The 288,358-nt window shown below is 34.7% G+C and overlaps 12 protein-coding genes and 1 non-coding gene across 27 annotated transcripts; 9 read left to right on the plus strand and 4 right to left on the minus strand.

Annotated features, from left to right (window-relative positions):
• Positions 1 to 6,242: 6,242 nt before the first annotated feature.
• LOC112637276 (F-box only protein 21-like) lies at positions 6,243 to 7,772 on the minus strand. The gene is made up of 5 exons (XM_025406650.1): positions 7,677 to 7,772; positions 7,465 to 7,591; positions 7,085 to 7,264; positions 6,526 to 6,862; positions 6,243 to 6,407 (listed from the first exon to the last, which is right to left on the minus strand). The coding sequence occupies exons 1-5, from the start codon at positions 7,700 to 7,702 to the stop codon at positions 6,250 to 6,252; spliced, it is 828 nt and encodes a 275-aa protein (XP_025262435.1). The 5' UTR covers positions 7,703 to 7,772; the 3' UTR covers positions 6,243 to 6,249.
• Positions 7,773 to 15,864: 8,092 nt separating this feature from the next.
• On the plus strand, positions 15,865 to 17,099 carry LOC105250490 (60S ribosomal protein L17). The gene is made up of 5 exons (XM_011256630.2): positions 15,865 to 15,949; positions 16,204 to 16,290; positions 16,381 to 16,540; positions 16,655 to 16,825; positions 16,897 to 17,099. Exons 2-5 carry the CDS (start codon positions 16,210 to 16,212, stop codon positions 17,040 to 17,042), a joined length of 558 nt encoding a protein of 185 aa, XP_011254932.1. The 5' UTR covers positions 15,865 to 15,949; positions 16,204 to 16,209; the 3' UTR covers positions 17,043 to 17,099.
• Positions 17,100 to 17,749: 650 nt separating this feature from the next.
• Positions 17,750 to 32,909, minus strand: LOC105250489 (synaptic vesicle glycoprotein 2B). Of its 4 annotated transcripts, none has more exons than XM_011256627.3 (10): positions 32,726 to 32,909; positions 20,870 to 21,106; positions 20,736 to 20,795; positions 20,318 to 20,401; positions 19,912 to 20,236; positions 19,673 to 19,794; positions 19,289 to 19,527; positions 18,741 to 19,185; positions 18,202 to 18,489; positions 17,750 to 18,117 (listed from the first exon to the last, which is right to left on the minus strand). In XM_011256627.3, the coding sequence occupies exons 2-10, from the start codon at positions 20,904 to 20,906 to the stop codon at positions 18,062 to 18,064; spliced, it is 1,656 nt and encodes a 551-aa protein (XP_011254929.1). In that variant the 5' UTR covers positions 20,907 to 21,106; positions 32,726 to 32,909; the 3' UTR covers positions 17,750 to 18,061. The 4 variants fall into 4 exon arrangements, with proteins under 4 accessions (XP_011254929.1, XP_011254928.1, XP_011254930.1 ...); XM_011256626.3 differs by lacking the exon at positions 32,726 to 32,909 and adding an exon at positions 28,277 to 28,471; XM_011256628.3 differs by lacking the exon at positions 32,726 to 32,909 and adding an exon at positions 26,047 to 26,408.
• On the minus strand, positions 23,392 to 23,464 carry Trnar-ucg. Its single transcript has one exon. It is a non-coding gene; the product is annotated as a tRNA-Arg (tRNA).
• A 3,819-nt stretch (positions 32,910 to 36,728) lies between the features above and the next one.
• LOC105250488 (bcl-2-like protein 1) lies at positions 36,729 to 39,028 on the plus strand. Its single transcript, XM_011256625.3, has 3 exons — positions 36,729 to 37,729; positions 37,948 to 38,409; positions 38,490 to 39,028. The coding sequence occupies exons 1-3, from the start codon at positions 37,481 to 37,483 to the stop codon at positions 38,607 to 38,609; spliced, it is 831 nt and encodes a 276-aa protein (XP_011254927.1). The 5' UTR covers positions 36,729 to 37,480; the 3' UTR covers positions 38,610 to 39,028.
• A 3,072-nt stretch (positions 39,029 to 42,100) lies between these two features.
• LOC105250487 (potential E3 ubiquitin-protein ligase ariadne-1) lies at positions 42,101 to 46,897 on the minus strand. Of its 3 annotated transcripts, none has more exons than XM_011256623.3 (9): positions 46,472 to 46,897; positions 45,781 to 45,963; positions 45,141 to 45,420; positions 44,880 to 45,053; positions 44,736 to 44,798; positions 44,428 to 44,643; positions 43,789 to 44,346; positions 43,447 to 43,673; positions 42,101 to 43,336 (listed from the first exon to the last, which is right to left on the minus strand). In XM_011256623.3, the coding sequence occupies exons 3-9, from the start codon at positions 45,348 to 45,350 to the stop codon at positions 43,255 to 43,257; spliced, it is 1,530 nt and encodes a 509-aa protein (XP_011254925.1). In that variant the 5' UTR covers positions 45,351 to 45,420; positions 45,781 to 45,963; positions 46,472 to 46,897; the 3' UTR covers positions 42,101 to 43,254. The 3 variants fall into 3 exon arrangements, 2 of the variants coding, with proteins under 2 accessions (XP_011254925.1, XP_011254924.1); XR_889130.3 differs by lacking the exon at positions 45,781 to 45,963 and having other exon boundaries at positions 42,102 to 42,717; positions 42,911 to 43,336; XM_011256622.3 differs by lacking the exon at positions 45,781 to 45,963.
• Positions 46,898 to 47,262: 365 nt separating this feature from the next.
• LOC105250500 (serine/threonine-protein kinase ULK3) lies at positions 47,263 to 52,402 on the plus strand. Its single transcript, XM_025406591.1, has 8 exons — positions 47,263 to 47,804; positions 48,556 to 48,707; positions 49,026 to 49,240; positions 49,376 to 49,602; positions 50,132 to 50,393; positions 50,547 to 50,744; positions 50,980 to 51,164; positions 52,219 to 52,402. The coding sequence occupies exons 1-8, from the start codon at positions 47,697 to 47,699 to the stop codon at positions 52,321 to 52,323; spliced, it is 1,452 nt and encodes a 483-aa protein (XP_025262376.1). The 5' UTR covers positions 47,263 to 47,696; the 3' UTR covers positions 52,324 to 52,402.
• Positions 52,403 to 53,057: 655 nt separating this feature from the next.
• Positions 53,058 to 66,546, plus strand: LOC105250485. 6 transcript variants are annotated; one of them, XM_011256617.3, is made up of 8 exons: positions 53,544 to 53,673; positions 58,378 to 59,510; positions 60,974 to 62,346; positions 62,495 to 62,679; positions 63,889 to 63,915; positions 65,163 to 65,405; positions 65,539 to 65,796; positions 65,899 to 66,546. In XM_011256617.3, exons 2-8 carry the CDS (start codon positions 59,399 to 59,401, stop codon positions 66,092 to 66,094), a joined length of 2,394 nt encoding a protein of 797 aa, XP_011254919.2. In that variant the 5' UTR covers positions 53,544 to 53,673; positions 58,378 to 59,398; the 3' UTR covers positions 66,095 to 66,546. The 6 variants fall into 6 exon arrangements, with proteins under 6 accessions (XP_011254920.2, XP_011254919.2, XP_011254921.2 ...); XM_011256616.2 differs by lacking the exon at positions 53,544 to 53,673 and adding an exon at positions 53,742 to 54,153; XM_011256618.3 differs by lacking the exon at positions 58,378 to 59,510 and having other exon boundaries at positions 53,058 to 53,673.
• A 2,886-nt stretch (positions 66,547 to 69,432) lies between these two features.
• On the plus strand, positions 69,433 to 77,051 carry LOC105250484 (ubiquitin-conjugating enzyme E2 Q2). Of its 3 annotated transcripts, none has more exons than XR_889128.3 (7): positions 69,433 to 69,762; positions 70,862 to 71,209; positions 71,288 to 71,447; positions 71,820 to 71,971; positions 72,095 to 72,392; positions 72,473 to 72,627; positions 76,211 to 77,051. XR_889128.3 is itself a non-coding variant. In XM_011256615.3 (6 exons), the coding sequence occupies exons 1-6, from the start codon at positions 69,601 to 69,603 to the stop codon at positions 72,502 to 72,504; spliced, it is 1,152 nt and encodes a 383-aa protein (XP_011254917.1). In that variant the 5' UTR covers positions 69,433 to 69,600; the 3' UTR covers positions 72,505 to 73,554. The 3 variants fall into 3 exon arrangements, 1 of the variants encoding a protein (XP_011254917.1); XR_889129.3 differs by having other exon boundaries at positions 72,473 to 72,565; XM_011256615.3 differs by lacking the exon at positions 76,211 to 77,051 and having other exon boundaries at positions 72,473 to 73,554.
• Positions 77,052 to 84,870: 7,819 nt separating this feature from the next.
• LOC105250483 (peroxidasin) lies at positions 84,871 to 196,544 on the plus strand. Its single transcript, XM_011256610.3, has 9 exons — positions 84,871 to 85,445; positions 87,130 to 87,330; positions 113,041 to 113,173; positions 117,369 to 117,442; positions 118,071 to 118,220; positions 128,613 to 128,826; positions 156,988 to 157,165; positions 187,638 to 187,777; positions 194,523 to 196,544. Exons 3-9 carry the CDS (start codon positions 113,095 to 113,097, stop codon positions 194,618 to 194,620), a joined length of 933 nt encoding a protein of 310 aa, XP_011254912.1. The 5' UTR covers positions 84,871 to 85,445; positions 87,130 to 87,330; positions 113,041 to 113,094; the 3' UTR covers positions 194,621 to 196,544.
• An 8,069-nt stretch (positions 196,545 to 204,613) lies between these two features.
• On the plus strand, positions 204,614 to 207,391 carry LOC105250499 (UPF0602 protein C4orf47 homolog). Its single transcript, XM_025406634.1, has 4 exons — positions 204,614 to 204,686; positions 204,765 to 204,952; positions 205,388 to 205,664; positions 207,021 to 207,391. Exons 1-4 carry the CDS (start codon positions 204,614 to 204,616, stop codon positions 207,389 to 207,391), a joined length of 909 nt encoding a protein of 302 aa, XP_025262419.1.
• Positions 207,392 to 214,117: 6,726 nt separating this feature from the next.
• Positions 214,118 to 231,052, plus strand: LOC105250498. Its single transcript, XM_011256638.2, has 11 exons — positions 214,118 to 214,264; positions 223,468 to 223,903; positions 224,132 to 226,546; positions 227,282 to 227,605; positions 227,680 to 227,822; positions 228,067 to 228,295; positions 228,394 to 228,755; positions 228,958 to 229,479; positions 229,738 to 229,995; positions 230,320 to 230,697; positions 230,927 to 231,052. The coding sequence occupies exons 1-11, from the start codon at positions 214,118 to 214,120 to the stop codon at positions 231,050 to 231,052; spliced, it is 5,340 nt and encodes a 1,779-aa protein (XP_011254940.2).
• Positions 231,053 to 255,590: 24,538 nt separating this feature from the next.
• Positions 255,591 to 277,814, plus strand: LOC105250482 (zwei Ig domain protein zig-8). Of its 3 annotated transcripts, XM_011256608.3 has the most exons (8): positions 255,591 to 255,720; positions 257,866 to 257,990; positions 263,950 to 264,199; positions 273,448 to 273,632; positions 273,805 to 274,024; positions 275,707 to 275,893; positions 277,057 to 277,178; positions 277,464 to 277,814. In XM_011256608.3, the coding sequence occupies exons 3-8, from the start codon at positions 264,049 to 264,051 to the stop codon at positions 277,589 to 277,591; spliced, it is 993 nt and encodes a 330-aa protein (XP_011254910.1). In that variant the 5' UTR covers positions 255,591 to 255,720; positions 257,866 to 257,990; positions 263,950 to 264,048; the 3' UTR covers positions 277,592 to 277,814. The 3 variants fall into 3 exon arrangements, with proteins under 3 accessions (XP_011254910.1, XP_011254909.1, XP_025262448.1); XM_011256607.3 differs by lacking the exon at positions 257,866 to 257,990; XM_025406663.1 differs by lacking the exons at positions 257,866 to 257,990; positions 277,057 to 277,178; positions 277,464 to 277,814 and adding an exon at positions 276,362 to 276,797.
• Positions 277,815 to 288,358: the final 10,544 nt, after the last annotated feature.

Raw genomic sequence — 288,358 nt, forward strand, 5'->3', positions numbered from 1 at the left:
TAATTGTAATCATGTTTAGTAGAAAAATTATAATATACAAAACGATTCTTACCGCTACTTTATTACTCGAGGGTCACCGTACGAATGATGACAAAGCGGCACCGTATAGCGCGCTACTGTTTATATTTTATATTGCCAAAATCAAACATCGTGATATCGATAATTCGTTACCAAAATATTTTATATATTATAAAATATACATTAACGTACAATATTAAATTATGAAAGTATTTAATTTATTGATTAAAATTAATTATTTATCATACAATTCACGGAGTCTTTTGTTATGCTAATTATTTGCTTCTATAAATCGATTGTTTTATTTCTCGTACTCTCACATCCCAAATTATATTTAAATTATCAAGTAGAACGATAAAGTAACACACATGAAATATATTTGTGATTCTAAATATTAAAATAATAATTATTGTTCGTAAAAATGGCAATTATCGAAGTAATTATTTAATATTTTAAATCCCTATAATTTAATCGATTTTCGATTAAATTCTGTATTTAGAAAGATTGAGAAAACTCAAAGCATTGAATCGATATATATTTGATTGTAACATTATATTCTAACATTATAGAGAAATATTATAGTAAGTATCGATGATCGAAATATCACAACATAATCTTTTATCCTCTTTTATGTATAACCTGCTTCAGTTTTTAATCGCGGTAATCAATGATTGCAATGATAAAGCTTTATCGTTGTTATACTGTTTCATGTCGCTAATTAATTTTTAGTTAATTATATTTTATTAAAATTTATCGTAAATTATGTTTCCATACTAATTGTAATCATGTTTAGTAAAAAAATTATAATATATAAAACGATTCTTACCGCAACTTTATTACTCGAGAGTCACCGTACGAATGATGACAAAGCGGCACCGTATAGCGCGCTACTGTTTATATTTTATATTGCCAAAATCAAACATCGTGATATCGATAATTCGTTACCGAAATATTTTATATATTATAAAATATACATTAACGTAAAATATTAAATTATGAAAGTATTTAATTTATTGATTAAAATTAATTATTAACAAACTATTCACACAGTCTTTTGTTATGCTAATTATTTGCTTCTATAAATCGATTGTTTTACTTCGCGTTCTCTCACATCCCAAATTATATTTAAATTATCAAATAGAATGATAACGTAAACGGATGAAATATATTTGTGATTCTAAATATTAAAATAATAATTATTGTCTGTAGAAATCGCAATTATCAAAGTGATTATTTAATATTTTAAATCCCTATAATTTCATCGATTTTCGATTAAATTTTGTATTTATAAAGATTGAGAAAACTTAAAGCATCGAATCGAAATATTTTAAATTCTAATATTATATTCTAATATTATAGAGAAATATTGTAATAAGTATCGATGATCGAAATATCACAACATAATCTTTTATCCTCTTTTATGCATAACCTGCTTCAATTTTTAATCGCGGTAATCAATGATTGCAATGATAAAGCTTTATCGTTGTTATACTGTTTCATGTCGCTAATTAATTTTTAGTTAATTAAATTTTATTAAAATTTATAGTAAATTATGTTTCCATACTAATTGTAATCATGTTTAGTAAAAAAATTATAATATATAAGACGATTCTTATCGCTACTTTATTACTCGAGAGTCACCGTACGAATGATGACAAAGCGGCAATATTTTATATTGCCAAAATCAAACATCGTGTTATCGATAATTCGTTGCCAAAATATTTTATATATTATAAAATATACATTAACGTGGAATATTAAATTATGAAAGAATTTAATTTATTGATTAAAATTGATTATTTATTTAGCAATTCACGGAGTCTTTTGTTATACTAATTATTTGCATGTATAATTGAATTGTTTTAGTTCGTGTTCTCTCACAATCCAGATTATATTTAGATTTTCAAGAACGATAAAATAACATGGATGAAATATATTTGTGACTCTAAGTATTGAAATAATTATTATTATCCGTAAAGATCGCAATCATCGAAATGATTATTTAATATCTTGGATTACTATCATTTAATCGATTCTCAATTAAATTATATTGTTTAATTAACAAGAATTGAGAAAATTTAAAGCATTGATTGAAATATATTTAAGTTTAATATTATTAAAGAAATAATATAATGAGCATCGATGATCGAAAGATTATGTGTAATTCTCCTATCCCTTTTTATGTATTTTCTGTTTTAATTTTTAATCGCGGTAATGAATGATTACGATTCGATAAAGATTTAACTGTATCGTTGCGATACAGTTTCATGTCGTTAATTAATCTTTAATTAATTAATTTTTGTCAATATTTATAGCAAATTATGTTTCGATACTAATCGTAATCGTGTTTAGTAACAGAATTACAGTATATGAAGCGTTTCTTACCACTACTTTACTCGAGAGTCACCGTGCGAATAATGACAAAGCCATAATATAGCGCGCTACTGATTATATTTTACATTGACAAAATCGAACATCGTGTTATCGATAATTCGTTACTGAAATATTTTATATATTATAAAATATACATTAACGTGAAATATTAAATTATAGAAGCATTCTAAGTTATGGATTAAAATTGATTATTTATTAAACAATTTGTCACGGGCCCTTTCGTTACTTCATGTTACTTCATTTTACTACGTTCCAAACTTCCTTTCTTCTCTTTCGTTATTTCTTTTTGTGGCATTCACTCACTCACGAAAACACGATTTAATTATAATTAATCAAAAAATGGCGCACTTTGCACGAGATTCTCAATAATCATACAAAATAATCATACGAAACTTATTTACGCATTTAAATGATAAAAGAGCAACATGACTTTTACACGAGATTAAAATCATTCGCTACTTGCTACAGCAATGCGTATGCTACTGATACGCATATTATATGCTGTATAATATACGAATTATAAGAATGAAAATATTAAAATAATAAATAAAGTTGTGATAGTAGTCATTTAATTAATAATTAATTTATGTTCACATTTTAGAAAAATTTGAAGTTTGGTTGTTTGATTGTAACGCAAAATATTAAATTGTAGAAATTTTTATATTTATAGATTAATTAAATGATTATTTATTATTTAAACAATTAATTAATATACGAAACGTTTCGTATCATTATTTATTGCTTGAATATCACCGAGCAAATGATAACAAAACTGTAATATATAAGCAACGCATTATTGTTGCCAAAGTCATGATTTTATTGATAATTCGTTGTCGAAATATTTTATGTACTATAAAATACACACGCGTAGAATATTGAATTATAGAAGTGTTTTAATTGATTGATTAAAATTGATTATTTATTAAACAATTTATTCATTGTGGAATCCTTTATGCATAAAATATTTAAATATATTATTGTGAAGCAGTTTATGAAATATTACTATTTATGTAAAAGTGTTAAATAATATAAGAATATTTTATTATAGATATTTGAGTATATTAAAATATATTAAAGTGTTATTATGTTAAAGTGTCTAAAAGTTTTAGATTACATGGATTAATTAAATAATATTTGTTAATTTCATGTATCGCAAAGCTTTTTATTATGTTAATTATTTCGATTTATGATTCGATTATTTTGCTGTATTTAGTATATTATAGATATTTAGTATATTAAAATAAGATAATCCAGAATATTTTATATATATATTATACTAATATAATTTAAAAACTTGAATAATTGAGATAATTTACAATGAGAGAGAGAGAGAGAGAGAAAGGGAGAGGAAAAGAGAGAAAATCGTTATTGAGAAAACATGCAATATATAATATGATCTGAATATAAATGACATATATATATATATATATATATATATATATAATCTGAATATAAATGATAAATATAAATAATAAATAATTTATAAACTATTTACCGGATAATGTTGCTTAGTACGTGGCCCAGTGCTTTTTAGACTTGCTTTTCCTCTCCTTCGCTATTTTTTCGTTGCACTCACTTTCACTCCTGAAAACAAGATTAATTATGATTAGTTAATTAAAATTAGTATACACAAAAATCGCGAGACATTTTGCACGGCATTCCCGATCGCATAGTAATTACAATTAAAAGTTTAGCAAGTACTAATTATAATTATCATAGCGAATTATGTTTTAATACTAGTCATAATTGTGTTTTATCGTGAGAGAAAAAATTTAATAATATACGAAGTATTTCGCACCTTACTCTTCGAATGTTGCCGTGTGAATGATATCAAGACCGTACGGCGTTGTATGACGCGTTGTAAACACAACGCGTCATACACCGCCAAGGCCGACCGTGTTATTATCCGTTCATTGCTGATATATTTTACGTACTTTAACATATACACGAAATGTTAAAGTGTCTAAATTAATGTCTAATTACATGGATTAATTAAATAATATTTGTTAATTTCATGTATCGCAAAGCTTTTTATTATGTTAATTATTTCGATTTATGATTCGATTGTTTTGCTGTGCGTTTTGATTCTAAATTAAATAATATTAAATTTTAAATAATTGAAAAATAGAACGAGATAAAGCATCGCGGGAATTATATTTTATTCTATAAATATCATTAAAGTAATAATTTCTTCTTGTAAAAATCAATCTTAGATAAACTATAATTTATTATTTTAGATTTCTGTTTCTATGATTCTTACTTGATTAAATGAATAAATTACATGAAATATGCGCTTCAAGAACTTTCTGCGATATTTTGCGATATTTATAGGCGCAGTGTAATATTAATTATCTAGGGATAGTATAGGTTCAATTACAATGCGATATTTTGCGATATTTTGCGATATCTTGGAACAAAGATTATTATTCTGTATTTAGAGTCCCTTATTAAATTCTATTATCGCATATTAATTATTTATGATAAATGTTGCATAATTAATCGTCGTTAATCGGGCTTGTCTGGACTATATAAAAATTTTTATAATAAATTTTATATTATACGTATATTTTAGAGACATTTTCGTGTATTAAATTATTCCATGTAATAAATAAAAATTATTTTGTATTAAGTTTCAAATTATATTTTACATTCACTTTTGTATTAAACCCTATATTGAAAGAAAATAAAAATAAAATTAAAAAAAAATTTTTTCCTCGTATCTCCACCTTACAGAGGCATTTGCCGGATGAGGTTTGAGTACTCTAATGAACCTAAGAGCTATACCGGCAGTAACGTATAATACGCCGATATTCATATATGTAGACTATTTTTATATTTAAAATAATCTTAAGTATGATCTTAGATCGCGTCTTGAGATTCCGAACAGTTAGTGAAATAGTTGTATTTTCCAACTTACTTAAGACGATCTTAAATATAAGAATGAATTATGAATGCCGGCCTTAGATAGGGTTACCTATATCGGATAAGTCGAAGGAAAAGAGTCAAACTAAGAAAGATATCAAAATTATATATATATGTTATTTTTAATTATATTAATATTTTTGAATAAAATGAAAGAAAAAGAGACAGTAATTGAGAAAATAGAAAAAAGACAACTACAGTGATTTGAATATCTCAAACTTTCTCCTCCTCTTTCTCTCTCTCTCTCTCTCTCTCTCTCTCTCTCTCTGAGTGATTTGAATATCTATACTCAAGAGAACAAATGTCCATAGAAAATATTTCGAAGGACTCCATAGGAAAGAATAAGCATGACAAATGATGATAATCCCTATGATTTTAACACCAAGGAATGTACAATAAACCATAATAATCCAAGAACTCGAAGAAGAAAATAATAGATAATAGAAATAAATAATAGAAATGCATAATGATTGGAAATGATTAGAAATTAAAAGACAGTATGAATACAATCTATTTATTAATAGTAATACTATTTTGTAATTGATTCCTCTCATTATTTTGTACTTAAAAGCATTAAGGTAAGATAATCGAAAAATGAATTTTACTAGATATTTTATGTAAAATTAAGAAATGATTTCAACCCTCATAACTCGAAAAGTACTCAATGAAAAAATATTTTATTATAGTGTTTTGGAAATCTCTCGAGATAAGCTACAAGAATATTTCATGAGAAAATGTAGGTTCCATTATATTCTTAATATATTTTATTTTTCATAATACAATATATATTATACATTGCACTTTTAAAATCTTATAATATCTATAATACTACAATATCATCATAGAAAAAAGTTAAAAAATTATTTATGTATTTTAAAATACATATATTATAAATCATAAATTTTATTGTACACACTACTGATCAGAAAGTACTTGGTGCATAATAGCGATATCAGTTGGATAATTTTTTGCCAAATTTTTAGTTGGTACGTAATGAGTGCCTTCGAAATGAGAAAAATATCGTCCTATCTCTACATTATTTATCCATTTTGGTGGACATCTTGACACAGTATCTAAAATAAAAAAAATATATTTTATATATATTTATGTGGATGTATAAAGAGATGAAAAATCATATAAAATATATATAATTTATAAGAGAGAATGTTATTAATAATATCTTATACACACCTTGTGGTGCATAACATACTATATTATTTTCTGCAAGAATTATATAGTGCGGTTGATAGATAAAGCTGGAATTGTCCGATTTACAAGTATAACATTTGCAGAAGCACATATGCCGAGTTTCACAGCATTCGCTGAGATGTGGAGCTACAGATTTTAATTTTTTTTGTACGAACGCAGCTTTACATTTGTAATTCCACCCAATTATCACACCAGTATGAGGATTACATTTCTCAGTCGAAGGTAAATATGGTTTCGGTGAATGCGTTACGGTCATGCCAATCGTATATTTAATTTCTTTCTCTCTTATTTCTTGATTTCTTAAGATATTAGATGTATCCTGTATATAACAAATATCATAATGATAAAATTTAAATAATACTTTTTGAAGTATTTTTAAAAGCAATTATTGTAATGTGACTTAAATTATATAGATAGTTATCATTATATATTGACATCTAAACTACTCACATGCATACATATACATATACATATACATGTACATATACATATACATATATATTATAGTATATTATATACAACGATATATTATATATACTACCTTTATTAAATTTATAAAATTCCTGTATTCATATTCGATATTTATATCCTCAATAAAAATTCTTAAACATCGCCATGAAAAATTTATCAAGTTATTGACCTTCCAATTGTGAAGTATATCATATTGATTCATCAATTCACAGAAATTACGCGGAAACGCACCTATCATCTTTTGTATTTGCTGAAAAACAATAGACACATAAACAATTAAATATTTCATTTATAAAAAAGGAAATAAAAGGAACTTTACTTATTGCTTATAAAATATTGACTCATTGACTAATACGTATATTATTTACAAGAGTTATAATTTATTATTATCTTCATCAATTATTTCTTATTAAAATTAATAAAAAAACTATATATATATAAACTGCTTACCGATATATCATATAATGAATTCAGTGGATGAGCAAAGTAACAATTCTTTCTAGCAATGTTCAACGGATATTGTAAGGATTTATCCTTCATATAAAAATAGTTTACCAAATGATGACCTACTGTATAACTAAAAATAATTAAAAAATAATTATATATACATATATTTATCTCAGATAGATTGAAAAGCTCTCAAGTTAAAATTGTATACTAACTATTTTGGTTCCCATATGATTGCCATTATAAAATCATCCTTCTTATCCTGTCTATAGTTTAAAAAACAGAGTAAACCAAGTCTTCTAGCTATGCAATGATATGCAATAGGCAGAAGACATCCTTGAAAATATTTTAGAACCTGTATCATTAAATTTTATTAGAAAAATTATCTTGAACATTTGTATGGTATAAAACAGTTATGTTTGTGCAATGCATAACAAAATATTATTATAATTTAATATAATATAAAATAACTTACATAATTTATATATTTATTTTTGACATCTAATGTTACTAATAATTGATGTAATTGATAAACGCCTAATTCGGAAAACATAATTTCTTCAAGAATATACATAATTTGTTTCAATTCTGTTGGTTTCCAGAAGTTATCGTCGATGTTATTTTCTCTCCAAAAAGTAAATTGCACAGATGGAATCGAGAATACAGAATGTTTAGGATATTTATCTTTTAGACGGGATAATACTTCTTGCACAATATCATTTAACCATGTATCAATGATTGAATAAGTTACGTAAGGTTGAAAATATTGTGCGATGATTGTAATTTGCTTTTCCAAAAGCAGTTTTTCCGTTGGCATGAATATAAACATGTTTTGTTTGTATATTAATCGATACTGTTTTAGCCAATGATAAATTAAGCCAAAATTATATATAACTGTTAAATTGGAATCGTGCCTGAAAAAAATTTACATATTAATTGTACAATATATATTTACTTTAATTTATAACGTTAACGGCAATTTGGTTTATTAAATTTTACCGTAATAGTGATTGTGTTGAAATCATTCTATTTATTTCATTCAATACAAAACGGTAACTTATAGAATCTCCAGCTATGGAACGCAGAATACTATTCAATTCCATTATTTTGGTATTTTTGTATAAATTATTGTGAGATATTAATGATACGTAATACTGCAATTTTTCTCTACATTTTACACTTTTTTCTAAATGATTAATAATTTCCTTCAATTTCTCTTTGTCAGTCTGTCCTGTTTGCCTTCTTTTCAAAAAAGAGAATCTAAAATTAAAAAATAAATTTTCCAATAATATGTTAAACAACAAATATCAGCAATAAATTATAGACAATATATTTTTTAACATATATATTTTTAATTATACGCGCGCACACACACATACACACATATATACACACACACACACATTTATATTCAGAAAAAATTAAAGAAATTAATAATGTTATAGATTTTTCTATTTAATTAAGAAATATATGTAAAGGAAATACATATAGAGGAGGAGAGTCATTTAGCGCGTTTTTTATTTCCCACAGAATTTTCAAAAAACAATTTTTTTGATATTGTATGATCGTAAAGAGTGTTAAAAATAACCATTAGAAAATTATAAAAACCATTCTAAATAATCATGAGAAAAAAATTCCAGCCATAAAACCAAAATTAAATTCCCCCCGATATTTTTCTCGTCTACATCTCTTCAGGGAGGTAAAGAGGGATTTTATAGTATTCTTGAAAATGAGAATTTATATCTTGGTAAATGCACCAAGTAAAATATATGCATATTGTCGTGTTTTAATTTTCGCGAATAATTATTCTAAAAAAAAAAGAGAAAAAAAAGAAAAATTACGCATTACCATCCGCGGTGGCTCTTAATCGTTCTTTTCTAGTGTATCGTGTTGCCAAAATTAAATATTAGTTTAAATATATCTATGATATCTAAGTCTTTTTCACGATTAATAAGTGACTAATAAAATATTATCGCTTATATATTATGCTCTGCTATCATATATTAATATATGAATATGTATAATATATGTAATATATATAATTTTAGATTATAATATATATTATCCTTAAGGTAAAGATAAAAACAGTTTGTAATGAAAAAATTAATTTTTTATTATTCTTGATATATAACCATAAAAAATAGTGATTATATGTATGTATGGAATATTAGTTAGAGATTTAAGTTTCTACCGGCTATGATCATTAAAGAATTTTATTATTTTGTTTAATTTATTAACTTTTTATTTTGTTTTTCAGATTTTTTATTTTAAGTTTTTTGGACATAGTAATCACTGAGTTATCTTCTAAGGATTTTCTAATAATAATTACATATAATTCGATAATTCTTCGTCCTCTGTCTAACAAGATTGATCATGGGTAACATTTATACAATTTTTAAAATCTCGTTATGGTCTGTAATGAACATTATAATTGTATCTGAAGTAAAGGGACATTATAGGGACTTAAATCTGGAAACAACTAATAGTATTTTATATATATGATCATATTTATTATAGTCACTTACATATATATATTAAGAATGATAAAAAATTATTTTTTTTTCATTATGAGCTGTATTTATCTTTATCTTGAAGATGATATTTTCAGATAGCAAGATAACATCAAAAGACACCTTAGCGTACATACTATGACGTTAATATGATAGCTTAGCTGTCCTTAGACGTTATCTATTTTGGTATCATCTTCAAGATAAAGATAAATACAACTCATAATGAAAAAAAATAATTTTTTATTATTCTTAACATAGGTGACCGTAATAAATAGGTGAATATACATATATAAAAAATAAAATTAATTACTATTAGTTGTTTTCAGATTTAAGCCCCTACTCTGCGATGATAGCTAAGCTATAATGATATACAATAATTAATATTAGTCTTATAGTTCGAATTTTTTTTTTCATCTGATGCTTATTTCTAATGATCATACAATATGAAAAAATTATTTTTTTTTGGAAATCCAATGGAAGGTAAAAAAATGTGGTAATTTTCCTCTTTTTTTTTATTCAAATTGTAATGATTACAATAGTAATAAATAGTAATAAATAGTAATCTGCACATATAAATACAATGTATCGAGATGCATTTGTTGCGATAATCTCGCGTCATTTAAATTTGTTATTTTATATCATATTTGAATAAGAAATCAAGTGGAAAATTATATTTATAACTATTGTAATTGTATTGTAGAGATATTTAGACTTTACACATGTCATTAAGGTAAAAATAAAAACTGATAGAAAATTTAGAATAAAATAATATTTAATTTATACAATCTTCAAATTTGATTGCATGTACTTTATACATATAAAAATCATAAAATTTGAATAGAAAATTTCAAGAATAAAATACGGTCATATATTATGAGTTCCAGAATATATATTTATATTATATATTATGAAAATTAACTAGAATATTATATAAATAAATCTTGAAATATATAAAATATTCTTGAAACTAATAAATGTAAAAGAAATATCTTTATGAATATTATGATAAATAAAAACATTTATGAGTAATTGCATTATTAAAAGTTTTAAAATTAAAATATAACAAATTATGACAGCACTTTCATTAGCTTTATCTTTTATATTTTTATATTTATTATACAAATCTTTTCTAGATCTTTTTCATTACATAATTGAAATAATTTTAAAATATTAAAAAGATATATATACAATAGCTCAATATACAACAAAGTAGATAGGCATAATATAGATTAATAAGACAATAACGTAATAATTTTAACCTTTTTACTATTGTTTTACAGAGGATGAACTTCGTTCGATTAAAATCGACCAAATATATGAGATAAATATAAAAAAATTTATTAAAAAAAGATTTATAAATACAAACGTACCTCTGATAAAATTTCTTTTCCCAAAATTTGTGACTAAATGTTATCTGCTGTAATCGATTGCACGTAGATTTAAAATTCTCGATATCCTCCAAGCTGATGTCTTTGGCCTCCAAAATTAATGTAATTATTTCATCGGGCAACTGTTTTATCGTAGCCATCATAAAAAATTCACGAAAAATTCACGAATTTACAAAAAATTAACGATGTTATATTTTCTTTCGCACTAATTTCGTTTATATATTTGTATATATATATAACTAATATGTATCACGAATGTGAGCGTATAAATTTTACTCCTGCTTGTAGCACAGTCCCAAAGCGTCTACAACATGCACCTCGGTCAACGTAGTTTAGACTAAAGAATGCATTTTGTGTAGGAATGACTCATAGCGTTTGGTTTCAGTAAGGGATAAAAGGAACATCCAACTCCGTCCTGATTGGTCAAAAAATTCAGAGGAGTAGGCATGATAATTCTTTGGAAAAAGTTTCTTTTCAGTTATTTCAGTTATTTCTTAAGATTTATGATTTTGGTCTTATGGTAATGATTTTGGTCTTATGATGGGTCTAATGGTCTTATTCAAATGTTATATTTAATGGAATTGTTTGTTCTTTTGACCGTTATTTATATATGTACTGCGATCATTTTTCATACTAGCATTATGATCTTATCAAAATTTCTTGCATTTTAATTTTTATTATTCTTATATTTTATTATATAATTAATTATTTAAGAAAAATTAAAGAAACTAATAAATGAATCATCGCGCAATATGCGAGGATTACAAGGAACCGTCGAAATAAACTAATAAGTAAGTATTCGCAGCTTGGCTGTGCACAGTAAATTCTATGATAAAAGTTTCCAATTTTAGTTTACGAATATAGGAACATTGAAATCTATATTTTCAATCTTTTTTTATTCTTATCTTATCTTCCTCTTCAATACAAATAGAAGAAAAAACAACATTATCTTTTATGTACAAATACAGCAAATACTTCGTTGATTTATAGGTTTTAAAAGATTTTTTATTTGAAAGAGAGAAAGAGAGAAAGAGAGAGAGAGGCGGGAGAGAGGAGAGAGAGAGAGGAGGGAGAGAGAGAGAGGGGGGATCTTTTTATTATTATTAACCATCGAATTTTTCTAATATCCGTACAAAAGAGTTATTCATTTTCGTCTTGAAATGTTCTAACGAATCTGTTAGAAATAAGAGAAAGTATGGTAGTTTTAAGTATATGACATTCTATATATATAATACATGGTATTTCCTTTTACCTCGACGCGAAAACAATGGAATGTAATGGGACATTTTCATGTCAAAGCACGTTGTGGATTTGTATAATGAATAGAACTGTTTGGGGCATGTGTCTCCAGATTACTGCAGAATGCAGCATTGTAGTCTTTCCCAGGTAGCACATATTCGTTTCAAAAACGTTTCACAAATGTTTCTTCGAAACGTTTTATAATCGACTCTTGAAAACGTTTCTGATTTGTTAAAATGTCCACTTGAAGAACGTTAAGAAATACGTTTTTTTTCTAATAAAAAAAATGTTTAAAAAATGTTTAAAATACGTTTAAAATACATTTTTTTTCTTTTATTCGTAAAACATTTGGTTTTTACGGAATTAATAAAGAATGCATTCATACACATTCTCTAAAAATGAATCAGTATACTGAAAACAGTAAATAGAGTTACTGATATAGTTGATATGCAGTTATAAGTTATTATAGCACAGTGAATCGATAATATTTTACTAAAAAAATTAACATTGATTGTTTTAATTAGTAATATTAATTTATCTACTTCATATAAAACTAAAAATTTTATTTATATTTACATGCATATTAGAACATGAATGTTAAATAGATGATAATTTATTTTACACATCTTTAATATACAAATGAACAGATCATTTTTGTTTATTCGCCGGACATGTCCGACTTATAAAATCGATTTTATATCTGAAATTCCTCTATTAAGATTCTATCAAAAATTAAATCGAAGTGATATTTTTAATTTTATCTGTCGTCTTTTGAAAGCTTTATATAATCCTCATGATTAAAACTTAAGTACGAAAAAAATAGCCGGTCGTAGCGGTAAACAAACGAACTAGAAAGCGATTACTGATTTTGTGGTAAAATTTTACTTTCACTGACTATAATTAATAAGATATAAGATAAAGTAACAAAAAAGGAGCGTTTCTACTAGAGATCAATGAAATACTGATTCTTAGTGATCTTATTCATATATTTGTAAATAGAAATTAATATAGTTTTCATAATAATTATATATGTATGTATATATATATATATATATATATATATATATATTGTATGTATGTATGTATATGTATATGTATGTACATATGTATATATAAGTTAAAATTAATTTGAAATTAATAAAAATTAGTTTTTATTTTGTCTATACAAACGTAAAAAATACATTTTTTTAACTATGGTTTTAAATTCGTTTCTATAGGAACGTTTCTTATTAATGCTTTATGGTTAAAAAATATTAGATACATTTAAGAAACGTATATAAAACGACCGTGTGCTACCTGGGTTTTGTTTGGCTTTGTGCCTATTGCGAAATTATATATTATTATTCTATATTCTTTAACAATAATATTAAACTCACATTGAAGATAAACCATTTTTTAGTCCATTCGCTTATATTAAATAAATTTCTAATATAAATAAATTTTATAATTTCTCTCTCTCTCTCTCTCTCTCTCTTTCTGTTATTAATATTACCTGATATTACTTATTATCTGATATTACATATTAATTAGAAAATATAATATACAGAAATTTGTAGTAATTTAGTAGCTTTATTTGAGTTAAAATAAAGTTACATTTAATATTTAATGATCGTGAAATCGAACGAAATTTGTAGTAATTTAGTAGCTTTATTTGAGTTAAAATAAAGTTACATTTAATATTTAATGATCGTGAAATCGAACGATCGTTACCAAATGAGCGTAAATTTCACGCTCTTTTGCTGGTAATTATCCATTCAATTTTCAATAAAGAAATATATTTCTTAGTAATGGAAGAACATGTTTTCTGACGTGAATATCAATTTCGTAAATTGAAAATAATGACGAGGGATAATTGTCTTTGATTTAATACTGAAATCATTGTTATTGGAAATAGTCCGGAAGATCCAGGATTCGTTCTTGCCTACAGTGAAGTTCCCGAGGTTCAATGGATCACTTAACTTTTCATCGCAGATTGATCTTACGAAATTTGATGTAGAAACAAGATATTAATCGTTCTCCATTTTTAAGATCGCTCCTCTTTTTATCGGATTATCGGTATGTCACTCACGTATCTGCAATGGAATATTCTGAATATTATATCGATCTGAATATTATATCGATTATATCGATTATATATATTATATCGATTTATTTATTCGTCGCGTTTTCTCGCGAATTTTAAATCGCGATTTATTTAGTAATTTAATTGTTGATTTCAAAGTTTATTCTATCTTTTGAATATTTTCGTTGATAATCTATACAAAATGCGCCAATAATGCAAATACTTTCTTTTACAATCGAAGAAACGATCAATTTTATTAATGATTCTTTTGATCGTGATTATTTACGTTATACATATAAAATTTATTAAATTCTATTATCGCATATCTATTATTATAATAATAAATGTCGCTTAATTAATCTTCGCTGATCAGTCTCGTCTGGACTATGTAAAAATTTTTAGTAAATTTTATATTATACGTATATTTAGAACATTTCCGTGTAATAAATTATTTTGTATTAAATTTCGAATTATATTTTATATTAAATTTGTATTATATTTTGTCATATATTTTGTAATATGTATTTAGCATAAAAATATTATGCATAAAAATATTATATTAAGCATAAAAATATTATGCATAAAAATATTATATTAAGCATAAAAATATTATGTTGGTATGAAAAAAAATTATAATAAAAATATATATAAATAATGTTAGCTGTATTAAAATGGAATATATGAATTCTTTATATTTTATATAAAGGAAGAGACTTAAAATATTTTGCAACATCTATATTTTTCGAGTCTTAATTATAAAATACTTCAGAAGAATCAATAATTAAAAAAATGATTGATAAATATCAAAGATAAGTTTACTGCTAATTAAGAAGATTTATAGAAATACGGTTAAAAATGTTTTAATTCCACAGCAGGCATTTTGTGTTTTGTAAATAAAAAAATATAAATATGACAATGAATATAGAAAAATATTGATTTCATCTTTGAATATTACAGTATCTTTTGCGATCGAATAATTTATTTAATATCAATTTACATACATAAGTATCTTGTTATATAGCACTAATGATACCGGCATTTCGTGCACATATCACGGAACAAAACCAGAAATTGTGCACGTTATATATTACCCTCTGAGAACATTCATGGACTTTGGCTTTGTAGTTCACGTCTACGTTTTCAATGTTCATAGAGGGAGTATCGCTTTCAGGGATCACCTAAAAGCAGGCCATGACATCTCTCAGTCTTCTCTCTGCGTACAGGAAGTCGGACGCCACTCTCTCTAATTTCGAGAGACGACTTTTCCTTCAAAATCGTGGTGTCGAAAGGTACGTATCGGCCGGCGATGTCATGTTTCTCGAATCTGTCCGCATCTAGCTCAGCGTTGAAATACGCGTCCTGCGAAACATAATTTCTCAAACAGAAAGTTTCGAACTGCAAGCTAGGCGTGATAAATGTAGCGTCCATTCGCGATAATTGACGCAAAATCACGAGAGAAATACGGCATGGCGGATCGCTGCTGATCGTCATACTTGTCGCGGAGAGCTATCTCGAATTGTGATCGATTTGTCTGTGATTTCAGGACGCAATGGGTCGTTACTCCCACGAACCGGTCAATCAGACCAAGTCGTGCAAGGCACGCGGTTCCAATCTTCGCGTGCACTTTAAGGTAAATATTTTTCTCCTGGTCTTTTTGAAGGAACATAACCTCTCAAGAAAGATCTGTGTTTACAGCCGATATTTCTCTCTTGTGTTGCAGAACACTCATGAGACAGCTCGTGCTATCAAAAATATGGCTCTGCGAAGAGCGCAGAAATACCTGAAAAATGTCGTTGAACATAAAGAGTGTGTTCCTTTTCGTAGGTTCAATGGTGGTGTTGGTAGATGTGCGCAAGCCAAACAATTTGGCACTACGCAAGGTATCTAGTTTCTGTGTACATTATTTTTAGGTCAATATATATAATTGACCAAGTGCTTGAGCTATCAGAAAGTAAATTTAAAATATATTTATAGCAGTTTTGTTATTATTTTAGGTCGTTGGCCTAAAAAGTCTGCAGAGTTTCTGCTGCAGCTTCTGAAAAATGCAGAAAGTAATGCAGATTATAAGGGACTTGATGTAGATCGTCTTGTAGTTGAGCATATTCAGGTCAATCATGCGCCTTGCCTTCGCAGAAGGACATATAGAGCTCATGGTCGTATAAATCGTAAGTGCCTTACATAAAAAAATTTATTCCATCGAAATGCATATTATTGTTATGATTTGTAATATTTATAGCTTACATGAGCTCGCCTTGTCACATTGAAGTGATATTAACAGAGAAGGAGGATGTTGTTGCGAAAGCCACGGAAGAAGAGCCATCAAAGAAGAAGCTTAGCAAGAAAAAGCTTGCTAGACAAAAGGAGAAAATGATGAGGGAATAATTTCATACTTTATGTGGACACGTTAAATAATTGAAAAAAATGAAGAATTTTACTTCATATATTGTCTTTTTATTTACTTCCTATTCTAAAGAGCAATATGCTCTAGGTGTATTTAATTGCACTGTATGTATATATTTGCTATAGTTTTCACTTATGATATAAAAAAAGAAAATTAGGGAAGTATATAAAAAGCATACATATTTCTCAAAGGATATCTCGTTTTTTCTTTCATGTTTGCTTTTAAATTACTTTAAACATGCTCAATATATATCAAATGTGCTATCACAATTAAATAGGTAAATTTATATTGCTTACTGAATTTTTATATAAATATCTTCAATATATACACGGAGAAAATAAAAATTATAATTTTCCTAATTGTGAAACAAATCACGATATTTTTATTTAATATTATACATGTATTGTGTTTTCTTACAAAGTATTGTAATTGTTCAAATATTTTAATGCACAAACGAAGATGTATAATTCACCATTTTTATAGTAAAAATATCCTAATATTACATTACAGCTTTACAAAAAAATGTAAAAGAGAATGCATTTTTCATGTAATTTATACAATTTTCTTCGTGTATATAGATGGACACAAAAATTATATGATATATTAGTTCATTATATATCATTTAATTCATATTTTAATTACTTTAAATTCAATATGATTATATAATATATATTTATATATATATATATATAAAATTCTACTAAAATCTAATTCTGTTACATCTTTCTTATACTGATTAGCATCTTAGATGCTACGCTCATATTTTACTATTTCACTGCTATTGTTCCGCTTAAAAAAATTTTTTTATCTAATAAGAGTAATTACAAACAATAGAGATTCTGAGATTTTCAACACTTCAAAAAATGAGAATATTTTCGCGATATTTTTATTTTATATAATACTATAATTTAATCGTCAAGATCCTTTAAAATTCAATGCGACGCTTTTGTACTCGAAAGAAATAAATGATTGTAGACTGATGGATATACTTCTACTAGGGTCAGGAAAGTGGTTCGCGTGTTGTGTTTGGTAAGAATAAACACAGTAAGCCTCCTCCTGCGAAAAATAAAGTATGTAGAATTAGAAAATTTAAAAATAAGAAATTAATATAAAAGGAAATGTATATATAGACGTATTTACCAATCAGGAGAGCAGCCACTATAAAAGTCGGTGCCGGACAATACATGTCCAAGAGTTGGGCTATAACAATATTACCAATTATCCCGCCAAGGCGAGCGGCGACCATTGATATGGCGATTCCGGTTGCACGCAGTTGCGTAGGGAATACCTCAGTAATGAGACAATCCAGAGCCGCATTACCGCAACTTATTGCTCCGCTAAAGATTGCTGATACGATCAAATTCTGATACTTGTCGTATACGAAATATAAACCGATCGAGCAAAGTCCCGATGAGAATGTACTAAACACTGCAAAGAAGTACATAGATTGTTATATTCATTAATATATGATAATATAAAACAAATATCTAAAAAATACTCAATATAAAATATCGTACTTTTTTCGCAATAAAAATTATATAATGAAATTATATAAAATTATTATATAATAAAATAATTATATAATAAAATTATATAAAATTATTATATAATAAAATTATATAATAAATTTATATAAATAAAAATAATATTCTTATTGTATCTATATATTTTTTAAATACCTAGAAAAAATTTACGTCCAAGGCGATCCATCCCCAGGACAGCGATGATATTGGCAGGTATAGCGGATGCCACCGTGATAAGGGATTCCATAAAGACGGACGTTCCGATTTTATCGGAGCAAACGTTCTCGATGCTATGTGAACCCTTATTAACGACATAGTCGGTGACCTGGCATATCGAAGCTACTACGCCCGGTTGATCACGATGAAATTCGTCGAAACGATTGAACAGTTCCGGGAACCACATCATGAGACCGTAATAACCGATATGAAAAGTGAAATTAATAACGATCGATATTATCGTGAAGCGAAGAATAGGCGTTACAAATAGCTGTCTGCTATTCTCCACAATGTCACTCAGCATAGTTTTGCACTTGCTCTTTTCCTCGATTTCGTCTTTCACCGGATTCGATTCTTGAAAGTCATCAAGAATCAGTTCTCTTACCTGTAAAAATGTGAAAAATTACGTTACAAATATTTTATGCATGGATTCGATAAAAATTGATTTTACTATCTTCATGCAATTATACATTAAATCGCCTAATTACCATGTAGGTATCCTGTGGTTTGCCGGTATTAATGGCATATATTTTGCGAAAAATCTCGAGCGCCTCCTCATACTTTCCGGAGGACAAGAGATACTTGGGAGATTCGGGAAGTAACAAAAGCAGCCCCGTCACGACGAACGACGGAACAGCGCAGATCAACAGGAAGATTCGCCAAGAATTGTAGGTGAACGTTGGACTCGTGAAACCCATCTCTCTAGGAATGATCAACCACGCCAAACCTATGAATGCAAAGCAGATAAATCAATGTATATATATGAAAGACAATATTATTTAACATTAAATTATTAATATATAATTAAATTAATATTTAATTAAATTAATATTTAATTAAATTAATATTGAATATAATTATATAAAACTTACCGGCCACGAAAAGATTTCCCAACGTCCAGAATGCCGCCATGAAAGACAGCATGGAGCCGCGTTTGGACTTTGGCTGAAATTCAGCAAAGTACGACCAGATGACCGGTCCGCTTCCTCCCAGCCTAGAACGTTACTAAATTATTTAATCTTTTCATTGCTGAGAGATCACTGCGTGATCAGATCTAGCTACGTCGTGCTAGCTAACGATTGTCATCGCGTCGTGGACTTTTGATACTTACGCCGCACCGTTCAGGAAACGGAACAACATGAAGAGTTCGTACGTTTGGCTGAAACTAGAAGCGACGATGCACAGGGCGTTCATGAATGAGATGGCGACCAGGACTTTCCGACGACCGAGAGCGTCCGCTACGGAACCCCATGCGTACGCCCCGGCCATCATCCCGATGAAAATAATCGAGTTGAGCCATCCCTTCGCTTGGGTGTTGAGCTTCAGATCACATTGTGCACTCGGCAGGATGAAGGACATGGAAATCACGTCCATCTCCTCGCTCGTGCTGACGAAGCCGCATACCGCGAGCAGGAAGTAATGAAACTTGCCATATTCTATAAAGAGATATAATAAGTAATGATAAGAAGATTTTTTTAAACAACCATTAATGTCTTTAATCGTCGGAATAAACTCACCGCTTAATTCGATGGCTTTCTCGAAATCAGCTTGAACATAGGATCCCTTCTCTGGATCGAGAGTCTTGCCTTTTAATCCGATACCTATAATTCCAATGCAGATAATAAATAATATAATTAATAATATAATAATATAATTAATAATATATATAAAATATTAATATATATATATATTTTATATATATTATTAATATTATTATTATTATTTTAATATTAATTTATTTTATAAATTTATTAATTTATTTTAATATTATTTTAACTATATAAATTTTAAATTAATATTATATTATTAATATAATTTTATATATATTATTATATATATATATATATATATATATATTATTAATTTATTAATTTATAAATCGCGAACTCAGCTTATGATTATAAAAATACATGATCTTTAGGATTTACAACTTACGGGCAAGTTCGAGGTCCTTGGAACCGCAACCGTTTAGGCGCTCGTCTTTTACATCACACTCTGCGATATAAAAATTGAAATTTGTGAAAAAGTGACCGAAAGAATTTTAGTAAGGGAAAGAGAGCTATACTTACTAATACTGCGCTTTGTGTCGGGTTCACCTTCTACCATTCTACGATGTCGGCGCGTGTGGGTGAAGCTGCCTTGGTTAACAAAATCAGATATCGAGCTCTCGCGTTCGACAGGATACTCGGTCGACTATCAAGCTGGTGTAATTGTTACGGATCGGTAAGTCTGGGCGAAGTCTTCCTGTTGAATCTGCGCTGATCTGCTGCTCGTCGGCGGGGCTGGGTTTTGCGCTCGCTCGTAAACTGAAACAGATCGAATGGAACTTGTTAAGGAGAAGTGATAAAGTTCGATTTTGTCATACATTGCATCGATTGTGTCTGTATCAAAATTTCGTTTTTATCGTTTCTACACCGTTCAACGATTCACTCACTTGATCACAGAGATCGGAGAAGCGCGGATGAAATTATATGAATTCATCTAGCACGTCGAATGTATGTGTGATGCAATATTCCTAAAGTACTAGTCGTTAGTTCGGCACAGTGGATTGACATTTCCTCGCGTATGAACCTATAATTTCGCGATGAAACGCTATCGCGTGTTGTCGTTAATGCGAATTCGAGCGAGATTAGCCAGTAATTGGATTAATAGTGGAACAGAGCCTTCCCAGGTAGCACATATTTGTTTCAAAAAGGTCTCACGAATGTTTCTTCCAAGCGTTTTATAACCGACTATTGAAAATGTTTCTGATTGGTTAAAATGTCGATCTCAATAACGTTGAAAGATATGTTTTTTTCTGATAAAAAAACGTTTAAAAAACGTTTAAAATATGTTAAACGTTTTTGATATGTGTTTAAAACACGTTTTTTTCATGTTAAACGTTTGTTTTCTCATGGAATTAATAAAATAAATCCATTCATACACTCTTTAAAAGTGAATCAGTATTTTATCAATGAAAAATAGTAAATTGAGTCACTGATACAGCAGTTATCAATTATTATAGCACTGTAAATCAATAATATTTCACTGAAAGAATTAATAACATTAACTGTTTTAATCAGATTATCTACCTTGTATAAAATTAAAAATTTTATTTATATTTACATGCATATTTAACATGAATCTTAAATAGATAATAATTTATTTTACTTAAATAGATAATGAACGGATCATTTTCGTTCTTTTAACCACACATTTACTTGTCTGACTTACAAAATCGATTTAATATCTGAAGTTCCTCTGTGAGATTGTATCAGAAATTAAATCGAAGTAATATTTTTAATTTTACCTGTCGTCTTTTGCAAGCTATATAGTGCTTATGATCTAAATCTTAAGTACGAAAAAAATAACTTACCGTAGCAGTAAATGAACCAATTAGCGATTACTGATTTTATAGTGAAATTTTACTTCCACTGACTATAATTAGTAAGATATAAGATAAAGTAACAAAAAATAAGCGTTTTTACTGGAGACCAATGAAATACTTCTTAGTAATCTTATTTATATATTTATAAATAGAAATTAATAAAGTTTTCGTAATAATTATACATATATGTATATGAATATGTACGTATATATGTACATATAATTTGAAATTAATTAAAAATTAATTTTTATTTTGTTTATAGAAACGTGAAAAATTTCTTTAACTAACTGGTAAAAACGTTTCTTATTATTCTTTTATGATTAAAAAACATTGGATACGATTAAGAAACGTTCGTATAAAACGAACGTGTGCTACCTGGGTTGAGATCCGAATAATAACCTAGCATACGTCTCAAGATTATTGGCTGCCTTTTCATTTTGCGCACACACACAGATAGTCTTTTTCCCCATTATTTTTAAGGCCAATATTATCAAATATATATCGCTGCGCGTTTAAAAAATAATACATTAAATAATATTTTTTTTAAAACTTATTAAGTACATTTTTCCCTCTATATTTTTGTACGTTTGAAATATGAGATATATAAAATCCGCGTATTATATAATTTATATTTGCGTTACTTTTTACTCTGTGATAATCGAACAATGTATTATTACATCGGGCATATTAATCGTGATTATCACCTTCGAAGCGTAACTTCGGGATCCTTGATATACTCGGGAAAAACATTGAACGTATTTTACATTTATACTGTGTTTCGCGATCATTTTAATTATTACTAGTTCCCACAATTCTATTATGAACAGCTTACAAATCATTGTACGTAATATCTTTCGCGTTCTAATTCTCGCTCGGTATCATTAGCTATCGACGTTACTAATCATTAACTATATCGACGAAGTAATCGTAGCACATACACGCAGACACACACACACACAAGTAAAATATTATAAGCTTAAACAAATTATCGTCGTGAATAGCAAGAATGAAGTAGCAATTTCTCTGAAGCAACATAATACTAATACTATAAGAACACAACAAAATAAAATAATTATTTTAAAAAACAGAGTACTTTAATTTTTTATTTACATAGAAGAAGAATGATGAAAAATAATTAATTAGTTACATATCTGTCATCTGAATCATTTCAAGGATAGATTATGCAGTAGTCATGATTCAATTTGAAAACAAAAAAAGAATCTCCGACCGTGACAGGACTCGAACCTGCAATCTTCGGATCCGAAGTCCGACGCCTTATCCGTTAGGCCACACGGTCTTGTTGAAGGGTAGTTTCTCAAGGGAAGTATTTCACCACTCGAGAGACAATTTACCCTCTGTTATTATCGATTTATCTCGGAGGTTTAATAAAACCTGATGCATATATTTTTTTTATGTTTTATATATTAAAAATAATAAATTTTCAAGTATGAAGAGTAGAAATAATATGTCAGATACGTAATATATTTGTTGATAATTGTGTATATATAGTGTAATTTAATTTTATATGTATATATATATTTTATATATAATATATGATATATATATTTTTATGTATATAATATATATATATATATATATATATATATACATATATATATATATATATTTATATATAATATTATATATATATATATATATATATATATATAATTTATTGATATATTTTTATTATTTTCTGGTTATATTATACGCTATAAATAAATACGATAAATAAATACGACTAACAATTATTCAACAATCTATATATTTAATAATATTGCATTTAGAGGACTTTATTAAGAAGCTTGCCTGGTCATTTATCGCCGGTACTGAAAAGAAGAGAAGCTTAACGATATAATTGAGAGGGGGACGTTTCGCGGTTTAACACCACTCTAGAAAACGACACGACATCCTGTACCAAATACTCGCTAATGAACGAATATCACGCGCGTCCCTTTACGACGCGACACAAAATCGGTTCATTTACGATTAAATTTGTGAACTTGAGCACACTTGTTCCATCCGGAAATTTTAAAACTTCTAAATTATGAAAGTGGCTCTATTTTTCAATAAAGTATCTAATATTCAGTAAATAAAAGAAATTCTCTGAAAATTATTCTTTTGTAATTGATTGACTGCAAAAAAATTATTATATATGTACAACTATTAAGAGAATGGCATGAAGTGGAATGTGTCGACACAATCGAGATGCATAATTTATATTTAAATGCAAAAACATTTATGCAAAAACGTACATCCGTCGAACTTTAAGACAGATTCTTAGCTAACTTGCAGTTAGCGGTTAATTTTTTTTTACAAATATCGAGAGAATAAATGTCATTACTTCTTGCAACTTTCTATTTTCTTGCATCATACATCATTTACTTAAACCTCAAAATAAGATTCTATCAATAGAAAAATTTAGTTTTATTATCCATTTGGCTATTTAAAATATAGTTTGTGAAAAAACTTTTTTAATCTTACATATAATTCTAAAAATATTTATACCTCAATATGCATTATATTTTTGTTGAATAAACACACTCAAGTTAAAAAAATTTATCATGAAAAATATATTATATCATAGATATAAATATAAATTGCAATTATAAATGATTGCGAACATAAAATTGCGATAGTTTTTATGTTGTATTTACAAGCGATTAAACACATATATGTAAAATGTGACAATTATTCTATTAAATATTATTTTTACACTATTACTTCAACTTTATTAAGCATTTTATTTTTTAATTTATTTTTTAATTGTTATTGCAATGTGAAAGTCAAAATGTAGTTGAAGATTTTGAATATTTAAACAGTCAATACTAATTATAAAATCGTAAGAAAGGTCAATTATAACATTACATAAACAATGTCCGAGTTAACATTATCAGCATTGTTCATTAACGAGTTAAATGTTAAATGTTATATCAATATTTATGCACGTCATTGAAATGGAATGTAAATTTCATAATTGCAAATATCTTGAGAAATAATAACGATAAATTAATCGCCATCGATCCATCTGTAGATCTTTCGATTGTAGATCCTTTTCTGGATTTAATGAAATAATACGCATTTTATTTTTTCAATAGGTAAGGCTTTTTCCATTTCCATGTTTTGCAGTGTTAGAAATAAAATCGGGAAATACGTTATTTCCTGTAATATTAATGGTGAAAATGTTTCTATGACTTAACACTTGTACAAACGTCTGTCTTAATAAAAACACAAATAAAACAATTTCGTACACGCGCCTTAGCGACGATCGCATGTGATGTTGAAGAGACGATGCTAATGATACGCGAAGAGGATACGAGGTCGTGTCATTCTATAGAGAGCTCGAATTGGCGCGCTTGTTAAAGGGTTCTTTACTGAAAGGTCAAATGATTTGTAATTACTGCTAACTTCAATATCGAAAATATCATAATCGATCTAACATTGCCAATGATGTTTTGAAGTTGCAAAAAAATGCGTAGAATGTTGGAAATCATGATATCATGCACGTTAGACGATGACGCAAAATAAAGATTAGAATAGATATAGTGGAAATTTACAATTCGATGTTACAGATTGATGCATTTGCTCTTCGAGTGCTTTCGACTTACTTTGATACGGCGTTTCTTAATAAAATCCTGCGCGTGTATTCTTTCTGTAAATGCATGTGGTGCACAAAATGCTTTTCTGCGAAGAACGTTTTCTATCTCGAAAACGGTTTTTCTCGGTGTGTTTAACGATTTAAATCCCTCGCAAGATGATTCCTTTCGTGAATGCTGAATCCGCGATACGTATTACAATCACAATTCTCGCGAATTTCCGCTGCGTTTCGTGCGTAGAACAATATCTTATCTCATTCAACTATCTCTCGAGGAAACTTACTAGGACCGATCGCCAACATCTCGGTGTCTTCAGCAATGTATCATAGCGCACGTTTGCTTTCTGCGTGTCGTCTTTACGGAAATTATCGAGCGACGTAGCTTGCTGGCAAATATACGCGCCAACTCCAAATATGTGTTGAATATGGCACAAATGTGACAACATGGACAATAGTTTGACAGGCGAATACCCGGGATTCGAGCCTACATCGACGATTCAGCAAGATGCACTCCACGAAAATCGCGTGAGCTCGAGATTTTGATTCTGACTAGTTTTATCGTTGTATCAAGTACGAGTCGCAAGTCGGCATTTAATGATGCTGGACCTACGATGCTTGCGGACGAAATGAGTGTCTGAGCATTGAAACGTTAAAAGAGAGCTACCTGCCACCTCCCACTAATATGAACCAATATACTCTTCAGTGGTAGAGTGACCACTGTACGTATGATTTCAACTGTAAATTACACTTGGAGGGGCAAATGAGTGATATACGTGCAAGAATAAACGTAGTCTTCTGCGAGTATGAATTCGTGAGACGTGAAAATTTTTCAAACAAATTTATTTGCATAACCAACTAATAGCGATGTATTTAAAAATTATGCAATACTAATATACATAATTGACGTTTATTGAGAAGTAAACTATAATAGCCATAAATATATATCGACCTCATTATCGTGATTGGAACAAGGATTATTCCTTGATAGAGAAGGTTCAAAGATCGATATAAAAATATTGAAACTCAATATTTATATGATCAAAGATTTTACGAGAAAATGTAAAATCAAGCTGAAAGAGAAATGAAAAATAATACGCGTGAACATGTTACACGAGTATCATTAATCACGAAAAAAAATTTACAGAATAAATTACATGAAAATATATTCCCTTTTGAAATATTTATTGTAAGGTTGGAAAATAACGATATTAAGATATTTATATATTATAGAAATTGTAAATTTACATTTGTTTTATTCTTTATTATACATTTGTATCAAAAAATATATATTTAAATAATTACAATATTTTTTGTAATATGTATATTAATAATTATTATTGAATATAAACGTTGTGATTTTTCTTATATGTTAGTGTGTTCCACGGAAATTTTATTGCAACTTTTATTGTAATAATTTCTCCGCGTATATACATGCGTGCATCAAACGAACGCGATTCATCAAACGAATGATTGTCCATCCCTTGGACAGCGCGCAAACGATATTAAGATCCTCGAAAGCAGTTTCAACCGGTTACGTAAACGTAAACGAATAAACTGAGACAGCAGTTTCAACCGGTTACAAAAGAAATAAAGTGTCTCCGCCGCATCGTCGCCCCAGAGTCACATGACGTGATTCTTCGGCGCTGCAACAATGTTTACCAGACCATTTTTAGATTTTTATGCTAAATGGAGCAGATTATTTTACCTCGTCACAAATTATCAATGCAAATGAAGCCTTCGATTGCGGCCTCCGAAGCTACAAGTAGCTAGGATAATACATACTGTCAATATTTTCGAATTGGTCAACAGGCTTGGCGTCTCCTTTACCATTTATTTATTTTACCAGTAAAAACAATTTCATTGAAAAAGAGTGTTTGCACTTCAATATATTAGTGGTCTCGATCATGCTTTATTCTCCAAAGTCTAATATAAATTGTATGTGCATTGGGATTTAAGATTCAAAAAATTTGTATCTCTTTATTTTAAGAGAAAAATGAAATATTAATTAAGGATTTAAATATTTAGAGACTTATGTGAGAGATATAAATTTCAGATAATAACTTCTATATTCTAATTTATATTTGTCATAATGTTTTATGATAAAGAAATTACATTTAATGAGAAATAAATTACATTTAATGATAAATAAATTAGATTTAATGACAAATAGATTAGATCTTATGACAAATAAATTAGATATTAATATTTTCATCATAATCATGATAAAGAAAAAAACATATTACAAAAAATATATAAAAAATTCTGAATAAGATAATGAATAAAAAAGTTCTGAATAAAATAATGAATAAAATAGTGAATAATTATAAAATTTTCTCAGCATTATATTTTACAAATTAATATTTTTAGTTAGGGTTCTTGTTCAAATAATGAGATATGTATATAAAAGATTCAATTACACCTAATATTTCGTTAATTTCATCATTCACTAACATATCTACTCTACATGATACTCTTAAAATTAATAATAACGATTTTGTGAAACAAGTAACTTACGAACTGTGGGTTGCCAAGCTTCCTTGTGAAGTGTTCGCCCGAATTGGGGAACTACCAAAGTGAAACGAGAAATCACAAAGCTTATATAGTTACTAAGACACATCGAGATCCCCCACTCTGATTGTAGATATACAGCAAAGTGATCTCTATCACGCGTAGCTTCAGACATATATTGGAAATAAGGGCATAGAGAAAAAAACATATTTCAGCTCGGACGTTTCGAATCCTCGACATCGATGAAGGGTGCACTCACGGATTGCATCGGTCATGTAAAGGGTATCGCTATCTTCGAAAAGAAGAATCATATTCTAAATTCATCGATCAGATGTCATCAAATCGTCTTCGATGAAATCTGGTGCGAATTATTCATTATTCTGCATGATATCATTTCGTCGTGTCTTGTCCCATTCCGATTGACACAACATGCGTTACAACCCGCGTACGCATATGTCAGTGCGTGACGACCCGTGTTAACGCCTGATTTCGCATTTCCATTCGCGTTCATCTTGTTGCGCAATCTTTGCATCTCGAGAAGACATCCCATGATCACGGCTCTCTTGATTCGATTGTTGTCGCGATAGATTACAACGATAGGCACCATAAGTGCCAACGATACCGAATTATATGTGTATTCAGCTAAATATTGTATTTCGATAAATTAGCACTTTTGATTAGTAAATTAACATCTTCATTTGCTTTGCTAAATCTTCTGTATGCACTTTGAATAATCGATGCCTTCCATCCCAAGACTGAATCTCAATCATACTATTCCCTGGTATCACTTCTTAAGACATCTTATCTAAAATTTCGTTTTATAGCATTCGTCGCGATTAACAAATAATGAGGAGATACAAAGAATATATAATATAATACACAGAAAAGAGAGTTATTTACGCAGAAGATTTTACGCACTTTTGCACATATGAACGGAATGTATTATAATAATTAACCGAAGATTATTCATTGTTATTAAATGCACATCATACATGTACGTCGCACAATATTATTTTCGTGTTTGTCGATTCTCGAATGAATTGTACTATCAGTTAACTTGCCAAAAATAGCAAAACTGAAATAAATCAATGATAACGCTCGAGTAAGCAATTGCATCTTGTATTTACTTTAAATATCAGATTCATTAATAATACTTGACGTTTATATTGCACATGTCATTGTACATTATACGTTTTCACACAACATGTAAGCTTTATATTTATACTCAAATTAAAAGGAGTATTTCCCCGATATTTACGTTATATGAATTGCAATGTTTATTGATCGTTTCTTGATCTTGTCCCGTTGCAAATCTTATTCATTATTCTTATAAAATATTCAAAACATAAATGTTACAATTGATTTATAGGTTCAATTAAAGAATGATGCGAGCCAAACAACTATCAGGAAAATATATAATCGTTAATTGCGCAGTAGCGGTATTAATCATTTATGTTTACCGGACTTAAAAACATGTATGTTGATACGAAAGATTCACATACGATTCGATGGAAACGTGCGATAATTGCGTGAATGTTTGCTGGAAATTTTACCACAGGATTTAAATGGCGTCGAATGAAAAAAACACAGCTTCTTGACTTACTCTTTGCATTGCGTGAATCATCCTTTCATAACCGCGATTAAAATAGAAAAATTTACATAAAGTTTGTTTGTCTAATTAGAATTTTAAGGGATTTTATAGTACTTTGATTAAAAATTTTTTGATTTAGAATTTGATTTAAAATTTACTTTTTCGATCGAATGAATTTGTCAAGCTTGACAAACTCGCAAAAACAACGAGAATATGATGCGTTCTCTTATCGAACAATTTCAGATCAAAATTAAATATATCATCGATTTACAAAGTGCTCCTGAAAATTATTGCATCACGATATTGCACTATTTATCATTGACGTCACGTGTCGATTGATATACGACGATAACGTAATCGATTGTACATGTGTCTTGTTTCTCGTCGTTAGAAAATATTACAAGAGCATATGCATATAAATTATCGGATTACCTGCTACATATTTATCTTCTCTTAAATTTAATGCGCACTTTTTCTACTCTTTGGTTTTTATGATTTTTTTCCCATTTATGTATCTCGTTGCAACATCTCGAAAAAAAAATATCAATATATGTCGATAATGTTTGTACAAATTTGAATTTGCAATGTAAAAACAGCTACGTGACGTTATATAATAGGTGATATATTATGCATACGTGCAATTAACAACGTTTGTCCTTGTGTCGAATACACTTACGGATGTAGCGCGAGTACGATGCATTTATCATTAGACTGATATCGTTTTCCTATCTGAAAATTCGTGCAAAAATAGATGACAGTTCTGTCATGCGCGAATGAATTTATCATAAAACATCTGAGATATCTTTCATGTAAATGTTAACTAATTAATTAACAGTATTATATATCCCCATATCTGAATTAATCAATGCATGATCTAGTTAAATGTAACTGCGCTTTTTTCTTGTTAAAGTATTAATTCTAAAATACGGAACGCTTTTTTTTTGTTAAAGTATCCATTCTAAAATACGGAGCGAATCGTTGTACAACTCTCATTCCGGTGTCGTAAATTTAAAAAAGCCACGTGATCGATAAAGCGATCATATATCTATCAAAGTTTGTCTCCGAAGACACACTGCGATATCGCTATCTCTAATGTTCTAGCACAAACTCCGAGAAGATGAAAGGAAAACTATAATCTCGTGACAGAGAATCCCTGAAATATATATATATATATATATGTATACAGGGTGTCAGGGCAATCTCTTCCCAAAAAAAGCTCTTGTAGCTCTTATCTCGAGAGCTTTATAAAACACTATAATAAGTATTTTTACATCGAGTACTTTTCGAATTATGAGGCTTGAAATAATCTCTTAATTTTACATAAACCATAAAGTATCTAGTAAAATATTCATTTTTCGATTATCTTAGCTTAATACTTTTATGTACAAAATAATGAGAGGAATTAGTTGGTGTAAAGAAAACACATAATTGTTTCGAAGAAAATATATATAATTTGCAATTAACAATTACATATTTTTTTTTTCAAAACAATTGTGTTTTCTTAAGAGTTTTTTTTAGAAAAAGATTGCTCTGACACCTGTATATATCATATACATATGTGCCTTGCTGTTCCGTGCATATATTCCGTGCTGTCATTGTACGCGTATAAATGTGCAAGACAAATTATACGTGCATACGATACGCAGCTCGTGCTGTACGCAATGACTCATCCAGAATGCTGACGTCATCATCGGCGTGCTCGAGGGGTAATCAACCGGCAAACAATGCAAAAACGTGTTGCGGATTGAGCGAGCGCCGCGTAGTGCCCGACCGTACCATCGTAGGTATTAACGTTATCCAAGAGTGTAGGTGCGGAGAGAGAGAAAGAGCGAGAGAGAGAGAGGAAATTCCCGACTCTCTCGCCGAAGGAACGCAATCGCGAGAGATGATCGGCTCGCGGAATCTAGAGGACTCGAAAGAAGCTTGCCTTCGCTCGCCCATTAAACGACCCGGCATCATTAATCTTCATTCTCTCGAATTTTATCCTTCAATTTCACGCTCCTTTCATAAATTAAGCGATTGTCTCCAAATTGCCAATATTTGGACCACTGACAACTTTCCAGATGGACTGATTTACCGTTTAACTTTTACCCTTATAAATAGAGTCCATAGGCCTGTTGCTCAATATTTTTCTAACTTGATATTGGACTTCATTTTCGGTTTCAAATAGAATTTATGAGGTAGATAGAATTTATGAGTAGATTATGAATATGCAAGTTTCCAGATGGATCGAGTTATTGTTTCAAAAAAAATGATCGGCAAAATAAATATTTTTTATAAGAAAAAACTTTAAAATGATAAATTTTATTTTAAGCCGAATAAAGTCCAATCTCAAGTCGGAGAAAATCTTGACCAACAAATCTAGAGATATTTTTATCCGCATTCTTTAGATTTGATATTTAAATTACCTTCTCCGCGAAATTACCTTGCTTAGCGAAGAATGCAATGTTGAAGGTCTCTTAATTAAAATCATTATTCTCTACTTTTCTACTGCTTAAAAAAATGTTAATTTTCCGTCGTAAAATTAAAAATTGTGATAATTAAAAATAAAAAATATCAAGAGATTATCAAAGATATAATTAAGAGAATATCGCTATTAATGAACGACATACTTTTATTTGAAAATTTGAAATATATTGTGAAAGTCGCTTCTTCGAGAAACACAAAAACAAATTTTGTTTAATTAAAATTTTCAGACTAATTTTGATTGCTAGTATTATATAATTCCATACTTTTTTTGAAGCAAAAATCGATTGTACATTTATTCAAGAATCTGTGTTTCTAAAATATATATTTCCAATTTCAAAACAGTCTAAACTTCGTTGCAAAATACCTACAAAACGACGTATAGATAACAGACTCACCTAATCATAATATCTCGAAACGAAACGATGTCGAACCAGCGGAAGCTCATTCAACAAAGAGGAAACGACCCGACTTGAACCCTTTGAACACCTTATCCACCGCGGGACCTGTCACTTCTATTTTCTATTACACGGTATATCAAACACGCGTGACTTGGCGATGCATCCATAGAGACATAACTAAATCACAGAGAGGTCAGTCCGCGGTGAGTATGTGTCTGCCAATCTGTTAGCAGGGTTAGTACTACTGTCATTCCAGGGACGTCGAAATCGGGTGAACTAAATTCTAAGTCCCTTTCAACCGGCTGGAATTCTCTTAACATTCTCTCCTTGCCCATAAAAAATTCAATCAGATATAAACATGTCCCGGACTTAACCACTTATCAGCCAATAAATATATTTCATATCGCGACACATGACACATGACACGCGACAAGACCGAGAATGTCGGGCAAATCAAAACATCCTACATTCGATTTATCGTGTGTCTTTAGATTGCGATTGCGGGCAATTAATGCAGCGATTAATATGAAAGAAACTGACGATATGCGATGCAAAAGGAAGAGAGATGGGCCCAATCTCTGCGCTCCTGCGCCCTGGCTCGTGTTAGATTGCTGTAGAAGGCTTTATCCACTTTAGTCACCGACCGTCAAGCAATCATCCTATTGCCGTCCTGTAGTATCATGAATGACAGTAAGAAAATGCTACCGAGAAGCAGGCGATTGCCACGAGTTCCCCTGAAATATTGCGTGCTGTTCACTCGCGCTATCGTATTCCCACGGTCCATTTCGCGAGACAAAACTCATCATTTGAATCGCAATGTCGTAAGCGCGTACGCGACATTACAATCGAAATAGCTATTGCAATGCTAATTTGATAATTTGATAATGAGAATTGATATTACGTTATTATTGTAGATTTGTGACGGCTTCTCCTCTTGTCTTAATTTTCGTTGCTTTAAAAAAAGACATGAGGAAGAATTTAAATTTAATAAATTAATTTAAATTTATTAAATTTTATTACGACTCGTTTTCAATTTATTCCGAAATATCTCAGCGTTTTGAGTGCCACGTGTATCTATCCTACTCCGATGTGAAAGGCAAAACTTTGCGAGATGCTCCCGATGCAGCTAAATCTGCGAAGGAGCTTTAAATCGAAGATCGAAACTTTGCAGCATCGATACTCGCGTAAAGCTTGTACGGGCCCTAACATGTATGTAAGTTAATCTGATTTAGCTGGCAACGAGATTTGCATCCATCTTTCTTCCCCCGTCTCGCTAGACTAGTTCCGGAATCGAGTTCATATCCTGGCAATTAAAATAGACCGGCACGCGAGCGTTACCTATTCTAAATAGCTGAACTCTATATATGTGTATATCTATGTAAAGAGACGCGTAAAACGCGATCGCGGATATTATACGGTACATTAGTATCACCGGCAGCGATCTAGAACTGGTTCCGATCGACAGTCGCGGACGCTGACGTAGCGCGGCGGCTCTTGTTTTCTTACCCACCTAGTATGCATACATCCGGTCGATCTGTACTCCAGCAACTTTCCTACTTCATTCATGGACGCATTCAGTGGCCTTTGAAGGTTGCACCGCCGGCAGAAAGGAGTGGTAGGCATGGGTCGCGCGTGTCGCGGCGCGGGGGGGAGGCGGCTACAGAAACGTGTGACCGAGGGAGGGAAACTTGGCCCCGCGGGAGAGAAGCCGCGTATGTTACACACACACACACACACACACACACATACATACGCACATGTGTACATATATGCATGGACCGTTCGCGGATAAACGGACCGAGCATTCTGCTCGAACGAAGTGAGATCCATACAGTGCAAACCAATTGTTGTTACATTGCAGCAATATTGCTGCAATATTACGATGTTGCTGTGCGTGAGAAGCGAGAAGGATTATTGACCGAGGATCTCCTCATACAGCACAGACCATTGTTACATTGTAGCAATATTGCCGCAATATTGCGATGTTGCTGTGCGTGACGTGAGAAGCGAGGATTATTGACCGAGACTCTCCCCTCAAACGCCAAATAACAGTTATATAAATGTTACTTAGTGTCTGCTGGACCCACACAGCACAGACCATTGTTACATTGCAGCAATATTGCGATGTTGCTGTGCGTGACGTGAGAAGCGAGGATTATTGACCGAGACTCTCCCCCTCAGCAAACACCAAATAACCGTTATATAATTCAACAATATAACTGTTACATGTGGGAAATTACAACTAACAGTTATATAAATGTTACTTGGTGTTTGCGGGGCCCATACAGCACAAACCATTGTTACATGCGGCAATATTGCTGCAATGTAACAATGGTCTGTGCTGTATAGGGAGAGCCTCGGTCAATAATCCTTCTCGCTTCTCACGTCACGCACTTCTGTGTTAAAAAATATCGCGAGAAAGATAAGGGATCTCGGCGAGAGAGCGTGCAATGTGCTCTACGCTTATTACGTAGCCATAAACGTGCCACCCTGAGAGCGAGATACGGGTGCACGCTCACCTGATTACGACACTGCGGGACCAACTGGCGCGGACCAGTTTCAGCGTAATCCTTTCGTGGAAAACGCACCGTAGAACCACCGTTGACCTGTCATGTGCGCGACGCATTCACTGAATATACCTTGTCTCATTGTCTATGGATTTAGTGCCTAGATATCTCGTAAATTCCTATCAAACCGAGCCCTCATGCGTGAGATTAGAAATATTCCCGGCAAACACCAAATAACAATTACATAGCGCTGTTATAATTTCCCACTCAACAATATAACTGTTACATGTTATGTAGTTGTTGGATAACATGTATATTAACTGTCGAGGAAATTGCAACTAACAATTAAATGTTATTTGGTGTTTGCTGGGATTATCTTTAATTAATCCGGATTGAAACAGTCGCTCTCGAATATATGTCGTGAATGAGATTTAAATCCCCTTCCTTTAAATGCCCGATCCAAGTCATGAATTCTCAAGGAGCGAATATATTCTCGAGTCAATTTCATTGTGGATGATTTCGGTCTCGCGTGGGGGAGAAGTATGCACGGGGGAAGGGGGAGGGGAGGGGGAGGGTAACTACGGCCGCGGAGACTTTCACCGTTTCTCGCGTTGCTACGGCGAATAATGCATCTCTCTTGGCGAGTATGCAATTCTCTGAGGAATCCGAGACGCGGGAAAGCTGAATGAACGCTAATCTACGGTGACGTAAGCAACGCTCGAAGAGAAACGAATACCACCGCGATGCAGATTGAAATTCAAGCCTGTAAACGTCATTCCGAATATATCGGCAATATTGCCGCAACACCGCAATATTGCTGCAATATAACAACAATGGTCTGTAGTGTATGGGATACAACAACTCATACAGCACAGAACATTGCAGTAATATTGCGGCAATATTGCAATGTTGCCGCAATGTTATAGCAATATTATTAATATTGCTGCAATATTCAGTGCTGTATAGGAACAGTACAGACCGTTGTTACGTTGCAGCAATATTGCTGCAATGTAACAATGATCTGTGCTGCATGGGATGCGACAAAGAACGGCGAGGAACCCTCTCAAGGACCCAAGCAGGGTTTCCTCTCGAAACCCTCCGCGACAAAGACCGTATAATGGCCGTATCTTCTCGCGGACGAGCGTGGTAAGCCCCACGAACGTACTCCCGGCGTTCCAACGAAAATTCCGTTCCCAGGTACACACAGGTACGCCACACAGGTAAGCACGTGCGTGAGAGCGCGCGCTGGAAAGGGTTGAGGTTATCGGCGGCGCCTCGCGAGGGAGGCGAGCGGCCGCGCGGGCCGGACAGAGACGGGACGCGCACCACTACGCGCGGCCGGGCCTCGTGTATGCACACGGTGCACGTGTCGAGGCGGCGCGGTGGTGGGGCGAAAACGTGAATGATCCATAGAGAGCCGGCGCGATGGTGTGCGAAGGTGTAGCGCGCGCCGCGCTGGTGAGAGTGCCGTCTCGGCGACTCGTTCTCTCGCTCGCCGTACTCTCTGCGTTCGCGTCAGGGTCTCTCAATTCGCGTCCGCCACTCGACACGGTGGTACGAGACCGTTGTAACCGTCCCTCGAATCGTCTGTCGCCTGCTGCGCGATATATAATCTCGTTGTCGCGGGGAGCCGCGAGTGACGTTTCTCGCTTGTCAAAATCGCACGTCGTGACAGCGTCTTCCTTATCCTCGGGTGGACTCGAGCCGTGAAAGACACTGAGCTACGTCATACAAGGCACTACCGTGGTGGGGTTGGAGTCTCGAGATAAGCGGTAGTGGTAGTGATGTGAACATTCGTGAGGCGGACTGGTCGGCAGGCCAAGGGAGCGGTACGGGAGAGAAGTCGAGTGGCGCGACGAGAGGCGGAGCGAGAGCGGAGGAAACGGCGCGGCGCGGTTTCGGCTTCTCGACATCGGCTTTGGAAATGGCCGCGGGAAAGTAGAGAGCGGAGCGGTTTGTCGCTGGCTGGTCGGTCGGTTGGGTGGCCGGGTTGGATCGAGTCGGTCGGCCGAGGTTCGAGTTTTTGGAGCATCGCGCGCTCGCTTCCATCCCGGCGCATCGGACGGACGCGCGCGCGCGCGCGCGCGAGATCGATTCACGCATCCGGACGATCTTGGAGGGACCAGCGTGAGATGTAACGTAAGAGCGGTGCCCGTGTGTGTGTCACGACGACGACCCGAGAAGGCAACGGGAATTTGTACGCGAGGGACGGAATAATTGGAGAAACGTTTGATAGCGGGACAGGATGGCCGGCGACGACGGGACGACGATGAACAATGAGATTCTGGGCGCCCGGGGTGGCGCGGAGGAGGGGCAGGATACGTCAACGCGCGGGGAGCTGCATTCCAGAGTGGGCGGCATTCTGGAATGCGATCCCCCCGGTAACAGGAATTCGTCGAACGAGCGAGCTGCCGCCGACGACAGCGAAGACGGTGTCTGCCGATATGCGGTCGGCGCTGCCAATCGCGCTATGTCTTTCTTTGAAATGTGTCAGGTATCGTATATCGGTTATTACGCTTGTCAATTATCCGCACCGGTTCCTGGCCAGCAGCCAAATTATCAAAATGCTTATTGATATCTACATTTCTTAATTGGATGTAAAAAAAAACTTGTCAAGCTTATTTAATCCTGTGTCTCTTACCCTGTAACTTTTGCGATAATCGTTATAAAAAATAGTTTTACACTCGAGACAAAATGTCTCTTATTTTTTAGATTCGACTTCAACATCTCTTCCCACAATTGGGCCCACTACCACGATACAACATTCACGACGATTCTATAGAATCTGCCGCAGGGAGTCTGGCCAATGATGTAATGCGGTACTTGTTAAAAGAAGATATCTATCTTATATCCCAGGATCCAGTATCTCGTAGCATGAGGCACAATGTATATCAAATGCTCAACAAACATAGCATTCTCTTTACGAGTATGGTAAATCGTTTAAACGTTGTTCCGGATACTGCGTATGAAACATTTATGGGAGTTGCCAATGAGCTGTTCTTACACGGCGTTATTACATGGGCCAGAATTGTTTGCTTGTATGCTTTTATGGGCAGATTAGCTTTATGGGCCAGAGACAGAAGAATGCACAGTCTCAAGAAGAAATTGCCGCTATATGTTTCTAGATATGTTGGTGAAAAGATAACACATTTTATTAAAGGCTATGGTGGATGGGTAAGTACTTTGCGCTAAGAGAGAAAAGCATATTCAAATTTTTACCTAAAGTACATATACCTTGTATTGTTTTTTTACAGGAGCAATTATGCGTAGAATATCCTGTGGCTGAAGAAATTAGCGGAGCAATTTGGAGGAGTTTATTAATGACAGGAGCCACTCTTGGTGTAATCGCTACAATCTTGTCAGTGACTTCCTGATGGAGCCTCGCAAGATCATGTGGTTTGAGTATGTTTTGTCCAAGAAATTATCGCGTACTTATGTTCCACGAGAACACGTTCGAAAGAGAAATGTGAACAGATTTTTTCTACAACATACGTACAATATTACAACATTTCACACGACATTGGAACGATTCGATTCAAACGGAGAGTTTGCTACGTCTAAACGAGAAACGTACAAGATTAACAAAAGATATTTCAACGCGTTGACGTACATAATTTTCATATCAACGTCACTCTGCTTAGAAACGTCCTACTTTTTATATAACTCCAGCCAGCATATATAGCATGAGCGACAGACAATGACGCTAGTTTCCTATTACAATACCTTATAACACAAACTAGTGAAATTTATATATGTATAGTAAACAGAATATATCTTATTTAATTTTATAATAGACATTTTTTTAAATATTAAAATAATTTTCAATAATACTCAAAATTAAAGAAATTATTAGAAATTTCTATGAAACAAGAATCTCTCTTTCTCTCGAAATTTTATTGCATTTAGGTAGAGAAAGAGGGAGAGAAAGAGAGAAATACAATATATTTATTTATAATTTATTTTAGGTAGAGAATATATTAAATAATAAATTTTTCAAATATCTTTGGTCGTAGAATTGATTACATCCACACAATTTTAAACATTAAGAAATGTATGTAATAACAAAGGGGAAAAAAACAAGAAATAGTTAAGAATTGTACCGTGATATATATTCAAGTAACGGCTACTTTTTTACTTCGATATATTCTATTATTATACTTGCAAAAATTTTATATTCACAATAAATACTTTTATAAAATAAATATGTTTTTCTTATAATCATTGAAAGAAGAGACAAGGAAGAAAAATTGAAAAAGAATACTACAAAGAGATAAAATTACTCAGTTTGTAACTTCACAGCAAAAATTTAATATAATTTCTTATCTTTCAATCTGGGTGAGATCTGCATCTGTATATTTGCATTATTTATGCTTGATAAAATTCAATAATTTCTCATATAACACTATCAAATATTATTATCAATGGAAATTTACAGGGTAGAACACACACAACTTACTGTTGCTATGAAAAAATTTCAATATAGTTTTATGCTACTATATATATATATAAACTGTGCTCACACATAAAATGATACAAGGACTTACTTGATATGATGTAAGTAAATTTGTTTTCTTGGAAAACACATTGAATCAACATTGTAGAAAGCATTTTAATGTATCATTATAAATTATAAGTAAAATAAGTTTTAATATATATATATATATATATATATATATATATATATATATATATATATATATATACTGTTGCGCATTATGTCATGTCAAAGGGGGGAATCAGTCTTAATTACTACGAAATATTGTAAACGACATATTTCTAATGTATATATATGTTTGCAAATAATCAAAAATAATAACTTCATATATGTGAAACAATCGTTATTCCTATTATGATGAATATAATCCTTCTAATACACACTATATCTATGTTTAATCTTAAAATATGAGTTAATGAAGAACACAAAAAATACATAAAGGTGTTTGACATTCCATTGATATTAATAATACTTTTAAAATATTACATTACATTCAGTACATTATTTTCTGCAAAGAAAAATGTGCTGCAATATGTAGAAAATTAACTATTTTTTCATGTTACAAACTTTTATACATGATATGGATAGTTTTGTTTAAAATAATATTATATTTAAAGAGATTATACTTATATATTCGAATTTATCGAGTTCTCTGTATGATTAAAATATTTCAATTATAAGCATTTTGAATACATAATAAGTATAATGTTATAATAGGATGCTATGGGATAATAATTTGCCTCTCTTTATTTCTTAATCAAAGATGAAGATACATTTCTGTCAAGGAAATATATTAACTGTCATTTTCAGCATTCGTGAAATCTCATACATATTTTCATATTCTCATGAGACTATTGAGATCTAAATCACTTAAGATTTACAATGTATGTATATGAATATATATATATATATATATATATATATATATATATATATATATATATGTGTGTGTGTGTGTGTAGTATTTACAATATACATTATGTATTTAATTATGTTAACAAAAGGCAACATCGAACAATGATGACAAATCTATCCCTATAAGAATATGATAAAGATGATAATGGCTGTATTCTGAAATTCATTGTTGGTACTGAAAATTTACATAATGTGATATACATAATGTGAAATAAATTTGCAATATCAACAGTGATTTTCAGAATGCAACCAATGTATCATATTCTGATTTGTATAGTCATAAAAGTAAAGCCGCGCGATTTTCTTCTATATTACAATTTACTAATAAAATAGTTTGTTTTATTATTGTGTAAATTTTATAATATTTATTTATGAAATATTCTCATAAAATTAAATGAACGAATAATGAAATCTTTGACACAAGAATTTGCAATCTATCCCAACTAAAATGCAATTAAACATTTGCATCGTTGACAAGAGTGGTTTCTTGGATATGTTTGACAGTTTGACAGCTAAATATTTCAACTCCATATATGCCACATATTTTTATGAATACGAAGACTCTCAGCCTAAAAAGCTCAAGTTTGGGTCATGTACAAGAAATTTTGAACATTTATGAATTTTATTTTTATACAGGATCATATCAGAGCTCTTTTAATATGCTATTATAATTTACGAATTGAATGGATACAATTATAAAATCACAAACTAGAGACTTTTTTCTGGCGGAAATATATCTAACAATTTCCTTACATCTAATCAAATTTTGCGACTGTACAGAAAACAACTGCATTTCAACTTTTATTCAGATCCTAATGTATAATAGCAAGAATCAACACACAAATTCTGTTCAATAAATCTTCAAAATTTTCTACATTTACTTTGTTATTATTGATATTACTATGTTTAAAAGTATTTATTTTATTATATATATATATATATATATATATATATATATATATATATATAATATACACATACATTACATTAACTGTACAAATGGAACTCATTTCGTCTGCCACTTATATTGACGATAATAAGTGAATATTTTATTGTAATCATCAACCATTAATTATTTAGCTAATGTACATAAAACATATCGTCAGCGTTATGTAGAAATAATAATAAAATTAAATGAAAGAAATAACACAATGATAAAAGAAACATGATAAGGATAATAAAATAACCTGAAATAATTGTAAGATTAAATTTAAAAAATATAGTCACATTTATGTAAAATTACAATCAACATTTTAATTAAAACATGGTAACATACAAAATACCTAAAACATTATGTAAACAGAGAAAGAGAAAGAGAGGGAAAGAGGAGAGAGAGGGGGAGGAGGAGAGAGATGTGTGCATATGTATATTACAATTATAAACTGTTTGGAATATATCCGTTTTTAAAAAATCGAAATGTAATATAATACAAGTTAAGATAAAAATATATTGTATAATTTATCATTTAAATTATATCAGATTTACAAAAAGAGAGAAACAATGATAATAGTGTAAGTATTTTGTTACAATTTAATATAAATGTGTGTTCTACATCTGTGTAATGTTTTTTTACGACATGCAATATGATACATGTGAAGATATCACATTTGGCCCCCTTTGAACTGCGCAACGTCAGTATGAATAACAAATTGAAATATATGTCTGTAGAGAAAGAAATAAGAAATGTATAAAAGAAGGATAAATTGTAATAAAGAATATAATATTATATCCTTATTATTTTGAGATAATAAAGAGTATATACTTACTATTTTATGAGATAATAAAGATTATATCTTTACTATTTTATAAGATAATAAAAATTATATCCTTACTATTTGACAAGATGTTTTGTGTTGAAATCTTTTTTAAAAATGATATAATCAGGACGGGTATCATTTTAAACATTAACAATAAAAATACATAGCACTGACGATACGCATATAATTTAGTGTCCCTTAAAGATTGGCAGTTATAGCCTGGACGTATTGTGGTCCAAAATAGCACAAAACAGTTGAGATGTGATCCATCTTAGTTGTACATACCTGACCCATTTTATATTTTAAACAGCTATCCTTAAAATAGTAATGGGAAGAAAATAAATCATCAGTATTTAAAAATTGCAATCGATTAACATCAGTAAAATACATTAAAATATTAATTTTTTAGCCGAGTTATTTTAACATATTGCTAAAACATTAATAATAATATTTGACTAATAATGATGCGCATGTTGTTCGTCTTAATGAATATAATTAATATTCTTACCATTATCTAAAACAATGGGGCATTTTATCAAGGATTAAGAATCTACAATGATGTACAACACACAGCAAGCACAAATTAAGATAGTGTCCAATCAACTATTTGGCGATCAGATTGAATTTTAATAGTTCGAGTTCAATATTTATCATAAACGATAATATATGTGTGACCACAGAGCATATTATGTATAAAGTGCATATAACACATTTATCACTTTGTGACATACTCCATTTTTGTCTCTTGTGTTAGCTCCTTTTTTTTCTTAGTTTATCACAGCTGGGGCAGAGGTGGGAAGGAAGAGAACTTGTGTGTCACACCCCAAGAAATGAAACTCTAATAAAGATCCTCTATTCCTTGTAATCCCACCATTCCTTCTCGTACCCTTCATGGACATGTTCTAAAAGTACCTTTCTTCGACTATCGCAGTATCTTCAAAAGCAAATAAAGTGTTGTTTTTACAAACATTACAGTTGTGTAAACAGGATACTTTTATTTTCCTAAAATAAAGAATATATTATATACAGATATACAATTCTCACCTATATTTATCTTGAACCTTTTGTTTAATGTCTGCAAGATTTTCACTCGTGATATCTCTTTCGAGATATTCAGAGAGGCATTCTGTGGCACTCTCTAAATCCTTTTGGTTATCTTCAAAAATCACAGATTGATTGTTCTTTTTCACATAATAAGCAAAGACATAAGTATACATGAGAGTCTGCCTACAGGAACATAAAATATCCACTGCTTTTTTCAAAAATTGTACCTGAAACATATATAAAGAGATTAGTTTGCATAATTTTGTATTCAATAAATTCGAGTGACTATATATAAGTGTATTATTAAATATGTATTATTAATATAATATTATGTTGATATACCTCAATCCATGACATATTATGTTGTTGCATTTCTTCCATCTTTTCCTTTACACTGGCATACAATTTACTCTCAAATTTCAGCGATTGCATGTGATTCATATATCTATTGCAATAAAATAAATATCTCTGTAAAGCTGATCTGGATTTTTCTTGTGCATTCCTAGCTACTTTAGCTTCCTCTTCATCGTAGCGATTACAATTATACCAGCTGGAACCGTGTGGTTCCCATGGCCCAAGACATACCCAGCAAAATTCAGTTTTACAATTTTGATTTTTGCAAACCATGTGATTACATCCGCCATCTTTTTCGATAGTAACATTACATTTAGGGCATTCTTTTGTATTGGCAGCAATCCAGTTTGACGTTTCAGAATCGTCGTCACACTTTTTAATCCATTTTCGGAGTAAATGACACTTTACAGGATCATGCCAATTTTCACCACAGTGAAAACAGAAAATATGTCCACATTTGCAAGTAACTGGTCTTGCTTCTACATACTGCACCTTAACAGCATTATTACAATCAGGAGAAGGACACCATCTCAATAACCTATTACACTAAGAAAAAAAAATACATGTAAGAGACACTTATATTTATAATGTCCAATAAGTTCAAATATATTCATTACAAGTATTTACTTCGACAAAGCTGTTGGTGATTAAATGTTGATACTTTAATTTAACTTTGGAATCTTTGACAAGCCGCATAACACTAGCATCGTCGACTAAAATGTCGCAAGCATGAGCAGCACATGCAATTGTTTGTCCAACTCCTTCTTCCATGATTTTAGTCGTCAAATATTCTCCCCAGCACCCGGTACAGAAACGATGCCCACATTCGAGACCAGTCATCATCTAACATTTTTTTAAAGTTTTTTTTATCTTATTCCTTTTTATTAATACTTTTAAAAACTATTTTTAAAGAAACCTTGTTATAGTAAACTTACTGAGGTTGGTAAGATCATAAAGCAAATTCCACATTCCTCTGTTCCATTTGTCATTCTTTTGGACTTAAACATAAATAAAATAAATTTTATTGTAATTTATGAATGACACACAAAATATAATTCGAGTAAATTCTACACATTTACCAAAGAACTTTGCGAGGATCGACTTCTGCTTATTAACGGACCCTTTCTAAATGGATTAATGACACGTGCTTCAGCAAATAACTTTTCCTGATCACCGTCGTAAAAACGCTCCATCAATTTTTCTTTATCCCATTTAAAGTGATTTAATAAAATACGTGTAGTTGTTGCTGGTATCTGTAGATTAGCGCATACATAAAACATGTGTTTTAGTATTTATCTTGAAATGTACAATCATTAATTATTGTAATCTGTAAAGCTTACTTCAACAACAGTGTTGACTTCCTTTATAGAATCGACCATGTGTTGTACAATCTCTTCTGTGGAAAGTACTTCAAAAGGATATTCATCGACATCGGTAGCTCGTTCACGTGGATTACCAGATTCTATTTCCATGGCAAAGTCAACATCATCGCCACTTGATTCATTACCAGAATCAACATCGTCATAAAGTGTTTCCTCTTCCGAATCCATTGTTGTGAGAAAATAATAGAAGCAATCTCTCTGGATTAAAGTCCTTTTCTTGATCAATTATATACCGCACCTATACACGTAGAATTTGAATAGAAAGAGTCGCAAGAATATATCTTGGGATTTCGCACTGTGTCAATTCAATCAATACCAATCTTGTAACACAATATAAAAATATATAGTAACACAGTATAAAAATATACACATCTGAATAAAAATATATAGTAACACAGTATAAAAATATTCACATCTGAATAAACAATAGATACAAGCCACTATTGCATTAATATATATGATACAAATTCATTAATCGTGTAATTTACATTTTTATACGTGATATGTGTCTGGCAAAATTAAATCGAAAATTGATGTTTGTTCACCGCGTGTCAACTTCAACAAATAATTCGCGACTCCGAAAATTTGATACGCGCACCTGCTACGAGAAAACAGCTTATGTTTCAGTACATGACGTCATCGTTTCTTGATGCTTCCCAATAAAGCATCCAGAAAGGTAGTCTCTCGATAGGCGGATTGTTGACACGTCGGAAAACCAAATTCCCGTGATAATGTTTCAACTCTTCGGCAGTGTAAAGGGTTGCAAAATTTTCAAACGTTTCTGTTACGGAAAGAGAAAGGGGAGCAAAATCAGCTGCCAAAACATCCGAAATGAACTCCGGTAGCTGACGCACTAACGGCTAATCTCACGGCGAAAACGGCCAACAGGCTCACTCGGTCAACCAATTAACATTTACCGCGACCAGGATAGGTGCGATCAACGGCTGGACGATAATATGTTCGTGGAATTGATATTTTGTATTATTAGTTTCGTCGAGGGCAATTTTCATCCTCTAGGAATCGCGGGTATCGTGTCACGTGTCGAGCAAAATGCGCTTCTAAGAATGATCGGAGGCCATCGGAAGAGTCGATTCCGATTCGCATCCGATAAAAATACATGCGCGAAGGACAAACGTGTCGCAATTGAGATTCGCTAATTAGCGCGCGTTATAATAAAATACAATGACACGCGTATATCAAGGCTGGTCGCGCGATCGTGACCTAATCTCGCGGAGCATCGTTTGGAGCGACGAGAAATTCATGTCTCTCTTCTTGTAAACAAGCCTTACCGACAAATTTCACAGTTCCTTGCGAAATTGAGTGAGAAATCCACCGTAAACAAATGGACGGCGCGAAACTCACGTTACATCGCAACTTATCTGCGTATCTTGCTAAACCTGTATTATATTCCTGGGACGTTTTGTCGAAAAACAGAGTCAGTAATTTTTTTTTCTTTTTTTTTTCTCTTTTCTTACGTCGCGGGGACACAGGGTTACTTGGAAATGTCGCACTCGCGAGTACCACCACAACACTGGAGTTACGAGATCACGTCGATGCACGATAAATTATCCTTATCTTATTTATCCTTTCCCATCGCGGACAATAACCACGTTTCAAGCTCGAGGAACGCACAAGTTCGCCGTGAAAGAAAGCGTTGAACGAGTCTATAGCGGGAGCGCTGCTGTCACGTCCACGACGACGCGCGGCATCGGAACAACTCTCGTCGATCGAACGACGAGCATGCCGTCTTCTTCCGTCGTCGACGTCCGCGACCGAAGACGGGTTCGTGTACGGGATAATCGCACGGGAAATTTCGTGAGACGGAGAGAGACGGAGAGAGAGGGATCGTTTCGCGAGGACGACGGAAGAGCGATGTCACGCCAACGTCGGCTCGCATCAACGAACGCTCGCCAACTGCCGCCCGTCGCGCCCCCTGTCGCGCGGCCGTGACGTTAACTCCGTCGCGATAATCCTCGTCCGTAGCGCGTGAAGTGAGCCTCGCGACGCGTCACGCACAGCTGACGCACACGCGACCGTATTCGCGCTAGTTCACGCCGACGATTTACTCGGCATTGTTTATCAACGAGTAGTATCCGAGGAGTAATTTACGCTTCTGATGCTGAACAGACGCGTTAGAATCATCACTCGTGCTTTCTCGCGTCAATAAAGATCGTGACAGTTGTTGCCTGCGCATCTTTTACAGCGTCGGCGTTAAACATTAACCTGTCAACTGTAAATTACTCGTAGCACTTTGAGCACTGTCACGTGAATTATTCCTTTTTCATGACGTTTCGTACCTTCCACTGAGGAATCGATTAATATATTCCAATATTGAAAGAAATGAGATTTATTAATTTTACGCAGTCTAATTCTTTGATTGTATGAACAGTATGAAATTATTTTGATATATCTGTTGAGATAACGCAAAGTAGCGCGCATGAGCAACGCGTGCTGGAGCAAAAATTGTATTATCATAGTAATCTTTAAGATATTTCACTAGAAATGTCGCGATAAATGAACCTACTTTCGGTAAAAATGAGCCTACCCACCGTGAGTGATTATTCTATGCTGGAAAAGATTGGCTCCGGAAGCTATGCGACCGTTTACAAAGCATTTAAGAAGGTACGTGTAGATTTTTTAGATTCGTAGAGTATGGTTATGATGTTTGTTTTGTTTTTCCACTTCCTTAACTTTTTTGCACTTTACATAAAATAAATAATATATTTGCGTAAAGAGAAAGGAAGAAAAAAAGAGAAAGAGAAAGCGAAAAAGCTAAATGTAGAAAGTGCAAGCGGAACAAATAGACCTGATATCGTAGTTATCATATATAAATATATATATATATATATATATATATATATATATATATATATGCACTTCTTACATTGCTATGTGTTGTACATACAAAGATTCCCACGTGTAGATGTATGTATTTACAGTTTACAAAAAGATAAATACACTTTCGAACGATAGCATTTATTTGCATATTTATTATCAGATTACAGTGTCGTATTTGCTTTCTTTGGCACCCGTGGCATTCGACTTGCAAATAACATCTGCCTTTATAGATCTCATGTTTCAGGATAAAATATAAATTTTTCAGTGGAGATTACAGAGTTAATTTTGAGCGTATAATATATCACTCGATGCGGCTGTATTTTTCTTAAAATATATACTATATATTAGTAAATATATATATTTTATTTAAAAAAAATACACACACACACACACACACACATATATATATATACATAAATATATTAAAATATATTTCACACATGGATTCTCAGACTTCTTATAATTAGATTCAAGACTGCATTAATATAAGTTATGAAATCTATAAAACATTATTTCTTTTGATGATTATTCTTAGGGTGGGAGTCGAGAGGTAGTCGCTATCAAGTGTGTGGATAAAGGATCGCTCTCTAAGTCAGCGATCGACAATCTCGTGACAGAGATTAAGCTGTTAAATGTTCTCAAGCACGAGCATATCGTAGAGATGAAAGATTTTTTCTGGGATGAAGGGTTCGTTACATGAGACTTTATAATATAATATTTTAATATAATATATTAATATAATATATTAATATATTAATATAATATATTAATATAATATTTATAATATAATATTTTACTGAAAATATTACTGAATTGTACTAATTAATAATAAATTTTAATAATGTTTCACTATTTTACTGAGTTGATGAATGAATTATATATTATATAATCACAGATAATTCGATAAAAAATCATTTTCGCCGTCACTATATTAACATTATATTTTTATATATATTTTTTTTCCTAAAGAAGAAAAAATAATAATGCTTATATACGTATAAACAGGCATATATATATCGTCATGGAATACTGTGACGGTGGAGACTTGTCGAAATTTATAAAGAAAAAACACAAACTACCTGAAAACATTTGTCGCAGATTTCTACAACAGCTCGCGTTAGCGATGAGATATTTGCGCGATCATAATGTTTGTCACATGGATCTCAAACCACAAAATTTACTGTTAACGAGAAGACCTCAATTAGTGCTCAAAGTTGGAGGTATATCGTCAATTTATTTTATTTTATTTTTCATATATTTTTGAAAAAATTGGAAAGAAATATATGTACATTTTTTTATTTTAACAGAATGATGTACTCAACAGACGAATCATTACTTGTTCCTCGCCGTTTCAGATTTCGGTTTCGCTCAGTATCTCTCGAATTCGGAGCACAAATTCGCGATACGTGGTTCACCCCTTTACATGGCACCTGAAATGCTGTTGAAACACAAATATGATGCTCGCGTTGATCTGTGGAGTGTCGGGGTGATCATGTACGAGTGTCTTTTCGGGAAAGCTCCCTATTCTAGCAGTAGCTTTCAGGAACTAGCAGAAAAAATCAAAGATAGTCAACCTATTGAGGTGATTGACATTTATTTTACTATCGTATAGACAATATTTTTACTACACTGAGAAAAAAGTTATTAACTGGACTAAACTATTCAACTAAATTATTATTTCTTTAATTGAAATATTTAAATATTAAATACGAATACATATTAAATCTAACATGACATCTATTTAACTGAAATATTTAAACGTTTCAATTAAAAAAATAATAATTTAGTTGAACGGTTTAGTTAAGTTAACAAACTTTTTTTCAGTATATACCTGAGCTTTAAAACTAAAAGTATAGAATACATTTCTACAAATATATAATGAGGGAAAGTTAGTAAGAATATATAAAAGCGAAATTTTTAAAAATTTAAACGCATCGTTTTGAAATATTTCTCTTAATATGACGTTATGAAATAAATAATACGATACACAAAAATTGTTAACTTGATCGATACGGTATAAATAATACGTATATTAATTCGCGTTGAGAGAGCTTCATACATAATTTTTAATCATGAATCATTTGTGTAAACGTTAGTATTATTCATTATAGATACCAAAGGCGGCTCATGTATCGGCAATGTGTAAGGATTTACTTATGGCTCTGTTAAAGCACAATCCTGCCGATCGAATAACGTATAACGAATTTTTCGCGCATGAGTTTCTGGACTTAGAGCACGCGCCGACGAAAGAAAATTACGATAAGGCAGTGGCATTGGTGCATCAAGCCGTTGAAATGGATGCTGAGAAGAATGTACAAGAAGCATTTTATCTGTATTGCGAGGCTCTTAGATATTTTATTCCAATTTTAACAAGTAAGATCGATATATTTCTCATGAATATTTTTTTTTTAAACTCGAGTTGAACAATCGTTTAAATACGATCGACATTTCGATTTAAATTTCTCGTATTTTAATTTGAATATTCTCTTACGAATATTTTATTATAATTAGACATTATTTGATTAGACGAAAGTGATCCAAAGCGAAAGGAAATATTACGGCATCGTGTGAATGATTACATAAGGAGAGCAGAAACGCTTAAAGTAGCATTTGTAGACGATAACGATGAAAAGTGTGCGCCATCTGAAAATAAAGGAAATACTTCATCCTTGCAAAGGATACCGTCTTTAGAGAGAAGCTCGGCATTCGCGTACAATAAATTACGTTTGTATAATATTGAATCTTTCAGAATAAAATGCTTATGATGCAATATTTATCTGAAATGGAATTTCATATAATCGAATATCGTTTCTGGTTATTTAATGCGAAAAAGGATATTAAAAAGGATATTAAAAATATTTTAAGATAATAGAATTTAAAATTCTTCATATAAATTATATAAACAATATAAACAATTGTAACAATATAAACAATTGTGATATAATTTATTTATCAATAGGAATTCTCAGTAAGAGTACCACAGGTATGACGGATGCACTTGAAATAGGAGAAGCTGCTGAACAATATCTTGCTGAGGGTAATTATGCCCTGGCTTTAGAAAAATTTCAGTCTTGTTTAGGTATACTTGTGCCTTTATTGGGTAAGGAACCATTAGGCCTAAGGAGAGACTTACTACATAAGCAGGTGATTAGATGAAATATATTATTTTCTATATCAAACTATATCAGATTAAAAAATCTTTGTATATTTTTAAAATTTTTTTAAATTTTACTGCAAAAATTTAATATACAAAATCGAATACAAAAAAATGTACTAAATGTTAAAAAGTTATTAAAATCTATCATTAATATAAGTTTTTTTTTTCTATCGCTTGACTAGTTAATTTATGTCCATTCAGTATATTTTGAATTATTTCAAATATTTTAAATATTAAAGAACATATATACACAAATATAATATGTAAACATTCTTAAATGATTCAAAATGCATTAACAAATGAATATTATTTTTACTTTAATTTTAGATTAATGTCCTTAAATTAATAATTTGATGATAAGATGATGATGAATTTATTAATGAGTCATTTATAATGACTCATTGATCATAAAATATCGATGCATCGATAAGCATCGATATTTCTCGCTATTTTATTCTTTCGTTAAAAATAACTTGTACATCCCTTAACTTTAATAGCTTAAACGAAAAGTACAGAGTATTAAAGAAAAAAAGTAGTGAAAGTATGATGGAATCTTGTAAACTCATTTCAAGTAACATAAAACAAATATGAAAAAAAGAACTTTAAAAATAAATCTTCCGGAAATTGTATTAATTGTACGACGCTCAACTCACGAACATGAAAATAAAGTAGTATAAATAAAGCGTGAACATCAATTTGAAATGAAAATATCGCAATGTTTCCGTTTACTTGTATCGGTACATGTTACACGAGGCAACTTGTGAGCTATTAAAAGAATATTGCCAGAAGGTTAAAATGCTATTGTGCTATTATTACATTAGTTAAATTAGAATGTAACGTTCCATGTCAAATTTCTTTCATAAAATCTAATTTAAAAAATATAACTCTTTTACATTATTTTTGATTGGATATATTGAATTTGATTTGATATATATATATATATATATATATATATATATATGTATATATGATATATATACATATGTGCATAGAATATAATTTCTTGAAACGTTTAAATAAGTTATTGATCTTTATCAACAGATACAAATTTGGATGAAGGCAGCTGAAAGTACCAAAGGACTTCTAGCTACAAAAGACATAGATTCCTCGCAACGAACACCCGACGAGCAATGTGTACTACAGTAATGTATAATACGATGGGGATAGCATCGTAATTATTTTATTTTAATTTTTTTGCATTCCGTAATTTATAAATTTGCAATTACCCGCTCATGTATTATTCTTTAAATTAATTTATACAATAAATAATTTTGTATTTATCGTATACGCCGCTCGGAGGTTTAATAATTAATTTTTGTGGTTATTAATTATAACGCGCGCGATATACAATATAAATATTTGTTAAAGATACATTAATTAATCCCCTTACGGATCAATGTCAAAAATCAATATTTCCCTCGCAAACGGAAGTGAAGGATTTTTTGAAAGATGAGGGCGCGCGCGTCGCATGGCGCCCTTACCGATTTCTAGTACGGTCACGTGATCAAATAACGGTCACTGTTGTTTCAACACGTCATGGAAAATTCCCATTTCTGAGCTATAAACCTCCCCCCTTTTATGTATATATATACGTGTATATATATATATATATATATGTACATCCCCTCCCCACTCTCGTCCCATTCGCCATGCAAAACCCCGCTACATCCAATCCGCCATGTTCGCGCTTATATACAAACCCCCACCTCTTGGAAATTCTCGTTCCCCCACCACGCGGCCACCGGATGTGCGGCAACGTCGCAACCGTTAAGTACATAAGGACTGCAAGGGGGGTGAGAGGCGGGGGAACGGGCGAGGGGGGGAAGGAGATAAAGGGGGACTAGGCGGCTCGGGGATAGGAGAGGAAGTAACGAGAAAGAACTGGCAACGTGTACAACATTCAAATCTGATCTGAAAGTGTCTGAAACCCAGTCCCGGTTACTTGGTAAAACAGCAGAAAACGCGGAACGGCAGAAAGTCGGCGACGAACGAGGTGCGTTTCGTTCGCGTCGCGATAAAACACGATATAGAACACCGGCGCGGCGATATCGCGCGGCTGCTCTCGTGCCTGTCTCGACGTGTCTTGACGTACCCCGGCGTGTTGCGGCCTTCCCTCTTTTTCCCTACGCTTCCCCGGCCATGTACACGAGTGCGATACTACGAGAACGTAGCGCGGATGTATTACGGTTTAAGAGCGCTCTCTGAGAGTGCGCCGTGACTTTTGCCGCGTCGGTCGTGTCTTCCTTCCGGTCGCTCGCCGGATCAGCCGTGTACGAATTTTCGCGCGCGTTCCCGCTCGCGCTCGTTGGCTCCCTCAAGCAACTTGATGTAAATGTCACGGGCGCGCGGTGCCATCGTGTCGGCCGTGTCGCGAGGAGAGTTCCGCACGGCGGCGTGGAATTATGTGCATAGATATCCAGCTTAACGAGAAGAAGAAAATGAGCGACAAGATAACCGACGAGGAAGTAGAGATCGTCGAGGCTTACGTTAAGAAAGGTAACGTTTTGAGGTTAGCGGCGATGGGAGGTTAGGTAGGTTAGCGACGGCGATGACGGCTGCGGCGACGGTGGCGGGAGCCGACGCGACCGCGCCAGCCGAGTCCGCCGCGGCGTGTACCTTTATGCCCTTCTTCCCTCGTCTCCCCCCGCGCTCTCCCCCCCTCGTCCCCCGTCGCGCGTCGTCCCGCGCCTCGCGTTGTCCTCTTTATTTGTGGCGCGCACACATCCCGATCCCCTTCCCTTCGATTAATCGCACTATTCTCGCTCATGCGAGTGTTATGCCTTCCACGAGACGCGTCTCGTAAGCCGGCGAAATGTGCCGGTAATTGTTGGTCGACCGCTGACAAGTCGAGCGTCCGTGTCGTTGGACGATTCGATTCTGCTCTACTGGAATGCAACGTGGACGTCTCGCCTCTACGATGCCGATTAAGAATATATTGTTAAGAGAACCGACGTAATGAAAGTCGATATCCATTAGGTTAGTAATGGTGTATTTTATCAATGTTTCGGAACGCGTTTCGATTAATGAATTAATTTCTTGGTACGCGGATTAATTTTAGAGAATCCGCCCGGTACAAATATTAAACGTAAAAGAACGATCATTACCAACACGAACGTCAGACGATGTTTGCGATCTTTCATTCTCGCTCTACTTGTTTATCACGTGTGTATAAATGTGTATATAAATTTATGTGACAAGTATCTTTTAAATATGTAAAATTATTACGTCATATATATATATATATATATATTGAAAACGAGAGTTTATATTCTTCAACAAATACGGTTTGTTTGATGAATTAAAATTTCATTTCTCATATTCCATGCAGAATTAATAATATATTACTATCGATTGTTTAGTAGTTTTAATATTTCAATATATATACGTGGCTTTGCACTTTAAAGATGTCTTATATTCAGTTATTTAAAACCTAAACAGCGCACGTGCTCGAAAAATGTCCAGAGGTCATCCAGAGGATATCCTTTGACTTCATTTGAATGTCCTTCGGATGTCTTTTGAACACGTGTGTTGTTAAGGGTCGTCTAGAATGGCTTAATAGCATAAGGTTGTAAGGTGTAAGAAATTGACTCAAGAAATTGACCAATCACGGTCGAATATTCCCTTAATACTTGACTGTGATTGGTCAAATTCTTGAGTCTTACAACCTTAAGCTACGGCCATTGTAGACGACCCTTTCGAGAATATTGTGCTGGGATATTCAGAGTCTTGAAAAACATTCGGGAAAATTTCAAATTATTTGTCGAGTAATGAAACTAACAAATGTGTCTTCTCTGAAATATTATCTCGCGATATTACAAATGTTGCGCAACATTTATATTAATATGATGTTGCGCGCGCGCGCACCTACACACACACACACACACACACACGCAACATACACATACACAAACATTCTACAATATAAAAGGTACGGCACATCGTCTCGAGATATTCTTCGGATATTCGCCGCATAAATATCAAGGGACGTCATCGCGCTCTTAAATTCTTCGCGAATCCACCTCGCGGTACATTTTTCGCGCCATTATTACGAAGGTATGAATTTCCCAGGCGTCGTATATTTTCCGTTAAATCGCTTCGCCGCGTCGTGCCTCTTACGTACACGTAATAATGCAATACGTCGAACGCGCGGCGTCTTGTTTGCGAGCGCGTCGTGTAACACGGAGCCAGGCTTTACTTGCCGCAAGTGCGCGCTGGTGTCCGTCGACCGGCTTGCTCGCCTGCGCGCGCTATGTACAACGGGAGAGAGAGAGACATACATATATGTATGGCTCCGTGATACATAATGTATCCGCCCCTATGTACTACATAAAGCGCGAGGAATGATGTAACAAAGAGGCAGCTCGCGCCGAGGATGGCCGAGGCTCGCCGAGCTCGCTCGCGTAGCGCTATGTCTCCGCGCGTGCCTTCGGCGTTGCATGGGAGCCGCGCGAGCCCTCGTCAGCTGCTGCGAGTGAACGGCGCCATATGCAATTTTGCGCGAGCTGCGCAAAAAAAATTACGCCTGCGTAAAGGACGGCGGTCCGGATCTTTTTTTTTCATTCGTCTCTTCGGCTCCTCACCTCCTCCTCCCCTTTGCTCTATTTTACTTTTCCTCCGGGGGAAGGGGGGAGAGGGGGAGGAGGGGCGGAGACGAGAGATGACCTTCGCCGTGTTGATTTTATTCATCGGCCGCGGGAAGGAAACGCGCGCCTTATTAACGTTCTATTCGCGATCTATCCTTATATTTCGCCCGCTATAGAGGTTCCCCGCGCGTTGCGTAACATTCGCTCGTCATGGTCGTACTTTCGCAAGGTGCAGGAAATGTAGGAGAAGCTATTATCATGTAGATTAGAGAATCGTATATAGCGCGCGCGAGGGAGAGGGAGAAGGAAAGCGTGGACGCGGAAGCGAGATAGAGAAAGTCGAGTTATAGCAGAATGTGGATAGATCGGGGCAGAATACACATATATCCGGTCCGCCATATTGTTCTGTCGGTGGCTCCCCCCTCCCCCGCTGCTCTCTTCGCGCCACCTACACTTTACCCTTCTTCTCCCTCCACTCTATCCATCCCCACCTATCTCCGCCCCACCCTCGGGCCAATATGCCTTCGCCTGGCATAGCAACAGCGGCGTTAGAGGGCTACTATAAATAGATCACTATGGCTTTCCAGTGTTGCCACAACAACTGGCCCAACATCGCTGCGCGATAAAACTAGATGCCATCAAGGCCGCAACGTCGCAAAACGATATGAGCTAATCGGATATGTATATATTTCCGGCGCATGTATTTTTTATTCAAGGGATGTATAATATATTGTAAATAATAGATATTTAATGGGTATATAATGTATTGTAAATAATAGATTTGGAGCATGTATACGCGTTGTGCGCAAAGTTTCGGGGATTATTGAAAAAAAAATGCATTCGGCAGGAAGTTCAATTATATTTACATTAGACAAAATGTGCGCGAGAGAATCCTTAATCCATATACTCGCGGGCCATCGAAGAAATGTATTCGCGATAGTCATTTTTTTATTGCAAGTTTCTCAAGTATCGATCAAGCGACGTTGCTTTTCCGCGCGCGCGTTTCTATGTATTCGCCTATATGGCTGAAAAGTGAGACAAGAGAGGGAATGGGCGTGCCCGGAGCGAGAACCGGCAACGCCGCGCTCGTAAATCATGATTAAAATAATAAGTATAATACATATGTAGTACATAGGCGGCCGACGGCTTTATATAAGAGCTGCGCAATGGCGTGAGCGGGAGCTAACGTCTGGCTGGGTTCTGCGCAACTTCCATACTCCTACTCCTCTCCGCGAACCCCCACCCGCAGGGTGAACCCCACGGATGAGTTCCAGGAGTGATGGAGAGCAGCGAATCAAGCGCGGGCGTTAGAGGGAGGGGAGGGTTAGGTACCTGAAACGACTATATACTCCCGCGTGCGTTTACCAATCTTGGCACTTTGCCTGAAAGAGCATATCGACCGTGCGATGTTGTCACATCGTCTGCGCGATCTTACGCGCCAGTCCTGGCTACTCTTTGAGTGGTATGTACCTAGCGCCTGCAACTGATCCATGTCACACGATGCGCGCGATTCGAGATCGAGGGCCGTCATTCGTTTCGATTATCCACGTATAGGCGCTATATCGCATCTCGGAAAATCAGAGATGTCGGAATCAAAATTTGCGAAACTTTGCAAAATTTGTATTTGCAGCAAATTTTGCAAAATTGCACGTGAAAGAAACGAATTCGTTTTCGAATGAATATGTATCGAGTGCGCGCAATGATACGTTTATTCCAAAAATGGCGGGATTTTATTCATCATTTCAAAGAAGTAGTAACATGACGGTTTTCCTTAAAAGTTAGGTTTATAGCAGAATATTTTTGACATGATATTTAGGGACATTTGATATATGTTTAATATAGAGTTGTGCCTTATCCTTTTATTCGTTCAATTTCTTCCTTAGTTTATAAAAGATAAATTTGTAAGGAAATGATTTTCCTCCTGTAGAATATAGAATGTGACTAAATTTTACTTTTCTAATATAAAGATTGAATTATAATTTTATATTACTAGTTAGAAACTCGGTTATATCTAGCATTAAATATGCAGTTCTATTTATAGAAATAGATAGATATGGAAAATTTATATATCTTATATATATATATATATATATATATATATATATATATATATATAATTTCCTTCAATTAAAATGAAAGATTTAAAGAAGAAAAATTCGAAAAAATACGTGTGCAATATTATATGAGCATTATAAAGAGGATATTATATTAGTCACACACACACACACACACACACACACACACACACACACACACACACTTGTAATCACAGAGTTTGCATACTAATTAACTGAAATTAATTGGACGTGCGATAATTGGAGATTGACGATTCTGCCTTATTCTGTTGAAGAACATTTTAACGTGAAAATATCGCGAATCTATTTTTCGATCGCTCCATTTTGAGCATTATTGAACGCACTCGTTTCGAGAATTATTCTTACGCTTCAAGTGACACGGAGTGAAAAAAAAAAACAGATGAAAAAGTTTCAATCAAGTCTCCTCCGCAAGTATACAGGATGTCGCAGAATCAGTGGGTCACTTGATCGAAAACATGCTAACTTATTGACCGGTGTCTGTCAAATATCCTATCACCAATGTATTTGAACACATTTTCCAGACACGGTCGCGGGCAATGACATGTCCGCGTCGAAACATCGCGGCTGTCACTGAATCCGTGAATCCCAAACGATCTCCCAACGAAGAGCCGCGCGGGCTCGCGGATATCTCAAGAATGCCGAGGCCGGTTCGAGCGCGATCCGTCGAGGACGACACTGGCGGGCACGTATACCTAGCGCCCTGCTAGCGCGGTACAGTCCGCGCAGAGAGCGCTGCCAAGTTGGCGTAGAGTACGCGGACTAGACCACACGGAAATGCGCCTAGTGTCCCCGTGGAGCCGCGGGCGGACAGCTCGTCGTTACGACGCGGCCTATCGGACGGCTTGAAATCGAGGCTTGCGCCAAAGACTGGGAAAACGCGCCCGATAAAATATGCTGCTGCTGTCCCCGTTCGAGTGCGCCGTGATCCTTGAGAAGGCTCCAACGGCTCGCGGAGCTACGCCCGGAGCATGCACGTAGTCGGCGGAGGAACGATACCGTCTACGTACCCCGTTCTTCCCCAGTTTCGCCTAAACCCTCAACGCATATCGAGCGCGATGGTGGTGATGGTGGTGGCAGCGGCGGCGGTGGCAGCGACGACGACGACGACGAAGACGACGAAGACGACGAAGACGATGACGGTAGCGACAGCGATGATGGTGTAGTGATGAGAATCTTTCGCGCCACCTGGTATAATCGTATCGGCGCACAAAGTGAAACGTCGTCCTCATCGTCGAGGGAAAGCGTGAAAACTGCAAGAATCGAGATCATCATTTAGAGAAACGACTTTCTCGTGTGTGTTTTATACACTTGAACGTCCACCGTTGATACGTCATCCTCGTCCTCGTCCTCTTCTCCTCTCGTTCCTCGTTTCGCTCCCCCGTCATGTAACATGGGTCGCGCGCGATATCGTTGGCGGTACCCGTAGGTGGACGTATACCGCACGTTATAACCTCAACGAAGGAGGCACTGTGGTCTACCGGACCGTTCAGCTGCGATGTGATTTCGCGACTGAATCAAGGGGAACCCTCTCGACCGTCGAGGATGAGGAACGGCTTCACGGATATACCGGTCGCGAGTGCCGACAGCAGCACCGACGCCATATGGCTCGAGAAAAGCAGTCCATCGCGGATGGCACCTGAGCGAATGTCACTCAGTATGTCTCTCCTTCGTACATGTCTTATTCGCTTGACACTTGAATGTCGATCCGGGAATTCAAGCCGGCGTCGCATTCCAATGTCTTAGGACAATGACACTTTGTTTGTCATCAATCGTACAAGTAGAATGACTGGCGTAATGCGTCCTTTGGTAGATGTAGGTGGGAAAAAGCAGAGGTCACCAAAATTATACATGTCAGTTTCTTACGTCGTCACGTAAGAGGCCCCGAGTGAATGACCGATTAAAGTATGCGAGTATTCGAATAAGTTTCTGATAGAATTGTAGAATCAAGATGACAAGTTGTAAGAATCCTCGTCGTTGCTATTGGAGAAGGGAAAACGTGTTGTTTACGCTGCGGTTTATGTTTTGATAATCGCGACGCGATGCGCCATCGTGTTATCGAGTGTGAGAAATTGATCGAGAATCTTTAATTAAGGCTTGTCACGTGCGCGATGATTGGTTTTACCTATTTATTTATTTAGTCTATCTTTACACGAAACTCGGCACGTTTACTCCTTTATTTACGCTACATGAAAATTTTCAATTGTTTTGACGCGGTTTCGGTCATTGGGATCAAAAGGAAGTTTAAAGCGTGCGATTGTCTTTTAAACTGTAAATATTCTTTTGTATTTTAAATGTATAATCGTTACGTCGTAAAACGAAAAGTTCAGTATATTTACATTCGGTAAAATAAATTGTGCGATAAAAGATAGTCGTTTTAATATATAATATATTTTTAATATATAATATATTTTAATATATTTTAATATGTAATATTTTTATAATAAATATATATTTTTCTTTTTTCTGAAATTTAACTTGATTTTTCATTGAGAAATTTAATTTGAAAAAATGCATATTTTAGCTTATACACGTATACGTGAAAAGTGTTAAAACTCATTTGTGTTATCATTGCTTCATTAATTTGGCAAGGCTTCCAGTGATTAGTATCGCGTGTTAAAGTCAGTTACGTCAACCGTTGTAGTGGCCAGAGTAAATAATTATTTGTGTTGGTGCATAGAAATTTCGTCTGCATATTCTGTTTAAGATTTATTCCTACGGATACATACGTATATATATGATATATGAATACATACTTCCGCGAGGTGAATTAATAAGTTTATAAAGTATTTGAAAATAACATTTGATCGAGTTTGTCATTAATCAAAGAGACAATAATGTTGAAGACAATATAAAGAACGTATCTATATATCAGTAGAATTTTTTGCGATGCTCACTCTCTCGTAATATAATTAGTTTCTTGACTTTTATAGTATAATAAAAGAAGTGTGTAAGCTTTCTACACTTAATGTAAATATTTTATATCATACATCATCAATCTTAATATAAACAACATGTCATATCTTTTTGATGCGATATGCATAATTAGTTGTAAAAATTAAGAATTGAATAATGATGCTCGCAGAGACAAAGCTTATACGTTCCTTATTTTCTTTCCAGGTTTCGATAAAGTTGTTGTTAAACAAGAACGTCCAGATGAAGCGGAGATCCGTGAATTGGCTGCCAAAATGGTGGAAGCGAACAAGACGAAAATGTTAAACATGCCAGCGGTGCAACAACCGAGGCCGCAATGTCTCGTACCGCAGCAACAGCAGCAGCAGCAGCAGCAGCAGCAGCAGCCTAATCTTCCCAGTATTCTTGGATATCTGAACAAACGGCCAAACGATGGATCGTCGGCTCCAAAACCGCCGGTTACTATGGAGATTAAAGCACCAGCACTCGACGACGACAGCCAGAGAGGACGATTCGGCTGGACAAGCTTCGACGAATGTCACATACCTTATATATTTCGGTCCGGCGAAAAGTATTGCGCCGTACGAATCCTAGAATCTAAGCTTCTCAACAAGTACCTGAGCTATCTCCACGCGGACATCTACAGCTGTACGTGTATAAGAAGTTATTATATCACGGAGGCTGAAAGCAAATTATTCAATGATATTAACACTAAGCATTGTGAGAATCAATTCGGGAGGGACACATTTACGTGCAAAGACTTAGTGGTGCGACTCTCGGACGCCAAGGAGTTTTATACGTTTCTCGATGTATGTTACACGAAATTGACCGCAGGTAGCAATCCGAATGTAACGAGCGGACGCAAAGCGGAGAAATGCGGTTTCATACGAATAAATAAGGAGTCTGTAGTACCTTACACGGTGAAGGATGGTCTACAGTACGTGCCGTTATTTTATTTCGAGGGTGAAACCGAGAATCTCAAGTTAAAGGCGGAAAAACTCGAAGGCTGGGATCTATCGTACTTGAAGTTCTGCTGTAAAGTACAGGGTATACGTAACGAACTGTTTGCCAGTGAAACGTGTTCAGTGATTAGTTTGAATGATATTAAGAGTTACTTTCCACCGGGTACCGGCTTCGAGGACTATTGGCCGACCAAAGTAATGGACTCGCAGTTACTGGTGAACAGCAATGGCAATGGTAGCGGCGGGGGATGGACGAAACAACCGCCCACACCGCCAGCGACTAAGCCTACTTCTGTGCAAAGCGCAAATAAAATAGTACCACCTTTAAACGCGCGTGCTACGCCGATGCCTAACATAATGCCGCGGGGAACTGTCGTGAGTACAGCGGCGCAAATGACGCGACTACATGGACAGACCAGGTCCGTAGTGACAACACATCCCGCGCATTCTTCTCCATCGGGACTTCCCGCCGGTAGATCGAACATAGTATCACAACCTATGCTAAATAATGTACAAGGTGTAGTTAACGGCTGGTCGGGTCTCGTCGGCGGTCAACCTACCTTTCAACCGGCCCTCAGTTCCCAAGCTAGTTCCCTTATACGTGCGAATATGCTCAACGTAAGCTAATCTCCTAATTGTTTTAATTGTTAAAGTCGACTATATAATAGTGACGCCTATTTTATAAATCTCAATATTATTTATGCTAAATTTCTATTTATATTTTTGTGTTCAACTTCACATCAAATGTACAGTTTTTAATTTTCAGCAAATGTCTGCTGCTGCCAAAAACTATCCCCCACAATCGAGAAGTAGAACAGGTAGTAGTGGAACAGCAGCTCAATATCCTGGAGTATATCCGACTACAACCATGCAAGCCCAAGTTGCTCAAGCTCAGCCACCACCACCTCTTGTACGAGCAGCAACTGTTCACTCCAATCAACCCAATCTTGGGTAAGCATTAATAAAATTTTCTAAAAGTCATGTGCCACTTATATGTACATATACACACACATATATATATATATATATATATATATATATATATGCATGTATATGTAATAAAGTTTATAAAGCTTTAGATAATTTCAAAAATATCTTTATTTTTTTATCAGTTCTCTGATATCTATTCAAATTTGGCACTTTTCACTTTTAATTAAATTTTTTAATACAGAAAATGATAGTATCTTGTTTTTAGTTGTTTAGAAAAATATTGAATCTGTGGTACATAATCTCCATCATAATTTCTGCTGATAAAAAATGAAAATGTTATTCAAGTAAAAATACTTATGAAGGCCATTTATTTTTTTTCTGTATTTTTTCGAATCTAATATTTGAAATTTAAATGATTCTGTATCTTTCTTTCTTTATCACATGTAGTACATGAGTAGAAAACATTAAAAAGTACACATAATAAAGAAAGTTAATTAAAATTTCTGATTTGTACATGAAATTTCGAATAAAAATATTTACAAGATCAATTCTAATTTTTTACAAGATCTAAATAGATACTTTGAAACAATTATAAATGAAATACTATCATTTGCTATATATTGAAAACTTAATTTATTAAAAGTTAGGTATATATATATCAAATTTATATAAATATTTTCTACTTTTTTGGCAATTTTATAGTATTTTCACCTACACACAGAGTACATGCTTGCTTATGATATATGGAATCAATTAGCACAGTAGCAATTGTATAATATCCTATAAAAATATTGCATCTGTTTTATATTGTTACATGTGTGTTATTATATTGTTTAAATTTTAATCACCTATAATTTTATCTTGTTTTTGGACCACAAAATAGTTTTTCAAAAAAATGAAAGATCATACATTTGATGAATCTAGTGCAGTAATATTAATTATAAACATATTGTTAAATAAATTTTTGTTTAGAAAAGAAATTATAATAGTATATTCTCTTTCCCTAATCAAGTAAATTAATATATTAAGATAATTTGTGAAGGAGAAAATGTTCACTCTTTGTATACAACACATTAAGCATGGAATATTAATCTCATTACTGCCATATATATGTTTCTACCAGCTTAAACAATTGTGTTATATATAAAGTATAATTATTTATTATATGTAGAGTATCTGCACTATAGCTTTCTGCATTTGTACATACAACGTGTTTTTGTTTTTATATAGTTATCCCACCTATGGGAAGGATGACTGGTGAGTCTTTGTAAAATATACTATAGTCGTATAGATTATCATAAGAAATAAGATAGCATGCACAAGATTATATCAAACTGATTCATACAGAAATAAAATTCTAATATTAATACTTATAATTAATCTATATGACTGTCTTTGAAGCTTCTTTGCGTGATAAATACATTGACTCAGTTGTAAATTTCTGCTTTTTATAATATATTTATTAATATTATCACACATAACTAAGAGAGAATTCGTGCAGTTTTTATGAGGGGCAGGAAGCTGCACAAACTTTCTTGGTTACTTGCATACACTTGTCACATAATATAATATATGTACTTAATATTTTAAAATATTTATCATAATTTTGTATTATAGTGCTGTCAATATGAACGGAATAGTTTCAATGTACAAATATGCAGATAATTGAGAAGTGTTTGTCTCTCGTCTAAAATGATTTAATGATTGAGTAATTCCTATATTTAGAAAAAGATTATCCATTAGTTATCAACGAGTCCACTAGTTTGTCCATAAAGAAAACGAAAAATAAAGAAAACGATAGTATTATACCTCAATTAACAATTTTATGAGAAATAATATCATTTCATATTATTACACATTAGTTTATATAATTATAATTTGTATATTCCAATATTATATGTATTATTTTATATATTATTTTTATATATATTATTTTATAATACCAACAAAAATGCTTTGGCTAATACTTGAAATAGTGTTGACAGCACTATTATAAATTATTTTATAAAATTATTGAATATATGTTTATATATTTTTATATATATTTTTTATATATTTTCACATAAATTGTTTTTATATAAATTAATTTTAATAACACTTTGAAATTTTTTACAATTTGATTGCAAAAAAATACATTTATAAATTTAATTATTGTTAAAATTTTTATTGTAATTTATATAAGCACATAAATGTCATATAATTATATAATTTAATCACGCACAATCACTTGTATATACAAGTTCTGTATTGTTCATGTGTATATACAAATTTTTATTTTTTATTTTCTGATGTTGCAATGTATTGAGCACTTTATTTAAATGAATTTAAGATAAAAATAGAAGCAATAAAAACCACAAAAAATATGGATTTATCTTCATTACTATTCATTGCTAAAGAGGCTAAAGACTTTAATAGAATATATAAATAAATAGTATAATAAAAATAAAAAATAACAATTATTCTACAAAGTAATAAAAAATAATGTAATAAATTTTCTATTTCAGGGTGACCACTACATATACAACACCTACATTAGGTGTACCTAATGCAGTCACAGCAAGTACATATCCACAAATGCTTGGCTTGAGCGAACAAGTTCAAGCTTTAATGCCAGTACATACATCAGCATCGACTTTATTACATCAGCAAAGACATACACCATCTGTACATAACACATCTCATGTAAAATATCCACCTCCTCTAATACCAGTCAACGGTAGCAGCGGTAGTAGCAGTAGCAGTAGCAGGTATATATTAGACTTATCATTATTTTAAAAATATTGAATGAAGAGATATGTGCTTAATAGAACTTTTTTTTGCAATATTTATTGCGTTTGATTGATTTAATGAACACTTTGTCATATTTAAGTAATTTTTTAGGGATACCCGAGGGAGAAAACCATTAATACCGATATCAGAAACACATATGTCAACTTGCCATGTACAACCTTACCAAATACAGAAAGCACTGGTTGAAGAAAAGATGGTACCTTGCATCAACTTCAAACCTTATATCTATACTGAATTGTTAATGACACTTCCTGATTTTATTTCCAACTTTTTTCCTGCCTGTGACATTGAAAGTTGTAAACAAGTCCTTACAGATGTTTTACATATAGACTTATATCAAGGAAATAGGTGAGATAAAAATAGATATGGAAAACAGTATATTCCATGACATGTTTTATACTTTTGCATAAAGAAAATTATATAATTAAATTATATAATTTATATTTACAGACAACAAATGAAGATGTTAATGGAAGCAGGCAAATGTTCTTCGTTAGTTGAAGATCTACCTTTAATCCAAGTTAGGAGTGTAATGAAATACATGCCACAATTCAAATATATGTTTAATAGAGGAGATATGGTCATGCCTTCCTCGGCTCATTCATCTGAAGAGCACCCTGCCAAAAAGCGCCAACGTACCAGCTAGGATTGGCTACAGCCTTACTGGCCTACTTACGATTACTATCATTCGGCGTTTTAAATAAGCCGATAACACATTGATTTACATATTGATTACGTACGTAACATTGTTATGAGACGCCCTCGAGATATTTAACTAAAGAATTATATCTCGTGTGTGATACTTAACAAAGTACATACGACCCGAACGATTAAAGTTTATGTACAGTGACACCAGAGAGCTATTTCTTTCTCCAGTGTATTTACTGAAAAGAATGTAAATAAAACCGAAACATGTAAATTATGGTTGACACTTAAGATCTGCTTTTTGTTTATTTTATTTTATTCAAAATCTGCTACAGTGTGAAAAGTTGTTGCAGGACAAAATAGACAAAAGAGAAAGAGAACATTCTTATTTTCAAATTGAATATATCTCATCATTCCACACACACACATACACACAGTATACACACATAACATAAATACACATATACATATATATATATATATATATATATATATATATATATACATGCACCTGTTTTTAAACGTGCGCATGCAATATATATATATATGTAATATATATATATATATATATATATATTTTATTTCTACCTCTTTATAACACAAAAAAAAATAATAATCTTTTAGACTCTCCATTTTTCATAGTGTTTTTGTTACATTAATATTTTGTTTGTTATATGAAAATTCTGTTTTAAAAAGAAATCCGGAGAAAGAAAATGCTGTTATCCAATTTACAGACGGACATGACGTGAATGCTATGGAGTTATTCAAAGTGAATAACCTATTTTGCATATTAAATGTATATCAATAAAAAGCGAAAAATGGAAGTAATGCTTCTCCAAGTTCCTAGCTATTACTAGTACGTATTCTGATAACTAGCTGCAAGCTAATTTAAAAATGTTAATCCATTTATTCATTGTGAGTTTTTATACCATTTTCATAAAATTTTGTTTAATAATATTGAACAATTTTTTTCGTTTCATCTGTTTAACAAATACACTGTATACAAGAGAGTGCAATGATAGACGTATGAAATGAATAAAGTGAAACAAATGCCTATTTAATGTGAAAAGATTGCAGTAAGCAATATTTTTTGGGAATTACATTTATGAAGAATGAATAATATATAAAAATTGACATTTTCACAAAATCTTAAAAAAAAAAAAGCAAAATTGACGTTTCTTTGTTTCTGTATTTTAATATTTATATTTACAAATAATATTTCTCTCAATATTGCTGCTGCATCTTTCTTCTGATATTCGTATTGTAAATTTTTGCTTCTAGACAATTTAAATGGCAAGTTTTTTTCACATTTAGCGAAATTTGTTACACAGTTACACCTACATTTTTATACCTATATTCAGTATTTGTCGAGGATAAGTATCTCACAATGGGGTTAACGTGAAATTCATCACATGTGATTAAATTTAGAAATATAAAAAATATATATAAAATTATATGGGATAAAAAAACAATATTTATTTATGTTAAATGTGTTATATTGAGAAGATAACAGTAAATTTATCTTATCAAGATTTAGAAAGGAAAAAAAACAATATGTGTGGTAGAGTAAAGACTAATGCAGTTGTGTTCAAAATCAAATTCAGTTGTGATTGCTTCACGTTTAACCCGTTTCATATATATGTTAAATTTATGTTTGCATTTCAAACTCTACAACATATATAAAAGATTATTAAAACATATGTAGAGCGTAACTGTGAAAGAAAATGCAATGACGTTCGAGCGATGAAAGAATCTATTTAATATTAAAAATACATTGAAATAGTCTTCCATCTTGATCCACAATACGTCACGAACCGAATTTTGTTTAGTTAAATTATTTTAGAACATTATCAGTGCACACATTATTATTAATGGGTCTTCGATAATTGTCATTTAATTTCATTTATAATAATAGAATGCAGGACGTAATAGTGCCCTACGTGTTGGGACAGTGTATAAGATGCTATTTTATCTCTTCTCAATGTGGGACAGAGGTTTAAATAGTTATTATCGACCGGCTATATACTTTCGTCACTCACTAACTTTAGCATTAAGAAAGCTCTAAAAGAAATGTACATGGCAAATACAAGTGTATATAAAGAGATAATTATAACGACTGATTCACGTCGAACGTGAATCTTCCACACAAAGCAGAAAAGATTATTCGTATATCCTGTCGTAATATGAATATATTTCATCATTTATGAATATTTTGTTGAATCACAACTTTTGAAATATCTTATTATTGCTATTGAGATTCTGTAGTATCATCTACCGTTGTAAGCTATTCAAAAGATTGTAGAAAAAAAATTCAAAGATGACAAACACAATTTAGTTATTATTTAAATAAAAACGTTTGAGCGATAAAATATTTTATTAATTTAATTTTGATACAAATAATTTTTTATTTAATTTAATTTCTATGATATTCGATATTATATATGTACAACAAATTTATTAAAAATACCATGTATGGATTTTTACATCTTTTACCTCATTTTTACATACATGAGTAAGTTTGATGCGATTATCAAACAATGATATATTTTACAGAAAGAGATATAGGACTGCATGTATATATGTAGCAAAGAGTAGTATACGTTGATTTTACACGATTCTTTATTGCAGCAAGAAATGTTTATAGAATTTCTTGAATTATTTTAAAAGAAGCAGACACATACCAATTTTATTTTATTTCACATAATTATGTTGTATGCGTTGTATTCTTTAGAAAAAAAGAAAAAAAAGACGCAAGAGATGAATTCGTGTCCCCGAACGCGTTTAGAATATAATTATTTTTAATATATTAGATTAGCATCTCTTTGTTAACGTCTGTTAAAATAAAATGTGTATTATACTTTATTACGCTATCGTTTGTACATATAGAATATAAGAGAAATAGATCTATACTAGATATTTCAAATAAATTCATGATACAATCAATGGAAACGAATTTTCTTGGCATCAGACCTGCATTCATCAGACGCATACATATTTAAAGCGCGCGAACGCGTTTACCTTTTGCTTTCTGTATTTTCGAAAATTCATTCGAGAGATCTTTCTCTCCTGCCATTTCGACTCCTGGAAAGAAATTAATATAATATCCAATTATTTAATACGCAATTATTTAATTATACGTACCTAGACTGCCGTTGATAAGAATCGGGGGGGCAAATTCAGCCGCGAGAAAAGAACGCAAGCCTCGTCGTTCGAATTCGTTACACGCGTTCGTCTACTTCCAACTTCTGCCGCATTCGCGCCGGAAATACGTCACGCGCTCGGCTTTGACAGACGGCAACGCGATGGCGCCATCGCCGACGAAGTATAACGAGCTCGCACGAGACTGGCCGAGGTGCTTAGTCGCAGTCGCCATTTTGTCGGGTAGTCGTCGGGATCGTCGTGTCTCTCTCAGTCGTCGGGGATTTCGTCCGTATTTCGTTCGGGCGAAGTGAAACGCGCCGCCGAATTTGGATACCCGATAGCCCCACGCGTAACGTCACCCCGCAAATGGCTTGTCTGAACACTCTCAAGCAGGAAATCAAAACGCTCGAATCCGTCTTCCCCAAGAGCCATGAGAGGTTTCAGATAATGTCTGCGAGCGTGGACGAGCTCAGCTGCAGATTCGTCGGTAAAAATGGGAAGAAGTACGAAATACACGCCAATATTACAGTAAGTGTTAACCCGCGCGCGGGGATCTACGAGGAAAAATACGCGAGTGTGCTTTCGACGTTCGTCGGCTCGTTGTGTGCGTGCGTGCGTGCCTGCGTACGTGCGTGCATGCGTGCGTACGACGTACGTCCGTACGTACGTGCGTTCGTTCGTTGTTTCGTTGCTTCGTTCATCTCGCACGGGACGGACACTCGCCTGGTGTCCGTCTCCTCCGGACGTACGTGGACAAAGAGGCAACACTCGCGATTATTATTCCTGGTGCTGGACGAGACGATATCATTTTATTGTTTCCCTTTCACGCGATAGCTCGATCATTTCGACGCTGGTGCGATCGATTTTCTTTTTTCTAACATCGTATTTCTTTCGTAGGGTGAGAATCCCCATTAGCGGATTAATAGCGTGATAAAGGTTGATGCCGGGGAGATAGCACGGTCCTTTTGCGGAGGATAATTGCCATTTTTTTACAGGCTTATCAAAATTGTTTTGACACAATGTCAGATGAATGTAGGAGAGAGAAAGAGCGAGCGAGCGCGCGCGCGCGCGAGAGAGAGAGAGAGAGAGAGAGAGATAGAGATAGAGATAGATGGACATGGACAGAGACAGACGGAGAGAGATAGACGGACAGACAGACAAAGAAGATTCGTTTTCAAATCTCGCATCGTACGATGTTTCGCATTTCATCGATCCCGCACATCGAATGCAATTTAATCGCAAAGTAGAGTAGCAACGAGTTTGATTTTTTTTTTCACGATACAAAAGGCGCAACGATGGTGACGTGTGTGTGTGTGCACGAAGAATATTGCAATTAAGCGTAATCCTTTTTTGTAATGCATATCGTCCTTCGTGGTTATATTCGCGTAGGTATTTTAGCATCTTTCGTGCATCATTTACTGATTATACGACAGATGTCAGTGTGTGCATATTTCTTTGTGTGCGTGCATTAAATGTATGACGCGCTTGCGTGTATTCGTGAGAGACCAGTCTGTGTTGAGATTTTTATTTTTTCCGTTTTTATATTTCAATGTAATTCCTATTACATATACCAATATATTCCTATTATTATATTAGAATTGTATTAATATTAACGATGTTTATGTAGGAAACTTACCCTTCAACACCACCAGTTTGGTTTGCCGAATCCGAAGAAACTAGTGTTACAAATGCTGTACAAATTTTAAGTAACACGACGGGACGCGACAACCACGTAATCAACCAAGTTGGAATTCTTTTGAAAGAATTATGCAGATTACATTCGTTACCAGAACCACCAGATGTCGAAAGACTCAGAACTGCTTTGGATCCCTTACGTTTAGGAGGACCAAACGAAGCAGTGGCGCAAAGGATGGACGCCGAAGATATAGATGATATTGACGAGGACGAAGAGAGCGAGACTGAAGAAGACTTACACTTGGATATGGATGAAGGAGACGCTAATGCTAAGAGTAAGGTAAAGAAGATAAACTTATGATACTGATCTAATGCACAACCGCTACTGTTGTTATGATCTTAATGTTTAATGATATAGAGTGAAGAAATGGATTTGGAACATCTTGCAACATTGGAAAGGTTGAGACAGAATCAGAGACAAGATTATTTGAAAGGATCTGTTTGTGGAAGTGTGCAAGCTACTGATAGACTCATGAAAGAACTACGTGATATATATCGAAGTGACAGCTTTAAAAAAGGTAAAAATTAAATCAAAATTGACATAGCGCGATAGTTGGGGCGCAGGGAAGAAACTACACTTCCTTCTTATTAATTGCTGTTTATTTCAAACTAAAAAACTAGAAAAATAACGAATTGTTATTTTGTAGTTTTTTTAGTTACAACAGTAGTTAGTTAGTTATAACAGCAATTAATAAGCAACTTTGCTAAACAACAATTTTGATTTAATTTTTATTTATTTATTCGAGCCAAATTCTTAACTATTAATTTTAAAACTATTAATTTTTTAAAATTTCGGAAGAGGAATTTCATATATTTATACACATACATACATAATTAAGAAGTTGTAATAAATAGACTTATTATATGTATATAAATGTTTTTCTTTCCAGGCATGTATAGCATAGAACTAGTAAATGACAGTTTGTATGAATGGAATATCAGGTTGATGTGTGTAGATCCTGATTCACCACTTCACAGCGATCTCATTCTTTTGAAAGAGAAAGAGGGCAAAGACAGTATTCTTCTCAACATGCTTTTCAAGGTATTTTGTTGTATATATAATATTTATAAGTTTATAAGTTTAAATTTATACATATTAGCTTGTAGATTTAAGCAATTTTGTAAAATTTTTAACTATGTTAGATATTGTAATTTTCTATCACAGGAAACCTATCCATTTGAACCTCCATTTGTAAGAGTTGTACATCCCATCATTTCTGGTGGTTATGTTCTTGTGGGAGGTGCTATTTGTATGGAACTTCTTACAAAACAAGGGTGGAGTTCGGCATACACAGTAGAAGCTGTTATAATGCAAATTTCAGCAACGTTAGTGAAAGGAAAAGCACGTATACAGTTCCAAGGATCAGGTGGTGCTGGAAAAGTGTGTGGTGGACAAGGCCAATATAGTTTGGCGCGTGCCCAACAGTCATTCAAGTCTCTTGTACAAATACATGAAAAAAATGGTAAATATTTACTTATTTTCTTATGCTATATTTTATTTGCACATTGTATACAGAGTAATTATTATTTTGTGCTCTGGCAGGTTGGTTTACACCCCCGAAAGAGGATGGCTAATGAACAGCGATTACAAAGTACCGAAAATATGACACATGCTTACAACTGAGACTTTAATTCGGTGTGTGCCCAACAAGTAATTGTTATGATAATGATTTGATACACAAACACAACAGTAACTAGGTAACTTAAGATACTAAATTAATCTATTGTATAATTCCTTTCATGGCTAAAAAGCTGCCGTACTTTGGTTGTATCCATATATTTTCGGTCACTAGCTGTAGGTCGCGAGTTGTATCAGTAAATGTAAGGTATCATTTCATTCGAAATTGATTCTTATGTTTCGAGAAAATCCCAATTATTATTATACTATGTAATAATTATTACTATATAGTAATTATTGCTATATGTAGTAATTATTATTATATATAGTAATTTTAGTACCCTTGAAGATACATATGTTGTACGTGCGAAACAGTATAAATATTCTGAAAAATGCGTTTGCGCAATCGTGCTTCCTGTCTTTTTAACGGGAGGAGATTATGTGTGGTTAGCATTTTAGATTAATATAATACTGAAGAGATTTTTAAGTGTCTCTTTTATTGTTTTATCATTTTGTAAGTATCATTTTTTTTATCTCTTATAAAAGAAGTTATTCTCTGTGAAGGTTATCCTCTGTGCAATTTGATTGATATATTTATATATAAGCAAGTAAAAATATGGTAGTGAAAATGCATCTCCAAGGAACATGGATACCATTTTTTTTCTCATTCTTGAAAATTTTTGTCAGATATCTTACAAGCGATATTCAAATTATGCAAACGCACAACCAAAGCATTTCTCTGTAAATTATTTGGAGATAAAGTGACTAAATGTGTAGCATATAAGTATAGCTTTTCATTAGGAGGCTCTAGAGAGTACAATCATAGAAATGACAAAAGTTTCTGCAAACTTTTTAAACTTGCAATTAAATGTTTCGTACAACTAATTTTATCTACATTAATCAAGTCAGATTTTTGACACGAGAAGCGATATTTTTTTACATTCGGCAAATATAGCATATTTTGTAGTATTAATAGATTAGGTAAAATGTAGAATCTTATATATTATATACTGCTTGTATATTGTATACAACACAGTATAATTAATATAAATATTTATCTTTTGCATAGAAAGTAAGATACTTAATATATAGATGCTAATAGAAAAAACACAAATTTTCTTTTTTAAAATAGTAAATATTGCAAAAGTTTGCGTTAGTCTTTTCTTTGCAATATTATCGTGAAATGTGGCTTACAACTTTCTATAATATATATAAATATAAATTATAAATATATATATATATATATATATATATATTATATCTATGTATATTTATATTTATATATATTATAGAATTATATTATATAATATATCCCTTTATTCAATATTCGAATATAAGAATTTAAAAGTTGTATAGATGTATATATTGCAAGTACTCTTTAGGGTCTTTTTATCAGAAGACACAAATGCAATAGAAGCTTAAAAGTTTTGGTTGTGTGTTTCATCTAAATTCGTTTAAAATCTTTATTATCCTTATTTTCTCTGTGTGCGACATATCCGCGTGAATATAAAATAATATATATATATTGAAATTAAAATTATTTAAATAAGAGATGCATAAACTACATATTATTTGTGACAGAATTAATTCTTATGTACAAATTTGTTTTTGAAAATTTGTCAGTTTTGTACAAATGTTAGAATCTAGTAACAGTCATAATAAAAAATGTCCTTGGACAATTTTATGCATTATGATAATAATCAATTTTGCATAATGCAGTAAGTGACCAATGTTGTTACGTATGCATTTTAAAAACAAATTTGTCTATTAGAATTAATAGAGATATTATAATATTTATAATTTTAGCAAATTTAATTTTCACCATCAATTATTACATGAAAAATGACCGAATGTCCGTTTTCATAAAAGTCGTATTATATTTGTTATTGTTAAATGCATTTTTACATTATGGCTTTGAAATAATGCCGCTGAAATTGTGAAAATTACAATTATTAATTGATAATTGCCTTCTAATATTCTTTAGATTTGTATTGCACTTCTAAACATCTATACAATTTGTTTCGTACATACATACATAAATAAATACACACGTCCTGATTCGTATACACGCATATACACACGTATATCTGCATACATATGTACATACACATACATTCTGTTCCTTCTCATGCTTCATCTTCCTACGTAATTTCAAATACGTAATCTCTCTGCACAACCATCATATTCATAATTATGAGCAATTATGCTATATTTCCAGTAAGAATAAAAAATCTATAACTTCTGTTGTAAATATCATAAATCGACAAGTAATGGCTGATTAAACTATTATATTTCAGGGATTTTTATTTCATATATCATTACTTTGATAATAACTTTGTTAGAGTACATGTCTTTAATAATTATCGCGTTTAGTTTTGTTAGGATGAATGAATATACCTGAACGCCTATTACTCGTATGGAGATGGAGCAGTACATATGTTATTGGCAATAACGCATGTACAATGTATCAGTACACATGATTATTGGTATAACAGAATCGTGGTAGCGTGGAGGTCACTAGTTTCTGTTCGCGGTATAGTTAAATTCATTTGTGAGCAGATCATATGAGAGCGCGCGCACAGTATCGTCATATAAATAATAGATTCTTAAGTATAGGTGTGCGATCATCGAACTCGTTGTCAATGGGTACTATTATTTGTACAGCCACGCCCGTTTTGACATGCCGAGTACTGGTTGTTTAACGTCGTTAAACGTTACGTTTCTTTGCCAAAACTTTCTTCGTGTCGTCTGTTAAGTTTCTTTCCTTTTCTTTTTTCTTGTAATGTAAACGTGTATAATCGCGAGGAGCAATGTGACATGTATATTTTTGCTACAAATATCGTTAAGACTCTTTGTTTTCTTGCAACATTCGACTCTTGCTAACATTCATAACGGCTTCAGAAATTTCAGAGCCTCGATATAAGATAAACGTCATATGCGATTAGTTTAAATTAATTATATTTACAATAAACGAGATACTATATGGTTAACGTGCGAGAGGTGTGTAATAAGATAAGAAGATAAAGATAATTCCGCGCAGTGTATCGAGGATTCGTTTCCAGACTGAATATTTTGATGAAAAGTATGCGCCTAACAAAAGAAAAAAAAACACAAGTGGAAGTTTGAATTATATAACTGTGAAATGCATTTCTCAAATTTTTAGATTATGCGCAGTGATATATATATATATAGTTAATATAAATTTTCGTTATATTTGAAGTGATGTTTCTATTTAAAGACTGATAAAAATAGAACTTGATGTTCTTTTTCTTCCACATTATATTTATAAAATGTGTCTTTCACGCGAGACTTCGATTCGTGAGCATAAGAGTAAAAAGTATTCGAGCAATTCACCCGCATTGTGTGGGATGTGGATTGAATGAAACTTTCTATATACATTGAATGTGGAACATTATATATGAAATTGATTCTCTTAAGATTTTCGTATGAAGGCACTAGTGCCTGTTGAAAAGACATGGATTGATTACATGTATATATATATCTGATTTTTGAAAATGTATTTGTGGCAAAAATAATCGTCTCTAAAGTCTCTTCCAATTTTTGTTTACTTTCCACATTTTGTTATTATGTGGATATTTGTTTATTATGCATTAAGTAAATAATCGATTGATGTAATGACGAATTGTTTCTTTTTGTTTAAAGGGAGAGCACCCGGTTCACGCGGAACATAAATAAGTGACCGAAGCCTGATATATAAAGTATGATACAAGCATGATATGGAAATCATTACATCCACATGTACCTGGTTCCGCATTCTAATCAAGATAGCACGAGAAGTAATAATCTCCGTTTCGCCTGAACCGTGGTATTTGATCGTATCCATTTGATACTCTGGATATAACGACTTTGTGTATCATGTTAAGTATGTGGTATAACTTAACTCTCATATTGTAACATTTTCTGACGAGGGTATAGACTTTCGGATCGAAGCAGCGTGTGTCGTGCACGTCGAGAGAAACTGCGGTTGAAATTCCTCTCATTTTTTAGTTTTTACCAACTTTTTCGCATTGCACACCCGCTCTTCTCTCTTTTTCTGCGAAATATTCTCTCGTATGTCGTTACCTTCTCGACGTGGACGATGTTCGTCGAGTCTAAGCCCATAAGTTAACTTATGTCTACTCTGTCCGCGTACCTACTTGCGTAATTAATTCATCGGTCAATCGAGAAAGATCGATTAATTTTTGTTAATCGGTCAGGTCGTCTCATTGTCAATATCTCTATAATCTTAAGATTACTCTACGTATCTTAAATCTGCTCCACTTGTATATCGTACCATTATTGATTTGAGTGAAAGTTTCCATGATTCTAATAATCGAGCATTATACTTTCTCTCTTTCTCTCTTTCTCTTCTCTGTCTCTCTATCTCTATTTCTATCTCTTTCTACATTTTCTTTCTATTTCACACACCACAATTTCACGTTAAGTTACGTTAATTATTGTTTAGGAAAACGCTACGAAAAATACAGAAAATAAAAGATTTTAATAAAAAAATGATCTGAGGATTGTATGTGTGTGTGTGTATAGATATAGATGTTTACCCTTTTTTATAATTTTATAATTGTGTAAACATATAATGTAGAATGATTTTACACGCTATCTTATGATTCCGACATGGTCAAATATTCATATTCAAATATTATAAAACTCTTGCATTTTAATACGTGCGATTCGCTTTTTTTTCTTGTTATTTCAAATTTTTATTTCACTTATTACGAAGATTACAGAGAACTATTGATTGCAATATATAAGATCAATATACATTTTTTTTAATCATATGCAAACTAGTAAGTTATTAAATAATATTGTATATTGGTGAATTTCTTAGATTTTTAAAAATAATATTGTATATTGGTGAATTTTTTAGATTTTTATTATTTCGAGTATCTAATAAAAAAATCGAATCGCGCGCTTTAACCAGGCTTGAGATAAATTTACAAAATCAGTTGGCAATCATGTTCATGTAGGGATAAAAATCCACTAGAAAAGTACTCTCTGATCGAAACGATCGATCGATGAAATTCGTAACTATATTTAACACACATCGAGATCCGTGATTTGAAGCTAACATCGTCGAGATCTTCGCAGGAATCGGATAATCGAGGATAAATCTTTTCGCTGCGTAAATGTACGTATGAAGCTCGCGTAGTAAAACGTAATGCATGTATGATGCGTAACTACACGTAACGTCAACGAAACGTCAAATATCGGTTTTTGATGTCGACGACGGTCCGTTTCTGTCACGGTCTATGTATTGCTTTATCCGAGAAGAATATTTAACGTTATGTCGCTGTGACGTTGACGTTACATATAATGTATATTTTGCTTAATCAATGATAATGGACAATTTGAAACAAGTAATATATCGCACATTGTGGCCGATATACATATAAACTATGATGGTTTTCCGACCTAGTATGAACACCATCATGAACATCGTCGCGAAATTGCCGCGGATTTCAGTTCGTAAAGATGGCTCGCGCACCGGCAGCATTTAATGCGCATTTCGCCGACATTAATCCGCGCATTTTTTTCTCGCAGATTCTTCTCCTCTCGTGATTGCTAAGCGAGCGTTATTAAATGTGTCTTTGTTGATGGAGAGCCGCAGGAGTATGAAAATCGGATTTAAGCGAGCACATTCGGATGTGGTACAACGGACTGGTAAGTCTAATTACTCCGATTGAGCTCGTGTGATGATTTGATATTTATGTCGTATTCAATTTTGCGAGACGATATGGAAGCTAGGAAGATTTTCACACAAGTGAATCGTGTTTTTCTTTTCCACTGAACTTGATTTCAATGGCCGTATTACGTAGCGTACGATATTACGTTGGATATAAACGAGGAGTGAGAATTTCGTGCTTATAAAAATAAAATTTTTTACCGATTTTGCGCTTTATCTGCATCTCACACACACATACACGCGTGCAATTGCATTATCCGGAATATTTTCGTAATCGTGAAAATAGAAATTTATTTCTGACTTTATGCTCGCGAGATGGGAGATAAATAAAATTACCGGCATTTCCGCAGGGGAAAGAAAAAAGCGAAGGTAATATTTAATCCCGACTATTGAGTTTTTACGAAATTCGCGCAGTCTCTTTACGAGAAGCATGAAACGTACTGATTGAATTTTGCTTATTTTTTAGCTTTGAACTAGCACGATATCATTTAACAATTTTTTCGTAACATTGATAACGTATTAGAAAAAGATTGTTTTCCCCATTTGTTTTTTTCTTTAATTAATCATCTCGTCAAAAAACAATGCGTCTTTTCAGGTTAATACTTGTGCAAAATAATTTGAGTAAAATTTTTGTTGACAATCGCAATATTAGATTGATTGACCATAAGCCAGAGAAGAGATCAATCATATTCAGAATATGAAGCTTCCTAAAAAAATTTCTCTTTTATATAAAAGTATAATAAAAATAAAAATATAAAAGTATAATAAAAGTAAAAACATAAATGTATAATAAAAATTTTTTTCTCGGTAGATTGCAAAAATTGATATATAATATCTACACATGTTTTATTATTAAAATCACATATTATTCCAATAATACACACGTGGAATATTTAGATTTGAAAATTGACTCCACACATCGAAATTGATATTCATAATACATCGATATAAGTTTTTTATATGGAGAATAATATGCGATATTTTTAAATTAAATAATAAAACATATGTGGATATTATATATCAGTTTTTGCAATTTACCGAGAAAAATATCTCGCATGCACTCGTGATTTTGCAAACAGGATTTCAGAAACGCGATGTATTTGGCTCACGCGATTAGTTTCGACAGAACTCATTGATATTGCCCCCCCTATATCGCTAGTTGTTTATGACATTACGTTGTTGCGGACGTGCGTGCATTGAAAGATTCACATACGTTCAAGCAATTTGATCAAGCTAATTTCCTCTGCTCTAATTCTCTCGGAAACGGAGAATGAACATTTTCGGTTATCGCGGTAATCGCGGCTGCCACGGTCGTTTGGATTAATTCTCCACGAATCGCTTTATGTGGAATTAATTAGCTCGACGATGCACAAAAGGATATCTCGAAAGTTTTCAATATTGAAGCATTCCTGTATGAATCTAAACGTTAATTTAAGATTCCATCAAAGCAAAGTTCGTTTATAATTAATAGGATTAGATATTGGATTGGCCGAATTAGAATGGATTAATTGGAGGAAAAGTTTGTTATCAGTTAAGAAATTATTGTTTTTAATTATATTATTTATAGCTAAAAAATTCAAGATTGAATGAAACTTAAAAATTAATAAATATTAGTTTGTTTATAATTATTAGAATTGGAGATTGAATTGGTCGAATTAGATTAATCGGAGCAAGAGTTTGTCATCAGTTAGGAAATTATTGTTTTTAATTATATTATTTATAATTAAAAGATTAAAAATTGATTAAAAATTAAAAATTAATAAAAAATTAATAAATATTAAAAATTGATAAAAGACTAATTTGTTTCCGATATTTTCGATGAAGAGGAGACATTTTTCACGAAAGGATGTACATCAAACGCGTTTTTATTGCCAAACATAATCGCTTAAGATATTCATTGCGAATTCAGCTCGTCTCTTGTAAAGTCTCTTATAAAGTAGGTAGGATAGATAAGAAAATGCGATCGTGATACTACAGAATCTATGTGAATCTACGCGCTAGAGGAACCGACAGCTTCATATTCGACCGTCCGTAAACAATTTACGCATGCGAGGGCCGCGTTTAAATGCGGATAATACGCTGAATCACGAACAAAGGGCGCTCATAATTCGAATATTAACAGGGCCTCTGGCACGATTCAATTTATCGCTAGGTGTATTATCCGAAATAGGATATTCCGCTGATTTCGTCGATCTTTGCGAGTTGGTCCCTGTTCGTTCTGCTGATTCTCGTCCTCGATGAATTCTCGTCCTTCTATTTCACGAAGCCGACACCGGACATCGGCCGCGGGTGCGCAAACAAGTCGCATATACGTCGAGAGTCACACGTACATGATGCGCGAATGCACGTGTGTATGTGTGTCGGTGAATCTACACCTTCGCCACGAGCTAGGCGAAGTATCAACAGGTGCTGTCAGTCGTTGTTTCGCTTAATCGGTTTCTATTCTCGAGACTTCTAAGCTCCGTTTGGCAATTCGTGACACCCCCTCCCCGGGGGGATCTTGGACGTTACCCGTTCTATGCCAGTTTAGTAGTCCGATCGTGCAGCTTGTTAAAACTACAAATCGCGCGTTTATCCGATAACAAGGAAAGGTAGTCTCCCGGATCGCACGCGGGATTCCGGTTCAACGATATAATTCAATGCTCGACAATTATTTTCCACGATTCACGTTTTAGACATTTAGATGGAGAATTCATTTTGCAACGATTTTTATTTTTTGCTGGAAAAATCAAGATTTATATTTCGCTCTCTTCCTTTCGAAATAAAATCCCAACGATTTCGCTTGTAATATAGAGATTGCGAGTGCTATTTTTAGATTTTTTTTTTTATAGCGTCAATTTGAACCATTTTTTCCCGCACCAGGCCATATCGCCCCGGGCCAATTTTATACCACTTGATTCACGTGTAATTGAAGACACGTCCCCTCCACTCGAAAGTAATAAAACGCGTCGTAAGCACGGTCGGCGATGAGAAGTTTGGCATTCGTTCCGCTCGCCCACGCCAAGCCCATTCCGAGATTGAATCCCGCAAAACTGACTGTACAGTCACACTGTTATAATTAATTTATAATACCTCTAATTGCGCGGGCCATGTCGGATGCGGCCGTCCCGGCATTTAATTTGCTCGCTAATTAAACAGGCTGCGCCCCGTTGGAACGCAACGTGCGATCATTTCGCGACGCTCGTATCGCTACGCTCTACATAGAGTCACTCTTCCGAAAAGCCTCGGTGCAACGCAACGCGAAATGCAATCGCTCGATTACGCTCGCGCTTCATTCCACGGTCGCAAGGACGCGATTTACAATATAATGCGAGATGCGAAGCGGTAATTACCTATACAGCACAGACCATTGTTGTTATATTGCAGAAATATTGCAGCAACATCGCAGTATTACCGCAATATTACTGCGATGTAACAATGTATATAATGCAACAACCCATACAGCACCGAATATTGCAGCAATATTATTAATATATTGTCGTAACATTGCAATAATACATTGCATAATTACATTATTGCTGCAATTTTCTGTGCTATATGGAAATATCTCGGATAATTTTTTTCTTTCTATCCATGCAGCAACATTGTTGCTACATTGCAGAAATATTGCAGCAACATTGCAATGTTGCAACAATATATATAATGCAACAACCATACAGCACAGAATATTGCAGCAATATTATTAATATTGTTGTAACATTGCAATAACATTACAATATTGCCGCAATATTGCTGCAATTTTCTGTGCTGTATGGGAATATCTCGGACAATTTTTTTTCTTTCTACCCATATAGCAACATTGTTGTTACATTGCAGAAATATTGCAGCAATATTGCCGCAATGTGACAACAATGTTGCAGGTAGAAGAGAAAAAAATTGCCCGAGATATTATTGCATTATATATTTATTGCGTTACATTACAATATCGTCAGAGTTTCTCATTTAGAAAGAACCTCCCTGTGAGGGAGCCTCTCATGAATATTTCTCATTTCCACGCGGCGAGAGGACGTAGAGGCGTTTCTATCTTACATCGCTGCAGATATGCCATGCTATTGCAGCTTGCCGCTGTCACGTTTTCTCACACCTGCAGTCCATTACATCTTCCGATGATTCGTGAGGCATTCGTAGTTCCGATTCGTGCTTTTCACCACTACGTGTCCAGCATAGCTCTGCGCGACGAGAGACGTAATATGTTAGTAAAATTGCAGTCGCTTGGGCGTTACGTCGGGCATGAAAATGGCAGGCACCCCCGCCCCCCTCTCCCCCAACGGGATGGGATGCAGAGAGCTATTCGCGCAATACGTATATAATAATAAATGATATTTAAAATGTATTATCCGTATTAACACGTACGCGATATATAAGCAGGGTATCGTTCGCCGGACCGATCTCGCAATTTGCCACCAGTACCCAAGTATAATCATTTCATATGACGCGTAATCATTTTACGAGCGCTATTAGCACATTATGCAATTATTACGAAAGTCCGAGCCGGCCGCGTGCAACGTCCGGGATGATTATCGACAGACAGATAACGATATGTTGATGGCTCCTATTCCGGCAGTGGCCGATAATATAGTAACGTGTACAGAGGGACGAGAGGGGGACGGAAGTCCCGGTTATGTATTTTAGATAGACACAATTGGCATGTAAAATGGTAGCCCCCGTGCTGCACGTTATAATTGTATTGCACTTTCAAAATCAAGTTGAACTTCATCGCGAGTATACTCGACGCTCGACATTGTGTACCGAGTTGTGTACGCTTGCGGCCTATTTTATTAACATTTGCGATCGATTTTATCGGATCGGCCTCCGAATAATCGATTAATGCAGATATTAAATTCCTTTACGTGCATCTCTGTATTATGGGTCTAAATTTCACTTTTCGGCATCGATTCGGTTTTATTTTTCCTTTTCATCGTAAATACATCTTTATTATTTTAATTTTTATCATTTTAGATATTTTATTGAGTCCGATACTATCAAAAATACATCGCAAGATACATAATTATGCATGACGCGAAAATAAAAAGTATATTGCATTGTAAATATGTAAAAAAGGTGAGACAAAGGAGCGGAAGGAACGAATCACAGTACGTGAAAATTCATGTCGAATAAGAAAGGATCTATAACACGTTCGCAGCTCGTTTGGTCGGAGAATCGATAGTAAATCGGTGAAGCGTGACGTGTCGCGGAAAAATGATGAAGTATTTAATATAAAGTTAATGTAGCTTGTGAGAACGGAAGACTTGATCGATGCTAGTCATCAATCAGATCTATATCTTGGGCAAATGTGCAGTCATTGATCTCACTACGTTTTATAAGTTTTGGAGATGCAATACGCGAGCGTAAAAAAAAACACTCTGCGCTTGCAATAAAATTATAGAAACAATTGCACGATATTGAAATATCAATAAAATTTCTACGAAAAAATGTAGGAAAAATGTTATGCCAATTGTCACGAATACATGTCAAATTCCAATAAATTTTATCATATTTTGTCGCTGCGAAATTGTAGTCGCTTTTAGAATGGAAGGAAATATTTAGAAAAAGAGAGAGAGAGAGAGAGAGAGAGAGAGAGAAAGAGAAAGAGAATTTTGAAAATATCAAAAGAGAACCGTAGCAGGGCTGCCGTATAATTTTTAGGGTATGCTGAATTTTGTATCCCGATACATTCATTTGTTCGGCGATGCTGGAATCTGCCATCGATGTGGCGGAATGAAGGATACCTGACATCACCGTTATTGCATAATTATGCAAATTACAAACTCCAGCGATCGACAATCATACGGATGTTTCGATTGGCATAAAAGTATTCGATATATTTGAATATCGAGAACGAAAATATGAAACGGGTTAAATCAAATTTATTCTCTTTCGTGTGTTGCAACATTACCTGTCATATACCGAGTCTGTGGCATGCCGCGCAGTTTGCAGCGCTCGGAATCAAAATGCGTCATATTCATACAGCGATAGGCTATCGAGTGTCAGCATACTTGGTCGGCATTTAATTTCGGTTTCAAAGCTCTCGCGCTCTGATATTGCTCTTTTCGATTTTTCACAAATGGCTAAACCTTGTTTTAATGTTTTACACGTGCAAATCAAAAATTGACAGTCGCGATCTCCGCTTGCATTTCATTTGTGTAGACTCAATACTTTAATTAATAACAGAAAAAATAAAAATTTATGAACAAAGTTTGCCGTCCAGATGACAAATATAATCTTTTTTGGGAAATTTAATATTTCCCATCCGATTTATCATCAATTATTTCAAAAAAACGATGACTCGATTATCACGTATTTTTTTTTATCGATGCGTATTTTTTAGCCGATGGATTAATGCGATTGCCGTGACGATGTGGGACGCCGTTGTGGGAGATGATCGCGCGAAAGCCGCGTGTACATCCGCACAAACACATACTTTTGTGCCGCGTTTTACGGAGTCGTGAAAGGCACAAGTCTCTCGCGCGTGGAGAACGAGGGGGAAGCTCGACTACGGGTTGTACGGGTTGGTGTCGGTGCCGCAAAGCGGGGGCCAACTTGGGGGTTGCAAGGGGGGTAGATGCGTCGGCGTGTTGCGCCGTAGCTTTTGCCGCGGCGCCTGGCAGTCCATTGGCGAAGCCCTAACGAGCAGCGGGCGAGAGCGGAGCATTCCTACGGAAAGATTCATAAGAACTCGAGCGGGCGAAAGTGGACGTGCTTTTTTTTTTCCTCTCCCGAGTCGGTCCATTTTTTTCGACGCACGCTGCTCCAGTTTCCCGGCGACGGTACGTCGGTGCATCCCGAAATATTTCACGTCGCGTCGTGATAAATAAGCGTCGCGTACGCGCAAACACGTAAACACGGGGGATGCTTTTTCGTCGTGCGGTCTCTTGAGGCGCTGTGAAGTGATTCGCGCGATTCGCATGTCATTCGGAGTCGGACGGAAAATTTGAAAAACGGATGTTTTTCGACGGATCCTCGATGAGCGAGCATCGTGAAATTTTAGTGCTTCGGACCTCGAATCTGTCGACGACATGTGATCGTACGCGAGAGAAAGGAAGATAAATCGCGCGTGATTTGCACGCCCGATTTCAAACTAATCGCTTTTCGCATCGGTTGCTCGTGGAGTGATCGTCAAAATTGGGATAAGCTTTATTGAATTGTTAATAGACCGAATGTGTGCTGCTCTTCCATTTCTTCGTTCATTACGCAAACGTAATCATTGTTTTGTTATATATGTTTCAAGAATAATGATAAGTAGGCACTAAAAAGTTTGCGACAATTTTTTTTCTCAAGGACGATCTCACAAATTTCGTCTTTATGCCATATCAATAAATTATTTTATTCGCATTTTTTTAATTTACAATAATATTTATAAATTTTATATCATCTGTAAAGTTTGACGGCATCGGATTCATCATGCTAGAATGAGCGAAATAATGAACGATGCGTCGTGTAAATAAATTTATCAATATAAATATTCATCAATATATCCGCGAGAATAAATGTGAATAAAAGATGATTAGGCGTCACGATTGAAATGTCTGTAGTGGCGAATGTACGTGAGCTCTCTTTTCGACGTATGACATAATCTTACCGCACAGCTAACCCGCGTCACGTTGTTAGTCTCGGATTAAAAACTGTACACCGGTCATCGCAAAAGTAGGACACGTCCGGTCCCGCCCTTCGTGGCATTATCTGGTTCGGTCGAGGAGCAAAGGGAGGAGAGATGGATAGAAAAAAAGAGAAAAAAAAAAAAACGAAAAACGCACATGAAATTACGCGGGGAGAGATCATATGAGTTCCGTGACATGACTCCTCGCACCATCGATTGTGCAATGGGATTGACATTACGAATGCAGAAATTTTCTGCGCTAGACGGCGATAGATTTTTTATGACTTTCATCGAGAGCTATGGTTTTTTTTTTTTTTCTGACGAGCGGAACAGAAGAGCCAAACGTGGTTGGTTGTTATTTAAATCTCATTCAATTATCATTATCGGGAACAACTTTATGTGTTTATCGGAAATCAGAATTTATAAATTAACGGACGATTCGACGAGTGGTACGTATTTTGTTTACGTTTTTGCAGCGTTTTAATGCAACTTAATTTGCTTACATTAATTCAAGTCAAATTCGATAACAGTTTGCAAAACGTTCGATGATGTAAACATCGTCAGTGGAGCAGCTTTCGGTATGTTTAATGTATTCCGTGCCGCTTAGAACATGAACGAGGGCTTCCACTCACGTAATTGATAGACGGAAACAGAAATTTCCCTTTTATTTATATCTTTCTCTCCCTGCCTTTTATTTATATTTATACTTTGATCGTTATTTCTTTATAAATATTTGAAATGACGTGCGCATAGAATAGGGTCTCTTCTCTTAGCTCCGAATAATATTTGTACGTAAAACATGAAACACACGAGCAGAATGTTCCCATTTTATACAATAATTTCTAGGTAATAATAACGCAATACATCTGTTGAAAAATTCAGCAGATTAATTCGCGCGTCAGGAAATTTCAGCATCGTTCCGAACGACTGATTCTCTCGTGAAATTGTAAATCGCGTGGTGCGCCGGAATTGTTTCGACACATTGAACCGTGATTTCGCGCGATTATTCTCGGTCGTGGACGATATCCCAGCTCGCAGATGTACCGTAGTGTCTGACAGGATACCGCCTCCTGATCGACCGTGGATGTCCGCTATCATTTGGAGCGATATTTCGCGCGATGCTACGGGACAGATTCTGTTTCGCAGCGATGACGACGAACGAGCCATAAGTACGATGGCGGAGGAAGTAAATAATTATATGATTTAGCCGTTTAAGCGACAACGAAGGGTGGGAAGAGCAGTCGCGTTAATATAGTCTCCTAAGCGTGATTCTTCTCTCCACAGCGGAAAGTGTCAATAAGGGAGAAAGTTGTGATTTTTGACAGAGCCAGTTTCACAGTGAAGTCGCATGAAGACGAATGAGCCTATGAATAATACGACAAAAGGGAGGAAGAAATAAGGCGGAGGGTGGTGGAGGACGTAAAAAAGTGGAAAATTGGAGGGCGCAGCGCGAGGGGACGTCTAATTTCGTTGTCACAGAAAAGAGTAAGTGTATCGATAACTATTGATCGATAATTATCATTCGCTCGTACGTGCCCGCTTTATTAGCACATTTGCGTTCCCTCCACGCGAATCGATAGCGCTGTGATTTACATATTTTCCGATAACGCCGTATACTTCAACATGGTGCGTTAGAGCTGTAATCGCATGTAATTATCCCGCATGCGTATAACAAGCTCGGTGGACTGTTACCTGATTCAGAATTTCAATGCTTTTAATTTACTCGCGATTTAAGGTAGCATTTCGACACGTTAATTTTGCCGCGAGCGATTATTCGCCGGTAGATATATAGATTCGATGAGAACCACGCATACATTTCGTGCTAATTAAATCCGTAGGCGTGAATATTTTATTACGCCGCCTTACGTATATACCTGCTCGCGAATGTAAATACACTGTGCATATATGATGACACTTGATTAAAAAATTATATTAACATTCCAATTATATATTGTTATATTTGATTTTATTCGGAATAAATTATGTGCGATAAAGATTGAATGACGGACTCTCTGCGAACATGCATTTCGTAAAAATTATAACTCGACAGCGACATTTACTCGTATTACCATTAACAGTGGAATATTCGCCAATTGGAATAAATGCAACACGTAACGACTCGCGTACTCGCGATTTTACAATATGGCATCTGGGAGAGGAATATAGTTTGCACACTCGCGGTTTTATCGCTCATCCCGATTTTCATTACATCTCTCTCGCTCGTGAAAATATTTTACTGCGGAAACGTAAGACGCGATATCCCGTATAATATCCCGTGATTTGCATTTTCACGCTTGCGGCCGTCTCCATATTATAGAGGAGAAACACTTTTCTATCTGCATTAATAAACGAGATTTGTGGGAGCCATTCGTTTCGGCGGGAGCGGAGCGTATAATAACCGACTGCACACAGTATCGCGATTTCGGATTGAATTTATTCATTGCGTGTAACCGTTGTGCAATTGTTTATTTATGTACTTAGACGCATCGGTGGATAATCGGTTGACGGGGGATATTGTTAAATTAAATGATAAATTTTACGCGATCAATTATTCCGCGGCTTCCCGCGAACATTAACGCTAACGTAACTGTATTTTCGGATGATTAGATCGGAATTATTATTATACGTGGCTTATTCTTGCGCGCGCGCGCGGAAAGGGAGAACGAGCTGTCGGATAAATGGCTGTATCGCAATGTCGTTACGTATTGTACATACGTGACGGGCGTCGAACGCCACACTACACCACCACGTAAGGTGAAAACGGGTCAAGAGGATCCCCGTCATAAGAAAGTTAATTCCGCATATGTCGCAGCTTGCCGAGAGTGTCGGCAAGAACGGGCCACTTTTAAATGATAAATTACTTCTAATGACGTCAGTTTGCTGGCTGGCGCGAACTTTGATGGGTTTTTATCCGTCGTGCGGCATCCACCCCCTCAGGTGGGGAGAGGGGAGGGAGGAGGGCGGGAGGAAGGGAGTCTCGCGTCTTACGCGCGCCCTTAATCCCGACAAGCTTAATCTTTGCGACGCTCAATTTTTGCCGCCTCCAATCTTTGATACGACTGGACTTAAGATGGAGAAATTCATTTAAGGATTACGCGCACGCGGTTAACAATTCCCTGCAATAGAATGTTACGTTTCGCAGCAAAACGTGGCTTCCAGATGTGACTTTAATTTAAAGGTCTTTCCGCTGATATTAACGGTTTTCTCAGGAATGAATTGTCATTCGTGTTTCCTCCGCGAATGAATCCCGTCGTGACGCGTACACTACAGGATTCCCTTAAGCTGATTTACATCCAGGTAGCTTAATTGGAGAAGCGGGAGAGCCGTTACTAGTCCCTATGATTCCATACTAAATTTCAATCAGAGTCGCGATGGCAGTTCTCGCAGTCGCTCACGATTTAACTTTAATTACCGTCTTAGTTTTGATAACGGAAGAAATTGTTCCATAGAGTGAATTTTCCATTTTCCGACACTCCGCAAACGACGCCCTTGCGTTAACCTATCGATATGTATCGCTGATATTTTGCTAAACACGATATACGTATCACGGTATGGCTTGCGGCGATATCGTACTTTAACGTTTCAGGCGATTATAGTAATTGTATCGCGACATTATCGGTAAAAGTGTCTACGGCAGGAAATTACAATTCTCGAAATGACAAATAGCAACAAAATTAATTGCCTCTCTGGATAAAATTTGATTTAATTCATTTAAGACAATCGATTAATTACGACTATTGACGTAGAGTAAAAATCTTGCGAACATAAAAGATTTGTGATAGCGATAAGGAAATAATTGCAGCGAGATATTAACGCACTGAAGAAATATATAAATTATTTTTTTTTAAAGCACGCCACATGTATATTCTGGCATAGCCTCGTTCCATTCCGTGAAAGTTCGAGAGAAATAGTAAGTAGGGCGAGAAATAAGTGGTATTAGACAACTAATTAAATATTTTATAGCGGAGCAGTAACAACTTTACCAGTAAATCTTGCGGGGAGAGAAATCTCATGGTTTGTGAGGAAGAGCTTGTGTTACAGGGCTGTACAATATAAATTGTAAAGTGCACCGAGCTATCTCTCGACACTCGGCGCCAGAAGATTACCAAATACTCGAGAGAAGTCTTCATCTGTATCTGAATCTTTTGATATCTGTTATTATCGTCGATTTAATCGTACAATTTTGATTTTCCTTTAATCTGCCTCTCTCTTTCCTCCATCTGCTTTGTCTCTCCCTCTCCCACCTGGAACACTTGGGATAAGCGCGGATGCTTTTATAAACGAGGATTTAATATTACAATTTGTCGGAATTATACAGGGTATTTCTTAATAAGTGCGAAAAATTTTAGGAGATGGTTCTTTGTCGAAAGTTAAGGGAGGTTTTTTATATAAACATATATTCCTTCATTCCTTCCTGTGGAGTTACACTCCTCCAAAGAAGGAGATAAAAATTAGATTTTTATTTTTTTCTCAAAATTGAAACAAGTTAAGGAAATTAGATGGATATTTTCTACTAGTAAAAAGATTACTTATTAATATTTTTTTCAGCTTCCCGTACTCTTATAAGAGGATGAAACCCCTATTCAATTTTTCTAGCAACCCCTATTCAATTTTTTATTAAAACTTTTTAATGTGTATATGAAAAATCGCCCTTAATTTTCGACGAAGAATCATCTTCTAAAATTTTTCGCATTTATTAAGAAGCACCCGGTATATTTAAACAACAACTTTCCCGATATTTATAGCTCCAGAGATCTTTGCAATGAATATTTCGCAAAAATCCTACCTCTCGCGCTAAGAGGGGCTTATTATCTCAGCACCGTCGATTTATTCACCGGGAAATATGTACATGATCTTCGTCTGGTTATCTCTCCTCCCGTGTGGCCGAAGCTGAATGTAAGCCGCATTGCTGGCGACAGCTTGATCGCTCCTTAAATTACTTTCCACGCCCGCGAGCATTGCTCGTGGCGGCGAAACGTTTATACTTGTCTTCCCAGCCGTCCCTACGGCATCTTAGAAGACGCAATCGCGCATTCGTTTAACTCGCTTGGCGTGTTTACTGCATCGCAAGATTATATTTTGCTTTATAACGGTGTAACTGCAACGAATGTTTAATGGAGTGGCACAATAGGGGAGATGCACGCGCCTATGCGTCTGTCTTTCGTTCCAAGGGGAGAAAGAGCCCACCTCCTTCCCCGTCTCTTCATCATCCTTCTCCGCTTCCGTTGTTTCCCTTATACTCCATATATCCCGTATTCTACATCGCGCCACGTTGCACAAGCGCTAAACGAATTCTCTCTCGCTGCAGTAACGTCTCCTTACTCTCGATACGCTCGTAAGTTGCCACGAAATGTCGTCTTGGGGCGAAAGTTCGCAGTCGCTGTAATTGAGCCATATCGCGTGCAGTTATCGACCACGGATCCAGGATTGCTACGTTATACCTTTGAGAGTGATTTCTGGATGTCGGGCGCGAATGTCGTTGCTATTTGCGGTATTCGCATGTGTAGTTCACTTACGTTCCGTGGATATTCGAAATACAGAGCTAGGAAATGATACCGCAATGACGCGGAATAATGAGGCGTAACAAGCGACGCGTATCATTGAGAACGTTTTCCGTGGAGTGGATGATATGCGTATTGTCAACATAATTTGATAGAAATGTGCTTTTACGTCGATAAAAGGGTCATCCACTTTCGAGGATCATTCCTCACAATCATTTTCATTTCGTTTTTTTGTCGATTTTGATTTGCTTTTGATGACAGTTGCCATGGCATGGTTTTTTGCTCCAATATTCGAATTCGGAGTCGATTGCGTTCCATCGCTTGGGACGTAGTTCTAACGCGAAATCCTGTTATCATTCCTGAAGTAGCTGTACACGCGCAGTTCATCAGCTGCATCGTCCCGATAATTCTTGTTCTATTGCTTGGTTCTCTTCAATAGCATCCCGAGTTTTCGTGAAACTCTGCGTTTCTCGATAGAAATCAGTTGCAGCGATCGATATATTGACTATGGCAGCCGTTCCGAATAGCTTATTCCCATCGTACCGATTCGATTATGTTCATTCTCGAAGGGATCGTAAGACGAGCCCTTCGACGTTCTTTCGAATAGTCGTTCTAAAAAGATCAGAAAGTATTTTAGAATGCGTCGCAATCAACTCCTGATTTCTAGTAGTTTAATGTTATTAGGTCTAGAGCTGTCGATGCTTGAAGGAAAGTATACATAATGAAAAAGAATTCTTTTTTTCATTGCATCTTGATGTCAATGTGTTTCACGTTGAATGAACTCTTGCGATCGAATTATTTTGCAATATATCAGATGAGAATTGCATTAATATAAAACTTTATTCAAACATAACGTTTTACATTTGCATATATAATATAAAACTTTATTCGAAAAGATATAATATGTTTTATTTCGCAGACAAATAATTCATTTTCAATTATTATTATATAGTATTATTTTAATATTCAAATTGATAATTTAAACTTTATATGAAAAAATTGTGCGTACAATTAATATTTTTAAATTTTGCGAAGAGAAATTTGAAATAAATCCAAAGTGGTGGAAAAATCTTTATCGCGTTAATATCAAAATGTTTATTATCAGATACATTTTATGCTCGATTTTTTATATCATGAAAACTTTACACAAGAAGTTGAAAAAGGGAGTATATATTAGCAATGTCCTTGGCTGTATTACATTTGCGCTCGTACAAAAGCGCGAGTTGACTCCCTCGTTACACTGGTAAAACCATTAAATTTACATAAAAATGTGCCCTCTTGAGATCCGGCATTCGGTGTGGGCGTGAGGTCGAAGAGGCGAAGTTTATCTCAGGATACGGCTTTATGCTGTCAGATTAAAGAGTCGGGGTTTAACTTTTAACCTGAGATTAACTGCTAACCGATACGTCAGCGTGTGTACATTTCTCAAATGGCTGTAAAAATGGTAAATTTCTTGCATTTTTCGCTGATGAAGAAAATAATTGTGCTGTGACATATAAAGCCTTCTTCGCAAAAATAAAACTGACAGTACAGTTATAGTATCATAGCTAATTTCGAGAATTATAATAATAAAAAAGTCTTAATTAAAAAAAGATATAAAATTCCAACAAGTTAAGAAGATCAAAGCTCTGAAATGTGATGCGCGATATAAAATTTCCTTTTTTTTTTTTGTATAAAAATTCAATTAAATCATAAATTCCCTTAAAGTTCTTTATAAGCGATCTCAACATTAGATTTTGCACAAAGTCGAAAGGTAAGCAGTTTGTTGCGCGTGCGTGCTTAATATTATACAGTGAGGTAGAAATTAATGAAGAAACAATGTAAATTTTCCAATGTAAAGTTTCCTCCCTCGATACTGTCCTCCGATGCAGAGAGCCGTTATCCATTAGTCTATAGCATCGTTAATGACAAAATGAAGGATACTCGCGGCGATTCGTATTTTCACTTCCTTTCCGCTCATTCGCGGGCGGTTCGGGATGGCAGGAAAGAAAAAAAGAAGATGGCATATCCGAATCTCAGGTCCCAGAGACCCATTAACGCGCCAAGGGAGAAACTTTCCACGCGAATAATGCAAATTATCCTCGAAACGCCCGAAGGTAGTCGCGCGTCGCACTTTGTCTCTCCTTCCGCTCCGAGCTTTTCCTCCCCCTAGTTCCAGCCTTGTAACCAGCAGTCTCTATCTCGCAACACTCCGTTCTTCTTCATCCCCCTTACTTCTTTTCGCTTGCTAGCACTTGCTACCCTCTCTCTCCTCATTTCCTACTGCTTTCGTGCGAGATTTAATCATTCGCACGAAAGTCCGACCTCGCGACCGAAACGACTTAATCCGTTCACATTAAATGCGAGTAGGAACGCGTGAAATCTACTTTGGGACCGGAATTATTCACAAACGTATCAGCTATCGCGAAACGGCCCTTTCCTTCAGTCTTTCGTGATGTTTTTTTTTTCACATTTCCTTTCCTTCCGAAATATGAATAATATAAATCTACTGATATGTGTACGTGACATATTAGATATTTGCGAACAAAAATATCAATCGATATCTCTAATTTGCTATTAATGTATATGCAGCATATACGCATCCTGTTGTGCTTCCGTAATGCACGGATGTATAATGCACCTTAATTATAAAATCGCCGGTTCGCGTAGATAACATGAAGTTATTTCCATGCGGTAGTTACGCTGCTTAATTAATTCCAGAAAAAAATTGGCGTGACGCGAATCGCTGGATTCGAAACAGCTGTCGTAATGCGTCATGAGATTTTTTTTTTTTTTTTTTTAGGGGGGGGAGAAAGGAGATTCGGTTACAAACGTTCTTTCTCATAATATATCAAATATTACTATTTTTTTAGTTACAACATCGCGCGCAGCTGCATGTCACATTTGATTAATTAGAATGCTGCCAACTGTGACAGATTCTTTTGCTTTTTGATATTTTTTTTGCAACGCGTGCGAATATATATGCGTTTTATCATAGAACGTTTTGCGTAAAATAATGTTGCGTTAGATTTTGCAGGGCAGCTCGCGCATTATGTAGCATTCGTTCCGAATGTATAACGGAAACCATACAGCTAGTTCCACATGCATGACGCGTGTATTGTTCCCCGTAATTTTTTTCCACAATTTTTTTTCAAACAATACATATACCTCGTTATTAGAAAGTACATAATGTGTATTCTGCGTTTATAAACTGAAAACTATATAATATTTAACATTCTAGCGTTTTGAATTGCCTTTACCGCATGAATTATTGAACGATTTATGAATCGTAATATATGTACATATTTTACGTGCATGAAATCGTACATTTGCCAAATTATGCCAAGTGTCATGCTGATTGTAACAATCATTAATAGATATAAAGCTAGGCATTAAACATCAGGGTTATTTCAGTAATATAAAAATGTAATAAAATTGCGTTATCATGACATAGGGGGAAAATATGCCAGATGATACGCGGAGAATTGCCGACATTTGCCAAATTATGCCAAGTGTCATGCTGATTTTAACAATCATTAATAGATATAAAGCTCGGCATTAAACATCGGGGTTATTTCAGTAATATAAAAATGTAATAAAATTGCGTTATCATGACATAGGGGAAAAATATGCCAGATGATACGCGGAGAATTGCCGACATTAATTCAATTTGCGAGCCGCATCAGCGGAGAATTGCTCTAATCGCGGAACTAGAAGAAAGGCCTCCACGTGAAATGATGACCATTTGAGATCTTATCGGAACGTGTGTGTATGTGCTCATTTGTTCGTGGATGTTGCAAGGCGATAGTTTGACTTTCCTTTCATTTTTTTATTCGTTAGACTATAAATTATTCTCCGGGAAATTACGGCCCCGCCTCGCGATTGACCTCGATATTCGCTTTACTAATTTTAGAAGCGCTGCCGCAAAATACATCATCTGTGTCGCGGCTCTCCTCATAATCGAATCAGCATTTTTATAGCAAGAGTGATCACCTATAATAACGGTGCTCATACGCGTAAATGCAGTGAAAAGACGCGAAAGGTTGCGGCGAAAAAGTTTCTGTGCAATAAATCGAGAAGCATTAATTCTCAATACTTTACGATGGATAACAATGGACCGATTATTTGATAGTTTCCGAAAATTGCGGTATTGGTATCAGGAAATTTTTGGTTTTTGTCGCGCTTCGACGAACGGTTCAATATATAAAACTAATATTTACGAGCGCTGTGCTTTCGCGGTAGTAATATTTTGCCTCTGAAAGCGATAGGCGAGGTTAGCCAATGCGACACGAGCGAAAAACGTTGTAAATATCGCTACATCATTGATCTATGCTGAGAGATAAAAGTGGAAAGGTGATATTCCAGGTTATTCGATTAATAAGTACTTTTCGGCCGATTAAAATCTCTCATTTTATTCTCCTTTAATTTTTTCACAGCACTAGGTAATTAAATCTTTACTCGGTACATTTATCAGCGCGTGATATGATCTTTTTCCGCTGAAATAGCTTGTTAAAAAATAATTTAAAAGAAGCTCAAAGCTAATATACGAAGTCTTGTTTTCCCTTATATACGCAACTTTGTTGGCTTGCACGCACACACGAGAAAATTAAATCGGATTTTTTGTTCACCCATAGATAGCGTAACCGTAGAATATTATTATCGATCTGACAAAACACTTGCGGTTCACGAGAATCAACCCTCTAGGAACTATGCTGTTGCAAGCGAGCCGTTTTCTAAAAGCTTTCGTGCCGTATCTCCAGGCATAACGATGGGCATCTGGCGGTAGCTGCATCGGAGTAAATTAACATCGTTGTACAAAATTAGCGTCTCTATCTAACGAATTTTCGAAATCATTAACGCGAAATCGTGAGATGAATTTTTTTCACCCTTAAAAATAAAAGCACGTCACTACTCTCGACGTTAATCATGGTTTGTTCAACGTCTGACGTCGATTTCATACCGGTTAGCTCATATTTCATATTTCCATGACGCGATTAATGGACTTACTTCACCTACAAAATTGAGCTGTAAACTCAGTATGACGAAATTATGGCAAGAGCGTTTGCTGTGAAATTACAGACTTTTTTCTTTAGCTGAAAATGTAATCATAAAATATTTCAAGGTAAAAAGAGAGAGAGCAAAAAGGACACTTATAAACCTTTATAAAATATTTATGGAGAAGTTATCAATATTAAAATTTGAAGAGAGAGATGCAGAAAGAGAGGCGGACGCGAAATCGACGTTAAGGGAGTTTACAGTAGCATTAACAGTCTCGTGGGATTTTTATCCATGAGAAATACATGTTGTCGCTTTCGGTCGATGTAAAACCTAGTCAGATAATATGAGAAAGTGTAGGGAAAGAATATCTGTAAGCAATGGCATAACGTTCCTTCGATGCTTTTATTGATTTCTTTGTTGAGAAACGCAAATATAATCCCGTTTCCTGTATCAGAGGATACTAAAAGCATATTATTTCATATAATATCGTTTATATCTCGTAACAAATATGGGGTTAAAGCGTTCGATAAATCTGATATGTTTATCTAGAGAATAACACATGTGTAATATCGATTACAAGTTTATAGTGTGTTTATCGATCATCTTCATCATGTGCGAACTCAACGATCCTGTTACCTGAGTAAGGATTAAAAAGTTCTCTTCAGATTCAAAGTTCTTTTTTTTTCGTCAAATCGCGATGGACCTATCAAAGATAATTTGCATCGCGTAAGCGGGAAAAATTTCTCAAAGTTATTCGAACATCGGAGAGGAAGAGTTTTTAATAATGAAATGTTTTCGAGGAACGAGAGCTCGAATGTCAGACAGACTTTCTAATAATAAAATATCCTGCAGCGGGATAAAGGAAAGGCAGGAGGGGAGAATAAAGAAGATGATGAGAGGAAGAATTGAAATATCCGACGGTCTGTATTCCCGATAATGATATCTCCGGAGGGTGACGATCCAAGTCAACCGATTCGCTTCTTTTCACGAGGGTTAGTCATCCGCGTGCCTTAACGACGCCAGCACCGTGTCGTGTCACGCGGCTGCTTAGTCGGCAAACTTCGGCTGATGGTTCGAGGTTGAGTAATCAGGCCGTGTGGCTAATTAGGTCGTTAATGAACAGATCGATGAACGTTGGCCGTTAGAAGGGTTTCCCTTTGACGTTGCTCGACGATGTCGGTGGTCGGTGCCAACAATGGCAGCGAGTACAACGAAAATGCAGGGATTAATGTTAAGGGAGGTTCTGTCGCGGAATCAGGAGAGGATTGTGATTTTTAGCAGGGCTTCAGGCTAATAATTTTTCGAGAGAAAATAAAGAACTGTAATAAAAGAATATATATCCCCTTTATTGCCATTCGTTTTATACTCTTTCAAGTGGAATCGGTACAACATTATTGATAAGTAGTGATTTCAATTTAATAAAGTGTAGCGCTATAAGCGAATAAAATCTCACTGAAAAATCAATTAATGCTGGTTTCAATTAATAATATTTTAAAATGCTTTTCAGACATGTATGTATTATAATATTATATGAGATAAATTCATAGTGTAATATATTTTGTAAAGAAATATCTGATATAGTCTTGTTCACTTTTTGTGAGTTTGTTATTTTTTAGTTATTTGTTATTTTTTTATATTTTAAGAATAGAGAAGAGAGAGAGAGAGAGAGAGAGAGAGAGAGAGAGAGAGAGAGAGAGAGAGAAATGTAATATATACGTATAAAATTTTAAATTTGAGTACTAGTTGCACATGTTTTATTCTAGACATCGGTGTGTATATTTCTCTCAAAAAATAACACAAAATTTAAAACAAATAAATTTTAAAAACTACATATTGCAAATAAATATTAACGTTATTGATTTTTCAATGAAATCTTATTATCTTAATCAACGAAACACAAACACATACACACACATATACACACACACACACACATAAAATAAAATAATGGAGCAAAGTGTGTTTTCATTGATTTATTTTAAGAGAACTATGCAACTTGAGAAAATTATCCTTTCGTGCTATGCATTCTTTCCGGGATGATTGGATATCTGAGACTGAAGTATCGTTAGTTTCTCTACAGATCGGTTCTTACGAGCGAAACCATGAATCTGGCATGATATTACTCAATGCGATGTAACAAATCGTTCTGAAACAAGCTGGTGCGCGCAACATGCGCGCGTATTTGTTTCCTGTAGATGTAATGTAAACTGGTCATAATAGGTCACGAAAATGTGATGAAATTGAAGCGAACATTAGGTTACGAAAACTTTGTCACATGTACAACGTGGAACGATGCACGCGTTGTTCGGGAATATTTCATGAAAGAGAATTCGAGGTATGCATGTGCATGAAAAGATAATACGTCAATTATCTATTTGTTAGAGGAACAGCACGAGAATCGATTGATAAACGTCACCATTCAACATAGGCACTCGCATTAGATTCGACTTAATCGGTTTATCATCTGGCATTGATATTGATTCCATATTAGATAACGTAATTAACGCAATTAGTTTGGTATCAAGTTTTTCATAAAACTATTATCAATTGATGAAGTCGAATGACATTTGCCTAATATATATGTATAAGATTTTTTAATAAGTGCTTAAAATTTTAGGAGGTGATTCTTTGTTGAAAATTAAGGGAGATTTTTCATATAAACTTATACTTCTACATCCCTCCCTGTGGAGTTACACTTCTCCAAAAATGGGAGTGAAAATTAGGTTTTTATTTTTTAGATTTTTAGGTTTTGATTATAATTTTATTTTTCCAATTTTTTTAACATTCACTCTAATTTTATTTTTATTGTAAAATTTAACGTAATTCGAAACCTATGCTATTTAGCATCGTGCTGTGCACGATAACGTATTTTATTTTTTAACGTATTTTTTGTCTTGAAAACTACTGATTTTATGAAAAAAATAAAAGAAAAAAGTTTCTAAATAAATCAAACTTTCTCAAATGCATATTTTTAGATGATCATATTTTGGCCCATTAAAAAGTTCTAATAAAAAATTGAAGGGAATTGGAGGGTTGCTAGTTTCATCCCCTTATAAAAATACGGAAGGCTGAAAAAAGTATTAATAAGTAACCTTTTTACTAGTAGAAAATATCCACCTAATTTCATTTCTTTAACTTGTGCTAAATTTGAGAAAAAAATAAAAATCTAATTTTTACTCTCATTTTTGGAGGAGTGTAACTCCACAGGGAGAGATGTAGGAATATACGTTTATAACTCCCTTTAATTTTCGACAAAGAATCTCCTAAAATTTTTCACATTTATTAAGAAACACTCTGTATATGTTCATGTATAGATACGTAGCAATATTATACAAAACTTTCACTTTTTTCTCTCTCTTTTCTATTTGCTCTCTCTTTTCTCTCTTTTTTATACGTTCCCCTTGTTTCTAACGGAATTTATTGTTTCGTGTCTTTTCGTTTGCGCCAGTTTCCTTCGATTGTGATATTTCAAAGAAAAAGAGTTTCGAACAAATCTGAAGTATCACTTATTCATATCGCAGCGCGATGCTCTTCTTGCTATCGGCGACGAGTTCTCTCGACGGATTATGCGTCAGTATGGCTGTTGAGATCGAACTAGACTTAAATTTCAATTGTACATATGCTCGCAAATTCCGAATAGTTCATGTGAGGCTTCGTATTTACGTCATTGTTGCTGCGTTGTTTTGCCTTTCTAGTTACGTGCATGCAGATGATACGATTTCGCCGCAAGCGGGCATTGCGTTCTGGATGATATTGTTTAAAGAGTTTCCCCGTGTGTTTGTTTCGTATTACGCTATTGTCAGACATTCTCGTTTATTTACAACTTTTAGCTTTCCCTTTATCCTTTTTTGAACGCAGTTAGGCACAAAGTCAGTTTAGCTAGATATACATTTCAAAATTCTCTCTCTCTCTCTCTTTGTGTAGCCATTGTGTATTGCTAATTTTATAATAAAGAAGAGGGAATTTATGAACGTGTTATAAACCCACGAATGTCGGACCGTATTAACTTTAATGTGGAACGCGCGTACGAATTAAAGCACGTCTCTTTATTAGCATTTCGCAAAACGAGCGCAATAAGCCGAATGTTCCGGTCGGCTCGCGTGTTATCGCATTATGCAATATTAATTCAAAGAGCTTTTGAATGGGACATTAAGGGAAGAACCGAGGAGGACGCGCGAGCAAAAAAAAAAAAGCTGCGCTCTCTTTACATAATAAGCGGGCCGCGCTCGCTTTTCTTCTCCCCCGCTCTCCAGCCACCCCCTCACCGCCTTTCTTCGTCGCTCGTATCTCTGCCGCTCGTCAATCTGCTCCGTTCGTGTTTGCCGCGCGGAAATTTCTTTTCTTCCTTCACGATTCTCTTCTCTCACGCCATCGCCTCGTCCCCGTTTATTTTTCCCCTTCTATCCCGGCATTATTCCTCCTTCGCTTTCTTTCGTTCGTCTCGGCAGCGGAGCGAGGTAAAATAAGAGAAAGGGCACGATAGCGCGTGACGTTATGGAAGTTATCTGCGAAATAGGAATTTGCAGTCGAGGAGAGAGGATGTCGCGCGAGCGTGAGGGAACTTTTCCGAGCGAAGTCAAATGTCGACGGAGGGAAAGAAAAAGAAAAATAGAGAAACGGGACGCGATCTTACGCGCGTAATTAAAATCTTTCTTCGAGGGAATGCAGACATTTTACGGAATAAAATCGCTAATGCCTTACGGGCAGCGGGAGACTCGTTTTATTGCCTACTTTTCGTTGGACTAAGGGGTTTTTATTAAGTATATTATAATTAACTTTTTCCCCCGAATCTTCCCTCTCAATTAAAAAAAGAAAAAATTCTCATGCGAGGACTTTAGAAATTCATATCGCGCGAGGACGGAAGCGATATATCTGATTTACCGGTCCATAAATATCCCTAATCTATACCGGAGACATAACTCTTTTGCGTTCTCCCGCTTTTTGCCCGTGTCTTTCTCTTTTTCTCGCGATCATGATTCGTTACTGCATCCTTCATCCCGTATCTGTCACTGTCTTCTCTTCTTTTTGCTAGCCTAGTTCTTCTTTCTGCTCTGCATGTCTCGGCGGAACGAAGGCAATGGCTGGCCACTGTGTTTGTAATCGCTGGTTGACATAACGAGCTTGTTATAATACGGACAATGTAGCATGATTTCTTTCACTGACATTTTTCTGTTATAAAACATTTGAAAAGTTACCGCATTTATTCCCATCTCTTTTTTCCGTGCGTGTATAAAACAATGCATTTTTATTTCTTTGTATATATGTTTGTATAAAACATGGCATTATATTTTTATATATATTTGTATATATGTTTGTATGAAACATGGCATTATATATTTTTTTTTTAATGAGACAGTTGCACATTTGTGTGTAAAAATGTGATTGTATTTTTTCGAAAATAGAAACATATACGTGCTTGTACACGGAGGACAAACTCTCGACCGAATAAGTAAAATAGTATTGCTCGTAACAACAGGATGCGGCTATTTACTGTTACGGTGGGGCTTACGAGCTATACTATTGCCTGACATTTGCATTGTCGTCAAAATAGCAGTATACAAACATAAATCCAAGTTATCGTAAAGATCCGTGTATTCGTATACGTGTGTGTGTAAAGTGTGAGAGGAGAAAGATATTGGCTTCCTTCGAATTTACTTTATAAAATAAAAGAGACTGCCAACGGTATTAAAGAGTTGTACGCTTGTAGGCGCTCGATAACATGATGTCATTATCGTATAATTACGAAAGTTAAATTTCTAAGTGAAATCTTACTAATTAACGTTAACGACGTTCTCTTTTTGTCACTCGTTTGGGTAATCTTTCGGATATTATCAGTCGCCATTCGCGCAACTGCTCTCCGCTGGAAAATTAGACGGACATTTTGGTCTTATCGTTAAATAATATCGAGGATGTTAAGTAATATCGTTGGACGTTATCGCGCAAAAAGATCGGTTTTTGTTATGAAAAAATTTGCATATATATGAATAAGTACAATGTCAATTATGTTCTTTGCGTTAATTATATATGTATAATAAATTAACGTATAGAAAGTTATTCGGAGTTAAAGTATCATCAGTGGAGTTTCAGAAGCGTTTCGAAAACAACGCCAAAGGCCAATTCGCATCACTCATGGATTTCGTTCTCTTTCTCCGATATATAACAGAGAAGCGGCAATACCGCAGTTGACTTTCCTGCTTGTTGTAGTATCGAACTTTAATTAAGCTAGCCTTCCTCTATGCGAAGTTTCGTCGCGGATGACGAAATCGTTGAGAGAGAAACTCATCATTTCATGGAATAATTACACTGACATATATCAGTATACGCGCAATCATTTATTACGTTTCCGTCTGTCATAATATTCAAACTTGGATGAGGAGAGAAGCAGAAGTATATGTTTTTCTGACGTTTTCGAAAAGAATAATTAATATGTTGGGAGACTTTTTTCTTGCATTGTTTTGTGAAACTGTAATTTGCGTCTCTTGGATTCTCTAATAATTTAAGAAAAATAAGTCCCTTTCTTCCCTCTAAGATTTTGTTTTACTTTCGTTTCTTTTCTTTCTCTCCTCATTTCTTCTTTCCCTTGTATTTATTTTAATTTTTTAAGCAGCTAACGTTTTAATAATATTTTACTACTATTCTAAAGTTCCATTTGTGTCGCATAATTTTCTTTTTATATGTTTAACTATATTTTACTCTCTATATCTTTTTTTAAAGAAAAATTATTTGATTCTTTATTTTAATAAAATCTTAAAAAGTTTTCGATATCTAATTTTTAAAAATTCGTTCAAGAGATTAATTCTCAAGAGATTAAAGTAAGAAATACTTTTAACTCATGATGTACAGCAGAAGAGTTATATCGTTGACCTGTAAAATATAAAGTTATAAAAATACAATTTATAAATTGACGTATTCGAAATAATTAATACTTGAGAGAATTATATAGGGATATATACATTGAATTATATAGGGATATATACATTGGAATTCTTTCTTTAAACAGATATATTAATGATTTTAAATCATAAAATAAAATCTAAAATATTTTATATCCATTATATATTACGCGTTCTATTGTAAAATGGTGTACTAAGATTGATATAGATATTTAATTAATGTCATAAATTAATAAAAGAAATAAATAAATTATTTAATTTCGTATTTCACCGGCGCTTAATGCCTTCCGGAGTATCTCCTCTCTTGTTCATTGTTGCCTTTTCACTTAGCATTCACACAATATTCATTCTTGGAAACATCGTTAATTACAATTGAACACGAACTAATCAAAATATTAAATTATACTTTGCACAGCATGCCTGATTTTGATCACGAGCATTTTATGCTTATCGCGTGGCGAGAGAATCACGCGAAAAGAATACAATCATATAAAGTTATAACTGTTATGCAAATTAATAAGACTAATGATTCTCACATAACAGAGGAAATACAATGCTCGTGCGATGAATAAGATTATTCGCTTTGTCGACTGTTTACGTGATAGATTTCGAATAAATTTTGCAAAATACGCTTTTTAACAAATCATTAATATATAAATGTTTAATAATTATTTCACGCAATTAACAAATATTAAAATGCTGGACTTAATTAGGGGCGTATTTACTAATTAAATATATCGTGAAATCGTTTTATTTTGGAGTCCGTTATTAGTTTTATATCCGCGACGTTCTCTTAAAGTCTGAGAAATTTAGAAATCGCATTGACTATATCATCATGAGATCTTATATGATATTATATAATGCAACGTATTTATAATTCGACTGATAAAGATAATCGATTTTTTATAGTTTACAAACTTATAACACTCGAAAATATACAATAAAACTTTAACGTTGCATACCATAAATATTCAATGTTGTGTATGCGATATATTTTAAACATATACCATGAAGTGAATATTTATTATTAAATGTATTGTTATACATAATATTATCGTTTTTTATTTAATTCGATTCGACAATTATTCCATTCTATTTAATCGAGAACTGTGGCCAAATTATATTTACATCAGCAAAAAATTCAAAACAGCGATATGTTTGAATAAATATATAATTATAAAAATAATAATGATAAAAATATTATTAATTATCGACCGTAAATTACCGTCAAATCATTTATGATTTTCGTCTTTTTATTTCGATTTTAATTTGAAATGAATAAAATATATAAAAATAAATCACCTATATTTATGAATTGTTAATTGTAAAAATGAATTAATTACGACTAATAATTGTTATAATCATTTGCAAGAAATGATTGTAACGATTTTGAAAAATAATATAGTTCACGTTATTATCTGCAGATCCGACTCTCGCCAACTCTCCCGACTTTTTCAATTGCATACAAATAGCGTATTCGAGGTTTTGCGCGTTAAACTTTATTACGTACGTGTTTTACGTTGCTATGAAATATTTAAACATTAAATATTTAAATGTTACAAATTATCATACACATCGAATATTTTGCTTTTTATATTTCAAATTAATCTTTCGACAAATGGGAAATATTGTCATATGTGTAAATCCAATGTTTTTCTGAAGCTTAAAACCTTCGCAGTTTTTACTCAAGCAAATACGTTAGATAATAAATTAGCTTCTTATTATAAAAAATATCGCGACTCAATCGTATTTTCTTGATTTATTAAATTCAATACAATTTTTCTTGAATGACACCGCATGATTTTTTTGTCGGTAGATTATATATCGACAATATTTCATTTCGGGTATTTGCGTTTGTTATATTTTCAACAATCGCAAATATTGACCGAACACGCCGCGCATAAATTTTATTTGGTCAACGTACAAAATACGCACACGCATACACGCACACGAAGATACACATAATCTCGTATCTGCAGAGACGCGAGAAATATCAATGTGTTGTATTGTATATTCCGTCACATGTGGAATAGTTTTATTGTATGACAAACTTCTTTAGCTATTTTATCATTTATCGAATCGAATGTAACGCATCCGTGGAACACGTATAAAAGCATTTCTTCCCTTGCTTTTTCCACTTTTATTGAATATTATTGGATGCTGCACTCAGGCCTGCACGTATTCATGTGATGCACGTTACGAGTGATCATGATATTCCGATCACTGATAATATGCTTTCCATTATTCTTCTATTTTTGTCTCCACGTTTTATCTCCGATATATTCGCTATTTATAGATCTTGATAGACAGTGTTATAGATAGTATATAAAGTGCTACATATAGAATAAAGATATGGATAATATTTTACAAACATAATTTCAAAATATTCACGTTCTTTTATAATAGTTGTTATTATATTATATTCATTATTTCTATTTTCTTTTCGCTAAATTTTGCTAATTTCTCGTAATAATTGAATATACGATTTTCTTACAAGCGATATGCGGTAAAGTATCGAGAATTTTGGAATAATATCGACACTTGTTGCCATTAAAGCAGTAAAAATATCGATAGTCTATTATATTTAAGCATTTTTAGATAACGCATCGTAAAGAAAAATGATCTCATCCCATTCGTTCGTTATCGCGAGTAGAATATCGCGAATTGCTGGCCGTTCGGGACAGTACGATGATTAATCGGCGAATTTCGTGATACGACAACAAAATATGGCAATGTAATGCCTTCTGATTCCACTGACGTGACTTTTTGCATTGCACGTTTAGAGAATATGGAAGTCCGGACAAGATTTACAGATTCACCGTAGTTTGGCGAAAAGCGATTTATTGCTGGCATGTATCGACGTTGAATACATAATGAAATTATTGATTCCCTACTGGTGTACATTAGTCATGCTGTCTATGGACCAAACAATATTTCTGGGAGACGAATTTACGGGGCTCTATTTGTATACTTTTGAGAGCGCGCGAGTCGCCGTTCCTTTCTTTCCTTTTCGTGCGGAAAATTAATCGAACGTTCGCGCAATTTACAGGTCGTACAAGGCAGAAAAAGATAATAACACGTGCGGGATTCTCAACCGATGCTGAAGATATTCTATCAAGGAAATCTTGCACAGCCGCGTGCAAGTACATACATCACTTAATGGGTTCTTCCATTACACACGTAATGCGAAATCGCATTAGCATCCAAGGAAATGCTTGGCTAAGTCGAAACTTGGAATCAAGAACTGGAGGTTTCTAGAAATTCAGAAACTCGATGGCGATTACGTAGTTTCTCGCGAAACAGCGTGCATACCTATATTCTCCTTTCTTCGTTAATGAACGTAAGGTAATCGGACGGTGGTCACATTGTATTCGAATACGCGTATCTGTGAATGCAAACGTGTAATAATCTGCTTAATTCGGATAATAACTGTACTTGCCACTACAAAATGTATTTTCCTCGTTAACTCGATCGATCAAATTTTGAAAAAAAAAAAAAAGGAAATAAAAATGATTCCATATTATATACGGAGAATTATATATATATTCGTATTCTACGGAAAGAGAGAACATTTTACAACGACTGTATCTTAGAAAATACAATAACGTGTGTACCTAGTGATGCATATATTCTGATCAATCCGTTCCGGCATCATGGAAATGAGAACAACAGAACCGCATCATAATGTCGATACAAAGAGATGCTATATACATCTATTTTCCCTCGAAGCATCTATTTTCCTATTCAGACGAACCGATGTACAATTGGCCAGTACGTTTACAAGAAAAAGCATCCGCTCGTGTTTGGTGAAAAAGAGGAAAACACGTAAACGAGCTGAAAAAGAAATTACAGAAAATATGTAGTATATCGAAAACATGTTTCATATTTTTGTGTATATGTACAATTGACGAATTTAATTATAATCTAATCGGATTAACTTGCTCATCTTTGCACATTCGCTGTGCGTCACACTGTTGAAAATATTTATTTATCAATTGTATTAATAGATTTTGCATGCGTAGCGTTTATGGGCATTAAATTTTACGGTCGAAAATTATACAGTCAGGTCGATAATCGAGTAACATTTGCTACTGCTGCTCTGCGCGCATCCGAAACAGCGATATAATTTTCTCTTTGACAAGTGCTTTCGCATTGCCAGTGTCCAATAAAATTTTCATTTTCAAAATACAGGACTCTTCTCTCTCCGTCAAATTGATTATTATTGAATTCATCGAGAAAGAGACAAGCGGTAAATGAAGCAAAATGAAGTATTTATCGTGTCATATTAAGTAAAATTCGCACGAATTGATGAAAAATGCTTGGATCAACACGTGCGTACGACGACGTACGAAACGATTCGCGTATGAAAACCCCTGCGAAGTATCAAAAGTGTGCAAGTGTCGTTGAATGTGTGTAAACGATTGCGGGCTGAAGCGAATGTCTCTCCATTTCTGTCGCAAACACGCAGCGCGGATCAGCTTGGTAATCGCAAGTACGAATTGAACGACACGCACGTCAGTTTAATAGAAGTAAACGTGAATACAGAGGCGCAAACGTACGTATCACGTATCTGTTTCAGACATGTGTGTACACGCGACGTGTATACACATGGATACACATAGGGATGCGTATCCACGTGTTCCAGCGCAATTTACCCAGGTACGTCTGACACATTGTGCATAGGAATAGAGATCGAGCATTAGAAATACGGGTGCATAATAATAAGACGTTGCAGGAGGGTTGATTCAGGGGAACGACAACTTGAACTTTGGAAAACGTAAAGGTTTTTCGAAATTATTCAGGCGAGATTTTCCAAGGAAAAACAACGATAGGAGAGCTGCGGTCTAATTTTCGCGGTAAACCGCTTCGTCAAGGGGTGCAATGTTAATGCGAGCCGTTATAGATGAACCGATTCGGAGAATTGACAGCGTAACGGTGTGACATTTTGTGAATTTTAATTCCGTCACCGCAAAACCACTCGCTACTCCTACATCGAGAGACAAAGCAATGCAGATAATCGAAACGGTAATTGTTATCGCGGTCGTTAACACATCGGTGTTAAAGGGGTACCAACGATGCGCGCGCACGTAAACGCATCAATGGAATTGTAAATTGACAATTCCATTTTGGTCGATGACAGAGAGAAAGAGAGGGAGAGAGAGAGAATGTGATTGTACAGTCTTCTTATTGAGTTGCTGCCGGTTCAATGGCGCGTTTAATGAATTTAAGCTTCCTTCTCCACTCGGGCTGCTTAGGTCATACACCGTTTAACCATGCCTCCGTACGTAATGAACTGTGATCCAGGTTGATAATGTACGCGACGCTGCAACACCTCACAGATTTTTATTAATAGAATATCTTTAATGAATATCCTTATCTCGCGTCCCGTAAAAAGATAAATCGATCTCGGGAGATTTTAACGCGGCTTTAATGCAAATTACATACACACCGTCATTTTATTATATGCTATAGTTAAATCTTAAAACACGCAAGAGAGACCTTAATACAGAGCAAAAATGCGTATAATAAATGTATATAGTTGACGCGAAGAGGATATAAAAATTCGACCGTGTTCCATCAAACTGTCGTTAGGATGCCTTTATGGCATAACGGCGGTAACGGGCATTTGTCGAGCTAGAGTACAGTTTGTGCATTCGAAACGATGGTCGGTAGCCAAATGGAGAACGGACCGCTTTTGCAACGCGCTCAACGGTAGGATATTGCCGTACTACATAACGCGTATATGCATTTTGTTGATTCTGGTGTTACACGCCATCGTACCTTGTAATGTATCGTCAAAGTCGCGTTAGAAACGATTATTGTAAAAGTTACCGGGGTAAATTGCCGCAATAAATTCGCATGAGCGTCTTATGGATGCGGAAGTAAAATCGTATCAATGCGTCTGATACGACCAAATTGCACACTCATCATCTATATCTTTCAGAATTTTTTACGTGCAGCAGCAGTAATAGTATGAAAAAAAACTTTGCATTTTGATGCAACATTTTTCTACGTGAATTTTATCAAAATCTCTGCGATCTACTGCGCTATTGCTGACGCGAGTGTGGCTGTGTGATACAAACGTGGCCGCCTGTTGTTTTAACCACGACATGCCACTGTCGCCTTTATCATAGCATGGGCATTGTAGCCGCAACTACTTGATTGTTGTCATTTCGACATCAAAGCGTCGTCAGTAAACAGCGTGTTGCGACCCGAAAGAACTTTTATTCAGTTCCGATCTGCCTTCAAATTCATCTCTATCGATCCGACACACCCTTTTTCTCTCTTCTTTTTTTCTTTCGTCAGAATTTATTTACACGACCATATTATTATTTATACGATTTAAATAATTCGTAAATTATAATATTAGCGACTATAATAGTCATAATTAGTGAATTATAATAAATTTTATTAATAAATTATGATATTAACGAGATATCTGATATTTTATTTAATATATAAGTAAAATATATAAATAAAAAATTAATTTTAATATGTAGCATATGATACATGCTGTAAATAATGTACTGCATATTAATACTTCGTGTATCCATTTTAAAATGCTAATGTACATTTTATTTTTCTTATGTATTTTAAAAATCTAGTCCATTTGATTTGATCTGATCAATTTATATCGAACTTTTGCAATCAGCACGATTAATAACTTTCAGATCGAGGACTAACGGGTTAACAGGGTAGTTCGTCGGCTTTCGTGAGGTTTATTGAGCAAACATTGGCTGAAGTTGCGATTGCGGAACGTCGTATTGCCAAAATCGATCGCTTTAGGCGACAGGAGACTGAAAAGGGAACAATCATTGTGATGCATGCGGTTAGACGTCGCAATTTTTTATTTCCCTCACTGATTCGTCTTGAATTTTTTTTTATTTTCTCTTTTTCACATATGAGTCAGCGCATAAATATAATAAATATTTAATATTATTCCCAAGCAAGTGTGTTTCGCGTATATGCGACAGATTACATTGAAAAGTTAAGTGTAGAAAGTTGGTTACCGTTAGTTTAGGATGATCCGAGGAAGCGCTCGCGAACTCTTGTTTGCTAAGTTATCTCGTAGCATCGATGTTATCAGATAATTCTCGCGATCGATTGATTACTTGCATGTCTTAATAAAGTTCCGAACTTGTACTCTTAATAAAATTAAATTGTAATATAGACGCAAATGCGAAAGTTATATCCTTCCGTTATAATTAACAAAATAGAATACCACAGCAAAAATTATTCGAAATAAAAGCACGAACTGTTTGTTATTAAAAAAATTTTAATATAATTGAATATAATTAAATATAATTAAATATAATTAAATATAATTAAATATAACTTTTTTGACATGATACGGGAAACTCACTGTCCCGATTGTTAGAACTTTCATAGCATTTTATTTTGTTGATACGATACAAAAATATGAACACAGAGGAAACTCCGTGGATCGAAAGAACTTGAAGTATTTACAACGTGTTGCGTTACTTCCGTTTGGTTGATCGGTTTGTGGCGATCATCTCGATCGCATGCTCGTCCACACCGAGTGGAAAACGAGAAAATTTGAGCGCTTCGTTCACATTTCGCCTAGCGATGCCGCGATAGCATACTGATCGTTTCTAGCCCCCGGTGGTGCTCGCAATCTACGTGTCGTAATTTGCTCAATCGTTCGATCTCTTTCTGGTCCAGCAGTCTTTCCCTGCCAATCGGCCGGATCGCGCTATCGAGTGGGCGGATAGAACATTAGTTATCGGTAACAAGCGCGCGGAACAAGTACGTTACAACGTACCGAGGGCATGTTCTACACAACCATAAAGTGCGTCACACCATACTATTTGTGCAAATCTCACCGCGCCTAGGTGAGGATTTGTTTATCGGTTCGTGGACAAGGATGCTGAACGGACCATATCGAAACAGATCGGATTCGTCTGTGATCGAATTTTCCAATACCTATGTAAACCTTGTGCAATTTGCGGTTATTGCCGATATCACGGGTATCTGTGCGATTTTTCAGCGGTAGCGATTGAGAAAAATAATCGATCGATCGCGACGAGAAGAATAAATCCTTCTCAATCCGATTGAATAATTGAATTAGAAAGGATAAATATTCCTCGCATCTCCCTGACCGTTTTTGCTGACGCGGCTACTCCGTTTTTCAGCGACGCGACAGCGTTTACTTTCGGTTTTCCGGTTACCGGAATTTCTCTTACGGTCATCTCCCTGATTCGCGCTGTCTCGTTGATTTGTACGTAGTTTCGTAGTTTGTCTAGTTTAAACAAGCGAGCAGGTAGAGAAATACGGCAGACTTTTATTCGATGCCGCAACTCGTTATCAACGCCGACATCTGCGCCAGATGGTGAAATAATTTGAAACTTGCGGATAAGCGACAGGTCTTCGGTTACCGCGTAACCGAAGGAAGGAAAACTGAAAATTGCTTGTCCCTTCTTAGTTGCGCAGAAGAGGCGAGAGCACAAAGGTCCCTTGTCCTTTACCGGGACGAAGCGAATCGGAAAAGAGGGAGAACGCTGTACGTGGAAGGTGACAGCCAGTGAAAGAGCCGCTACGGGATGTAGAGAAACTCCGAACTTGTCGATAGATTCGTTAGAGCGAAACCGAGGGATGGTTCTCTTGAAACCGGGCCGACTGTCGAGACGCGCACATCGTGTTTTCCACCCCGAATTTCCGGCCAAATTGAATCACGCGGAATTTCGCGGTAACAATCTTCTGTTTGACTTCGAGCGACCGGTTGATTTACTTCGTACTTGGGATCCGCGCGTCCTCGGTAACCGCACAGGGCCTGGCGATTTCATTTCTCTCATTGAACGGTTCCCGAGCTTCTTCAGCACATAACTTGATCACGTAGATTGAGAAGATCGCGACGCAGCAGCCATATCAATTCCGAAGGATAACTTCTTGTTAGTAAATTTTTGCGAATGCATTATTGACATCATTCTCTATTGAAATAATCAAATTTGATATATTTATACGTGAAAAACCTATATTTAATAAGAAGCACAGGAATACATATATTCCGATACTTTTATATCATAATAATTTATGATGTTTGAGATATTATTAGATTGTTTTAAATTGCCTTTTTTTAAAATGAAAACGTTTATCGACAAGGTATAAGGGTGAAACCAACGCAATGCATTTATAATATTGTAAATAACAATGCACGAATGCATTATTCATAAGTCAGCGCATATTTTTGATTAAATTACCTTAGAATTTCCAGATGTCCTCGTTTTCGCAAAAATGTCCTCCAGTTAGAGCATCCATGTGGATATTTCAATTTATCCTACTTTCGTATATTTACACAGTCTGATTAAAAAAAATTTACATGTACTTTGCTTAGATTTGCCGCTGTGCTTTTTGTACAATTTCAATCTCACGTGGTTTGTCTGAAGTTTCATATTGTAGCTTATTCGAAAAGGTGCGATTCCCTAGCACAGCTTACACGTGGTATGGCACGCACATTGATTTCTCTATCGTAGAATGTTCTGTGTACTGCAAACTCAAGTAGAACAGAGGCAGAAAATTAGAAGTTGGCTTCACAAGGCATCCTGAGGGAATCGTTTGATTTGGCAGGAACATTTGATGTTCGAGTAGACTGACATTTACTGATGTTTGACAGTTTTACTTCGTGTCTGTATTAATTACTACGTACTCGATCGTTTACGTATCCATGTTTTCTGTAATACAATACAAGACGTCGACGATTAATTCATACGAGATTGTTGCGTGCGTTAATGATTTATCTGTCTTGTACAACATTTTCATTAAAATGATGATTTTAATTTAAATATATTTGTTTCTTGTGTTTGCAGTAGTACCGGTGCTTACCAACTTTGAGAATAGAGATGAGTTGAGGATTGACTACGATGTTGAGTTGTCTTTCGGCCGTGGTGGCCTCCATTTTGGTTCACCAGATACGTTTTCTGTGCACCGCCAATACCTTGGGTAAGTTATAAAAAACTATTCTTATAATATAGAGGAGGCTGCTTACAACGGTAATAATTTTTATTATTGAATAAATAATTGCTACGGTAAATTCAATGAATACAAACGTGAGGCTAATAGAATTAAGGAATTAGGAGCGTGAAATATTGAAAAGTGAATTTAATGATACATGTGTGCACGATATTTTTACACCATTGTTTTTACTTAGAGAAAGTTAGTTTTTTATCAATGAAAAATATGGCAGGCGCAATTGCCGGAAAAGGGAAAATCAGATTATATTCGCTGAATAACGAGCCATGAGCTGAGCGGTCGATATCCAGACATTGTCCTATAATTTTCCAATTAAGGCATTGGATTCTCATAAATCCATGAGCACGGACGGCTTCCATAAATTTGACGCCGTACCGTACGACAAACCGCGGTTGAACCGACGTACTTTTAGATTCGAGGCGGCTTTTACAACGGTTGGTTGAAATGCTGAAATTGAAGGGAAAGAAGAACGACGAGAATCGTGCAATTGGTCACGATACTTCTGAACGGTACGAAAGTCTGTTTTCCTTTGGCAGAAATAATATAGGGCACTTCCGGAATGTATTGGATTTGGGCGCGAGAGCTTGCTGTCTTTGTAACGCGAAAATATATTACAACAGGGCATCTTGAGAGAATTCGTCGAAAAATGCTTGTCCTTATTTCTAATGTACATATTCTATCAAAGTACCGAGCCAATTTTATTGTCAACGTTGCCAATTCGTTGTTGAATCAATCCATTTCCTTGTGTCCTTACATTTAATTAGAGTTTAATTTCAATTATAATTTTCTTCTCTCGTTTACATTGTTCTTCCAAGATTCACATGAATTTTCTCACGTGAACCGTTAAATCATTTTTACCGACGATTTCTTTCAGATACACGTTATTTTTTGCGTCGAGACGTAAATCGCGTCTGCTAAAGTATCTAAAGCGTATTTCGAAATCCTCGTTCGGAGTTTATCTCTGCCGTAGAGATTATGTGCCTCGTCTTTCTAGCGGATATTAGAAGTCCGTTCGCCTCATTCCTTTTCCGGAGCGTCTCTCTGCAGCGAGAGAATTCAACTTGTTAGATTGGTGTAAGCACGGGGAGAGGGTCCTTTTGCAGTTACCAGAGCTGATATATCTCCCGAGGATTATCCCATCGTTCTACAAGAAATAGTTAGGGCGAGACCTTGAGGAACGAGGATGGGAAAGCAGCGGGGAAAGCGAGGCAATTCGTCAAGGCAAGGCGGAAGGAAGCTTGCTCGTCGCGCGCGAGGGCGATCAGCTGAGAAAATAATTTTAAAGTGCATCTTTCTCACATAGTCGAGATTTCTCGGATCCTTGTGGAAATGAGAAAAGGCTCCCCGGCCAAGTCTCACCGACTGTTGAACCGAGTTCGTGCGAGGCAGCCGGCTCGCGGAGAGAGCTAGGACCGTTCGAGAATCGTCGAGTTTGATGGAGAGAGATATTGCCATTTCCCCTTGCGTGGCCTTCCCGAATTCTATCGTGGTTTTCTTTATTTTTCTACACTCCTCGCTTGTCTCTTCCAGCGGCGCGGCCTTTAGAAGAGACGAGATTGCACGCTTTCCCGGTATCGTCTCGAAAAACGACGACGTCGCTGGGAAACTGGCTTTATTACCTCTTTCTGTTCGATCTGCGCATACTGTGCCAAGCTATGTAAAGCTATGCTTATAAGACGCCTGGTGTCTTCGATCGCGCGCGAGAATAGATATGACGCGGCTGCAAAAATTCTACCGAATAGCGTTGAAATGTAACGATATAACATTATCGTATTATCACTTGATCTTTTTTGCCATGGCATATTGTTTATGATATAATTAAAAATCTTAGCTAATTTTCGATAAATTTCCGAGTCTTTTATATATTTATTAAACTTTGAGAATAGAAAATTAAATATATAAATTGGTACAAATGGCAATATGAGTCTAATGTCGATATTATTACACCGTTATTTATTATATTATTACACCGTTATTTATTATATTATTTATTATATAAAGAAACAATCATATAAAACATTCACTTAATAAATATTTATCCGTTTATATTTACGCTGAAGATGACCCAAAAATAGGGTCGAAACGTTCGCAATCCACTCATATGTATATTTATTAAATGAATATTTTTATATGATTGTTTCTTTAAATAATAAATAACGGTGTAACAATATCGACGCTAAACTCATATTGCCATTTGTACCAATTTATATATTTAATTTGATATTCGTGAGTCTGACATTTTTAATAATTTTGAGAATAGACTTTTTTCTTTGCAAATAATTATTTATCTTGTATTACGATAATTTCTACTTCGATAGATATACACGCATAATACGACCATTGTTTGCAACATATCTCGTAACGGGACATTTACTTTTGTCATATGCGTCTGTATGAATTTCCGAGGAAATATTTATTCAGTGCAACGTAATAAAAACAAACAAACAGTATTCGTATGCGTTCTAGCACGTCAAAATTATTTCGCGCTTTTGCATTTAAAATGAAAAAACACATGTGTGTTGTTGCCAATTTATGTTAGATTTTAACAAATACGATTTTATATATTTATTCTGTCGCATTATAAATAAAATATTTCAGTAAAGTGATATTTCTTATTTAATTTATTATAAATAAATATTTTTTAAAGAGTTTGTTATAATGTTTTTGTTATAATGTTTATTAATATGTATGTTTATTTCATATAATATATAATAATATAATAATATGATAATTATATAATAATATAATAATTAATGTTAATATAATATAATTATAATATTGATATAATTAATATAATATAATTATAATATTAATATAATTAATATTAAAATTGTTATAATCTTTCTATTATAATGTTTAAGATAATAATAATGTTATGTTATATAATGTTTCTGGTGTATTTAGAAATTTGCCATTGGTTACGCAGCTTTATAAGGAGAATATATTCGCGTGTATCATCTCAGAAAGTTATACATAGTCGCGTGTGCTTCCCGCTGATAAGGCCATTCAACGTGTCAGCAAGTAAAAGGATTCGCTTTGTCATGCGTTGCATTAGAATGGAAAGTGAAATCTTTTCCAATATCATACATAAGCCGTATTATTTTTTCGAATGTAAACTTAATCTTTCGCCGATTTTGCTTTTCAGAATGGAAATGCGAATATTTGCATTTTTTTAAGTTTTCTATTTTATCGTCGATGAAAAAATCTGTATCTGTGTAAAATGTAAAAACAATAATTAATGTATCAGAACGAAGAAGAGGGAAGAAAAAGAAATGTAGAGAGAAAAAATAAAGCAAGTTTTTTTGCTTAGCTTTTATCTTTTTTTCGTTCTTTTATTAAAACGTAATTTCTGTTAATGAGAAAAAACATGCACATACATGATTGTAAAAAAATTTATAATTTAGTAAACACAATAATTAAAGTCAATATTGTTCCGTTCTGATTCATCTCTGAATGAGCGATAAATGAGAAATAAATGCTCAATTGTATGTCAACATTGAGCAATTAATGGATACCAGGGGATTTTTCACTCAAGATGATCATTTGATGTGCTCGTTTTTCTCAGAACGAACCATATAGCACATCAAGGGATGCAATGGATGCTAGGGCTCGTTCTAACTATTAGCTCATGCGAAAAACGCATACGGTAGAAGTATCTACAAGAAACCAATCCGACTGGCAAGAAACGTAGACTTAACTGTTCCTGAGGGAAAATATGCACGTCAGCATTAAAAAAGAAACGTTTTACAATAAGAAATCACTAAATTTAATTTAACTTAAGAAATATCTAAAATGAAAATAATTCGCTAACTTTTATCAGAAACTGAATCTTCTTTCATTTCAGAAAAATTAAAAATTTCTCTGTTTGCTGATTTGAGACACTTGATATCTCACTTTATCTATTTACGATTGGGTTTCTGTCTCGATCTGAAATTTTTGTTATTTTTTTTCGTAGTTTTCCTAGTTTGCGTGAGTTTTTTTATTTACTTTTTTTAAAATATTGAATCCGTTGACTGTGAAAACAGGAGGAGAATATTCTATTTATTTTACACATGTTAAGCTACATATTTATTTTAGACAAAATTTGATCATAAATTAATCCTAAAATAATTTCACATATTTTTCACTATTTAAAAAAAATTTCTCTCTTTAAATTTTGTTACAGGTGCGAAGCCGTTTCCAGGATTTGAAAACTTACCGCGCTCAATTTGGCATGAACTTAGTTCACCTTTCACAGAGGTAAGTTGCATTTATTGTCAGACTTTTCGAGTTGCTAAATTAGAGAGAAAGCTCAATGTGTAATATTTAAATTCTCTCTGGAGAAAGTCTCGTTTTATTTTCAATGTTGTATGTGCATATCACTTTTTGAAACAATGTAAGTTTTTTTTTAACATTTTAATAAGATATGAATATAATATACATTGACCTTAATAAAATTGTCGAAATTATATTTTAAACAACTGATATAATAACATTTTTATAGCATATTAATATATTTTTTTATATTTAATATTAGTCTTTATTATATTTTGTGAATAATTCTCTCGCCGCAAAACACGTTTATTAATATAGATAAGTTTATTCGTGTCAACAAAATATTTACGTTACAAGTTGTTTTTATGTATAAATCTTTAAAACGATAAATATACAACACGCTCGTACGGTGAACGTTTGAGCATTTCATATTTACTGTTTACTGTATTTTGCATGAAGTTATTATGTGTATTTAGGATTAACTACGTAGTGGTTATAATTCACATAGTTTGTGTCGTTTTAAAAGCAAATTCTGGTTTCTTTAATTATATTACAAACATTTTAAATAATAGAAAGTGCGCGGATGTAAATTTCGATGCATTTTTCACCGTAGGTGTATGAAGTGGAGAGTTTCGTGACTGAAACAGGCGGCACTCCTGAACCGAGGCCATTTTTCGAGGATCCCGAAAGCAACATTACTGTACAGCTTGGTACTCAAGTCTACATGCACTGCAGGGTACAAAATTTACAAAGTACCCTTAAGGTAAGTTATATGTTTTTATCTTTCGATAATATTCACCATAATATATAAACTTCGATTCATGCAGTTTTTTATTGCGTAATCGAATATATAAATATTTCTGATTAATATTTTAAAATTCGTATTCATATATAAATCTTTATATTATTTTATAATGTTATAATTATTTTCTAATATAAGGAAGAATGATATTTTATTGTTAAAAGCTTTTCAAAACATTTCCGTAAATAGCATACGAGTATGTATACATAAACGAATATGTATACATAAACGTACGTATGAATGAACGTAACATTTTCAACGTATGCGATGTTACATTTTCTTCTAAAATTCGGGCACTCTACATTGTTTTATGAAGAGATCTTGTTGGTTTTCTCATCTCCTCTCTCTCATGTGCAGCTACTATAGCGAGGCACTTAGCTCATCTTAATTCTCCCAAAGGAAATTCCACGGATAGCGGTGGGATATTCCTTTCCTCCCAATTTTGTGGCTATATACTGCTCTATCACCATGATATAAATAGCAGTTATAATATCTTTGCGAACTCTTTTGTATTTTTTAAATAGATCTTGTATATATTTATTCAATTTTTTTCTACGAGAAGTTAGTTTGTCTAAAAACATAAATTATTATTGCATATTTTAGGGTATCTCGCGTTAAGAAAACATTTGAAATCAATATATGAATAGATTAGTTCGATATTTTTAGCTAATTATATTATTTATTTTTAGCTAATTATTAATTATTTTTAGCTAATTATTAACTGCTATGTGTCATATGTTAGTATTTTTTTTTCAAATTTCGTTATATAACTAAGTTATGAATAAATGTGAATGAAAAATTATAAAACTGGATTTTGTGAAATATGATATGATATTAATATTAATATTAATGTCAGTAAAATTTTGCAAAGATATTGAAAATTCACAAGTAATAAACTAAATAAATTATATATTGCTCATCTCCAACAATTGTTTTTCCTCGGAGCTCTTCTTCTCTTATTTCACCGTTCTCTCATGAAACTTACATGATATTTATCGAAAACATAGTTAATTACGATCTCGCGCACGTTAATTAGTAGAATATGATAGTTGCTTGATGCATAGTATTCTCAATATTGATCTCACATGATGCAAATCGTATTATATTATGATGAAAGAGCAACGTGGAAACTATGCGAAAACTATGATTCCACAAGCATTACGATCCGCTAAATATCCGAAAATCTCGTTATTAAATTCACACGCCGCTGGTGATTCTAACAAATAATATATATTTCTTATATATATGCTTTTACATTGATTATATTGTATTGTAATACAAATGTAAAGAAATACGCGAATTGAAATTAAAATTCCGCATAATTTAGTACCTGAAAATACACGTCTCTCTGATATACGTTACTTACTATTGGCGCGATAGATTTTGATCGAATAAATCACGTAAAATATGTGACACATATCTCGCGAGATATACCTACTATTATTAAACGGTCGATATATTACGTTTTGCTATTATTTGAATCATTCGATTTAGCGTATATATTATTTCGCGTTCTGAATCCGAACTAATGGAAAAGATATAATTAAAATAAAAAATTCAAAGCGCGTAAATATAATTTTGATTCCAAGTATACTTAAAATGATTATCGTAATAAATAATTTATAATTCGAAGTATCAGAAAATGGAAATTCTTACAACTGCAATAAAATGTTTAATTTAATCTGTTCTTTTATCACGTTACATTTTTCCGTGTAAATGTGATTTACATTATGTTTTAGTAATATATTTGTTAGTCTCATATAAGGTAAAAAGGAAAGTCTTTTTCTCTCTATTTTAATAGTGTTTAATATATTCGCGAACAAAATTTATTTATCTCTCTTTTGGGATATTATACGTATATGTGTGTGTGTGTATGTATATATACATATAATATATTTTTATTTATTTAACATATTGATTTATTCAATAGACAATTTTTTGAATTTAAATGAAGAAATTTATTAGAATTAATTATATATTATATATATTATATATAATATATATATATATATATATATATATATAATTTATTTATATATAATTTATTTATATATATCATAGTCATCTATAATTAAAGTTTCTAGATTTCACAAACACACGCAAAAATAACAAGATATATTTATAAATATATTTTAATGGAGATTCTTTTTCTCTTTCTTTCTTTTTGATATTTATACCAATATTATTTGTAATAATGATTTATATAAATAACAATATTATTAGGATAAATGTAATAATTTCGGTATATAATAATACCTATATATAATAATAATAACAATCTAATAATAATAAAGCTACCTAATAAAATAATAATAGTAATAATAATAATAATAATAATAATACAAATCATTCTCGCTCGAAGCTTTGTGGTTTACTAATTTCTGGAGGCAAACGCATTTGCCATTTATATAATGTTTCTTCGCATGATACTGTTTCTGATCGATATATACCTATCGAGCTTAAAGCTATCTAATCTCTGACATATAAACGTAACGACAGCATTCAGCAGAAACTAGTAGTCGTGAACCTTTGAAACAGTTTCGAACTTGATATTGCTGAAGCTCTTAAGACAAGTAGCACTTTGCTGTCAGCAAATACCAATATTGACACAATGACAAATAATTTCGCTCTGACTTTGTAAGGAAAAAAATATTTATTTGCAATAAATTCATAAATGTTGAGTTCTCTATTCTATTTTTTAAAATTACTATTATTAATAGTTTTCTTTCGTGAAGTTTCACTTTTTTTATAAATGATAGTTATTAAAATTCATATTAAGGCACGCGAATCACTCATCCATCTATTTAAACTACAAACCACTTTATATGGGAAATGCACGTTTGTCGATACATCGTTTATCATAAAAAAGAATAGCGTAAGTGCACCGTTACATTTACGATGTATCGTGATCTATAAATCGTTGCTGAACTTACCAATCTCTCGAGCAAAGCTCGAGTCGCATAGGAAGCATTCACAAACAGTGTAGTGGAACATTTCGCTCGTTGGTTCGCGAGTGCTTGAAATTCAATCTTTCTAAGTGGGAGTGCGATGGGTTGGGTGAAACAAGTTGTTTCATATAGTGAGATGAGAATTGTATACATTTACCTGCATCATTTCGAATTTTTGAACTCGATTTAAGAATTGATTTAAGAATTGATTTGTGATTTCTTTTTAATTTATTGAGAACATATAAAATAAATTAAATAATATTAACTTTACACGTTATTACGAAATTAGGATTGTGATATCATGCCATATTACATTACGCAAATAAATATATTAAATTAAAATTCTAATAGACACACATGTCTAATCGATAGATGATTAATGTGTGCTTTTCTTTATAAAATATGCTAAATATTCTCAAGAATATAGAAGGGGTCTTTTAAGAGGAATTTACATCATGATCGATATTATCATACTGACTTTATCGTAAGAAATTTCCCGTCTTAACAAAAGTTAATTATTCCTAATATTTATGAAGCACAAGTCTAGTCAACATTTTATATACATATAAAATTTATATATAATTTTATATATATATATATATATATATATATATATATATAATTTTTGTATTTAATGTTATAAACCTTAAATAATATAAATCATGTTATAAATAAATATTATATACATGATGAGAATTTATAAATATTTTATTATTAATAATTTATTAGATTATATTATATATACATATATCACATAAATAATAAATTTTTGATATATTTAACGAAAACGGAAAGTTGTTCACTTTATTTTGTTTGACGAAAAAACAACTATGGGCCAACTTCATTAATAGTAATAAAGACCCATTTCTTTTCTTACGATCAATAATGTTAATAAGACGGTTGCTACTTTCTAATGAAGAATCCATGAATTTGCTGTTCCAGCTGTTTTATTCTCAGTCGCCTAGTATCGGGCGAAGTACGAAGAATGATTGACTAAAACTACTTAAAGACAGCCCATGTCCGTAAGCTTCCATCCGTTGGCTGATGAAATAATCAATTTATGTAAAATATCTCGGCGTGTATATTTTATCGGCATATTATGTACACAGTTATATCAAACTACTATTTTATTCTCATTTCATTTAAGATTTTATAAATTCGCATATATACGCTCAAATGAAAAACTTGTGTTATATTCATATGTTAATCAATAATCTCATTAATTAATTTTATCCTCTGATTAAAACAAAAAAAATATTTGCAAAAATTATTTATATTTCATAATCAATTGCATACAATATGATTTTAATTACATACTGTTATTCTTTTCGAAATTATTTCTTTATGAGATTTAAATTATTAAGTGTGAGAATCGTAAATAAGTAAAATAAATGGGTGTATATAATTTGAAGTTACTAGTGCGATGCAAATAGCTGCGGTTCCTATAAGCAGAACTTCCGTACTTTGAATTGTCTCGAAGTCGTTTCGAACTTCTTCCCGTTTTCGCGACTTTTTGTGCATATAACGCGTGGGTTCACCAAACTTTTAACGGCATTCTCGTCTCGCCATATTCAAGTTTATAATTAGCTCAACGAAAAACTACTAGTATATTAATTATAAGCGAGCCGAGACTTTCCCGATATCTGATCTATAAATTAATGCATCGCTGAAACAAATATAAGTAGTCGTAAATAAAAAAAAAAACATTGCATTTAATACATATGTAAAGAATATTGTTACTTACAATCATATATGTTATGCAAATAATATATCATTCTTTTTGGATTAGTAAATCTGATATTCATATTCATATAAATCTGTATTTCATAAATTATATAATATTCGTTTACAAATATTCATATATTTTATAGTACATTTTATTTACAATTAGTATAACATTAAATTGTTACATGTGTATTACTCTTTGAGAATTATTAATGTATAGCGCGGTAGATTGAATACATCGAGATACATTCGACAAATTTATTTGCGTTATAAAATAACATGCATTAAATATTTTGATTTTATCATATGTTATCATCTTTTCGAAATTATTAAATCAATGGCGTAGGAAGTAATTTTAATTAATTAAAGTAGAATTCTTGTTTGATTAAAAGCTCTCTTGGGTTTTGTATGTTCCATTTCTTTTTCTTGTATTATTCTCGAGAGAGTTGAATTGTTAGAAGTTGCATAGGATTAGTATATAAATGGAATAGAGTTGTAAGTGCTTCTCAATTATCCACTCACACTAATTCGTTTGTGTGCATCAGTTCCAAGGGGAATCGCATGCTAGATCGTCTTTCTAGTAGGGCAATATTGTGACTCACTGTGATATTGTTTTTTTAAGTTTGAGAAGAATACTTGCCTTAAAATAATATTGGAAGCCAAATAAATGTTTTCTGAATGTTACAGATGCATAAATTAGAAATATGAGATTTTAATAATTCAATTCATATAACACACATAATTACAAATATGAAAATTTACATATAGTTACATATGTATAAATATACATATAGTTAATACATATACATAATAATATATACATAATACAATTCATACATATACATAATAATATATACATAATATATACATAATATATACATAATAATATATACATAATTACATGTAGTTAATATGCACGTGTTGATAATTATTAAGAATATATTATTTTATGTGAATATACAACGAGCTACTGAAATTGAAGCTTGAAAACAAAATTGTGCCTGGAAGGAAATTACATATTTATTTTTTTAATTTTTTATCTAATCAAGTTAATTGAAACATTAACGTATAAATCTGCAGTAATAATTAACAAACAATTTAATTAACAAACAAAATTTAACATTTTTAACATTTTGCTTAAGTTTCTTAATTAAACTTTATTATATTTTCATTTTGTAACGTTATTCATCTTTTTGTTGTTAAAATTTTCTATTATTATGCAGAATATGTAACTTTATATTTGAATATATATCCTAATATTTCAATATCCATTTTTTTATTATATCGCTTTCTCTGCTAAATGCAATCATCATATTATCGACGTAATCGATTCCCAAAGAGGATTGAATTATTAAGCGTTATGAGCTGGTATATTACATCCGCGCGAGTCTTGAGCTATGGCTCATAGCTCAAGACTACATGTATCTGCAGCTGCATATGCCGATACATGTGGTTAGGAGGATGTGTGCCTTGGTACTATAAATGCCAGGCTGCGCGCTTGTGTACGAAATTGTTATAGTCTACCATAACGTGAAAATTATGAGGGAAATTGGAAAAGAGGAAAAAGAGAAAAAGGAAAGTCTGATAAAAATCTTTAATATATTATATATTTTTATATATTAAATTATACATATAATTACACATATAATTTAATGTATATTATAATTATATATATATAAAATATTTAATTATGCATAGAGTGTGTTTATGCGCGTCCACGCACATGTATGACTTATTATATATCATGTGCTTTCTGCTTTTTCGCTATATTTTTAATTAATTATCTGAGCAACTACTTCATTATACGTAAGTCGCGAAGAAAATCTTTTTGTGAGTTCAGTAATAGCGTATAATTATGCCAGCAATTACTCGTCGGTGTTTCAGAGCTTTTTCCTATGAGATATATTTTGTTCTTCTTTTCTTGGAGGGAGAAAGAGAAAGAGAGAAAGTTTCGTACCATTTTGCACTTTGCATAAATTATTTTTATTTAATTATTTTTTACCTTTCAATTTGCGTTTGCTTTGTCTATTATCTTGTATTTAGTTCACCTCGCGTCATCGCTGATGAGCCTTAGCAGCTTCCTTCGTCCATGGGCAAAGTTTTGCCGCACAGCTCGTCAATAAGAGGTACAAGGATTAATTAAAGTTTCGCAAGCGTGATTCCCTTTCGACGATCCTTTTCCAACGGTGGACAATGAAGTTATTTCCCCTCGTTTCCCATCCTTTTCAAGATATGCGCGAATTTGTGCGCTTCCCCGTTATGACGCCATTTTTTTTTCAAGTTTTGCGCGCAATTGTCGATGACACGGAGTTCGATTGCGGTTCACTCTCGTCGTTTCATCGATGAACTGGCGAATCCAATTTTCTTACCTTTGTACCCGGCGGTCCGAATTCCAGTTAGAACTGACTTTACGGATTTCGACAAGCGTCAGAGATCACGGTTGCCCGAAACGAGATCTCTACCGTTAAAGTTGTAACCACGTAACTCTCCCGCGTTTCGCGGTGATTTAAGAGGCTTCGCACTTAACCAGAGAGAGAGACGAATTCCGAAACTTTAAGTATTCCAATACTATTTGCTATTTAGCATTATCAGTCACAAATCTATATATTTTTAAAGATATACAAATATTATTGAAATATTTACAAATGTTTGAAAATTCTTTAGATTTCTGATATCAAGGTAGCGAAATGAAGATTTTCAAACTGAAATATTTTCAAGAGTTTTTACTTTTGTCAGCAGCAAAATAATTGCTGTATTAAGTAATATTCAGAAATGTCAAATTTTAAACGTACAAAACATTTAGAAATTCAATATCAATGTTGAATGGTTATTTGTCGTGGAAAACATAATGGGAAATGTGCAACATTTTCAAAACCGTTAATTGCATAGATATAACTTTTTGTTTTTGCGAGTTTATTGGATGGTTTTGCGTTTAACTTGAGTGATAATTGATTGACGCATGAATATTTTCATTACATTCTTTGACATACTTTCAAAAATAAAATGCGAACACGTGGCTAATGGAATATAAAAGAGGAAGTTGCCCGTGTGTGGTATATCCGGGATAAATGTTTGCTTATAATGGAGTAAATAAACAAACAGTGTATTGCCACGTATTGATCAGCAACCGAAACATTGAATATATAAATCGTTAATTTGACGAATGTCCGCGTATACTCGCGTGCGCGAACAAGCGTATCTATGAATATTTTATGAATAAATCCATCGTATCATCAAACTATGCACCAAACACCGAGTGATACGATAACACTTTAGTTAAGTATTGACGATTCACATTAATAGACTATCTAAAATATAAATATACAGAGTGATTCATATAAAGTGACCGATGTGAATATTAGCTAAAGTTGAAGAGTTATGAAAAAATTTTTATACCAAAAGATGTTTGACGCAGAGAGGGACATCATATGGTACAAACGATATTTTTATAGATGAAGGCATTAAAGAGATTTCAAGATCAACTTAATTTTTTAAATGGAACCCCCTATTTTATTACGTATTCTTATAGCTTATCTCGAGAGCTTTCCAAAACACTATAATAAAATATTTCTCCCTTGAGTTATGAGGCTTGAAATAATTTCTTAATTTTACATCTCTGTGTCAAACATCTTTTGGTATAAAAATTTTTTCATAGCTCTTCAGCTTTAGCTAATATTCATCGGTCACTTTATATGAATCATTCTGTATAAAGAGTCGCTTTATATAAAGTTTAGAGAGTGCTAATATTTACTACGCATCCATTACCTATTTTAACAGGTAATTTGATCTTAAGTTAATCTAATAAAATATATACTTAGCAGAGATTGAAGCGATTAAAAGATGCGATTGCGCTAATCTTAATTCGCGGTTAATTCTAATCGAACCGGTAATGTAGTTATATCGTAAATACATAGGTCGATGGCAGGATGAGATTTCTGAAATAATGCGGCTGTATGCTTGTCGCAGCGTAGACAGACTCACGTGCTGCTTTGACGTTTGGTTTGCGGCTTAATTTGCATGTGATAAATGCGCCAGCACGGTCTGTTCCGCTTTCACGGATGGCACCGGAAACGCGGTCTTCTGCACGCATAAATGCAAAATCGAAACTTTGGTAACCTTTCACCTCTTGTGGTGGCTCCGCTCCAATGACCAGCGGATGGCCGTTCGTGGCATAACTTTACCGCATATTTTACGCGGTAAGCACGCTTATTACACTTAACATGCGAAGCGATACGTAACTATGCTAATTATGAACGCAAGAGCAAATGGTGTTAGGTTTGCACGTGCTGAGGTATTTAATTTATATAAATAATTTTGGAAAATTACGAGGGAAAAATGTGAGAAAAAAAAGAGAAAGAGAGAGAAGCTTTAGCGTCTGAATAACAACGCATAATTTAATATACCCGGTTGTAAATGATATGCTTGTAGAGCGTCACATGGAAATCAAGTTAAATGTTGCGCAGGCGACTTAGACATAAACTTACTAAGATGTAATTATTCACTGCTGAGTCCTTTATAATAATGACAAATGACTATTCCTTCCGTTCTCGCTCTGTTCTCTATTTTAGGATACGCTTCCAGAGAAAGAGAGAGAGGGAGAGAGAGAGAGAGAGAAAGAGACAGTTGTAACGGTAGCTGCAATGCGCCTAAGGATTCTTCTAACTTCTCCATTATTAAACTTTCGTATGCTGGATCATAGTATCGGGATAAATTGTTTCCACGTATTATCGAAAGAGAACTTGTACGATATCGCGCCTGGCCTTAATTTGCTGCGATTCACGAAATTTGTACATGATGCGTGAATACAATTACCTCTCTCATATTCCGTAGTATTAATTAAAATTTGTAGATTCTGCTGCGCTGTGTATTATTTCGAGAGCATATTACGAACGAATCGGGGAAAGTTTTAAATTATACCTTCGCAAAGACGAGGCTATTTTTCTTTTGCAGCAAGACTGGTATATCGATTTCCGTTCTCCTTGTCTCACAATGCAACAACGAAAGAAATTAAAATGCTGAAAATATTCTGTGAGTTTATCTCCTTGGCTAAATTTGTCGAAGCTGTCAAAACTTTTTTTGTTTACACGCGACTCTTTTATTTGCGCTTAACAGGAAATGGAAACGATACAATCGATTTTAAAATACGGACATATATATTTGCGTCAGATAACAGCCGTTAACGGTATAACTTAACGTGATTTACGGGTAATACGGTTCTATTTTTATGGCACGCTGTTCCATTAGCTTCGATGAGCATGATTTATGCAAAGTGTTCTTGGCGCTTTCGCGAAAAGAACAAGATTATTCTTGCACGTCCACTTAGAACTCGACCGCATATAAATGTGCCCTGTCTGCGCACTCGTTTCTGTGTAAAGTCACAGGACGAATAGCGATTTTTCAGGGAATCCTTGGAGCTAATAATTTCGAAGATCACTAGCAGGTGAACAAGCAGTTAAACGAGAAATATATGAACTTCTTTCCAGTTTTGTGACTTAAAGTGATTGTTGAGAAAAAAATCTGATTTCTCTAGACTATTATTCTTATTTAATACTATTAAATTTTATTTTTTCATTTCAAATTCACTAATTAAAATTTATAACACTTTCAAAAAGTGGAAAAATGACTACGAAAATGATCACGACGAGATCTCATGATTTACACTGTTTCCTTCTCATTACAGGTATCCTGGGTGCGTAGGCGAGGAGACGAGCTCCATTTACTCACCATCGGCTTGGACACATATGCAAGCGACTCCAGATTCTCCCTGGCCTTTGAGAAGCCTAATGACTGGCGATTGCTCTTGCGCTCTGCTACAGAACGCGATGCTGGCCTTTACGAGTGTCAAGTCAGCGCCCATCCGCCATTAATCAGAACTGTCCATCTAGCGGTGTCAGGTAAGTGAGCGCGTCATTGCGCGTATGTTCATTTGACCGTCCGGGACTTGGCAACCTCGAAGCAATCAAGAGAGCTGCTATTTCCCACTACCAACGATATGCACTTTGATCTGACGACCGCAGTGCGGCTCGTAAATCAACGGTGTTTGTACAGGGTGTCTCGGATTCGTCGCTATTATCGAATATCGCGGATATTAATGCCGAGAGAGAGAAGAATGCTTATGTGGAGCGAATTTTGCTTTAATTAGAAACCTACTTAAAGCCCCGAATATCGAATAATTTTATTTAAAGAGAGAATCAATTTCACAAGTATTGAACAATTCGCGATTGGAAAACCTAGAGCACCCTGTATAATCAATTTCAAGCGCTTCCTCTAGTCTTGATGTAATTACCGTGGTGCTTATTTCGGGCTATATCGCAAAGTTTGTAGTCGTTCGCGTGTATTAACGCGAATGAGGCTAATTTCGCTAATGACGAAGATGACAAAGGCCACATGCATTAGTCTCTTAATCTACTCTTGTAAAGTACTTTCGAAAACTTGTTCCCCGTAGATATATAATCCAACGCGTCTCCCGACGCGTTTTCGCTGGACCATAAATTACGGATGGCCACTATGTCGTTAGGATCGTCCTCTTCGCGACATAATGGCGATCCCGATGCTGTAACGATGTTCTCATGACGCCCGCGTTCCATGCCACTTAATTGCAATCCTGTCTCTTATTCGTACCTTCTCTTTCTATCTCTTTTTCTCTTTCTCTCTCTCTCTCTCTCTCTCTCTCTCTCTCCTTCTCTTTCTCTTTTTATTCATATGTCTCTGGTTCCCTCTCGTTGTTGGCAATATATGGTCAGTCTCTGATATATGAGTTGCACGATCTCATAATTATGCATATAAATAAAACAAGGAAAATAAAGAAAGATACAATTATAATACTAGATAAAATTATAATAACATGAAATAATATCGTCTTCTTTCAATCGCAGTGGATAAAAATATTTAATGGATGTATCGTGTTCTCTAACGTATAGTAATCTCATTAGCATCTATCATCGATACACAAGCTAACGGATAATTCGCAACTGACCAAGGCAGCTATCAATGATTGATTGATAGCTGGCAATATCGCAGTTGTCAGTTATGTTTGATTAATGACGGACGTAAGACTGATAGACACTTTGAAGATCAAATTCAGCTTTCATCTAGGACGTTTGACGGTATCTCTATGGGCCAGTTCTAGCTCCGTGTTGAGTGAGCAAATAGTTCTGTCGAGATTAATGAGACTAGAGCGAGTTGAAAAGAGAACTTGGAACACTTGCAGTTTCAGAATTTATATATTCGAACGCGAGCGATTATAATTATGCGCATAGGATAACTGTGAATTAATCACGGTGCCACGAACACAGAGTGACGTATTTCACGAAGTATAAATTTACGATGACGAGCGCTTCAAAAGTGTTGGTAGAAAACGTCGTTTCGAGAATACGGTCTGTATCGTTAGAAAAAATAAGTCTTGCATCTTTATTGGTTGGCGCGACGACAGTACTTCTTCAACTTTTCTTTTCTCTTCATTTTTCTTAAGTTATTTAAACTTATTTATATCTGTATAAGAAACGATGGATGAAGTTACTGATATATGCAAAAAATGTACCTGGGTATAAGATGCATCAAGATATATCACATCTTGAAGTTTCGTACTTTTTAAAACATAATCTAAAACTTATATATTTTTAAGTAACTTTTTTTTATAAGTTTGTTTACGTAATCTCGATTTGACGGATACAAGCTTGTTCGAAACTGCACGGGGGAAAAAAACATAATGCGATATAAGAAAGCTAAAAAAATATAGCGAAAAATGAATGAAGAGAGGAGAGAAAAGAAAGGTGCAAGAAATATAAAATCAATAAGTATGCAGATATCGAAATATTTTTCAGTCACCGTAGCTGCAATAGAGGGTTATGAAATATCTGACCGAAATACCAGAGAGAGGTACAGGCCCGGGATAAATTCCATGTTCTGTGAAATAAACGGAATATTTCGTGGACCCAAATGGTGGAACGAACGATCCTGGTATATTATTCCTCTACATATCATTCGACTTTCGTTTTAACTTATAAAGTCCGCTCGAGCGTATCATTTTTCCATAACCCTTCGAATGTCGATACAACGAGTGAAGAGATCTTTCTTATACATTAAAGATTTCGAGGAGTGAGATACGTGATTCGCCAGACCATGAACAGCTTGACCGTACATATTTCGGCTTCTTTGCTATGATAATTTGATTTCCTATCAAATTCGATTATGCGGATAGAGCATACATGTATACGTATAATATATATATATATATATATATATATATATATATATATATATTTAATTTTAAATGTTTAATTTTTATTTTTATTTAATTTTAATTTTAATTTTAATTTTAATTTTAATTTTAATTTTAATTTTAATTTTAATTTTAATTTTAATTTTTATTTTATTACTTACGCGTCGTAAAATTTTGCTTAGTACTTGTGCCACATTCCCGTGTACAGAACATACATCACGAGGGTCTGTTCAAAATTTATTATCTTACTCTTGGGCAAACGGAAAAAACCGCGAGTAATGATTTCCTTTGAGAATATGCCGATGCGTTCGTTAGCGTCGAGAATTCCCAAGTTTTATCTTATTTTTTCAACCTTTTTTCGCTTCGACTCGCCGTTTTTCCCTTATCGCGCGTTAAAGATTTCTATAACGATCTGTAAAAGTTACAACAGACAGAACATTTAGATCATTTAATATCATAACTTTACGCTTCCATCGTTTTTATCTTGCCATTAATCAAGAAGCTGTCATCGTTTTCCCACGAGCTTTATGTTGAAAGCGACAACGTTGTTCATTGCTATAGGCCGTTAAGCATCGGGGCGAGCGGGCCGTAAAAATAAAGTTGCATTGCAGAACTCAAGAAATAATTTCTGGTCAGCGGCAACTGCCTCGGAGGCTTTATTTCTGGCAACCGTTCAAATAGTTAGGAACTTAAATTCCTCGCGCGACGCCGGCTTTTTCGAGAGCGTAAACTGCTTGTGCCAGCCCCGCGGTCCCTCATTTCACCACCACCGTATCCGAGTTTTGGCATCGTGAATTTTACGAGCCACATTCTAATCGGGTTTCCATAATGGCCCGTCGATTGATGTCGGTTCCGTACAAAAAGAACGCTGGATTAGCGCGAAGACGTTTCTTCTTACATCGTCGTTCTAAATAACGGATATACAGAATAATCGGGAGCTCTTCGTTTAAAATAAAACACTTTTAAAGGGAAAAACAAGCTCTCAAAGTTTTTCCCCCCCTTCTTTGCGATGCTATTATCTAATCGATCGTCGAAAAAGCTGCGCCGAATATCCCATACTGTTCTCTCCGAGAAGGACGCGATTTTATATTCAGTTAATATTCAAGAAGGGGGATACCTTCGATCCCGATGTGGCTTAGGAATGTCGAAATTTTCACGTGGAGATGCGATATACATTGTGCGCGATTCTAGACCAAAATCGTCGGGAGAGGAATATTCAAGCGAATCTCAGATCGAGGACGAAATATCGATAAAATTTCGCATTTTCGATGCGCGACGTGTGAGGGGATTTTTCGTAGGGGAAAGGGCAGATTGTCTCTCTACGAGGGGACGATCACATCCGCAGACAAACCGTTTCGTTCAGTTATAGAGCCGAGATCCGAGGAACATAAGAATTCTAACGGCAGCTTATGCAATCCCATGCTGAGACGAAGAGAAGGAAATGTGTACTCTCGACTACGGTTCTCGCCATCCGTACTTTTCTCTTCCCTTCCTGCGTTTCTTTCCTCTCTACTTCCGATGCTGCCGTCTCAGTTGGTCGGAATAAATCAGGACTTGCCAATACCGGGCGCTGCGAAGTCTTATTACACAGTCGCAACCGATCTGTAGGCAACCGATCACGCTTATTTATAAAGAGAAGTTTACTTCCTCAACAGTCGATTATTCTCTTTCTTCGCTCGAGATCTCCCTCTTTGCCTTCCCCGCAGTCTCATTATCCGAAAGTATGTATCTAAAAATATATTAGAATTCTTATCAGATTGAAGAACTGATTGAGTTGGGGAACTTTGATACTTTATCTCATCGCTTTATTTTTTAATTCGCAATACATTTCGAGTGAAAATTATTAAGGGGTTATGCCTAGTCATAAAAAAAAACGATTTTTACGTTTTCTAGAAATATATCATATTGAAAATATTTTCTAAAAGTTTCAAATTAATTGAATGCAGATTGGCGGAGTTATAAGTGTTTCAAGAAGCGTCAGAATGTATAACTTCGTTTAAATATCACTATAAAGTTTTAGCACTGATGTTTTGAAGACTATCAAGTCAATATAACAAAGATTTAAATAAACTAAAATTATATGGGCCCGGATTAGATGATTCTGTGTAAATTAAAAAATTTGCATTTTATTTAAAAGTAAACTTGACACAAATCTTAAACGCGTTTTTCTCGAAATCACTTTTTCAAGGTCGGTGAGCAAGTTATTTCGAAATCCGATTTGTTTGAAATTTTACAGATTTCTTCTACATATAAAAATCTAGTAGATGAACAAAGGATTTTGTTTTTTAATGAATACTTTCCTTTACTTTAAAATGAGCAATTTTTAAGCCGAAAAAGCATATCTTATTATTAATACCAAATATCATTTTATCCAAAACAATTTTTCGATTAATCCTTCGTTCATCTACTAGACAATTTCGTATATTAATTACAGTTTATCGAATTTTCGGTATCAGCTTCAAATAATACTGCTCACCGCGCAGCGGTTTTTAAAAAACAATATCCGAGAGAATAGTTATAACTTTTACATTTTTTAAATATTTTATTTTAACAAAATATAATAAAAAATATAATAAAATATAATAAAAAATAATAATATAATAAAAATATAATAAAAAATAAAAATATAATAAAGATATAATAAAAAGATTATAATAACATTCTTAATATTTGTATCTTTGAATAAAAATTTATTTATTAAAAAGAAAATTATTCCACTTTTCAAAAAAATTCTTAAACATCATACTTTTTTCGATCTGCTGACTAGGTATAACCCCTTAAGTCTGTTAGGAATATTTAAAATTAACGTAGCAAGTTTGATCGCTGAAACTACATTGAATATTCCAAACGAATAGCGAATAGCAATCGCGTGCGAAAGATATGTATTAAAGAATTATTATAATATCGATTTTAGTATTATATACATTATTCGCGTGTGAAATTTGAATGGCGATCGATCATGCAGCAATCACACCATCTCGGAGCTCTTATCGCTGGGAAATAGCTCGGCTGCGTTTATAGTTCGTATAGTAATATTGCCGACGACAAAAGAACGCAAATTCCAACGTGTCGCTCTATCGTTCGTGCGAAATTACATCGACAAATTCCTGGCGCGGATCTCTCTTGGCGTTGCAAGGGAAAAGAAGGGGATGGTAAACCGAGGACATTATCTTGATGAAACAATGAGATCGTCCTTCGCATCAAGCGGGGATGTTTTTACCCCTTCTCTCGTAATAGCGTCGCATTAGATTATGCTTTGTAACGTTATATAAAACGAGTCGCCTTGCACGTTATCGGGCGGGATGGATTTTCACCCTCGGCGAGGAAAAAAATCAGACGCTTTTTTAAGCAGCTGACGTACGATTTTCGCGAAGCGAACAATTCGCGAATCGAATAAATTGCCTTCTCCTAATTATTTTAGTCGCGTTTGTTACAGCAATAATTTCGGATGCCTTAGATGCTACCGCGACGCGTACGCTTTATCTTCGACTAATGGCTGTTATCGTTCTCTGTCTCTTATCGTATTCGATGTTAGGGAATCCTGCTGCGCGGAGGATGCACCCCAAGCGGCATTATTAAGGCGAACGTCCATTAAAATGGCAAACGTTGCAGTTAAGCACGCGAGCTCGCGATTTTCCGTAGAAATTTTCTTCGATTGGCACTGTAATTCTCCGTGGGACGTTTATAGGTGCATCGGAAGAAACAGCAATACGAGAACATTGGAAAGAACGCGGCGCGACGACGGTCCTGACGAGATCGAGGGGTTTTTGTGCCGCTGTAATTTTATCAGAGCACCTTTTCGGTTGACGAGCATTTCATGCTGGATTTCTGTGCGCAAAAATTTCCGGCTTTTACACACACACACACACACATACACACACACACACACACACACACACACACACACACACACACACACACACACACACATATATATATATATATATATATATATATCTTTAAATAATGTTATTAAACGGATGTGTATTCAATAGATTAAGTTAGGTAGGTACGATAAAAATAAAGTTTGCATATCACGCGCTTCGCGCTCGATCTGCGTGTTTATTTTCGACGAAAAAAAAAAACCTTTTAAATTTCCGCTCTTCTGAAAAAATTGGTTAATTCGACCGTTTATTTCGTGCGAGCGCACGATTGTCCAAGCAATATTCGAATGCGCACAATCGAGGTGGCAAATCATGGAAGATCGAGATTCGGAACGCATGGCTGGTCCTCAAGCTGCGTAATCTAGATGATAACGCGCAGATTAAATCCGACGCCGAAATACCAGGAGTTAATCGCATTCACGGGACACGCAGCGTCCCAGAAGCGTATAATTATCGCGCGCAAGCGTTTAACATCGAACTGGCTGCCTCGGAGGGATTCCTATAGGAGCAGCGACGATCCTAATTTCTCAGGGGCAAACGTTAAAATACGCCCTAATTTGCTGAATCGTGGATACTGAAACGAGATTTCGTCTCTAGTTTCCCTCTCATCTTACATTATCTCGAGCTTTGCGAAACTTTTCCGCATGATAATTGCTCTTGATTATCTCTCAAAGAGATAAAACGAGAACCTATTCTGTGATCTAGTATTCGATAAGTTTCTAAAAATAACAACATGGGGATGAAGGAAAATAGGACTGAAGAATCATAAGGATCATGTCAGAGATAAACCGATCGTTATGAGGGTTGAAACGCTTCGATCTAACGACCACGTCTCTCAAAGAGATAAAATGAGAATCTTTTCTGCGACATGACATTTGATAAGTTTCTAAAAATAACAACGTAGGGATGAAGGAAAGTCGGACTGAAGAATCATAAGGAACATGTTATATCGTATATAGAGATAAACCGATCGTAATTATGACGGTTGAAATACAACGATGTAACGACCACATTCACATCGGCGACAGCTTTGCGTGCGACCGCTATCATTTGATATCTCGTTAACGCTGTCGCACGTGGAGACGCTTGATCGCACCGCGCCAAATAACAACCATCCATTAGCGCGGCGCCGATTATGAGCACCGGTGTTGCAAGTGCTCGTTCCAGCAATGCGAATTATCAGTCAGCCCTCTCCCTCCTCCTCCCACCCTCTTAGCATCCATTAATTAACAATAACAAGATGAACGCAATCGGATTTTACCCTAATATTATCGATGCATCACTTTGAGCTCGATTTATTCAAGAATTTATTTTATTGTATCGCCTCTGTAATTACCATGAGTATTAATTTTCTTCATTGATTCGTCATTTTGTAGCGGTATATCGGTGAACGATAAAAATAAATTATTCATGTAACGAGAGCTGTGATGGAATCTCCCTATTTTGTTGAAAAATTATATTTTTAAACTTGCTGTATAATGATGCACGCACACGGTAAAAAATTGTGCGTCCATATGTTAAAATTTTCTTGTTACCACGTTTCGATTAGTACTTTAATGTAAAATTAACACACAATTTATACGTTATTATTTTTATAATAACGTTTTCATGTGTTACATTTATGTCAACTTCATAACTTGATACTTTGTATGTCTCTTAGAAATGGAATATTATTTTGAGTATTTTTAACATAATCATTTTAAACAATCAATGTCAAACAATCATGTCTCAAAGCCAGTCACTCTAAGAAAAATTACAGTAAATCTTTAAATAATCTTGAACTTTGGCATACAAAATAATCAAATTTACTAAAATCAAATGTTTCTATTACAAATAATTCAAATTAAAATAATTATTATCATATATTAATGTCCTACAACAATTCTTATGAATTATTGTAACTATTTTTTCATGTAATTTTTAATTAATTTGTACGTTATTTTTACATACTTAAAATCACAGTAGCAAAAATACATGTAAAGTATCGTGTCAATTATTTAACATTTGTTAATAAGTAACATACGATGAGAATGAATTATTTTAACTTAAAATTTAGAGTGAACTTTCTGGGACATGCGAAAAATGCTAAAATTGATATTTTATTTTTCACTGTATATGTATGCATAGGGATGAACTTCTCAAATGGGCTTAATTTAATTTGAAAAAAATGGAGGATTTGTAATGCAATAAGTGTAAGGATTAGAGTGGTCGGAAAGCCGCGCGGAGGTATTTTCTCGAATGCAAACGTCAACCGCAGGGTTGAGAATTCACCACGCATACGATGCGAGTATATATGCGGTTCGCGCGTATATTTGCCATTAAACTGCAAAAGTTGCGTATGTAAATCGAGTCTCCTCTCGTGACGATAGTCGTGTCGTGCGAAGCTAGCGCGATCTCGTAACGTTGCATCTGGTCCGCCGACTCTCCGGAATCTTCCCATAAATAAATGCATGAGCGTGTATATATATGCGGTGTGTACGTATGTACAAAAGCGCGAAAATGTGATTTATACATGCGTGTATTCGCGTAACCTGACGTCATCGTTCGTCAATCGTTGCGGATGTCTAGTCCAATCGTCGGATGCAATGTATCCGTGCAATTTTTCAACTGTGCCACGACGATTACCCATCTTCCTATTTCATATTCTATTTTTTTTTTCCGCACCACAAGAGACGCGCACGTGTACATATATGTATGTATTGCCTCGCGGATTGTGTCACATATATAACGCACGCAATGTTATATATATTCACGTATGCATTGTTTTCATAAAGGGATAGAAATGGATTAGCCGAGAGAATTTGTGCGCAGAATTGATTCGTATTTTCGTTTGATCTTTGATTTAACCCGACAACAAAGTGTCGAATAATAGAAAAAAAATGTTTCAATTGCACGTAAAATCCGTTCTTATTAATCAAATAGATGTATATGAAAAAAATCTGACAGAACGCTTCATATTTTATCTTTCGACCGTATGCCCGAAATATCTCGTTTGAACATGGCAGAAACAATCAGTATGCTACTGTACGAATGTACGATATTCGCTCGCATGAAACTACAATCGATTCTCGTGGGAGATGTGCACCAACTACACCGAGTGCATTGTTAATACTCTCCAAGGTATAAATGAAAACAATATGCAGAGAAACTGCGAAGAACAATAGTCGGGGAGAATAATCGACCGTGATCGCGAAGCTTGCGGAAATGTGCCAGCTATTTATTGTGCGAAGGATTATATTTCTCAATAATGAGAGCAAGAATATAGAAGCTATCAGGAGAATACAAGATAAATTGGCGCAAGGATGACGAATACGTGAGACAAAGCTCGTTGTTAAATTTCATCGATTTGTTTAAAAATTCTTGAACTTAAATTGCGACCGCGAAACTATAACATGTGTAAATTTAAGTGAATAATCGTATAATGGTTAGCGGACTTTTCAAAGTTTCTTACATTTTAACGAAATAAAATAGAAAGTTACAAGCATAAAAAGAGGCTAATACAGTTAAATTAAAAGTTAACGAACTTTCAACATTTAATATGAGTTTTAATTCTATTTAACTTCCTTATTAGCCACACCTGGTTACCTATAACAGGATAGTAGGAGAGGCAACTTTCTTTATTATGGCTTTATCTAAAGTAAAAGACAATTAATATTTTCAAGGAAGACACGTATAATTAGATGGGAACAGTACAAAATGAAGGGTGAAAAATATCCGATCATGTGCGAAATGCAGTTGGATTAGAGCGTTTGAAATTTGAATCTCTCTTGCAAATTATCGCTGATATCGAATGCGTGTGCTTTGTGCTAGCATAGATAGCGTAATACGAGTATTTTGTTACCGTGTAAAATACTAAAAAAAAAAAGAAGGAATTTGATGCAAATATCCGCGAAATGTTTTTCTAGTCGGTTATATCCGGCTAGAAAAACATTTCGCGGATATTGCGTGTATTATTGAAATGGCGACGTGCATTAGATCTTTTCACGGTGCAGCGACTTCAGGCAAAGCTTTTAGCTCGCCGTGCTGATTTACGAAATGGCAGAAGGCCCTTCTAACAATGCTCGCTCGTCTCGCGGTTGGCCGGTGGCGTTGTTCACGACCGATGCAGCAATGGGGCTCTTGCCACGACTACTACCTCGTTTTTCTCGGGTTTCGCTCCGGTAAATAACGTCGGAGTTGGTTTGGCCGCGCGGTGAGAAAAATTAATGCTCACCGTGGGCCTAGTAGCTCTTGAAGCTTTTCCAGATGGTTAGTAATGGCATTATACCGTGAGCATTAGGCTGTACTGTATTATGCAACCATTCTCCACGCTAACATATGCTCGAATATATACACAATGAAGTCTTCTGATAATTAAAATTGTGAATAAATAAATAAATAAATAAATAAATAAATATATGTATAAATAATAATACATAATAATAATACATGTGAATAAATAAATAAATAAATAAATAAATAAATAAATAAATGAATATATATATATATATTCATTTATTTATTTATTTATATATAGTATATATATATATATATATATATATATATATATATACGTTAAAATTTTAATTATTGGAAGATTATTTTAATATACAATATATATCTTGCGAGTTGGTTCGTTAATATGCAACGCTGCCCGTATGCATGCCAATATTATTGATATCGGCATCCGATAGCATATTATTTTCTTGGTAAATAATTAATTTTTGTCGCTTCTTTATTAAAATTTTGAAACATATTTAATGGAATAATTATGACACCGTGTTAATTACATTATTAGCTAGTGCATACGTTTGATCCAGTAATGTTATGCATTTCATGCCTATTATTTATATATATTATACGGCATTATCTAATACGCTGCACGTACGTTGGTATGGATATTACATACATTACATTATATGTGCATTATACATGTAAATTTATACATTCGATGTATATGATCACTCGCAAGTTCTTTCTTTGATATTTTATTGATTATACGACATGCATGCGTGACAACATTTAGAATCTTTCGTAAATAATTTTACATAATATTTTTGCAAGAGCAAAGATGAAAGAATTGCCAAGGTAATTCGATTAAATCCGAGAGTGAGAGAAACGAGTGGATGTGAAAAGATGAAAGAGGAAAGAGGAAGATCCATATTGTACGTGACGTAGAAACTGATTACGAACGATGCGCTTACTGTCAGTTTTTAAAATTCATGTCTCGAGGTGGTGGAGTGATGATTTGGCATCTTTAGGACGAGGAAAATTCGCGACTCGGCGTCCTTGAGATGAAAGGGGATCTTATAGATGTTCGAGAGAGCAAAAGGAAGACGAAAGGGAGAAGGAATAGGTGAAGATGGGAGGGAAGGAGCGAACCAAACGTCATTCGAGGGTATACTGCCTCCTATTACCGAACTTTTAAAGCGTCTTTAAGCAATATTGTCTTCGCGGTGTAAGATGGAATGCCATCCATTTCGTTTTCCGCCTTCCTCGCAATTCTGGCCGTTTCAACCTCGTCGAGTTGCACGCTGCAACTCTTTTCATTCCCTCGCTACAGCATCCAGTAGCCAGATAGATGAGATTGTTCCGGTACAGCGTCACGCTTTAACTTTACTGATGAATTTTGTCGAGTCGAGGCCGTTTAAAGACTTTAAAATATTTTATAATATATTTCGAGTCAATTTTTCCTTTTAATTTCTCACTTTTTCACGACAAGCCATCGTTTGTTGAAATATTTATAAAATATTTAGCATTAGACATTTTTTTCATGATACTATATATACAGTTTTAAATAAAATTTCTTTATTAAAGCAAAGTTCAGTTAAAACAAACTGAGATATTAAAGTCCAAAATTATATTTGTACATTACACTTATGCCCAAAAAGGATTTTGGTAACATCGTGAGTCATATCGAGGCTGTTTAAAAAGTTTAAAATATTTTATAATATATGTCGAGTAAATTTTTCCTCTTAATTTCTCACTTTTTCACAAGCCATCGTTTGTTGAAATATTTATAAAATATTTAGCATTAGACATTTTTTTCATGATACTATATATACAGTTTTAAATAAAATTTCTTTATTAAAGCAAAGTTCAGTTAAAACAAACTGAGATATTAAAATCCAAAATTATATTTGTACATTACACTTATGCCCAAAAAGGATTTTGGTAACATCGTGAGTCATATCGAGGCTGTTTAAAAAGTTTAAAATATTTTATAATATATGTCGAGTAAATTTTTCCTCTTAATTTCTCACTTTTCCACGACAAGCCATCGTTTGTTGAAATATTTATAAAATATTTAGCATTAGAAATTTTTTTCATGATACTATATATACAGTTTTAAATCAAATTTCCCTATTAAAGCAAAGTTCGGTTAAAACAAACTGAAATATTAAAGTCCAAAATTATATTTGTATATTACACTTATGCCCGAAAAGGATTTTGATAACATCGTGAGTTGTGTCCAACATTCTGGAAAATATTATATTACCCACGTGTACGCAAACAGAAGTGACCTGAAACGCCGGTTTCAAACACGAGTTTATTCCAACGAAATTGAATTGCACCTGTAAGGTATTTGCTTCGTGCTTAGTTTTATCCGTTAACATTTATATACGCTTTTACGTACGATTCGTAGGAAAAATGTCTAGCGATGTGCGTTCCTGTAGAGAATGGAAAATCTTTTTCGGTGGATTTACCCCTCTTGAGATGAAACGGTCTATTCCAACTCAATCTTTGTATTTCTCCTTACGACTTTTCCGATCTTTACACAATTTCTTTTGCCGCGGATGCGAATTTAAATTTATATCTTCCGAAAAATATTGAGCGACAATCTGTAGTCGGAAGAGTCTCATAATATCTCAATATTGACGCTAAACGATGACATTTTTTTTCAGTAGTTGATCGCAAAAGTTATCGAGAGATATAAATGACCGTAAAGTTCGCTTAACACGACACTGATCATCTTTTAGTAGGTGATAAACGTTACGCTTTATTGAGATAAACGCGTCGTTTTCAGAATGAAATGCTGATCTTATCGCGATCACGTGCGCTACAATGGAAACAAGAGTTAAATCGCTAAGGGCGGGAGCGTATTTTCGTTCCTCTCTTATTGGCTCAAACGGGGGTTGTCCTCTTGGTTATCGAGGATTTATCTTCTGAATGTGTGCGAGCCATCGATTCCTCTTCCTTACCGAGGTTAAATCGAGCATCCCTCGTGAGCGCTGTCACCCTTCTCTCTACCAAGCGTGACTTTTATTTCATCCCGAGGCATTTTTCTCGCGTCCACGTCCCGCGCGACGAGGATGAAAAACAGATACGCCTTCTCGAGAGGTAATGGAGTCTACCAAGATGTATCTCTTTGTCTCGGTTCGCACGAATTGCTTCGTATCGGTTTCGCTTGTTATCGGTGAAATCCATGCACCGCGAATGCGGATTACATTATATGCGATTGATGATTATATTACGCTCGATTGTTGAGATTGATCATTCTTGTTTCGAAGAAAATAACGAGTAGTATTATAATGATCCGTATCAGATGTACGTGATAACGTATCTCGTATCGAATATATGTAGTAACTATATGTACCTCTCTGCGATATATCGTATGAGGCAGCTGCGGGAATTACGACCCTTCGGGGGTTGATAATTCTGTCTGTTCGCGTGCGGAGTTCAGACGATGGATACTTCATTGCAGATCTGTACTACATACGCCCTTGCGCACCTAACTGATATGAGTGCAAGTGCTCCTCTGCAATTTATGTCCCTATTGGGAATGATCGTTTCTGTTGCATCGTTACGTTTATAGCGCGTATTCGCGCGACTCAAATGAGGAGCATTGACAGTTTCCTCTCTGTGTAACTCGCCCTATCTCTTTGGTTCATCCGTTTGCCTGCCATTGTTGCTTGCAAAGTGGCTTCGAGTATCTGCCAAGCGAACGTATGTGCTATTCGCAAAAGTTGTAATCGCGATATAAACACGTAATGACACCACGAATTATTTATCTTTGACGTTTCGTAATGTCAATCGGATGTCGTGCACACGAGTTCGCGTGTGCGAGATTTCACGTGTTTAAATAATAGAAGCGCGTTAACTTCGATCCCTCAAAGCACAGTCGGAATTGCTAATAAGCAATTTCTAAAGAATTCTCTCTATAAGAACAGTCTGAAACAGTTTCGCTTCTTCCCGCGCCATTAATTTCAAGAAGAGACTTTATTAAAGGAGATTCTGTAACAGATTATCATTTCATAATTTAAAAAAAATTAAATTTTTCAAAAATATACAGAGTGAAAATTGCGAAATAATTGATCGTAAAATTTTTCTAATGTTTCCACAATTTTTATTAGAAAATTTCATGAGTGTAAATGATTTATTGAACGAGATTCGCTTTACTAATATTATTCATTTTTAACATAAATAAATTGTAATTAATATATCGTTAATACGTTATTATTGATAAAAGGATTTATTGTGATTTTGTTGAAGGCTTTGGTACGAACTTTAATTAGTGTCGCTATATAATATTTGTCAAAATACCAATTATGTTTGAAGTCCTGATTAATATTTATAATAAAAATATACGTGCTTATTCTATCATCGACAAAATTCATTGTTGTAAGTGTTTACAATTTTGTTTGTGGTGCATTTTTAACAAGAGAAATTTTAAGAACTAGTTTGATTTATGTTAAATGTGTTCGTAATATTTATTTTTTTCTCCTTCTTTTTCTCTTCTTCTTTTGCCTGAAACCGGTGTTCGTACAAAACGCAAGACAAATATTAAATTCATCAGACATAATGTGCGGAAGGAGAAGAATAATTCACGGTGAAACAAAATATGTAAGGCAGAACTCTAGAACGAATAATGCGAATAATACATGTATATTTAGTATCACGCAGCGAGTCGTGCATTTCGGACGATAAATGAATTCAATTCGCAGCTCGCATTAGCAGTTCACCTCGTTGATGTACTCGACCTCGGTGCAGATGCATTTTCGTCGTGCCGATGTCGGTATGTTCGCCTGAGAGCGTCAAGAATAGAGTTCTGGAATTTAGATTAACGATCGTGCGTGACTTCAAAATTACCGCCGATCCCGTATCCGGCACTCTTCTCTATTTTTCTAACCTCTCCCTCCCTGCCCCACAGTATTTTCCATTTCCTCCTTTCATTCTCCATTCTTCGCGCGGAGGATATCGAATAAGTTGCGCGCCGTTATCCGCCTTACTGCGAAAATTAGGACCGTCGTTAACGAGCAGGTAGAGCAGAAAAAAAAGCTGGTAGCCGAGAGCTCTGGAAATTTGTTAAGGACCTGTATAACGCACACGATAATCGTACTGTTATCGTAGTGCCTGCGAATTTTCTCTGTATATTTATACCACCCATATTCCATTTTTTATATTTATCTTTTATATTCTTTAAATTACGTGACTCGCATGAGGTGCGGGAAGCTACCAATGCGTGGGAATATAATTTCGCAGATTGAATGGACTACTTTTCTGAATAATTTTACCGCGAATGCGGATAAAAGGCGGATTTCCGTCAAGTTTTTACGGGACAATCTGTCGCGCGACATGTTTCTTGCGCAAGAGTTTGTAGGAAATAAAATTTTTTAAGTATTCACAATATCTCCCTTTTTGTTTACACACGCGCTTCGCTATTCCTATCTCTCGCCGCGAACATGTGTCGGCTTTGCACGAGATGAAATGCACAAGAGCGGTGTGGCTCATTTACAATTCCGGGCTATATCGACAGGTACGAAGCGAGGGGTGTTTTCTATTACCCTCCTCGGCTTGTAAACTAACCCTGTGTTAGTCTCTCGTATAGCGAGGCCCGCATAGACGCCCGTGCACAGCTGTGCGAGAGATAGACCGGGTGTACGAGGAGAAACACAGACGTGTAAGAGGTAGCGGCAAGCTGTCGACGAAAGATCTGAAACGAGGCGTGTGATGTGCATAAAAAGAGAAACGAAGGCGACGAGAACATAGCTGAGAAAAATGGCTGAGAGGCTCGGTTTCATACGGAACGTGGCCCGGATCTCTCGTGGTGTAGCGGCCGTATATAAGTTACTACTCAAAACAGCGAAACTTGTTTACCCCGTCTTCGTGGGGTTACAAGCCAATTTATTCTCGCGACGCTCGGGGTTTAATCTAAGAAAAAATACGCCTACAAATACTAATCATAGACACTAGAGTGGTCCAAGTGTTATTTCATCTCGATAGATATCTTTCAATTGGAGACGTCTTCATTTTGTTAAGGATGTTTTGTATGTACAATATTTTATTATTTATTATTGCTTTTCATAACATATAAGTATTTTTATTTGAAGTAGATTGATTTGAAAGAAAAAATGTATAATAAGATTCAATTACATTTGATCATTAATAATTTGCATTTCGTTTTAAGGATGTTTTGTACATACAATCCCAGCAAAAAATAGCTGAAAATCAATATTGACGAATATATCCACTTCTGGTGTATTTTGAGTGTGAGAAATTGTGTGGAATATTACAATTTGATCTTAGCTACAGTACAGAGATGTATTTTTTAATATTTATTGCGTTTTTACTCAAATATTTCGAATTTTGTTGATCGAAATGATTAACTTTTGGCAGAGAATTTCGTCTTGTGACAGATACATGGCTAACTTCATTGAATTATATTTAATATCTTTTTAACCAGTTAATATTTGTATAATATTATTTGACCAAATATTTCCTCTGTATCTAAACTTTTGCAAATTTTAAACAAATTCTGAATATTATTTCCATGTGTTTTTGTCATTTGAATCGATGTGATTATACGTTTCCTATAAGAACACATGTTAATTCGGTGTAAATTAAAATCCTTATAACTTGTGAACGCTTTAATGAATCGATTTAAAAATTGTACTGAAGATTCTAAACATATGTAAGGACATTCTATACAATTTTCATTAAATTCTCAATATTTTGAAAATAGATACATCCTTAAGCTTAAGATTAATATGCTTTTTGTTTTTCTACTTGAATTATTTTCTGCAATGTATCCTTACGTACGTGTTTGTGTGTGGCGTCTAGTTTACTTTCAAATATATGCGATAATTTTTCTTTAACATCCGCTCTGTGTCACAATGATCGATGCATCTGTACCTTCTTCAACTACTTCTACTTGTTATATCATGGTACGTTATGCCGGGGCCTATAAAGTGCCAGCTTTATACACTGATCGATAATGTCTTATTTCCGTACGCTATCTTGATGACTTCCGCCGTGTCGGAAGTTACGAAGTATCGCGTCACTTACTTACTTTTCAGACGATCAACGCTTTGTCGTCGATGTAACTAGACGTAAGAGAAAACGAAGAATTATTTTATAAGATTCTCATTTTTATTTATGGTAATTGCAGCTTCGTCGATGTAGTTGAAAAAAAAACTTTGCGCAATCTCTGAGAATGTTTCAACTTTTATCCCGTATATTTAATAAAAATATTTTCAAAATATCCCATATTTAAAGGTTAAACTCTTGAAAGGTATAAACAAGTTACTTTCAGCAATAACTAGTCATCTTTGAGAATACTTGTGATATATCACGTTCAAGAGGAAAGAGAAAGAGAGAGAGAGAGAGAGAGAGAGCTTCGCATAGGGATCTTTTTCTTTTTCTTTATTATTTTCTCGGATATATAAAAATTTTTATCGATTATCTGAGATATCGATATCAGAAATTGCCTCATTACATGAAGGAGATTCGCAGACTTATCGCGACACTTCGCGAATCCGACATTTTACGAGACGTTTCGAGTCTTTATGAAATAGCGCACTTTGCGCGCGCGATAAGTCCACATTACAGCGAAATGATTTCGTCCACGATACTCGACAATAATGCAATGCGCGAGAGCGCATCGCGCAGAATTCGTTGCGATGAAGAAGCGTCGAGCGTGTATACGAATTAGGCAAATTTATACGAAAACCATAAATCCTTAATTATTTTCTAGCCGCGCGGGGCATTCCGTGTAAGCGTGCCGAAATTTGTGATTCAAATTGCAGGCCTCGCTATTAAATCGCTCTCCACAAACAAGCCCGCCCTCCTCTTTGCTAATATTTGCCCTCGCCTTCCGTGAGGTTGCCCGTTGTCGACAGTCGAGCGGGGGGGCGGAAGATCATCCCCTCGAGTCATACCTTAAGTGTCGTCTTTTAGTCCGCTATCGAACAAATAAGTGGTTTTACGAAGCTTGTTTCAGCAGACGGAACCTAAATTTCTTCCTCCCTTTTCCGTAACTCGCGTGCTAGCCGTTCGGCAGGAACAGGGAACAAGGTAGGGATAAAGTGGAATTTCTCATCTTCAATACCTTACGATCTATCGACATACACGTCCAAATGCGTTTCTCTCCTTATTGCGTATTTTTCCTTGACATATCACTGAGGCTTTCACGCGCGATATTTTCCTCGCGTTACTTTTCTGTTCTTTGCATTCGTTGTACTTTTAAACAATGGGGTACACGGTAAAAAATTGTACGTCTCTATGTTAAAATTTTCTTGTGTTATCACGTTTTGATACTTAATGTAAAATTAACATATAACCTAATTATTTAACATTTTTAGTTTTTCAATAAATAACATACGACTGAGTCATATCATTTTAACTTAAAATTTAGAGTATACTTTCTGGGACATATTTCTGGGAAAAATGTTATAATTAATTTTTTATATTTTTCTGTATATTTATTTGATTCAAATAACTTTTTTAAAGAGCTTTGTAAAAAATATCGTCATATATTCACATGATATTAATACAGGAAAAACACGAAATTTCCAAGTATCTTAGCTTTTGTGAAAGATTATGGAGATACGCTATTCCGTACAACAAATTTTCTCGTGACGTTAAAAAGTTCATTCTCTCCTCTATAACAGTTTATCCTCCGCTTCGTTTCATCGAAAATTATCATTTGCTTTCGTTTTCGCCAGCACAGCCATGAACGGCTGAGTTATATCTCGTCAACCGGTAATAATTTCGCGCCGACGACGCATCGGCCGACGTAAGCCGTTTCAATATAAGACCGCGTTTTATCACTGAAGGTCTATTATCGCAACTCACTCCATCCGGCTATTCTTTCACGGCGCTTGGTATATACGAGAGCAGAAACTATGCATTACTTGCATAATTTTGAATTTATATCCCGAGACGAGCCGAGGCGCTGGTACAACTTACTCTATGTAATATCGTAGAAAAATTCAGGGGAAAACTCGTGCTGTATATCGCGGGAGATACACGACAAAGTGTCATCAAACGTTGATTCTACCATTTATCGCAGAGGAGGTGGTAGTTTCGCGGGATTTCGTATGGGATTGCCTGAAAACCTTTCGGAATCGCAGGATTAAGTTTTAATGAGGCGTCCTCCAATCGCCATATTTACGTCGCGTCCAGTATTGGACCTGCAAATTGCGCAAACACTTGAACATTTTGAAATCCAACGCGCATTTAATCATTTGAGAATTTCGCGAAATATAGCAGTGAGCGCGTCGAATCTTATCGAGTTTAATGTCAATGAAACATTCTATTGTTTTTTCCCCGTTGATTTTGATATAAATGCCTAGTTTGTCACCTCGCCAAATGTACACATTGATTTGTTTCAACGAACGATAAATTATTTTATTTGATCGCGAAATTTATCTTTGTGTTGTGCAGTAAATTAGTCGATGCACTTAATCGATAAACGTGAAAGGCCAGTGCGCAAGTATTAATCAACATGAGTCGGGAAATGTCTGCCACTGGTTCGTTAGTCACTCGTACAACGTCAGGGTGATCGACGATGCGCGATTAAACCAATGCAGTAATTGCGTTTTCATTTAATTCGAGATGGGCCGATCAATTTCCGCGAGCAGACGATGTTTTCACCGACAGATAAATAGCACGCCAACTTAATGTGATCTTAGTAAAGTCTGATTTGATTTACAGAAATTTCGCTCAGACCCTACGAATCGATCAATAAATTATTGATATATTACGCGATACATGAATGAAAAATTTGGTTAAAATATACTCCGAGATATTATTTTATATAACTCGGCGCGTTACAATTTTCGGTAAAAATACGTGTGAATGTAATTCCAAAGGCCGGTCAAAGCATTTCCAAGCATAAATGGCGTTCCACTGCAACGCACTTGGCTTATTTCCCAATAATCCTCGGTTTCTCGCACATTACATTTTACGCTCTCATTTACTCGAGTCCAATATACTGGATTATTCGTCACGTTATCAGCAATCGATTACCTCTACGAATAGCTTTTAGTCGTATCCCATATGATTTTCGTCTAATTAAATGCAGAAACGTTAATTGAAGCGTCGGGATCAAAGGCTTTGTTTGTGTTCTCAATATCATTCATATATATGAAAAAAACCTATACAGCATATTATTTTATTTTCTTCTGTAAAATTGTAAAATTGTACTATTATTATATGTATCGATATATCACATTATTCGAATAAGCCGTTAATCGATGATCCGAATTAGCACTAATTCATTGTCCCACAATTACTCTGTGACTCTTGACGCATAATAGCGTACCTAGATAAATCACTTAATACATACCGAAGATGTTGATCCAAGTATATGACAGATCGCCGCAGCTTAGTAGCGTTCGGTTTAACTCAAGCATATTGCATTGTTGGATGTCTACAATGGGACGATAAACAGTGGATTGTTATCATATATGATTGAGCTAAGCGCACATCCCCTACGCGTTATTAATAATTAAAATAATTTATATATAATTTTATATAATTATATCTAGTTATATATAATCATATATGATAAGATATATTTATATTAACATTTATATGTTATTATATAAAGATATTTATAACTTTATATCGAATTATGCAGAATTATATTAGATTTTTTTTTTCGAGTATTATTGCATACTCGATATTTTTGCATTATTCGATATGGAGTTATAAATATTTTGATATAATTATATGTAAATAATAATAATAAATAGATCTTATTATACATAATTTTATATAATTGTATATAATTATATCTACACAATATAATTAGATATAAACTTTTCATCTATAATACATTATATAATTAAATATAAATTTTTTTCCCGGGGCATTATTTTGTTATTAAGATTTCTTACGTTTGCAAATGTGATTTGTACACTTTTGCGAATTTCTTGATGTGATTTTCTAGAGACAAACTATAAATTATATAAAAGGAAAAAAATTAATGGCATTTTCTAAATTTTGTTTTTGCGATAATTTTTAAACTATTAAACGTTAAATATTAATAATGTTTAGTTATTGTGGACGACGAGCGAAAATACTTTTATTGCAGATACTCCCGATGCTCCCGATTAAGCTCTAATATCTCTCTATTGGATAAAGGGAGTTAGCGGCTTTGCTCGATGCGTCCTGCTATCGGATCTTCGAGTCGGTTAAATTCCTGATTTTTTTTCCGTTTGCTAAAACATCACCCAACCGTATCTCGATAACGGTAAGTTTTAGAAGCGATCGATAAAGTCATCTCTTCTCCTTGCCCGATTCTCGACCACGGAATAGAAATTTATACGTTCTCTCATAAAACGTAATCTCCCTCTCGTCTTCTGTGGCTTGTCCTCTGCTTTCATTCCTTTATGTTTTTTTTCCTTCCTCCTTTGTGTTTCTAGTTTCCTTTTGTCTACGTGCTTAAGTGCATTTCTCCACATTCAGAGAGATCCGTACGGAGTTTAATACTGCAGAAAATGTAGCGATATTATTATAATGGTAGATAATATTGGATCATGAAATTGTCATAATATTCATTATGATTATTTATAATTTCTCGAATGTATATTAGTAAGCCGCTTTCTCGGAAGATTAAATGACTAAATATAACAGAAGAAAGAAATATTTCAATAAAATATTTCTAATATATGCGAGAGAATAAAAGAAGTAGACGGAAAGAAAGACGAATAAATTAAAAACACTCGAAGAAATAAATCTTTGGAGTAAGCTTTTCCTCTTTTATCGGAATCAGAATTAGAAATCAGAATTAAAGAATCGATTCTGTCGCTCGAGTTAAATGTTATTACGCTTAACCGCAAAATCCCTGCGGTTTACTGAATAATAGCATGTTTAAGTAAATGTCGATCTATCTCTCTCTCTCTCTCTCTCTCTCTCTCTCTCTCTCTCTCTCTCTCTCTCTTTCTCTCTCTCTTTTCGATCTATCGATCTCTCTCTTCTTTCTCTTTCTCCCCGAGAACTATATTCTGAACGGTCAATCGTTTATCTCTGGTCGTGCATTTTCGACAATTGAGACGTCACTAATTTTCGAATCAAAAGGCTGGAATATGTGCTTGTGGTCACATCGAAATGCGTCAACTCGCAATATCCGTTAATGTTCAGCGCAAGGACACCAGACACTGAATTCTGCGTAGCGTGAAATCGAGATAATGACTGGCACACCAATCAGTAAACTGGAACGAGTGGACTAACGAGGATATGTCTCATGGTGCGTGCTTTTGGTAAATCGCATTAAAGAGAAATTAAAACTCGAGTCACGGGAAACTGCGAGTTTCGTCGAAAATCGCTAAATATTTCTCGCGCGTAATTATTATTACATCTGGCTTCTCTCATGTGCGAATCTTGACGTTTGCATCGCTCGATGACGCGGCCATCTGTAATAACCGAGCCGTAAAATCCCAGCAAAAATCGGATGACAACTTGTTCGGTCTAGCGTTAAAAAATACGACCAAAAAATACAGTTAAGATTATCTGTTTGATTAACGATGCTGTATTAAAACGTCGTTGCCGCGAAGATCACGTGCGCGCGATTTATATCGATGACGGGAAACGAATTGAATGTCATAGATGCATCGCGTAGATTCAGCCTTTGAAAAGCGGCTAAAAGTGTGCGCACCGCTCGCTAATATACATAAATACAATAAGGGCATTAGCCTCTCGGGGGAGAAAAGATGTAGGATAATATTTGCGATAAATATAGCTTTGGCAATCGCCGAGGACCTGGATTTGAGACGTTATTGTTCCGCCAACAGTAACGAGTCTCGGATTTGAATTCATTGTTTCAAAGAGCCAGTTACAGCGGCTTTTCACGAACGATATATTATCTGTTATTATTGCAGTCCCACTCGAAGCCACAATGGTCGGCTTTGCGCTCTGATCTCCATATTTTAATTAAAAGCTCTCGACGTTAGATACGTATGTCTCGCTAGTCTAGAAGTCAATTCGGCGATATCGTCACATTCATAATACAGGTGTACGTTGGCGAAAATACATATCGCCAGCGAGCAATCTTCCTTAACGTACACACGTGACGCATACATACGTGTATAACTTAATAAAATAATTCTTTTATCATTAAACAAACGTAATATAATATGCGATTATTAAAAAGAACTACCGGTATTACATTCACATCTTCGTATAAAAATGTAACGTTATTTCATACCGTTAATTTACACGGTGATTATTCGATGGTCATTTGCTAATGTATCTGTTCCTTGTCTAAACAAACGAATTTAACTAGACGCGTCTCTTTTCTACCGTCCCCGAAGGACATTAACTCTGTCATGCAGTCACGTCCCTGGCTCGCGGCTAAAGAGAGCAATTTGTCTGTCCATTATCGCGCGACGCAACACAAAGGCGGAAGCAGCCAACTTTGATATTGGGCACGCGATGGTCTGTAGTATAATCGAGTGTAAATATATATATATATATATATATATATATATATATATATATATATATCGAGAAAGAGAGAGAGAGAGAGAGAGAGAGAGAGAGAGAGAGAGTAAAAAAAGTGGAAATAAAAAGGTGAATGGAGAGAAAATGGAGGAAAAAGATAGCGCGTAAAGGAGATAAGCGCGCGTAGTATGGGTGGAGAGATCGTAGACGGGAACAACGTCGGAGAGGATTATTTTTGGTGCGAATGCGGTCGAACCTCAACGTTCGGGAATAGTAGCGCGGCGGTTTATTCCCGTTGTAAAATGCAGCGGGAATGCGTTTTCTCCTCTCCCTCTCTCTCTTCTCTCTCTCTCTCTCTCTCTCCCTCTCGATGGCGGGTCGTAAGACTGCATATACCGCGACCGCGCCGATGGGCGAAACGGTTCCGACGAGATGTCGGGGGTTGGAAAGAGGCGCGACGCGGCATATGGCGGTGTTGTACGATGCCGCACCAATCGTACATCACAACAACGTGATTCCCATGCATACTGCTCGCAATCTCGCCGAGTCCCGGGGATGCATATGCATAGACGCGTGACCCCTTGGGGTCGCGTCGCGTGCATACCCCCCCCCGTTTCCCCCGGGAGGGGACACGTGTGTGAATTTCGCTGTCCGGACGCACATGTGCGTCTCCCGCCTTCGCTAATCTCTCAAATCCCATTCGAGGTCGCGCTCCGTCTGCACGTCTCATTCGAAGGATTGAAGGGAAAAGGGTTGAAAAGATCGCTGCCGAGTCTCCCTTGCGTCCTATATTTTGTCGAAATTAATTCAAATTGATATGTTTATCCAGATATAACTGTATCTTTACCAGATATAACTGACCTTTGGATTTAATTTATTAAAGCAATATGCTCAAAGTTTTCTCCTTGATCTTATATAAGAACAAGTCTGTAATGGACTTTCAAAATTTTCGAAGAAATTATCTTGCATAAAAGAGATAAGTTTAATTAATCATTTCGCCAACTATAATACTAATTAAAATTAAGTAACGTGTATATACATTATGTAAAGTATACAGTACAATTTAGATATAATTTTGAACATGGATACTTTCTCTGTCTACTCGATCGCGTTCTACGCGGCTCTTTTTAATCGCATTAACATTTCAATGATTTCTGATACGTGTTTACGCGAGTAATATATATGTATACGGGAAAAAGTTGAAAGTTAGATGCGTAAACTTAAGATTGGTAGCTTGCCGTGGTTTCCCTATAGGAATTCCAGAGTTTTATGCCAAACTTTCCGATTCCATTTGATTTCGCTCGCACGACATATCTTTTCGTTTTTCCGGTTTCTCTTGCGCCCCGTATTGAGCTTCGTATATCCTTCGTGGTAATTTCGTTTAGCGTGTCGCAAAGGTATTCTCAGTAAACCACGTATCAACGATGGGTCTCGTGTTCAAAGTGTCTGCTTGTAATTGCACGCGGCCGTTTGTGGGTGCACAAGGGACATACGCGCGCCCTCGGGACACGAAATATATAGAGGACACCCAGTCGAAACATTCGTGAAATGCAACGTTAATCTCATCGCTTAATTACGTCGTATGATGCAAATTATCTAAACTCATTTATCGAGGAAAAAAGTTTAAACCGTAAGAAAAATGTTTCCAGGTAGATTTTTATTTCAAGTTTTTTTTACAAAGTTTTTTTTATAAAGTATTTCCATAGCATAGTTCGTTCTAGGCGATGTAGTATCCGAAAGTTTTTTTAGATTCACATTTGTACACTTTTGTTATTACGTAAAAATTACACTTACGTTATTACATAAACATTTCAAAATTTTCCGAATTTATTTTGTGAGCAGACTGACATTGTCCATAATAAAATGAAAAATATAATACGTTGTTTTCGTTACTAATTATATACATTCTGTGATTAAAATTCGAATCTACTTCTATGTTAAAGTGCCGTGAAACAAACATTGTAATTACGTCTGGAAACAGAGTTCTCCGTAGCTGCGGATAAATATACGGCAATATTCTCTATTTGTTCGTAATGCATTTATTTTTACATTCAAGTCTTGTGATTTATATCAACCTTCCGGTTAACTGTACTTATATAACTTAAACTACAAAGCTTTTACGTGCCAACACGTATTTTCCGTGAATACTGTTGATATTGTAATTATTGCTACTATATTTTTTATGAGCAAAACGTATGTACAAAGCGCCGAGAGAAAAATTGTGACGCAACGGTTATTAAAAAATATCGGGAATGTTTGTGAACTGTGTAAACTAAAGGTATTCAAATATTTTTCACGCTTTGACTCAGATAGATTTCTTTTCCTTCGCGAGCTCGCTTTTCTATCGACGTGGTATGTGGGGTTAAAAGCAGCGAGAGAGAATTCGCCACGAATATCTCTTTGTACATCCCATAAAAACAACGTGGAGAAAGAGCAAAGAACGTAGGGTGACGTCGCACGCGAAAGAAAGCAACTCTCAAAGGACGTGCGCTACAAGTCACAGCCTCAAAGGATATATCCAGAGCATACCGACCGCAAGGGAGACACAGGCTGGTAACTCGATAAATAAAGAAGCAAAAATGGATAAATCGGAGCGCGAGTCGGACAAACGACTCCGGTTTTCATCATCCAAAAAAGAGGAGGGAAAAAAAATAAAATTTCTCACTAAGCTTTTCGTGCCTGGTTGTGTTTCCATCCACTCTAACGGGTTGATTTTTTTGTTTGGTCCCAATGGACGTTCCGAGTTTCATACTGGGAAAAAGATAGAAAAGCGGTCAGTAATGACATGGGACACAATAACAGATAGTTAACACATAGATGCGTCGGCTGCGAGCGGGTTTGTCCTATAACGATGCACGAGCGTTGTCGGTCGCGATCAGATTGAATAGCGGCGACAAGGTCGGGACGTTGAATGGTAGCGCGGAGAAGAAAGGAGATGCCCACAAGAGATGCAAGCAGGACCCCTCGGTTGCTTCATTTGAGTGCAAATGGAGTTTTTCCTAAATGGACGTTGCAAAAGTTTGCCGCTGTCAGGCATTGTTTGGTCGGTAGCGACAGAACGGGAGGAGGAGGACGCGAGGGTAGCAGTCGGAATCAGTCCGCCAAGGCTTTGATTAGCTGGCGCCACGAAGCGAAGGTTTTCATCCCCCGATTGTTGGCCTGGTATTTATAGTTGATTCCTGCTCTCATTCCCCTCGCGGCAATTGTCGCTCCGTTGTTTCTCGTCTTCGTATCTTCTTCATCTTATTTTTCTTTCATTTCTTTTTTCCCCTCTTTGCTCATCGCGGCGTGACATTGCTCCTCGCGCGAGAAACGTAATAAAAAAGCGTACACCATCTTACTGTATATATATTCCACACCATCGTCTTACGATTCCATTAAAAAACTCGTTGATAATCTAAGCAACTTTAAAAAAAAAATTGTCCCTTCCGTCGTCTCCTTTATTTTTCTGTCTTTCAGTTTTGCAAGTCCTTCCGCCTTATTTCTCCCTTGTTTGCATCGAGGCGTGAATCGCTGTGTTGGTTCGACTACGTTGATTGTAGATAGGTCACGCCGCGCCGTTTGCTTGCTGCAGCTCTTATCTTTGTAACACCACACTTAAGACGATAGGTACAATTAATCGCGCACTTATCATCTATATTGCGTGTTACCTATTTAGAGGAAAATTGCTGAGTAAAGAGATCTGACTGCATGATATTTGAGGAAGATAACAATTTCGTGCTTAATAGCTTTACGATATACAAGAATTATTACTAGGCGATTATTCGCTTTCCATTTGCCTACAATCGAAAATAGAGATCTCGTATCGAAAATTCCTAAACGAGAGGTAAAACTCCCGCAGCTCAATTGGACGTTACGTGATCGAGAAACGAGCGACGGGCACTAAAAGGAAAAGCAACGATTTCCCGTTGCTTTACGATAGTAATTAAGCTTGACTTCGCTTCGGAAACCGCAACTAATGCTTGCCTCTATTCGATCCCGAAGCCTCATTTGCTCGCACATCCAATGACGTCGTGTTACTTTGATCTCGGATCGAGCACTTAGTGAGATCGCTCGATCTATGATCGTTAACATTTATTTATCGTCCATTCCTGGAATGCGCTAACTGAAAACACTTATGGCATTTTTATTACATTTATTATTATTCGACCTAAAGCATAATGTGTTTGCGCTTCCTGATCATTTGTCTATATTATCCAAATTCTGCCATCTATTGAACGAGAAAAAAAATTAAATCTAAATCAAATTCTGTTTATTAAAATATACATCTGGAATTAATTGTATTATATCGATTTTTGTCGCAGTGCCGAAGGTGGAAATAGTCGATGAGCATGGTGCTACAGCTGCCGATAAGTTCTACAAAGCAGGTAGCACAATAGAGCTGAAGTGTGTAGTCAGCAATATACCGCAACCCACCGGCTATGTCACGTGGCGGCACGGATCTCGTACGTTGAATTACGACACGACTCGTGGTGGCATCAGGTAAGCTATAGACGATGCGATTATCTAATACCGCGAGATTTTAAGCAATGCGAAAGCTGATACACGATACGTTAATTGATACCGAAGAGAGCTTTCGTGTTTAATTCATATTCCTCGTTACACAGCATCATCTTGAGCGCGACGTAACGAGGAATATAATACTTACTGCTTAAATACAGTTGATTAACATTCATCTGATAATTTTGGTCGTCGAGGACTCGGATGGTTTATGCAAACTGCATAGACACCCTAATTGCTTCGATAAAGAATACGTTCGGTGAATTTTGAAAGGTTTTTATTAAAATTCTCGGGACATCGGTCAACAGTTGCGGCGATGCTGTGTGACCTAATTGGTTATAGGTAAATGTGACGGTGTTCGTGAATCTCAAGTATCGTTTCGGATATCATTTGATTTTGTCGGTTTTTTATAGAATGATTTTCCAATCAAGCAACCCATTGATATAAAGTAATTTTATATTTTTTTTGGATTTTTATCATATATTTTTTTGTTTTACTATTTGAAATACGCGTGTTTTGTTCGTTTTTACCGTGATCGGTTATTTTACTTCATATACTTGACAGTTTTCACAATATTCCAAATAATAGCGGTGCTTGAAAAATCTGCGGGAAATTAGCAATATCGAGAACGATATTGAGGTTGAGAGAAAGGATGCGGCGAGGTATCAGCTGAACTGTTGACAATTTAATCACCCTCGAAAATGCTCGATTATAGTGGTCCGACACATGATGAACGAGCGTGCTGCTGATGCCAAGCGCAGGCAACCAGGGCTCTAAATAAAACGTAAAAAACTTTCAATGATCGGATTGCAGGTATACGATTAAAGACCGATTAGTACGGATTACCTACGGAATTATTTCGGAGCATATTAACGCTCTATTTTGTTGCAAGAAAAATCGATAACGACTGCTAATTAAGTATATCAATAGCATATTTATTTTCTTAAGTTATTCATTGGGAATATAAACCGTTTAATTAACGTCCTATCATTTTTGATACGAAATTTCAATTTTCTCGTAAAACTCCCTCTTATTTGCAAATACATAACACGATTGTTCAAGCAGTATTTTTCATAAATTTTGCATAAAAATACATTTGTGAAGAAAGCTCTCATGTCTATAAATGCTTATAAATGTTAATAGTTGCACGAACTGCGCAACTATTTTTTCAGTTCACTTCGGACCGATATTACATGGGGGTGACATTATGTGGAGAATCAGGGCGGCATACAGGATACGTGCGCGATTTATTGAGAATTTCTATTACACTTTGATTGCTCCCGCGAGGCGTCTTGCCGAGATCGTTTAACTGAACACGTCAAACACAGCGTTGCGAATAAACGACGTTCGATCGCGCTACCCTTGTCCGTCGTGTGATTTACTGGTTCACCGAATTCTCTCACACCGCTATGCACTGCCTCTTTTTTCACTTGATGAACTATTCTGAAAAGGCTGTATTATTGCATTTTGTAAATTATCCTCGTTGAATCCTGGCAACATAGTTTTTTTTCGTACGCGTTTTTTTATATTACACAGCCGAAAAAATTCAATCTTCACGTGCAATATATTCTTGATTATTGGTCCAATTTACTGCAAAATATTTCCCGAGTAAAGTTTTTCCCTCACGATTACAGAGAGATTATAGTATAAGCTGATAATGAGCATGTAACACGTATTATTTTCTTATCTTGACCAATTCTATGAATAATGTATTTCTATCTACTTGTTGATGACTGTTGTTGAAAACTCGCTAGCTTCATGTTAAACGACTAAGGATGCAAGGTTGATATAGTAGGCAGAGAAGTTAGTTAGCAGTATAACATTATTATACTCTCCAGCACGCGGTATTACACTTCACTATCTCTAGTACCTCGTATATAGTTCGCCGACCCTCTGTCTATTACTCTTCACCTTGGGCGAAGACTAACCCTTAAGTTGGTCAAGTCCGTGAGTGCATGCCTCGAGCATGCATGGCGATGTTAGGCTTAACATAATCAAGTAGTTCTGATAATAGGAAAGTCCATGATGATAAAATATCGTCGGACTTTCATTTCACGACACGCAATTAGAAAAGTTTTTAAATCGCCGCAACAAGTTCGTCAACATTTTCTTGCCATAATACTAATATAATTGTAGCTGCATAGCGCAATATATTACTAGCTGCTTAGTTTGTCTGTACGACATATCAATGCAATAAAATAATCCGCGCAGCATTCGCATATATCAGCCTTTAATCCCATATGTGCGAAAGGATCGCAAAGGAATTAATGTGTAACTGACGTAGTCGCAACTGACATCATCTAATATTAGCTTTAACCGTAGCTTACGTGTATTAATTTAGCATCATTTAGCAATTGCAGCTTTGTCCACGCTGACTCAGAATTGACGTCAAAAATATTTGTAGAAATATTGAATCGAGATTAAGCTTCGCGAAATCAATCATCTTCTCGTGTTTGATAAAAATAAGAGGATGATTGAATTTTCGAAAGCTTCTATTGCTAGATTAATGATGTTTGCACGTGAACTTCGAGTTAACACATTAATAAGATCGCTGATAAATATAGTGTGAAATATATTGCGCGGTTGTATACAAGAGTCTCGTATTACGCTGATCGGTGCCCTGATGCTTGCTCGTAACATGCGGGCTGATCCATTACTCGGCAAATCAATTAGGGCACAGGCGCAACCAGCGTCGTAGCGCGGGAAAAAAAAGCGTGACGAAAACAAAGCATTTAATCGGATTTTGTTTTATCGGCTGTACACGCTGAACCCACGGCGGCAAATATTTCATGGCAACAAGGGGGACATGCTTCTTTTTTTATATCAGTGTCCGCGATAAAATAGGTCCCATATTTCAAAATTCTATTCCGGTCACGGGATTTTTGTTATCCTCTTTCCGTCGAATGTCGACGTTATTACTAGGCCTTCTGCGCGATATCTGAAGGATTTAAAGAAAAAGCAAGAGCCAACCATATCCATATTTATGTAATATTTGTGTTGGAAATGTTTCGATTTATAAAAATGTTTAAAAAAAAAAGTAGCAGCCTTGATTAGAATTTTCCTACAAGCTTAATGTGGTGTGATATAATTCACATGTAAGGTGAATTGAAAAATAGAGAATTGTATTGTAATATAATCGTTTATTTCCCGAAAAATTGAATAAGAGTGAAATGAAAGAGATGCACGTACGGACCGATGCTCTGGTCAAAAGTTTGTCGCCGTAAACTTTTATGAAACTTACGAGATGACTTCTTCATGGCCTTTCTTTAGAGTGGTTCACTGTATATGCATCGCGCGAGATGCTGCGGTTTTACAGCGAAACAAAGGGAGGGAGTGACTGTATAGAATACGTTATAAATAAATGCCACACATCTATGTGCGTATATGTGTGTTCGCAAAGTTTTTTTTTTCCCGTTGTCGTCCAATGGCGCGATTTAACTTTTAAATTGCCCCTATTTTCCGCGATCCTATATTTCGCGTTACGTTCGAAAATACAAGAAGAATTTCTTGGAAAATGAAAATAAATCTTACGCATATTCGAATTTATTGATCGTCAAACTATGGAAGAATGATGATGAAAAAAGTTACAAACTATCGGCCAATGACGATTGCACGTGTGCATTTCTTTCTCATTTTCTATTTTATGCGATATTTTTCCTAAAGCAGCTTGGACTTTTTTTTATGCATATCGCGTGCGATATGCATATTCGTTTTGAATATAGTATTCAATATATGAAAAAATTGATCGCGTGACCGTGCCTAAAAAGAAAATGAATTTATCGCGTTGTTAGTGGCGACGCCTCCGTCCCCAGGTGATAATTACGGTCACGCGAAACTTTTCCATAATTTTATAAAACTTTTCTACAAAGTACGATTAAAGAGGAACAGGCGCTTTCCTAAAGTCAGAACCGCTTCTCATTAAGAACGGTGTTTATTGGAATTGTTATGCATCCTCCTTTGCATTTTTATGGATAATCTTGGCAGTAACATCGTTCCTAGGTCTGTTCCTCTTACTTCTTAACGTGCGTTATCATATCCTCACGTTAGCAGATCATTCCCAGCGCAATGAGCCATTAATGAAAACACGAATGAATATTCATAGCGCTCGTAAATGTTATAATCTTATATTTCGAATAAAAAAAAAATAAAAAAAACGTTACTCTGTTAATATTTTTGCATTTTGCATGAAAACAGCTGATGTAAATGCCTGGGCGAATCTCATTTAGACGATCGTCTGGTAATAAAAAAGTACCTGGATGAAACTCATTTAGACGACCGTCTAGTAATAAAATAATCAAGCGCGTAATAAATTTAATCCACGTATGTGAGTAATTACGTATATAACGCGATATATTACGTACTGCACGATGCATGAATATCGAATAGATAACGAAAACCTTCATAACATCAGTTAATTTATGATGGACATAATGCATATGTAGTAATATGCAAATTCACTACGTGAGTATAGATTTAAATAGTTTTGAGTGAGAGGACATAATATTAAATGTACGCCACGTTACTTTATCATGTTATCGAATGATTTCCTTTTTACGCTCTTTAGATATTCGCTTTAGAATAAATTAAACCCAAAGGTTTCTATATTAATTTTTCTTATAAGAAAACTTATCTAATTTTATAGGTATTAATAAATAACATAGTCAATTAAACTTAATAATCTTTGACTTAATTTATTCAAATTATAAAATTATTTTAATTTAATAATTAAAAATTATGATTCTAGATAACGAAGATCTATTCAAAACTATTCTCAGTGCTTTGACATAAATTAATTAGCAATACGTTTGCAAGAAATGATTTTCAAAAAATATCAGATATATTTTTTATGTCTCTTTTTTCAATTTTGGCACATAAATAATAAAGTATAATACAAATTCTTTTTAATCATTATTTCACAATCAATTTGGGAAATAATCTCAGCCGAGTTTGCAATATTATAATATATTATGCTGAATCAGTTTTTCGCCGTAATTAATAAATTAAGTAAATAATACATGTATAATTATTATGGATGCGATAGTTTCGTAATTTAATTCGCGATTAATTTTCCACTTACTAACGCATTTTGTGACACAGTAAATGACCTATCTTTGGAAGCGCAGGCAAGACTGTCGCAAATGTGCTATCATAAGCGTACCAAGTTGTTTAATGAGGAACACAAAATTCAATCCAAACATGTTTTGGCCCGTTTTACTTCATACATTATCAAATTCTCGTAAACAAATTACAGCGCGGTTAAATTGCACTACGTGTAATCGAGTTAACGCGCTTACAAACGCGACATTACGAACGACATAATTAACATATGGCGCATTCACGATTTTATTTTTATTTTGTGTTACACGCAAGTGATCAATTAATTATAATTATGACATAAATGTACTCCGAGTGAGATATATCGATTCTCATGTTTTAATTTTTCATTTTATTACACGGTGCTCTTCATGTATAGGAATTTATCGATCCTTGTGCTGTGAACAAGATATTCTTTACTCTTCCCATTAAACAATTTATTAGAATACAATTTAATGAAACATTCAACCGCCCTTAATGTTATTAGTTGTAGCTTCAACGAAGGTGGCTTCTCCTTCTTCGCATAATATTATTATTCATGCTGCATTTCGAGCTAATTTAAGCGCTTTGTCTCTCTATGGAATTAGCTGAAATTTCTCGGGGAGAAGTCGGACTGCCACCACCTTCCGAAATTCTCGAGAAGACGGTGATAATTAACAAAATTTACATAGCTCTATTGAGTAATCATATTATTGAGTTGTCGACAAAGAACTCGTCATATGGCCTCTCTCTTGTTCTTAGTCATTCATTTTGATGCGATAAACAAATTTTTAAGTTTTTTTCATATAAATGATCGCGTTAATGTCTTTTTTACAAAAGTAGAGGGAAAAATAATAAATACGTGAGATGTACGAAAGAATTTTTAAACAGGTTACGCATGTACCTGTGCGAACCCTTGCTCGTCTCAATGTGTAGAATAAGATCTCCTATCACTGTATGTGGTATTCAATTATGGACTCGAGTTCAACATTGCTCGAGGATTTGCCACGGGAAACGTGTTACCTTCTATAGCTGTAAGTCAACCCCGTATCCATTTGATTGATCGTTACTCAACGGGTTTTAGCGGATCGATACGTTGCATGATGCAGCAAGGACCGCAACTTAATCATGATGTAGTCGGAATAAAGCGCTCCGCTATCATCGATTTTCTTTACGTCGAGTATATTAAGTCGAGAGAGTTTATTATATACTCGATGGGAGAATATTTAGACCGAACAAAATGCAGAAAAATTTCTTTGCACTTGACCTAAAGAATTTGTCATTTGTAAGTTTCATTTATTGGAATATTTATCAGTGAAAATGCAGGTTTTTTCTAACTTGAAATAAACTATTAATTTTAGTATTATATAATTTTATATAATATTATATAATTTTACCACAGATATATAAATGTATAATCTCGTCTCTTTCTACATTGACGAGCATCGCAATTTAATATCTTTCAAGTGTAACTTTGCGATAACATTGTTACGTCGATTTTTCTGATATTTTTCTTTCGCAACTCTGTCTTCGGCATCGTTGTAGCTTACGTGCATATTTCGGCGCTGAAAGCATATATATACGTATATTTACGCGAGCATATTTACTGGAGAAAGGAACACGGTATTTCTCGTCGCACGCCCATTTACACCGGTTGAGCTCGTTGTATGCCTACGTATCTAGTCGCGTTGCGCGCGTTCGTGGATGACTTCCGAAAGATGGAACGCGTAGAGTAGAGACACGGGAAGGGTAACGAGGGAGTGGGAGACGGAAAAGGTGCAACAAAAAAATAAAAAATAAAAAGAGAAAACAAAAAAAGGAACAACAAGTACATCTTTCCTCTCTCGACTTTCCGGGCATACCGTGTGTATCCTCTCTCGAGCAGCACCCAGGGAATTTAATTCCATTTTCAATTTACCTAAACCTCTTTACGCAAACTTCGCTACCGACGTCGAATACTCTCTCTCTCTCTCTCTTTCTTTTGGATTTTTTCTCCCCTTCTGCGTGCCTTCCGTCCTAGCACATCCCTCTTATCCGTTCTTCCACTATGGCACAGCTCCCTACCATTCAAGTTCGTTGAGCGAAAGGAGACACACGTTTCCGCCACTTCTTGCCTCTCTTTTAGGAATGTTGCATCGCGAGTCTCTGGGAGGGCCTCGGATAAAGCCGCTGAGAAAGGGGGATCGACACTGAACAGATAGGAGGGCCACTTGGTTTTTAACTGCCTTTTATATAGAAATGCTTTCGGAGATCCGTGTTCCTTCTAAATTGAACTTTTCACGACGGTGGATTTTCGTCTCCCCGTCTTGCGAAATGCGTTGATTAATTTGCGGTTTTTTTTTTACGTCAACCATGATTGTTGCACGTCGCTCTCCTCATCTCCGATTTAAAGTTGCCTTTTTTCCCGCATTTCACAAGTTCCATAATTGCGAGATCTATTAAAGCTCTCGTTAAATTACATTGTTATTAGTGCAGCGCAGTTAACGTGTGCACGCGATTACGTCGAGGACGTCGACAAATCTAATAGGTCCTCGACAACTCCGAGGGTTAAACGCCTCACGCGAGCACGTTACCACCAATACCAATATAGTTCCTCGCAAGAAATCATTCTCATCTGGCGTACGAAACGTCTTGCGTCGCTTAAGATTTTCAGGAGACTTGGCTGAAATAGATTTAAAGCGACTTCTCCGCCGGCGGAGGAGCAGGAATAAACGTCCTTCCTTACACGGGAACGCGTAATGGCGTACACGGTAGTCGAATGGACGCTACGTGATCTGTAACAAACGTGTACGCTAACTGTAAAGACGGAATTTATAGCCGAGCTTGCGAGACGAGTTCCGCACGGAAGAGAGATGCCCGATAAATTCGAGCGACACGTCGTTACAGTTTTACCGAGGCGAGGGGGAAAAAAAAGAACTTTTCGTAAATTGTAACGGATATTCCATGGTACACTCGTTAGACCGATATACGATATCGAGGGGGACCAGCGGCTATTATTGCGTCGAACGGATAGAAACATATGGTTCTTTTAAGCCATTAATGGCCGTGGAATTTCCAGGGTGGAGCACGCTTCCTGTCAAGGAATGTTTAACGCGGTCATTCGCGAATTTCGTTTCGTAGTGCTATTTTTACCGGCCGTTATTGCATCTCGCGCGCTGAAAGAGCAGGATGATATATAAATACAAATGTCAGCGTCCCGAAACGCGGAGCAAAATAAATTCCGCCGACACCGTGCGAATAAAAAGTTTCCCGTTGGACTTTTGATTCCCTTCGTAAAAGCACGAGCTGCTTTCAGCTGATTGTCAAGCGATGTAAATATTTACGATAAATGTCAGTTTAATGATATTATATCGCGCGTAATCATTTTACGGCTGTTGCGCGATCAATTTGCCTTTCTTTTTCAATCTTCACTTTTTTCATAAATATTCATGAAACTCTGTCATCTCGATTACACGAATCGCAAGAGTTGATAATAGTTGGCAAGGCTTTTCTCTCGTCTTATAAAAGATTCTCTCTTTTTTTTTACTCCGCGATAAACATTTTCGTACGAGCGATAAAAAGTCGGCTATTTTCGAGGAAAGTAGTCGCACTTATGCGATCATGCTGCATTATGTTAGAAAGTTTGATATACCGAGAACTTAACGGCCATTACGGCCGTGCGGCTGCAGCAGGATAAGTTTTATTGCAGTTCGCGTTTAGAGGCTGCGACAACAGCGAGATTAGGCAACTATGAACTATGAGATTAAATGCCGAATACGACCTGTCGAGTAGTTAGAATTCGTAGCATTCAGTTATAATCTACGACGTTATGCATGCATACATGTATAGAGCTAGCTACAATGCAAATACATAAGTTGAAATTCAAATAACAAGTCTCTGAACTCGAGACTTAATTGTTTCCTTCTCTCATCTTTTGCAATTTGAAGAATCATTTTTTTTTTTCGACAGATTTCAGATGGGACACAATTTAAAATATTAGAGAGAGAAATTTCTCATTTAACAGATAGATGAAATTAATTGTATACTTTTACGTCGAAGCAGTAGCCTTATATCTCTATGATCTATCGACGAGATCGTCGATAGTTGAAGCAACGGCACGATACTCGTTCGTTGGGCTTTAAACCAAAATGACATCGAGTGGGTCCATTTAGCGGGAATAAACTGTTTCTTTCGCGAGTGGTTCGCTATGCCGGGATCGTTAGTCAGATAGAATGAGTCTCGTCTGGACTGCTTGGAGTAGACACTTGAGACCGGCCTAGGTATCGCTGTGCTATGGGTCAATTGTTTCCCCGGTGTAAACAGGTCAGAAATAAATCCCGGCTTAACGCCGGGCTTAAAAGCTCTTAAAGCGTACTCGCTCCCCCTCGCCCCAATTTACCCCCTCATCCTGCTATCGTCGATTTTCCACCGTCTTTACCCTCCCCCCTCGTCCCTCGTCCGCTCTCTCTCCTCGCATTCACTGATTCTCAATCGCTCTTTTCCGTGGTCTTTTGGCTTCGTAGCGGTCTTGCAAGCGACTTCATCAGACATTTAATTGCGGCGTCGCGTATGCGGAAGCCGCCTGGGCAGATATTTCCGAGTAATCCGAGAGCGAATGCGAAAATTCCATGGAAAATATTGTATCGATGAAAAGCGGGATGTATCAATCTTTTCCGATGTATGACCCGGCAATCGTTTATTAATCGTGGAAAACTGTGTAATAAATTAACTCAGTTACCATATAACTGTGTACATAGAGAAACGCGTGCGTCGCAATCTCATAACTTTTTGTTAAAATAGTTACAACGATATACGCGATTATATGGATGGGGGGATGCGCGGCGGGGGTCAAGTTATGCGTCCGCGGCGACTTTTAATTTACGTAATTTAGCCGTCCTCGCGCTCTGTCTCCTGCCGGAGTTATTAAAAGACTAGAGCTAGTAAACACGAGAACCATCCATCATCACGATAGAGCTGGCGTGGTGCCACTGGCTGGAGATGTTTTAACGAGACTTCAAATCCAGGAACTTCATTTGCTCTATCGCGATGTTTTTGTGCCTCCTTAATGAAAGGACAGCGAAAGATACGTCGGCAGAGAAACATTCCAACTGCCCCGCTTTCTCGTTCATAAAACGGTGCCGTCGTGCTTTGTGCGCCTCGATAAATATCTGACACGCTCGACTACGGTCGCCTGAACAAACAAATTCATTTGAAATGGACTCTGACATGGCGTGAGATTCCTGATAACGCGACAAAGGGTCGCGCATAATTGTGACGCGGGGTACTTTATCGGAATCGTTGGTACTTTGTTCAAGACAATTTTCCCGAGCTCCGGCAGGACGGATTAAACCGTAGAAATACGCTGACTCTCGACCGGTCGACGGAAGGAGGCTGATTGTGCCAGCTTGTATCTTAATTGTTTTTGGTTGCTACGCTGACGTTAATGCCGTTCGTAAACAATGCGCCGCTTTCCGCGCTATCGGGTTTCTTGTTTTATAGACCATCCACGTGAACGTTATGATTCACATAACCGCCTCGCGTTTTCCCTTTCGCGCCCGTAATTTTTTTTTACGATACTTCCATACTTCGCGCGACAACGTGTAATGAAAATTGCAGCAACTAAAATCGTAATGAAAAAATACAACTCCTTTATAAATAGACAAAAAGATGTGTGAGAAAAGATTAGAAAATTCTTTTCTTTTTTTTTTTAATTCCTATTCTTTTAATCCCGAAATGAAATACTGTTAATCCCTTTTCGGCCAGAGTTTAAATAAGGTATTTCGCGTATAAGTATAAAAGAGCGAGGCATTTAGTGGACACGAGTGTAACTTACACAATAGTATTTCGCGCGGTATGGGACCGCTATATTATGCGGCGACTTAATCGTCCGGGCTCGCAAAGTTTTTATGGCCCATAACTCAAAGTTTTCGCGGGATATTCTTTTACGTGTATAAGAAACGGGCTCGGCCTTACATTTCGAGAGGCTTCCTGTTATTTCACCTTTTTTAGCGGAAGGACTATGTATCTGATTTCACGGCTGCGTTCCTTGTGATCTTCCACTTACGGTCGAGAGATTCTTACGCAGTTATCTGCGAAGATAAGTATCTGTATTATTGGATATCCGACACAGACCGGGATAACGAAACTGCATCTCTCGCCTCTTTTTATCCGGCTTTAATGAGGTGATATCAGATTCCTTTTCATTTTTGCGCTCCGGAGGAAACCTGGATCTCCACTTGGCGAGTTTCAACTGTTTCCTCGACTTTCCGTTGTGAATAACGACGCGATTTCTCAGAGGGTTCCGGCGTCATTACTTTAGGCGCCGTAGTTGACCCAACGCTTCGAATATCGTGGAAACTCGGAATAAAAGTCGGGATCAAAGGCAAAGGATGGACATCGCGAGAGAGAAGTCGAGTGAGTTTATTGCTTCGAAGAGAAGTCGCTATATCCTGTTTTCTTAGATACTTTCCTTCGTACTCTGACGCCTTTGGCGGTACCTGGTGTCGCTGCGCCAAAGAGCACGGATGCGATTGAAGATCAAGGTAGGCAAGGAAGAAAAGAGAAGAAAAAAAGTTCCTTCTCGGGTGACCGCCGCGAGAAACCAAAGGACGCGCTCTTTGCGAATATTGCTCGAGTTTGCTTCTCATTTATTCGTAAATTGTTTATGAAATTGTGACAGATGCAATTGTACATAAAATTCTCCACGAAGGGAACGCGTTTAATCTATTAATAATTGCAAAGCGTTTAAATTTCTCATTTTCACTTCTCGTGACGTGTGACTTCTTGGCACGATTAATATAATTGGCATGCGCCTCCGAAAGAGAAGTCGTTTTCCTCTCATCGCAATTGGGGTGAAAAGCGGACTGGCGCTTAACGATTCAATTATTCTCTCCGCTGTGGCGATAAGTCGTGGCATTAATTATTATTCTCGCGCGTAGCCCGGGCACTGTCCGCGATATTTCAATTTCGCTAGTCATCCAAGCTGTCGTCATCCACTTTATCGGTCCGACGCGGAAGCGTCGGGGATGCGTTTCGGGGGGCGAGAAAAAAAGGGACGAGGATAATTCGTCGCACGTGCGGTCAGAAAAATTCAAGCCGGGGTCGGAATGCGCGCGCTCGCGTCATAAATGCGCGGAGCCGAGGATAATCCTGGACGTATGCAACGATTTACAGTCGCAGCCACCCCTCGAGTCAAGCCGTGGCCGTGGTCGTTTCCGTGCGCGTCGATCGATGCGAAAAGACGGCAGCGAATAGACGAGAGAAAATTTCGATATCCGCGGCACATGCACGGGGCATACGTATCGAATCGCATACAAAAGACTTCTAATATCATCCTCACCGAGCTCCCCGCACGTATATTGTATATACTTGTTGGGTATACAACGTATTTGAGATTCGATGCCGCTTCCGTGTAAATTGCCATTTTCCTCCGATGCCGGTCATTGCACGTTCGCGGCGAACAAATCTAACAATTTCGCTTACAATGGCATAAAAATAATATGCGACGTGGAATCATCCGCGTGTATTGTAAGTCGCCTGGTATTATTTGCGATTATTAACGAGAATGGCTTTTGCAGATTTAAATAAAATACATCGCGAAAATACGGATATTTTTCAGCCATCAGAGGGATTGGCTTTTGATATGGTTTCATGACTTTTGATATGGTTTCATATAGTGATTTTAACTTCGGTTTTCGCAATATGTTCAGATTGGTAGATAACGCTAAATAAAATTGCGTATATTGGAGGTCTGAAAATAGCGTTTAATAGATAGCGGTTTATTAAATTGGCACAAGGTGTAAGCTCAATAACCCAAGCCTCTTCTTTGCAAACTGGCCTCCCTTGATGCGAGTGCTAATTTACCGCTACGAAGTATATTCCTTGTAATAGTATCATGTTGCACAAAGGATCATTTTGATAAAACAAAACTTCTGCGATTCGCACACAGAAAAAAAAAGTATTAAAGCAAAACTTATATACTTATAAAACTTAAAATAACGAGTTCATTGTTTCGTATATACGCAACAATTTATAATTTCTTTAGAAGAATTAAATAATTTTAAATTTCAACAATATTATAGCCTTATTTTAATATTGTAATTGTCACCTCAAGAATATATAATTAGAATTTAACTACTACTTTCAGGAAATTATAATCTTTGATTTAAAAATGTTATTTTCGATCTAATATTGTTTCTTTTCCATTCGAGAAAATTAAGTCTTAAATCAAGAATACATTTTTTTCGATTGAACTATATAAAATGGCTTTATTCAAGTGAACAATTATTCAAGCAATTATATTTTTTTTAAATTAAAGTAATATAATCTCATTTCAAAATTTCCATGTTAAAACTAACTACATTTTCAAAACAAGAATGTCCTTTTTTTTCGTGCAAGGAGAAGAAACGGAAGAACGTAAAGAAGCCAGATTATTGGTCGTAGATCGTCTGTGAAGCAGAAATCGCTTTAAGTGAAAAAAAAAGAATATTATATTATATTAGAATATTATATTACGCGAAGATAAACGCTGGAAATTGCAGATGGCAAAAGTTACGGCTTGTCGTAAGATATCGCGAAAACGATGTCGGAGAAATGGCGACGCTCTAAGCAGCGATTCATGTAAATTGAGAGGCAGGAAATTAAGAAACCGCATGAAGAGAGGGCGCGCCAATGAAGCGTAACCGGAAGATAGGTAAAAGCGAGATCGACAATAAGACGAGAAGATAAGAAGACGAGGCAAAAACGAGAATGCGGAGAGTTCATTAGAATTTATTTCGCGCGGGCATCAGCGGTGGCGTATCTGAAGCGGGATACTACAAAGAACGCATTCGAAATGAGGGGAGACTGATGATGCGTCCCGAGATTATTCATTCAAGCGAGTCGCTAATAATGTAAGGAAATTGCGACGTTTCCGCGTCGGTCTAATGGTTCGTCGAGGCGACGACAGTCAAAACAAGCGATACATTTCGAATGCACTGAAGCGCATGCGAGAGACTTAATGCGCGCTAAAGATTTCTTCCGACGAGGAGAGAAGAGATTCCCGAAGGAGAGTTCTCTCTCGAGCAATTATTCTCGATGTGAAATTATTTGCATAACGTTAAAGTTTTACACAGGTTTACAGTTTTCCATGACACTTTAATGGCACGTTTGGAGAATACGCTGAGTGACATTGAGAAAGATGTATGATCTTCGATTAAGTAACAGCCTGATAAATCTTTTGCTCCTTAATAAGGAAGTAAACGAGTGAGTTGTTGCGTGCCGCTAGTGTATTGTATGCACTGACAGAGTGACGGATGTCTCGCAAGGTTTTTTTTGCCTCGCAATTGTTGTCGCGTGTTGCTGGGTTTACGACACGAACGAATCGTGACTCGGTACTTTCCCTACGCTATTACGGTTTATTGCGTTACGTAATCTCGTTAAACCCCATAAATTATGTTTCTGTTAGTCATCGGGGAGAAATTAATGTATTTTACGGAATTACACGCGAGGAAAGCAATAATGAATTTTGCGCGATGGAATGAACATGTTGTTATTGCAGGTACAGGTTAGATAAGCGAGACTTTTCCAAACGCGGTGGGAAAAGTTATAACGTAAATATCATGGTCTTTACTTCTCTTGCGCGCGTAATTTATTCAGAATATAAATTCTCCAAAAGAGCGGATTGCACTCAATGCATAATACGCTAAAAGAACGATACAGTAGATTACACGGGGCAGAATAATGAATTAGCGCCGTGAAATATTCATTCGGGCACGATTTGCCGTAATATTCTTCAAAGTTCGCGAAGATCGTGCGTGTTGAAAACCCACCCCCCCGATGCACGGTAGAATTACAACCGCACGGATACGCTACTTTACACGGTATCTCATCTCGCCACTCGCGCATTATGGCTGGCCGGCGCCAATTTTGCATAAAAGAGATCGCCCTTCCAACAGGGGGACGACGGGGAGAAGACGAGAACGGATTATTTAATCATGCCTGATGCTGTTTACGCTCGGAGAGGGACCAAGGTAACCGGTCTCGCGATCTCCTCGACCTTTATTGCGATGCGTCGCGTCCGAGACAGCTGAGAACGACGATGTCGCGCTCTCCGAGGAGCTGTCAGACTGAAAAATCGACCGTAGCCTTTTTCCCCGACATTTCTGGGGCGGCGCAATTGCGGGTGCCTGTCAAATTGGTATGCCGGGATAACGGCTACAACAGACGCCGCGACTTGGAACAATTCCCTTAATTCTCCGACTGCCCAGGCAGCAACTGCCATGCCATCGCGTGACATGATCTCCGCTGCGTTATTAGCGCGCCGAGCGCGTGCAACGGATCACGCGCGTTAAGTTAATTCGAATTCTGTGAATGCATAATATTCCGGAGAGCGATATCATAAGCGCGCTCGTTATCCGGCCATATTTGCGCGACAGACACGCGAGCCATAACAGCAAATTTTCGATAAAACGATTTAACGCAATTTAAAGCTCGTTTCGTTGCTCCTCGCGTCGCGCTTTATCTTGATTCGTCGAGATCTCGGGAAAGCATTAGAAAATAATCAATGCGGAGAAGCGCCGGCATTATTTGCACATCAAAGCGTCGGTGAAAATATTGAATTGCAGAAAAAGCCTCGGGCCGCTCGCGTTTGGGACACATCGGTTGGGTGTTTCAATCAGCCATATGCATTTCTTTGTCGGAGAAATATAGCTTTCCACGAGCGAAATGTTGACAGAGCATCAACGGATATAAATGACTTGCTCATTAACCTTTTAGAGTTAGATTCAATGTGTTGTGCGTATATTAATCATTGAAATATGACAGATCTATTTAAAGATAGTGAAATGCGTCGTCAAAAGTTGACTCCTTTCATGGCAAATTCGAAAGGCAATTTCGATAGAAACGTCGAATGCAGTTGTAAAATATAAATACTGGAACCAAATACGAGATTATATTTCTGTAGTTAAGACTTTATAAAGAGGTCGAATAAAACGGAATGAAAAAGTTTTAGTGTTTATATTTTGACGTTATGCAAGCAGAAATAAGCAGACAGGGAGATTGGCGTACAGAGATGCACTGAATCGCTTTCTGATGACGGAAGCTGCAAAGAGATGGAAGGAAAAGTGTAGCGATAAAAGCGAAAGGATGGCGAGCGCTTTATATTAACGAAAGCTTTTTACTTTTTGAAAACTTTCAAAGATTTTACCCATGTGCTATTTATGTTGATTGCCATTCCTTTCGTGTCAATGAAATTGTGCGTTAAGAATTATTTTTATTTTAATTAACTTTTAACATCAATTTCTCTGAAATTAAGTTCCTCGTGTGATTCAGAATGTGCGAATTTTTACTTTCCGTTTGCAATTTATTGTTTCAACCACTCTTTTTATTTTATTTATATATTTATTTGTATATTTTAGTTTCGTTGGGAAATTTATTTGCAATGCGTTCAAATGTGATCCAAGCTCGTAACTATGCTTTGCTTTTAATTTGTTGTAAAATTCTTGTATTGGACATTTTTCGTATAACCAGGGACTACTCTTTTAAAGCCACATCCTGCGGGAATAATTCGCGGAATGTCGTAATCATATATTCGGTACATTTATTCTCATTCAAAAGTTTCACGCGTAAAATTGTACAGAGTCGCAGTAAAAGTTTGACCAATGCCTCGAGATAATGGTAGGTGGGCTATTTGCATCGTATTTCGTTTTTTTTTTTAGACAAATGTATGGTCCCGTTGACATTGAGTCTCGTTTCGATCAAACGCAAATTCGTTGAAACCATAGTCAAACGTTGGCGAAATGTTTTGCTTTTATTTTAGATCACTTGGCACGAGCTAAATTAGATTCGTACACTCAATATTTCATGTTCCTATACGCTTTCGCTGATAATCGTTATGTCAATTTCTTTCGTTTGAAATAAAAGTGCAGAAAACTTGCAAGAGAGTTTCCGTCTGCTTAACTAAATTTAGACACGTTAAAAGTTGATGGAATATTGACAAGGTGCTTTTATAACATACGAGAAAAATTTTGATAGACTTGTAAAGCAATTGCACGTATAATTTGTTACATACAGGATATATTTTGCATCATATATTTTGTATATAATGCAAATATATTATATTTAATATATAATTATATATTTGTAATTTATTTAATTTATGGTTATATAATGGTTTATAATAAATCGGATCTGGGAGGAATAAATGCCCGATATTAAAACGCGGTATACATAGCGTACAAATTATGAGGTATCTTGTAAGAAAAATTTCTAACGATATCAGCAAATCTTGCATCTCTTTTATAAAACTTGGTTACACGAGAACGATATACGATATGAATGCAACGTTGGCAGTGAAGGAAGATCGAAGAAGACGGGCTTCAAGATAGAGCCAGCGAGCGTAGCTTAGCACAATACGTTTCATCCTTGTCGCAGGATACGCTGTAAGTGCGTTATATAATCGGTAAACGCGGCAAAATAAAGATGGAAGAGGAAGGCAAGTAGATAGATACATGTCGGTATAGATAGGAAGGAAGGAAGGAAGGAAGGATATGCGCGCAGCCCCCAAAACGACACATCCGAGCTGGCAGCCTGCAACTTTTCCCATCAGCGCACAGCAAGCCCAGAGCTTGTTATGCGAAGCTTGAAGCATGTAACGCCAGATGCCGCATATTGGCTCACACCTGACCCAGGCCATCTGAAGCACTCATCCTCCACAACGTACGAGACCGGACTCGGATCCCTTTTTCGTTTCCACGATTTCCTTTCGATTCCGACGTTTCGTCGGATGAAAGGCCCGACTTCGTCTGGCTGTTTGTCCGCGCGTTCCGCGATTACTTCCTCTCGCGCTTCTTGTATCGGATTGTAATTGGCTAGGATTGTAATTCCTCCTTCGAAGCTACTGCTAGGAAAAGCCGAAGTCGACTTTCAAAGGACCGCTTTCACTCTGTAATTCGAATTCTTAGTACGTCGGAAGGAGACGAAATTAAATGCCGTGCAACAGACGAGGAGAAACAAAAAAAGAATGTTACAGCGACAATAGTACTCTATGTTCCTTTGCTATTTGAAATCTTGTCACAGGGATTATTTCAAGTTTCCCCATTATACATGTCGAATTTCATTATAATGCACGACATAGTTTAGAGAACGCGCATCGAAAATAAGTACATAAGGTCAACGAAGTTCTCCACGCGAGCTCAGATGCTTTTCTAATTTGCTTTTATATTTATTTCTTCATTTTATAGATATATCTCGACACGTGCAGTTGTATTGGTATCGATTATTTAAGTGCCTATGTACAAAGTATCATAAAATTTAATAAAATAAGTAGATAAAGTCAACGATGTTTACGACGTGAGCTGTCAGAAATCTCTTTAATCTGTTTATATATATATGTTTCTCTATTTTGTAGATAATTCGCGACATACGTAGTTGTATTGAATCGATTATTTCGATGATACACAAAACATCATAAAGTTTTAATAAAATAAGTAGATAAGATCAATAATGTTCGCGACGTGAGCTGTCAGAAATCTCTTTAATCTGTTTATATATATATATGTTTCTCTATTTTGTAGATAAATCGCGACATATGTAGTTGTATTGGATCAATTATTTCGATGATACACAAAACGTCATAAAGTTTTAATAAAATAAGTAGATAAGATCAATAATGTTCGCGACGTGAGCTGTCAGAAATCTCTTTAATCTGTTTATATATATATGTTTCTCTATTTTGTAGATAAATTGTGACATATGTAATTATATTGGATCGATTATTTCGATGATACAAAGCGTCATAAAGTTTTAATAAAATAAGTAGATAAGATCAATGATATTCGCGTCGCGAGCTGTCAGATATCTCTCTGATGTGTTTATGTATTGGTTTCTTTATTTTATAGATATATCACGATATATATATTTATATTGAATCGATTATTTCGGCACCTATTGCGATGATACACAAAACGTCATAAAGTTTTGATAAAATAAGTAGATAAGATCAATGATGGTCGCGTCGCGAGCTGTCAGATATCTCTCTGATGTGTTTATGTATTGGTTTCTTTATTTTATAGATATATTATGATATATATATTTCTATTGGATCAATTATTTCGGCGTCTATTGCGATGATACATAAGGTTTTGATGAAATAAGTAGATAAGATCAATGATGGTCGCGTCGCGAGCTGTCAAATATCTCTTTGATGTGTTTATGTATTGGTTTCTTTATTTTATAGATATATCACGATATATATATTTCTATTGGATCGATTATTTCGGCGCCTATTGCGATGATACATAAGGTTTTGATGAAATAAGTAGATAAGATCAATGATATTCGCGTCGCGAGCTCTCAGATATCTCTCTGATGTGTTTATGTATTGATTTTTTTATTTTATAGATATATCACGATATATATATTTGTATTGGATCGATTATTTCGGCGCCTATTGCGATGATACATAAAGTTTTGATGAAATAAGTAGATAAGATCAATGATATTCGCGTCGTCAGCTGTCAGATATCTCTCTGATGTGTTTATGTATTGGTTTCTTTATTTTATAGATATATCACGATATATATATTCGTATTGAAGCGATTATTTCGGCGCCTATTGCGATGATACACAAAAAGTCATAAAGTTTTGATAAAATAAGTAGATAAGATCAATGATGATCGCAGCGTAAGCTATCAGATATCATTCTGATGTGTTTATGTATTGGGTTCTTTATTTTATAGATATATTATGATATATATATATTTGTATTGGATCGATTATTTCGGCGCCTATTGCGATGATACATAAAGTTTTGATGAAATAAGTAGATAAGATCAATGATATTCGCGTCGCGAGCTGTCAGATATCTCTCTGATGTGTTTATGTATTGGTTTCTTTATTTTATAGATATATCACGATATATATATTCGTATTGAATCGATTATTTCGGCGCCTATTGCGATGATACACAAAACGTCATAAAGTTTTGATAAAATAAGTAGATAAGATCAATGATGATCGCGTCGCGAGCTGTCAGATATCTCTCTGATGTGTTTATGTATTGGTTTCTTTATTTTATAGATATATTACGATATATATATTTCTATTGGATCGATTATTTCGGCGCCTATTGCGATGATACATAAGGTTTTGATGAAATAAGTAGATAAGATCAATGATATTCGCGTCGCGAGCTCTCAGATATCTCTCTGATGTGTTTATGTATTGGTTTTTTTATTTTATAGATATATCACGATATATATATTTGTATTGGATCGATTATTTCGGCGCCTATTGCGATGATACATAAGGTTTTGATGAAATAAGTAGATAAGATCAATGATATTCGCGTCGCGAGCTCTCAGATATCTCTCTGATGTGTTTATGTATTGATTTTTTTATTTTATAGATATATCACGATATATATATTTGTATTGGATCGATTATTTCGGCGCCTATTGCGATGATACATAAAGTTTTGATGAAATAAGTAGATAAGATCAATGATATTCGCGTCGTCAGCTGTCAGATATCTCTCTGATGTGTTTATGTATTGGTTTCTTTATTTTATAGATATATCACGATATATATATTCGTATTGAATCGATTATTTCGGCGCCTATTGCGATGATACACAAAAAGTCATAAAGTTTTGATAAAATAAGTAGATAAGATCAATGATGATCGCAGCGTAAGCTATCAGATATCTTTCTGATGTGTTTATGTATTGGGTTCTTTATTTTATAGATATATTATGATATATATATATTTGTATTGGATCGATTATTTCGGCGCCTATTGCGATGATACATAAAGTTTTGATGAAATAAGTAGATAAGATCAATGATATTCGCGTCGCGAGCTGTCAGATATCTCTCTGATGTGTTTATGTATTGGTTTCTTTATTTTATAGATATATCACGATATATATATTCGTATTGAATCGATTATTTCGGCGCCTATTGCGATAATACACAAAACGTCATAAAGTTTTGATAAAATAAGTAGATAAGATCAATGATGATCGCGTCGCGAGCTGTCAGATATCTCTCTGATGTGTTTATGTATTGGTTTCTTTATTTTATAGATATATTACGATATATATATTTCTATTGGATCGATTATTTCGGCGCCTATTGCGATGATACATAAGGTTTTGATGAAATAAGTAGATAAGATCAATGATATTCGCGTCGCGAGCTCTCAGATATCTCTCTGATGTGTTTATGTATTGGTTTTTTTATTTTATAGATATATCACGATATATATATTTGTATTGGATCGATTATTTCGACGCCTATTGCGATGATACATAAAGTTTTAATGAAATAAGTAGATAAGATCAATGATGGTCGCGTCGCGAGCTGTCAGATATCTCTCTGATGTGTTTATGTATTGGTTTCTTTATTTTATAGATATATTATGATATATATATATTTGTATTGGATCGATTATTTCGGCGCCTATTGCGATGATACATAAAGTTTTAATGAAATAAGTAGATAAGATCAATGATGGTCGCGTCGCGAGCTGTCAGATATCTCTCTGATGTGTTTATGTATTGGTTTCTTTATTTTATAGATATATTATGATATATATATTTGTATTGAATCGATTATTTCGGCGCCTATTGCGATGATACACAAAACGTCATAAAGTTTTGATAAAATAAGTAGATAAAATCAATGATGGTCGCGTCGCGAGCTGTCAGATATCTCTCTGATGTGTTTATGTATTGGTTTCTTTATTTTATAGATATATCACGATATATATATTTATATTGAATCGATTATTTCGGCACCTATTGCGATGATACACAAAACGTCATAAAGTTTTGATAAAATAAGTAGATAAGATCAATGATGGTCGCGTCGCGAGCTGTCAGATATCTCTCTGATGTGTTTATGTATTGGTTTCTTTATTTTATAGATATATTATGATATATATATTTCTATTGGATCAATTATTTCGGCGTCTATTGCGATGATACATAAGGTTTTGATGAAATAAGTAGATAAGATCAATGATGGTCGCGTCGCGAGCTGTCAAATATCTCTTTGATGTGTTTATGTATTGGTTTCTTTATTTTATAGATATATCACGATATATATATTTCTATTGGATCGATTATTTCGGCGCCTATTGCGATGATACATAAGGTTTTGATGAAATAAGTAGATAAGATCAATGATGGTCGCGTCGCGAGCTGTCAGATATCTCTCTGATGTGTTTATGTATTGGTTTCTTTATTTTATAGATATATTATGATATATATATTTGTATTGAATCGATTATTTCGGCGCCTATTGCGATGATACACAAAACGTCATAAAGTTTTGATAAAATAAGTAGATAAAATCAATGATGGTCGCGTCGCGAGCTGTCAGATATCTCTCTGATGTGTTTATGTATTGGTTTCTTTATTTTATAGATATATCACGATATATATATTTATATTGAATCGATTATTTCGGCACCTATTGCGATGATACATAAGGTTTTGATGAAATAAGTAGATAAGATCAATGATGGTCGCGTCGCGAGCTGTCAAATATCTCTTTGATGTGTTTATGTATTGGTTTCTTTATTTTATAGATATATCACGATATATATATTTCTATTGGATCGATTATTTCGGCGCCTATTGCGATGATACATAAGGTTTTGATGAAATAAGTAGATAAGATCAATGATATTCGCGTCGCGAGCTCTCAGATATCTCTCTGATGTGTTTATGTATTGGTTTTTTTATTTTATAGATATATCACGATATATATATTTGTATTGGATCGATTATTTCGGCGCCTATTGCGATGATACATAAAGTTTTGATGAAATAAGTAGATAAGATCAATGATGGTCGCGTCGCGAGCTGTCAGATATCTCTCTGATGTGTTTATGTATTGGTTTCTTTATTTTATAGATATATCGCGATATATATTCGTATTGAATCGATTATTTCGGCGCCTATTGCGATGATACACAAAACGTCATAAAGTTTTGATAAAATAAGTAGATAAGATCAATGATGGTCGCGTCGCGAGCTGTCAGATATCTCTCTGATGTGTTTATGTATTGGTTTCTTTATTTTATAGATATATCACGATATATATATTCGTATTGAATCGGTTATTTCGACGCCTATTGCGATGATACACAAAACGTCATAAAGTTTTGATAAAATAAGTAGATAAGATCAATGATGGTTGCGGCGTAAGCTGTCAGATATCTTTCTGATGTGTTTATGTATTGGTTTCTTTATTTTATAGATATATTATGATATATATATATATATATTTGTATTGGATTGATTATTTCGGCGCCTATTGCGATGATACATAAAGTTTTGATGAAATAAGTAGATAAGATCAATAATGTTCGCGTCGCGAGCTGTCACATGTCTCTCTAATCTGTTTATATATTTGTTTTTCTCTCTATTTTATAGATATACTGCGACATATGTAGTTGTATTAGATTGATTGTTTCGGCGCTTATGCCGATAATACATAAAACGTCATAAAATTTTGATAAAATAAGTAGATAAAATCAATGATGTTTGCGACGCGAGCTGTCACATGTCTCTTTAATCTGTTTATATATTTGTTTTTCTCTCTATTTTATAGATATACTGCTACATATGTAGTTGTATTAGATATATTGTTTCGGCGCTTATGTCGATAATACATAAAACGTCATAAAATTTTAATATAATAAGTAGATAAGATCAATGATGTTCACGACGCGAGCTGTCACATGTCTCTTTAATCTGTTTATATATTTATTTATCTATTTTATAGATACAGCGCGATATATCACGATGCATATATTTGTACTGAATTAATTACTTTTGTGTCTATATCGGGTAATATACAAAGCGTCATAAAATTTTACGCTACGTTCTTATACAATATATATTTTTTTGGCTAACATAACGAACGATTCCCATTTCTCATTAATTATTCCCGTGAGTTTTTCATACTGATTGCTGGTGTGTGTGATTATTTTTACGCGCGATGTAATGACTTCGTATTGGATGCAATCGCGCATAACAATCCGGTTGAATACGATATAGCGCATTTTTTGCAAGCTTAAATTTAATGCTTTTCTCCCTCCGTCTGTGGTATGCTCTCTATTTCTATCCTGATGCTTCGCAATTTCTTTTTTTACAAGAGTTAATTATTTAGAATTCTTTGCATGTAATTACACGCAACAACTCCTATTCAGTTTATTATTTAGTAGCGAGAAAATCTTTCATCAAAAATGCGAGTAAAGTAGTACGAGTTTTATATTTCCGCTTTCATTTCTTCACATGACATATAAAGGAACTTTTATGTCGCGAATTATACCGATTGATACTTATTTCAGAAAATAAGTAAGACTTCTTTTTTCTCAGAGGGAAAAGAGACGTGGAAATCATCCGACTTGTGACCTGAATCTTTACGGCGTTATGTCAGAAAGTTCTTCCGATAGTATGTTCTTCGACTTTTTTTACGTGTCTTGATCGGAAACGAAGAAGTCACGGGTACGATAAGGTATTGCGTCGTACGGCAAATCCGGGATAATCCGCAGAATTTCTGCGGAGACAACGGGAGACATAGTTTCGTCTCTAGAGGAGTATGTGGCCGCTCGTATTCGCGCGGCTCTCCTTGTACAGACTTCCCATCTCGTATTTAGGTTTACGTCGCGTAAAACCTGCTCGACAAACCCGCTAAACTTGGAGAAAGAACGAGGGGAGGGGAATCTTTACAGGCTCGCCTCTCCTTCTTACCTCTTTCATGTAAAGCGAGAAAACGCCAGTGCGTTTAAATTTACGAACCGTAAACCTACGCCTTGGCCGAATGCGAAATCTTCGAGATAATGAAAAAGCTCTCGTCGAGGGCTCGTTTAATCTGCGTTTTATGCCTTCACCTTTTATGCCCCGAGAATTAATCGGCCGCTAGTACTTCTACGAAGTTGCACTAATACTTTTACTTCGGTGAGAACTGATCTATAAAATTGTTGTTCTTATAACAATTAAAGCTAAATTTGTAATCTCGTCGGAAAAGTAATTTAATTTATCGCATATAAGTTCAATAAAAACACTTCAAAGTGTTTTAATCAAAACTTTCATCAAAAACGTGTTTCTTATCTAGTTTTTAATTTACGCAATTAATATATCCATGATCTATATTTATATTAAACAAAAGGAAAGTTTTGTAAATATAACCAAGTTTTATACAAATAATTTTGATAAATCTATTTAACATCTTGATTCGCCCTCCATATTCACCCTCCGCATTGTCGTTGCGGGTATTGTGAGAACTGTTTATAGTTTACGACGCTTTACATTTGACTAGTCTGATGAAAAGTTCCAGCAAAAGTTTACAGTGTCTGTCCGGCCGATTCGCTGGCAAAATCCCGACGGAGGTCGACAGGAAGGGAATAACAAAGAAACTTCACAACTCCCTTTAAGTCAGGAAACGAGGCGATGCGACGAGGTTCCTTGCTCAAGATCTACGGGCTAAAGTACTGCGCGCTCAGATTTCTGACCATTAAGAAGTCTACCGAGTGACGTATTTTTACAAAGGGAAGCGCAAAAAAATCTGTTCACCATAAGCGATTTCTTTCGCTTATGCACAAGTACCGAAGAGAGATATAAGACGCTTAACTTTTTTCCATGACGCGAAACATTAAGGAGACAAGTTGGAATACAATTGATAAATGAGATCTTTTTTTTTATGTAAGCCTCCAACAAGGGCTCTATCACATTATTACGAAAATAGGAAAAATACGCGAAAAATTCTTGCGGGCCATCCGCGGAAATATCAGCAATACTATTTTATTACAACGGAGTAATCGAATCTCTTTTTTATTTTTTATTTCTTTTTGTTTGAAAAGAAACTCGTAAATATATACATGTATACTTGTGGACAGAATAAGAGTTCTCGAGTAAAATTCGTAAGGGCGAAAATCTTTTGAGCTTTGATAAAATTGTCCGATTTCGTTGGATCTAGGAGCAAGCTCGTTTCTCTGGTAAAAGGCTCCGAAAGGAAAGAGTACTTATTGCCTGAAATGAAGAACAGAAGAGGAATGGTAGACAAAGCTTCGTATAATGAATTCAATTTGAGGATACTTCCGTAATGTGTATATCAAGAAACGTTGCTCCTTTTGTTCTCGTATTCCGATTGAATAAGTATAATTCATGATACCGAAGTAATAAAAATTTTTCATCAAGTGTAAGAAATTTTGCGCGCTGCTGCCGCGGCAATTTTTTTTACCGCGAATGAGAGATAAGAAAATTCCGCTGAATAATTATCGAATCATTCTGACCGCGTTTATGCTTGCGTAATGAGTCACGAAAGTGCATGTTCCGGGCTCCTTTTTTTCTACCTCGTTGCGCATTCCGTTGGGTAAATTTCACACCGCAACCCTTTTACGATCTTCGTAAAACCACGCCGTTACCAACTGTTTCTCGGCTCTGACGTTAAAAGATGCACGTACTCATGAGAGTATGCGAACCGCATGCGTATCGTTTCATTCATAGAACGTGGTATAATAAAAAGGAAAAGGAAAAAGAAAAAGAAAGAAAATAAAATCAATAAGAGAATGAAACAAAAAGTAGACTGAAAGCTCTCTTAAATTTCTCTACACATTGCCGTTGCGAAATTCACTGCAAATCCATAAGGGAAAAAAAGTTTCCAGGTCGAACGCGAAGGAGGTGGAGCTCGAGTGGGTGAAGTTGCGTGTGGAAGAATTTGAGGATAAATTTTGCGCTTTATGTTCGAATTAAATTCCACGGCGTGGTAAAAAAAGCTTATATTTGGCTAAGGGAGAAAGAGAGAAAGCCGGAATGGTTCTCCGCCAGCATGCGCGATAAGCTGACAGCTTGGCTGGTGAGCGTGTGCGCTAAAAATGGCATAGCCAAAATGATTCGTTGACTGAGAAAATGGATTATGTTGTGTATGAAGTAAAACATAATATATTTTCCTTCTTGGTTCGCGTATGCAAAATACTTTAACTTTACTGGCTTAACGAGAAAACCTCATTGCTTCTTTAAATTCAAATGAGATACACTAGCAACATGCGAGACACATACGAATATTTTAACAATTTTTCACGTACATAAAAAAATTTCATAAGAGATGTTGGAGGAGGAACAATTGTACTGAAAATTCGTTTATTAAGCGTTGATGTCTCAATATCTTTAAAGGGACTTTCCATTCGCGGATATATTCCGTATATATTCCGTGCAACACAGAGAGGCTAAGAACAATGCATGAAATTAAATTTTTTCGCGCGCGGAGAAACGTTACGAAATACGGATTAAAAACGAAGGGAATATCATTCGATTTTTTTATTTTCTTGCATGATAAGTAAGATACGAACGCAACTTTGCGTAAAAATTCGAAAAATTCGCATCACTGAGCGCTGCTTGATTTTCGCACGATACGTATTTAATCTCGCGTGTCACCGCGAGAGAGAGAGAGAGATTTAACCCTTCCCGTTAGAAATTCTCGCCGCGGGCGATACAACGGCCGGTTTTTGCCGACCAGGGATTAAACGGTGACGTGTCAACGGATATCGGGGACAAATTCGAATACGCGCATTTCCGGTTAAATGAAATATAATAAAACAAGTGTTTATATGCAACTATGCACCGCGCACGACACGCGTGACGGATGTCTACCGCGTATGAGAGCGGTCGTTGGAACGGCAAATGGCATGTGATCTGTCCCCGGATGCCAATCGTCGGAAAATTTCGGTCGTGGTAGAACGGCTGGATCAATGTTACGCGAGTTGCTGCATTGGCCTCCTGATGGATAAAGCGGTCTCTTGCGCATGCAGTACACGAGTCGCTCTGAACATTCCGCTCGTTCCCTGCTATTCCTTTTTTCTCTCTACGATATATCCCTCTTGTGTCTCGATAATATCTTTTTTTAATAAAAGATTTTTAAAAAAATCAAGATTGCATGTATCAATATTTCAATATTGTTAATTAAAGATTTTTGATACCTTTCACGTGACAGAGAATGTACACTCGATTCAAGAGGCGGAATTCGAGTATTCGCATACAAAAAGCCGGAAACACCGGGTGTCAACGGTGGTAACGATAGCGGTGCTGGCAACAAGTGCCTTTAACGTTTTAACGGTTACGCTGGCCGCATTCTTGGAGAATACTCGACGCGTTGCTCTCAAAGGGCCCCGCCGCAAAGGTTTGGCGGGATCATGAAGCATCCGTGTGGTTGTCGGTAAGACAGGAAGGGACAAGAAGATGCGTCTTTTGCGGCATCCGGGTTATTCGAATGTGAATTCTTTAACCGACCTCTTAACATTTCCCTAAATCTTCCTTTTTCCCCTGTGTTTCCCCACGTCATCGGCATGTCCATCTTCTCAGTATCTTGCGCTCGGTTTTTTAAAATCCACAACTTCCTTTTATATTTTATGCCAACCTCCTCCGCGCGCGTCCTTTCCTTTATATATGTAATATATTTTTATCCCATTTTCTTTCCGAGATCTTTCTATACAACTGACTTATGTAACGTGCAATGTGTCTAAAACAACCATCACGCATCGTTACACAAAATAAAAAAAAATTTTTAAATTTCAAGTCAGACAGTTCGTTTCTTTTTTTTTTGCTTGTTTCTTTTATTATATATACGGCAGCTACTGCAGTTTTCATCGCTTATACTTTTCTTTAACGCAACACAGAACCAATCCCATTTTTCTATTTAATGTAACATAAAACTCGGAATAGAAAATTCTTCATATTTACGCAGACTTGCAAGAAGTTTAATTTTGCGTTATACATCATGCGAGTAATGCTTCAAGTGTAATGCGAGCGAGATAATGTATGAAATTAATACGATGCTATATGTGAAGGCGTATGCAACGTACGCTAACGTTCTATTCTCTTTCTTTTTGTCCGAGATCAAGGGGTAAGAAAGCTTGGGAGGAGTGCTCGATCTGTCAAGGGCAGCTGCTGGAGGGTGAACTACTTGATTTACGCCTTTCTTCCATCTTCCGCTCGCAGACCATCCTCTTTGCCTTTCTCCGCCTTTCCCTTATTCTTCTCTTGAATGCTCTATTTCATCAGTTTAATTCGTGAAGCAGAAACGTGAGTGATCTTAAGTGTTGAGCTAGCTTCTTACTTTTGCTTATAAACAGGCTTAAATATGACAGTACAGGTCGTCGATAGTAATTTTTTAATTTAATTTTTGAAGTAATAATAAAGTCTGTCTCGAGGTAAAAAAGCCTCGACTCGTTCGATCTGACTCTGATTCGTTGTAACTTTTGCTTCTCAAGCATTTCTCTGTAGACCCTTAACGAGTTTTTGATTCTTCGAAAGTTTCTTAGAAATGATTATATTCGAGGTTTCTAGTTGCAAAACTCGTTAAATTCACTATAAACTATTTTGAGCAAAGACAGGAAAAACTAATTATTATTTTGTGTACATGCAAATTTTGTTTCAACAACCGAAATATATCTCTTTATTTTAAATAAGTATATTTATTATGTGTAAAACTTGTGTTGTGTGGGTGTGTGTGAAATTTTTATACATACATATTTCGAGTTATATATTTATCTTATACGTTTATGATTATTTCATACATATATATTTCGAATTATATATTTATCTTATACGTTTATGATTATTTTTACACTTTTTGTTATTTACTTCTATTTTATCTGTATGAAAATACATAAGATAACAAGTAAATTTATGAAATTGCATTTTACGAGGTATAGTTTTAGAGAATATATTTTTTAGAGTACAATTTTCTGATAAATCTGTTTTCATGAGAAGAAGCTCGTGTTTTTTACAATTTTTTAGGGGTTGTGTAGGATGGGCGGTTTATTTTATTTGTCTACACTGTGGTTGTGAATTGCGAAACGAATCTGTTTACTACCCAGTGCGACAGCGTAGTATGAAAAAAAGTCTTTCGTCCGATGATAAATTTTTGATATAAACTGCCCTCGTTTTCACGTTCCTTACTTTAAAAAAACCCCTCAAGGGCATTCTTACGTAGCCACCTGCTATCGTCATAAATCACAAATTATCGTCAGCCGTCATCGGTCGTCATGATTGTATTATTTTTCAACGCTGAAAAACTTGGAAAACGCAATATCATGTATATGAAAAATAAGAATTTACTAGTTGATCAAATGAAGTATAAGGATTGTCGACTGTGGCATTTTTTTTTCTGTCATATGTTTTGTTTCAAACGATTTTATCTTCGACCATTCTTTCGTCTGACGTTACATTACTTGTTCAAGACAATTGTATCGTTGGTTTTGTATCTCTCCTTTTTGCGAACTAAAATCCTTTATCCATCCTTTTCGCACAAATAACTGTCAAGTGAACATCCGTTCTTTATTTCACGGAAACACGCGCGATAATAGTCAACGTTATCAAGGTTTGTACGGAACATTCTGCTTTCTGTTCCAGCGTCAAGACGGACATGGGTGCAGCCGGTGCGATATCTAGGCTTTACATTGCAAATGCGAATAAAAAAGATAGCGGGAACTACAGCTGCGCCCTGGCAAATGTAGCAGCAGCCACTATGGTGTCCGTCCACGTGTTAAATGGTAAGTTTTCATCACGAACGTATGCTTTCGTATTTCGATTATCATTAATATTCGAGCAAAAAACGAAAACTTTATTTCCGAGAAATTTATTTTTCAAACGCAAAAAATCGATAAAAGTTATTTGTATATTTAAATCTTATGTGAAAAGTTGATTAAAAAAGTCGAAAAATAAATAATTAGAAAAATCTGACTTTTTTCTCTGACGTATGAAAATCTGTTTTAATACACAATTCGATAATGTCAGGCGATATAATTTATCATTTCATTTCCTTAATTCTATCGGAAGACATTCATTTGCTCCGAGGAATCAGCCACACTCGAAATCACACAATTAAACGATCACTCGCTGTTCAGTACTGATAACGGTGTTTGGAGGGCTCAAAGGAGGCGAGATCGAAGGGATGCCAGCCACCTTCGGCGCCTATCGATATAATTTTCCACTCCTTTGCACGATCGATAATTGATTCCATGGCTTTTCAATACGGCGCTGATGCCTATTACCGGTTCCTCCTTTATTTCCTATACCGTCTTCCGTTTCTCCGGCTTTTCCGTCTTCCTCACGCTTCAAAGAGGTCAGTTGTTCTTGTCTCCGTACATCTTCTCGCGCCAATCGATCGTTTAGGAATACAAAGCTGCGATTTCATCAGGGTAAATAACCGGAACCAAATGCGACCGAGACGGAGGTGCTGTCGTTGACGGGTCGCCGCTCAATCGCTCTTCGTAATCTTTGTCTGGTCTCCATTTCCATTTTATCTCTGTCTCTCAAAGAGTTTCTTGCATTAAACGATATTCTTGAAAATAGTTTATACTAGAGAGATAAAAATTCTCGATGACATTTAATATTTTATATGCTAAATAATACATTAAAGTATTATTAAGATATACGCTGTTTTAATTCTTCCATCATTATTTATTCAAATTATTATTTTATTTCTCATGGGTAACTGCATCCGGAGTGTCATTTAATCCTAGCGCATGGCATGTTTCTAGTAAACTTAAAAATATTCAAGTTGACCCATTTTCTTCTTTACCTTAGTCAAGTTGTCGTATAACTATTCTTCATTTTGTAATTTTTCTCATTTTCTCTCCCTTTCATTGCATAATCAAATTAACGTTCCAAATGTACATTATTCTCGAGAGAGCACGCGCTAATTCTCATATTTCCAATTTTGTCATGGAAATAACGTAAGCGTAAAAATACAATTTTATTACGAAAAACAGACGAGATAATGGATATTAATTTATCGTGCTGATAGATAATTTATCCCATGTAGTTAGATAAAGATCAATCTATCAAATTGGAATTAGCACGGATAATGATTGATGCGATTTCTGTCGAGTTAATCGAATTCGATTAAATGAGACTGAATACATATTATTACCGATATAATTCGTATCTGCGGGGAAAACTTGCCAAAATACACACACACACGCACGCGCGCGCGCGCGCGCGCGCGCGCGCACACACACACACACACACACACACACACACACACACATATATATATATATATATGTCTAGGTTGATCCGTTTTTCTGTCCGGCGAGCAATTCTCGTCTGCGCTTCTCTTTTGATCTATCGCAAGATGACATTTTCTTTCCTCTCTAGTGCTTTTTCTCCTTCATCTTAGGATGACGTAAACCGCGAAACTTTGGTATCACGACAAAATAGCACGTACGTTGAGTCGATGACGCGTGCTCTTGTGGGAAATGCCGCTAAACGCAGGCTTCATAGCGGCATGGATGAGATGCCACTGCAGAATGCGGTCGATATCGTGAGTTGGGGAACGTCTTTCGAACTTATAGCAAAGGAGCTCAACGAGTTTTCACAGCGGCTTTTCGCGCTCGGGGCAGAGCGGCTCAGAGACGCCGCATCTAGACGATGTGCATTATTTACGGCGGATTACCTTAAGTCGCGGCGGTCCAATACGAGAGTTCGATCTCCTCGGTAAAGTTTGACGAGGCAATAGAGAAATGTTCGCTCGCGTGATGTATAATCGAGTCTTTCTCTTTTCGAAAAGCCAGATAATCTCCGATTGTCCGAAACGATGATTACGACCCTAACGATTTTGCTGCAATCGGGAGACCAAAATTTCGCGACGGACACACGATTTGTATGATTGAATATATTTTTTAAATTCGTGCTTGCGTTTCATTCCTGATTCGAGTACACTCGACAGACGCTAATAAATGCGAAATTCCTGAATTCTACCGTCGAAACATACATCGTTCGCAAAACAAGCGTCTTATTATCTCGCAGCGCGAGATATGGGCCAGATGGAATTAGAGTGAGCTAACGTTATTGTCGCGATGACTACGAAACGCTGCAAGTCGGAGAATTATTACCGCGGGTGTTGTATGCCGGTAACTACAAGAGCGATCATAATACTGGAAGTAATGCGAATTTGCTTGACAAGTAGTCGGACGCTCGAAGCCCGCATTCGAAAGTAGTTTGCCGCGACGGGAGTCGATCCACGTTCTGAAATTTCGTGTAACGTTATGCATCGTGAAATGTTTCGTACTTCCGCAGCTCGTCTATCCGTTTATGCATGAGATCGGCGCTAACGATCGTCCGTCAGAGTGAGCAATTTGCAAAACGAGGGACTCGTGACCATCTTTGACCATTGCGGCTTGAGTCGCATTCTAATGTCTCGACCAGTCCAAGATCGATCCTTCGAGATCGCCCTATTTTGCATATCGCGAAATCTGTTGTACATTCAAATTCCCCTCTTATTCCTAATGATTTTTCAAGCTTGCAATCATCTTTTTTTCCGAATATATATATATATATATATATGCGCACGCATGCGTGTGTGCATTGTACGTGTATATGCGAAAGATAAAATAGATAGGAAAAATATATAAACGCCTTTTTCATAAAACAAGTAAAATAACATTTCAGCTAAACATCACACAATGGGACGCGCTATGTGACTCGTTAATATTTAAATATATTTTAAAGTTCTCTAGTTTATTATGCAAATGAGAAACCGCGCTTGTTGGCGAATGCGCGCTGAGTATAACAGTTATATATAAAACAGTGGGAGCCACTGCCTCCGACGTAAAAGCTAGGGGAACGAGAAAAAAAGGATGATACGATTTTAGTTTTCCTTCAGCGAAGCGCATGACATTATGCAGCTTTCGTTATTTTTTTTCCCAATTAAAATATTCCCTCACAATATACGAGCGAACAACCCTTAACGCAATTAATTCTCGAGATGTTATGATTATTAATTAAGCGCGAACCTGGCTCCGGAGGTGAAGCACATTACTCGGTGCTATCTTGACGTGCTTGCTTCAAGCTCGCATGACACCTCTTTTCACTTTTATTTCTTTTGATCTTACTTTGCGACTTCTCTATTTTTATTCTTGGCTTTTAATCTCGAGAATCAAACCGTAACAAAAGATGTCTACGGAATTAAAAAATCTCGCCTCGCGGAATAAAATAAATTTATTGAGAAAAGTAAAGAAATTAAATAATTAATTAAATTGATAATTAAAAAAATTTGGATAATAGCAAAGAGTCGGTCGTGTAAAAAAAGGGGAATAAATAGAAAATTGGCCAGCAGCGAACAAACTGGATGAAATTGATGGGTGAAAAAGCGCGAGGAATGTGTGAGTGGCGGAAAGTTCGTTCGGGAAAATGAGTAGTTCTTGGCCTAGTTAATGCCTACGAGGAGACAAGCGACTACGGAGTTGGAGCAGCGGGTGGTTGGCCGGTTGGCATGGAAGCCGAGGTTAGAGAGGTTATTTCGCGGGGTGTCACGCCCTGCCCATTAATAATCGTAGCCGCAGGCTCCAGGAGGACTACACGTCGACCCGCCTCTATCCCTTCTATGACACGGAAGTCTGCCGTCGCCTCTTTGGCATCACTGCTCTCTCCGCGTCGAGAAGTCGCTCGCTCTCTCTTTCCCGTCTCCTTACATTGTCGACGTAAGGCCAGGCGTGAGGAGTTTGCAAAGCTCTCTCGTCGCAAGACGTAGTTAACAGGTCCGCTCGCGCGCACACGACCATGTATAATACACAGAAGGAATCTCCGGAGGGCGCTTGACAGCTCATTTCGCATCCGCCTTTTTCTACCGCGGCGATTCTTTAAGTCCCCGGCTTCTCTCGGGCCGCTCTCTCTCTCCCGGAGAGACCGGCGGAAACGGAAGAAAATCGTATCGCTCGGTGTGATTAATCGCGCGGTTACGTGGAATATTATACAATTCTCGACTCTCGGTAGCGCGCGAATTAAAATTTACGCCCCTGCCTGCCTTAGAATAACGCAACAACACCGATAAATTTCATTACACTTGAACGCTTGTGTGCGATTCTGAATTGAGTACAGGTTTCAAGGCTCCCTTAGAGTTTCACGGATATCGAACAATTATGGGAGATGAAATAAACATGAAACCGAGTCGAAATTATGTGCGGTCGGCTTTGATAAATTTAAGAGAGATTGACTATTATTCCCTTTTATGACTACAAACTTTTGCATGATAATGAAATATACGATCGGCAAGTCAATGAAATTATGATGTATTTACATCCGACGTTACAACGCATCGCGTATGTGTGGGAGCAGCGCATGAATGATCGGCCAATTAATTCGTAATTAAGCGGAGGTTGAATGACGAAATGCTCTGCATAATTTGTGTGAAATGAACAGATTTCTGTCGACTAGATAAACTGCCAAATATACTGCACGCGATTCAAAATTTATACTAAACTTATTATTAGATTATTAATTTTATTGCAGATACGCTTTTTTGTATCTATCTAAAAGCTCAATGTTAGCACTCGACATTTGAGAACGTGGGTTCATTTCTTTGTTGGATTAACGAAAGCATTTTCAATAGGACGGAACGTCTTAGCCTTGGTGAGGATTCAGACGATTCAATTAACGGGAAGATCCGGGATTAAGAACCGGTTTATCAAGAAGGCGCGTAAACAGAGTTGTAAATTCTTTCTCAGAATAGGAGTGTTTAATTGAATCCTCGGGGAGAGGTAGTCGTTCTTATGACTGGCCGCTAAAAGTGCCACGCGAATAGCATGTTTTCGACTTGGGCGAAACTTTAGGATCGATGGAGCTAAATGTTTGATTGTGCCAAGAAAGGATAAAAATGAATTATAGAGTTAACGGCTGCACGAAAGAGAAAACGGTGACAAAGCGATTCGAATAATACAAATCCAAATCCATTTTACATGATCGACATATGCGTGCCGTATGCGCAATTTTCACTGAAACATAATATTATACATATATAATATTATATTACACAATATATAACTCTGCTAAAATATATTATTAACTTAACATATGTATTTGCGCTCATATATAGAAAGTTATATTCACATTATCAAATTGTGTTTTAGAATTTCAGGAAAATTTGCACGCTAATACAGAGTAAAATGCGCTAATGCTACGAGCATACGGAATTAATTATAAACGTATGCATTTATTAACTGGACGAAGCGCGTGAATAGATTGATACGCATTTATCATTATAAATCATTCCACTTAATCAGTTCGCACATGAAACAACTTCTTTTTCAAACTATTTTCGTTCTAAGCGATACTTTTCCCACGATTGTGCGACGACTGATTTCGATCAGCCATTTACTAAACTCGCGCTGACCGCAGGCTCTTGTCACTTTTGAATGCGACAGTGGACCGCGGAATCACGTCGCATTTGATATTTTGCCACGAATTTTACGGATGGCCGGATTTGCGTTTATATCTTGAATTTTCGAACGGTTCAAAAGCCAAATATATATACATATATTGGTCGCAATACCTACGCTTTTGTCACGGTACTTTATGACAAATCAAATACAGGGATTGGAACGCCATTTCATTTGATAGACGAGGAATATGTTTCGTTTGATATTCAGTTTGTTGTATAACAGATTACTTGCGCCATACATATGCATCGCACAAGTTTTCCCTTACATCCACTTTGATCATCTTCAAACGTGAGAGATGATTTATTATCCAATAGTTTTCTCCACAGGATTAATAAATTGAGACATTGATAACTAGACGAATAAATATTATAGAAGCCGACAAAATCGCAACGATAGATCGATAGCATCAAGATGTAAACGTAAAAATAGAAATTACAAAAGATAAGGTAAGAAACGGATAAATGAAATGTTATAATAACAAGACATTTCTACTTCGACAAAGTTGGAGAAAGATTGAAACATTGCTTTCGATTATTAGCGGAGAAGAGATTTCACGTATATAAATCATACACTTCTTTTAAAATTTATTCTCTTTCTTCCTCAATTTCTTAGAATAATATATCCTTTTTGCTACTAAATTTTAAATCGGAAACACGTTCTCCATTTTCTTTGTTCGAACTAAGGTATTATTGTAATCGTAAGATATGTAGCACGAGCATGTTTGATTTATTCGAAAGAATGGTAATTTAATAACGTTAAATTTTGCTAATATTTAGTATTTAATTTCTCGTAGACCGCAATTCGTGAAATAAAATATTTATAAAAATACGTTGGAAAAATAATATTCAACTTGAAGCTGTCACATTTTATCTATGGTGCAATATCAGCGAGATATCCGAGGTAAACGGTGATTTTTCGCAAACATCTCCGCAGAGATATTTTTAAAAAATTCGACTTGCGGTTTCGAAAATATCACTCAGCGCATCGTAAACAAAAATAGAAAAATAGACCGAAAGAAAAGAGGGGACGGTGGAGTACATTAAATTAACGGTATGATGCTTCCATATTGTTACAGGGGAGAATCCAGCTGCCATGCAACACGGCGGTACCTCGGCCCCGAGGGCGACCTTTATCTTCACCGTTGTGATATCACTATCGTCGCTCTTAAGGTGACCGTGATGACCCCCTCAGTGCATTTTAAACCTGCGATTCGAATGGTGCTAACTTTCTCCCTCCCCAAGGAGACTCGCGCCCGGAATGTCCTCTCGAAGCGGACGGGAACTTAGGGCCTTAAGCCCTCTCTGCCACTTTCGCAGGAAACCACAACGTGCAATTGGTGCGAAGTACGTATGAAATGGGATCTAGTCTCACGCGAGACGTACGCGATTATATACGCGGATATGCGTGACAACGATGACGGATATCGAACCGAATTCGAATTCGTTTCGAAATTTCGGACTTAACTCTCGAACGAGTGGCTTCGCTAGAGGCACCGCATCTCGCAGTTTCAGCGAGATGCGAGACGCGTATCAGTTTCAGCAGACAATTCCTCGAGTGCATCCCTCGAGGAACTTGACTAATCGCTTCCGGTGGCGATCGATGCGGGATTCGCGCGCAGAACGAACGATGCTCGCGCGCTGCGAATTTCGGGAGGAGAAACTTTTCATCTCTCCCTTCCTCGTGTCTCGAGCTCCTGGTTCTGGTATGTCGATGCGATGTTATTGCGCACGTTATTCGCGTCCCCACAATGTTCAAATGCGGATCCGTTAATTAAGAGATTCCGTTCATGTGATATATAACGCGCGACTATGACATATGTTCGTATAACGTCGCCGGAGAAATGGCGGCCGCGTCGTGTGATTCGATCAACTGTAATCGAGGACATCTTCGTTTTATGTTTCTTCCACCTGTCGTAAGCGTTTCGGTTAGGTATACCGACGTAGATACATGGTATTCGCTCCTGAAATATTTAAATGCAAATTAAAGATTTGCGAATATACATTTATATGTGTGTATCATTTTCTTATAAATTTTAATATATTATTTTTCGGAGGGTACAACAACGAAGAATTTTTTATCGATCGACGAAGACGAGTCTTGCGAGGATACAGCAAACGAGGTTTGTAAAGTCGCAAAATTTCGAGGACATGTATATATATACTTTTTGTATATGTATACATCTTTGTATATATATGTATATGTTTGTTAAACTTACATTTTACGTCTGTACACTGTTATGTATTTTTAGTATGAGAATCTCTTAATGTTAAAGGAGATATTTCGAAACGTCAAACATGAATTTGTCGAACGACACCGTCCAAAGAATTTGGCATACTGATTGTTACGATGAATAAGCAGCTTTTTCAATATTCGTGAAGCGGATAAATTTGCCAGTTTATTGCTAAAAATCTTGTTTCATTTCAATCAGTCTACAATGCAATTGTACAATTACATTCTGTTGTATACAGAATAATAAAAATGTTTCCATTCATCTGCCATTCAATTTTTGATAATTACAGACTATACAAAGTTCGCGGATCTACATATCATCCTTTATATTTCCAGTTTGCGTTACAAACGCAACTTTTTGAATGAATCGAGATTTATATACTGTTACCGATTGGCATCGAAATAGCAATTTGGCAAATAAAGTGATCGACGATAATCATTGTTGATAGAAATTTGCTACAGTATCTGAACAGTCTCTTCAAATGTCATTATTACTCAATTTCATCTGATAGAAGCAATATTTTCGAGGCTCGTAATGGGTCGAAGAAAACACTCGAGCAAGAAACAATGATTGCCATGTATCATCAATGTTCAATGTTAATTTTCATGCTCGCTAGCCCTGCGGCGACCAATATGCGATGAACATGGACGATGAAGATCGTTCGTTCATTTACTCGCTTAAAAAGCCTGACGAATAGGAAATAAAATTCGCATTAATTGTATTAAAAGATCCGGTAGCCGCTTTCTATATGTAAAATTATTGAAATATGGTGAATACTATAATGGATTTTTAAAACTAACTTTTCGTTATATACATGAATATATATCGTTGTTTAATTTGGTTATAACGGTTTGCAATTCTTGGAAACGCAGATAATATAATTTCTCATTTCAAAAATAAAGGTATCTCGAAATTAAATTATTTTATAATATATAGATATATTAAAATAAACTATGCAACTTTACGAGAATGAATATTAACTTATTATTGAGTGAAAATTATTGCGCGAGCGGTTTTTAATCTGTCACATTTTTTGTAAAAAAAAAATACCACGTTAAAAAAATATATATTTTAAAGATACTCGATATTCAGATAAATCAAATTGAATAAAACATTTCGAAGGATTACCCGATGATAAAAAAATATCGTCGAGAAAACGTAAATGAGAAAGCTACAAGATCCAAATAAATCCCGAAAATATCGAAATAAATCCGTGCGCAGAAATAACGTACGCGAATAACATTAGCATTTTAGAAATTTTATAGCGCGTACGCACAATGTAGTAGTGAGTGTACGATTGCATTAGGGATGTACTCGGGCAGAACTGCAACGCGCGGGCGGGATCGGGATACGTGTGGCACACCGTAAAAGCGCGACAGTTGGACGAGGATCGATCGGGCAACAAATTGCCGATCGTACCGATGGAAAATGAACCGTTAAGCAGCCCCACCTGACAATGACGTACGGTTAGTTTGGCGTAAATCAGTAGCTTTCTACTCGCGCGGATACACCCCCGCCCCCACCTACCCCGCGCTCGCCGGCTGTGTAATGTGATAATTTAACAGAGGCATTAATGTACGAGCAGGTGCAAAATATTTCAACGAGACGCGTGCGGCCGTGCGCGATCCGTTACGCAAAAAACCACATTCGCGCGTATAACCGGTAAATTCGCGATAAATTTAATTATTATACGCGAAAAAGAGCGGGAGAAATAGAGAGAAAATTGGAACGGAGTATCGGGAATACATTGAATCGCAACGACGTCCGGATATTTCGCGGGCAAACTTTTGCGTTCGGGCTCTTCTTCCTCTCTTCTTTGGGGTTTATCATCGGCTTTTTCTATCACCGTTATACGCTATTCTCTTAAAGGGAAGTTTTCGAGACGTCGTCTACTCTCCGTTTTCAACCCTTGTTTCGCTGCCAAGCATGAGATTCAGGATGGCTTTAATCCGCGAAAGGCCAATTTGTGAATTAATGTCAAGCGCGCAAACTTCAACGGACAGTTTTATAACTACGGTAAGGTAAGCGTAAATTTTGCAGAATATTCTCGCGCTTGTCCCGGCAGGCAATAGGACCGAATGTCATCAGTTTCGATTGTTTGCTTGTTCCGACGTTCGCTCATGCGGAATTCATTTTCGAGAAAGATAGGAAAAGTTTTTCCCGCTGCTCTGTATGCAGTGAATATCGCTTATAAATTCTTAGAGATTACTTAGAAAGGATTCTTTGTCGTACAATATTCTTCTTATTTTTTTCCAGTTATTCTTTTAGTTTTTCGATTAAATAAAAAACAAGGGAAATTAAAAATACAACTGTCAAAATAATTATATCGCGTTAATTTCTATCGGCCCAAGCGAGTCCTGAAAATATCACGTGTGTCATCAAAGATGTAGTAAAATAAGATTCGATAATAAATTCATTATAAGATGATGTTTGCCGTGGTAAGACTCGTTAAGAACCTTTATCATTTCCAATATATCACAAATTAATATATAATAAAAAGTGTTAAAATACATTCTATTTACACTCGATTGTTATATAATTTTCATTTGTGGGCGACACGATTGTTAGATTTTGATATTGCGAATTTATACGCTTATATACGTCAATTTTCTCAACAATCTTTGCTTTAAAACAATTTTACATTTGACCTCGCTAATCTTGAGGAGAGCAAGAGAGAGAGAGAGAGAGATAAACTCTAATTAGAAACAGCCCTCCGTAGAATAAAAGCGTCGTTTCGGTTTTAATAACTATTTTTCCCTTTATTTTGCCCGGGCAATACGCCGCTATTGTCCACCGTGCGACGTGACGATTACCGCTCGCGCAAAGTCTGGATAATATCATGTGGGTATGTATACGTCTGTGCGTGAGAGTGCGCGAGATTACAAGCAAAATAATCTACGTGTGTTCGATAATATAATTCGAAATTAGAAGTTAAGCCGCGCGGGCAGCGTGTTATTTCTGAAGAACCGCAGGTGGAAGGACGAGCGACGGAATGTGCGATAAACGTACGTATGCGTGTGCAATGTCTGCGGGGGTGTGTATGCGTGCCTGTATGTGTGTCTGTGTATCTGCGCGCTCTCCAATATACTCTATCATCATTAATCATATTTCATCCCCATGCATCCACATACTAATGTATACACGATAATGGTTAAAACAAGTCTGTAAGCAAGTCCTGTAAGTTATTGGTACTATTATATCATTATTAATGCAATTAAAATGAGAACCCACTTATATGATGCCTGGTCGTCGTCCATCATTAAAAAGGCGGAGAAAGAAGAAGAGAGAAAGAGTGAAATAGAAAGCTCATTTAATATGTCGGTATTCATTGTTCATTATTTATAAAGGTTCGAATGCAAGAATACAATAAAAATATATAGTACTGAACGTGTGTCTCTCCTCTTTATTCAGCTTTCCTTCCCCTTTACGATAATGACACCTCTCGTGAGATAATGAAGGAGTACTGCGTTGCGTCTCCCGGAATTTAAGTAGCCTAATTGGCTTAAGTCCCTTCTACGTGTTAATTCCATTGTGCAAATTTGATGAACTTTTATTGGTTTTGAATTACGTCCAAAGGATCCGAGAAGAAAAATTATCGGGAGGACGTTACTCAGCATCCATTACGAAGAGAGATGTCCCATTAATTCTGCCCCATTGCATTCTTTATATAACCGTCTTATTCATCGAAAAGAGAAACTCCTCGGTGAATGCCCGGACATTCTCCGGTATGATTATGGAAATCGATACCGTGGTAGTTACACGTAATTGATCTCACGTTCACGAGATGCTCTCTGCAACGTCTTTAAAAATACGCGGTGCGATTATTTCCTTCGAAGACCGGGATTTCGTGGCGTTTGCAACCGACTTTACTCGAGAATCCGATGGTCCAGGGAAGCGACACAATGATAAACTCGCTGGACGAGTCGGGCTGCACGATAAAAGCTGCCGGAAGAGGCTTCGCCGAGTGGCGGACGAAAAATTGAATAAAACGAAACTACCGAGAGAGAAGCTCGACAGAAAAAAGAGCACATCCCATTCCCATATCCCGGACGGACCCCGGGTACGTTAAGCGTCGCGGTTTTTAAAAGCTCCCTTTTCAGCAATACACTGTCCTGGAAAAATACTAAATCAGTATGATGGCAGTGACGTTCGCGTTGTGTGAAAGAGAGAGAGAGAGAGAAAGAAGCGGAACGCCAGAGAGAAAAAGTATATTCCCACCGTTGTTGACGTAAACGACACGACGTAACAGCATCGTGCATGAGTGTGTTTTGGATAGACAAGTTATTTTATCTGCTCGTAATTTCTTTCCACGCGACTGTCTCGCGCGAAATATCTATCTCTCCGTTTCTTCCCGCGAGTTTCTTTCCGCAAATTTCTATGCGAGAGCGATATCTGACAAATAGGATTTGATAATCTATCAAGTCGAGAAACACTCGATCAGCTGATCGAGTCGATCCAAAGAAATCTCGCTCTAACGCGACGAGGTGAAATTTATTAAATTTCCCCTCGCAAATTCTCCTCTCCGTCAGACACGAAGAACTGTAATTAAATGCAAAACAATCACGCGCTTCGAAATAATAGCGTTAAACACGTTGCTCCCTTTTGTCAACGTGACGTAGTGATATTTCCCTTGATTAAGGGAACCAGCCAGGCTTGATGCGGGTATTCCTAAAACAACGTCGCCGAAACAAACCGCTTTATTTCGGGATAGCTCTCGAGAGCTCCCGTGCTGTTGCATACTACTGCCATTGTCCTCCCGCTCGCGTGCGGGCGTTTCCTCTTTTTTGCAGGTGGCAGAGCAGAGAAAGACATAAACCCTTTGTCATAATTTCGCACTGCGGCGGCACGTAGTGGATACGCGACGCATGGAATCTTGCGGTGCATACCACGATGTGGCTCATGCATCATCTCGATGCAGTCAAGTTGCGCATGTTCGAAAAAAAAAGAACACGGCCAGGGAACACTCGTAAAAATCACCATCTTACTTTCCTCTTTTCCACTTTCCAGCACTGCTCATCTTTCTCGTATCGATTAATAATTCTTGTATCGATATTCTTTACATAATACATGTAAGAGATACTTGTTTAACCGAATAAAATATGTTGGAAAATATTGACGAGCCCGAAATGAGAATTACATCGGAAAAACGTTAACAGGAATCCCGGTACCGGTATAAATCGACGACGAAACGGCAAGAACAGTCGATAGCTTACGTTACGCATTGTATGCGCTGATACGTGTGCATGTATGGTACAAGGGGCTTACTGTACAAAGCTGAATCCGTATTGGCAGTCGCTACGTTGCCTGTTGGCATTGTGTACGTACCATTACGATGTATATGGCTTGGCTAAGTCAACACGCCGACAGAGAACGTCCATTACTTCATCAAACCCCGGCCATCGTCGACAGATCCGACCACCGCCAATTTGCCAACAATCGCGACACTCAGTCAGTATAAACAGGTCGGCTCTTTGACTACGGCACGTGTGATAGCCCAAGCAAGGTAATGCAGTTTAGTTCCGTGTAGTTTTAGGCCCGGAATACACAATCTTTTGTCAATTACTATATATGTGTTGCGCATCTCGCAGTTGTATAATGATAAATAAAAACGGAGAGCTTTTGAATAGAAACGACTTGTGGATTTATCATTCATACGATGCATGCATCGAATTGTATTCTGGAATAAATTCCAAAGACGATATTGATGTAATTTAGAAATGCAATACACGGATTGAGAGCTCTTTGTTCCCATATCATTTACGTATATGCGACCGCAGGGATTGGACAAAGGATTCGCGTTACAGTTTGCTGATTCGCATCTCTCTTAGAGAACCGGGAAATATAGAAAGACGATGCGGTCGCCGGCAAAGATTCGTCTCTGACGAATTTTCGGTTTAAATTGCAGCGTTTAATCGCAATGGGTCGGTCGCCGGATTAATTATTTAAATCTCTTAGGCTAAGGTTGAATTAATGGACATGGTCCTTCGATGTTACCGCGACATCAATAATTCTGTAGTTTTGTGACCGCTTCTAATAGACCGTCCGGTTTTCGTGTTGGAACACATGTCTCGATTATAGAAAACAGATATAACTCGTATCGTATCTATTTTATTTATTTATGACTATGCCGTTGTTGTTACGTTATTTATTACGTATCTTTTATAAACCGTCTCGTAAATGAATGACGGAGGATTGAAGTAATTGAATTGGAATTCCAGAAATCAGGCGGAACATTTCTCCTCGATGGTGTTCCACTTAGAAACGATAAACCCCAGTTTGATCCTTTCTCCAATTTTTTCTACAATCTTTCCAGACAATGATTTAAGCTAGGATTATTCATGATAGATATTTTCAGCATCAACCATTCTTATTAATGAGATCGAATGAAGACAGTACTATTTTTTGAAATTATCCAATATCATTTATTGCTTTTCAATTTTTGCTTCTAGTAAAGTATATATTGTAAGGCAACTAAAATAATTAAAAATTCTGTTATTTTTGTAATATTTGGAGGAAAATAAGATAAATAATGTTAAAGCGCAAAATGCCACTATTTTAAGAAAAATTTATATGTTGCATATATTTATAAATTATTTGTTTTTTTTTCGTGCACTATATGAGAAATAAAGGCATAATGGTTCTCGAATTAATTATGTGTAAAACGAGATAAAGAGGAGATTTTTATCAGCTTGATTCATTGAAACTAGTCAAAAATGGAGATCGCTGGTCTTTCTTCACCACTTTCACGATTCTGAATTATTTCAGTTTACAAATTATACGTTATTAACCTCTTAATGGTTCCGAGGAATATTCAGTAACCAGAAGACACAGCATCATCATCAGTTTCCTCGTGACGTCGCAGACGCTGAGTTAAGCTGAGTCAAACCAATCGCTCTCCTTCCATTTGCAAATTAAATGGTCACGTCCTTGATTTCAATTCCGCGAAAGGCAATTCCCCAGTTTCCAATGTAACTTGTCTTAAACTCGGCGACACCGGACGTTTAATCTTAATCGATCTACCACTTTATCGGCGCGGCCGATGTATATCAACATTTTTCTATTTCCATCGCTGACATCTCCATCGACTTTCCTACCACTTTCGCCTCTGCCTCGTTCACCTCCCCCTTTATATCCCCCCCCCTTTTATATTCGTTTACCTTTCCAATTTCTTCCATTCCCCGTTCTTCCCTCGCCGGATCTCGATTTCTTTCTTCGTCGGTTTCTGGCATTTCGCTTTTTCCGCGTTACCACTCTCCCGCAGCCCTCGCTCTCCTCACGGATTCCGCAACTATTCTCGTTCGGAAGCAAGCGTCCTCTTAGCTGCCTTGAGTCTTATCTTAATGGCTTGCCCTGGCAATCGAAAGTTTAGTTATTATCGCGGCCGTTGTCGCCCCGCTTCGCGAACTGTACGGTGGATCGCGCGGAAACATTGTGCCAGATAGGGACTGTGGAAATTACCGGGCTGACGCATACGCATGGCTATGGGTAAAGATGAACTCGGCCTTTTAGAGGCCTGGAAAACTTTCGGTCGAACGATATTGCCGTCACACAAGTTAGATCGCCCGGAACGTTATTAAAGCGAGATCGCTTCGACTGCTGCGACTCGGAAACAAAATGGTGGAAGATGGTACGAAGCATCGTAACGAGTGATTGATCCCGAACGCAAATTAATTGCCATTGTCGACGTGACTTTTTTTTTTTTAACACTGTATCATCGCTCGTCATTTCTTTGGAGATGACGACGTGACTTCTCTGTGACTCCTGTTCCAACATTACAAGATCAAAACCAGAGCTTACAGAGAGAGTCGCCCTCGCGAGCAACTCCTTCAATTCTGTACAGTCTATCCAAACAGACGGTAATGAAATGTTTCCACTGTTACCGCAACGAGAATGCCGCTAGATATCCGTGGTGCCGGCGTCAACTCATTAAGAACATCTCGTTACTAATGGGAACCAGGTCAATTACTCATAAGTCTGGACTTAATCTTCAAGATGCCGTAATTTGATTTACGTGACACGCATCATTATATTATCCATGAATATTATATATCGTTACATATTTAATTAAGGATGTTTTGTACCTATTTTTAAAATATTGAGAATTTAATGAAAATTGTACAGAATGTCCTTATATATGTTTAGAATCTTCAGTACAATTTTTAAATCGATTTACTAAAGCGTTCACAAGTTATAAGGATTTTAATTTGCATCGAATTAACATGTGTTCTTATAACGGGAAACGTATAACCACGTCGATTCAAATGACAAAAACACATGGAAATAATATTCAGAATTTGTTTAAAATTTGCAAAAGTTTAGATACAGAGGAAATATTTGGTCAAATAATATTATACAAGTACTAACTGGTTAAAAAGATATTAAATATAATTCAATGAAGTTAGCCATGTATCTGTCATAAGGCAAAATTCTCTGCCAAAAGTTAATCATTTCGACTAACAAAATTCGGAATATTTCAGTAAAAACGCGATAAATATTAAAAAATACATCTCTGCACTCAAAATACACCAAAAGTGGAGATATTCATCAATCATTGATTTTCAGCTCCTTTTTGCTGGGATTGTATATACAAAACATCCTTAATATGATTTATTAAAAAAAATATTTTTAAGTTGTATATTTAATTTTATATATTATTATATATATTGTGTATATTTAATTTTATATATTTTATATATTATACACAGATACATGATTAATATGTGTATATTTCTGTAGAAATTAATTAATTGTTGAAATAAATTGTAAGGAGAAAGATTGCAATACATTGAGATTATTTGCTGTATTAATTTTTGCTGTTTTTTCTTCGATAAACGACAATCGCGTACGCATAAAAGTATCTATTTAATCGTGACGTAATTAAGTTTTAGGTTATCTTAGACAGAAAACAATGCTGAAATTGTACGAAAAGAAAAAGTATGAGTAAGAAACGTATAATAAATGTTCCAATTGTCGGTCGTCAATATGGAAAAACTGACCTCGAACGAGTAGGTAATGCATATTGCAAATAAAATTGTCAAAATACGTTTTATAGATTTCTAGGATCTTGACAGATATAAAACTTTCCAGGTTTCTTTGATGACCCTGTATCGGGTCCCTTTGATCAGTATCGAGGCCCTGTACAATTTCGCGAGGACGTCGTTAAAGGACGCCAAATTCTCGGTGGACCTTCCAATAAATTATTCGAGCAAAAATTTGAAAGGATTTTTGAAGGCGAGGCACTCACAGAACCATGGCGCGAAGAAGCGAAGCAACGGGTATGCAGAAAATACATGAAATCAACCTGACCATTCATTGAGACTTAGCTGTCAAGAAACTATGACAGAAAGGAAGAAAGCACTCGCATGTAGGATTTGTTGTATTGATTGAGATTTAAATTGAAATCTTAATTTTAATTAAATCCTTGTCAGAAGGAGAATTTATATCTCTTAAAGAGAACTCTTTCAATAAAGTTTAAATATAATTTAATGTACGCAATTATGAAAGTTCAAGCTGAAGCTATTTAATTTGTGATTAAACAGCGCGTAAAATACGTCATTAAAATCTTTTCACTTACCAATATTTGACTTTTGTCCTTAATCGTACTATTCGAGATTGCTTAGTCCTGTTTAGTTTTCGTCTTAACGAAAACACTACGGAAAGAAGGAGCGAAAAGTACGTTCTTTTTATCCTACTTGACGGGGTTGTTTCAGATACAAGATGAGAAAAGAAAGATTGCTGGCCGCATGCTACCGACATCTCCATCGAAGAAACACTCGTCGCCCGGAGATTGGTATGGATGCTTTGCTAAACCTTCTTACTTCAGTCCGGGACCGAGAGTGGAAGTGAAAAAAAAGACGCCGGTTTTGCCTAATATGAAGATCAAACCCAATCCGCTCGGCGGTCCGGGTTACGCGGATATTTGCCTCAATCCTTATCCGTCGTATTCCCACGAGCCTTACGATCGCGTCCCAGGGATTGTTCGCAAAAGTAAATGTGTTTGCGTTACCGCCGCTTCGGATCTGATCTCTCTTCGCGGCTCTCTCGCTTCTTGATAAATTATTCATATGCATAATTTTTAGCGGGCGATACGTCGGGGAATGTAAATGCCATTAAGATACTTTTAAAGAGAGAATTACTCTTCACTTTTTAAAAGACGAGCTAGTAAGCGCACTCTTAGTATTGCTCACTCTTTACAACTGATTTATTTTAGAACGACGAGTTTATTTCGATGTTGAGTTGAATATGATGAGAGCAGGAGTCACGCGCTGCTACAACTGCGCTGTTGTCGAGCACATTTTTCTCTTCTTTCTTATTTTATCGCACATATTATAAAGTACTTTGGAATCTATAATTCTTTCGTTGCGAAATATGTATTCTGCAGACGGTATTCAGCACGAGAAAAGATTAATATGTCTTGTACATTGCGTCTTTATTTCTGAAAAATTGTTTGAAGCATAATTTATATAATAATATTTATTATAATTTTCATAAATAATTATGTGTAATTAATTGTGTCCCTCTCTCTCTCTCTCTGTCACAATAATTATTTTTGTATAATTAGAGAAAATTAATATCTATAACAATATGGAATTTTTTTGCACTTTGTGTTGTTAATAAAAATAATTAAAATTATTCTAAAGTTTAAATTATATTTTGTCGTATTTCTCACTTGTCTTTAATTATTTGGTTTATTTGTGTACAACACTACAAGGACTATTATTATGCGAAAAAATAGTAATGAGAAAACGGAATATAGACGTAGATTGGAATTTTTTCGGAACGCTTCCTTCATTTTATACGGCAGCACGTGATTAATTATAGTTTCATCGTAAAAAAAAATTGCTTGTTCTCTCTGGCTTTTTGTGAGGAAAACATTTTTAGCTTCCACGTAAACTCTCTTCCTGGAAAAAAACATTCGACAGCAATTAAATAAAATCTAGATTAGTGTCGTAAATGTTTGAAATTTTTCTCTTTCAGAAAATTCCTTTAAAAAGTGTATAACGTTAAAAACTTTATGTATGATAGAATTTTCCGTCTTAAAAAATAGAATTTAATTTTTATCGAAAAATTTGGTAGAGGAATTAGAAAATTTTCTTCAGTAGAATTTACAATTTTCCTCGTCCCCTCTCTCTCTTCCTCTTGTTATTCATTTATATTTTATATTTGAAAAATAATTTTTATTAATATAATTTTTATCAATATATCTCATTCAATACATATAATAAATATGTCCGTAATGTGCTTAATTTTTAACAATTTTGTGAATTTTTAGCATTTATTTCAATTATTGATAAATATGTCTTTTCTGATTTACTAAATCAGATTACCTTGAAACAGAAACAGGCCGATTCTTGACGACTAGTGCGCCGTTGGATTACTTTCCGCCCAATCCCTACGAAGATGAGATTCCAGGACCTACTTACGTCCATCCGGTCGAAATTGCAAGGAAGACACTCGGTATGGCGCGATTCTACGTTCCTTTCCCCAAGAAGCCTGGCGGAAGTCACGATGGTTGCTTCAGCAAGTTTCCAGAGTACACGAACGATCCTTATGTTAAGGATAAGGATAAAGCTGCCGTCGAGCCCAAGTTTATAAGCGGCGGACCGTCCTTACGTTCGAAATATACAAATAGTATTATCGCGCAAATAACGAAGATATCGTGCAACGTCCGCAATTATCCGGAATATCGAGAACGAGTGTATCCTCTGCACTGAGAAAATTTTTTTAATTGCACGAAAATTTTTTTCAAACTTTTTCTTCACTTTTTATCGACGAAACTTACCCCTATATAATTACAAGTCATATCAAACTTAATTAAAAATAATTAGATTTAATTTACTTTTCCGATAACTTGTTATTTCTTCTTCGTTATATTTTATATGATTATTGCCCTTACATTTTTATTGTTTACGAGATGATTTATAAATAAATTAATAATAAGAAAATGTCATCGGGCGAACCGAGTAATTAATTAAACTTAACTATTAAATTTATGTATCTATGCATTTCTAAAAATTTTAGTTTGCATTCTAGTTTATTAAATTAATTTCGCTGTGGACACTGTGGAATTTCCGGAACAGACCTGAATACGCTTCTGTTACATCACGCCCATACAATACACGTGATTTCGTATCAACGAAGCCATTGCCTGCTATCGCGCTCCCATCGTTACGATGTCGGCCCGACAAATCGGCTTTTCGGTAATGACCAGTGGGCCATGCGCGCCACAAACATGGCTGAAGCAGTTTCCTGGGGACAGTGGTGAGCGCTTTCAAAGCGAATCACTCGGACGCGTTCGATCTTACGACCCTAATGAAATTCTAACGAACGTTCTATCGCCGTCGGAGTCCACTCTTGGCAATCGCAATTAAACGTTCCCGGCAAACATCCCGTACTTCGGACGACGGGACCATCAGGCCGAATGGCTGGCAGAAATCGTGGTGACTCTAAAGAGGGAAAACGAAGTTACGTAACGTTCCTCGTATTTGACCAGGGACAAGTAAGGACGCGTAATTAGCGGGATGTTTTACTTGCCACAGAGGAGAAAAAAATAGCATGTCTGTCATTCATGACAGGACTGGAATTAACGAGCAAAAACGTGGTCGGACCAACACACATACGTTCGTAGTGTTATATACCAAAGAGATAAATGTGCCATCGTCTTGAATTGCGGCGTGTTAATGAGTCGTCGGCGCGCGAAGAGCGTTCCTTTGTAGAAGGGAAGAAGAAAAGAGCTATCTGAGAAATTTGTCGTTTCTCGTATAAAACAATACGATGAAACAAAAAGCTCCCTTTCATTATCTCGCCTCGCGGTATTTACAATGATGGGGTGGTGCGCACGGCGAATTTTTTTCCGGCGAATAAACTTAGTATCTTGAACTCGTGACTTGCGTAAAAGTCTCGGCGATTTCGCCGCATAAGGCGGAGGAGTGTTACGTATAGAAATGCAATAAGCGTTTCCCCGTCTCTGAAAAATTTCCCGGAAAGCACGTGGCAGACAAGAAATGGCAGCGGGAGCTGGTATGATTCCACGAGATTTATTCCGCGGTTGAAGCCGACCATTTCTCTGTGCCGTGTCGTTGCGCCGGTATTAAACATTCCAAGCATTGCGATGCCTCTCCAATACTCACCGCTCTAGGTGGGTGCATTGCACGAGACTTGAAGCAGTCGCATGGCCATCCTCTCGCGATATATGTACAGGTACATGGATCGTATGTATCCCTGAACGCGTTTCCGAAAAAGCATTGAGAGACGAGAAGCGGTAGCTGAACCGAGAAACGCTCGGGTTCGAATATAAAATGCGCCAACACAAAGAATTTAACTTTGACAGCTTTAACGAAATCTTTTTGAGAAAGGCATCGCTTGAAATCAGTCATACATGGCATGTAAAAAGATGTAATAAATATAATTATGATTTCTCTATATGTGATATTTTTTAACAACATGATAATTAAGAAACGAGCAATAAGAGCCTAAAAACGTGGATGGCAATGCGTAAATTTTTTCAAACATTAATTGTTCGCGAAAAAATTTTTTTAAGACATATACATATATGCCAAGTTATAGATTCTCTTGGTTTGAGAGACTTCTATAACACCCCCTTTTCCCCCCTGGAGAGATGTAGACAGGAAAAATATCGGGGCGAAGACGTGATATTTTTTGTTAGCATCGAGTGGTACTAATAAAATAATTAATTACATCGATATGTGTGTTGTTGTAAAGGTTGTTAGAAAACTTTTATTATTTTATTATTAATATTAATATTATTAATATTTCGATTATTTAATTATTTCTTATTTTTTCCTCGGTAAAAGTGAAAAGGGAAATTCAATTAACAGACGTACATTGCAAATGATCAAAGCATACGTATTTCGTTCGATTAATTATTATCGGAATGATAGATAATTATATTGCCGTCCTTCGGTTACGTAAAAGATCTTATTAAGGTCAACGAGATTAAAAACGATACTCTTCTTTCCGTGCACGGAATCTGGTCGGATGTCTTTATCCCGATGTCCGCCGAGGAAAAACGGGAAACGTGATTTGATTTAGTATAGAGAGAATTCGCAGCAAAGTTCGCACGCCGTGATTTTTATTTATTCTACGCAGGATCATATTGTATGTCTATATAAACTCTCGAGAAATTATATTTCGCGCAATCGGGTATATACGTACTAGTATAAATAACCGTACATGGCCGTGGCTGCTTCTGTAATTTATCTTCATATGATTTCAATGCCTCGATGTTCGATAATTAAAGGATGGCGACTATGCGATATATATTCGTATCTTAAGTTAGTCCTTGTAAGAGAAAGTTCACGAATGAATTCTCACACTTTTAGCATAAAATATACAATATCACAAATTTCGCTATGCATCCAAAAGATATTCCGTATGGAAATTTTATCGTCTCGGCAACATGCTAATACGAATAAATTGGTCCGTCCGGGCTCTGCAAATGATCGCAGAAGCGAGAAATCGCCGTATTACGGCGATCAATATTTCCTTTTTAGATAACGATGCAGTGTCCGTGTTATTTGCATTCTCTTGTGGCAATCTGCGCCTTTTATTGCATCCCGTTTCCTATTTGTTGATTGGTATGCGCACGGATAGAGCGGCACGATGCCAAGAGACGCGGAAGCAATGAAACTAAAGCAAAAGGAGGAGGGAAGGTGTAAAGGATCGTGCGAGGGGTGAAAAAAACGGAAACGGAGATCGGCGACGATCCGGATGAAAAGAGCGAAGAAGAGGAGAGCGAGAGGGAAGAGAGGAAGGAAGGGAAAGAGAAGGAGAAGGAGAGGACCCAGACGACCGTTCGTCGATAGCCGATCGGCGAACAGTTTGGTTTTGTCGGCTCGGTAAAGAGACGAGGAAGGAGCGATAAGAAGGGTGTCTCATCCCGAGGAACGAGGGGTGCAAAATGTTCATATCTACGTACGGGATGTTTGAGCGAGAGAGACGCGTCTCGAGGAGAGCTTTAGTAACGGAGAAGGCTGCATGCGAGCGAGCTTTCAACGCAAAAGCTGCCGTAAAGCCGGCCGTTTCAACGAATGTTAGGAATATCTATCTCCACGAGCTAAATCCAGTATATACATTGTAAGAATGGCTTGAATGGGGATCGCTGGGAGATTCTAAAGAATATCGAATGCAGCCCTACATATTCTTCCGTGATCTCGAGAGCACCGGGGCAACTCGCGCACATCCGATTATACAATAATATCGCCTTGCTGCACTTTCGAACTTTTCATCCACCCTGCGTGGGTGATATCGATATCACGCCGAATCGCGCGGCGTGTCACGCCTCTTCCAAATCCAGGAGCCATTGGTGTTATCAGCCCGGTTTGATAGGACCCGTTTCCAGAGTGGATACCGAACGATATCCGCGAGGACGATATAAGCGACGTTTTATTGTGGGGTTTTGCAGTGAAAACGATTCTTAAACACCTGCGTCTCATTTCGCCTTCTCGGGTTTCATTATTCTGCGAGTTATCTCGGAATATCACGAAAATTAACCCGCTCATTGCACGACTGCCAATCGTATGGCGCAATTGCCATTGTTCTCGTTGGGTTTCTACGGGTGTATGCGTGTGTACGAGCACCGGCATATATTCTTTTAATTTATGAAGAAAGTTTAAGCGAGCTGCCTTATTCCTGAGCTACAAAAAGTACGAGCTCATCGATCTCCTTGTATAGACGTTCAGTCTGCCGCGACGCGCGCGATTAGGAAGTTCCGCGAGAGCCTGCTTGAAATTTCGACGATAGTCACGATGGGCACGTCAGCCGTAAATCGTCGTTACCGAAATTGGAACGCGTTTTCACACGGTCGCGCAGGATGGACTAAAGCGTTAGATAGCGAAATAACACCCCTTTCCATCCCTCGATACGACAACGACGTCCTACGAAAGTGCAAAAAAGTTTATTATACATACGTAATATGTATGCATGTGGGGCGCCGTACCACTTCGTTTTATGTCTTTAATTTCTCGCGCCTTTTTTTTTTTTGAACCGAGAAGAGAGTGTAGCGCGAATTAATACATTAATTTCTCGGTGACGTTATTGCCCATCCTCCCCGCTCCATCGGCGAACGAATCACTGTCACTGTCGGATTTGAATTCAAAAACGAGTTAAACTGAAGTTGGACGTGTGACACGATGCCTTGTCAACGGAATGGCAATCTACGCTTGGAAATATTGCATTTAGATTCTATATTCGGAATCATCATATTTTTATATTTTATATTTTTTGCGTTAAATTTTGCTATAAAATATTTTGCGCCATAATCTCACTTTTTATGTTGGATTTATTAGAGTACGCAATATATACTCTGATGATTTTCCAAAGATGTGAAATAACTTTTCTTTATTGATTTTTTACATTGCATTTTAAAATATAATACTTATTATTTTAAATAAAAAAAATTTTATTAGTATTTTATTTATATAAATAATCAAAATTGACATATATATACACTTTTTATTTTTTAAAAGAGATATATTGGATATACGTGTATAATATATAGTAAGCAAAAAGCTACTAATGTGAAAAAAAGAATAGTGATTGGATGTGTATTGATGGGCTAAAAGCTTGGAAAAAGCACGGAAATATGACTACATATATATGTTTCCGCTTTTGTCTTTACGGGAAATAGGAGGTATTATACATAAGCGGCTGCATAAAATAATCAAATATTATCCTATATATTCACGTACATTTTCTTCGAATATACAATCTTGTACAAATATGATGAAAGAGAAGTGGTTTCGAGATAGAAGATTATTTATTTTCGATGTTATTCGATGTTACATCAAATATTATTTCTATAGAAGATTAAGTTTACAACGAGATTGCGAGGGTATAACTTTATATATACATTACCTGTCTCTTATTAGAAACTTTATAATTGCGTGATCTCGAGACGTCAACCATTCGGAAAGGAGAAAAAAACGTGCCACAAAGGAAGGAACGTATTATCGATCAAGCATCTATTGGGGTGGAAGTACAACGAAGACGAGTCGTATGGACTGGAAAGTAATTACGGCTATGGGCTTGTCACGCAAAAATGTTCCGCCAGTCGTAAGCTTTTCAGAGTTTTCCGGCGGTTCAATTCTGTTCCCTTGAATTCCCCTTCGAGGCAGACGAATGAAATTAGGTTTCCGGTATCGTTCGAGGTTAAACGAGCTGTGGATTTTCTCAGTTTCTCCCCCGTGTTAGTTTTTCTCACTTTTAAAACTAGCATGTGATAGAATCGTACTCGAGGAAAACTGACTTCAGCGTTATTTAATATAACTTTATCTTAAAAATTAGGCATAATTAGATACATGTATTTCGTCAAAAAATATCATTAACCGAAAAAACATATATTTTCCTACAATAATAAATCCATTCTCCATAATTATATTGTTTATCTTCTCACACTGGTAAATTATATTTTATATAAACAATGTACTTTTAATTCGTTACTTAATTGCCAGTATCGATGGTGTTATAAAAGCTTTTCCGCACATTTTCTCTGAAGAGAACTTCTTCTCCCTCGCCATAACAATGAATTCAATTGTCTAAATGATCTTTCCAGCTCAAACGAACCGTAGGTTTACTCTACTTGTCCGCCCATTCGCGTACCTCGTCTCCTTCTATCTTCTTAATCGACCAAGTTGACATTGACAAAGTAGCTATGGCTGCTTCTAATGCGATACTGATGATCTTCGTTTACATAATAATGACAAATCAAAGCTATATTTAATAAATTTATAATCTTTTTTAACTATCCCATCAAAAAATAAAATTTTGGTACTTTTTTCATGAATATCTCTGAGTATCTATTATGCAAATTTTCGTTTACTGAGCAATGAATTAATAAGAGATTTGAAGTAACAGCATTACATCTTTCGAAATTAATAAATCAAATGCACATTTTCTCCGTAATCCTACATTTATCTACATAATTCTATATTTTCCGTGAGACAAAAATCCATTTTAATTATTTAGCGAAATCTTTCTCTATATTGCACTCTTAATATTACTTCATCATGCAATCACGCTCAATATAATTTACCGATGATCACAAAAAGAATTCTAGATCGTGCAAAAATGACACTATCGACAAGAGTGCACGTAATTTAGATTTCTCTTTTACAAATTTTTTACACATTTTACAAATGAATTCCAATAGATATTTTTTCCATATTATTCAATATTTTATTTTATTTTCAACATTTTATTCTCTATAGATAACATTTGAAAACAAGGTTCTATTAAATATATCTTTTTGCGTCAAAAATCATTTTATTCTCTATAGATAACATTTGAAAACAAGGTTCTATTTATAAATATAATAGAACCTTGTTTTCAAATGTTATCTATAGAGAATAAAATGATTTTTGACGCAAAAAGTCATTGCAATGAATCGAATTCCAGAGAGACTCATGTTTGAATTTATAACCATGTACCTAATGGTACAGTTTAAGCCTATGGTCGATCCTACTACCAGATATTCACGAGGTATAGAATGCAATATGCTTTGCGTTAATCCCTGGAAACAGACCTATTCGCTGTCTCTGGCACGTATGCTAGTTGGCACTCGTAGGTCCGTAAGTCACTATTCATGATTTAAATGTCCGAACGAATCTATCGTAGATCATTGAAAACCTTCGTCACACATAATTGTGATAAATTATTTTAATAATTCGATAATTTAAGTATCACTTTGTATTTTTCTATTTATGATTAATTTTTTCGAATGATTAGAAAATTTCATTGTTAACAAAAAATTGTATACTGAAATATAATTCTCACTTTGCGAGAGATTTTTGCAAATAACAATTTTCTGACATATTTTGACACACGCATATACACATCAAAGACATGTGTTGAAAGCCTAAAGCGCAATTTTATGATTTCTAAAACTGGAATTTGAACATGGAGAAATTAAAAATCACCAAGGTGTAAAGTATTCGGGAAACGAAATGCGATCGATATGAATTTAATTAAAAGCCAGTCGCTCAGTGTTTACCGGTACTTGTTTCGCATTGAACGTTTCAATATACACGCAAATATATCTCCAGCTTGGCCAAGCATGACGATACAAGCGGCGATATATCCATTTATCGCTCACAGTTATGAATCCTCGATATCCACGCGCGGACATATGAAGATAACGAAAGGCTTCATAGCCGCCGCAATGTTTCATTTTATGGGATACGCTGGCAAACCGATATAAACCATCTTCACGCGTATTAAAGAAATTATATGTTCTTTGTGCAAATTTTTTGGTACTTTTTTTTGTTTTTAGTAAAATCTAATAATCGAGCAATGTTTCTGCAAAATTTATTTAATACTGTTACTATTTTTTGTCGAATAAAATAAATATCTTGCGGTTGTACACGTTGGACTAGCGCGAATAGTTTGTTTTCTTATTCCATGCGTGAAAGCTTTGCGCTTGAAGAAAGTGGCGTTGAAAAATACGCGACATGTATTTTGTTTATTCGTGGTCATGCCGGAGTTTTGCCGTAAAATACATAATGTCGTAATCTTTAAAAGAAATATTTTCTTGCGGTGCACGTAGAGTGTATTTAAAAAAGTGCAATTTTATATTCTCACAGCGCTTGAAAAATAGCATCCTTTAATAGGTCACCGTACAGTAAAGCCATCGCTTTTCGTTTATTACCAGTTAACATTCGCTTTAGGTAAAAGCTTGAATAAATTGGCTAATTGTAAGCTATACTTTCTCTTTCTCTCTTTTTCTCTCTTCTACTCTTATATATATTCAGATAATCGATTTTTCTACGTAAATATCTTCGTTAATTGTCTCGTGATCAGTAATCTTCTAAGCAAATATCCAATTTTTTTTTATTATCAGAGCGAGCTATTTTAATATTTAATGATGATTACTTGAAATTGTCATTTTTAACCAAAAAGAAAGATAAATTTATATTTTTACACATAATTAATTAAAAAGCATTGGTTAATATTAACACTTCCTTTAGTCATTTCTGTAATGCTTTTTTTTTAATTTTATATTGCATTTATGTTAAAGAGAGATGCTGATTTAAGTAACTTAAAAAAAATTTTATAGTTTTGAAAAGCGTTTTTTGTAATGTATCGTATATCATTAATCTTTCCAAACTGTTGAGCGATGGATAAAATGTAATGAATCTATTTGAATGCTGTTTGAAACTTGCCGGGGTTGAATCTGCTGTTACTTGTCTATGACGAATAATTCTTTTCTAATTTCCGTAATAAATATACTTTGAGTAAATAAAATGTTCGCTTTTTCTCATTTTGCATTAAATCTGTAATTAATCCGTTTATGTATTAGTTTTCAAGAGGGATATAAATGTTACAGAAATATCGTGCGTATCGATAATTGAACAATAAATCAAGCAAGGATTAGAGTTTATGTTTCGTAAATGTAATTAGAAATTAATTCTGTATATTATAATACGCCCTTAACTGCGCTCTTGAGGCAGCGAATAATTTAATCTTTCTTACTCGCACATATTTCATGTATTGAATAATTTACCGGTTTCAAAAGTACTTTTCTCATAAAATACGTAACGTTTTTATTTAAAGAATATCTCTTTTGTAAAAAATTAATAAATATATATATATGTTTGAAATTTCTGAAAGTGGAAATTACGCTAAAACTAATTTAATTTTGGAGAAATGAAGGAAAATATAATATAAATGTCCAATATTGAAAAAAATTATTATTTAAAAACCTTTATTAAAAACTTTTAAAAATGATCTCTCTGAATCTGACATTTTTATCAAACATATATGAGAATTAATAAAATATAATTTAGTTTATATATAATTTATTAATATTTATTTATATCTCTCTGAAAGACAAGAGAGATGAAAAAAAAGGCAAGAGATAATAAAAAAATATGAAAAATATAAATGTATAAGAATTAATAAAAAAGATGTTTATTTTTTATATCTTTTTTAGAGAAAGAAAGAAGACAAATCAAAAAAGACATGATAAAGAAATAGTCCTGTTTCTGGCCACATTAATTAAGCCAATTTTGGACACGTTAAACGATCGATAAGTGAGTGCAGTATGCAGAAATGCAAGATTGGTTTAATGGCTTGTACTTGACTACCGCATTGCACGATGCAGTTTGCTATATGTTAGCAGGCCGTCTCATTGCTAGCCTTAATTTTACTTAAAGAAACAAATGGTGTTCGATAATTTTGTTCAGCAAAATGTGCATAAGGAAAATTTTACTATTTTCTACTAAATTTTACTCCTTTCATTTGGACTCGCAATCTTATTTTAAGAAGTCACTTGAATCAACAATGTTCTCTCGAATTTTTTCACATCACTTTTTTAGGCCAATTTTTTATTTTCATGGTAAAATCACAAGACTGACAATGCGGAAAATACGCGAATTGCAGAGGGTATTTAGTCGGCGGTTTCTACGGCTGGTAGTTCATAGTGATCTGCAAAGATGTAAGGCTGCACGGAATACGGCTTAACAGAGAGTAGTAGCCAGCTCGCTTAGAGTAGTCTGTAGAAGACCAATCCTGATGGTACCAAACTTGCTCTAGGATTTGCCTAGGGAGATAAGTGGTCCTTGTCGGGTTCACGAGGTAAAGAGGCGCGTCGGAGTTGCGCCCAGTAGAGTCATCGCCAGGGGCACACTGGTGCTTCGCTCAAACTCTAACCATCCCCCGGAATCGGTTGCACGGCCGACATCAACTGTTCTCCTCACATTCGCTCCCGTCATTTCCCGCGTACCCCTCACCTCATTACGCTTCCTGGTCTAAATGGGACGACACATTACGTCGGCTTACCTATCATCGTTTCTACACACGATATCCAGGAAAGCCTGATACTGCTCGAAAACTGAGCCATCCATTTACGGATCCGTTTATCTGACCGTATCACTAACTATTCGAGACCGATTCTCTGATCAATGGTCTCCGAACAGGTGTTAAATTTTATCGGAATATCATCTCATCGAATTTGTGTAGGATAATTAAATAATCTTTAAATATAATTTAAATAATTTATTTCATTTCATAAGTATTTGATAAAATAATTTTATATTTATTTTTAATAACTTTTTCTTTAAAAACAATTAATTTTAATATACTTGCAATGATCTTAAAAAGCTTATAATTTATATTATTTATTTATAAAAATTTATGATCTAAAAAGCTTCCATTGACATTAATTCATTTAAAGATGAAATTTTTATTTAAATAATTATGGATGATATTCCATTGATTGAATTATGACAAATCTCTGCAACATCTCTTTTTTAATTCATTCTGAATTAATTATGTAACACATAAGTAAAAGTATATTGTATATTGTATACAATATTACTTTATTTATCGTGTTAACAATAGTTCGCGTTTCCAGGAATACTTGAAAATTCCATATTTAGTTCTATTTATTAGTCAAGACAGTCTTTCAACCAAACTTTGAACAAGCTCGGCATGTACTCTTGAGAGTTCGCCCACCACTTGCAAGTGAGTCGAAGCCACTGATTGACCGTATGGCGACCACGGAATAGGAATTCTGACAACAGCAACAGAAATCGAAACAGCTGTTGCGGTTTATCGATGTTAGCTTTGAGAATATATAGTTAAGATAAAGCTAAAATAGAGAACATAAAGATATTTTTAACGATATATCAAACAGTAGTTTTTAATAGTTTAAGTTCCTAGAGATGAGATTTGTTATTAATCTATATTCATCAAATAACGCAGTCAAATTACACAATTAACTATTTATATAATATTAAAATAAGTAAATATATACATATAGAATATATACATGTATACATATTAACGCTTCATAATAATACATTAATTTGCCAGACTGCATCAGTATAATACATTACGTTAATTGAATTATTTAATTATATTATATCATTTAATAACAGAACATGATAATATTGAGAGTATTTTGAGTTTATTTATTTGACATAAAGATTGCCCCTTTAGCATTGCAATACTATCTCCCTCTAGTGTTGCTGCATGGACGAGTCATTTTATGGCTACAGATAATACAGACATTCAAAGGCTAAAGAGAATCGAAATTACAGCGCTGCAACTGTTTGGTTAAATATGATTATGAGATAGAAGCGATGCAAGTTTGTGTGTATAATTTGATAATACAGTGATATTAGTCATATCGTTTTTCTTCGAAGACATTTTTTATCAATTTTAATTATCCATTATATTACATACAAAATAGCCAAAGACTGTTTGTATTTCTAGTCCAATATATTATATATATAGAGAGATATACTTCTCATTCTTCGTAACTCGAGTAGAACTTTGCTGGTTACTTCGGTACTTCTTCTACAAGGAAAATATTCCGCATCCTTTTCCTTTGCATCTCAATTGTCAGAAGTGTTTCCATGCAGCAAGAGTACGTACCTTTAGGTGGAGAAGCGCAGAAGGAGATGTACAAAGTTTTTACAGAGGTTATAATAAGCAGTAGAAAATAAAAATGAAAATGCGCGATATTTATCTGATACAATAACGGCTGCATTTATTGATTGATTTGATTCCGACTCATTTTTCTGCTCGCACGACCGTTAACTGCGCTTCCATTTCGTATCCTTTCCGGTTATTTGCTCTACGGATCCGTTATATTTCGCAAAAATCGAAAAAGTGAAGAAGTTTTGTTTCTTTTCGACAGTATAATTTTTCAATGATGCAGAAACGACAGAAAATAATTTTACACATATAAATTTTGCAAATTTCCAGATTTCGCAGGTATGGAATAATCATCATTTTATTTTAAATTCGATTAAGTATAATATTTAATTAACACCACGCTTTTCTCTCGACGATAACATTGTATAAATTAATAAAAATATGGAAATTACTGATAAAATATTTTCTATATCGTTAAATACATTTTTTTAAATTGTGGCAAGTAAATTGATGAAATATTATCTCTATCCTCGAAATTTAATATTTTATTATAATCTCGAAATTAATATTCACTACCTCAAAATATATGCATGCGTTCGACCGCATTACGGGAAAATGAAATATTTTCGCACAGCAGTAATCTGCGGCCCACCATCTTGTGTAAATATTTATTTTCATAATTGTTTTCATATATATATATATATATATATATATATATATATATATATATATATATATATATATATATATATGACACGTATGCTAGTTTGAATGTACAATTAATTTTTCAAAAAGTAAAATTATATGCGAAATATGCGTTATTTAATTAATTTACTTAATATATATGTGGATAGAAAATTATTTTTCAAAAAATGATATTAATTGCAATTTAATACAGTTATAAAATAGAAATTTCTTTTTACAGAACAAAATGTAATTAAAAAATATATATAATATTGTGAAAATGAAGCGAAAAAATTAATTCTCATTTTCATTTATAATATACGTCACAATGTAATTATATTTTTCTTTGTGCGTGTTTTCTAGAAACAATTCATAAAAATTTGTTTATTAAAACGACTAAATGTGGCGAATGATACTACGAGTACCTCGGTCATTATTGCGATGCGCCTCGTTGTTTCGACGCCTCTCCGAAAATAGTACGGCTGGAACTAAACTGAGATAACGACGTGCTTTTAGCGCGCTCGATGAAGAGGTCGGCTCCTGGAGTCGCGGCTTCGCGCATGAAGCTATGCACCCGACAAAACTACATTATGATTTAATTAAAATCAAATCTTTCGGCGAACGTACGCGGGCTGTTTTGAAATATAACAGGATAGATAGTAGCGCTTTTTTGTTATGACATACTTGCGCGCTAGCTTGGACGCTAAACTGTTGGCCAATTAGCGTATCATCTTCCCTCATTCCCTCTGGTCGCCCCTGGTTTTGCAGCTCTCAATAAACTTTTCCATTATCAAATTTAATTAAAGTCGCTCTATACGCGTTCCACATACCGTCCTCGCGCAAACTTCCTGTAAACGTAATGAATTTAACAGAGCGACAATGAAATTGAATGTGTGGAGAAATGTGTTAGCATGTGTGAGAAAATAATTTTTGGTTAACGAGCCATCTTGACCGTTTAAATGGTCAGTCGAGATTGATATAGCTTCTAAAAAAATAAAAAAAAAATAAGAACAGGATATCGATAATCAACTAGGGAAAGATATAAGATTTAAAAGAGTATAAGATAGCTCCTAAAAAAATAAGAAAATAAGAATAAGATATCGATAACCAACTAGAGAAAGATATAAGATTTAAGAGAGTATAAGATCCTTATTTTGTTATTATTCACAATAGCAGTTCTTAATCCATTATATAGATGTTTATAATAATATTTTTAAGCTGCCGTCTTTTTTCTGTAATTTTTTCTCCTATTTTTACGAATGAAATCATCTTAACTTGTGTGTTTTTATTCTTTATAAAGTTCCAAGAATAATGCATTTATATATTTCTAGAAATGTAATTAAATCACATTTTTGTGTAAACTTAATACTAGTTGAAGAACAAGATCTCTAAGAATCTTAACTCGTGTTTTTGAAATTTAAAAATATACATTAATAATTAAATACTTTATACATTATGATAATAAATTTGGTAAGATTAATACATGTAATATTCAGTCATCATCGCGTTATGCATGCCTCGTAAACTGCATCTGAGACATACATGCGCGGGAAAATAGTCATATGCGTAAGTCTGTGTCATGTACACAGAAGCGTGTTCAGATGTCCCATTTGTTTAACTTTTTCGACCGCGCGTCTGTATTTTACACGTGCCATCGACTACTTTTTCGTCGCCCTAGCGCGAAAATTACAGTTTCCACGGAGTTTCGTCGTTAAGTACAGCCTGCACATCCGTGTTATAATGTCGGGAGCTTGTGTCCCTCCTGACGAAACTTACGACTCTAGTAATACGTTTTCCATTACCGGTATCCCAGCGTGAAATGCTCGATTTACTCCACTCATTTTTTAAAAAAAGACAGAACCATCGATGAATCTTTATAACATCTATTCGTGCCGCTGGAACTGTACGTTACAAATGTCCAAATATCATGTTATAAAATTTGTAAATAATATACATATAAATGATAAATAATTTATAAATTATTCACAATACATTTCGTTGCTCCGTCTGTCTTCCTAAATCTTTTTTTTTTCTCTCTTGCTCATTCTTTGCTTTCTTCTTGTGACTCACATTCACACATTAAACATGATAATAAATAATATTAATAATGATAATGATAATTAAATAATATTAATAATGATAATTAATAATATTAATGATGAAAATTAATTAATGATGATAATTAATAATATTAATAAAATTAATAAAATTAATAATGATTAATTAAGTACGCAACAAGGTCGGACAGATTGCATGATACTCCCAATCGTGGAACAATCGCCACAATACGCACTTTATTATGTCACGACAAGAGCAACACGAAGAGTGAAAAAATGATTGTTATTTGTAAGAAGCGACAATCGAAAGATTGCAATAAAACGGCAATTTATAATTTATATCCCTGTCGGCGCTTCGATTTTCATTTACGATAATGAATGAATCGTCCTTCGATAAAGATTTATCGTCGCAAGTTTCGTGTCATTTATCAAAAGAAAATTAATCATTAATTGTAATCATCATTGTGAATTTTGTTCTGATATTTGTCACATTTAGCAAAGGAATTCGACGGGAGATTTCGCATAAATAACAAAATCAACATATGTAAATATTAGCGATCTATATATGTTGCAAAATCAAACATTGTATTATTGCTGCCGAAATATTTTATATACTTTAACATACACACATATGCTAATTTCTTGATTATAAATTAAGTATTAATTAAATGACTGATATATCAAAACCTTTCGTAAAATTAATTATTCGATTTTTTATTCGTGTCTATTCGTTTTTAATCCAAATAACAAATTATAGATTGGCAAACAATTTGAAGTTTCGAAATATATTTGAGAAGTATCGTTAGAGAAATAATTATCGATTGTAAACATCATAAAGAAACGACGATTTATAATATTTATCTTATTTCTTTAATTTTTAGTTGAAATGATAAATAAATAAAAATAAATCGCAAGAAATATACACTTTGATAAACAGCCGTTGTCGCGATAAAGTTCAGTCATTTATCGAAAATTAACAATTATTAATTATCCCGATACTTGCCATGATGGCGTTTTTAAAAGGGATTTAACAATATACGGAGTGTCTCGCGCATCACTATTTTACTGCTCGAGTGTCACTGAGTAAAGGATAACACGCTAAGCGCCTGTAATAACAATAACAACAACTGTACGCCATAAAAGTCAAATACTATATACGCTTTAATAAATTTACTACCACTACAATAAAAGAGGACACGTGTACGTAATAGAAAAGGCGATTATGACAATAAAGACGACGCCCGAGATCTCTCTTAAATGATTTCAATTTTTATTTTATTAAAAATTTACTATAATATCTATAATATCTTCTTTTATGTACTATAATATCTTCTTTTATAGACTAAATAAAATAAAGATATTTTTTATATATATAATTGAGACTCAAATTATTAATTAAGCCTATTGAATTCGATTGGCCCAGTTACTAAGATCTGATAAATTCATAATATGATGCATTTTGATAAAAATAAATTATTGTCATGATGTCATATTTTATATCATAATTACCGCTATTTTGTATTCATTTGTTCGATAATCTATTGATGTGATATAATTAATCATATCATATACTTTCAGACATTGATTATGTATAAAATAACCTTCATATGAAAAACAAATCTAAAAAATCTAACATTCATAATAAAACTCAGAAAATACAAAACAAGGATGATTGGCGTGTCGCGTTGGACTCCATTTTCATCAACGATGATCGTTGGTGGTGTATAACAACGATGATGGTAGAGACAATTGTCGAGCACAGCTGCTACGTCTCTCTCTTCAACGAAGCCGTTGAAGAGAGGGAGCAGACGTGTATTTATTCCCTCAGCCATCAGAAAGCAATAGACACGGTGAAAACGCTGTCGAAACAAGATCCAGAGAAATGTTCTGCCATTATGGGTATCTGTCATTACGCGAACACGGTCTTAAACGAAAACAATGGCCATCTGTCCACCTGGCTCATTGCACGGATCATAAAGTATCTGATTTATCGCGCCAAAATCGAGCAAATCGGGAGACTTGAGGTACAGGATCTAGACCGCGAAATCGACGAAGAATATCGGGCAATTCCGAATATTGCCGGCTCAAGTAAATGACATATGTTGGTCGTTTCTTTTCCCAGAACAATAATATGATGAGTTTCCAACAATAATAACCAATAATAACCGTATTTGGCAATAAATACGTTAAATTACTATATTATTTTCTGTCCAATAAACTGCAATCTTAGATATTTAAATAACGATCAATTGCTCTTTTTATTTACTTGTATCGCGATACAAATTTGCATATAATAGCATTAATTTAATTATTCAGCTTCTTCGCAAAACACTACCAGGTTCCGCAGAGCCCACAATGACGACATTGAATATGCATTCAACGGCAAAGTCAATGCGCGTTCACATGTGGATGACGTACCTTATAAAGGACCGAGTCTCTATGTTGTGCTTAGCGGGTTTCACGATCCCGATTTACCAGCAGAATTGTTAAACATCGGGATTCCTCTGGTCTGCATGTTAGAGATTAAGCTTCCCGGTGAACAATATGTCGCGTATCACGAGACGAAGGAACAAGATTTCATTTCCCATGATAAGACGCGTTTTTCCGAGGACTATCGTATCGACGTGAATAAGCTGGACGAATTTTGGACGATTACACGCGAGAGATTCGCTAATCTATCCGTGTATCCGATATATTCCGACATAGCCAGTCTCACCCTTTCTCCCGCAGCCCTACCAGAAACTTTAAATATCACCGAGAAAAAGTTTCTAAAACGGGACATACATGATAGAGCACTTCGCACTTTGTATCATTTGTATGATCTTTATCGACAACACGCGAAGTATTTGAAAAGCATGAAGCTGGAAAAGGGGATCGTTGATAAGAGAGATGGAACAATGGATACGAAGATCTACGAGAACGCGTTAAGTGATATACCTAACGAATATATCAACGTACCATTGATATTGGGCGCGATACTTTTGCAGGTTGAATCTAATCTTGCGAGATCTTACGACGATGGATGCGTCCTCGTCGAGTGTAATGCGGGATTTAGCGATGCCGATACGGGGCACGCGAATACATCAACGACAGATGAACGAATCCCCGTATTCGCTGTGCGAGACAGGCTCAGACTGCTTGATCTTGAGTACGAACTTATCGATGAATACGCTGATAATTCCAGTCAATCATCACTGCCTTCTAATCTCGAAGTTATACCGTACAGAGACACTTTGAGCATGATCGTTCGTCATTTCCTCGATCGAAGAATTGATTTAGACGATGCGGTTCTTCGCGTTTTGAGGGATCCGAGAATAATTAATACTTGGCAGAGTCGCCAGATATTAACTAAGTCCAAAAGCGATATGTATTCCTGTCATATAAATAATATCGCGCGTATATTTAATCTAGAGCGAACGATCAGTCGCGAAGAAGTTGCTCATTACCTACATCTATTGATGTTTGACAAATTGATTTTTTCCGAAGACAATTATGGTGCAAGAACAGAATTGGTGCAACCGTTGAAAGAAGATTTGTCGAAATTAAAACACGCACGATCGACGATTAAGAGAACTCATAGCGCATCAAATCTTACTGCCTTGTCTTCGCTGACTGTATCTAGTCTACGCCGTTTCAAGAGCGATTCCGAAATTGATTATGATAAGCCGATAATCGCATTCACCGAGTGTCCGCTTTTATTTGCGCTAACAGATACTAGAGAAACTCTGCTTCCAGGATATTTGCATGAAAATGTCTTTAAGAGGAGATGTTACGAAAGATCGAGTCTCGAAGAATACGAAGACGTCGAGTTGCTCTCAAGCCGTGTTTTTCTTCAGGTCATTTACGAATGTTTCCAACGTTTCGATCGTCTCGCCGAGAGATACTTTGAGCCGACGGATTCGATGCTCCTTTACTTTAGCAACAACAATCGGGTGGGTGACGTGTCCGAGGAAACGCGTATATCGTCTATACATACGCCCATCGGGCTTCGAGAATTCTGCGAATATATCGCGAAAGAGGAAGAGAATTGGATAGAACGGGAACAGGAGACACGCCAATCGCGTAGGATGGACCTGACAGGAAGATTTATGAAGAGACCTATCGAGGTGGAAGACGACGCGATCATATTCGCCGACGAGTGCTTCGTGCTTCCGGATTCGTTGAAAGCGCGCTATCTGAAGGAAAGTCCGGATCGCGATTTGCGAAAGAAAATTTGCGAAACGGAGGAATCCGAGGAAGCGACGGGGGAGGACGTTGAGGGGAGGAAAATAACGGGACAGAAACTAAACGGGACGCCGACGACGGACAACGGAAGCAAACAGGCGGATGGAAGAGTTATGAGTGGAAAAACGTCGTTGATGAAGAAAAAATCGAGCACGAATAGAACAGATGATGTCGATACGTCCTTCTTATTGACGGAAAAAATTCTATCATCTCGAAGCGTTGAAAAAGACGGAATATACGACTTCGTCGGATACGATCTCGGTAGTCGTCTTCGCGTTCAAGTAATTCATCATAGCAAAAAGTTTCTTTTGGACGATGTAACGGTGCGAGTCGAAATCGAGGACTGGCTTCACGGAGCCTTCGATATACGCGTCGCCATTGCTCTACAACACTGTACTTTACGATTGTGTAGCCGAGATGGTCGCCGTCAATCGGCGGACACATTTCACTTAACTACGGAGGGAGGAATTATACTAGGTTTCTGTCGAAATAAAGAAAAGGATTTCGGTACGTAATTTATATTGCGTTCTAAAAAGATATTAAATACACAGTAAAAAATAAAATGTTAATTATAACATTTTTCACATCCAGAAAGTCCACTTTAAATTTGAAGTTAAAATAACTCATTCGTCGTATGTTATTTATTGACAAACTAAAAATGTTAAATAATTGACACGATACTTTACATTTATTCTTGTTATTGTGACTTTAAGTGTAATGTAAAAATAACATACAAATTAATTAAAAATTACACGAAAAATAGTTACAATAACTCGTAAGAAATGTTGAGGACATTAACATATGATAGTAATTATTTTAATTTGAATTATTTGTAACAGAAATTTAATTTCAGTAAATTTGATTATTTTTGTATGCCAAAGTTCAAGATTATTTAAAGATTCGCTTTAACTTTTCTTAGAATATTAAACTGATTTTGAGACGTTAATTATTTAAAATGTTAAAAATACACAAAATAATATTTTATTTCTAAAAGACATGTGACAAAGTGTCAAGTTATAAAGTTGACATAAATGTAACACATGAAAATGTTCTAAAAATAATAACATATAGATTGTATGTTAATTTTACATTGAAGTACTAATCAAAATGTGGTAACACAAGAAAATTTTAACATATGAACGCACAATTTTTTACTGTGTACATATTAACTCTTATCAAAGAGTAATATAATTATAAAGAAACTAAATCTCGCTGTCGAATAATTCCTTTTCTGTGTTTTAGACGCAGTTGAGAGCTCGTTCGATTATCATTCGCGGGCCTTCGACTTTCGTGCTTCGTGGCCTTCCGGGTTATTGATAGAACCAGCTATCGGGGACGGCACAAAAGATCCGTTTTGCATTCGTCAATCGTACGTTTCGAAACGTCTTGGGCGCGCAAGTGCAGCTCATGAAGTCTGCCGGAACATTCTCAGGAACGGAACCGTCTTAAAGTACATGGACGACAATACTGTCGTCATCCTTCGTCCCAATAGCGTCATCGTGACGTGCATGGATTTCGACAAGTCACAATCGTACGACGAATCCATTCACCAGACGACCCTAAAAGGTACATAGTAAAACGCGCGGAGGAAACGAGAAAAAATTTTTTTTTTAGATAAATTGAGCATTTCTCCTCTGCAGAATTTTGGAATAAAAAGAGCAACTCGGTGGCAGCCAGCGGCAGAGAAAAAGTCATAGGTTCCACAGAGTCGCGTTCAAACGGATCGATCGTGGACGAGCAACCACCGAAACAACATATATTGCCGTCCGAGAAACGCGCGACCGTTAAGTTTTGATCTAATTGAGATACGAAAGCGTTTGGAACGATTTGATATAATTGAGATTTTAAAGATAGTTCTCTTTGCCTCGTACACAGCTTCTATCTTTATTTATCATTTCGATAAATTTCATAAAAATTCTAGAGAAAAATCTTGTTAATTTCACAAAGAAAATCGCGCTCGCGGGGCAAAGCAATATCTAATATCCACTCAAAGGGAGGAATTATTTTTCACACCTTTGTTCTTTTAGGGCGGAGACGTCTCGCTGATAATAGGAACGAATAAAGTGTTACGATACTCCGTAGTAAATTACGACGGCAGACACTACGAAGTGTTGAACGATCTGGTTGTAAGTGAGCACGATCGATTGCTCGTTAGGACCACGTCGGACTACGAGGTCAACGAGGTATTCACACGCCGCGCTGATGGTACTGATATGTTGCTTCGTTCGAACGGAGAATTGATGGTTATCTTTGCCGGTACCGTATACGTGTAATCAACGTGTGTCTCGAGATACACGTGGTAAAATTAATACGTCTTTCAATCCCGGTTTGTGTCATCGATACTTCTTCTTTAGACGGCACGCGCATCATTACCGGTTACACGATTGAGGAGCGACCAGTGATTTGCGAGTGGTCGGAGAACGAGTTGCAGCGATATTTCCGATACGATGGCCGAATTAACGTTGCCTCGTCCACCGATGGCACATTCCCGCCCTCGCAGCACGTTGATTACCGGGAGAAACTGACAAGAGTATCGATCGCGGACGGTTTTGTCTCGATCTTGTTGACTTTCCGCGTGGAACACAAGGATTACACCACCGTGTCTTACGATCAGTCAGCGGTTGGCTGTACTTTATCGATGCCCGACAATCTTTGCGTCAGCATGTCGGGAGAAGGTCATTACGAAGTTTCAATGGGGGACCAAGTTAATCTGAAGGTAATCGAAGTCGCGCGTATTCGATAACGTAGATGTATTGATATCAGCGGTAACTATGACGTGTAATTATCGAGTTTCTCGCGAGCGTTTATCGAATATTTGAAGAGAATGGCTAAAATTTTATCGGTACGAGCTAAAGTTTTCCCACCGACGCGTCTTCCCTCCTTTTTTCCTTCGTAAAATGATTTCGCGATATCGTTAGGTTCGCGACGACGTGACACTCTCCAAGATATGTGCTACCTGTGGCAGAAGGTCGATATCGACTTATAAGTTTCGGAAATCGTCTGACGCCGACTCGCAAACGATTCTCACGGCTATCGGGATTCTTGGGGATGTGCTCGAGGTTAAAAGCGATGGTACCGCGAGTTATCGTCGGCCGTACAGAAGGCGCGAGGGCAACGGCGAGGAGGAAGGAGGTAGCCGGGGAGAGGACGCCAACCCGAGGACAAGAATCCATCGCAAACACGGACGATATTGCGAAATGCTCAAGTTTCCTGCGAGAAGTCAATACAGAATTTTTGCGATGAATCGCGATCTGACAGCTTGCGAGTATCTTCATCGATCGGTTAGACGCGAGCGGGAACTGGCAGCCGTCTTCGCCGACGAGACGAGCGTGATCCAGTATCCAATTTCACGTCGACCGGAACTTCGTCGCTTGATTACATTTGTGCCAATGGAACCAGAGTCGGGATCAAAGGAAATATCGGGGTCCTGTCAATATCGGGTTGGATAATCACGACAGCACATAATAATACGCCTGATTTTCTTTCATACAATTCATGATAGATTATATTACGATCAATCAGATCTTATAATTCTTCATCACACAGCTTTATAAAAAAAAATACGTAACGATAATTTTCCAACGATTAAAATATTATATCTTAAAATCACTCCCGTTAATTCATAATCGAAATATAAATTTGTAGCAATTTTAATCGTCGCAAGGGTTGGTAAATTAAACGGTAAAAAATGTGCGCAGATCAGATCTGACAAGCGAACGGGTTACGACGAAACTGAATTACCGCGGAGTACTTATTCATTTCCGTACAACTGGCTGTTCCCCTTTGGCAAAAGAGATCAGAGAGTTTCTGAAAGAATCCAGAGCGAAGTTTTAGCAAAGCGAAATGAGCAGCCGTTGCCCAAGTTATTGCGAGTGCGCATTTTCTTCGGCATTAAAGAGGCAGATAGAAACGCCCTGATCGATATGCAGAGAGCTATGGGACGCTATTGGTTATCTGTAAGCAAACAGATTTAATATTACGAATTCGTTAAAACTCGCTATTAAATATTCAAATATCGAATAACGAATTTATCGTACACGTATTACTAAAATTATATTTCGGTAATAACTAAAAGCATTGCAAGAGTTATTAATCAAGCTTAATTATGCAGAGGCACAAAGTTATACGCGCATACATATCTCAATTTAATTTAATTCTGTTAATTGTTTTTGCAAACCCGATGGTTGATTTCGTTGAAATTCTCACATTATTCGGGGATATTATGCCCGAGGTTGCCCATTTTCTCCGATTACGCTTCTTCTTCTTCTTGTTCCACCCAGGTGTTCCGTGATGGTGACAAATGCCGGCTATTTTGCGCGACTGGAAGCAGTCGACCCTGCGAAGTTGAAAATGATTACGGGAGTTCGGAGCGCAGCCTACGAGAGCTGGCTCTCGGCGTTAAGGGAAGCATCGACGTCAAGACGTACGTCAGAAGCCTTCAGGGTAAGCTCATTAAAGTGAGCACGAAAGCACCTCGGCAGTCGAGCCGTCTTGCGGAGTTACTTGTACAAAGGGGCTCGATGAAGGAGGAATATAAGTGGTATAAACAGTGCATGAGGAAACGGATTATTGTGCCGTACTTTCGAAATGTTGCTGGCTCGTGTTATTCATTAATAAAGAATCGTGTCGACGACGAGAATATTGAAGAAAAGTCACGAGTATGTCTAGAAAAAAAATGAACTTATCAACAGTAATAGAACTGCAAAAAATTGTCGAAATGTTCCTATTGAAGTTTAATAAAAATAAAATATATATCTATCTTTCAATTTTTCGTTCGCGGATAAAATGGCATAAAAAATCCAACTTCCCGTTTACTTAAATCGAGTTTCTCTTGTCTCTCTTTTTTCCTTATAACGAAAAAGATTCCTAAATATCACGATGTCTCAGGTTCGTTGCACTCGTTTCTCATTCAAGTTTTTATCACTTGGTGATTTTGGCACGCGTGGGCGGAATACCAAAACGTCGAAGAATAAAGTAAAAGTCAGTACTCTAAAGGAACGACAGCCGCCATAAGTGCCATATGTTCTTCACATTATGAAAAGCTGTAAAAGTATGGCTCTTCGCATTTTGTCCTATCGTCGCGCTTATTCCTCTCCTAAAGGCTCTTTTGCATCGCTGTATTTTTATTCTAAATTCGTCACAAAATTTGTCCGAGTGTTGTTCTTTACAACGTTCTTGCACCGTGTTATCCTTAGCTTATGTTTTATCGCGAATAGTGTCATGTATGAGAACGAAATGTTGACGGAAGAAATTTTTCATTTCAGGAAAAAGAAAAAGATGGGATTGTTTTAATCCAATTTTCACAATCGGCAATTTTTATACGAGTCGCCTAAAATAATTCGGCCATTCTCTGGTCTTTTTAATCGTGTTATCTAACAGAATCCAAAAACGCAATTCTATATCTTTCCGTGTAACACGCACGTGACTCCTGATACAGGCCATATATCTATCGTAGAATTCTTTGTAAAAACGCGATATAGCTTCCAGAGTCGATCTTTTTCCCTTCCAGCCTGGGGTCTGTCGGTTTCGTTCGAGAATAGGAACTCGCGGCGATACTCCGTATTTCCGACTGGCCGCGGGGACGCGCGTAAAATATTTCGCTCACGTATTTTTAACCTATATCATTTTCCCTTCCGAACCTTATACGAGGCAATAGGAGAAAAGAGAAAAAACCTTGATGTGCGCGCCGTATTATAGGTTTTTGCAGCATGTACCGGTGTCCCACAGGGTCGCCCTTCCTTCTAACATAGTGACGTTCGCAAGAATCGTATGTGTGTTATAAAATATTGCAGTCTGCAATACCATTCTCATTCTATACTAGTCATCTTTAAATTTAAGTCTATGAAAAAAATTGGCCTAGAAAAACATACCACAAGATCGAATTATTATGACTCTCTCTGGTGAAACTAATTTAATTATACGATGTAAATTCCGTCAAACAGTGATATCACGACGGCGACGTATATATCAATATCACTGTATATGCCAATAAAATGTTTACACGTGCCATACATGAATATACATATTCTGTTCGTTACTACGACATGACGGTACGATATATGAAAAGTTCCTTTTGATTTTAATATTTGAAAGCATTTAAGAGAGATGAAAAAGTTGCTCCAAATTTTTCAAGCGAAGAGACATAACGTGTACGCGACGCTTTTTTCGATTTAGGACTGACCACCAGACAAACCAGAGCCTGTTTGTTCGAACCTATCTCGATATTATATATGATGTTTTGCACCTAGAATCGCGCAAGTGTTCGTTGGCGATTCTGGTTACGACAAAGAGCCACTTTTAAAACGCATCGGCAATTCGCGAAAGAATAATGTCACTGACTGTTCTAGCGTAGAGATCGGAGTCAAAAGGATAGAGCGCGGGGAAGGGGGAGGGGGAGGAGGGAGAGAGAGAGAGAGGTTTCCCCTGGTATCGCGCAAATATATCTATCCACTCCGGACTTGGGTTTCGCGCTTGCCGTGTATATACGGACGTTTACGTATCGCGTTATTGGACAAAAGTTGCACCATCGGTTTTAGACGCGACGCGATCTGATATATCGTCGGGGACGCCGGATTTTTCGTTACGAGAAGAGGGAGAAACTACGAGACGGGTCATTTTTCTCAGACTGCAGCTGGATGTCGTAACACGAAAAGCGCTCACCCTTTGCCGGCGCCTTCCCCTCCGCCCCCTCTCGCCTTCGAGACAACGAAATATATGAACTCTATACGCTTTACGAGCCATCGGATTGCGGATCGGTCTGATCGATGCTCCCGGCACGGCTAAGTACGGCCGGTGCATTATACCGTTGCCATTCGTTATAAATAGATCTCTCTCGATATTACGTATATTATTACGTATTTGTTTGACAACGAGTCCAAAATTTGAAGCGATACAAAACTCGAAACAAAGTAAATATTTTTTTTTTATTTACTTTGCGCTATAAATGCATTTTTCATACGCGATATCCCGTATGAATGGAATTTATAAGTATATATTTTCCTTTTTTGTTTTTTAATTTCACTTTGATGTCTTTGCGCAGAAAATTACATCGGGGCTAATGTATGAGTGAATATATGAGCTATATGAAGGTTAATTAACAGGCACGCGTTATCGATACGTCGGTTTCGCGAATGATACGAGTGAGGAATATACCTATAGCTCGATGCATATTTATGCACATGCATTCCATGTGTGGAATTACTCTCCTCAGTTTCGAGTCATTCACGTACACAAACATTACGCACGGTCGACATATTTGTATGCATATTATTTATGTTCGATCGATATATCGTTTTATGTTGTTAGTTGGCATTATTTAGTGAAGCTGTACGTGATATGACATTAAATTTGCGTATAACCCATAAAACGTTCATTTGCGAATTTTCATTGTTTCATCCAGCACTCAATATTATTTAAAGTGCAATTTATCAGCTTTACGCTTATTGTTAGGAAATATTGGGCGAGATGTCAATAAACATGTTATAATTTATAAATCCGGCATTACCAGTTTTAAATATATTTTAATTCGAGCGATAGATTGTAATTAATTTCTCTACGAGACTGTATCAATACTTTACTTTTATCACGGATTACCAACTTAATAACAATTCATAAAAAAAAATATATATATATATATATATATATATATATATATATATATATATATATTAAATTCATATAAACCAATTTTATCTATCAGATTTCTCATTATTATACAATATTAACGCAAAATGTAAATTCACTGGAAGAAATAATGTGGATTCAAAAGTTCAACAATTACAAAATTGCAAAAATATTATTTAGTTTTCAAATTTCTTTTCTATTTATTTTGAATAACAATTGCTAGTCTGACTATGCAATCGAGATTGAAGCGTACATAAGTGTCACTTTGATAGATATTTTGAGTTAAATCAAACGCATAATTAAGTTAATAAAAGAATTAATTTCTTTACGAGGAAAGACGAGCATGCTTCGTTTTTTATTTCCCTGATGCAATTCGATGCTTAAGCCGATTAATTTTTACTATCCCAGCGAAATAATGGCGCATTGCGACGGAGAGGGTAATTTACTCATCGGTTATGACAGTAGAGGATGATTTCTTAACTCCAATCTAACTAAAAGGTAATGACAAATGCCGACGTTGTTATTACATCGCATCGTATTGTTCTTGAGCTATTCGCAAATTAAATGTCCAAACTTTTAAGGTACTAAATTGCGGAAGTATTAATGGTTTGATGCAAATTCAGTTCCGGATTTATTAGAATAAATGTAGTTATCAAATTAGAATTTAATCGTACTTTTTCATTAAATAATTTATGCCTTTTACGAAACATACACATGTTGCTAAAAAAAAAGTCGAAAGCTATAATAATTTAATGAAAAAGAAAAGATACATTGAGAAAAATTGTTTGATTGTACCAACAAGATGTATGTGATAGAAGGCATTTTGATTAAATCAAGCAGAATTTCTAGTTATCACGATAAGATTCGATTTTTTTACAACTAGAAATTTTTACAACTTTGATTAGTATTTTCTAGTTGAATCTATAAAACTTTTTATTATATTAACTATATGGGGACAGTGATGCCATTTTTTTTTTAATTTTAGTATTATTATCAAGAAAAAATTTGGTAAATTTGGTAAATTTGATAAATTATTATCAAGAAAAAATTTGGTAAATTTTCAGAAAAAAATTAATCATACTCTGGTAATTTTAAAAAAAATTTTGATTCGTCCATTTTCCAACAAACATACTGGTTGAATCAGATTCCTAAATGTAACTAGATTTTTCCCAGTGTACACCCACAAATATATATATATATATATATATATATATATATATATATTTGCGTATAGATGAATGCAAAAATATCAATAAAAGGATTATTGTGTGATCGTGGTTAGAGGTGATTAGATTCGCGTTTGGTATCGACGCTTGCATTCCAACGGTAATCTCGTCAATCAAAGATCCAATAAAACGCGATTTCCGTTGAAACTAGGACTTTAATGAGAATCCGATTTGGAGGTGCAGCGATAGCTTCTCATTTGCTTCCAGTGCACGTAATAAGCGTGCCCGCTTCCCCTGCTTTTCTAGGTGCCATGGTCGTCCGTGCGATATTCCAGGGAACTACCCCCTCGTGGCTATACACGCTTCCAGCTCGAAGAAAGAGTACGCTCGACCGCAGGTGAATAAGGGATGAGAAAGCGAGTTGGGATTTCTGGTGAAGCGACTCTTTGTAGGGCGAGCTTGGCGCCTATAAATTCGCGCTGAGATGAACACGAGTTTTTAAATCGCGCACAATTGCCAATAAAAAATATGGGAATGCAAGTGTGTTAAAAAATGAAAATGTCTTCGATTAAATATCATTATTGAAACGTCGGAGAACTCACTAATTAACAAGTTATAATTAGATAGGTTTAATAGAGGTTAAATAGGTTCGGATGCGCTAATGAAAGTCGCTTAAATCTGTAAAAATTTCTTACAGGAGAGCTTAAATGCGCCTCTTGATTCATATCCCTATAGTTCGCTCGGGATGAGTTTTTAAACTTTTCGATAAAAGTTACGATGCGAAATAATGTAGAGATTTCATTTTATCGTTTTTAACCTACGCATGGTTCGTATAATGGATGTAATTTTTTTCTGACTGTCCTCACATATGTTTCGTCTGAATAATGTATCTGACTTTTTTTTAGATGTATTCTTTCGAAAATTTAAAAAGATAATATTTATATATTATTTTTATTCCGACTTTACATCTCTATGTAAAGCTTATTGTTTATTTAATGAGGTAATTCAAATAATGTAGAATAATGATTATTAAGTTATATGCTTATTTTACACATGAGATGATAAATATATATTTTAAATTATTTATGCCATGATAAAGAAGCGATAATAATGAAGAAATGTATTTATTAATGTATTTATTAATTATTTGATGATAATAAGCGTGAAAATATATTGTACTTTTATGTGTGCGTACACATATATTTTATAATAAGCATGACGAAAGTAATAAATATTTGTTCGCTTATATTACATTATTCTAAATATATGAAGATCGGAAAAAGAACTTAATCGTGTGGATCGGACTAAAATGTGGAACTGCATCGTTAAATTTACGATGGCTTGAGTCGATTCCAGAGTTTTAAATTCTGCGTTATTGGAGCAGGGTCGGGGTCGAATTCTCCAGAAAGGTGCTGAATCTGAAGTGAACATTACGTGGAGTAAAGTCACCTCAGAATGTAAGCAATTTCAAGCAGTCACCGTTACAATGTTACAGACATAGAAACTTCCCTAAAAGCAATTAAATAATGAGATAAACGCACCCCGTCTGTAATGAAAAGGATTTTGTGGGAATTATTAAAGTTTTCTATATCTTTACATATATTTATAACATTTCATAACGAATAATTAAGTAATAGTATCGCAAATTTATTATGTTGCATTATATGACATTTTATTTGCAAATATTGCATTTTTTAAATATAATACTAATTTAATGCATTTTTAAACAAACGTTTTTTAAAGCTAATTTTAACTTATCATTATCTTCTTTTCCATCCGCATTTATTTTTTTCATTAAAATTTATATTAGATCAAAATGCATAAACTTGCAAAATTGCATTTGTTTTTGTGTCTGTAAAAATATCATAGCATAATTAAAACACATAATAGTCTAATAATCGAGAAACGAAATTTCGAACGAAATTAATAAACTGAATATTATTGTATTTCATGTTATAATTTTTTAAAAGTTTCCACTCAAATTAAGTTTATAATGTTCTTAACTACATTACTGATTTAAAAATCTATATTGTTATCACAAATTTATATGCTACAAATTATATGCAAAAAACGTACATAAATATATAACAAATTCAAAAAATCCCTGTAGGTATAGATTTTATTTAACTCAATTATTTTCTCTTTATTTGGGGAAACAAACTTTTCTGCATGCTATTGAAATTTCACTATAGAAAATTTGATCGATCGACTAAAGCGGTTGGTTAACTTTCGAGATCTTATTCGCATAACTGCTTTCTCTCTCTCTTCCTCTCTCTATCTTTCTCTCTTTACCTGACAAAATAAACAATTGTTACTCGATGAATGCGATGGATCGATAGCTCTTCGAGCACCCTCAAGATTGAATAAATTTTATCTTGATAAGAAAGTTCTGACTTTCATCGAACTTCTGTACTCGAGCTTTTAAAAATATAAGAGTCGTTATCAGTCTGATTATCTTACTTCCGGTATCAAAGGAAGAAAAATGTGATGAGAATAAAATCGAAACCAAAACAAATGTACTTTCCACATCTTTAGTTAAAGGAGAATATGATGACAGAAAGAGATGTATCATTTATAATTAAATACGTCATTTTTAAATCATAATTATATCATTTCATATCACTATCATTTTTAAATAAATGTTGAAATATTTTTCAAGCACAGAAGAAACTTTATTGTTAAAATAAAATCTTTTAACAGAAAAATAATATTACTATATGTCGGTATAATAATAATTTATATTGATTGTTAGTTCTTATCAAAAAAGGCAGAATCTTGATAAAACAAAGGTTGAATGAGACCAGAAAAATCTTTATCGAATAAGATTTCATTTTATTCTGTCTTGACAGAAAATAGGAGAGCAGCAATATCGTGGAACCAAAAATAATTTCATACATATCCCATAGTAAATCGCGATGAATTAAATACAAATATAAGCAATAATCGATAAGTGTCTAAAAATAAAAAAATATTCGGCGATTATTCGTACGCAAAGCTATACGTATCTACTGTCTTCAGAGATTTGGAAGAGAAAATATTTTTATTATTAATATAACAGAGATATGTTATCAGAAATTTTATTATAAATATTATTACATCAGAATATAGAATTTTATCATAAGTTTTGTATCAGAAGACTTTGAAAATTATCCGGAAAAGCGAGAAACATACAAAATGCGAGCATGTCAATTCAAATGAGATTTTTAATATGATTTAATAGTATATGTATGTTTTAATAGTAATAGTATGTTTTAATAGTACTAAATATATACTATAATACTAAATATTTGCACGAATTAGCGCATTATCATGCATACAAATTATCAGAAACGTTGCAAAATATAATTAATGCATTTCGAGAGATACTTTCTCTATTTGAAACTTTGAGACTCCAACTCTAAGCTATTTTAAGCGCAGGAATATATTGGGAGATTTGCTTTCATTCTTTCATATAATTTTAATCCACCTATTAGATAGTTAGTTTACCTGAAACAATAAAAATGCTGTAATTTTCTGCCGCATCCGTGCTATTTCTCACGAGGATCCGGTAGCTGGGAAATGTCACAAGGCAATGTTCCCATGTAACAGTCGGTGACAGGCGCGCAGTAGTTAAGATCTGACTTGTATAAATTGTTGTAGCTCCCACACGACTTCTGATTGTAAAGGTGCGATATAAAAGGGATGACACACGTATGACAGATACTTTGTTTCTCACTTACAGCAGTCTTTTTCCGAGGAGATTGGAAACCAAGCAAAGTCGTCGTAGAAACTGCAGATGTAATGATTAGATGTGATCTGCTCGCAACGTTGCGAGAATCGCGTTTATCGCGTTTGAAAGACACGTCCTCGAATATCAGAACTTTAGCAAGCCGAGGAGACAGTTTGTCTTCTTCGTCATTCTTATTTTCGCGCGTATGCAAAATTGGGACACGAAACGTAATTTCGAAGAAAATCGGGTAACTCGTTTGTCGATCGACTTCGACGTGACTCACTGTTCTCTGCATTCTCCTTTTTTCCTTCTCTTCACACCTCTATTCGCAGCTGGTACTGTGTTCCTCTCACCACTCTCCTATAACCATCGGACCTTCGTAACTTGAACTAATTGGGGCTTGATTAATTAGGGAACGTTGATTAAATTACAGCACGACTCGACACGTCGCGGTCTATGTTGAAAACCTCGAAAATGCGAAGAGTATTGGGATTCTGTTGCTATCAAAGTAACGTTTATGCGAGCTAATAAATTTACGAAAGGGTTGTAAGAATAAAGAAGAAAATTAGGCTTGTGCAATGTAGCTGAAATAAATATAATGTCAACAGAGGAAACTAACAATGGATCGACATATTCATGACTTGACGCACATTTATTATAAAAGTGAAAATAAAAGAAAATTGTGTGTCTTTGTTAAAAAATTATAATTAGTTAAATAAGCAAAAGTATTATATTATTAAACAGAACGTGAATGAAAAACTGAATAAAACTTTATTGTAATTAAAAGAAAAATCCGTATTTGATCTTATTAAATATTTACGATGTACACTGTTTAATTAATTTAGATGCATGCCTGCTTTTGAATGTTAACTCATGAAACATGCTTTACAGATAGTAACGTGCTTTACAGATTTTTCCAATCACTATATTTTCAAAGAGATTGAAATGTAGAGAACGTTTTTTTACCCTTGTATACATTTGTAAAATGAATTCTCTAGAGGTTGTGCCGATATCTAAATATTTTCCGTCGCGAAAGTCGGGGAAAGAGTGTCGCTTCTCCCCCAATTTCTCCTCTTTTCGATGTTGCGATATTATAATACAACGTATATATTTTGTGGAAAATATTCCTACATTATTTCCTTCGTTTATTTTTTGCTTACGATCCCGTCGGTTTTTCCTGTTCTCCCATGCGACGAATCATTTTTTGTTTTGCTTGGGCATGTAAACTGGAAATTATATGTATAAAGACTGCTCGCTGTGTAATTTTCGATATAATATTTTAAATTTTAAAACGCGAGTCAGATGTTTACCTTAGCTTTAAATACAGAGCTTCAGAATTTTCTATTTTACTTTTATGAAAAATAAAAAACATTTATCTCAAGCTAAAATTTTTTCAAGAAAAATTATAAAATAATATAATAATTATTTTAATATTATTATTGTAATTTTTGTGTTATAAATTTGAATATAAATTTGAATATTTTTTTACGTGCTCTTGGAGTATTTTTTTCTTTAAAGAAATATTTTCTTCAAGAAATTTTACTATTTTCTGTAAATTTTGAAGATGCAACTTTTATTACAACATATTATAAAACTTGTACATATCAGATTTTCACATGGACTTGTGTATGAACAAACAATGTACTTTGATATACACTGCGATATAATTTAGCATGAATCTATAAAAGAGACAAGATTATTGTACTATTGATATATCAATTATTATTGATGATTAAACTCATGTTGAATCGATATTATAAGCTCATAAGGATAAGCTGTTTGATAGCACTTACAATTAGATGATATGAATATGCTTTCTTAAGTGGAATTAGTATACTATTATTGATAATGATTTCAGCTAAAAATATAACAATGAAATCTGTAGAGTAGAATCAATTAGTAATAGTGATTGATTTTCCAGTAAAATTTTACTGCTATAATCAATAAAACAAATATAAGATAAGAAACAAAGTATGAGTATTTTCACTTAAGAAGATCATTGATATAAGTACTTATTAATCTTCGATAAAATTTGGTTACTTGCTTTAATCGCTGGTATTTTCATTGATTCAATTAATTGCATTAAGTTTTCATGCATCTGGCGTCAGGCATTTAGAAGACTCGATCAAATGGTACTATCGTGTAATTTGATCGAGTCTTCTAAATATTAAAAGTGTTGAGATATTTCTCTTAAACATTTATAAAAACAGTTTTAATTCTTACGATATTATCACAAATTGGAATAAATGATTTAATTTACAGTCATCCGCGCGGACTGAGGATTTAACAATCCATCAAGCGTTATAAGATTGCTCTGAAACACTCGAGCTTTCCTCAGGAGAGAGAGAAAAAGAAAGTCTAGAAGAGAAGAGAGATAGGTTAAAAGAGTTTCGGCCGTCGTGAAGTCCAAGAAATATAACTGGACATTACTCAGCCTCGAGTTTCTTATTATACCAAGGCTGTATGTGTTTCCAAGGACTCGAGATACTATACCACGGTCTGGAACTACGTACTTCAAGCTGGACAACGTATATATAATTCTTGACAATCCTTAAATTTCATGCGAAAATTTATCACATTGTCAAACGAAAAAAGATTATTGTTTTATCGTACACGCGAGTTTTAATCATTCACGGAATTCAAGATCCGATCACTTTGTGTATTGTGCGCAATTTTCTTTTACGAATTTGCCGTTGATCACTTTGGCGGCAATCCGACAGTTTTTATTTCACCGTAAGTAAAAGCTTTGGCGGATTTGCGGTGTGTAAAATCGAGACGGCATTCACTGTACTCTTCGAGGCGAAATCAAGATCTGGCCGTTGTCCAGATTTCGAAAACTCGGTCGCATCGATCTCCTTAAAAACACCACAAATTGTGACTGGACATGATACAATACGATGTATCCGGAATCGTTCTACAATCTTCTCGAGGAGAGACGAGCGCGAATCTCTCCCTTTCAAATTTCTTGACGCTTCTTCGCTAGCGGTTGGAAGCTTTTCATTATGCAGATCCGCTTCCGTTACAAGATTCCGTTTTATGTTCTTTTAACTCGTTCCACTTGTAGCGATTTTTCTAATGAAATAAGAAAATAAGTAATGAAAAAAAGTATGCAATCTGAATTTTTATCCAATTTACGAACGTGATGTTCTATTTCTCGATTTATTCAAGAAATTAAATTTGGCTAGTTTAAAATTCTCTCCAAGTATTTTCTCTTTCAAAGAGATTTTCAAAACTAAATCTGAGAGCTTTCTTTATTCAAGCAATTTTCGCATTCTTCACGTTTCGAAAGAATGCGCTGACATACATATTATCGGTTGACTGTCAAATGGCGTGTACGAGCAACATATTTCAACAATAGAAAATCTTTATTATTGACTCTCAGTCTCTTTATTATTGACGCTCTTTTATTTGGTTTTAAAAAATTCTTAATTAAGAAAAGATTTATTAACATTAACGTTTAAGGATTGCAAATTGTCTTTGCTGTAAGTAGGTACATTCTTGATTTTATATTCAGAAAGAAGAAATTGTAAAAATATATTTATCATCGAATTATCAACGTATGAAATAATAGGAAACATATACAATTTTTATCTTCAGAAATATAAGCTAACGATGTATACATATATGTAGATTTTTTATAGGTGAGTGATACTAAATAATTTTATTATATTAATATATATGTTAACAAAATTATTTTGTATATATAAAAAGTTATATTCTAGGCAATTAAATTGTTATTTAATAAATTTTTTACCATCTGCTTTTGCCATTCAAGATTTATCTCAGTTCGATAAGTTCATGTTGGTTCTGTCGGACAGTGTCGTTTATTTACCGATTATAGGAAAGTTTAAAAGCTCGAGATACATGCAAATTTATCTCCATAGATATTTATAATTTATCTTAATTTATTGTGAGCAATAAGACATTTAGAAAGTTACTGTGTTTTATTGTAAAAGAGTTAATTGATTAGTGTTGTACAGAATGAATATAGAAATATAAAATTACGGAGAGAAATATAATTCAAATGTTTTTAAATAATTTTAAATTTCATTTATTATATAATATCATGAACATATTTAAACTATCACATAGTGTGACTTAATTATTATTATATAAAATTGCATTTAATACATTTTTTTAACTATTCCAAAAAGTGCTGCCATCTTTGGCTAAAAACAAATCTAGGAAATCGATAAAAAACATGGATTTTAAATTTTAATATAGAATTTACAGTTATAATTTTTTTCTTTTAGTATTATTTATTTTAAAATAAAGATCAATAGAATAATTAATATTAACTATATTAATATTTAATGTAAAATTTAATATAGAGATTCCTTGATAAATTATATTTTTTTAAATTTAATTTAAATAATAAATTTTCTCAAATTAGCTCTTTTTCTGGATTAAAAGTAACATTTATAGATAAGGAAGATTTTATTTTTTTAATTAAAATTACTGTTATTTATAAAATCAATCATTATAGATTCATTAATTTCTTTTAATTTACATATTACCATGAATCAATTAAATAATATAATTTATAAGCGTATTTTTATCTTGCTATTAATGAATTGCTATGAATATAATACTTCTTATTTAGACTAAGCAAAATTGTATAAATAAAAACATATAAATTTATGCAAGAAATATTCGCTCTAATATTTTAGACACGATCTGTAGTTAATTTCCACAATTCAATAAAAAATTTTTATAATTAATGTTTTCTTTTAATTAATATTAAATAACATCTTTTTATGAAACTGTGTGTTTATAATTGTATTATATCTCGATTAGAAAAAGATGATTCTGTCGTGCTGCGTAGATAAATTAGCTATATGCTGATCGTTCGATCAATTAATTATTGACTTGTAATTTATTTGCAATCATCTATGATGTAGTTACGGATTGTAACAGCAAATTCTAAAATACACACGTGCATTGTTTGTCGCGCATGTCAAACGCACACCTCAAATTATGAAGGCAAATGATATTTTTAACGAAGCTCTCGTATCTAATTAACGAGTCAGAGTGTAAAGCGTGCTCGCGGTGTGCAAATACACAAAATCCAATCGATTTTACCCGACTGAAATCGAGCGCAAGACCGCAAACGTATTAATTGAGAAATTACTACTTCTGTTTACAGTTACCTGATAGTTATGTCAATATTTTGATATTTCACTATTACTCAAGAGATTATTTTGAGAAAATAATATAAGTTAAGATGAAAAGGATATAATTAAATTAAATTTCAATAAAGTAATTATAATTTCAAGTCTAAAATCGCAATATTAAATCTTTGCTACATATTTTGAAAGTACATATAAATATTATATATAAAAAAATATCTTTGTAAAAAATATATATAAACATTAGTATATTGATATTAATATTATAATAATATAATTATAATATTATAATAATATAATAATATAATTAATATTAAAAATTAAAAAAATATATATGTGCCAACATTCATTTTTTAAAGTATGCATATATAAATCTTATCATTGTGTATTTATCAATACAAATTATAACAATCATAAATAAAACACAAGATAATCAAGATATTTTTTTGCATCCATCTATTTATACTTTTTTATTTACGGTAATATCAGCCAAAATATCTACATTTTTTACAAGCTAATCCATCTACTTGTTGAATAGATAATGATATTGAAAATATTTCAATTTATAGTAGTTATATAATTTTCATCCATCCATTTAATACTTTTAATAATAGTCATAAAATATTAAAAAATAAAACTGTCTACATTCAAACGTATATTTATTTTCTCTCTCCATCATATACTTTTTAGCCGATTTATAAATATCATGAATAATTTTATATTTATATACTTTTTAATTTCTAATTTACTTCTTTAATGGAAATTTTTTTCTAAAATTTGTTCCAGTTTTTATTTTTACAATAGTTATATTTATTCAAGTCTGTTTATACTTTGTGAAAATGTATCTGTGATCAAACCAGCATTTGTTATATGATTCTATTTCCGACTTTGAAGCCATAAGTATGTAAAATAATTGTTTACAAGTTTAATGATATAGCATTCTTACTAAATTATTTATCATTTTTATCTATATAATACATACATCTCAGGCATATCAAATTGCAAACTATTAAATGAAATTATTAGTGAAATTGTCCAATGGCTTTATATATATTTTACCTGTGAACCATGTTTCTCTATATAATATTCATAGCAAAATATAAAAATGATACTTCCAGAATTTTTGCTATTTCCTCTTTTAATTTTAAGACATAATCGATTTGATATTTAATGATTAGCATTCTTGTTTTTATTTATTTAATGTCTGCTTTATCTTCGGAAAGCAAAGTACCCTACAAAATATGATTGTTCGAAGAAGTTCTTTCAAAAGATATTGTTAAGTGAAGATTCCACATAATTCTATTATTATATTTAAAAAATTCAAACATAAATTTTAATGGAAATGCACTTAATGAATTCGGTCTTCTTCATATTTTATCATCTGTGATAAAACCAGCATTTGATATATGATTCTATTTCCGATTTTGAAAGCTATAAGTATGTAAAATAATTGTTTACAAGTTTAATGATATAGCGCTCTTACTAAATTATTTATTATTTTTAATACATATATTAAATTCAAGATAATAGATGCATTATGAAAAAGATAAAAAATCCATCTATTCCGTTAAAATCAATATTTTTTTCCTCAAATATTGTTCAAATAATTTTTATCATTAGCTTGATATAACTGAATTTTATATCTTTCAATATAACTTCTATTTAATTTCATTTAATTCAATTTAACTTCCATTTATTTATGTATAGAACTCTTGCAAATTACTAATAATCGACATCACAATTTCTATTTTAACACATCTGTAATCAATCATTCATTTTCTCATTTTCATATTTAATACTTATTACTGCACATTTAATATTGTCAAAACAAGGATCAAAAAGAAATTTTAATGGAATAGCAAATCTTGTGTTCATGTTCGTTATATTTTGTAATTGTATTATTTATTTAACACTAAAATTGTTGAAATTGTATGCAAAATATAATTCAAGAATTAACATTAAAAAGAAGGTAGATATAATTAATAAATGCATTAATAGAACAGAAATTTATTAACACATTTAGACATATGAAAAAGGTTCTATATCCATTGGTTAAAAATCTTCTTGAAATTAATTATTCTTGTGCACATTGTAAATTTAAATAAGAAATAATAAATGTAAAGTTACTTTTAATAAATAATCATTTATTCGAAATGTTTGCAAAATGTAAAAAGTGTAACGGAAAAGTATTTAAATCCATTGATTATTTTAGATTTAAAAACCGCAGTGAAAAGATTAAAATTGCATAATAATGAAATCGTATTGAAAAAGAAGACTTATATTTAGTTTTACAAAAAGGAATTTACGAATAGGTTGACACTTATTTAAAAATGTTTGAATCAGAAATATTTATCAGAAAATAAAGAACGATGTTATGCAATTTTAAATGAACAATAAAAATACAAATGATTTTGAGCTTCGATTTGCTAAAAATGTATATAGATATTTTATATATAATATTTTTTAAGATTATTATAATATATATCTTAGAAATTAGGAAGACACTTTATTACATGATGTTTTTAACAACTTTAGAAATAAATATTATAAAGAATATAAGTTAGATCCTGTATATTATATATCTTCTTTATTAATTTATGCTATTTCTTTTAAATCAGAAATAAAAAAATTATGTATATACATTAATGATCGATGATAGAGATAGATGGTTTAATAGATGTAATAACTAGTTATTTTTATAATAATAAAATTGAGAAGTTAAGTTATTTAAAGAAGAAGAACAGTAAAAAAAGCATAATTTATATATGTATTTTGAACAATATTTTATTTAAAATTGTGGATCTATAAAATGTGAGTTCAAACGTATGCCGTTGTATATTACGATTAAAGTATTATTCGCGCATATATCCGGGGTGTGATCAAAAGAGTGTACAGAGACAACTGAAAAATGGCAAACAATACTACCTTCATTGCGCATGCTAGATTGCGGTCGGCTCTATAGTTCTAAAACACGGTACCGCAGTCGTATTTTTTTCCAGCTCTCATTTCGCATCCATCGAAAACTCATTTGCAGCGAAAATTGTTTTTTTGACGACGCGCGGATACGGGGCGGATAGATAAATTATCTGGTTCCGATGACCGTCCATTTTATCAACGAAAAATATCTGTTGTCGAATGCTTTGATGTGCACGAGAGCTTGTTATTAATGCTTTCATCGAACACGGAATTCAATGCATCACTACTTTCAAGCAAAATGCGTGGACATTCGATTTCCGAAAGGATATCTCTTTCCGACATCGGCATAATAAGCAAGCGAGTAATGTCCATCACGAAGCTTATTTGTTAAAGATATAATTTAAATTTTTATAATGACAAAATATGTACAACACACGAATGATATAATGCAATAATAATGGAAAAATTATAAATAAATTGTCAAATATAATTACGTCAAATATATAAAAATTTGAATATATATATATAGTTTCTTGAATATATTATAATTTTTTTTATATAAAACGAGAACAATTGCTATTGTAGTACTAAATTTTGCATTTTTTTATTTTCTAAAAAATTATTACAAGTATTAATTTATTTTATATGATTGTACATGATTACTCTGTTGAAAAAACTGTTTTCAGAATCAATTTTTGAATTTTATTTCCGGACAAATTTATTTCTGGAATGGACGTCTATTCTAATTTTTCTATAGTTTTAATCGTAATCTTCTATTTTCTGAAGAATTTTAATCATTAAGAGCGTTAATTAATTCTTTGAGGTTTGCCTAGTGAAAAATGTACTGTTAGATTTTACAGAAATGTCATATGAAAAATATGTTTTGCAATATTGGTTTTGGCGCTTAAAGTGTTAAGAGTTTTTTCTATTTCGCCTGGTGCTATCCAGAACTCTAATTAAAAAGCCGGAAATGCGATGAAATTTTTTATCTTTCTCGGGATATATTTTTATGCGACGAAAAATCGATTTTTGAGACCGAAATCTATTATTACTGTATCATTGCATTAAGTATAAAATGCATACAATAATATGCATAAATATATATGTATATATATATATATATTCATGCACGTGTACATAATAAATTAATTAAATATAGTTTCTTAAAAAACTCTTCTTCTTTGATATAAACATTGTTATAAGAATGTAAAAATCTTTTTCTTTAATTTTTGTTTAAATCATTCAAATAAATTAAATAAATTACAGTACACGCGACTAATAAAAGAAAATAATAATGTGCAGATAAAATAAATTATTCACCTCAAAATTATTTCGACGTTACTTGATGCCTCTTAAATCTTTTCTTCTTAAAGGTTGTCAGACCTCTTCGTTCTGAAGTTTATTGAACTCCTACAGTGCATTCGTTCGCGAAAAGACATTAACGTTAATGATGGTTGTGCGCGAATTGTTCGCTGAAAACAAAAGCGCGAACTTTGCGCAGTGCCTTTTAATTATACGAATTCCACAAGAATAAGCGAACCAATATCCCGTTTTGCGGACGATTGCGCTTCGAATCGACAAGTCGAAATAGTAACGATAACTTTGAGCAGAAGTTAAGTTTGAAATGGAAGAAGACGGAAATCGATCGAGCTGAATCGAGGCTCGTCTCGAATCTCGCTTTTCAAACATATTCGAGTCTGACACCGATTCGAAACCCGTTTAGCCACGATTTATAATAAGACTTATATAATATACTAAATTCCAAAATCATAGCAATAAGCAGATGTGATAAAAGAAAAATGTATCAATTTTTGAACAATCTGCTAACAATTTAGACAATGCAGAAAATGCGAGGACAATCTCTCATCGCGAGCGACAATCGGGCTAAATTGTTCTAGAACAATTCAGTCAATGTAATATACGACAAAAGTATAGGAGAAAATTCATTATTACAGTTTATATCATAAGTGCAAATATGGCTGAAACACGGGATAAGAGAAAGGATCAAATTTACTAGTAGTACCGACTCGCGACCATGTAATATTTTGAATACTTAACTTCATTTTCAGGATATAAATCCTTTTTCAGGTACCGAGCTCTCTCACTATCAAGATATATTCATTGGAAAAAGTTTTATTTCAAAAATATAAAAATTTCTAATTTTAATATTAAAAATTTAAATATTTTTCTGAATATTCTAATCATGTTTTAAAATAATTTTCTGAATATTTTAAACATGTTTTAAAATAATTGATATGCATAGTATTTATACAGAATCTTATATATTTATTATATTACAAATGTTTGAAATTTGTCGAAATAAAATCTAAAATATTAGAAATGCATTTTATATAATATATACAACTTTTCTGATCACTAGTACTTTGTCTTCGCGTACACGCAATCATTCATTCATAAATCGTGTCGGCGATTATTCACGTTTTACCAATGCCAATTATTTTTTCATACCAATTGTTTTTTCTAATATTTGAATTATTTGACTGGTTGATTTGTGTGTTACTTCGTTCTACTGATTTGATTGAAATGATAACAACAGCAATACCAGCGACAAAAATTGAAATGCAATATGTAATACATTTTAGTCACAAATCATTAAAGAAATTATTCTCCTGCGTAAAATAATTTTCCCTGTGTAAACAAATAAAATAAAATAATATTTTCCCTGTGCAATAAATACAAATTTCTATTTTCCTATCTGAATAACCCTTCGATGATATGCCGCAAACATAGCACGGTTGGTTGGCTGCGCTTTTTGTGCACTTATCGTCGCGTCGCTATCGCGTTACTGGATATTGCAGCGCATAAATTAAACGTACACTTTAGCTCGTAAGATAGTGGCGGAAATATTAACATAATCCAGCCCAGTAACACAGAGCCCGAACGAAACGACCGAACATGTTTGTGTAATCTGTTCACAGCAATCTGATTGCGTCTAATCACCTTTCGTCATTTGCGATGCGTTCCGCCTTCTCATTCGATAACTGAATGTTCGTATGATTCGGGAGAACGCATTTGTGCCGGCGCACGTGTCCACCGCGGGTCCAGTGCTTATGGCGGGTTTATACGTAGGTACCCCTATATGAACAAGCGCATATGGGTCACTGCCAGTGACAGGGAAATACTGCTGCTGCTGCTAACTACTGCCTTTTGCTCTAAGTTATAGCACATGGATCCAATGCCACACTGGCTCCGCGTCATAATTTTTCCTCTTCACTTCAGCTTTGACGAATGAACGCTGCATTGCATATGTGAGGAGTTTTCTAAATTAGTGACAATAACTCAATCCTAATTAACGAACGGAGATTTGGAACAGGATTTACACGAATATGGCCGCATCTTTGAAATTTCGCGTGAATTTTACGATGCAAATGGATCTAGATTTTAAAGCCAACCAAGTTTATTCAAGAAATATTAAAGAGAAAATATTCTCCAATTATACGCTTTTTAAATTATTTTTTATTACTTAATGTATTCATATTTGTAGGATTATTGCTTAATATTCATATTGTAAAAGAAAAAATAATGATGCTCTTTTATTGAATAAAAATTCCTATCTTAAGTTTGCTATCCATTATTCAAGAATTTATTTTATTTCGCGTCTCTCAAGTTTAACAGAGTTGGTTTAATTTTCACAAAACCAAAGAAACGCCGAAAATTTATTCCGCCATAATTTAAATTGCTTTTGATTTTTGCGGTCTATACAAAAAATATTAACGTTAATTTTTTTATTTATGAAGAAGAACAAAACGTTAACAATTTCAAATAAATGTTGAATTATATCATATATAATATATATCCTATAATTAATTATACATTGCACATACCAGACTTTAATTGTCAATTAGCAATAGCAAAGTTTTAATCCTTCATTCGCAATGTATTAAAAATTTAAAATACTTTTCACTTTATATTTGACAAACCGAAGAACTTAGAATCTCCAACGTCTCAATGATCAACGAGAAGTAAACATTCACTTTAATGTAGGTCGGCGATGACTTCTTTTTCTAATTCACTTATTCGTTCATTTTACTTTTTTTTTATCATCCTTTAACTTTGGCGAAGTCACTGATAACATCCGCATCGATTCGGAAGCCAGGTTTTCTACCTTGCGTCTGATCCACTTGACTACAGGGAGTATCCTTTGAATTTAAACTCAGTTGCGAGTTTTGCGTAATGAGGAAAATATGATCAGACTTCTACACGCAGATCGAACATTTCTGCAAGCGTTCAAATTATCGTTATGACGGGGACGTGACGTGAAAGAAAGATACACTCTCTATCTACTATATATTTTACGCTATCGTGATTACGATAATTTATTTTTGCAATCAAACCTATATATGTGCAGTTAAGAGAGGAATGGGAAATATGATATTGATAAACACATATAAATATATACATCAATTTATATGGCATAAACTTTTCATTACTAAATTATTTTCGTTTTAGCATAAGAAACGGCTTTAATTATTTATGAAATATCTCGATAACTCATCGTGTGTATCTCATCGCAAAATCCATATTTATTTTATTAAAGAAACATTTAATATAAATTTGTTTATACAGGATACATGTAAATTTATAATTACATTCGTTTTTCTCTCGAAAATTTCTTGCGAATCTTTCTCATCTTTTATTTTTTTATTGCCTATTCGTGAGATATCATGAATACATATGTCGGTGGTTTCACGAACAGGCATTTCATTTCGTTGCTACTATTCCGAAGGCATCGCCCCCTGATCGTGTAATGTTTAAAATTTCGAACACGCGCTCCAGATAGTGGATCGAGCGCCAAGTTTTCCGCACGAATGGGACTTATGTGATTCCCCATTCAAGAAATCGTATCCTAATTATGCGATATTTTAAAACTGTTCCATTTAAGACAGGGAACGTGATAATTTTTGAATCTACTTTCGCCAAGAGCATAAAGTATGATATTCTTAAGGTCTCACTCAATTTACTTATTCAAGAAATCATAAAACTTATTGTAAGCTTGTACTTATTGTATTCGCGTGAATGTTGGAAATAAGAAGCAAACAGAACTAATGAACGGATTACACGCAAGAGAGAATTGTGAAATGCAACTCGTTCTACGTGCTTGCGTGTTTTCGCAATAGGATCGCAGAATTAGAATTGATAAAATTCATTATGGATTTTAGTAGAAGTCTAAGATCTATAGAACTAAATCGGTCGCTTATCCATGTGCGTGCTTAATTTATTATTAAATTACAGTTATATTTCCTTTCTCTCTTGATATATTTAATTTGCAGTAAAAATGTGCTCTATTATTTTATTATCTATATGAAGTTTAAATGTATGTATAATGTATAATTATAACGTACGCTCATAATTCTATTGTAATTTTTTTCGTTGTATTAAAAATTCCATTGTCTTGCATATTATTGAAAAAGTTTATTCGACATAATAATAATTGGTGTAAATGTAATATACGTTATTATATAGAAATAACTATAATACTTTTTTATTTTTATGTAAATGGACATTTTCGACCAATTATTGAGTCTGTTGATATATTAATAGATTCCTAAAACTTATAAGAAATATATATGTAATTATGTTGGTAAATTTTTATATAAATTATATATATAATAAATAATTAAATTTTTTAATTTCTAAAATATTTAACATTATGTTTTATTACCATATTTTAATAAAATATAACTTTGAAAGGTTATTATAATATAATGTTAACATTAACTTCTAATTATATTTCATAAAATACATTTACATAATAAATAAGAAAACATATATTTGAAAATATCTTGAAAATAATTGATATGTTTATGTAGATTATTTTATTATAACAATCTTTTTCAAAAGTTAATTATGAGATATTTTAGTTTTATTTTACATGAAAAATTCTAAAATTTGAAAAAATACATTTGTATAATTAAGGATAAAATATCGAAAAATTTTATTGCTTTTATTGTAATGTTGATTAAACTTTGTTAAAATTTTAGATTTAAAGTTGATCATATTAATCAATATATTGATATATGATATTTTAATACACATTTTACATATATTTAAATTCACTATGAAATGGTTACTCCATTAGATAAAATTATAATCTATTGTTATAATCAATATTCAATCAATCAGTGTTAACGCTCAATTAGTATACTGTTATCAATAAACTTGCATAAACTAATATACAGATAATTTGGCGATTTTCGAATTATAATATAATATCAAATGTTAATTTAATGTACCTTATGTTTTGAGTAGAATTATAAAGTGAATGCGTCATATTAAATTTATGATTAATGTTATCATGAAACATATGTTTGATTTAAAAGTGGTAAAAAAAATATATATATATAAGTTACTAAATAAGACAGTCTTCTTGTCATTGCTTTAATATATTGAATATGAATGCGTTATTCAAATTATTTATAACGCTTGTTTCTTTCGAAAATGGTGTAAATGTATAATGTGGAAAAGTTAAGAATTTTTGGAATAAAAATGAAACTTTAAATATGCATATGATGTATGTGTTTGAGTAGATTTCCAAAAAAAATTATTATCAGAATAAATAACTTATTTCAAAATATCGACTTAAGCAATCTTTATGCCAGACGAAATGTATTTATATATAATAATTCGATGAGCTTTTGGGTAAAATCATTCAGAAATAAATTCCTCCAAATGCTGAATCTCCCTATGAATCTTTGAAAAATGATAGATGTAACATGAAAAAATTATATTTTTTTGGAAACAGAAAACAAAATCCGGCAAGAAAGGAAAAGCTGTTCAAGCACAGTAATTTGTTTGGTGGCCAAACTCCTCTCTAGAAACACAGTCATATGCGCAGGTGCATCTTGTGATGTAAGATTCATTTGAACTATAACACAAGCCGAGAGTTTGAGAAATGTTGCATAAAATGGAAGCAACTCTGGATATCATCCTAGAAACTATTTTAAATGGGATTATGTTCTAGCTTAGCGATTAAATATAATTGATATTTTAATCATAAAATTTGCGAATTTTATTATTAAATCTCATATATGTATTAATGTGCATACGCACTAATAAAGCAAAATAAAACTATGGATTCAACAATGTATATTTCGATAAAGTAAGAAAATATGCAAAATATTTTAAATTCTAATATATTTAATGTTACGTACGATTAAATAGTCAGAATAGATGTGTTTGAAGTTTTCTAAAATACTTTCTTTTATTTTTACAAATAGTAGTTTATCATTCTCATGTACCGTTTTTTGTAAATATGTAACATTGTTATAACTTGATATTCGTTAATTTTTATATTTAATCGTAAATAGTTCTTAATTTGTGACATATATATATAATTATATATATATAATTCTTTTAAAGAATCTTAATTATTAAGATTATACATATTTATATACAAATAAATTATGGTACTAAAATATATAGAGTCTTATATAAGGAAAAAAGTAACGTGTATAAAATCATAGTTTTGAACTTTATTTGTGAAATGATAGAAGTAATTTTAAAAATTATCGTGGGGAAAAAACTTTCCATATCCAGAAAAAATTTTTAGATAGAAGATTTTCTTAGAAAAAAGAAAAAATGACAGCTGATTTCTGTCATATTTTGGAAAGTGCGCAATATATATATATATACACCTTTTTTCCATCTAAGAATAACACATCATATTCTCTTCGTCTTAAATTCTGAAAGACGTGCACTGACTTTTTTCGTCACAAACACCTTTCAAAGTCAACGGCGTATTTCTCATCCCACAATGTCTCACCATGAAGAAAACTTACTTAGGGAAAAAATTCCAGATGTAAATTCTTTCTGGAAGGTGTAGAATAATGAAATAGATCATTATCGTCTAAGTGTAAATATATTTAACAATGATATAAAGTTAAAAAACAAAAGGAAAAAAATATTTCTTCTTTTAAATATACAGTTTTGTAATAATATCAGATTTGTTTGATTAATATATGAACAATTTTTAAAATATATATAGGAAGAAAAATGCATACATCTATAATTGAACAAAATATATAAAAATAATATAGAATGATTAGAAATTTCAGTCTCTTTTTTTTCCAAGTACAAGTATATTAAGAGAGATAAAATAACACAGTTAAAACGATATCGACGTAAAATAGAAAATGTATAAGTAGAATATAAAATAAAATAATTGGATTAGGGTAAAGAACTTTGATTGTGCAATATTACCGAGAAAGAAAGAGGGAAAAAATGAGAAACAAAGAGCAAAGTGTAAAACTTTTTTAATATTTTGATCAAAGCTGTATATACTTTGTTAAAGTAGAATGCTTGTCATTCATATTACATTTTAAAGTATAATTATAGACATGAATGAATTTTATCAGCATACACAGGCATATATTAACGTAAATAAAACTTCATTAGTAACTGAATATAGAGATTTTATGAATATCCATATCTCTCTGTAATGCGCATATATTTTCTTCATTTCAAGGTATTCTCACGGGATTTTTAATTCTCTATCCACATAAGCGTTTAATAAATTATATGTCATATACATATATATGGTTCTCCACATATATGTACTATAAATCCCAGCCCTGAATGCAATTAACGGATAATTTGAACAATGATTAAAAAAACTTTTTATTCATTGTAATTTGTACGTAGTTCGATTCAAAGTAGCTGCAGATTATTAATGCGTAATATTTAATAACCATAATATTTAATAACCCACTCTATAATACGTATCATTAAATAACATTTAGGATTAAATTATAGAAAAGTGCAGAAAAAATAGGAGCTACGTAGAATGGAAATTTGATAATCTTCCTGGAATGAGAGAAAATAAATTGTAAAGCGTTTATGATTTCATCAATGTACATCGAGAGTCGATTACAATTTCCGAGCCCAATTTCTTTTTAGGTCAAAGTGCGTCATATCGGCGAGGGCGCCAGGGCATGTTCATTGCAAGCACGTGGTAGTACAGAGGTCGCCCTGAGAATCGCGAGCTTTCAAACTCCGGAGCAGTCAGTCGCCAGCCGCCCGTGCCGTACCAACCGGGAGTGCTATTCTCTTAAATCTCGCAAACTTTGTTTTTGTCATTATTAGTACAAGGCTAACGCTGGAGGCATTAAATTTCTGCTGGTAAGTGATAACAATAATTAATTCAGCAGACGAGTAAATTTGCGTATGCAAGTTTTTTCAACTTATACATGCCCAGCGAGAAAAAGAGGAAGAGATAATAATAAATAAATTATTAATCATGCAATTATAGTTTCTGCCGCGAATAATTAAATTATAGAAAATAATATTATAAACTTTGTTTTTTTTTTTTTTTTTGTTAAATGTGAATCATGAAAAAGAAAATATTTATTTTATGTGTAATCAATTGTAAATAGTTTTATAGTAATTAAAAACAATAATCAAGTATGCATTCATGTTGGGGATCGATAGAAGCGTTCACCCTATGTGTTGCCTAATTAGAGTTTCCTTTTTTTGTCCACAAACATAGCTTGTTACGTGCCAGTTAGTTAGTTTGTTGAACGCTAGGAAAATAAACAAGACAAGTTGCAACAATTACAATTATCGACATTTTTCTAGAAAAATGATGTGCAAAGAAAACAATGTCTTTACTATGTACATGCATAATTTATAAAGGAAATTTATTTAAAAAATTTCTTTGTTCTCTTCCTCTTTTTTTTAAAATTTATTTTAATATACAAGAGTTAATATACTTGAGAGAAAGATTTCTTCTTTTTTATAAGCTACATTTTTAAAGCTTCTGTGGAAAGTTGCATTTCATTAGCATTATCTCTTTAACAGGAAACTTATACTCATTATCAGTAAAAATAACTTGCTCTATATTTGTCGTCTTAAAGATTTTACTTTTAATTTTTATTTTATTTATTCTATTCACATACATGTGAATTCTACTTTGATTTCTCTGTGATATTTCTTTAAAATTATCGACGAAATGCAATATAGCGCATATGGCAATACTAGTATTCTTAAATTAGTTAAATTATACGACATGAAAATAAAAATTTATATAAGATTTAAATATTAAAAAATGTATGATATGTAAGTAAGTAAAATATTCTGCAAAGTATATACATTATAAATCTGAGAAAAAACACAGGACATGACAAATTTATTCGGATCTCTAAAATCGCTACTATTTTTTAAATTATGCGATCGTCAAAGAAGCGCGAGCGTTTTAATATCACAATGTGTATTTATTCGCGATACAGTAAACACCATCGAGAAGTCGAGTCTGCATTTTCGGAAAATTCTATCCTCTTGAATGATGCATATCTGCCGATAACGAACATTGCAGCTTCCTATAATCGATTTCACGTGCTACGACGAATAATGGTTGACACGATCAGCGATCCGTCCTATCCGTCTTCCTATGTAAATGATTCGGTACAAGGGACGCGCAGATCGTAAGCCAGCCAGTTCGATTTCCATCATAGGTGTGCACACGTTATACGAACGATCTACATCAAATGACAACAATAAAAATAACAGCTTCATGATTAAAATTCATCGACTTATAGATTATTCGGCTAGCACGCTCATAAATTGGACACTCTTAGAATAAATTCGTATAGTTCTCGGTGATCATAATATAATTTAAAGTATATGACAATAAAATTTATTTTGATACTAAAATTTTTGTCAGAGATATTACACAAAGCAATAAAATTATATTAAAATAAAAAACATAAATGCAAATGCTGTTTCCAGCATATATCTTTTTATCTTGTATACACAATGCTATCATGTAACATACATCGTCAAGTACATTATTTTAAATATACTTTTTTTTTAAACGGATTTTTCAGCTAGACGTAAATTTTGAAATAGATGCAGGGATATCAGTACCTTCCAACTAATCTACATTAATGCGCTTAGGCAGGGGAAGTTCTTGTAGTCGAGCTGACGTAGTCTCATCGACGAAGTTGCATTGTTACTCGTTTAGATTAAGAAACGGTGCCCTAAATTCAGTACGAGTTGAAGATAATATTCGTACTCGGAGCGTGTTAAATAAATTTAATAAAAGTTCTCGCAACACATTTCCCAGGTTTATTTTCTTTTTCTCGCAAGCGTACGCGGAATCAAGAATGAACGGAGATGATACTTAGCATTTTCCCTTCAGACCCTCGGAAAAAATGGCTCACACGTAGTGGGCTTCGTGTACCCGATAATCTCGGCGATAAATTCGATGTGCTTACGAAGGAGAGGGGATACGTGCCGGCCTTGCTAAATGTCCAACATACGCCTTAGGTACGAATGGAATGAGTCGCTTGCTGGACGCAGAACAAGCTCCACTTCGTCTTGCTTTAAATGGCAAAGGATTGACCCGGACCAGCCTTTAAAATATTCTCTGATAAGCTACGCTCGAACAAAAGGTTGGCTGAGAAACCGTCTCGGTGATTCGATTGCACGCGAATGAGAGACGTCCGTGAGATTTCTTACTTCCTCTCCTCCTCTTTCTTTACTTTTCTTTCAACATACCTTGTATACTTTCCCATTGTTCTATTCGTTTGCTCGATCTATATGTTGTTTGCTTTTAAATGTACTCTGCATGGAGCACATCGATCAAGCGGTTTAATTTGAAGGTAATATCGAGAGAAGGTGTATATTTGCGCTGATATATAGTTCTTCAAAATTTATGCTAAAAGATCATCGACTGTATCATCCAAAATTAAAAAAATCTACTTGGAATTGCAAACTAGATATTTCAATATTTGTTGAGAGAGATTTATATAAATCACCCATAAAATACACGATTCGTCGATAAATTCGCTAATCCGATTCTTGTAAAAAGTGCGCAGCATTGTACTAATCCAAGGTTCAATTTCATGATGATCACCTGACCCAGTTGTTCGGGTGCAGGTTGTTCGGATGAATGTTATGCGGACGCTCGCGGATACCAAATAACGTAATTATAAACGGCAAGCCGTAATTTTCCGACGATTTACGTACGCCCGGGCATACAACAAGCTCGAGTCTCGCTCCAATCGGCTCGTGATTGATAGCAATCGCAGCTAATCCACGTGGAGAATACTCCGACATGCCAGTTTGTATGCGTGGGCGCTGGTAAATTGCTTGTAATCGAATAAATAATTTTCGATTGCGACGACATCGAAAATTCGGCGTTAAAAATTACAAAATTGTTATTATTGCAGTTAATATTAACGAAAGAATATCTCGGCGTTTTTTGCCAACTCGCAAATCGAATGCTCCACAATTCTGGCACTGAAATCTTCGCAGCTTTTATAAGACGGAACTTTCTTCTCTTTCCATGTTGCACAAGGAAAGCGGAGATTGAATTATTTTTCTTTTTCTGTCGAGAGGAGAATCGCACTCGTCAGAAAGTAAACAGTTACAACACACAATTGTACTAGTTACCACGTTGTGCGAGGATATTTTGAAAATGTCAAGTCCTTTAAAGATCCCGTTGATACATTGTCAATGAATCGAATTGTGTCCAAATTTAATTTAACGTTTAACTCTTAATTTTGTTAGTAAATATAACGCCAAGAGTCGCGTTAACGAGTTAAAGTTACGTTCTGTTTCAATTTGGAAAACTCGTCCATCTCTCGTTAACGTCGTTTTCGACGGGCGTGTTTACGCGTAAAAGACACGTAATAAACTCTCTCTTTGCCAGCATCATAAAAGAACACCTCGTACCCGCGAAACGTCGTCAAGAAAAAATATAATACAAATGTACGTATATTATCCTACAATTTCCCGGTCGAATTTTAACGACTAGTTTTTAAAAAAAAATTCTCTCTTTTTTTCACAAAAATTTTATGACAAAATGAACGTTTTGATAAATGACTCTTTTCGCTGAACCAAATATTCGAATTTGCGTGCATGTGTGTGCGTTGCGTATACGTCCTACTGTTGTAGGTATAGCAATTAGTTGTTGGAGACTAGAATAACATACGATCTGACATATCCCCTTTCACCTGCGAGCTTCTCGTATCATTTCGTTCTTCTCTCATTGACGATCTCTACGCTTCACGTACACACACCATCATCCATCGCGATATCTGTGCATTGTTTCGGCGTTTCAATCATTTTTCTCTCTCTTTTTTTTTGCCGCATTGAGTAACGCGTGATGATTTTGTCGACAGATAAATTAAGGGTCGATGTATTTTTGCTTTTACAAGCTGTTCCATTAACGTGAGCGTGATATTCCGGAATTGATTCATGAAGACTCGTAGATTCCCTGGAACGTACGTGATGGAACGTACGTCCATTCCTGTCGGAAAATAACGGAACCGTACTTACGCGCGGTTTAGGACAAGGGCTTTAGAATTATGGAACACGCTCTATCCCGCAAAGTACGTGTCTCGGTAAGTCTCTCGCGTGGCTTCCCGCCGCATTCCTTTTCCGGTATCGGTAACCCATTGCAACGTGACATCACGAACGGCGAGCAAGATCGATCGATTCGCCAAGACGTGCAGCGAGTCCAACTCCCGCGAGATCCAGCAGTCGAAGTTCTCCTCGCAGTCCCTTTGCCGGTTGGAGCACCCTTATGGCACTCGAATCCCTTGAAGCGAGTCTGGAAAAAGGGAATATGGGAACGAGTGTCGTCAAACGGAGCAATTGTTCTCTCACATTTCTTGAATCCATACGTTGTTTTATATTTTCACGCATCCTTAACGTGAGAGTTTGTTATTATTATTATTATTATTACGAGAAAAGCGACGAAGGGAAACCATTTTTATTCTTCAATCGTTCACTTTTTATTTTATGGCAAAGTTAACATTTGACGTATAAAATTGGTGATATTGTATGAAAAAAAAAAAAAACCGGAAGCTTTTGATCTTGACATAATGTTTCCTTAGTTCCATCAATAAGAATTTAATACTATTTTCACCGACAGTACGGGTCGGTTTAAATGGTCGTCTCTCATATTCTAATAATGTCGCATCATTTATCTCTATTCATCCCATTGTTAATGTAGTGACAACACGACACGTTGTATATGACGTTACACATTACAAAGTGTGTCGGACAGTTTGCGCAGAAGTATTACGACAATAGTATCCTTGAATTATATCCTTGTGAAGTTAATACTATTAAATACCACAAGTAACGCTTCATTATTATACATTAATTCATAGCATATTGCGAAAAAAATTCTGCATTTCAAGATACGAAATATAAGAAAATATGAAAGAGAAGAAAAGAAAAAAAAAAAGAAGAGGGGAAAAGAGAAGGAAGAATGAGATGCGTAAAAATAAAAATTCTTGGAACTTTTTCCTCAGATGATTTTCTCTTTCTTCTTCATAATTTCATCCACGATATTTTCGTGTGTTATATACAAAAACGCGCTGAATACGTGATAAATGTTACGGTAATAACAAAATACGCATCAGCTGCGATTTCGGCAGTAGGTTACGTGATTCGTCGCCTTATAAATATCGATAGGAAACGACTTCCTGGAGCGTTGTAACGGATTTCGCGCTACTCCCAAAGCCGAAAAGCAGTATCGTTACTTGGGAGGAAATCTTTGAAAGTCGCACATATTGCGATGTGCCGGTGGTGCCGTTTTCCTCTATCTCGCACATGAATTATTTTACGAATGTGTCGAATCGTAAATATCTCCCCGTCGCCTTTGAATATACCAAGCCATATTCTAGAACGTTATAAAAAAGGACAACGCGCGCAACGATGTAGATTTTGTATGTATCGTGAAAATTTTAACGCGCGTCAATAAAATAATACGCGGCAAATTCTCGTAAATAAATGGCACATGAACGACTTTCGCTCGACTTTTTATCCTCTCGAAAAATTAATAAACCGTCTGAAATCGTTGTGGAATAATCAGGAAACAAAACGTAGAGTTGGTAATTAAAGGAGCGTGATTCTCGCTGCAAGATAAATGCGTCTCGCGACTTTGGCGTGCGCAAAAAATATGCGAGATCCGCTTGATAATGGTAAGATTTGCATTACAGATCCATTTACCTTGTTATTCGGACACAATAATCCAGCCGCCTACTGGATATCTGAGCGCGCATATCTCAAGGATGAAAATCGCGAAAGCATCCAATATTGTTCTTCCTCGGCGAGATCGCAGTTTCTGCTCTACGACCGCAGACTGCCTGTGCAGCTGAATCCTCGAGTAACTGCGAAAGTTTCTTTAGCCTAGCTAGCCTTACGCTGCCTTGTAACCACCTGACGTGTCTTCTATATCATACATATTTTCCCTTTTTCTCTTCCTTTCTCTTCCTTTCTGCTCTCTCTCTCTCTCTCTCTTTCGCTCTCTCTCTCTTTCTTTCCTTCTCTTCATATCCGTTTTACTCGCTCTCGATAATCGTTCTACATCTTTGCGGCGGGAATATGCCAATATTCTGTCGAAGAAATCTAACGAGCTAAACTTCATAACATCGATTCTATTAGATGTGCCCGGACGCCTTCGAAAACAATATACCCAAAGTTCGCAGAGAGTTGGCTCCTCACTCTGCTCCGGTTACAGAACTTATGGAACATCACCGTGGGGCTCTTGCAGTTCAAATTATTGCGGCGTGAATGGCATTCCCCAAATTCTTTTGGAACATTTTCGTCGACGTCATGTTGAAAAAAAAACGACTGTTCTGCAATATTTATAAAATGCATGGGACTGTTTTTATGTACCGTACTTTTATGTGACAGTTCCTGTCGCGCACGTTCGTATGTCAAAATATAAATTATATGTGTGTCATATCATGTAGTAAAAATATTTAATTTTATTTCCATAGTACGATATGTTTAATTTTCTAAAAACATCTGATGTACGTTTGCTAATTTACTAACGAATGCAAAATTGTAGAATTTTGCGAATTCACACATGGCATTTGTATTAAAGTATGGTTTTTACATGTAGAAGATTATGAACGGGCATTACATAATTCAATGAGCGAATTCTGGCAGTTGGAAATTTTATTACACAGCAATATTAAGCGCAGCGTTCTGAAAATAATTGCATAATTATTTCATATAACCTAGACCCTTTTCTCAATTTTAATGTGCACTCTAGAATCATATAATATTTTATTACCATGTTGATTCCTATTAACATATTTATTTTTTTAATACATCTATCCTAAATTTAATACTATGAATTCATAATAAATCTTTTTTTACAGAATGATATCTCTAATTCAGCAATATACAATTTGTCGGTCATATTTCGATAATATTTTTATTTTTTTTTTACAAGAATCGTATTTATGTGTATCTTAAATAGAACAGGTTTTTTTATTTTAACGGTTGACTTTTCTACAAAATTTTTCTAAATATTATCTAATGCATTTTATGAATTTATTAGTTTGTGCATTTTTATTTGTTATTTTATTTTAACTGCTGGTTATTTTGTTAAGTAATGATATATATATTTATAATATGTATTTGATGTAATATAACATAATCAATATTGTGTCTTGATGGCACTCGAGTTCACCTAACGAATTTGTCTTACGGGCGACACGGTATGCAAATTGTGCTGAAATAAAATTCTCTTCCAGTCATTTTATTATTCTATCGTGCATCGAGAAAAAAAGCACATAATATACTTACGGGTAAAAGTGTTTTGTTGAAAATTGAGCAGAGCGAGACATATCTTTTAGTAAATTTCCCTTAAAAGATGAATAGGTTTTTCGGGAGGCGAAATCGCGCATTTTCTTTGCGCGTTTTCCTTCTCGTTTATTATATCCGTCTCTTTGAAGAATGCGGATTTAGAAAGGGAAAAGGAAAAAATGCGTCGTAGGACAATAAAATAATACATTTCTAGCTCACACCTAAATTCTCACTTGTTTCGGATGTCATCGCATTTTTCTCGTGCGTTGTCCACAGTAACTTCCATTTTCGTTTATTTCCGTGCGCCACTCGACGAGATGCACGAACAAAAGCAATATAGGACGACGTACGCACTGCGGCAGAAACTGCGAGAAATAATACAATCGATGCAAGTTGTAGTCTTTGTTAAAATTTAATAGGCAGAATAAATATAGTAGTAGTAGATTCAATTAACCTTTAGTTCTTATCTTTTTACTTACAAGAGGCTTTGTTAGCACCATTGTTTTCGCCGAATATATTACTCGTAATCATACAAGATAATTTCAAAAAATGGAAAACTCTAATATGAAAAAATAATTACACAGATGTAAAGAGAGAGAAAAAATACATCCTGTGTGAAAAAATTATTTTTATGATTGAAGGCTTTGCTGTCAATGCAATAGATCTAGTTTATTTGTTTTCCCGTATTTCATCGTTTTAATGTTTACCGGTCTATGATTTAACTATATTTGCTTAGCTTATCCATGGAACATTCAGACCGAATATTCGTATTCTTCAGCGATGTTTGGATTTCAGAACAAGGAGAAAATCGAAAATCCTGCGGATACGTCATAGCCTCTTAAACAATCCTGACTGCATCGAAAAAACGTCGGGGGATGCGAGATCCGGTGGGCGATGACAAGATCAGCATGGGGGTCGAGGTTTTTCCTCATAATGGCGATGATCACGATCGTTATCGCCAATTATCAACGGCATCGCGACAGACTTCATCTGCGCGAGCAGCTCGTTAACGGCCATAAAGCCAGGAATATCACTCAACTGCAAGGTGCGTTAAAATTTGTATGCAATATTTGTAATCCCCCCCTGATGTAAATGCCGCAATTACTTTTGTATGCGTACCGAAAAAGAACGAAACAAAGGGTGGCCAACTTTACTTACTATTGTTCTTTCTATAAAGTCACGTGTTTTCACCTACAAAATTTGATTAAAAAAGAAATTAATTCGTACCAAATGCAAATGGAAAATTGATGCATGTAAACGTCGCCCATATAAATCCCACTCCTCGTTAAATATATTTCATCGCGACCGAATAATCTTTGAAATCGTTGCTAATATAATAATAATTGTATAGAAATTCCGAAACGAGGAGCAAGGAATTGCGAGTTTAATTACTCGTTCCAAAGTTGATTACTAAGCCGTAGAAAAGTCGAGTCGTAAGAGTGATTCGTTTGGCGGAAAAGTTAGTCGGACTTCTATGCACCTTGTTCGCGCCAAACTTGCAAGCATGGCAAAGTTTCGATACTATGTGAAATTTTACAACGTGGTCCGCCATCTACGCGGTGATTAGACTTTCTTTTACATAGTATTTTAAAAGTATATATAAAAATATTGTGGTAAAGTTCTCCATCTGAGAAGATAGAGGAAGAGAGAAAGAGAGAGAGAGAGAGAGAACGTCAATTAACAATAAAGTATACGGGTATAGGAAAAGAAAATAAGCAAGAATGATATTTCACATCTTTTTGTTAGAGAAGCCTCGGAGCGAATCAAGTTTTACTGCGATTGGTAAATTACACATCGAATGGTTACATTGTCGATTTCCGATGGGCTACAATCTGTATTAGCTTGACCGTTCGGTTATTTATTTTCTGTAGAAGCTTGCGCGGACTTCCTCGCTGAGAGAGCCGATAAGAAGCTGTACATTCGTCCTACATAGCTTCACAACGGTTTCCGGATTTCAATGTTGAACCGATTAGACTTTAAAGAGTCGCTTGCTGCAGTCGACTCATTTTCTAGAGTCCTCATGCAAGTGCAATTTTAAATTTTCATAGCATGATGAAAAAATGTGCAACGTGCTTGAGATAAATGCACGTTATTTAAGCTCCTTTTTCTCAACCTTATTATTTCGAAACGTCAAAAAATTTCGCACAACAGAGCATGTATTAAAGTGTATAAAAGAAGATGTTATTTTTACATTTTCTCAATTCTCTGCTTCTATTATTAAATTTTAAAGAAAAGATCGATCTGTATCTATACAATGCGAATATTGCACATAATTTCTGTTTTTTAGCCGTGCTTGCCTTATATTAACAACAAACTGTATAGAATAACACGTATATTGTAGATATTCTCGAGTCCTCATGAAACTTTAATCTTGTCATTACGATCATTTCTTTGAAGCCGTGCTTACAGTAATGCGGCGCAATCTTATCAAGCTCTTTGGAAGAACCATCGTCATGATCATTGTATTAAAATTAATAGAACGTGTACAGGAAAATTTGTGATATTTTTATTTGAAGAGGAATGTTTTTTTCGTGTCGTTTTTGCCATACATTTTACACATCTTTGCCTTTTCGCGTGTGTAATTCTATAGAGATACAGATGCATGTGTGATACTGAGAGAGAAAAAGGGGGCTTCCTGTCAAAAAAGCCGCTTCTGAATAGTTTAGAGGAAAGTGTATCTCGTGCGATCATAAAAAAATATTCAATTCAAAACTCGTTTGGAGACTTGTCATTCGATTGTAGCGTATGCCTCTCGATGCGTGAGTGTTGACTGCATACATACACGAGCTGTCTCGAGTTATTTGTAAAGTTTGTTGTTGCCAATTCAGGTCGTACATTTTACGACTTTGACATAACATTGCACGCGGAAAATCGGAAATAAAATCTTCCTATCCTCTCTTATCGACGTTTACTCCCTTACTTATAAAGTGAAATATATATATATATATATATATATATATATATATAATATATATATATATATATATATATAATATATATATAAATAATTATATATAAATAATTTACAAGAATTACTGTCAAATTGAACGTTTCATCAAATTTCTCATGCACTTAATTCAGCTGAGACGAATGTGAGTATGAATCTAATATTTGATAGAGTATTTGAATTTTTTTATAACACGCATATTTATAAAAGTCTGCGCAGAAATTGATAGATTCTGATCGTATCGAAGCAGTAATTGCCATAAAGTAATAAAGCTGACGAGCATCCCTTTGTTTGATATATCAAATGAAACAAAGGCAGAGAACAGCACCAGAAACAAACACTTATTACATATCAAACTTCTAGTTTATAATGAAGCATATGTACAGATAGGAACATGCGGAATGCGTAGCAGGAAGTGAATCTGACCATGCACGCTTGACCTATTTGTCACACCGCGGAATTATAAATTTAATCTCATTATGCATACTTTTACTGTAGATCTAATCAAACTAAAACTAAATATGATGATCACAACCTTACATATGGCAAAAATTAGATAAGAATTTTTAAGAATGCAAAGTAATGGGCAGAAGTACATAAGTCTCTATTTTGACATTGTTGCAAAATTAAAATATTTAGATTCGAATTAATGAATCGCGCGCAATTTAAAAGTTTAATATTCTGCAAAGGACAAAGAATTTTATAAATATACTCTGCAGGAAATATAATTATGCGGGAATTAGCTTTCCCTCTTCCTGCAATCCTTGCACGCGCTAAGACTCTTTCCCCGTCATCGGCATAGCAATCTAATTAGAGCAAGTAGTTTTAATACCAAGTTATATGAGAGAAATGAAATTGCATAAATACTTGAACGCGTAGCGTCAAGATAACGCAAAATGATAGGACGCGCAAAATTACGGCCACATTCATCGTTCAATATCGCGCATCGGTCAGAAGGATTACCGAGGGGATTACATGTAAACTTTCATCATTACGAACAAGCGTGTCATCTTGCCAGAATGTGACGTAGCGTTACCTGTCCTCGAATCGACAGGGAAAATTTGTCATTGCGGCGAAAGCGACAACTTGTCACTTTAATAAACTGTTGACCTCGCGTGATATTGGTTTTTATCGATTGATAGACCATGTTCTTTCATTACTTGCGAGAGTAATTACAACTTTCGCGACGTTCGTATCCTTTACGATCCATAATTTAGGAACAATGTTATTGCACTGCGAAGTTTCTCACGACGCAACATGGTTTTACAGCCGACATGTAATTTAAAGCGTCTTACGGACAAATTTCATTAAACTAATTTTGTTCTTAAAAATTGGTATGTTTTAGGAAGCATGACTGTTTGCGATAGAAAATGTGATAAAATAATGCATGGTAAATGATGATAAACATACAAGAATATGCCTTAAAAATTATGATTTAAAACTTGAAAAAGAAAAAATTCTAGGTGCATTTCATTCGTACGGAAAATTTTTAAACTTTAGGCCTCTGTCGAACTCGCTAGTCCAACTTATATGCATTCCTAGCTCTCGTAATTGGATTTACGTCGGGTTTCAAGGTATGAGAAACTCCCAAACGTCGTCTCGCCTCAACGGGAAGGATCGCGGAAACATCAACAGGACCCGGTATCGGTTCGATGAAAAATGAGCGACAAGACAGATGGTAGCATCCCTTGCCATAAGGCGATGTACGGAAACAAATGATGTTCCGGATGTATATTTATTACGTCGCCACCCTTGATCGTCGAAACCGCGCATCTTTGCACCAGCGAAGAAAACACGGAAGAAAGAGGATGAGACAAAGGAAGGATAGACCTTCCTGTTCGAGAGATGTATATGTGAAATAGCGCGATACACATCATCTCGGCTTTTTGTGGAAAAGAATACCAGCAATTTTCTCGAGGGGCGAATGAAAAATGTAAGAACAATCAGATGACGTTTATTCGTTATTTATGAAATTTTTTTGCGCGATATTGGTTATCTATAATGATTTAGCGCCAACAATATTATGGAATTAATAGGGTAATTTTTTATAGTAATTAGGTCCAAAAATTAATATAGGCGCGTTAAATGAGTGATTTCGACGCCAAATATTTCCAGATATAGATCCTATTATTCCAATTTGTGATCCGCACCGATGAATATCCGTATTATTGGAACACGAGGGAGAAAAAGAGAGAAAGAAAGAGAAAAAGGAGAGAGAGAAAGAGATAAAAGAGGCCGTTTTGGGAGATGATTTCCCCTGGATAACAGTAGAATTATTCGGTCACTTAAAACGACACGTACGTTCTCCGCGTCCCAATTAAGATAGCCTCGTCGCAATTAATGATAGCGAAGCAAATTACCGTAACAGAGCTAAAACAAAGAGAATGCGATAATCATGAAGATCAAATTGCATAATGGATCGATAATAAAACACCTTGGCAAATACTTCAATCCCGCTGTGTTGTGAGCGGGCAGATTTTTCGTTTGCGGTTTCAGCTGCATCCCATTAACGTTAATGAAAGACAGTAATAGTGATTTCGAACTTTTTCCATTATAAGCGCCAGCTTCCGAATATCTAATGGACATGCTCTTAATTAATGTTATTTTACGCAATGTTCCGTTTCCGCGGTTCTGCATTTTTGCAAAATGCCGTCAAGGATGCGTTTCGCAAGCTGTATTAAAGATCGTCTTTGTGATAATGCTACCGTGGCGTGTATGTACACAGTTTGAAATTCACTTATGAGAACATCGATCGCAATAAAGGCACATTGTGATGCACCGCGATATTACCGTATCTTCTTCTGAACGCCGTTCAAAAAGCCTATAATGCTTTTTTAATGCAGTTTTCCCACGTTATCTCTCTCCCGTCCCATTTCTATACAACTATTTTTAATCTTTTGAATATCGATTTTTTGTCACGCCCAAAAAAAAATACAGTGTGCTATTTATCGGGACCAAAATATATTGGAAAATACAAAGGTATCTTTTCCAATCATGTGCGAGTGTCATTCGTTTGCGGATACATAACAACCCGATAAAATATTTCGAGTCTCTTTATTCGTTTTACCTCCGTCCATATTTCATACGTTTATATTTCCGTCACAAACGATTAATATCGCGGGGGTGGAAATCGTCGCCTCTACGTAAACTCTCGCGAACAACGGTTTCGCTCGGCGCAGCTGCCGATTCGCATTTACGGACCGGATTATGCGATGAAATCTCGCGCGGCACTGAAATCTCGAAGCCGGCTTTGCACTCGCGTTGCACTCGAACGATGGGACACGGTCTGCGCTCTTGTAGGGATCGCGAAACGCCCGTTTAGGTCCGTTCCACGTGAGAAACGTTGGAATACAATTAAAAAAACGGAGATCCGTTATTTTCAATTGAATGAATAACGTAACGTTAAGTGCTCGCCCGCTCGAGATCATAAATCATACGGATTCTTTCACCGCTTTTCATGATTCTTTCGTGCATGCACGATACAGTGGCTATATCTGTAATAATCGTTAATTCGTTTTCAAAATAAATACGTATATTTAAGAAAATAAACTTTTTTTTTCGTTTCTCTCGACACAATATCCGATATACGTTTTATTTAAATTAAGATAATGGATAAATTTCTAAATCTCTATTTTAGCCACTGTAATCGAACGAATAATTAAGTACTAATACACACTAACCGATATATACGTGCTATATAAAAATGAGCTAAAAAGAAAACACTTGGAAGAAAAAGAGAGAAAAATATTTGACGACAATATCGCAAGTATTGTAGAAGACATTTAATTTTCTGCTCTGTTAGGCCTCACCATGTTCTCTTGATTGGATGATAATAAATTAATGGAGCTGTGTAAGCCTTTCGAAATATACATTTCGTGATATACGTTCGCCATGTTCGCTAAATCTGTCTAACTGTCAATATATATCCTTGCTATATCTCTGTTATATCGGTTTTTCAGATTGAATTTACAAAACTATGATCACAAAAGACATAATTATAAAGGCGCATAAATAAATTCTGTTTGCGCTGCCAATATAATAATATCAATTTGACATACATGAGTTTACTACTAATTTGTGCGGTATATTAAATTAATAAGAAATAAATTGTGCAAATTAATAAATATAAATTAAATTAGCTTTAGAGGGAGTTGCATGTATGTTTAATCGATAAACGAATGTCATTGTCCGTTTAATATTCTTCAATCGTTAGCAATGTACTCTAGCAATTGTAATAATCTAATAATAAATCAATCAAATTGCATATTAATTTAATTAAATAACGCTGATATTTATTTGATTTGCAACAAATCACATCGTTCCAAGAATAATAAACGAAAATATAGGATATTTCATATTATTTCGACAAGAATGACTTCGGCAAGAATTTGACATTCTTTAAGCCAACATTTGATTCCTTAACTTGTCCATTTCATTAAAATACGAACTATGAAATCTGACAAAGAGATAAAGGCGGACGTTGACGAAGACATTTAACCTTCTTTCTCATTAACCCTGAACGCTCTCTCATAATCGAATAAATAACGGGTGAATGATTTCCTTTGTCGACCGGAATCAGATCAGTCCAGATGAATTCCAACTTTAAAGATGTGTAATAATAAAAAATCACTTGTCGTAATTGCCGATGCAACAAGCATAATGATTTATTTGTTTTGGAAACATATTACATTCTTCAAATATATAAATATATATAGAAACGAGAAGAAATGTGGAAATTAATAATAAAAGTAAGAGAGATAAACAAAAAAAGGAGTTGATTTTTTACTATTAATTCAAAGGAGCTTTTGTGTATCGTTAATAATTCAAAAATTGCTTGTATTCTCCGTCTTTTTTCTCGATTCTTTAGTTCAGAACATTGTTATAATATCTCATATCGACAATATATTATCATCTTATATCTTCTTTGATCTTTCACTTCTTTTATCTCTTCTTCGTTATGAAGATTATTACAAAATTGCATGGAGACTAAAGACGAATAAGGTTTCAATTTCCGCGATCTCGCAGGTTTATATGACGGGAGACAATCTACTTTTAGTTATGTATCTAAGGAGAACAAGAGATGAACTTTCTAGATGTGCAAAATCTTATAACCTTGTGTCTTCCTACGCAAGCTCGTATTGGATATCCGGGCTTTCGACAGCCACGAAGAAAATCAGGGATTGACCTCGGTGGACTTTGGGATCGTAAGAAAGCGTCGTTACGCGTTCACCGAGAGTCATGTCGGTCGTTTACAGACTCGAAAGATTCTCTCTCAAACGACTCTTCAGGGTTACGTAAGACGTTGGAGAAAAAGAGACAGGAACAGAATGAAAACGAAAATTATGATTATAATATACTCTCTCTATTTTATAAACTTCTGCCCGAAAATATTACGCATTTCGTTGCAGGATTAAAACTGCTTCGAAAGTTATTGTGAGTAATTGTTGTTGCCATATTATTATAAGAAAATAAGAGCACAAAAAAATACGTATATATTTTTTTAAGTTAAAAAAATATATTTTAATAATGCATTGATATTTTATACGGATTAATATTTTATGTTATTTTTTCGAAGGACAAATATTGTTTAAACGAAAGAGAGAGAGAAAGAGAGAGAGTTCTAAATTTACACAAGCCATAAGACAATACATAAAGTGCAACGAAGAAATGACGTCAGGATAAAATACTGTGGGTACCTTGCCCACAACTTTCCAACACCGCGTCGTTTTCGTTACCGCGAAGCCACCTGCTCACCATTACAGTATAATTGTACCTTTTGTGTTTCAAGTATCCGTAAAATTTCTGAGTGCTTCGCAAAACCTTCGCGCGGTTACAAAGCGTGCGAAATAAAGGGTCAAAAGGTTACCCGGCTACAACTTTATCTTGCGCCCTCTTTATTCTTTCGCGCTTGTTCCGTTTCTCTGAATTCTCCACAGAATTTTTCCTCTTTAATCGATCCCCACCGTATGCCCGAGCTGTGTGATACGAATATCCGTTCATCCGGAATACTTAGTATTATCGAATAATTAATAGGAAAAACCGGAACCTATTATTCTCTCGAATATCGTTCATTTCGTGACGTTTTTCTCTATCATTAATCTTTCTTTCTCTGCTTTTTAATTGCACCACATACCTTTTCGAACCGAGCCCAATTGCTTTTTCATCTATTCAAAAATCCCAATTATTTTAAATTTCGGTTTTTTATGATATATTTGAACAAGTATTATTTGTCACTTGCTATATTTATTACTTGTTATTTGACATTAATTTCAACATTTCTCATCAAAAATTTTATCCATGTATGAATATCGCTTTAAAATAAATACACGCATGTTGTTTTGCACATTATTATATGTGAACATATATCTGTCAAATAATACCAATAAATATTATTAAGCATAATATACGATATAGTGAAATTTGATATTGTGGAAAGAAATGAAAAAAATATTTGGTATTAAAATTAAATGTTCAATATCCTTATTAAGGAATATAAGTATGCAACATTGTATTGCGAAGATATAATTGAAAAAATTTTAATAAGTGTTTCAATAATAAAGTTTGCAATGTATATGAAAACTTTACAATTTCTTTTTACAACGTGAGCATAATGAAAGCATTATAAAAATGATATTTTTTTTGCCGCGATAATTGAAGATATGCAACTTTGCTTAATTAAAGAAGTGTATTATTATATCTAAGCCGTGTTGTTAGTATATAATAAAAAAATAGTATAAAATTAAAAAAATACAGGAGAGGAAAGTATTTTTCTCTAGAGTAAAAACTCATTTACAATTGTAATTTGTTGCAAAAGAAACATAATTGAATAAATATATACGGTGGATACACATATTTAAATCTGAAGATATTTGAAATTTTTTTCTATTATGTCAATATAGTGTTAACATAATAATATTTGCATTTTAACGTGATATTTAACGTTTGACGATATTTATATCGTCGGGTAAAGCACGCTTGTACATTGATTAGCTTTTAAGTTGCGAGAGATTCGCATTGTTAGCTATATAGAAAGCATGGATAAAGATTTGAACTATGTTTTCCAAGATACAATCTCACCAAGATTTTCCAACGTAAGCCGCCGACATCGAGTTTGAATAGTGCGGCTGTAATGGGTTTCTCATGAAAACGCAAGTTTCTCGTTGCAAAACGCGAGAAACGCGAGTACGCCATGTAAGTTGAAATAAATTCCCGTATTTGTTTTGCCGACCTCTGCTGTTCTTTCTCTGTTGTTTAGAACAGGAAACATTCGTTTTCATTAACTGTATAATTTAGCTAAAAACTAAAAAAAAGCCATCTAATGAGATTTGTTTAATGACATGTTTCAGAGGAGATAATAGCCAATCTGCCTCCTCTACGAATTCCGCGTTTGAGGCATCATCGGGTCACAGATTGGGATCCGTATTTCGAGAATGCGGATGGCCAGGGTATCAATGACCCGCAAAATGTGACGTTGCATCTTGGATCAACCGCTCTTCTTGATTGTCGCGTCGCGATGCTTTCTGGAAAACAGGTGCTTGTCAAACTATCCGCGACTCGGTTGATGTCACTTTGATCGATAATATATTTAAATATGTATATAACATGCACTCTTCATTCTCCTGATGCATCTATAATTATCGCGTCTTGTATAAATTCAATTGTATAAATTCTAATATCATCGATAAATATCATCAATCCTGCAGGTCATGTGGCTACGACGCAACAACGATTGGGCATCGCTCCTACTCCTAACTCTTGGTAATGCTACTCACACATCGGATTCAAGGTATAGCGTGAGCTTCCAGTATCCAAACAATTGGAGATTGGCCATCTCCGGAGTGCGGAGGGAAGATCACGGAGTATATGTCTGCCAAGTGAATACGCATCCGCCGAGAATGCTGGTCACGAACGTCACTGTTCTCGGTAATACCACGTGCTTTTATGAGGGAATAAAATATCCCGGGCAAGTACAAAAAAATGTATACGTATAATATTGTATATAGATGCAGAAGTGTTTTAAAATCAATATAAGAGAACGTTGCGCCAATAATAAGGAAAATACCACGACAACGCGTGTTGAATGTTGCAACTTTGAATCGTACAAACGTGAGGGAAAATATACTTTGCCCAAACTTTTTCATTTAATACTCATATAATACCCTTCACTCTCATTTATAAGCATTATCGTAGCTCGCTGCCTTCATTGCGGAGACATTTCTTCGATTTATCGATTAATTATTCATTTTCATTTATTGCGTTGAAAAGCGAAAGCGCCTCGAGAGCGTTTATACTCGTGAAACATTTAGCATCTGCATTTAACAAAAATTAAATATTTATGTGAAAAAATATGAATTATATTACGGATGTAAACACGGGACTATCACAACGTAAACATAATTTATGTTAATGAGATAATTAAAAAATAAAATTTTGAAGTAAACAAAGACATAACGAATTGTTTTAATTATATATGTAATAAATTTTAACATTACGTATATACAGGAGGATAATTCAGTGAGAAGCTTATATGCGGATTTTTTGAATCATATTTTTGATAATTTAATGTAGACGTTTCTCTTATTTATGAAAATATTTGTATTTATATTTATATTTGTATTTATATTTATTTACATAATTGAGATGTCACGTATCATTTTTGCTCATATTTTAGATGACGACAGAAAATATGTATGAGAGCATACATTTTATAAATTATAGAATTCTAGTAGTTTATAGAGGTTGCACTTTTGACATATAACTTCGGCCCGAATTGTACGTGTGTCCTCGGGATGTTTTTGAATGATATATTACAGCATTGGCGTAATCCGGCGACGTCGGTAGCTACGAGATGCATACATTGTTTTCCATTTGAAGAGCACAAATCCGAATGCACGTCGTGAATAGTCGGCTGTGTTGCTCATCTAGAGAGGAAACGGTGTCGCGAATTTAAATTCCGCCCCCGTAAAGATTCAATTACCGTGAGAAAATCTTGCAGCAACCCGCAAGCGGAAGTAAGCCAGCCGCAGTTGTATCACGTAGTACGTCTCGTTGCATACAATGGCGACTTTATTTTGTCTTACTTTCCTCGCATCTGCAAACTACGTTCGCGCATACGAATTTCGCCGTGCGTGCTACCCACGGTGTAATTTCTAACCGTATCCTTTTACATTTTTTAATTACGAAATGAAGATGTTGATTACGTAAATGTTTAAAAATGCGAAAAATAAAATGCAAGTACGAAGAAAAATTCTTCTCGCCGAAAATTTTTCTCGCTTAACGTCAAAATGATGTTCATAACGTATAAAAATATATTTGTTAATAAATAAACTTTTAATTATTAATTATTTGTTTTATTAAAACTAATGTTATTAAATATTTTAACAATGTAAGGATTTTTTTTGTTTTTAAAAATGAATGCCTATTTTTTTTTTATGCTGAGCCTGTATTTTGCAGTACTTTTAATAATTAAATCACGCGAATTGCGTTAAATAAATTAAAAGAGGAGAAATAAAAAAAAATATTTATATAAAGGGAGCATAATAAAGAAAAAATGTTCCTTCATCGATTATTAAATATTATTCAATAGTATGTCTACATCTTTATAGCGCCGGATATTAGAATCATCGATGAAGCCAGACACGAGTTGCGAGACCGGTATTACAAGACCGGAAGTGGTATCGAGCTGGCGTGTGTTGTCCGACCATCTTGCCCCGACTCGAGAGTACCGTATCCCGTCTGGCGGAAAAATGGCGAGACGTTGCCGGATCACGTCAACGTTTATCACATTAATGGGTGAGCATATATCGCAAGTGACGATGGATCGAACGGGGTTTCCGGGAGACGGATATACGGCTGAGTCTCGATTTGCATGTGTATATGTACATGCGCATCCGTGTATTGTCTACATACGGGTACATATCGTTGCTCTTATCCTCTCGTAACGCGTCGGGCATTTACCTTCTAAACCCCGTAAAGGTATGCGTTGACGAGTGACGGTACGCTTTGTGCAAAATACGATCCTTGCGATTAATCCTCCCTCGAGACGACCTACAACGATAATCTATTTTTCTTTCAATTTTAGACAGACGTTATCTGTGAAGCTTATTTTTTACGGTTGATGTAAGAGGAATAAAACTGTTGTAAATTTGATTATTCAAGAAATATTTGTGTTGACATATATTGCATAAGCATTTCCTATTAGAAAAAAATACGAGAGAGAAATTTGGGAAGAAAATTATTAAAACGCTCTTGGTCCTATAGGCATCATGCAGCCAGAGTTTCAGCGAATACACTGAGCTCCTTCGACGTGATCGCTTAACGAATGATTGAAGAGGAAAAAATCAACACGCACAACAGTGTTTTTCTCGAGCGAACATTGAAAGATCATTTATCAAAGATATATACTCTGCTATAAGATATATTGCGACTATATATATTTTCGCGTTTATTTTCTGCCTTTCGTCAACTTCAAATGTATATTGTGTTTCTTTTATGTATAGGGTTGCTTTTGTGATGTTATTTCGACACTCGCTTCTTAGCTGGCTTCCCTATTATTATAATATTGTGCGAATGTATTGTTATTTCTACTTACTTTTCATAGAAAAACACGCATAGAATAACACGCGTAGAATAACACGCATTACAAGAACAATACTTTGATTTAGTTTATTTTTAAATGGATGAAAACAAACTAAACATTTCGAGGATTTAAATTAATTGCATTAGACAATTCATATTTATATATATTATTTATATATTTTTTGCACAAAATATCGCCTAATCATCTAGAAATTATATGCATTACAATTACAATTACATACTAGTATATTATATATTTTATATTGATATTATTGATGTTAATATATTTTTATTTTTTTAATTAAAATTTGGTAGACAAAAATTATATCACACGAACGTATAACATTGTATTATATAGTAATCAAATTTTTTTTTAGATCGAATGAGGACGTGGTGACGAGACTCTATATCGAACGAGCGAAAAAGACTGATAGCGGCGAATATACGTGCTCAGTAAGCCAATTCAGCACGACCGCGGTGCATATTCATGTCCTAAATGGTAAATTAAATAGAATTTATCGAATTAGCGAATAGATAAATAACATTATATATCCTTTTAACATTATAAATACTTTCATTTTTTCTAAATAAATATCTTTAAAATACATATATGACGTCTAAACAGTTGCGATTTATGTGAAATTTACTATAAAAATTTAAGATCAATCATTAGGAAAAAAATGGCTAGCGATGTAATTTTAATATAATTTCAACAAAATAAATAAGCATAATGTGTTGATAAAATGCTAATTTTTTATTAACTATCTGTTAAATCTCATTGCAGGTGAAAAACAAGCTGCTGTTCATGATCAGTGGAATGCAGCATGTATTAATTACAATGCAATTGTTACTGAGTTCTGCGCTGTATTCGTCAATTTTTTTTTTTACATGTGGCAAAGTTATTCTCTATGAAGTAATTTTTTTTAAACTGCCAATATATTATAAGTTCATATCCTACCACATACACATATCTATCCATACACACAGTTTGTATTATGTATTTCAATGATACTTTTAATAATCTCTTCTTCGACGATAAACCACGTACTTCGATCTCAATATATATTTTTTTTTAACAAACAGTATTATAAATGCACCTCGTTGAATAAATCTATGTCAGTATTATGAGAGTATAAATAAAGTAAACATTGATTATTAAAATAAATATTATATTTTCTATTGTCAATCTTTTTCCTGTAATTTAATAAAAAATTATATATATATATATATATATATATATATATTTTTTTTTTCTAAATAAATTTCAAATTTTTTACATGTTTTAAAATCCCATATATATTATCATATTTCTGTATCGTCATTATATATTTCTCTATCGTCATTCGCATATTTTAATATACAATTTTTTAAATACCATGTGAGAGAAATATATCGATAAAGGGTTAGTTGACAACGCAAGCTTTCCTTTATCAACTGATGTAAATAAAGCTTGCAAGAGCTTGCAAGCTCTATGATCATTTTATCAATAACGGAGAACGATTTAGATTCTCTAAAATCTCTATTTTATCAGCTTTAGGCAAAATACATGTAATTATTATTGTTATCAATTTAAATATATGCATGTTTATTTATCCTTCATAAATATATACATATATTTTATTAAATTTACAAGATAAAGAATGTTGTCATCATTATTATTACATGCACAACATGATATATTGTAGTGCTGTTTTTTAAATATTTTTGCATTCTAGATGATGTGTTACATTGAAAGATGATGATAAAATAAAAACACTGTTGCGTCGGTCTAAAGTTTGAGGAACGAGAGTGGCTTGTTAAAAGTTAATATCGCGTTAAAAGTTTCAACGGAATCCATCATCATCGATATTATTTTAATAGGAAAATATGGCCCATAAAATCTGTCTATCAGGTTAGATATGGTATATAGAATATATATCTAACTTCCTAGTTGGATGTGCATCTAAATTAGACGTGCACGTGCATCTCTGCAATACTTCATTATATTCCGTAACGTTCTGCGCGGTGGTGTGCCATATTTCCTGCTGTCCGTTCTATATCCGCAGCGTCTCTTCCCTCCTCTCCTGTGCAAGATCTCAAACAAGCAAGTTATGAAAGTTCTTTGTAGTTAACCGCACACCAAACAGGTGTCTTGCAACGGAAACTTAAAAATTTGCAACAACCGCGAACTCTCGTGAGATTTACAGTTACGAAATAATTAGCAATTTTATCCAGATAATTAAATAAATAAATATAAATATTAATATAAATAAATATAAACATGTACGTGAAGTTGATTCTACAAAATTCACTGCAAAAATTTCTCTTAATTTTTTTTATTAATTATTATATTTAATATATATATTAATATATATTAATATATATTAATATATATAATAATTGGAATAATATTTGAATGATTAACATAGATATAATATTTGAATAATTAACATAAAATGTACTTTATCTTTCTCAGTCTGCTGTCAATTGCAATGCGATTAAACACAGAGACATATTGATCTAAGATGTGACCTCCTACCTTGCATTTCTCCTTTTCTGTTTGCCTCTTTTTCTCTCTTTCTCTCTCTCTCTCTCTCTCTCTTTCTCTCTCTTTGTTTCTTTTTATCCATGTTTTTAGCCTCTTACCCTTAATGGCGCCTTTCAGATCCACTTAAAAGAATGTTTATAAAATATGATGGGCGCGGCAGAAAACTTGAACTGCAGACGATGGTCGGAAGAGGAGATGGTACGATGCATGCGACGCAGGCGACCATAAGCCGGCTTCGTCAAAGTTATCGAAGAATTTATCGCGACGACGAGGTGAGATATAAACTTTTATAACGACGTATAAATCGCTAGTCTACGATCGATCGTTTGGCCGATGGCTTATGAATATTTCCAGAGCGATCACGGAACTTGTGCCGCGCATCTACATTAAGGTTTTCTTGTGCCTCTACAGCGCAAGAAAATATTCTACGCTATAAAATTAACAAAAGATTTTAGACGCCTCTTTTCACGGAAGAAAGAGGTTCATGTTGAACTAATGGATGGCTTAAAAAGACTTATGATTTATTCAGTTATTCAATATATGTTATATTGAGGTATACATTTGACAAGTTTCGATTATATTTTAATGTTAAAATTTTCGGACATTTTTTTGCACGACCATAGAATTTAAATATAATCTGCCAGAAAATATCTAAGACGAGTCTTTGATGTCTTTTGCAGCTTTTTCTAAAAAATAGCGAATTATCGAATTGTATAAACCAATTTAACAGTGTAAAATGTATTATTGCCTGTCGATCGTAAACGAATAAGCGGTAAAGCAGAAAGACAGAATGAACAATGATAGGGATTAAAGCGAATACGTTGGCATAAAACTTTCTGCCGAACTCTCATCTGCATCCGAAATGCACGACTTATAATTAAATTCCGCTGGTCAATACGAATCGACGAACAATCCAATCGGCAAGACGAAAACAGTTCTTTTAACCAAAGCTAAAACCAATGTCGGAATACCTAAAATTTCTCTTCGCGTTGCTTTCAACAGACAGAGAAAAGAGATTAGAACGACAAATCTATTGTGAGAAAAATACGTCTCTTTTATTCCAATTTTTTTATACCGGATAACTTAAAGTGCAACGATTAGAAGTGTAATAATTATTGTATTTATATTTCGCGATGTTATTAAAATATAAATAAAACCTAGATAAAATAAATTCTCATATTGCAAATTTTATTTGCTAATATCTTCAGATTGTGATAGTTCATTATTGCAAAAATTTATGCGATATAATTGTATATTTTCAATATTCCTATCTTACATCTTCGCTCTTTTCTAAAAAAAAAAATTATATTATAGCGTAATTACCTATTTATGCAAACTTACCTTGCGCAAAGGTATTTTCTCCGGTAAATTTACTTGCCTGTTGTCCTTTTTCTCGTAAATTGCTTATCAAAATAGCATCTGTGTCCGCCAAGAAACTACACCATAATGTCGTTCATAAACCGTTCTATTTTCTCTCAATTATTTCTCAATGTCTAGGATTAGTGCGTAACCGGTTAAAATAAATTTCAATGCCGGCAGGCAGTTTTAATCGCCGTTTTTTAGTGTCAACCTTTCATCTCCGTGTCAGCGTAAACTCGGTAGGGTCAAAGCAGCCGATCTCTATGGCATTCTTTATGGCGACGTTTATTCACGTTTTTTGCAAGTCATCGACGTGAACGAAAAATCTCTTCCAATACGAATTATGAGAGTGTCGTCATTTTTACACGGTCGAAATAAAAATTGCAAAATGCTAAAGAGCGCTATTAGTGAAAATATTTGATGAGCTACGAATATCTTTTAATATTATTGATATGTGTGTCATGCTTTTATTATAAAATCGGCATTTCCAAAGATTCGATAATTATTCAATTAATGAGAAACAGCGCATTTGCACTTATCACTTGTACCAGTTTCTCATTAAATCCTCATTTATTTGAGGCCAAATCGCTAAGCGTGATATTCTATGCAGCATAAACCAATGAGTGTGCATGCATGTGCGTGTGTCCATAGCAGTCACAATTATTACATTATGAATATTGCTGCGGCGGTCGCAAGGGAATAATTGTATCCCTTTTCGATATACTACAAACGGCGATGCGATTTAGTGACGATTTAGTTACATGAAACTGATATCCGCGTATATACAATTGTAAATGTGCTTCCTCACTCGCATATAATTATCTCTATTTGTAAATCATTTCTATCACAGCAAAACAAGTTTCTTTATTTTTTCATTGTATTTCGTATATTTAAGTTATAATTATAATATTTGAATAAATATATAATTACGGAAAAAACAAATTAAATATTATTGCGTTCAAGTTTAACAGTAAGTGATATTTCTTGGTCGAGCAACAGTAAGTAAGTGACATTTCTTGGTAGAGCCAAGAGGTCAAGCTATTTCTTGAGAGATCAAGGTATTTCTTGAAAGGTCAAGGTATTTCTTGAAAATTCTCTCATTTTAAACATTATCCTTAATATAACTGCTTAATATATATTTTTCTTCTCTATATCTTTTTTATTAATTATTATTAATCCTTTGAATTGCATTGAGTTTTAACCTCCTACAACTATTGTCGCTATGAGAAACTCCACAAGGAGATAGTTGGGAAAGTGGAATGCGTTTCAGACCGCAGAGGAGGATGGGACGAATCGGTTCTGTACAAAAAGACCTCTTGTGTATGGCACATCGCCTCGGGACAAGAATAAGAAAGCGTTTGATTTATTGCCCCTGGTAACACGTCGAGTTTCAAAGACTTCCTCTTCACCTGCGCTATTAGGATTATCCTATCTCACACGAATTCGCCAAAAACCTTTCGGAGTAACCAGTGCGGCCCGAGCTCGTAGTTTCTAGCTTCTCGTTTCCTGACCCGATTGCGATCCTTAATTCGCGGATACTTTCGCACACAAGTTTCCAACGATCCAACACTCTCTAGCGATCGACGTTCTCGCGCATGAAGGACCTCCGCATTTCCTTTTGACGTTTCCCTTCGCCGCGGTGAATTCGCGAATTTTCGTCGACGGTCGATTTAATATCGACGCGATCGACCGAGTTGCGGTAGTGACTTCCTGCGTCCGGTTTCCTGCCCCGGAGAGTTAATGACGGTCATTGGAAGTCTTATCTCTGGAATATTCTAATAGGGCTCGCAAAGCCCGCTCTTAAGACGGCCGTTTTCAAAGGCATAACGATCGATGCAAAGTCTCTTCGAGTGCTACTGAATCGTTAATATTTGTCCGATCGCAAACGAAATTTATCCTTGATCCGCTTTTTACATTTTTTAAAATATTTATACGTGGGAAATGTCAGTGCACATGATTTTTACGTATGTGTTATATATGATATATATTAGTTTTCCTCTCAAAAATATATATTTTGCGATTGTAAGGTATTAACATCCATCGAAATATTCATTAATCCCTAGTGTGTTATCAGTGTAGTATATATTAATAATACATTCTTAAAAATGTACTTTTTAACTCGCTGTAATCTGACATCGATCCAAAGACCTTCGCATTTAGAAGAGATCTGCTCTATACATTATGAAACTTAGATATGTACGTCCGAGATAATATAGTAGTAACATGACTGGCTTGTGTAACGGATTACAATATTCAAATTTTCCAATTTCCATATCTACTCGACTCATATTCACATATCTATGTGTATAGTCGGATATCTATGTGCGCATCGAGAGAGCGCTGTGTATTTGCAAATAGCCGCACAAAACATCAGCTCTCACGGAAAAATATTCCGCTTATCTTTGTAGAACACCTCTTCATTCGTTCGTAACGCACGATAAATAAATTTCACCCTTTTGCCGGATCGCGAACTCAATTTGACGAGATAATCGATCGACTTATCTCGCGTTATCTGGATTTAATTCGCAATCGACATGGCAGGATGATCTCAAAAAACCAATAAAGCAATCTAGATCTGAGATAATGCAGGAGATGGAGGCTTTGGAAGAGACGAGCAGCTGACGATGTGAGGATAGCCAGCAATTAGCCGAGATATTATCGCGATATCCGCCGCTCGGTCAAGATCTATATATTACTGTCGGGGCCACGCCGACTATCCATCGATTTCGAACATCCTCGTGGTTGTGCCGTTTTAGCCATTTTAATTGCTTTTATACCTGATCGGCCAACGTCTGCGAACAAGATACGTTCGCGTCGTTCATCAGACGACCTTATTCAAGAAAGTTCGGAACTATTTCGCGGTCGACCTCCATTTCTACGCTACCGACTATGCGGTCTCGATATAAACCGTCCGTGACGCGAATTAAGTTTATTCGCGGGAGCACGTGCGCGAAGGCGTCTGTAAAACATAAACCGTTTTTCGTTGAACAACCGCTTGCACGAATAAAACACGGACCTGATTTGCGTATATATTGTTTGTTTACAAAATCGCGCACATACATATTAAATGCGTCGAAAGAAATAAAGAAATTTTGATGCGCCTCGTTTCAGTAGCGTTCCTCAACTGCATGTGTACCATCGAGATAAAGAGGAGAATTTTTGAAAAGCTCCGCGGAGAGACTGCTTCTCGCGACTATTATTCGAAATAAAAACTATTCCGCGCGAAATTAAAACTCGTGACAATCTCGGCTCTATTCTAAGTGTCGCGTTACAAGGATTCATTCGCACGTAAACTGATGCGAGCAGTATTTTTTCTTATTATGTCAAGTGTATAACTGCACCGTATTCGACGTTCCGTGGCGTTATTATGTCACGAAACAACGCAACTTTCTTTTGACGACCTCTCCGCCTCAAACGGGGAGACTCATTCGCACGCGGAAAATGCTCACCGGAAGGTACTTTCGAATTGCGCGGCGTTATTAAAGTGTAAGCTTGAAAAATGACGGTGTATAAAAGTCAAGACAAAAGGTGCCGTTGGCGATCGTCGTTGCGGAGGATAATAGAGGAGCCGCCAGCATCAGCAAAAGGGAAGCAGCGAAAAGCTGCTACGCGTGAGACGTGACGGAAACGCTACGAGAAATAAGTGAACCGAGCGGGAGAGATACGATGATGATAATCGAGATGAGAGCCGTTGTATCGCGAAATAAAAGTTATCTCGCAACAAAGTTGGAGAAAATGCGCGCGTGATCTTATTCTAATCGTGGCACATCGCGGCGCTGGGCATTGTGATTATTTTTCATTCTTCCTGGGAAGAAGAACGAGATAAACGATATATAGCGATATTATTCACGCAGATATATGTGCTTTAATCAAACAACAGACGGTAAATAAAACAAGATGCAGCATAAATTTACGAGAACTATTTTTACTTCGCAGCCATCATTAAGGTCCAGTCATCCCGTCTTGATTTACAGAGATAGTTAGGGCTTAATTACCACCAGATTTTCTTCAAGGGGTGCATCTATCGCGCGTAATTTGTCTCAACGTAAAGATTTCGACCTGGAAGCAATTTTTTTCTTTTTTCTGGGGGAAAAGGGGAGAATACGTTAATTTTTTTCTTAACGAACTTCAGCACGAATTGTCGTTAAAACGAAGACTCGGTCATCCAAGTGGGACTCGAGATAGATTAAGTCTTATTCAAGGCGTTCGTTTTGGAAGAATTCAAAAATATTTTGCCGCTATTCTATGTCAGTCACTAAAATATTACATTGTAAAGTTATATATCGGTAAAATTTTCAAGATTTTAAATTATCAAAATAATTATCAAAGTATTGCAATATTGAAAAGAAGGATTCAGAAACAAGAGCAAATTGTTAGAGGATCGTTATTATTTTCCAATAGAACCAGCACATATTGTGTATATATATATATATATATATATTTCTTCTTTTTACAATAAGAATTGGAATAAAACAGCACACTAACAATAGCAAGTTCTCTGAACAGAACGCATAGGGAGATATCAGCATTTCTGTTATGCGACGTAGCGTAAAGTACGACTTTTAACGAGCCCGTTGGACTAACTCCGTTTTAGAGTTTCCGTTCCTGCGAACAACCATAATTTTGTTGGCTTCGTTCAACTCTGTAAATTACGGTGTTCGCAACATGATTACCAACGTGCGCTCACTTTTCAGGAAACTGCGGTTACGATAGTATGTTTATCATAGTGGTGAAACATTATGTATAACATATACGTATCATAGCATCATTGTTTTGTTGCTTACATTATCGTCAAGATAAATTTATATATAAAGTTGCGAGTGACAATATATATAGTATCTCTTAATTTTTTGTGCATGATAATTTTATACATCAATCTTCTCTTTTAACTTTCCTTATCTAATGTTATTGTGTGTTTGCTTGGCAGCTGTGTTGGATTGGACGGCTCTTTCGAGATGAATTGAAGTTTAGCGTGAGCCCCTGTATTATGGATAAGATTCACTCTCGTGCAATGGATAAAGTTGGCGAAAATGCTGTAACATTCGATGTTCTTTATTGCACGGTCACGTACAACCGCGATTAGCTTTGTGGTATCGTGGTTTAGTCGGTTACGTCGGCAAAGCCCTCTTCCGAAATGGTCCAAGCTGCGCTCTTCAAAGGTACAAAGGAATTTAGTGAGATAAATGCACTCATGTCAGACGCGGAATGAACGGCATGCTAAGGTCCGTATATGTACTTACACACTCTTATCAGAAATACATGAGAATACCTATTCTTCTCGATCGTTATTTCCCGAGAAATATTTCACGAGAAATAGCCTACTTGGTAGACGAAGATTTTATTTACAGAGAGTCTCTACATCTGTCAAATCAATTCTGCATGTCGTGTTCGAGATAAATGTGTCTTATATCATTCGATCGAGATATGATCTGAGATTGTATTTTCCGAGGAGATGCTTAATAATGTATCGCGCATTAAAGTGTCGTGCACTTTTTATGTTTTCGTTAGTAAATCGTTATAAAATCTTCTTTTTCCGAAATAGTCGAATTCGTATCGAACGTACAGAGAGTTTGCGGATTAAGAGCGCTCAAAGCGGGCAACGAGTGCAAAACGAATGTACCTGCTCGATATACCGTTCGAGCGCATCGGTGAGCTCAATGATTGCTACTAGAACCTTTCCAATCAGAAGAAATAGAATTTTTCAATAAAGTTCGTTTAAATTCAGTTTGTGGCATATTGCTTTTAAATCGGTATTTACAAACATGTATTGATTATTCAAGGTGTCTAACAATAAATTCAATATTACTATTAATATATTTCATATTAATCCTGATTTTTCCGACCATCCAAAACAACGACAATTAATTATAACGCCACGCAAGCGTTATAAGTTGCTGATTAGTTTCTAGTAATATGTTTGCTGTTTGTTTACAAACATTTAATGCATTTGTCAACAGCAAGTGCATTATATTAACATCAAATATCGCGTCGCAAATAGCAGACTTGTATGTACAATTGTGATTATTATATTATAAAAAATGTTATATATGTATTATATTTATATTCTCATAACATTGGTTTAATATTTTTTGTAACATACGTATGAATAAATATTATATATGTATGAAAACTACCGTATTTCAAAAAAGATTGAGCTACAAGTGCAAAAGTGTTTATTTAAATAAAAACATATTATTTATATTTAAATAAAAATATATTATTATTTATCTTCCTCTCAAACAATTTTATGTGTGAATACGGGAAATTGGCGCAAACTATAACATACATATATGTGCCATAATACAGCTATATATATATATATATATATATATATATATATATATATATATATATAACTAAATTATATTTTTCGAATCTCTCTCCCTCTCTCTTCTCTCTATGTCTCTTTCTCTCTCTGTCCCTCTGTCTCTCTCTCAGTATTATTCTCTAAGCTTACTAAGAAGTAACAAACGTCACGAGCAAGGTGTCGCGAGCACGTGTCGCTTTGCCAGTTTGACGTACCTACAGCTGGCCAAACACGCGACATCGCGCTTCATGTATAACCTCCGCCGGCGATTCATTTACGCGGCCTGTAATTTAAACAGCACGCCGTCGTTTGTATTAAGCAACACGGACACTCTTGTTTGTCAATCGGGACGAGGATGTAGTTGGTATGCCAGAAATCGAATGCAAATTTGATAATTTCGCTTCCCGTCTATGTATGCGACACCTCCTCACTTTATACCCCAATCCGTATTATCACTTTAATGCAACGTTCTGTTACAGGTTTTCCAGTCTCGCATTGAGATGCATGTATGTTATGCAGACGATGTAATGTGTATGGTGATCGAAAAAAAGCGATTAAACGAGAAAAATTGAGTAAAACGCTTGCGAATTTTCAAAATTTCGTGTATATTTGAAAGTTAACGCACATAAGTATCTCTTTTAGCATAAATATCAATTCAAAAATTTCTGATGGTTCTGAAATTGTTATAATTATTTTGCATTATTATTATTTTAACTAAAGATAATGTTATTGTTAGTTATCAGCAAATATTTATTTGACAGAACATCGTCTAACGAATTCGCGAACAATATACGCAGCGACCTGGATTACTGATGAAGGAATTCGTTTGCAGTAGTGTAGGCATTTCTAGCACGAGTACGGGCGGATGAACGAACGAACGTTTGCCTAGTATAAACCTTTACCTACATCTTCGAGCTCTCTGCAGCACTTTGCGTTCATTAGACAATAATTTCCATTATGAAAATTCTCAGCAAAGTGCTATCAAGAATACAGGTCACGCATGTTTGAACGTTAGCGCTAATTAACGTATCATGATCGAACAAAAATATATGTCATATTATTAAATGTACGCGTGTACATGTATAATTTATAACGTTTTTTATAAAGTTTTTTTTATAAAGTTTTGTTAGCAGCTAATTCTTTGAGTGCATATTTATTTCTTTTCCAATTTAATTTAACGGGTTTTATTAATGACATATTTTACGTAAGCAAGAAATATATAACAAAATATGATAAATATATCGCATAATCGCTGTATGTGTTGAATGTCTTTTTACACAGGAATGCTTTTAGTGTACTTTAATTCTCGTTTTTAAAATACTAGAATATTACAAAGTGCGCATTACACAAACGTTATTTACCTTTTTTACGTCACACAATATTTAATAAGCCCCAACTAAAAAAAGTGATTTATGGAATTATATAATTTAAGACAATCATACAAGATAAGCATGTTACAACTTTTGATTCTATTTTAAAGATAAAA

This window comes from Camponotus floridanus, unplaced genomic scaffold, assembly GCF_003227725.1.
Source record: "Camponotus floridanus strain SB8 unplaced genomic scaffold, Cflo_v7.5 scaffold15, whole genome shotgun sequence".
Lineage (NCBI taxonomy): Eukaryota > Metazoa > Arthropoda > Insecta > Hymenoptera > Formicidae > Camponotus > Camponotus floridanus.

Bases quoted from the DNA above. Each gene is read 5' to 3' on its own strand.
- LOC112637276 (XM_025406650.1), bottom strand. From the start codon at position 7,702: ATGGCAATCATATGGGAACCAAAATA. The intron at 7,265-7,464 runs GTAAGCAGTTTA...ATTGTTTTTCAG, and splicing joins ATTCATTATATGATATATCG to CAAATACAAAAGATGATAGG. The intron at 6,863-7,084 runs GTAGTATATATA...TGTTATATACAG, and splicing joins ATTTTATAAATTTAATAAAG to GATACATCTAATATCTTAAG.
- LOC105250490 (XM_011256630.2), top strand. From the start codon at position 16,210: ATGGGTCGTTACTCCCACGAACCGGTCAATCAGACCAAGTCGTGCAAG. The intron at 16,541-16,654 runs GTATCTAGTTTC...TTATTATTTTAG, and splicing joins ACAATTTGGCACTACGCAAG to GTCGTTGGCCTAAAAAGTCT. The intron at 16,826-16,896 runs GTAAGTGCCTTA...TAATATTTATAG, and splicing joins AGCTCATGGTCGTATAAATC to CTTACATGAGCTCGCCTTGT.
- LOC105250489 (XM_011256627.3), bottom strand. From the start codon at position 20,906: ATGGTAGAAGGTGAACCCGACACAAAGCGCAGTATTA. The intron at 19,795-19,911 runs GTAAGTATCAAA...GTAACGTTCTAG, and splicing joins CGTTTCCTGAACGGTGCGGC to GCTGGGAGGAAGCGGACCGG. The intron at 19,186-19,288 runs GTAATTAGGCGA...ACATTTTTACAG, and splicing joins AACCACAGGATACCTACATG to GTAAGAGAACTGATTCTTGA.
- LOC105250488 (XM_011256625.3), top strand. From the start codon at position 37,481: ATGGCCGGCGACGACGGGACGACGATGAACAATGAGATTCTGGGCGCC. The intron at 37,730-37,947 runs GTATCGTATATC...CTTATTTTTTAG, and splicing joins CTTTCTTTGAAATGTGTCAG to ATTCGACTTCAACATCTCTT. The intron at 38,410-38,489 runs GTAAGTACTTTG...GTTTTTTTACAG, and splicing joins TTAAAGGCTATGGTGGATGG to GAGCAATTATGCGTAGAATA.
- LOC105250487 (XM_011256622.3), bottom strand. From the start codon at position 45,350: ATGGATTCGGAAGAGGAAACACTTTATGACGATGTTGATTCTGGTAAT. The intron at 44,644-44,735 runs GTAAGTTTACTA...AAAAAATGTTAG, and splicing joins TTATGATCTTACCAACCTCA to ATGATGACTGGTCTCGAATG. The intron at 43,674-43,788 runs GTATATCAACAT...TATATGTTTCAG, and splicing joins ATAATATGTCATGGATTGAG to GTACAATTTTTGAAAAAAGC.
- LOC105250500 (XM_025406591.1), top strand. From the start codon at position 47,697: ATGAACCTACTTTCGGTAAAAATGAGCCTACCCACCGTGAGTGATTAT. The intron at 47,805-48,555 runs GTACGTGTAGAT...GATTATTCTTAG, and splicing joins TTTACAAAGCATTTAAGAAG to GGTGGGAGTCGAGAGGTAGT. The intron at 51,165-52,218 runs GTGATTAGATGA...CTTTATCAACAG, and splicing joins GAGACTTACTACATAAGCAG to ATACAAATTTGGATGAAGGC.
- LOC105250485 (XM_011256617.3), top strand. From the start codon at position 59,399: ATGAGGAACGGCTTCACGGATATACCGGTCGCGAGTGCCGACAGCAGC. The intron at 59,511-60,973 runs GTATGTCTCTCC...TTTTCTTTCCAG, and splicing joins ACCTGAGCGAATGTCACTCA to GTTTCGATAAAGTTGTTGTT. The intron at 65,797-65,898 runs GTGAGATAAAAA...TTATATTTACAG, and splicing joins GACTTATATCAAGGAAATAG to ACAACAAATGAAGATGTTAA.
- LOC105250484 (XM_011256615.3), top strand. From the start codon at position 69,601: ATGGCTTGTCTGAACACTCTCAAGCAGGAAATCAAAACGCTCGAATCC. The intron at 69,763-70,861 runs GTAAGTGTTAAC...ATGTTTATGTAG, and splicing joins AAATACACGCCAATATTACA to GAAACTTACCCTTCAACACC. The intron at 72,393-72,472 runs GTAAATATTTAC...GTGCTCTGGCAG, and splicing joins ACAAATACATGAAAAAAATG to GTTGGTTTACACCCCCGAAA.
- LOC105250483 (XM_011256610.3), top strand. From the start codon at position 113,095: ATGTTGAGTTGTCTTTCGGCCGTGGTGGCCTCCATTTTGGTTCACCAG. The intron at 117,443-118,070 runs GTAAGTTGCATT...TTTTCACCGTAG, and splicing joins TTAGTTCACCTTTCACAGAG to GTGTATGAAGTGGAGAGTTT. The intron at 187,778-194,522 runs GTAAGTTTTCAT...ATATTGTTACAG, and splicing joins GTCCGTCCACGTGTTAAATG to GGGAGAATCCAGCTGCCATG.
- LOC105250499 (XM_025406634.1), top strand. From the start codon at position 204,614: ATGAGTAAGAAACGTATAATAAATGTTCCAATTGTCGGTCGTCAATAT. The intron at 204,687-204,764 runs GTAATGCATATT...AAAACTTTCCAG, and splicing joins AACTGACCTCGAACGAGTAG to GTTTCTTTGATGACCCTGTA. The intron at 204,953-205,387 runs GTATGCAGAAAA...GGGTTGTTTCAG, and splicing joins GCGAAGAAGCGAAGCAACGG to ATACAAGATGAGAAAAGAAA.
- LOC105250498 (XM_011256638.2), top strand. From the start codon at position 214,118: ATGTACCTAATGGTACAGTTTAAGCCTATGGTCGATCCTACTACCAGA. The intron at 229,480-229,737 runs GTTGGATAATCA...AAATGTGCGCAG, and splicing joins CGGGGTCCTGTCAATATCGG to ATCAGATCTGACAAGCGAAC. The intron at 229,996-230,319 runs GTAAGCAAACAG...TGTTCCACCCAG, and splicing joins TGGGACGCTATTGGTTATCT to GTGTTCCGTGATGGTGACAA.
- LOC105250482 (XM_011256608.3), top strand. From the start codon at position 264,049: ATGACAAGATCAGCATGGGGGTCGAGGTTTTTCCTCATAATGGCGATG. The intron at 275,894-277,056 runs GTGAGCATATAT...ATTTTTTTTTAG, and splicing joins AACGTTTATCACATTAATGG to ATCGAATGAGGACGTGGTGA. The intron at 277,179-277,463 runs GTAAATTAAATA...ATCTCATTGCAG, and splicing joins GCATATTCATGTCCTAAATG to GTGAAAAACAAGCTGCTGTT.